At 41.8% G+C, this 288,358-nt stretch overlaps 1 protein-coding gene and 1 non-coding gene across 2 annotated transcripts; both read left to right on the top strand.

Moving 5' to 3' along the window:
• The first annotated feature begins 39,212 nt into the window (after positions 1 to 39,212).
• CDH11 (cadherin 11) lies at positions 39,213 to 196,337 on the top strand. Its single transcript, XM_047711449.1, has 13 exons — positions 39,213 to 39,428; positions 110,980 to 111,104; positions 149,810 to 150,210; positions 154,505 to 154,799; positions 157,645 to 157,764; positions 159,721 to 159,888; positions 164,226 to 164,413; positions 170,199 to 170,452; positions 176,899 to 177,035; positions 177,522 to 177,655; positions 177,891 to 178,008; positions 192,711 to 192,962; positions 194,737 to 196,337. Exons 3-13 carry the CDS (start codon positions 149,983 to 149,985, stop codon positions 195,231 to 195,233), a joined length of 2,391 nt encoding a protein of 796 aa, XP_047567405.1. The 5' UTR covers positions 39,213 to 39,428; positions 110,980 to 111,104; positions 149,810 to 149,982; the 3' UTR covers positions 195,234 to 196,337.
• A 36,223-nt stretch (positions 196,338 to 232,560) lies between these two features.
• LOC125090100 (U4 spliceosomal RNA) lies at positions 232,561 to 232,694 on the top strand. The gene has a single exon (XR_007124192.1). It is a non-coding gene; the product is annotated as a U4 spliceosomal RNA (small nuclear RNA).
• The last annotated feature ends 55,664 nt before the right edge of the window (positions 232,695 to 288,358 follow it).

A 288,358-nucleotide genomic window follows, 5' to 3' on the forward strand; every position in this document is an offset into this window, starting at 1 on the left:
GAAGCGGAATAATTGGGCTATACAGTTCTATTCTTAAATTTTGGGGGAATCTCCATACTGTTTTCCACTGTGGCTGCACCAATGCAACCCCACCAGTAGTATCAGGGTCCCCTTTTCTCCACATCCTTGCCAATACATGTTATTTCTCCTTCTTCTGAAAACAGACATTCTTACAAGTGTTAGGTGACAATTCATTGGGTTTTTGATTTGTATTTCCCTAATAATCAGGGATGCTGAGCATTTCTTCATCTTCCTATCAGCCATGTATGTGTCTTCTATGGAGAAATGTCTGTTCAGGTCCTCTGTCCATTCCTCAATTGTGCTGTTTGTTTTTTTGTCATTGAGTTGTATGAGTTCTTTATATATTTTGAATGTTAACACCATATTGGACATATGGTTTGCCTGTACCTTTTCCCTTTCAGTAGGTTGCCTTTTAATTCTGATGATGGTTTCCTTTGCTGTGCAGAAGCTTTTTAGTTTGATGTAGTCCTATTAATTTTTGCTTTTGTTTCCCTTGCCTTTGGAGTCAGATCCACAAAGACAGCACTAAGACCAATGTCAAGGAGCTTACCACTTATGTTTTCTTCTAGGAATTTCATGGTTTCAGGTCTTACGTTGAAGTCTATAATTCATTTTGAGGTAATTTTTGTATGTGGTATAGGATGGTGGCCTACTTTCATTTTTTTGCATGTGGCTGTCCTGTTTTCTGAACACTTATTGTATGTTCTTGGTTCCTCTGTCATAGATTATTTGTACATATATGTGGGAGTTTATTTCTAGGCTCTCAAGTTTTCCATTGACCTGGATATATATATGTTTTTGTACCAATACCATACAATTTGGATTACTATAGCTTTATACTATAATTTAAAATCAGGTAGTATGGTATCTCCAGCTTTGTTCTCTCTCAAGTTTGGTTTGGTTATTTGGGATCCTTTGTGGTTCCATACAAATTTTGTAATTATTTGTTCTAGTTCTGTGATGTATGCCATCACAAATTTGATAGCAATTGCATTCGATCTGTAGATCATTTTGGGTAGTATGGATATTTTAAGAATATTAATTCTTCTAGTCCATGAGCATTGAGCATCTTTCCATTAATTTGTGTTTTCTTCAATTTGTTTCATTATTGTCAAAATTTTAAGTATACCCGTCCATTACCTCCTTGGTTAAATTTACTCCTGGGTGTTTTATTCTTTTTGATGCAACTGTAAAGGGGACAGTTTCCCTAATTTCTCTCTCTGTTGCTTCATGATTGGTGTATATAAATTCCACAGTTCTGTGTATATTGGTTTTGTATCCTGCTACTTTACAGAATTCATCTATTAGCTCTACATGTTTTTTGGTGGATCTTCTGGATCTCTTTCCTTGTGAAGTTCTAGCTCTGCTGATTTGCTTCTATTTATTCTTCTTTGTCCTTTTCACATTGATCTGCATTCAGCTGGACACTCTATTGTATTAGAGCCCTTGTACTATTATATATAACATTCCTGGCTTTAGCAGATGTTCCCATTAATGTTCACTTTATGTAACTTAACATTGTAAAGGAAACTCTCTTCCCTCTAAAATGTATGCCAGATATTTTCACTGACTCATCCATTCATCTATTTTGTCAACAAATAAGTACTGAGAATATACTAAGCCTCTGATGTTCTCTGATGAACAAAACATAACTCCTGACCTCAGGAAGCTTGAAGCCTAGTAGAGGCAAGTTATTTTACTTTACAACCAAAAAGGGGTGATGCATGCCTCAAGAGAGATAAATACATGTTGCCTGAAGACATGCCTAAGAAGCACCTGATTCAGACAGGGTGAGTCAGGGTGGACTTCTTGGGGAAGGAAAAATGTGTATTACCTTCTGTCCCACCTCTCTTAAGTGGAATGCTTTTCATTCTTCCCAGCTCATGCTACATTTTAGCCCTCTGTTCTTTCTGGGACAGGCATAGTTTTCTGATGTGAATGTGAGTTATAAATGGATCTTCCATTGGTCTGAAAAATGATCTTCCTAACACATCAGTATCGTCAAATAAGCCCTACATTTATAACAACTCAGGGTCTTCTGTTTAATTGTTTCTCATTCAATTACTCTAAGCAAAATTTTTATTTCCCTAAGGACTTACAAGCAAGTCTGTCTTAATGTTTGAACACAAGTGTTCATGCTGTTTCTCACATAGTAGGTATTCCATGAAGGTTGGTCACATGAGTGAATAAATGAATGGACCACAGAAGACAGTCAATGTCCATTCATCTTTCTCATGAAAGGGCCAGATGAAGTGACTGTCAAGTCCTATTTTAGCTCAGGAATGCAAGTGAATCCTTTCAGAAGAATGTTGGACCCTCTGGGCTTTCCTTTAACTTACCATCAGGTGCTTCAAAGAAAATACTTCAAAGAGTAAATCAAGGGCTTTAGAATCAAATGCTTATAAACCAAAGGTATGGCAGAATGGACACAGGCCCTGAGTCAGACAGACCTGGGTTCTTATCCTGATGCTGCCAATTACTAACTGTAAAGCCCCAGGTCAGTTCAGTCCCACTCTCTGGCTCTAGCTTGTATCATTTCCAGAAGAGAGATAGCAACGTGTGCATGATATATAGAAGGCACTCAATACATGTTTGTTGAACAAACAAATTCCACAGAAAACTAAATGAAATAACCTATCTGTATCACTTAACATTAATGTTCAGGTGTTCATTTCCTCCTTCCATGCATTTTACAATCAAATTCAAGTAAATAGGATAATGGCAGGGATGATGAGTCCTCGGATGTTGAAAAAAAAAAAGAGTATGCATCATGTCAAATTTTTATGGGAATGAAACCACAAGACTTTCCTACTTTCCCATGGAATTTAAATAGAAAATAACAAGTGAAATGAGACAAGCAATTTTTTAATCCATTTCACAATGGGCCCATATTACATTATCTTTAGGGTCCTTTAACAAACAAAAATTAATTTCTAGACCCACAAGTTGTTGGCACATTGATAGACTCCTTAATTACAGAGTCTTTGGTTTAGAAAATAATGATTGATTATTTTAGACTGTATTTCACTTAGTTATGGATGAGACCCTGAGTATTTGCACAGAGAAATTATTTCAAAGTTATTATGATTAATAAGTGTTATAGACAGGATGTCTGAGTTATTGCAAAATCTGAGACAATGAAAATAATTTTCTAGAGTATCTGAAAGGGTTGTTCTGAGGTAGATGACAGGAAATTGGGAAAATGAATTGTGCTTCTGTTTATTTATTCCACAAATATTTACTTGATACTTTCTAAATACCAAACCCTGTTTTGGACACTGAAGATACAAAGTTAGACGAGGCATGATTCCTGCCCCAAGAAGATCACAGGAGAATGGAGAAAACCAAATCCCAAACAAATAAATGCAATATGATGACAAAAAGGCTCTAATGGGAGTTTGGAGAGGGGTATCCAATGTGCAGTTTTATCTGATATGCTAAACATACAAACACCACCTTACAAAGATGGCATGAGCCAATGCTGGAGAGATGAAGAAGGCCTTCCTGGATGATGAATAAGGGCAAGAAAGGTGTGCCAGATTGATGAAACAGCATGAGTAAGGATATTGTTATGCTTAGAGACCACGTCCAGGGACTTGGCTGTGAAGTGGAGGATACCAACCAGTGAACGGCATGGATGAGGCTAGGGAGATAAACTGTCCAGTGGCAGTTTGCAAACAAGCAAGGAAAATATTCACGTCACATTTTAAAGAGACCATTCTGTGCCAACATGAAGCCTGAAAATGGGTAAAACTGGCTTCATGAGGCTCTTTGAGAAGCAACATGGATACCAAGGAGAAGGACAATGCTGGGATCCAAATGGCAGCGGGATACAGTAAAGGTAAGGATGGCCCTCAGGTTTCTGACTGAGGGTACCTGGTGTGGGGTAGGGAGTGGGGTCATTCATGGAGGTATGGAACTCAGGAACAAAAATAAATTTGATGAGCTGGATAGATTTCAAAAAACCACACAGATCTGAACTACAGGTGTTTTTTGTTCATTTGAGATAACTCTTAACTAGATGTGATAAAGTATTTGGTACAGGAAAGTCTTTGTTTTCAAAGTAGAGATTCAGGTTCTCCCAACCCTCTTGTTATCATAATGCTAAGCAATGTGCAATGCTTGATGTTTGAGCATTGCCAATGAAATATGGAAGGAAAGAGGGTCAGGTCATTTTTGTGGTGGCTGTTCTTTCTTTGGGATTCATCACATGTTGTAAAAAGGAGAGAGACTCCTCCTTGAGTCACAGGGCAAGGATGTCAAAAGGAGATCTGGCCAGGGGTGAAGAAAAATACAGAAACTCATGGACTCTCTGAAGCTTGGTTCCAAGCCCATGATGGTGTTCTTAGTTATATAGGAATAAAAATTACGGGAGAGTACAATCTAACTCCAGAGTGACTTATGTGACGTCCATCTTCTCTCTGTGAGTAATCCTTGAGATGTCGTTCTGTTTGTATTTTGTCTGTCCCTTTTGTGTCCATCTGCATCAAATCCCTTGGCAGGAGGAACTCAAGGAAGGAACAGGGATAAGAGAAATAAGATGACACTAGATGGCCAGCTAAAGGGTACACCAAGACAAATATGGTGAAAACAAGCTTAATTTCTGTGTGTACAGATAGTGCCAGGAATTGTAAAAAAGCAAAAATTCAGAGATGGGACTATAAAGCCCTGGGCAGACAGAGTCTTGTTATTTTTACTTCCAACCTTTTGGGGCAGTACCCCTGAGACCAAATTCTCCTGGAGAAGCAGCCTTGTGTACTGGGACCTCCAAAATGGGTTGGAACACTAGCTCAGCTACTTGCTACCTATACAATCTGGGACAAATTATTAAATCTCTCTGATTTTTACTTAGTAATACATTCATTCATTCATGGAGGCAGGGCAATACAGTTGCCATGTATTAGGCAGTGATTAAATGAAAGTGAATTCAGATTTTACAGGCGAGGAAACTAAAATACATAGAGAGGTTACAGAGGATTCACAGTAAAGACTTGGCCCTGAGTCCACTGATAGTGACCACAAGTATTTTCCATAGGAGATGGTATAGGAAGACATTATTCTGCTTCACAGGAACTCGATTTGGGTTCTTTGGAATCACATCAGCATTTTCCCTCTGTTCTCAGATCTATTCAGGGTTATGGGTCTTCAAGAGTAACTTGGGCAAAAATATTTGAGTTATTTATCAACTCTCCACTTTGCTTAGGCTGTGCAGCTCTGGCCTAAGGGAGTCAAACCAGGAGCCTCGCTCACCAATGAAGCCCATCAATCATTCAATCCATCCTTGTCCCCAACCCACAGAGAAGAGCTGGAGTTGCTAAAGGGAAATTTGCTATCATTTAGGGAACAGCCAGTGCATAAATACGGTCATTCAAAAATGCATGCCTTTAAAAAAGAAATTGTTTTGCAATAAAAAGAAGTAATGATTATCAGGGCAAGAACCATGAAATAGCAGATTGGAAATAAAATATGCTTTTATTAAGTCTCCATTTCTATGTGTCAGGAAGAGAAATAAAGAACAGAATACAGAGCTAGGGGCTGAGAAAATACTGCCAAGGGTGGAGTCTAATGACTGTGAAACAAAGACCCAGCTTTGGAGAGAGTTAAATATGTTGGTGAAATCAGGACGGATTTTCAAGTTCTCCACTGACCTTACACTCAATGCTTCTTCATTTCCTGACTTTCAAGCTCAAGATGGACTCTTTATTTTTTTTTCTTTCTTTTTTCTAATCTCTCTTGATTTCATTTTAAGAAGTACTTAGCCATTGTCAGGCTCAAATAAATCCTCTGATTCATTAGGATTCATTGAGATTTTATAATATGGTATTTTAAATAATACTGCAATTAACATTCTTTGTGCTCTGTGTTTCTATTCTCCGATAATCTTCCTTTTGTCTCACCTCCATGCGCTGCCTTGAAGCTATCCTAGTCAATTTCATATATATGAAATTATACACACACACACATACACACACACACACACATACACACACACACACATACACACACAGACATATGCAGTTTTGTTGGTAGGTTGTCGAGGCTGAAGTGTGACTGCTTTTATTTTGTAGGTCACTGCAATGTCATAGTCACATTGAAATCTTTAGTAAATTGTGCTTGAAGCTCGGAGAAAAGTACAAAAATGTTAATTTTCCTTCTATCATTAAAAAAACCCCTCATTTTTAGCATCTTGATGAATTTATAAATCAGGCTTTAAGGTTTTATTAAGTTTCAGGTAACAGTAAATTAAAATCTCATTCACAGATGCTTCATTAATTTCATTTGTTACCAATAAATGCATCTACATTTCTTGATACATTTGAATGTGTCCTATAAATATATATTAACAATGAATTCCCAGCAAGAAATATAACACATTGTTGTGTAAAGCATATTATAATGACAAGTATTTTTAAAGTATGTGTTTAATACATAATTCAAATTATCAAAATGTGGGTGTATAAATCGTAGCAGAGTTTAGAAATGAACTTTTCAAATTTGTATATGTAAATTTTTAGCAAGAATCTTCCTATTTTTCTTGTGAATGTGTGGGTTTGAATAATTACTTGATAGGCATCCACACATATTAATGGTTTCTAAGCATGTCATAATTAATCTGTCTTCCTAAATGTAGTGCGGAGATATTTTTTTCTTTAAATTGCCTTAGCGGCTGCAATGAAAATGCTCCAGCTTATGTCTACCCAATATCCTAGCCCTAGACAGAATATTCTCCTCTTGGTTCAATGAGCAGTTCAGACACTAGGTAGGGCGGGTCATTATTTTTGCTTTTGTGTGATTCAGATTGAGCACTCAAGAACCTGGAATTAAGACTGAAGAATTAAAGAACCAGAAACATCTAAGCCATCTTCTCTCCCTGGAAGCTGTTGCTTTGAATATTTATTCTGAGGGTGTCAAAAATAAGTATCATCTGCAGGGAAGGGGGCTGATATTGGCTCTAAGTAGATGAGATGAGTTCAAGCCAGTCACAGAGGATTAAGTCTGAACCTCTGGGTGAGTGAGACTGACCCAACTTGAGAAGGAATGTCTGACCAGCTCAAAGTATCCTAACATGAGGAAGACAGGCTAGGGGTAGTGAGTCCCCACTACTGTTAAGTACTGATGCAAAGGCAAGGAAACTACTTGACAGGGAAGGCAGTTTCCTCTAGTTGCCCATAAAAGGTTCTTACGATTTGGTTATTTTATGATTCATTCCTGAGCCCAAAGTCTTCAAAGGGAGGATGGTAACTCTCAGGGATTCTTAACAGGTCAAATAGTTTTTGGTCACCTAGGTTGGTTTTATCCTCTGTGAAATACATGTGGAGTCCGGTACCTCAAGATCTTAGACTCTTGAAGCAGAGAGCTTCCAGACATTTTTCTGGCAAAGACACATCAAGTAAAAGAAACTGGTGTTGAAGGATAGAGAGTAAAAAACAATTTAATTAAAATTACAAAGTGAACAAAGGTAAAGCCTTGTTATGGGCTGAATTTTGTCCCCAGAGATTCTTATGGTAAAGTCATAACCTTCAGCCCCTCAGAATGTCACCTTATTTGGAAACAGTGTCAATGCAGACATAATTATTAAGTTGAAGTCATTAGGGTAGATCCTAATCCAATTTGACTGATGTCCTTTAAAAAAAAAAAAAAAGGAAATTCTGGACACCAGGAGAATATCATGTGAAGATTGAAGGTATGTTGCCACAAGTCAGAGAATTACTAGCAACCAGGAAAGTGTCCCAGAATACATCCTTTCCTAGCATCTTGAGATGGAGCATGGCCTTGCCAAATCTTGATCAGACTTAATGGCTGGACCTCTCTTGTAGAATATATCCAGCTCCCACTCAAGTTTGGAGACAGATCAAGAACAGACTTTCTTTTCACCTACAATGATATCCTTTTTTAGTATTTGGATATCTCTTGGAAAACAACACCATTTATTACTACTTTCCTGAGATACAAAGGATAAAGTACATCTTTCCTTGTTTTCTTGGTTCACATAGCAGACACTGCCTGGCTAAGGAATATGAGCTTTCCCCACTGAGAACAATTCCTGATATAAACAATGGTGGCATCTGATACCTGGGTCCCTCTGGACTTTTGTTTATGTTTTGATTGATTTGCAGAACACTTCGACACTTCAGTGACCTAAACCCTTCCCATGTCAATTCTAGAAAGTAGGCAAGGAGGCTGGTATTTCGATTTTATGTTAAAAATGGCCTCACTCATAGAAATGCTAAGTGAACTGCTTATGATCACACAGTAAACTAATGACAGTGTAGGGACCAGTGTATTGGCATTTTGTGCCAAACGATTTTCATCCAGTAGATATCTGCACGTGTTTCAATCTTTTCCTTTAATACTTCAAGTTGTTTGTTTTCTTTGACACAGGACTCTGCAATTCCTATTGTGTCTGGCTTTTGGAGAGGGTTCAATATCTTGGCCTCACTGCCTTCTGGTCTTGCTGTGTGACTCACAAGGTGAATGAAATATGACCAGAAATAACATGTGCACATGCAAGCAGAAACTGCTTTTTTCTTTTAAGATTTATCTAATTTTTTTTTTGAGAGACAGAGCACACACAAGTGGGCAGAGGGGTGCATGGAAAGTGAAAGAAGACTCCCTACTGAGCACAGAGCCTGACACGGGGCTTGAACTCACAACCGTGAGATCATGATCTGAGACAAAACCAAGGGTTGGATACCCAACCAACTGAGCCTCCCAGGTGCCCCTGTAAGCAGGAACTTCTAGGTCACGGTGCAGTCACAACATGCATGCTCCCTCTGGCATGAGTGGCAATATTCCCAAGAAAAACCTCTCTTGGCTTGAGTTCTGGCATAAAAATATCATGGTGCAGGCCACAACCAACACAAGAAAGTCATACTGAATGGATGGCAATAATCCTTGGCTGAAAACTATTGAGATCTGTGGGTATTCCCTTAGCATAACATAATGTGAGCTACCTGACAAATATAGACTTCAAAGAAGTTGCCTTCTCTATCCTGCCTCTGGAGGGAAGAAATGGTTTTACTGTTATTTAAAAATCAATATAGTAAAAATAGATACTGAATGTATTAGGTGGACTTAATTTATGATGTGCTCTAATATTTTAACACAGATAGATTAAAATCCCTGAAAGATTAAATCCCTGTGATAAGACCTAAAACCAATTGAATATCTACTATGTTTCTAACAAGCACATGCTTATGCCTCATTTTCACTAACTTTCTCGTGTCAACCCTGAGATGCGGTGTGGCGGATGACAGAACGTTTGATAAATTCTTACCTTTCCTACCCCACGCCTTCGCAATGTAACACAGCAGGTCCTCCATATGATGTAAGAGCAAGGAAGTTGTTTTTTTTTTTTTTTAATCACATTTCCTTCCTTTGAAAATGTGAAAATTAAATCTCAAAGAGAGGAGGATGTTTATTTAATATTCCTTATTGAAGGTATGTGAGAGAGGCAGTATTAAGCCCCAGTATTCTCGACATTAGTCCTAGCATAACCAACTACTTCAGTAGAAAGAACTTTCTAGAGAAATGTTGGGTTTGTGACATTTCCCTCTCATCTTTAACAGCATTTATCTCAAGTTTCCCCATGTGTAGAATGCTCAATTTCTCCTATTTTGTAGAAAAATTTACTTTTCAACCTTTTTCATGATTGATATCATCAGGGCCTAAATTATAGACCCATTTTATGATATGCAAATAAAAAGGAGCCCGGGATCTTAAACCAAAGTTGGAGTAGAAAACGCTGAGACAGGATTTGAGGGAATTCTCAGTCGTAAGGATATCTGTGAAGGTAAGTGTGTACATGTGGAACTAGTCGGTCAAAAACACCAAGTATAAGAGACCAGAGACAAAGGTGAAATGTAAAAATCTAGCTGTGTTCTCTGAGGATCCAGAGAGCCATCACACTTTTTTTTTCCCCCCCAAACATCCTTATCTGTAGATGTGGACACACGTCCTAACCTGGCTGGCCAGCCAGAGGTGGGAGATGTGACATCAGCAATTCAGGGGTAAGGGAAGTGAGGAGGCTGTGGATTTGTCGTGGCAGCAATTAAAAGGTTATTAGAGATGGTGGTCTCTTGCAACTGGCCTCACAGAAACTACAAAATAATCCAAGAAGTGAGCACAAGCTGAAGCACCAGTCATCGCCGCAGGTTTGAGCATGGAGATGATGAGAGGCACCCGTCCTCACATCTCAGAGAAGGGAAAAACAGTACTTGTGAAAACATGAGAGAACTGTTTAAAAAAAAAAAAAAATGCCCAGAGCGACTGCAGAAGTGGTCAGACATCAATCACTGTTGATATTTTGGTGCGGGCGGGGGGTCAACGTAAAACTTGAACTATTTCAATAAGAATGAAAAGCAAACAGCAGGGAAAACCTGTAGTGACCAGGAGAGAAGAAGGCAGAAATTCAGGAGAGCAATAGATAGCTCTTAGATTTAAGTACATCATGGACGAGCACATGTGTCTGCTGGCATACAGGTGCACAGGAATGCCTGTGAGGGCACGGGGCGCCAGAGGGTGGGGAAGGATGAGCTAATATTTTAACACAGTTAGGCCTGTGACCTGGTGATTATCACCACTTGTCCCCGGACCTCTTCTTGCTAAAATCACAGTTCTTTCTAGGCTAGCCCCTCTGGAAGATCTGTATGATCTGATATAATGAAAAAAAAAAAAAAAAAAAAGGCATTTGCAGGAATCCTTTCAGCCTCCTGTGGTTTCTCATTCTAATGAAGCTCACCTACAGTCCCTAAGTAAAATCCTAATGACTGAGGCCTTTTGACTCTCTCTTTGAACATTTTAAAGCTTTGCTGAACTGTCTGAAAATTCATTATATTTTATTTGACTTCCTTTTATTGTACAGAAATGAGGAGTCCCTGATGGAATTCTGCAATCAACATGTTTCAGGAATTGCGCACAGCAAAGGAGAGGAGAATCTTTAAAAAATGATGCTGTCTGGAAGGCATTTAAGCTTTTACACACACTTGTATGTTCACACACATGTGCAAGCATATGTATCCACATACTCACATGGATATCACTTGTGAAATGGTTATGTTATTTCCAGGGAAGCCAACTTAGCACACCTGGACAATAAAACCTACTCATCTTTAAAATAAAGCATGCATGTGGTAAATTACATGGGAAAAGAAAAAAAAGACTCAAAAAGAAAGCAATTCAAAACGGTGATAGAACAGAAAGTAGTAGTTAATTATGATTTATAAACTTATTAACTTGCTAAGCATTGTAACGAACCAAAGAACAAATTTAATTTTAAATAACATTAAAGAAGCAAAGTTGCTTAGATGAAAACACAAACCAAGAAAATGTATTTAAAGACTAAGAAATCACATTTTTTAAGGAAATAGCCCAAATGTCACCTTTTAATTCAGCTTTCATCCATTTAACACAAACAGAACTAGAACCAATAAAGAATAATAACAACTCAACATTTCCTAGATAATTGTTATTAAGTGTAATAATGTGGTTTTTTCTTCCTTTGACACAAGTTGGGTATTACTTGTAAAAACAAATTACCATGGCAGTTTATAGTTTTGAATTCTAATGTTCTTTATGTACCTACTGTGTACCAATCATGGTCTACCAGTCTGTATATTACATATATGCAATTAAGCAGAAGAAAGCATCATATCCTCTACTTTGGAAGCAAAAAAAAAAAAAAAACCAATAAAATAATATAGAAACTTTGATATTATAGAAATCACTTGTATAATATGTGATGGCAAAGATAACTTAGTTACATTTGATTACATAACATCATACCTAAGTTACATTATAACTTTGAACTTCCCTGTTTTGCCCACTAGCATGTGAAACCAGAAGAAAACTGTAGTAGAAAATAAGACAAAAGGTACTTCTTTAGGCATATTCCACTTGCTAGTGATTTAGCACCTGGGAAGTGATTCTTTTTCTACTCCATTCACTCCAATTTTAACATGGATTGATGATCAGACATAAAGAGAATAACGATGTCTCTTTATATACTTAATAGTTTTAAGGGGCTAAAAACTTTACATACCCTCACCCTTCATTTAATGAACACTTTTGGACAAAGCCGAGAGTTTTAGGCTCATTTCCTCGTTTTTTGTTGTTGTTGTTTGTTTATTTGTTTAATTTGAACTCCCCAGGCAGAGGTTATCTGTGACCACATTGAATCTAGCTCTTTCTTTTTCTTTGTTGTTGTTTTTGACATAATAAAATTGTACATGTGTGTACTGAGCACTTATTCTACGTCAGACACTGTGTAAAGGGTTTTATAGAGATAATCTATTTCCTCAAAAAAATAAATAAATAAAACACACAAAAAAATTCACTGATGGAGGAACTAAGTATTAGAGACTTTAAGAAGCCTTCCTAAACTCATCAGGCTGCACTGGTGTTGCTGGAAATGGATCTCAAGCAGCCTAACTACATATCGTGTTCTTAAAACTCATGCTGGTACTGCAGGAGGACCCATTTGGTGGATGGGTGGATGGCTGCTGAATGAATCGGTTGGTTGTTTTGTCCATTGGTTTACATGCTGTTCCCAATAGACTGGGCACTTCTTGAAAGTACAAATGATTATCTATTAATTTATTCTAGAAGCACTGATTATCTATTACATACTAGACACTTCTCTGCCTTACCAAGCTATACGAAGGAATAAAATAGAAAAAAAAAAAAAAAACAAACAAAACACCACAACCTATTGGAGCCTACTTTCTGGTGGGCAAAGAAAGACAAAAACAACTTTATAAATAGAGAGTGTGCTTGGTATTATAAAGTGCTATGGAGAGAAATAACCCATGATGTGGGATAGAAAGTACTAGTGATTAGAAGGTAGAGGACCTATCATATAAATGGCCATTAGATGGCTTCATAATAATAAGGTTTTACTAATTGCAGACAAAAGATCAGTTATTGCAAAGGCCATGAAGCTCTATGAACTATGAACATGAACTATGTAAAAGCTATATGAACTATGAATATGAACTACGCAGGTGGTAGCAGGTGAGGTCAACAGTTTAAGATGAGGAAGGGCTCCATCAGATAGAACCCGAAGGCCATTTTAAAACCTTTTATTTATGTATACAGTGCCTGATACAGTTACCATTCAATAGACTTACTTTATAATTAAAAAAAAAAAAAAAAAAAGACTTGACCTTGACATAGACCACTGTCATTCATGGTCATTCATTGTCTCACTGATAAAGAATCATCATCAGATATATGAGAGGGCTGGTAATGGATTCCTCAACCTCCGCAAAACTGATTTTTAAGTTTCATAAGTAAATTCATGTTAGTATAAAAATCTATTCTTTAATGATTAATAAAATAATTTTTAATCAAGATCAATAAAGTCCTATGAGAGAGATGACACTAGACCAATCATAGATGAATTATAATATGCTCATGACTATGGTTTTTAAGAATCTGGTTATTTATGGGTTAATTTAAAGTCTTGTATGAGGAATTAAGCTTAACTAATTGACATAGGCTACTACAACATTCACAGCAAAAGGATATGTGAGGGAGAGAGAGAAGTAAAAGGAGGAGGGAAGGAGAAGAAAAATGATAAGAAATGATTTTCCTAAGGACAGAACCTGGACTTTGGAATGAGTCAAATCTGGGTTTAAACCCCAATCCCTCCATTTGGACATAAGAGGACAGGCTGCCTACTACAGACATTCCCATCCCCTTTCGTCCTTGCTCACTTGATCTTGTCTCTATTACTCTATAAATGAGCATGCTCTCAGGGAGACTGAGCCCACCTCAACTTCATGATCTGATTCTTTCTTGGTCTAAGGTCATGATGATGGTCTCATATATCTTGCCAGTTCAAATGTTTAGGTGTGTCTAGGTATAAGAACTAGATGAATCTATAGTCAGGATCTGGGAGGGTTTCTAGAAAAGTTTTCCTTGATCTTAAAGAAGAATACTCCCTTAACTCAGTCTCCAAAGAGGGTCAGCTTCATGTGCCAAGCTGCCTTATTTGGACAAGCTACAAGTTAAGGGTAGAAAAATGTGAATGTGGTGGAAACCTAGCCCACTGGGATGATGCTGAGTCATTGAACTAAACTGTCTTGGAATTGAAACAACAATAGTGTCATTAAGCCACTTTCAGATGGGTTTTTTGTTTTTTGCAACTGAAAGGTGATTAAGTAATAAAATTCACAACTTATCTAGTAAATCTTATCCACCAAATACTAACCTGATTAACCATGCTAGGAGTGAGGGTACAATGGTAATGAAGTTTCTTAGTTTCTTAGACCTCCCATGATCAACATATATGAACTAATTCCTCATCAACAACACTGTTTTCCCTTATCTTATGTAGGTTTTCCCAAAGGGTTTTCACCAACATACTATGTGTTTACTTTTCACATGCCATATTCCTCATTATATGGAGGACAAGGTAGTGATTTGTTTGATTTTGTTCACTGTTGTGCCTAGAACTATATCAACAATGTCATAGTCTCTACACAAACGTCAACTGGGAGAATAAATGAATGAAGGTATTAATAACCTATGGTCATACAGAACACATACACAAATAGTTACATTATATATAAGCAAATTTAGCATTTGTATGAATTTCTGTATTATCTTTTCCTACATATTCATGTATCTTTTTTTTGTTTTTTTTTTTAAGATTTTATTTATTTATTTGACAGAGAGAGAGAGGGAGAGAGGGAAGGAGAGAGAGAGAGCGAGAGAGCACACGCATGCATAAGGCAGGGAAGCAGCAGGGAGAGGGCAAGGAGCCCAACATAATCCTAGGACCTTGGGATCATGACCTGAGCTGAAGGCAAACGTTAAACCAACTGAGACACCTAGGCACCCCATTTGTTTTTGTATTAATTTGTCTTACAGAGTGGAAATATTATACTCATTTTATATTCTAATTGTTTCACTTAATATGAAAGCCAAATCATCTTTATACATGATTTTAAATTTTTTACATGAGTCTGTGATAGTAGGGTAACCTTCCATCCAACAGATGAGTCAAATTTTACTTATCCATCTGCCCATTACTGGACATCAGGTTCTTTCTACATTTTCTTCATGTTTCTTATTAATAAGATGAAAAACATTCGTATCAAGTAATTTTTTTATTGTTTCAAATAATGTCCTTGGGGGGGGCACCTGGATGGCTCAGTGGGTTAAGCCTCTGCCTTTGGCTCAGGTCATGATCTCAGGGTCCTGGGATTGAGTCCCACATTGGGCTCTCTGCTCAGTAGGGACCCTGCTTCCTGCTCTCTCTCTCTCTGCCTGCCTCTCTGCCTACTTGTGATCTCTGTCAAATAAATAAATTAATTTAAAAAAATAATGTCCTTGGGATTGGATGAAAACAGAAGGGAGGGTGGGTTTGAGTTTTCTGAGTGAGATTTTAAAGACTGGTTATAGAGCCTTCCAGAAGGGTTAAGCTTAATTATACTCCAACACTGGGTTTCCTTAGCTAACCTTTAACGTCATACTGATGTAAATGCATTGCCTTGATAAACTCTTTTCTTATATTATTAGTGAACTGATTGATTTCTCCATCCCTAGCCATTTCTAGAAACACATGTTTTGGTTTTATCTCTGATGCTCCAGAAATAGTGATTTAAAAAATATATATTTATGGGGCTCCTGGGTGGCTCAATGGGTTAAGCCTCTGCCTTCAGCTCAGGTCATGATCTTGGTGTCTTGGGATCAAGCCCCGAATCAGGCTCTCTGCTCAGCCCGGAGCCTGCTTCTCTCTCTCTCTGCCTGCTTGTGATCTCTGTCAAATAAATAAATAAAATCTTTAAAATATATTATATATATATATTTCTTAAAGGAGTTGGATCACACATTTTGGCGGTCAGTGAGACTCACATGCTTTTCCCTATGGAAAAGGCATAATGTGGAGTAACTTTACTATTTTTAGTACCATTCTCCTTCTCAAAGAATTTAACCATTTATATCAGTCTCTCCATGCCCTGCTTTCTCTCTGCCAGATCAGTTAATATGAGTGTTCATACTGGGTCTTGTTATTTAAGAAAGTGACTTGCACACTAGGGTTTTGGGCTTCTTTTTGTCCTCATGTCAATGTGGTCACTGTGCTATTTTTTTTTTTTAAGATTTTTATTTATTCATTTATTTGACAGAGATTCCAAATAGAGAGGGAGAGAGAGAGAGAAGGGGAAGCAGGCTCCCTGCTGAGCAGAGAGCCCAATGTGGGGCCCAATCCCAGGACCCTGAGATCATGACCTGAGCCGAAGGCAGAGGCTTAACCCACCGAGCCACCCAGGCGCCCCTCACTGTGCTATTTTAAAGGGAGCACAGACTGAGTTAGCTGGGCACAGATGCAAACACCAACTCTTAAACACACTAACTCTTTGACTTCAGGTACATTAATGAGTCAGCCTGAATCCAGCTTCCTCAGCTACAACAAAAGTAGAACAATTCATATTTCCCAGGTTGTGGTCAAGACAGAATGACAGCTAAGTGAGAAGGCACATAAAGTTCCTGGTAAACTGCAGAGATATTAGCTTTCCTTCTCTTTCTTGAACAACCTGTGGAGTATTTCTGTTTGCCATCCATTCCGGTTTCTTGTAGTTGTTATAGGAGTCTCTGTCTAAGACTGTACAAAACTACACTGTCAAACTTGAGAGGGCACATGGATTGCTTTTGCCGGTGAAATGTAGATAAAGTGATATTTTGTTTCTGAGCAAGAGCACTTTGGTCCCTCATGCTTTGCTGTACTCTAGGACATAATGATGGTAAGATCCCACCATTAGCATGCGGTGCAGAGTGAAGGTGACAGAGGACAGAGCTACATCTGACCTTGAAAGAACATGCTGTATATGAGAGAGCAACAAACATCTATTTTTAAAGTCACTAGGGTTGGGGTACATTTATTACCACAGTCTACCCTGACTACCCACCCCATCCAAAAAAAAAAAAAAACCAACAACAAAAAACACCTATTATGGTCAGGTGAGGGAAAAAGCAAGCAAAAACACAAAAAGTAAACAAAAAGGCCATACTAACTTAAAACCAAAGTAAGAACAAAGCTCTTTGTGAGTTATGGAAATTATTTATAGATGCTATTTGCCCTCAAAGAGATCACAGTCCATTATTCAGCCTATGCTGTTATAAATTATCTCTTTTCCCTTCACACAAGAGAAGATGTTCTCTGACCTGGAAACATGAAGAAGATGTCAAAAAATGTCCTTCTGCCGAAAGGGTATGCAGTGAGGACAGATTTTCCTCATTGTATCCCCATCTCACTCTACATATAGCCCAAAGTGACTAGCTCACTGCACTGTCTGTTATTGTAGAAAGACAAAAAGCAATTCCATGAGCTATTTTAGTTTTCCTAATGGAAAAACTAGATGCTACAGATGAAAGAGTTATTAGAAAAATAAGTCTTAGCTTTTCTATAAAAGCATCTGAAATGTGTGGCACGTCTCGGCCAGTCCATCAGCACTGTGAAGGTGTACATTAACAGACAGGATCTCTAATCAAAATCTATCTCATATTTAAATACCTCTTTTTCCCTAGAAAGTAGTCAAAGGAGAAAGAGGAGACAGAAAAGACACTTAAGGTTGAATGAACATGCTTCAGCCCGATTTCTGATGCACCCTCTTCGCAAAGAGAAGCCTTGTGGCTGGAAGTCACCCAGGCCACTCACCCCATTCCATTTTCTCTCCTCCCTTTCCTGACATTAGGGCTCCTCGTCTCCATTCTCAAGTTCTGCTTTTGATCATGTGCCTCCCTATTCCTGATCCTTGTCATTTCTTCTTCTTCTTTTGTTCAAGCTTAATGGTGATAAAATACATGTAACATAAAATATACTGCCTTAATCATTTTTAAAGTGTACAGATCAGTAGTGTTAAGTGTGTTAACACAGTTGCGCAACCAATCTCTAGCACCTTTTCATCTTGCAAAATGGAAACTCTCTACCCATTAAATAACGACTCCCCATTCCTTCTCTCCATTCCCTGGCGGTTGCCATGCTTCCTTCCTGTCTCTGTGACTCTGGCTACTCTTGACATGGTGCGTACGTGAAATCACACAGTATTTGACTTTCCATGACTGACTTCGCTTAGTATGATGTCCTCAAGTTCTATCTATATCACAGCAGGTATCAGAATTTCCTTCCTTTTTAAGGCTGAATGATATTCCTCTGTGTGTGTGTGTGTGTGTGTACACACCACATTTGGCTTACTTATTCATCAGTTGATGGGCATTTGGTTGCTTCCATCTTTTGGCTACTATAAATAATGCCACTATGTCCATGGAAGTGCCATTTCTTCTTACCTTGCACTTTGTGCAAAACCTCAGCACAAGATAAAATGAATTTTCTTTTCTACCCCCAGTCGCATTTGGGCAGGAATAAAAGAGCAGAGCTGGAAGTGGAAGTAGCTGGGGCACGTGTCTTGGGGATAAAGTCTAAAATATTCCAAAGAAAATCTCAGCAATCAAGGCCCATGGTATTTCAATGTGCTCTTTTAAAATATCAAAATGAATGCAAAAAATCTGTGATAGACAAAGTATAAAAATTGTAAGTAAAGAACGGAACAAGAGGGTGCCTGGGTGGCTCAGTGGGTTAAGCCTCTGTCTTTGGCTCAGGTCATGATCTCGGAGTCCTGGGATGGAGCCCCACATCGGGCTTTCTGCTCAGCGGGGAGCCTGCTTCCCCCACCTGCCTCTCTGACTACTTGTGATCTCTCTCTGTCAAATAAATAAATAAATAAATTCTTAAAAAAAAAAAAAAGGACCGGAACAAGAATGGTACATCCACAAACTGTACACAGCCGTATTAGAATCAAAAGCAGAAGAAAAAATTAGTAACACCAATCCTGACTTTACTTAAAATCCGCCATTATGTTAATAATGGAAATTTGCATCATTATGTTTTAATTATGTATCAAAACATTATTTACCTTGATTACTGAGCTTTTTGGTACCTCCTTTAGATAGTGTGACACCAGTGACAAGAGCCTCACTTTCCACACCCTAGCCCCAGCCCTGTCAAACAGATGAAACTTATGTTCTTATGTTCCCCCTTGGCTTTATGAAACCAGATCAGGCCAAGCAGTTGCTCCTTTATTACTATCTTTCTTAAATCTGAGAAACAAGCCGGGCTCCATGGTGTAAGTTATCATCAATCTGGCCCATGATCTTATCAAATACATCATTTTTTGAAACACCCCTTTTGCTGAAAACAAATTTTTCATGGCCAAATTAGTTTTGTAAATGATCAGTCGAACAGAGCTAAACAGATATTACTTGAGAATGTTAGGTATACACATGCTGGATATGCTGGTGTGTACTGAAGTGACAGACATAGTATTATGAGTCTGAGGTAGCTGGAGCCTGCAGTATTTTCATATTTAAGCAAGAAAGCACGATTTTCAAGGGCAATCCAACTCGGACATCCAGGGAAATGCCTCCACAATCTTGGAGAAGGGATCACAGTAAGCTCTCTTGGAGAAGATGCACACACCTTATGAAAAGGGAAACTGACAACAGGCATGCTGACACCGCCTAGAGAATGGTGTCACAACCAAAAGTTGAAAATAGCTCACATGCCACTCCAGGAAAATAAAGTTTACACTGCGTGATTTAACATCCTCCTGTTAGATAGCAACCAGCTTCGTGGAGATAGAATAGGAGAAATGTGAGTTATTGTTCACAATTCTTTCATAGCTGACATACTTTCATTGACAAAAAAGCACCATTTCATTAATTTCATTTTAACTTACATAAGATCATTATTTAGAGGTGAAAGATAAGGGCCAAAGCTGGCTTTCCAACAAGGTAGGAAAAAAACTGAGTGATTAATTTGAAGGCATGGAAAAAAGCTTCTCTTTTAGCATTGCAACGGTGAAATCCATTTCTCTGGGTGAGACAATGCAGAGGAGTTTCCTTTTATTAGATACTGGCAGACACTGGTCTTAAAGACATCCCATTATAAAGAGCAGACAAGGTTTACTAGTTGCTCCCCATATGCCAAACCCTACACTAAACACTTATAGGGACTATCATTTTTAACATGTATGACAGTCCCATGAAGTAGAAACTATATTTACCCCCATTTGACTCAAGAGGAAGTTAGGTTCAGTGAGGTTAAGTCATTTACCAAACTCACATATTTAGTAGATGATGGAGCTTGGATCAGAAGCCACGCTGACTTAAGTTGTTCCATAACCACTGAGGCTAGAACCTTAAAACCTTTGCCTTCAAAGTATCAGCAGACTTGGAGGACATGTCTAGTGATAAGCACTGGATATTATACACAACTAATGAATAGTTTAACACTACATCAAAAACTAATGGCATCCAGCTGACAGCAAGTTCAGGTTGGAATCCAACCATTCTGGCTAGGACCAATGTAAATAATGCTATCTTGAAGGAATGAAAAAGGAACAAACAGAAGTGGTGGCAGGACTGCCAGCATCAGTATAAATAGCTTCTCACTTTTCATGAGCTGAGTGATCAAAGAGAAGACAAGGAAAAGTACTCCATGCCAAGGTAGAGTTATCATGGTAAAGGTATCACTTCCTAGGAAAACAGAAGATTAAATCTACTTCAACTGCATCAAATCCACAAACCTCTAGAGAAAGAAACTTAAAGGTGAATGATTCTCAAAACTTGTCTGCGCCAAAGACATTGACTACTCCAAAAACCTATGTTCTCCTCCATGTTTCTCCATTCCCGTCCAAGAGGGTCATGTGATTAGTTCTGACCACTGAATTTGGCAAAGACTTAAGAGCTAGAACATGACCTTCAGCTTTTCTTGCCTCCTGCAAGGACATAAACATTTCAATGACAGAGCCAAAGATAGAGTAGCTTGGATTGTTATTGTAAAGAGGACATTTTCTGAATAATATTCCATTGTATGTATGTACCGCTCTTCTGTATCCATTCATCCCCTGATGGATACTTAGTTGTTTCCTCATCTTGACTATTGTGACCAATGCTACAATAAACATGGTAGTGCACATATCTCTTTGAGATACTGTTTTCATTTCCTTTGAATAAATTACCAGAAGTGGAACTGCTGAATCACATAATACTTCTATTTTTAATTTTTTTGAGGAAAACTCCATACTGTTTTCCTAAGTAGCTGGAGTGATTACACTTCCACCACCAGGGCACAAGCATTCTCCACATCCTCATGAAATCTAAAAGAGCCAAACTCATAGAAATGGAGAGCAGAATAGTGGTTACCAGAGGCTGGGAGGTGGGAGAAATATGGGAGTGGGGGGGGGGGGGGTCAAAGGATACAAACTTCTAAGTTATAAGATAAATAAGTTCTGGGGAATCTAAAGATGAGAGTGATTATAGCTAATAATACTTTATTATATTCTTGAAAGTTGCTGAGAGTAGATATTAAATGTTCTCAACACACACACACACACACACACACACACACACTATAGGTCCACACTCCAGTCTACTAAATCAAACTTCCAAAGGTGTAGCTTGAATCTCTATCTTTATAAAACCAGGGTATTCTAATGATTATCAGTTTTGAAAAACAGTGTCAGAAGTACTGATAGACACAATCCCACTTAGCCTTCCAAACTGTTTTCTCTCTAAAAGCATACCATTATCAAAAGAAAAAGAAACAGAGGAAATCCACAGATATTGAAGCTAAGTCTCGGGTGTCCCAGCATAGTATGGCAAGGAGCAGGATTTGATGAACAATTTTGCTATTTACTACTGGTGTGGCATTGGCAAATTATTTAATTCTTCTAAGTCTACTTTTTTTTTCATCTGGAAATTAGAGCTAAAAATGGCATAGTTACCTTTTTTTTTTTTTTTTTTTTTTTACAACAGTTCCTATCACATATATATTTTTTGAGTATGGGGGGTTCTTTTATAATTATTTTTTATTATGATGATTGGTTAGCCAGCATATAGTACATCATTAGTTTCTGATGTAGTGCTAAACGATTCATTAGTTGTGTATAATACCCAGTGCTCATCACCAGACATGCCCTCCTTAATACCCATCACCCGGTTACCTCATCCCCCCACCCCCTTTTCTTCTGTAACTCTCAGTTTGGTTGTTGGCAGCAATGCCCACAATAGCCAAACTGTGGAAGGAACTGAGATGCCCTTTAACAGATGAATGGATAAAGAAGATGTGATTCATATTTATGATGGACTATTACTCAGCCATCAAAAAGGATGAATACCCACTATTTGCATCAACATGGATGGAACTGGGGGTATTATGCTAAGTGAAATAAGTCAAGAAGAGAAAGACAATTATCATATGGTTTCACTAACATGTGAAACATAAGAAATAGCATAGAGGACCACAGGGGAAGAGAGGGAAAACTGAATGGGAAAAAATGAGAAAGGGAGACAAACCATGAGAGATTCTGGACTCTGGGAAGCACAGTTATCTTCTTGATTGAAGTATTAGCTACACAAATGTGTACATTTGCAAAAATTATGAAATAATACACCTAAGGTGTGTACATCATTGAATGTAAGTCTTACAATAATAAATAGTAAAAGTAAAAATAAAAACAGTACCTACTTGGCAGAGACATTGTGAGAATTATATCAGATAGCCACAGAGAACACTTAACATGATATCTGGCATCTTTTGTTTTTTAAATTTTTTTTTTTTACAGATTTTTATATATTTAACTGACAGAGAGATAGAGAGCATAAGTAAGCAGAGAGGCAGGCAGAGGGAGAGAGAGAAGCAGGCTCTCTGCTGAGCAGGGAGTCTGATGCGGGGCTCAATCCCAGGACCCTGAGATCATGACCTGAGCCAAAGGTAGAGGCTTTAACCACTGAGCCACCCAGGCACCCCATATCTGGCATCTTTTAGATATCTGGCTACTATTAGAAATGTGTTTTCTATTATTTATCATGTACCATTATCAGAATGTCTTCCTAAGTTACACATACCTAAAGCCATAGTAGATTTGGTAAGTTGTGAAGAGAGCTCAGACTATGTTAGATTGTGAATTGTGTTATCAAGGTATATTTCTTCATGTTTTTTTTTTAAGATTTTATTTATTTATTTGACAGAGAGAGATCACAAGTAGACAGAGAGGCAGGCAGAGAGAGAGAGAGAGAGGGAAGCAGGCTCCCTGCCGAGCAGAGAGCCCGATGTGGGACTCGATCCCAGGACCCTGAGATCATGACCTGAGCCGAAGGCAGCGGCTTAACCCACTGAGCCACCCAGGCGCCCCTATTTCTTCATGTTTTAAGTACATAAATTTTCTTTACCAAAACTATTTCATGAAACAAATTTCATATTACTTTTTGAGTTTCTTATAGAATGTTTTGGATTCCAACCTCAGCTTATTCATGATTTATAATTTTGCAAAAGGTGCATGGTCCAACACACAATATATATTTTGTTATGCCTTTGCTCTAATTAATCAAGCAAAAAATGAGTATTATATTTCCTAATGACAACTTTGTGCTGCAAAGAAAAACCTTGCCACAGTGTTAATACATCTATATGGTCGCCTGCATCAAAATGTACAATCCTTAATTCTAATTTCAAGCTTTAATTGCTATGGGCCATAATAATAAAGGATTTTTGTAAAAAATTACACTGTGTGTAGGCTTTCTCTTTAAGAAAAGCAACACAGTATAATGATAGATGACACACAGAAAACCACATGATAAAAAATATCAAGCATTGCAAATGTGTTTGGAGAGGGAGAGATTAAGTTGCTACAAATTTTAATTTTCTGGAACCCAAGAAAATACACTTAACAATGACAGACTTTAAGGCACAAGTTTTTGTTGTAAGAAATGTGTAAAATGTAATATAAACTCTTCCATTAGGAGGACCCCAGGAAATATCTGATTGTTTATTGAGCTTCTATTCTATGCTTTGTTCTATGCTTGAAATTCTAGGGATGATGACAATGGGAAAAGCAAGACGCCTTCCTTGCCCAAGCAACATATACTTTGTGTAGGGAATGTTGCTTATAGTTGGGGTTTTGATAAATTGCCAGTCTCCTGTCTCTGGAACTCAGAACAATAGCAGCAAGAACAACAAGCTGAGATTAAAACCCTTAAAATAGAACAACTGATAAATATGATCATCACAAAGAGACAAATGACTCCTGGACAACAGAATGATCTGGCTGTAGCAAGACTGCTTATACTAATGTATCTGAAGAAAAGTATGGCTATCAGAAGCAAGAGGAGCAGGGGACGAGACAGAGTTACAATGTATCCCAGCAAGGTATGGGGCAGGAGGTGGGAAAGAGAGGAGAGACATGCCTCTTTCCCCTTTGACAGTGATAGTTCTATTACAGGAAAGGCAAACAGCCTACAGTCTGAGGCCACTGGCAAGTTGGAGGGATCGTCCCTGTGCTCCCCTTCATTTGTGAGGCTTCCCAGATCGGTAATTATAACAAATCTTTTCAGGCCATTCCCAACACACATGCACACATGCACACTCTTCTTAGTCTTCTCATTATTACCAACTTCATTCAAATGTTTAGTTTCTTATGAGCACTTGATATAAGCTGGCTTTCCCATAAGACGATAATAAATATATGTTGAGTATGTACTAATCCCATATAGCTTACATTTTGTTTTTGTTTAATCCTCTTAACAGCCCCCAAAACTAGGTATCATTACCCTAAAATTATATGCAACCCAAATGTCTTCTCCTCCTTTAGTTTATAAGGTGCAGGGAAAGAATGCAGACTCATAACTCAGTCCCTTTAAATACTACCCTCCAAAATAATCCAGTGTCATAAAAGCATTTATCAAACATGATAAACCTTGGGGCGCCTGGGTGGCTCAGTGGGTTAAAGCCTCTGCCTTCGGCTCAGGTCATGATCCCGGGGTCCTGGAATCGAGCCCCGCATCGGGCTCTCTCCTTGGTGGGGAGCCTGCTTCCTCCTCTCTCTCTGCCTGCCTCTCTGCCTACTTGTGATCCCTGTCTGTCAAATGAATAAAAATCTTTAAAAACAAACAAACAAAAAAACCATGATAAACCTTTACTGAAGGTGTCTGGCAGGAAAATAAGAAGACTTAGATTACATCTATATGGGGGGGGGGGGAATCTCCATTACACATTCTTCTTCTCCATAGTCACTTCCTAGTTTTGATACGAGGGGTACAACCTGCATGTGAGATGTAGCAGCCGGGTATAATTTATATCTACCTTGACTCTGACTCTCAATTTTTCACCTCTCAACAATTCAAGATGTTTAATCAAAACAAAACAAAACAAAAATCTGGAGCTATGCTGTCCTTGAGAAAGTAATTTGGGAACCGTTTTTCTCCACTGAACATTTTCTTGCGTTCACTATTCATTCCACATATTATTTATTTGTTCAGAATGGATATGGAACTCCTTTTAGGAGAAATTCTGCTGAATGAGGTTGTCTTCATTGCTTTGCAACTAGTTGGGATTGTGAGCTTCTGTTTTGTCCAGATCTCCTCCACTTAACATGCAGATAACTCAAGTGTTAGGAAAGCACAATAAATGGTCCGATCAATCATCATCTCTGGAACTCAGACAAGACTGAATTCTTGGACTTGCAAAGCTAAAGGTCAAAGTCAAAGTTAGTTTGCCCTGTGAAGTCATGTGAAGATCTATAGTTAGCATCTCCCCAGTGATACTGCAACCAACCACGTACATCTCCTTCCACTGACATGGGAAAGAAAAGGAGTCACATAGAACATGATTCTGAATCTAATTTTTTTTTAAAGATTTTATTTATTTATTTAACAGAGATCACAAGTAGGCAGGGAGGCAGGCGGGGGTGAAGCAGGCTCCCCGCTGAGCAGAGAGCCCGATATGGGGCTCAATCCCAGGACTCTGGGATCATGACCCGAGCTGAAGGCAGAGGCCTTAACCCACTGAGCCACTCAGGTGCCCCCTGCATCTAATTTTTTGATGCAAAGGATAGCTTCTCTAGGAGCTTGAAAGAAAACCCCAGGAATCAGAGAAGTGAATACCAACTTCCTAGTGGTGGTAGCTCTTGAAAGATGGTGAGCAAAAGTGCGACACTTGTGAGAAAATAGGCACAAGCACGTTCCCTACATTGATCCCAATGAGGCTGGCTGGCTGTCTGAATCAGCTCATCCATCATGGGTTCTCTAAGTACCTTGGGGGAAGAAACGATCAAAATTGTTTAGAACCATTTGTCTTTGGATACAGGCTTAATTTTATTATTCTTGATATACTGATAATAACTCAAAATCTTATCTTTGATCTCCCAATCCTATTCAAGTTCTTCTTCTTACCTTACCTAAGGCCCTCTTGATTTACCTTCTCAAAAAGATGCGTATGAGTCACGCACATAAATTGATCTGTTCTCATGCAATTGTGAGGGAGGTCTTCCTATGAAGGTGTCCACAGAATCCAATGGATTAATTTGAAAAAAAGAATCAGTAGATGATCTGTCACTGATAATTGCAATCTATACAACCAGCAATGTACAGTTGACACACAAGAAATTAAACATTTCAGGAGCAGAGTATCATCTTTTCCCAAAATAAGTCTGAGTTAAACCTAGCATTACTATGTATTATTCCCTCCTTTGATCTCCTCTCTTCTGTTCTTTCCTCCCTTTTCTTTTCCCCCCACCTAAAACAAAGAGACAACGGAGTTGGAGATCAGACACACAATGGTTGGAGTGTTATTATCTGGCTAACCCTGTAAAGACTGCTTCATCTCCTAGAGCCTCAGTGCCCTACAACTGCAAAATGAAATGGGTAACATTGCCCATTCAGGATTGCTTACAAGTTAAGTGAGACGGTGTATGCAAAATGCAAAGTGTCTAGCACAGGGACTATGCATTGTTACACAGTAGCTACTCTCCAGAGGGCACCTATTATTAGAGGACGAGGAGTAGTAATTGCAATAGTAGCAGTAGTTTTAACATTAATAGAAATAAACTTTTGTTCAAGGCATATGGTACTCTAACCAGACCTGTTACAATTTCTATGAAAATTTGTACTGGAAAGAGATGGAGGTGCTGTAATATTCTTCCCTACTTATAGCACAAGTTCCCTGTGAAATGTGAAAATTTCTGTCAGATGGACACACACACTGAGTTCCTCTGCCTGAAATGAACCAAAGCTCTCTATTCCGAAGAGCACAACATCTAGTGGCAGAGACCTTTTCTGGCCAGAAATCCTTCCGGAAACTGAGCAGCATTCGTGCTCCCTCTCTAAAGCCGCCATCCGTTAGTCTCAGTTTTGTACCCCCTGGAGCCAAGCAAAATAAATCTAATCACTCTTCTTTATGACAGCACTTCAGATATTTGAACAAAGTGATCATGTACCCCCAGAGCATTCTCTTCTCCAAAGTATACATTCTCAAATCATTTCTTGATGTGGCTCACATTCCAGGCCCTTCAGTGTCCTGATTGTCATTGTGACATCCAGGACTGAAAACACGAACACAGTCTGTGGCAGAACACCAAGGGTAGAGAAGCACCTGTTACCTGTGCTGGGTGTTTATCAGTGTGGTTGGCAGTTTCTTTGTGTTAAAACTCATCGTGTGTTTGATTAAGTAAAATATACAGATCTATGATGTGTGCATGTTTGCATAGGAAAGTTGTTATGTATTTTTGTACACATTCCTTTCTCCCTCTCTCTTTTTCTCTCCCTCTCTTTCTGTGTCCCTCCCTTCTTCCCCATCTCCAGTAGAAAAGATCCTTTTCAGTAGTTTCAATTTCGCATTCATGTTATGAGAATTAGATCAGTCTATGTGTAAAGTACTTAGAACAGTGCTGACCTATGTAAGCAAGAAATGAATGTGAGATATTATTCTTATTTTATCTTCACACGCACCGTGACAGGTTCTAGAGATATGCATATATCTGGGGATATGTACCCCCAAATCAAGTACAAAAAAATGGCTGCTACCCTTAATGAATAAGAGCCTTGGGAGGATTTTGATTTTTTTTATAAATTATCAAATACTGTATCAGAATTAGGCACATGGTACATAGAACATAAAGGAAGGATATTAAATTAATACTGTTGGCAGGAGAGAGGGAGGGGCAGGGAGAATCAGGAAAATATTTCTGGAGGATAGGACACTTGAGCAGAAAATTTTCAAATAATGTATTGGAATTAGCTGAAGCATGCCTGGGAAAGCTTGTCTAAGCAGGGGGAAGGGAGTATACAAAGACAACGATGCTATGGGCATTTAGAGATGTGCAGAGTTTGACCGGTTTTCATGCATTTGGCTTCAGGAAATAGATGCATTACAAGATGTTAAATGTTCAGTTTCTAGGAAGTCTTCATCCTATCAGACTGAAGGCTTGTCAGTTTCCATCTGAGAAATGCCCACAAGTGCTGGAATGAGAAAGCCACAGGAGGACACCCAAGCCCCGCAATGTTTAAGTTGTATAAACGTAGACCTACAGCTTATCACGTAGCACTGTAGTCTCCCAAAATGGGTGTAATAAGATTGAGCCATAATATGGGGAAGGCACCTCCCTTCTACTAACTGATTAGGATGCTACTGCCTTCACTGCTGTGAGTATTTTCCGTTTATAACATGATATTTAAAACAGATATTGGCCAAATAAAACCTCTAAGTATTCTAGAAGCCACACTGCTAACAAAAGGAAAGTAAAAGATGTTTATCGTGGAAAAGCAATTACTGGGTGTTGGCATGAGGGTGAGGGGTAGGGTTAGGAGGAAGAGGATAGAGAGAGGACTACAATTTTCAGCTGCTTTCCTGCTTTGAAATCATACCCCCATTTAAGTGATGGTTTGGCTAAATCCCTCTATGTCTTCTACCAGAATCTTCTGTAAATACGCAAACTTCTGGCTGAAAAAAGATACCTGTACTTCATTTTATACACCTGCCACATCCAAAACAGTTTTATCTGATGATTGATCATTTTTGTAGTACATCTTCCCATGTTTGCTTCTGTGACTCATCTGACTTAAAGAAATTAGACTGTCTGGGTGCATTTCCCCCCTTCCGTTGATGTAAGCAAAGCTATAGGAGGAGAGCACTTCACACTGTAAATACACATGGTAAATTCTGCTTCTTTTGATAAACATTTCTTAGTCAATCAAGACTTGCTTGTACTAAGGACTAAATGAGGAGTATATGTCACAAAGCAGAGAACTATTAATGCAATTTGGACCAGCTAATGGATTCTGCTTTTACTATTTTTCCTTCGTAGTCTATACCAAAATCTCTTTTGAGGAGCTGGCATGACATGTGGGATTTTTTTTTTTCTTCCTCCTCTCTGTCATTCCTCTTCCCAGCCATCCTTCTTCAAACATCATCTTTGGCAGTAAAGGTTAGCACACATTTATTGAACACCTACCATATGCTTGCATGCTTGAGATACAGTGATGAAGTATCAATAGTTATTGGTCTCTAGATCTCTCTCACGGAGAGATGGGAGTGAGGCTAGCAAACTGGGGATAATGGCAAGGATCAAATTATACACAGGATTCTCTGTGGCAGGGAAAGGTCAGGGGGTATTTTCCAAAATGTGTGATCCCTAAGCTCAGTTCTGAAAAATGTAAGATAATAAGGAATAGAAGGCAAAGGAGTGGCGGGGTGGGGTGGGGGAGCAGAGGGAGAAACACATTCACTGAATATTTACTATTTTTTAGGCACCGTGAATGATCACCTTTCTAACTTAAAATACTTCTCTGAAGTAGGTACAGACATCGTTACAACTTTATAGATGTGGAAACTGATGCTCACAGAGGTGAGGTAGATTTGCCCACAGCCAGGAAGGGCCATAACCAGGATTCAAACTTGGGCAGCTTGATTTCCAAGCCCATTCTCTGTGCTGAGGAATTCTGCTCCCTCTCCTGAGAAGAGCAGGGAAGGAGGAAACTGGGGCAAGCAATGGTGTGGACACATTAGGTAAGAAAGAAAGCTGCTGAAAATCCCTGGATGCCACGAATAGCAAAGAATTGTTGATAAATGGCCCTACATCGCAACATGAGGGAATCTGACCTCTGCACTGAGCTGTGGGGGTAACTTGAATGCCTCTATGTATCTTCTGGCCATTACCACTGCCCCAGGTCCTGTTTCACCTGGGTCTCACCAGTTTCACCTGGGCCTCCAACTGCACAGAGTCAATATAAATGTATCTTTGGGCATAGTTTTGAAAAACTGTGCCTGGAGTGATCATCAGCAGTAATCATGGGCTTTTAGAGAGAAACAGAAATGCAGACATCATTCGGGAAAGCCTCCTCATTCTGGACAAAAAAGAAATGGCTCAGAGCTCAGAGTGAGCCAAGTATTTATCCAAAGCTAGAGTTCAGAACCCAGGACTTCTGCTCACAGCAGAGTGATTTATAGTCTTAGCTAAATAAACATCAGGTGGCACTGCCTTCCTGTCCCCGGAGGATATCTGTGGGCACAGGAAAGGAGAGCAGCCTAGTACCCAAAATGGGCTCATAAAACTGCAGGCTGGGGAATCTTGTTTCCCACACCTGGTCTCATGCTCACACAACTGGTCATCCCGCAGACTTCTCCTAGTCAATAACAAGCACCCATATCCACCCAATTGGTTGAGTCAGTCACATAAGAACGATCTTTGACATCTTTCTCTCTCTCACCTGCCATGACCAATTCAACATAAAGTCCTGCTTGCATTTCCAAAACACACCTAGTGCATGCATCCCTCTTTGTTGCCTCTGCATATTCCAAGCCAGCAGCCCTCTCCCCTGTTTAACTGCAGTGCATTGCCATTGCCATGCATTCATTCTTGTTTTCATTGGCTCACAGCCAAAACACTCTTCATCAACAATCAGATCACCAATGCTTTAAAAAAAAAAAAATCACATTGCCCATTGCATTTGGGGTACAATTTCCTTGTCTACAAAGCCCTGGATTATTCATCTCTGTGCACTTCCTCAGAGTACATTAAGCATCAGGCTTACAAATCTCTTTTAGGTTCCCAAATGCCCCAAATCCCATCTTGCCTCAATGCTTTTAGACGATCTACTCCTTCCATGGAATGTTCTCTCCCTACACTTATCTTAACTCTTCTGCATATTTTAATTTTCAGCTGAAAAAGAATACCTTTAACAAAAGCTTCACTTACCTCCCCTTACAATCTCTCCCATATAAATTAGTTCCCCAGTGATATTCCCTTGCAGACTCTGAGCAATTACATCACATTTAATTATTCATTTATTAGCAAACTGTGTGACTTTGAGTAAGCCGTTCAATTCTCTGCGCTTTCTCGTCCTCGCCTATAAAATGGGCATACTTTGTAGAATACTTATCAGGACTGGAATTAAAGCACTTAATAGGCATTCAATGAATAGCTGTGAAGAGTTATTCTTAAATTCCATTCATAGCCCAAAACAATACTCTGTACAATGGAAAATCAATCACGGCTTAAGACCCAGAACTAAGGCTAGAATAGAGACTCTTCTGGAATACTGCCTCCAAGAAGAAAACTCTGAAGCCATCTGTGTATATGCTTCCTGTGCATTCCATTTTGATCTACCTGTGCTCGATGGAAACACCACTATTAGCTCTTAGCCACAAAGGGGCCACTGAAAGGGGAGAAAAACATACACAACTGGGGAAAACACTGAAATACAGCTTACACTGTGTAAGTTCATCTGTCTTGAGCTGAAGACCCTAAGGAAAGATTTTTGTAAAAAGCTTTCTGCATTGGGTAACAATGATTTCTTCCTCTCCCTTCCCAACACCAACAGTCAACATTCCCAAGTTCATAAAAATTGGAACACAGAGCTCTCAAATCCTGCAGTCCAAATTGTAGACTATTTGCAAAGCAAGCCAGTACCAATCTTGAATAACATTTCCAATGGTTCTCCTGGAGCACAAACACATTTAAATGCGTCTATTCACAAGTTTAAAAAAGAATGTAAATGTATGCACATACGAACATTGAAATAGCCTTCTGTGAGGCCATTTAATAAGCCAATCTCTTAGTCCACACAGCAAACAAACCAGAATTAGAAATCAGAAGCAGAACTGTCATTATGCATACCTGTAATTCATTTTAGGAAGTTCATACATTCCAGAAAAGTTGTCTGTATACCACCATTTTGTAAATTGGATTATATTTTTAAAAGCACTAAAGGAGGTGGCTGTTTTAACCAGCATTCAAATGAAACCTTCGGTAAAATGAAGAATTATTTTTTTGTAATGTGAATAACTGGCATCATTAAATTCACTTTGTAAACAAGGGACACTTGTACCATGTTGAGATTCAAGCAGAGGATCCATCTGCTCTTGGTTTTGGGATTCATTCATTCAGTTAGCATTTTTCATGCATTTGCTATTCATGTATTCATTCTACAAATATTTACTGAGTGCTTACCATATGCCTGGCACTGTATTAGATGCTGAAGATACAGGAATGAACAAGAGAGATGATTATCCTTTGCCCTCTGGAATCTTGTACCCTAGTGGGGCAAGGTGATGATAAACATAAATAAAAATACACAATACAATCTCAAGTAGATACATATGTCACAAATAAGAACAAAGTAGTCGGGGCGCCTGGGTGGCTCAGTGGGTTAAAGCCTCTGCCTTCAGCTCAGGTCATGGTCCCAGGGTCCTGGGATCGAGCTCCACATCAGGCTCTCTGCTCAGCGGGGAGCCTGCTTCCCTTCCTCTCTCTCTGGCTGCCTCTCTGCCTATCTGTGATCTCTGTCTGTCAAATAAATAAATAAAATCTTTAAAAAAAAAAAAAAAGAACAAAGTAGTCTCAGGGGAGAGAAAGGGATGGACTGCTGGGGACTGGAATGTTGGGTGGGTGCTTCTGCTGATGGAAGAGCCAGAGACAGAGCCTACTTAAATAGGCAAAATGAGGGAGCAAGCCCGGAGAAAGACTTAGGGCAGGGTGCTTTAGGCAGAAGGAACAGCAAATGCAAAGGTCCTGAATCTGGAGTATATTTGTGTTTGAACAATAGCAAAAGGTAAAGTGTGGCTTGAGTGATCCAGGGAAAGGTGGGAGGATCAGCCAGGTACTCAGGAATCAGCGTGTGATGCACCTTCTTGACTACAGATGGGGGTATGCATGAGGCAACTATTTTCAGTACCAGGAGGCAAGGAACGGAAGACTCAGAATCCACAGATTTCTGCCCACCATGGAAGGGATGGTTCTCTAAATAAATTAACATGCTTATATCTTTGTTTTTGTATCCTCCTAATTCTGCTCCTACTTTCTCTGCCTCTATTACCCTTCCCTCCCTCTCTCCCTTCCTTCCTTTCACTGTTTCATAAATATGTATTTTGTACCTATTGTGTTCCAGGCAATGTGCCTAGGGATCAGATGGATGCCCTCTGCCCTGGGCTTAGAGAAAAGCTCTCCCTTTTCCCCACACACTCCCCATTCATATTAAAAAACTGGAATCTGTTGCATGAGCTTCTCCACTGGGATAACTTGTGAGTCAAACGCACAGAGGTTGGAATCCCAGCTCCAGTGTGTACCTGCTGTATTATAGGCAGTGCATATAATTTTCCTGTTGTCTCAATTCTTTCATCTGCAAAATAGGGATAATAACACATGCTTTGATGGAATGTTTTAATAATTTCTAGTTTTATTTATAAGTGGGTGATTATTACTACACTACTAGTTCTGGTTTTTTCTTCCTTTACAACTTGAACCTCAAAGTTAAAGGAAGGACATAGTTATGAGGTTTGGTATGAGGCTGAAACTGTCTTCTGTCTCTTCTAATGTTCTAGAATACTGTACACTTGATTATAGGATATAACCCATGGGACCTGATAACTCAAGATGACCCAGCATGGAAGCAGGCTAGAAAGCTGTTTGTGCCTATGGGAGATTGTGTTAATGACCCCAACTTTCATCCTTCCCTGTATCTACACCCCTTGCCATAGAACTCTGAAGTTCCTCTCACTAAAAAAGCAGATTATATATTTCCACCCCTTTTCTTTTGATCTGGCCATGGGTATGCTTTGGCCAACAAAAGCATAGGCAGAAGGGACAGTTTCCAGTCTTAAGCCTGCACCCCAAAGGGGCCATGCATATCTCTGCATGACAGCATGTGCAGCTGCCATTGCCATGAGAATATGCCCAAACTAGTTCCAAAAGGAGGACAAGAAACTCTGACTTAGCCCAGTCTGGACCAGGCAACCCCAGCCAACCCATAGAAGAGAACAAATAATTGTCATTTTAAGCCACTGGATACTGGAGTCATTCATAACCTAGTATTATTATGGAGACATTTGATATACTATCTTAATTTAATCAAAATATGTTTTTAACAAACTATCAATTTATCATATTAACTGAACTTCTATAATTAATACATCAGGTGCTGAGGACACAGGCATAAATCAGAAGGATATCATCCCTGCCCTTGGGGAACTTAGAGTCTAAGTGAGGGAGGAAAACAAAGAAATGCTACTGGTCAGAGTTGAAAGGGTCTGTTTCAGAGAAGGGGGTTGCCGGGAGTCAGGGTTTAGCCTGAGATGACTGGTTGACTACTCCTAGTGGTGAAAAGGGGAACTGCATCTGTGACATGCACTCCCTGTAACGAAGGGTAGGACTTAAAAACGCCAGAATGTCAGCTCTGGAAGGATCCTCCCCTGAACTTATCTTGGGTGAGCTCTCATTTACAGCTCTGCTCAGAGAAAGGCATTGAGTTACTCAGGTTAACTCACAGAATTTGTGGCAAATCTAGGACAGGGCCCCTGTCCCCAGGGTAGGCACATTCTAATTCTAATACGACTTCAGATGGGTCTTACAGTGTCAGTAAACTTTGTACTGCCATAAAACTCTTGGCCAGAAGTTTTACTACTAACACCATTTAAAATAAGATTAATATCCGTGATTATTATAATTCATAATTGTAATATGACTCTTTTCTTGCTCAGGGCATTTAAGGTAAGATACTAACCAGACCTCATAATTAATAACAGTAATTAATACCTTTCATTCATTGAGTCTCTGCTCTAAGCACAGTCTTGATGGCTTTAGACATGTGGGTACATTTAATCCCTGCAACAATCTAGGCACAGATAATAAACCCCATTTTATAGAATTGGAAAGTGAATCTCATGGAGATAAAGTCAAGTCAAATCATACAGCTAATAAGAGGCAAAACCAAGAATCAGACACAGATCAAAGGCCTGTGGCTTTTCTACTTTGCTCTGCAGACCCAGCTGTGGCCACCTTGATCTGAAATGTTGGTTCACAAATGGCATTCCTGTTCCATCTTTCTCAATGTTTTCCCTTTGCCTAGAGAAGGCATGATTGGAGCCCACTGCAATGTGATAAAAACACCTCCCTGTTTCGATCTTGCCTCACTATTTACAGCTTATAACTAGGGATGCCTCGGGAGCAGGAAGCTTTGAGGAGACCTGGGGGAGCCTGGAGCTTCTAAGTGGGAACAAGGAACTGACTCAGCAGGGCCTGGCTATCTTCATAGTCTGAGGAGAGGCACATCAAAGGGAGGAGAGCCTGGTATCTTTGATGAAGGAACCAACAGGAAATTATTAGCCTCATGCTGACAAGGACAAAGGCAAGCAAAGGGCCATTTGGGCCTCATCTATGTCTGGACTGGAAGAGGCAGGAAGCTTAAGGGGCTGTTGAATCCTGGCCCCAGAGCAACGTGATGAACCCTGGCTTCCTCCCTTGAAGAACAAGGTGAAGGAAAGGTGAGGCAAGTTAAGATAAACACCCAAACTTCTGGCTGCCCAGATGAACTGAATCTTTTAATTTAAGCTGTCAGTGGGTTCTTTCTTCTCTTTCTCTCTTTTCCTTTTTTAATCTAAACTGTAATCACACAATACTCCACCCAAGTGCTTGATATGGATTTCTAAGACAGATCCTAACATAGTCATAAAAAAAAAAAATCCCCTCTGAAATGTGCACTTTGTACTGTGTCTATGTGTAGGTGTGTTTAAAATGTCACAAACTGGAATACCTAACTCTAGTTCCCAGGAATTAATCACTTAGAAGAGTGAAAGGGGGAAATTAACTTGCTTTAACACTTACAAGACTCTCCAAAGCAGGAGCCAAAATAGAACTTACTGAATAGACGTATGGTTATCTTTCTATAAGAACTAAAACTCTTAAAAAAATTTTTTTTTTCTCTAAAATTGCCTTGCAAAATCCCCCCGCCCCAAGTTAGGGCTCAAATGCAGGTCACAGACTCTCACAGATGCCTCATAGGGAATAAAGGTGTAAAAGGCTTGCGGGGAGGGTGGGAGGTGGCCTTTTTTAAAGTAACAATTCATTGGATTTTAGTTAAATGTGTAAATTTGTGCAACCACCACCACCATCTGATTTTAGAACATTTTCAACACCAAACAAAGTTCCCTTATGCCCATCTGTAGTCAATTCCTATTCATACGCTGAGCGAGGACAACCACTGATCTGCTGTCTCTATAAATATGCTTTTTCTGGACATTTATATGAAGGCATCATACAATATGTGGTTTTGTATCTGGCTTTTAGCATGTTTTTAAGATTCATTCATAATGTAACACGCATCGGTATTTCTCTTCTTTTTAATGCTGAATACTATTCCATTTTGTGGATATACCACATTTGTTTGGCAGTTGATGAGTATATGGGGTTATTTCCAAATTTTGGCGATTAGGGATAACCTACTATGAACCTCAGATACATGGCTTTGTGTGGATGTTTTCTACTCTCTTGAGTAGAATTACAGGCCCAGAATTGCTGGGGCACAATATTGCATAGGGCTACTGACCACTGCTAGATACTAGGTTTCATCTGATTCAGATAAGCTAGGTCAGTAGAAATCTATCAAATTCTTAACTTACCGTTAAAATCAGCTGATACTATCTTTCATGATTGCGATGGCCTAAAACAAGTCCCCAAAAAACAAATAACAAACAAACAAAAACAAACGGACAGAAAATGGAGGGCCAATTTCCATTTAATACCAAATCACATGTGCCCAGGCTCCGCCTGTTGAACATGCCTCTAAAACGGAATTAACGGAGTTTTTGTTTGTTTGTTTGTTTGTTTGTTGTGTTTTTTTCCCTCATGGATCAAGAGATGCCCTCTCCATCACAGATGCTGGTCATCTTTGTGTATGTGTCATTAGACTGATGATGGTTTCGCGGTCCCTTTTACGCCCACGCGGAAACGATGAGAAAATCCTGACAATAGTAGTGGAACAAGCGCAAAATCCAGGCAGCTCTGAAGGAGAGCACAACTTCTCTCCGGGGTAACTTCATTCATCAGCGAGGGGGCGCGGTGTGAGGATCCCCATCACCGTCGCTAGGCCCCGCCGGAGCGAGGGGACCCGCGGCAACGGCCTAGGACTCACTGAAAAGTTTTAGGGCTTAGGGCACCCGGGAATGGCAGATGAAACGACATCACCAAAGGGGCTGAGAGGAAGCTAGAGTGCGGAAGGACTCAGGTCAGGGTCCAGCCTGAGGAGGCGGCGGAGGCCGGTACCACGTGCGACTCACCCGCGCGCTCCGCGGAAGCGCTGGGCCTCCTTGGCCTCGCCAGTCGCTCGCACCTGGTGGGAGGGCGGCGGCGGAGCGCGGCGTCCAGTGTCCAGAGGCCTGTCACCTTGAGGCCTCTGGGGTCTGAGGGTTGAGGGGAGCAAAGGAACCGGGCAGTGCAAAGCTAGCGCCCCCTCCCCCAGCGGAGGAACGCGCAGCCTAAAGGCCACCGCCACGCGACGGGCGCCGGACGCGCGCTGGCGGGGCGGGGGGATCCCGGACGCCGCGACGACGGCGGGCGCGCGAGGGGGAGGGGCGGCGTGCCCGGAGAGCCCGCCCCGCCCGCCGTCCCCGCGCACGCTGCCCGGCGCGGAGCAAACCCACCGAGCCTCGAGCGCTCGCAGCCCTCGGTGTGGCCGCGGCCTTTAGACTGCACATTCCGACGCAGGGCAGGCTTCGGTCGCCCCTCCGCCTCGCCCGGCGTTCCGCTGCCTTCCCCTTTCGGGGACCGTCCGAGTCTTTCTTACTCTTCCCCGTTTTCCGTTAACTCCTCGGCTCCACGCCCGTCGCCGCGCTCTCCCTCCGCGCCCTGCTTACCCTGCCCTACGCCGGCCCGTCACCTCTCCACCAGTTCCCCATCCTGATCCCGGTCCCTCCTGGAAATTCCTTTCCGCCGTTTTCCCTTTGCTTCTTCATTGTCCTTCCGCCTTTTCTTTTTCCGCCAGCCCCACACCCTGGAAACTTGTTCCAGCCAGGGATCCCACCGGGTCCCAGGCGCTCCCCTCCACCACCAGGCCCGCGGAGTGTGTGGGTGCCCCCGCCGCTTCGGGTACCACGAGCGTCCCGCCCAGTCCCCGGCGCGATTCCGAGGCCTTGACCCCGGCTGCCTTTTCTTCCCGCGACTCCGCGAGGGCAGGAAGAGGCCCGGGGCTCCCTCCCTCTAACGGGTCCTTCTCGAGGGATAAAAGAGAGGACCGGGGGGAGGATGCGGGCCCAGCACCCTCAGGCCCTCTCGCCCCCGGAGCCGCACTTCCCGCAGAGTCGTGGTGGGTGTGCGGTGAGGGGGCCCTGAGGCAACAAGTGACGCTGCCTGCGGGGGCCGCTAGTACCTGCCTGAGGCGGGGGCCCCGGCACCCTCGGGGGTGGGTGGCGGGAGCGAGACCGGCTCTGGCGAAACGTTCCCTGCGCCCCACTCCGCACAAGGCGGGGGTGGGGGGGCCGAGAGAACAGAGAGACGTGGCTCTTCCCAAATCCGAAGTCTCCCTCCCCAGGTTTCCCTACCCGTGCCCCGAGCAGAGTTTGCGAGAAATGGGGGAGGCACAGGGCAAAAGCCGCCGACGTGGAGGGATTTTCGGAAGGTGGGGTGCTAGAGTGAGGAAAGACAATTCCCGATTGCCTCCCCCGCTTGGGCGATGCTTTCTTGCAACCCACCATCCAGGCCTCCCGGGCAAGGGCCCAGCCTGGCCAGCTGGAGCGGATTTGGGCGAAGGAGGAAAAAGGGGCTCCCAACCCCTCCCCGGTTTTCCTCCGCCGCCCTCCCTGATTGGCTGTGCGTCCCTGGAGCCCAACTTCAGTCGCTCCAGACTCAGTCTGAGCCCCAAGGGAGCCAGAGTGCAGCGACCCAGGGCCGGCCACGAATCTAGGGGTCGGCGTCCGTGGGGCCCCCGGGGGGGAGGGGTGCGGACGGGGTCGGCCCCCGCAGCCTCCTCCAGGCCCAGCTTGCCGCGTCTCGTGGCCTCGGCTCCTCTCCGCCCCCCGCCCTTTCCTTCCCTCCCAGCACGGCCTCCCTCCTCCTCCGCCCCCCCCCCCACCCCGCCCGCCACCTCCCCCCGGTTTCTCATTCCTGCCACTAGCGCGCTCGGCGGCTCATTCCGCGGCCGCCGCCAGCCGAGGGGAGCGTCGCGAGCAGATGCCGCGGGGGCCGCTCGCAGCCGCCGCCGACTTGTGAATGGGACCCGGACTGGGGCCGGGGCGGACACCGCTGCGCTCGTTTTGTGCCAGGGACCGACGGCCCGGAGCTGGCGCCCACCCTCCAGGGCCCCAGGTGAGGCTCGCCGCCAGTCCCTTCCTTTCGACTGAATGGGGCTTCTTTTGGGGGGGGGGTGTCTCTGGATGAGCATGTCTGGGGTGGGGGGAAGGAGGTCTGACTGGAGAAGATTTCACTAATGCAACGCAGAAACGGGAGGGGGGCGGAGGTAAGAAGATTTGTTTAAAAATCAAAAAGGGAGAAGGGAGCCAGCTGTGGGCGCGGGCGGCGCGGAGAGCAGGGGCGCCAGATGTGCGCTCCAACCTCTCCCCTGCTTCGGCCTCCTCTGGGGTCTGCGCGGAGGCCGCGGGAGAGGGGCTTTGCGCCAGGCTGGGGCAGAGGCTGCAGAGCTGCGCTCCGGGCGCGCCGGCTGCCCGCGGTCGGGTCTCTGGGGAAAGTCGCCCCCCGGCGCGGAGCCGGCCTGCCGGCCCGCGCTGCACCTCTTTCCGAAAGCGGCGACGTGACCGCGCTCTCTGCAGGGTTCCTACTCCTTCCTCCCGGTCCCCGCCGAGCGCTCCCCGGGCTCAGCCCTCCTTGCGCGACCGCCGGGGGAAAACGGGAAGCACCCGGCTCGGATCGGCTGTGGCCCCGCACTTTAATAGACGATCTTTGGGTTCGCTGACTGCGGCTGAGAGGCGGCCGACTGCGGTGCGCGCTCCAGCTCTCCGGCCGGAGTCTGCTCGGGAGCTCCGGGGACCGCCTGTTACCTCCCGCCAGCCCAACGGGAGGTCCGCGCGCGGCTCAGACTCGGACTCGGCTTGCCTGGGGCTTGCGAAGCTTGCCAGGGTCAACGTTAACTTTGCGAACCAAGCCGTGCCCTAAGCCTGCGCCTCCTCCCGGAGCGCGCCAAGCCTCTCCCGCTCCCCGCACGCCCGGCCCTCCTCCCTTAGCTTTGCCGGGAACGCTAGCCGGCAGGACGGGAAGGGCGGCGAGGAGAGCGCCCTTTCCCCGCTCGAGCCGGGCAGAGCTGTAAGGAGGGCCCGCTTCGCTATGTGAAGAAAAGAGTCCCCACAGAAAGTGGGGTCGGGGAGGGCCCCCCGGTCACGCTTCCTTATCCTTTTCTCGCCAAGGCCCTGCTTTCGCTTGGGCGGGAGGGTGTGTGTATGTGTTGGGGGTTGGGGGGGGGGTGCACAACACGCCTCCCTTTCCCGGGTGAGAGGTTTTCTAGATGCTAGAAAAAGCCCTGTTGCTTTTGCTGATAATGCAGCAGGAATTTCATGGGCCATCGCACTGCTATTAAGAAATTGCATCTTTTAATTATTTAATAATGCCATCCCTGCATGACGACGGATTGTCCCTAAGGGATGGGGGTGGAGGGTTGTTCCTGAAACCCTGCTGTTGGGGTATAGATCTGTCTAAAGTCTTCCCTCGTGTTTCCTCCAAAAGAAATCTTGTTCGGGTGGTTCTGAAATCTTGCCTTGTTTTCCTCTTCGGATCTTTCTTACCAGGTTAATATGAAGCGGGGAGTAAGTTTTCCTTTTAATCAGAGGGAAGACGCGATAATTAATCTGGCAAGAGGATGGATCAATTCTTTATCACTTGGGCTTGCAGCAGACATCGATGGTTTTGCGGGGTGTCTGGCTTTCCGGGGGATGGGACTGTAGACGTGGTCTCAGGGGCGAGGATCAACCAGCATCGCATCAGCGCATTTGCCAGGCTGGGCTCCGAGTGCTGGAGCCTGACACCATGGGAGAGGAGAAGAGAAGGGGCTGACCTTCATTTCATTAATCTCGGAATTATTTTTCCTATATACTCGAGATGCAGACACCAGAATACAGAAGTAGTCGCAGCCCAACCCTAGCTGCAGGGAGCCTGGTCTCCTTCTAGCAGAAGGAAGGAATAAAAGTTGCAAAACAAAGGGACAGAGTTGTGGTCCATACTAGACAGATCCTGAAGCTCCTGGTCACTAAAGTTCCTTACTCCTAAGCTCTGATTCCAAGTTTTAGAGTTGGCCAGTGGGCCCTGGAAATCAAACCTCCATGCAAAACTGAAATCCTGCCGAGTACAAAGAAATGTGAGTAGATTTTAAGTACAGACTAGGGAAGGGCATCTGAGAGGCCAGGAAAATTTACATCTTACTTTTGAAACATTGCAAATTAATGCCTTAAAAATGTGTTGCAGCCAGGCTTTATGGTTAATAACAATTATTACTATCATTTTTGTTGTAATTTCAGAGTCTGCATAAGCTGGCCATTTTATTACATTGTTTAAAAAAAGGGATTCCCCCCCACACACACACATACCCCTGGAGTGGGGGATAGGGAGGGAGAATGAAGGGAACAAAAACTGGATCATCTGTTGAGGCCCAAACATGTAGATTTACTCAAACTGGGCTTATTGCTTGTTAGAAAGGATAGGATTTTAAAATAGTTCTAATTGAAGCAGTGGACCATCTTGATAACACTTCAGAACTTCCATTATGTTCAGCATTCTTATCAGAACACCAGACAGTAAAATTACTAGAAACCTAAATTCTATTTTCAATTAAGATGCAATCTTTTGTTAATTTGAGAATTAAAAAAAAAAAAGTCACAGCTCTATTTTTGCAGGGGTGGCAGTGGATGTGTATATTTGTTTGTTTATTTGTGAGAGGAGAGGGGGGGCAGGTTTGGAGACCCATGCCATGATTTGGGGGAATACAGGTCAATTTCATGCTCCTTTAGTGGACTTGTCTTCATAATTCATGGTTTTTCTTCCTCTTTGAATAGAATTACATGGCTGCCTTGTAAAGATTCTGGTTTTGGGGACCCTCATATGGGAAACGCCATGACTTTGACCTCAAAGCTTGATTTACAATGCCAGAACTACACTCCCATGAGCTTAGTGTGTCTCGGAATTTGCCTGTGAATGTCTGTGACTTATGAAGTTGACAGTTCACATAAACTTTGATCTGTGATATTCAGATCTATTTTCAGAAACATCTAAAGGAGATCTGCAGGTCTGATTTTAATTTTCCTCCATTTTCAATACATTTATGTAGGCAAATGTTCAAGAAGTATAACCATTTGTTTGTTTATTTTCAACATTGGTTTTTTTCACTTTGATCATAGACATACCTTATCATTAATAATGATAAAACACTGGTCTATGGACTTTGAAAGTGGGTAGCAAACATTTTCTCTTAAACTGTTAAGTTTGCAGAATGACTGAATTCCTCAGTCTTTTTCCTAGAAAATCTGAGCACTGTGTAAATTCACCAGCCAATGATTTAAGGGATTGAAATGTGGTTGGTATATTTTTTTTTCCTCCCTCTTATGAAATTGGTCATTGTTTCAGAAAAAGTTACCTAGTTCGTCAGGAGCCCCCATTCTAGATCTTCCAAGCATTTGGGTTGTCAACCTTTCCAATCCAATGTTATTGCTCCTAGAATATGTAAAGATCTTTGGTCTGTGTGGGCTAGGGGAAAGACGTCAACAGGTATGTTAAAAAGGAAAAAAAAAAAAAAAAGTAAAGCTGGAGAAAGTTGGACAAATTCTGGCACACCAGTAGTACTAAGAATCCATGAGGAATCCATCAGGATTACGGTGATAGCCATCCACAGCCTCTTCTATGGACAGGAAGGACTAAAGAAAACACTCGAGGAGGATAATTAGACATCTTTCTGCTATAATTTTACCCTGACATTGAGAGCCTTGTGCATCTCTGGAAATGGGCTCCTTCGCGGAAGATTGCACTTCTGGCCACTAGAGGGCAATGGCGCCCTTCTCCAACTTTCTGCATGGGGCCCATCTGCTTTTGAGGGCACCATGAAAAGCGGTTTTGTTACCACCAGCCTTGTCTGGCCCTCTCAGGAGAGACCGAATTCAATCTAGCTATGGTTCAGGCTACCGCCTGAGCAGTTTGTCAGGATTAACATCTTTCTAGTTGGTGAATCTGTTACCTTCAGCCTCTCCTTCCCACCTTGGAGTTTACTAGAAAGTTGGAAAATCTCGTAACTTGAGATTCTCTGAGCAGGAGATGAGGAGGAAAGGGGTGGGGGGAGGGCTGGGCTGAATGATACACTAGGTCAGCTCTCACTGAGGCTGTGATCTGGGAGGATTTTCTGGCTTTTTTTTTTTTTTTTTTTCTCCCTGCCAGAAAGAGCATCATTTGAGACTCTGAGGGGGAAGCGAATGAATAAAGAAGAGAAATATTAGTGAGATTGCTGTGGTATCATTGCCTGTTCTTTCAAGAGGTTTTGAAGAGTCTGCAAGACATTTCTAATTTGCAAAAAAAAAAAAAAAAAAAAAAAAGAATAGCATTTTGATCTTTGGTAAACACTTTGGGGCATGGGGTTTTAATATAACCGTAAATGTTTTACTCTTACCTTTAAACCATTCTTGATATTGCTGTAAAAAAAAACAAACACGTAAATTTAGCAGAGAGTAAAATTTAATTCAAGATTGGTCCTCATGCACTAGAGTTTAATCATTTGACTTTTTTTTCCCCCTCAGTGATATGGAAATTACTGCTTATGATTAAATTGCGTATTTCAGGCTGCATGAATTTATATTTGTTACTGTTTGATAGTGTCATTATGAAAGTTCAGAAGAATAATGTAAAAAAAACACTAGCGCTATATTATAATTAAGAGGAAAGCTCTATTAAAAAAATAAGTACTGTCTTAAGTGGATTCTTATTTGTATTTTTTTTAACTGAATACAATTGCCTCCCTGGTGAGTCAGCAGTGCAGTTCCTTGCAGCTCTGAATGTGTTGGAATGCAAGGGCTGTTGATGAAGAAGGAATCAATGAAATGGATTATGGGAAGGAGTATTAAGTAACTCAGTGGAAAGTAAGACAAAGTGTTTTGTAAACCAATGCTCACTCACCACTGGACAGTTTATTTAACTGAAAAAAAAAAAAAGAAAGTGCTTTTAAATTGTAAGTGCTTGTGAATAATGCATGTTTGTTAGAACTGGAGGCAAAATTTCATTGTTATTTGGTTTAATTAGTCATCAGACCGTTGCAGAGTTCCAGAATTCTTATTGAGATAAATCATTGTTCTCTTGGTCTGTCAGGTTAAAGTTTTGGCTCAGGCAGAGAATCTGGTATGCCAGGATATTAAGTGAGATAGGAGGATGAGAGGGAAAGGAGGAAAAGAGGTAAGGGAAGGGGGGGGGGAAGTGTGAGAGAGGCTAATGGTGCTGTTGCTGATGGTAGGGCAAAGACTGCTGTCCCCATCCCTTTATCTCCACTCATTGAGACCCATGTGAGGTCCTGAATCCAGAAAGCTGGCATAAACAGGTTTACAGACAACAGTGAACAGTGGCCAGGGTCTTAAATTCTATTACTTTCTGGCCCTGAAACTCCTCACAGTACCCTGTGAATTTTTCTTGAATTTTTCTGGTTTTTTCAAGTGAAGAAAAACCTTCATTCACTTCCTCCACGAATCCCCTTCCTTGCCAGAAATCCACATGACGTGGTCCTCTGTACTAGCATGATTTCGCTCAGTAAGAATTTGCAGGAATTTCTGGAAGATACTGGCTTTGGGTGTGGTGTCTTCCACACTATGATGATTACCTAACATAGCAACAGGGGAGCGATGGAGGCTGCTCCCTGGTTTTAGTTTTAGATGTATGAGATATCTTTTCAGCCATCATTAGGCTCCATCAGTGCGTGCTAACAGTGAGAATTTGGAGTTGCGTCCCTGCCACCGGTGGTGTTTATTCTGTGTAAGAACCAGCACGGATGCCAGCATGGGCAGGCGTATTGGATATAGTGCTGTGCGAACCATTCCCAGCATGGATCTCTGGGAACGTGTCACCTGTGATCACATCCTGAACACTCAGGCGATTTCCGTCATCCCTGAGCCTGAGGCTTGGACCAGCGACTCAGACAGCAAGACGTGAGGGTGAGGAGTGTGCAACAGCAGAATAAGATCTTGTCTTTGGTTAGCATTTTGGTATTTTGTTCATCATCACGGACTTTCTCCATTCAACATGATTTTTAAAATAACGCATTACAATATTATTCATTTTGGTTACTGAGTTTTTTGGCAAGCCCTTACATTTCGTGCCCAAGGACCGTGCCTCACCTGACTCACCCTAATTCCAGCCGTGCCCAGTCCTTGGATCCTTCTTGGCTCCAGCTCCAGGGCTTAGAGCTTACGTGACCGAAATTAAGGAACATAACATTTCTAAGACTCAGACGCCTCATCTGGTGCAATGGAAACCGTAATAATACTCATGTCCTAGAATTGTTGTGACGATAAAGTAAGAATGGAGCGCCGTGCCTGGTTCATGATAAAACCTCACCAAACACTCAGTCCTTTTCGTCCTCTCAGACCTGAGATTTGGTTTTAGAGACTAATGGTGGCAGGTAGCAGTTCTTCCTTATAATTACACCGCAAAATCCTACACTGAGCATTCCCTTTACATTGAGGCCTCTCCCAATTAGGGATGAATTGTTTATTAGTGCCTCCCTCTTTTTGAATTATTTCAGAAGTTTAAGTGATCCATCCCTCTTCCATTTAAAATATTCAAGAGGCAGTTGAGATTTTAGAGATAATTATGGCTTTTGAAAAGTGCCTGCCTCCTTCTCCTACCTTTGCATTTTCTCTCTGTTCATTTTACATACGGGTTGCCTGATAAGTTGCCCTGAAGTAATATCTTACTGGGAAAGTTTGCTAAGCGTGTGATGTTGAGATATTCATCACAGCGTCTGCTTTCATTTAAAAGGGGCTCATTACTATTCCAGACTAGCTTAAATGATAATTAGCCCCGTGATAAATCGTCTCCATTTCAAGCATATTCCTGTTTGTTTTTCAGGTTAAAGTAGTTTGGGAATTTAAGGGGGTTGAGCAGTGACCATTCTGACTGATGAAGAGACTCCGGCTGAAGAAGCCCTTGCCTGCCTGTGGTCTTCCTCAGGTCCAGGCGAAAGCACAGTGATTTGGTACAGCCTTGAAAATGACAGAAACCCCCATCCATTGCCCCTGGCCCTGCCCCAGCCCTTAATGGTTTTCCAACTGTTTTCACACTCAGTGGCACCATCAGCCTGGGCTTTCCAAGGCTCTTGGACCTTCCGGGTTGTCCTGCTGTGTCCCATCTGCAGCCTTCCTGTGTCATGTGTTTCTACCCCAGGCCCCAAATCCCTCCTGGGTATCCCTTGCAAGGAAAGGAAATATCTCCCTGTGTTTGCCTCGAAAACGGAAGGGAGAAGAGCCAACTTGTTGATTTCCTACCATGTGCCAGGTCTGTACCTGAGACCTCATTTATTCTATGCACTCACTCTGTGGGGAGGGTATGAGCGTCTCTGTTGTGCAAATGGGAAAACTGACTCTTGGGAGGGTTCTGGTCCCTTGTCTAAGCTCCTGGGGCTTGGGGAAGGAAAGCTGGGTTTCCCAGTATGTTCTGAATGCACATGCCTAGAAGCTTTCCGCTGTGTGCGCAAGCTGGGGCTCCCCTAGTTTCTAGAGAAAAACAGCTGGAGCGAGAGCTGAGCTGACTGCTCAGACCCCGTGCCCCTATCTACGAAAGAAGCTTCTGGGATCTTCTGGTCTAACTATTCTTTCTGCATGTTTTCTTGTTTGTCATTAATCCTGCAGCTTCGTACATGAGCTGATGACAGCCTGCTAACTACCTCTTAGGGAACCCATCACGCTAGCCATGACTATTAACTCGGTTCATTAAAACTCCCCATCACAGGAGGACGTGAAATACCCCTCTTTTGTAACTTTCTCCCAGTAGTTACTTTTTGCCCCTGCTCTCCATCACTGTTTCCTCCTCCTGACAGCCCTGCAAATATTTGAAAATCAGTATCAGATAATATTTAAAATCTAGCATTTATTGCGCATTTAGCTAGTTTCAGGCACTGGGCGAAGAACATTCTGTATAATATGAGACTTACCCATAGTGACTCTCTGAACGGGTAAGATTATTGCTAGGGTCTTACAAAGAAAAACAAAACAAAACAAAAACTTGAAAAAACCCTGAATTTCCAGTGTTCCGCAAAGTAATTGAAAAACATAGGCCCAGAGCCTTTCATTAAAATAGGTGACAGAGTGGGCTCCTGGGTGGCTCAGTGGGTTAAGCCTCTGCCTTCGGCTCAGGTCATGATCCCAGGGTCCTGAGATCGAGTCCCGCATCGGGCTCTCTGCGTGGCAGGGAGCCTGCTTCCTTCTCTCTCTCTCTGCCTGCCTCTCTGCCTACTTGTGATCTCGCTCTGTCAGATAAATAAATAAAATCTTTAAAAAAAATTTAAAAAGAATAGGTGACAGAGAACTTTGACCTACTACTTCCCAAGTGAGGAGTAGACATTCTACTTTACCAAGTAGGAATCAGATGTGTGACGTCATTGGATTTATCAGCTATTCCGGTCAACCTTCAGTTAGAGATGAGGGTCAGGGACCCAGAGAGGACCCACGACTTGCCTAAGATCACATGTTCATTTAGGGCAGATAAAGCAAGAACTGGGCAATCTTGACTCTTAACTCAGTCTCTTAGCAGTGTCTACATGCAAATTTTTTTTTTAAGATTTTATTTATTTATTTATGTGTCAGAAAGAGAGAGAGAGAAAGCACACAAGCAGGCAGAGAGGCAGGCAGAGGCGGAGAGGAAGGCAGCTCCCTGCTGAGCAAGGAGCCCGATGCGGGACTCGATCCCAGGAGTCTGGGATCATGACCTGAGCCGAAGGCAGTGGCCTAACCCACTGAGCCACCCAGACATCCCTTTTTTTTTTAAGAGTAGGTTTACTGGTAGTCTGATTTTTATTTAAACCTATCACTAGGTCCATTATCTACCTGCCTGTCTATCTGTCTATCTATCTATCCATCCATCCACAGAAAGATATAACCTGTTATGTCATTAGGCAGTTAAGTTATGACGGCTATAAATGGGACTTTCTGTGACTCTGTTTGGAAGGCATGGTCAACCAATCCAATGTCATTTGATAATATTTTGAAAACTGTGCCATTTGACCTTGGCCTTCAGGTCTGTCCTACCTTGTAGTCACTATCATTACTATCTCCATCCCATGTTTGCCTCGATAACAAAGTAGAGTGGCATCTTATCTTGCTACCTCTGGCAAGCGTTCACAGGGCTCACTGGCAGGGTGTGGCTTAAACTTGGTTCCAAACCCATTTCTTTGTCACCTACTTTAATGAAAAGCTCTGGGCTGGGCACATGGAAATAGTCAAGTCCTAAGACCTTCCCTCCAGGAGCTGCTATACCAGTGGTACAGAACAAACTACGTTCAAGGCTGCAAACATTAAGTGCAGCAAAGGAAGTACAAATAAATGGGGCCACGGGGCTGATGAGTCCCAAGCAGTGCAGTGATCAAGGGTGGTCTGGGGAAGGAAGGCATTTGTGGCTACCATGTACTGATGATGGTGGGTCATCCTTAGTGATACAGGGTGCATCACCCCTAGTGCAAATCATCTAGGCATGGAGAACTTTCCTATTAGAAAGACTTCCTTTAATGGAGCCAAACTGTCTCTCCAGAGGTCACATTCTTTGATACAAGCCTTTGATGCCATGCAGAATGGATGGAGTTCTTCCACATTCATTACCCAGTATTTACTGTCTTCCAGGATGCCTTCTCCCCGGTCTTCACATCTCCAGCGTGAACACCTTACTCATGTTTGCTTCAGCCCTCCGCGGAGGGAAGGACTGAAGACAAAATTCCAGGCAGCTAAACACTAGACTATACCCTCCTTTCCCCACGCTTCTTTTATTGCAACCCGAGGCTACATCACATTAGCTTCTATTGCCAGTCACATCACCCAGAGGACTTCCGCTCCATAGTTTGTTTGTTTGTTTGTTTTTCCTTATGTGCTGCTGTTAAGTCACATTTCCCCACCTGTCTCTGTGCACCTAAGACATGACAGGCACCATCCGCCGTTGTTAGCACGGGATCCGGAGTCAGACTGCCCTGCTGCAAACGCTGGCCTTGTCACTTCTTAGCTGTGCAGATCATTTTAGCCATTCTTCCGCTTCCCCATCCAAACACTGGGTTAGTAATAGCTACCTTATATGGGGGCTCTGGTAGCAAACACTATTAATACATACACGTGCTTAAACCAGTGCACAGAACGCGATTGCTGTCACTGGTGTCTCAGTTCTATGAGTTGCTTTACTTAGTTACCAACCTCGCTTGGTAAAAACAAAACAACAACAGCGGTAAAAATAACCAGAAAAGGAGCAGGGGCAGGATCTTATTAAACAAGACACTTCCTTTTCAGTGATTCAACAGCCTAGAATACACTATTCTACATGTTAGTCGTTCCTGGTCGTGCGTATCTGTCATCTGGTTTGCTTGATTGTTTGCTTGGCTGCAGAGCAGTGAGATCCCCTCCTGTGTCTGGAGAACAGCTCACAGTAAGATTCTCCGTAGAGAGAAGAACCCTCCTTCTGCTCCAGAGGCCTGAAGGACCAGAGTGGCTTCCCTGGCCCTCCTGGAAACTAGAACACAGACTCAGCACTAACTTTCCCGTGTGTTTTACATCTGGATTCAGATGTAATGCATACAGACGCAAAACCACTGGCCAAGAAGCACTCACTCTGAGTGTTGTGGCTGTGTTTGTACCAGCCTCTGATTTCTCTACCACTGGGGTGATAGAGCAAAGCTGTAACGGCCCATGTCCAGGAGAGACAGCTGTGGTGTCCTCACCCACCTGTTCCATGGGAGTGTCTCGCCTGTGATCTGGCTGTCCCAGGCTCTTGGCATCCCTCTCCATTTTCGAGCCTGCTTCTCTAGCCTTCCCGGAAGAATTGTGCTACCCTAAGTCTGTTTCTATTGCACTGAACTAAGAAACCTGAAAGGCTTCATTTCCCTGCTTATTTTGCAAGACTATTGTGAGAAATCTTACCCACTGCAGTACTGAGTGGGGTATCTGGCTTTTGAGCTCCTTTTGAATGCTGAAGAGAATGTTGATAATTAGATGCTAGGGTGTGAGGGTAGAACAGAGGGAGCCTTTATTAAACATGGAATAGTTTAATTTGGGCAAGAAGTAGACAAAATTTCAGGACCTAGGCTGAAGCCTACTGATATAGCTTAGTAGATGGTGGGATTTCTGTGGGAAGCTGTGGCAGACAGCACAACAGCTAGTCACGTGGACGGCCAATGATCTGTTGGAAGGGACGGGGCAGGTTGTGTGGGCAAGTGGCCCATGGATGCTGGCCAAGGAGGCAGTGCTAAATTCCCAAAAAAATATTATCCAGAGGAAGCTAAGGCCAGATACAGGGACAAGAATCCAAATTGGTTCCCCAATCCAGTGGCAGCCAGGTAGTGAGGCGTATGCGAAATTCAGAGCCAAACATCTTGGAGAAGGCGGGAAGGAAAACATAGAAACTCTCCAAGCATTCACGGGAGTGTCAAAGATGCCCCCCATAAAAATGGGCTAGTCTCCCTAAGTCCTATCCTAGCTTCTGGAGGGGACAGCTCCCATGCTGTCCTGGCAGCATGGCCTCTGTGTTGACCCAAGGAGACAATGATCACATGGCAGTAGTCAGTGCTTGTAGCTGGACGCTTTGCGGCGGAAGGTCACACAGGTATTAGCTGTCTCTGCAGTTTGCCTCATACCATCCCAGGACAACTTTCCTCACCTACCTTTGTAAGAAATCAGCGTCACCCCATCTGGGTGGCTCAGTCCGTTAAGTGTCTGTCTTCGGCTCAGCTTAGGATCCCAGGATCCTGGGATCCAGCCCCAAAGTTATCAGGCTCTCTGCTCAGCAGGGAGTCTATTTCTCCCTCTCCTCCCTGCTCCTGCTCTCTGTCTCTGTCTCTCTCTCTCAAATAAATAAATTTTTTAAAAAACAAAAAAGAAAAAGAAATCAGCATCACCTTTCAGGGAGGGAAGCCTTCGGGGCAAGCTCAGAATTTCAGATCTGTCTAATGGGCCAGGTGGTGAAACACAGAATGACTTTGATTTTGTGGCTGATGAACCTCTTGCCACACCTGACTCTGTTATCACCAAGCTGCCTGGGACTCTTGGAGCCATGCATTTCAATTTACATGTGATGCTCCCTGACTGGTCACCATGGACACCAATCCAGACCACAAACCACAGATGCCTAACCGAACAGGTGAAGCTGGGTGGGCACCTGTGTTAGTAGGTATCAACTTTCTATTCGCTATTAAAGCATGCATATTTTTTTTTTAAAGATTTTATTTATTTATTTGACAGAGAGAGATCACAAGTAGACAGAGAGGCAGGCAGAGAGAGAGAGGGAAGCAGGCTCCCTGCTGAGCAGAGAGCCCGATTCGGGCCTCGATCCCAGGACCCTGAGATCATGACCTGAGCCGAAGGCAGCGGCTTAACCCACTGAGCCACCCAGGTGCCCAAAGCATGCATATTTTAAGGTTTTAAATATTTAAGCACATATTTAAAGGTTTTATAAAATATTTTATTGACAATAGCAGCAAAACTGTATTTGAAATCCAAACCCAAGCTGAAAAATCAGAGGTTATTTCTGCAAACAATTCCAATTCTTAACCTTTTGACCTAAAGCACCCCAGCAGTGTCAGGAGACTGTTCTTGAACCAGCTTGCTCCCCTACCTACTTCATATATGGACACGGCTGTGGTGTAAGATACAGTTTTCATTGTTCTATTATTCTTGGGAACCTAAGAAGCAGTATATAAATGAAGTGTCACTACTAGTATTATTATCTTAGAGTAAAAATTGCAATGTAGCAGTTAAAGCTGGGCACACTTGCCTTCAAAAAAATGTATGGGTGATTCCTTTGTTTTATTCATCGCTGCTCCTCCAGCAAACATCGCAAAGAATCTTCAACTTCAGCAAATCTCAGCAGTGCATTTGGGAGCATTAGTCAGGAGACTAATGCAGCCAAAGAGGCTGTGTCTTTGACGTGAGGGATGGGTCCCATGGAATTATTTCAGCTGCCTTCTCCCCACCAGCCCCACTGCTGTCAAGCCTTGCATTCCAAGCCAGAGAGGCACCCAGTTTTCACTTAGAGAGTCATGCCTTGTGTCCTTTTCTTTTTGGCTGTGTAACATTTTATTTCTCACGAACGGAGAAGGATCGCCTGTCCCCAAGTTTGCTGCCAATTGCTGACGAATTTCCCCTAATAGGTTGCCAGGTGATTCTCTCCCTCCAGGCCGACTAGCTTAGTGCCATCCTGACGTTGCTGATGGATAGCTACGGGGCCTTGGGCAAGCCAATTAACCTCGGTTTCCTCATCTGTAAAGTGGCCTTTGGGGTCCTTTCCAGCTCTAAAATGGTCTGACTCTCAAATCTTCCACAAATCCTTTGGCAAGGTGCTTTTTGACTGTCAAATCTCAGCATTCTAGAGAAAGCCATGCGAACAGAAACACCAGGAGGTGAGAGCACAGACCAGGTTTGCCCAAGCACAGTATGCCTGCAAGTGATAGCAGACAGAGTCTGCCTGCGGGGTAGTAACTTCAGGACTCTGTGGAGTACACTGAATGCCGAATTCAGGGCTTTGGACTTCAATCCCTTAGCCCCTAGGGAACCTTTGAAGGGTTTTGGAGTAGGGGAGTGATGTGTTGAATGCATTATTAAATGATTTCTGGAACAGCATGGAGAATTACTGGTAGAAGGAACAGAGACCCTAAAGAGGGAGGCCAGCAGGATGGGGGTTACAGCAGAGATGATGAAGCAGGGACTAGGGACTAGGGTGGGACAGCATTCTCACAATCGCTGTTGTGCACTGAGCACAACACTGTATGCACATCCTGCGCAGCAATCCCTGTGAATTACCTCAGTCTGTCCTCACTACAACCTCAGGGAGGCGGAAGCTATAATTATGCTCATTTATAAAACATAGAAACCAAGACTCAGGATAGTTAAGCAACTTTCCCTAGTGTTGTGCAGTTTATAAGTGGACAAGCAGGGATTTGAACAGATATTCCATGTTCTCCATGGCTCTATTGTAGGGACACAGAGGTAAGAGACTTTGAGAGGTTCATGAGACTTGCTACTGATCGTTGATGAGGAGTGGGGATGGATACTTGGTGACGTGCATACAGAGTGCCCTGCACTTGACCTTCTAGGGCTTACCTCATCTCATCTTCCCAAGCTCATAAACAGGAGATCACACAGATAAATTGTTGCAAAGGATTTGAACTCAGGACTGAAAGATCTAGAAAGCTTTTCCTGTGACTCTTCTAATAGGATTGATGGGTGCTTGGCTTTCTCCCTATCCAGGGATGATTTGAGGGTGACACAGAGTGTTATGTTTTCTGTCATGGGCTCATACGACTTAAATACTTGAAAAGATGGGTTACACAGAAAACAAGTTATGCTTCTAAAATCCATGTTTTCTTTTGAAATTTTGGTTCCTTTCCAGTCCTGGCATAGATGAAGATGCCCCAGTAGTGTCATTTTGAAACAATTATTTTGCACCCAGGATTTACAGGGGTGATTCTAGGGGCTGTTGAGAGAAAGCCCATAAAGCCAGTCTTCGTCCATCAGTGGGCACTCTCCACTTCCTGTCATGTGACCCCATGACCTGGTACAATGTATGGAAAAGGTGAGAGAAGAGAGTCACATTGTATCTGTACTGATGCATATGAATAAGGACCCGGGCTTCTGAGAGATAAAAGAATTACCTACACCAGAATATAAGAGGCTGTAAGTTTGTTAGTCTAAGCTAGAACTTAAGAACAAATGAAATTGCAGATACCAACATGACAATGTCTTGTTCAGAGAGACAAAGGCCGTGGGGACTGTGTGCTTGGTATTTCTTTATATTCTCTAATATGCTGGGAGTAGTTTCATTTCTATATCCTGTTGATCTATCCTATACCCATTCCTTCTTTTTTAACCAAATCACTGTGAGACCAAGAGATGGAAACTAGCTTCCCTGTCCAGACTCAAGTTATCTCTATGGTAAAAAAAGAGGGTTAGAATGGAAAATTGCCTCCCCATGGGAGAGATCTGGAAGAACAACTCTGTTCTGTCTTAAAAGTAAGGAAAAAAAGAAAGAATGGAAAAAAAAAAAGAACAACAAAAAACAACTCTCTCTACCCAGCTTGACCCAGAGAATACATGTATTATTCTCTTCTTAACCCAGCTCCTGGGGTTCAGATTTTTACTTGGACAATGAAAACCAAATTGATGATAGGCTGTTGGGAACTCAGGACTTATTTCTCCGATCTGGCCAAGAGTCTCCAAAACCTGTCCCCTGACTCATTTAAATTAGTGGTTGTAAAAACAAAGGCAAATAAGAAAAGCTTTGTGGATAAGAATGTGAATTGATTAAATTCATAGAAATAGCATCACTCTTCAAGGATTGCCTGTCTTTGCTGAATGTTGAAAATATTGATACTATCTCCAGTATTGTTTCCCCTATTTTTACATTTGCATGGGAAATGATTTGATTAACATTTTCTCTGAAGATGGTTTCCTTCCTAGCAAGGTACATTGATGGTATCAGCTTGGCCCAGGGAGTGTGCCTTCCCCCGCACCGCTGATTTGGATGCAAAACAGAGCTATTTTGGAAACTAACTTTACCTGTATTGTTGAGTCTCTTTTCGAGGCTCAGTTGGGTTTGCTACAGGAGAGCATTCAGGATGCCATTCACGTGGCATGCATTGTGCTAATACAACTTTAATTTTCATGTCAAATTGGACAAGAAATTAGTTTGTCAAAAATAATCAAGCCTATTACAGAGGTGCCAGGTTGGATAGTTACTGAGATGTGACTATTACTCTGTGAAGTGACCTTGTGTTGTGGGGATGCATAGATGGAGGCCATCTGGCTGGCTGGACCCAGGTACTCCCCTTGGGAAACTCCTAGGGAACATTCCTCGCCAAGGCTCAGCTGGTTAGGAATATTCCCTAATCTTCACAATGACTTGGCTCTTGGCTCTGTCTCATTCCCAATGCCCTGCGGGGCTCCTTACAAAACCAAAACCAGACCAAAAATGTTTTTTTTTTTTAAAGATTTTATTTATTTATTTGAAAGCGAGAGATCACAAGTAGGCAGAGAGAGAGGTGGAAGCAGGCTCCCACTGCACAGAGAGCCCATGCGGGGCTCGATCACAGGACCCTGAGATCACGACCTGAGCCAAAGGCAGAGGCTCAACCCACTAAGCCACCCAGGCACCCCCCCAAAAGTGCTTTATGTAAATAGTTCAATCTCTATGAAATTTATGCTTTACCTTAAATGAAAGATAATGTGACTTGAGGCTAGGTCCACATAGGTGGGCCCAGAAATCCAACAGAGTGTGAGGAAGCACTGGGAAGAAAACATAGAAGCAATTCCATATACAGCGGAGCCTGTAGGAACTGATTTTAAGCCTTTTAGTTATCTATGAGGCCAGAATCCTTTTGACTTCACATTTCGTAGGGGAATTTTGAATCTATTTCCCCAGAACACTCAACAATTCTTCCGGGCTCCAGGATTCTACCAATACGTCCGAGTTTCCCGAGTCCATTTAGGTTCCTATTCACCTGTTTGGGTCTTTCTTTGGAGCTGAGGGGGCACAGAGTGCCTTGAACACTATATCCTGTCAGCGCTCTGTTGAGCCTTTCAACAATAGACGTGGATGTTTCCCGTGGCTTTGGCGTGTGCTTTAAATTCACTATCTCAGGGGCGGCTGGGTGGCTCAGTCAGGTAAGCAGCTGACTCTTGACTTCAGCTCTGGGCACCATCTCAGGGTCTTGGGATGGAGCCTCAAGGCCTGCTCCGCGCTCAGTGGGGCATCTGCTAGAGATTGTCCCTCTTCCTCTGCCCCTCCCCCAACTTGCTCACTTGCTCGCTCTCTCTCTCTCTGAAAGAAATAAATATTTTTAAAAATCCCTTTATAAAAATTCACTGTCTCACTCAGGTCTCATGACAGCAGTGAAACCTGATCTGCATGATTAAAAGTTCAAGAGCTGAAGGGGTTCAGACTAAAAGCTTTCAGATTCCACCGCCACCGGTTTTGAGCACTGTGGCCGGGCGTCTCTATGAGTTCTTTTTGCTTCAGTTTCCTTATCGGCACCACTGGCATGACAAGGACATGTGCAAAGCCAAGTGAGTACTTGATAAATGTCAGCGACAACCCTGTGAGTGAGACGTGTATTTTTATTTCTGCTCTGCAGAGAGGAAGCGAAGGTGCAGTGAGTTTGCACATCTTACCCTGGTTATAGAGCCAGGAGTGACAGCGTGGACTTTGTATCCAAGTTCAGTGGCTCCACCCATTTGTTCCACTCTGTTCCTTCCACTCAAGTTTATTAAGCTATTGTTTCTCTATTGTTTCTCTCTTCCACACCAAAACCTCTCCCCGCCTTTTTTTTTTTTTTTAAGATTTATTTATTTTAGAAAGAGGAGAATGCATGAGCAGGGGGAAGGAGGGGAGCAGAGGGAGAGGGACAAGCTGATCAGAGCCTGAGGTGGGCTCAATCCCACAACCTAGAGACCATGACCTGAGCCAAAATCAGGAGTCAGACAGACGCTCAATGGACTGAGCCACTCAGGTGCCCCGGACCTCCCCTAGATTTGATGAAAACTAGTTTTCCATCACTTGTGAAGATTTCATGCTTTCCTTTTAAAGAAATTGACATAAATAGTGGTCTCTTTCCCAGGATGAATCATATTTGCGTAACTGTGAAGATGTTAAGAACTCAATTTTCTCCAACAAATCCTTTGTTTTTAAGCTTTTACATGTTTATAATTGAAATTCCAGGAGGATAGCTCTTCAAGCAAATGTCCTTGAGACATGGGACACAAGCCTTAGCTGTGAGCCATATCTGTAATTTTAACTTTTCTCGTAGTCCAGTTAAAAAAGTAAAAAGGAAATAGGTGACAACGTGAATGACACAGTTTACTTAAGCCAATATATCCAAAATATTGACATGCAATCAATATAAAATTATTAATGTGCTATTTCTCATTCTTTCTTTATACGAAATCTTTGAAATCCTGTATGTGTGTATGAGTAACACATCTCAGTTGGGGACGAGGCACCTTTCAAGTTCTCAGTAGCCACATGCCCCTAGTTAGATACTGTATAGATACTGCAAGTCATGATTTTTCTAAGGACGATTTATACAACGAACGATGTTTTTAAAATTAAAGACTTATTTATTTTGGAGAGAGGGGAGAGGGAAGGGCAGAGGGAAAAAGAGAGACTCTGCAGCCACCTCTGAGCTGAGCACAGAGCCCAGTGCAGGGCTCGATTCCAGGGCCCCAAAATCGTGAGCTGAGCCGAAACCAAGAGTGGGATGCCTCACTGACTGAGCCACCCATTGGGGCACCACTGTGCTCCAGTCTCAGGACCTTCTAAACCACAGCAGCAGGAACCACCTTCTTTTTTTTTTTTTTTAAAGATTTTATTTATTTATTTGACAGAGATCACAAGTTGGCAGAGAGGCAGGCAGAGAGAGAGAGGAGGAAGCAGGCTCCCCACAGAGCAGAGAGCCCGATGTGGGGCTCGATCCCAGGACCCCGGGATCATGACCTGAGCTGAAGGCAGAGGCTTTAACCCACTGAGCCACCCAGGTGCCCCCAGGAACCACCTTCTTGGGTTCATTGCAGCTTTTCTGAATCTCCCAAAGCTGGATCTAACCGAAGGGCCCATAGAAAGCGGATGACCAGAACAGGGTCATTCTTATCAACAATCAGAGATATTCATGACTTTCAAAGGTCCGAGTGAGCTAACATGGACATAAGCTTCAGATCTGGCAACCTGACTTTCAGATGTAGGACACCTGTGAGTAGAGATGGCCCTGAAGCAAAATACATAACACTAAAAATGTGTTGTCCCTCCATCCACTAAGCAAATATGCATGGGACACTGATATATTAATTAGGCTGGAGATAGAAGGGTGGCCACGGTAGACAGCTTCCACTCTTTCAGACCTTATAATTTAGTTTGAGGGAGTAGAAAATAAAATATAAACAAATGAACAAACTATTTTTCAGTAGTGGTAAGTGTGATCTTTTACTGATGAAGTAAAAAGTCTTTTACACATGACAATGTGATGTGTTAGGAAGTAACTGACATTTGAGAATGACAGTCACTGTCTCTGGCCATCCCAGCGGAGGACCACTGGTACAAATGGGGAAGATGATTGTGAAGATATTTACCATTATTGGGGCCTACAAAGTGATGACTAGGAAGGGAAGAAAGAAGAAGGAAAAAGAAAAATAAAAGAATAAAAATGACAAGGAAGAGGGCACCTGGGTGGCTCAGTCGTTAGGTGGCTGTCCTTGGTTCAGGTCATGATCCAAGGGTCCTGGGATAGAGGCCCACATTGGGCTTCCTGCTCAGGGGGAAGTCTGCTTCTCCCTCTCCCGCTCCCCTTGCTTGTGTTCCCTCTCTCTGTGTGTCTCTCTGTGTCAAATAAATAAATAAAATCTAAAAAAAAAAAGTGACAAGGAAGGGAGAGATGGGGGAGGGAAAAAAGAAGACAAGGTATTAATATCATGGCTGACACATTTTGTAAGTGATGACAGGAAATCCCAATAACTATCCTAAGAGTTGGATCCCCTAAAATTGAAAGTGAGCCCCAAAGAGGGAAAGGACCTTGACTAGCATCACAGGTGAGTTCAGGACTCTTCCAAGAGCAGAATCTGGGCCTCTATGTCATGGCACCTGCTTGCTCACACCCAGGTCTCCTGGTGGGCTTTCATTGCCTTTATTCCAGGGAAAGTCCTCCTTAGTGAGAATGTATTAGGAAAGTAGTGTGCATCTCTTGGAGGTTCTGAGAAATCAGTGAATGTGTAGAACAAGCTTGTATACATAAATGGTTGGAATAGATAAAATTATTAGAACATAATTCCTTTGGTTAGTGGATAGAAGCTTGGGGATGATGCCTAATAGAATATAGCCCACACACATCTGACGGATGCTTTGCAGGGGAAAGTGATCAGATTCTCACTGTGACCCAAAAACAAACAAACAAAAGTCACAAAACATCCATCTCAGGAAGAGATATTTACATTAAATCCATTGATAGGAGATATAGGCTGTCCGTGGAAGGACTTTTCTCAGGGGTCGTTAAACATAGCAATTTGTCTACCCATCTGGGATCTCCCGATAAATGCCAGTCTGGCGGGAGGTTCCTCTGGTTGTCCTCTCACTTCAACCGCCCCCAGATTCAGTCTCTTAGTTTTTCTTAAGATGCTTCTCTGTCTCAGAAAAAGAGAAACTTTTTTTCTGAGTTACCTCAGTTGGACACCCATCTCAGCTTTTTCTGTCAAATATTGGAGATTCTGAGTGCCTTTTTCTTTAGTATTTTATTCCAGACATCTTCTCTTCTGTCACGCTTTTTCACTGAGATGATTCACAGACTTCTTAGCTTCACCTCCTGTCCTAATGCTGGCGAATCCCCAGACCCCATTCCGAACTTAACTTAGCAAACTTTTAAATATGATCATTTCCCTGTGTTCCACATTCCAGTGATATCAACGTTATCCACCAAGGTAGCCAAGCAGAGGCAAATGAAAATACAAACATAAGTCTCAAGGGGCCTCATTTCTGAGACCTCATATCTTGTCTATGGCCAATTACTATTGATCTGTTTTCTGACTCCTCTCACAACATGGACATTTTTCTGATTTTGCTATTGTCCTGGTTTCATCCTTTGTCATTTCTTTCATCCTTCTCTTTTCCTCCTTGCTTCCTGCCTTTGATCAGAGCCCCCCGACCTCCTTTAGCCCCAACACTTACGGCTTCTTTAATATTTGGCACCTAACAGGTTGCAGTGGCTACAGGTTACAGAAATCTAGCCCAGAAGAGTTTGAGAGAAAGAAGTTTTGGGCTGTGTAATTGGGAAGTTCATGAGAGGTCTAGCTTCTGGCTGGACTAGATACAGGTCTTCACAGTCCTGAGAAATCTGTCCTAGGCTTCCACATGCTGATCTCTTCATCTCCTTATCTCTGCTTCTCTTTGAGTCTTAGTTTCAGACTCTGTTGCTACTGAGAGGTTTTCCCACGTGATAAAAACAATGATATGACGACCACTGGTGGTCTCAGAACATGCTTATACTTGAGGTTTGCAGAAGCTGGAAAGAGCTGTCCCTCTGTCTCCACATCAGAAAATTCCAAGGAAGGACTGAGACTGCCTTGAGCCCCATGCCTATTTCTGAGGCCATTTTCTCTCTCCTGTGAATACTCGTAAGGACCCAACTCGGGCCATGTGTTCATCCTTGTGGCTGACAGTGGGGTTGGGACAGAACACAAAACCCCTTTAACACATAGAAGCTCAGAATTGTTATTGGATAGATGGACAGATGAATAGATCAATGAAACGGTATTTGGCCTCCCTAAACGTTTACTGTGTTTTAGTCCACGTATGTCAGCATTTGTGCCCTTTCTTCTCTCTGGGAGAAGAGACACATGTCATCTTGCAGTTTAGGGTTCATTTTGGTACAGCTGTCTATGTGTTGGTTCTCAGCGGCTGTGGATTCCATGAAGCCTAAACCAGGATACCATCTCGCAATTCACAGTACCCAAGGATGGTTGAGTAAAAGAGTAAGTTACTGAACGTATAAATGAGTGAATGAGAAAATAGATGGTTACAAGGCATTTCTGTTATGTTGGGAATTCTGCTCAATACATCCTTTAGAATCAAAGCTTTCAAAGTGACCTTGAGGGGCATTTGATTTATTTACATTTGATATTCATTTTACATTTTTAAAGAGATTTAGGTGCTGATATTAAAGAGATTTAAGGATTACCCCTAAAATCGCATGACATAATGATAGTGGCATCAAGAATAGGGCATCAACACTTTTAACTCCTAGTGAGGTGCACTTTCTATTTACACAAATTTCTTTTCTCAACTGATATGCATTAGATAGGCACCTACCTTAGCCTATGCCCAAAGGAGATGCTCTAGGAGACAGTAAAAATGAAAAGACCGAGTGCCAATTTTCCAGCCACTCCCAGCTGAATGAGGGCAATTTAGTGAATGTCCAACAGCATGACTGTTATCTATCCAGAGAGGGAGTGTCATTCTGGCCTGCTGCCTCGATATTTTCTTGCTATCCGAAAAGGACTTCAGTATCTCATGTAACTGGATGACCAAAGTTGTCTTACAGAACATCTGAGGATATGTCAGCTCTGGTATGTTTGTCTGCTAGTGCCTCATGTCCAGGGAACTTAGGCATAACAAGAAGAATGTCATGGCACCTGGGGATGCATTGCATTTCTCAGATTCTCTGAAGATACCGCATTGGCCAGGTTGGTTCTTCCAGCGGCTGCTTTGCCCCATCTCCTGGCCGTCTCTTCTACATTTGATCTCTTTTGACAAAATTTCTTTTCTCCATTGAGTCAGACAAGCTGAGTTTTCAGGTTGGAAGGAAAAAACCATAAGGGTTGCCATTCTTCTTCCAATATTCCAAACAATCCTCCTTAGAGTTTGGGTGGCTCACCTGCTACCTTGTGATGATTTCTGGTTAGATTATTATTCTAGCACAGCTTTGTTACATGGGAAAAATCACATAAGAAACGAGTATACAGACTCATATTCTGAATTTGCTCTTACGATTTAAAATTTATGCCTCAATTTCACCGACCGAAAGTCCCCAGTAGTTAAGAAGGAGAGCTGTCAGGGGCTTCCTGTGGAAGGCAGGGGGAGCTCTCAGTGTTTTGTTCCTTGTTATCGGGCTGATAACACGGTCATGATCCCTTAGTAAAAATACACAGAACTATGCTCTTCTATACCTATTTTTTATTTAAATATTTAAGAAAAATTTAAAAAGCAAAAGCAAAAAACATAATAGTAATATTTATACCCCTAGAGAGCAGGGGTTATTAGCCTGGGATGATTTTTCCACCAGGGAGCATTTGTCAAGATCTGAGGCATCTTTGGTTGTCACCACGGGGTAGGGGTGTGCTACTGGTATCTAGTGAGAGAGGCCTCGGATGTGGCTGAACATCCTAGAAGAATACACAGAGCAGCACGCTCTGCCCCGAACAAATAATTATCTGGCCCATTAGTGCTGACATTCAGAAGCTCTGCCCTAGAGAACGGAGATCCATCTGAAAGATTAATTTTTGAAAGGCCGTAGGAAGCACCATTCATAGAAACTTGTATGGTAGATTATATCTTTCTTTCACAGTTGAGGAAACTGAGGCTCATAGAAACCAATCCGTCCAGAGTCATTCACTTAAGAACCCAAGAAACCAGAACCTTCCTCTTTACACCAGTATATTCTGTTGCCTAATATCACTTCTCCAGCACAAAAATCATAATTTGAAAACTGACACATACTTCTCTCTATAACTAAGATGCTTTTTGTGTAGGACAACCAGATAAAGGCATTAATGAAAAGAGGCTTTACAGAGATAGCATCGATATGATCTTCTGCAACAATGGCTTTGTAATAAAATACTATGAATTACTTTTTCCAAGAACTTGTAAAAAAAAATGTGCAAACTGGAAAGCATCGTGTTCTTGTTATTGAACCAGCTGAAATTTGACCTTTGGACAGAAGTAAGAAGACGGTCATTCAGGGGAGTTCCAATGCATTCCCGGCCGCTATCAGGAGATTGCTGAACCTCTTCCGTTCCCCGGAGTATGAAGTTGTCTGGAGTTTCCTATCTGTAAATTCCGATGTACACATCATCTATCAGTCAGTATGCACTGAGGGTAACAGAATGAGGAGGATTCACGTGTATTAGGAAATTTATTGTAAGGTGAACTGGCTCAAACCATTGCGAGGGTTGGCAAGGCGCATCGGAGGTCCACAGGACAGGTGGGCGGGAAGGACAGATGGGAGCCTGAGGATGGGAGCCGTAAGCTGCTGTCCACAGGTGGACCTTCCTCTTTGTTAGAGTAAATTCACTTCTGCTCGGAAGGGTTTTCAGCTGGTTGAGTCAGGCCCACCCAGACTATCCAGAATAATGTTTACTTAAAGTAAACTGGATTATAGACTTTAGTGACATCTACAAAATATCCCAATTAGTGTTGGTATAACGGGACGATCAGCTAATCAAGTCTACAGATAAAGCTGATCACCATGCACAGTGGGTATAATCTTTTTGAAGCCAGAAGTTATTTTAGGTGGTGTAGTTCAGTTCTCAGAAAGTATGAGTGTGAAGGAATGTAAACTACACTATTTCTCTGAACATCGTGAGGATATGGTTGGCCCGCCCCATCTCGCTATATCTCATCTATTCTCTGTATTTGGAGACATCTTTCTTTTCTTTCCTTTTTTTTTTTTTTTGACAGACAGAGATCACAAATAGGCAGAGAGGCAGGCTGAGAGAGAAGGGGGAAGCAGGCTCCCTGCCAAGCAGAGAGCCCGATGTGTGGCTCAATCCCAAGACCCTGAGATCATGACCTGAGCCGAAGGCAGAGGCTTAAACCACTGAGCCACCCAGGTGCCCCTAGAGACATCTTTGTGTTCAACCCATTACTTGTGATTTGGTCTTGAGCCTCGCTATGACATCACACTGAGAAGAAATATGGCAGACTGGAAATAGCTGGGAGTAAGGCAGATGGGGGACTCACACCACAGCTCTGCTCTGTAGGAGCTCTGTGAATGTGTGTATTACTTAATTGCACTACAGATGACAGTAATAGACTGCCTTGCATGTTCTGGGGAGATTTGCTGGAGGGACACGCAGTGGGTGGTAATATCAGTGCATGGGATGTATAAATATATGTACATATATGTACAGACACGCACACATTTGTGGTATAGTTACTTTAGCAAAATCCATGTATCCAACAAAATGTCTACCATGTAATAGCCACGGTGGTAGGCACTAGGCACACAGAGGTAAAGCTATCATAGTCCTTACCTTCAAAGTCCTAATAGTCTGGAGGAGAAGGATATAATTAAATTGGTAATTTCAATGTGTTCTGATACATGCTATAATGTATACACATTTAGAAACATTAAAAAGGCCTCTTGAATGTTGAATAACTGAAAGCAAAATTAATTAGCTAGAAAACTGTTCTTTGAATATATGCTCCTTGGGATGGATGTTAGGACCAACTCTTCCTTCATAAGGAATTACTATTTGTTAGGGTTTAACTAAAGGTCTGGGCAGAGTGCCAGGAGAAAGGTGATTGGATTCCCAGCGGTTGGCCACGTGAAGAGTTCAAACAGTATGGCCTATTTACTTGTCCATTTATTTATGGCCTTTCCGGTTCTCAGGAGGTGTTGAAGTGGCCTTCATAAATACCAGTAAGTGCTAAGATTTCGACAAAGGAAAGTTTTAAAGAAATTAGGATAAAGGAAAATTAAGTAAGGTTGAAAGATAGAACAAGGGGCTTCCCTGAAGAGCGCACCATTATTTATGACACAGAGCACTGTTTTCTAGTAACCAAGCAACTGGAGAAACACCAAGAGTTATATACAACCACCACAAAATAATAATACAGTAGTGTCCAGGTGAGACAAAATATTTTTTGACTTTGAGGCCAGTAGAATTTCTCCCGAAGAGCCTTATAAAGAGACCAGTGCCTTTAACAGTTACCCAACCAAAACAAAAAAGCTGCACATGCACATGGTGCATATGTACTTACATATGGTTATATATGGATAGATATATAGGTGCATCTCTAGGGTTGCTTAGTACATCCGTCCAGCTCAGTGGTTAAGAATCTTAGACAGTGACATTGCCACGGGATTTGTAGGGTCACGTCTCAGCTCAGACTCTCTCCTACCTTCCTCTCTGTGTTCTCCCTGGCTTTCTGCCAGGAGCCAAGGTGATATGGACTACAAATAGAAAAATAATAACCCAGTGAACCAGAGCTGCTGAATGTTCCAGAACCGTACTATGCTCAGAGCCACCAAGGAGCCCTGAGTTCTGGGCACCTGTCCATTGCTTCCTGTAGTAGCTTCAGACAAGACCGTTTTCCTCTGTCTCAGTGTTCACATACCTGGGAGTGGGTCACTGGGCTTCGAAGAGTCTTGGGGCCTCAGAAGTAAATACTGAGCAGGTACAACATCTGAGATGGGTTTTGGCCTTTAATCTCCCACGAACTCTTGATAAAAGAGAAACTGCTGTCATTACTGGAAGTTTGATGAATCTGTAAAAGATACATCACACCACTACAGAAATGACATTAACACAGGATTCTTTTCATTTATTTCTTTCCTTCTAATTACCATCTCTCAAGGTGAGAAGAAACAACTGTCCACTGCAAAATCGCGGTCCATGGGTCTGTGTATGAATGAGATCTGTGATCTGAACTGTTACAGGAGAATTCAGGAAATGCACCTTTGGACTGGGTGAATGGACACCTGGCACCTGGTCTGGGTTTTGTCACATGGCTTTGGCTATGTTCCTTAGCTCCTGTATCCCAGGTGTCTCTATCAGTAGGAAGAGGATAGGAATAGCGGCCCTTCTTTACTAAGATTGATGTGTCTATGGCTGCATAAGGTATTATTATACTTAGATATAAATCTTAGATATACTTAGATATAAAGGGGTTGGTCAGTGCCAAAGACAAAGAAGAGAGACCCTATCAGTTGGGTTCAAAGCATTTTTTTTGTCTGTGGGCTCAATGGGAGTGAAGGCCTCCTTCTCTGCTCTGGGCTCAGAGATGGCTATCATTAGGCAGCTTAGTAGGAACCATGGCCTGGGAGTTGGAAATTGAAAAAGTCACATCCAGATTCTGTCATTTTACATAAACTTTGAACAAATAACTATCCCTCTTGGGACATCTGTTTACATATTTTTTTAAGTAATGAAGTTAAACTTGGTGACCTCTAAGAACCTTTCCTGCTCTGAGGGACTACAGTGTGCCATTTACAGTGCTGTGGATAGGGACTTCTGAGTGAAGAGGACAAACCCAGCCATCTGTGAGTGTTCTGTTGGAAGAGGCAGAGGGCATCCGTGATGGGACAGTCTCAGACTGGAGTAGTTGTAAGGAAATAAACAGAGTTGTGTAACAGAAAAAGAGGTGAAATGGGTCTTTCTTGCAAAAGAGAGGTGAAATGGGTCATTCCCTCAGGAATATTTCTCTGAGGAGATGACATTATTTGATCTTCCTCTTTATTCTTACAGAGTAAACAGTTAAAATGACATCTCAAAGAACGGCTTTATCCTTTGCAAATCCATCTCAGCATTAGCAGTGGAAGACAGAATGGCTTTAGGAGAAGGTTTCCTGTCTTAAATTTTTTTTTTTTTTTTTTTTTGGTGGAATGTGTGAGGTATAAATAAAAGAAAGTGGATAGAGAAGGATCTTTACAACTAGAGCAGGAGAATGAATGAATGTTTGCTGAGCACTTACTAGGTGCCTGACCTTAAGCAAAGAGCTGAGACTAGGGTGTTTAATTATCTAGACTCTTCCTGAAGAGAAGCCTAGCCTGGAGGGAGAAGAAGCATATAGAAATAAATATCTCTCTTCCATGGTAACAGCGGTGGTGGGAAGGATTCAGGATAATTCAGGACATTGGTAATGGGGCTGGTTTGAATAAGTATGAAGCAGTTCACAAAAAATGCTAAGGACGAGTGTTTAGGTGAAAAATAAACCACCAAAATTATTTTGAAATAATGATGTCATTTCTGCTGAATACTTTACAATATTCATCTCACCTTTTTTTTGGAATTAATACTAAAGAAATATCTTAAAATGTTAAAATAATTACATGCATCAAGTATTCAGCATAGGAAAGAAAGAAAGAAAGAAAGAAAGAAAGAAAGAAAGAAAGAAAGAAAGAAAAAAGAGAGGAGAAGAATTCTTAAATATCTAACAAAAGAGATTGGTTAAATAAATATGGTATGTTTTTATGATGGACTATAATTGTCACTGGACATAATAACAAAGAATCTGTTGCTACATGGGCATATGCTTAGGATAAAATGTTAAGAGGTGCAAAGTAAGTCACTGATTTATCTATTCAGTGTGATTTCAACTTTCTCCACATAGCAGAGGATGGAAGGGTATGATTCTGAAATAGCAATCATGGAGGGATGATTAATTATTTTAGTTTAGTTTTAAATTTTATTCTTTTTTTATTTTTCATTACTGCACATTCGTACTTGAGAAAGAAGCACATCAAAAACTGTTGCAGATCTGGGGATATTTGATGAAGAATGGAAGCGCGGTTCCTTCTAGTTCAGTCTGTTTCTGATGAATTAGTTATTATTCCTTTAGAGTCGAAGCTAAACCTTGAGTTTAAAAATAAACCTTACATTTTGTCTTTAATTCGAAGCTTTTGCGATGCTGCAATTCATTTTTACTGTCCACAGGTTTTTTTTTTTTTTCCCTCTCGACATTTAAATGAAGCAAGAATAGAAAGCATATGTGAGTTTAGAAAACCTGGTTTTGTTGTGTATTTCTGCTGGCACTCAGGAAGAGCTACAGAAAAGGACAGAAGGTCTTTTGGAAATTAAAAGGACCTTAGCAGAGTCATTTCATGGCTAAGAGCTCTATGGGCTTAAAGATGAGGGGTGATTTGCCCATGGTCATGTGACTGGTTTAGAGGGGACATTAAGCATCATCACAGTGCAGATGGGGAGAATAAGACTAAAAAGAATCTGGCTCAAGATTTGTTGTTGTTTGGCTTGTGATGGTGGTGATGGTGAGATGGTGATGACAGTATGTAGGAAGCAGAAGGAGGGTTAGGGCTCATGCTCAGTTCAAAGCTACAGTATGGTCATTGTAAGAGTGTAGAACATTCAGGATATATTCTTTGAAAAGTGGAAGCACAATGTCAGAAAGGAAATTATAAACCTGATACCAAATCAGGTGGAACTTGAAGTCTGGGATTTAAGCTCTACTATTCTGTGAGAACTCAGAACATGTCAATTTTCCGAATAGAAGTGTTTCTTTCCATATCTAAATTTTAAAATTCATTGTGCATATGTTCTGCGATTTAAAAGTAACAGTCTTTTCCATTTTTCTCATTCTGTTGCAAATTGCAATCGTACCATGTCATCAAAAAGTTATTTAGTGACAACTTATGGGAAGCCAAAAAGTTTCCTATAATTTGCATATATTTTCCACATTTGGAATGTTAGTGATTAAGTTTTTTTGTGTTCACTTAAAATAATATATTATTATTGAAAATAAATATAATAATAAATGCAAAATGTTGGCTCTAACAGCATATGCTAAACACTTGCACCGTGCAGCACAGCATATGCTTAGTTCTTCATTAAGAGATTTTAAAATAACTCGTATTTAGCAAGAATACATTATCTTTTATTCAGAATTAATTATATGCTGTTTTGTGTACCATAATTTAAAGTGCTACCCACTTCTAATATGTAATACGCAAAAGAAACTATGGTTACAATTCATTAGAATTGGCTTCTTTCCTTTGCAATTTAGTGGCATAATGAATACATAGAGCTGAAATGCTATTTGTTACTTGAATCAAAAGTTACATGAAGTGCTGATAACTAACAGTTACAAATCCTTCATTTTTTTTTAAGTCACAGCATGCCTCAGGAGAATGGACTAAGTCATGAGAGTAATTCATGCATAATTAGTTATTTTACCATGCTTTGATAGTTTTAAGAACAAATTTCTAGAAAGGCGATAGGAAGGAGAAGGGAGAGGAACATTTAGACATCATTTTTGTATTATGAAAACACTGTGTTACTTAATTGTTCGGTATGCCCAGACAGACAGCACTTTGAAAGAGAACTCTGACTTGTGCAAAGGACTTGATTCTAGGTGTCTGTTAAATCAAGGTAACATACCTTCTTAAAAACGAAACCCCTGTCTCAAAAAATGACCTGGAGATGTGTTAGTTGTCTGGTTAAGTGAGTACACCCTTAATTTGATCATCTTCTATCTCATCTATGTTTCTTTTTTTTAAGATTTTATTTATTTATTTGACAGAGATCACAAGCAGGCAGAGGCAGGCAGAGAGAGAGGAAGGGAAGCAGGCTCCCTGCTGAGCAGAGAGCCTGACGTGGGGCTTGATCCCAGGACCCTGTGACCATGACCTGAGCTGTAAAGGCAGAGGCCTTAACCCACTGAGCCACCCAGGCTCCCCTCTCAACTATGTTTTTAGTGATGAGGAACATGATGCCTTGAGATGTTAATCCTTAGCTGGAGTAATAATGCTCTTGACTGGGAGCCCAGTGTTGGGAGTCGAGCTTTCTTAGCTTAGGGAAGGCTGTTACTTGGGCTGCATGCAACTGGCTTATACTGTCACTTTTAGCCTTATTTTTAACCAAGAATTTCAATAAGGGAAGGCCATTTGAATAATACGTTACCTTAACTAAGCAGAATGAAAGGACAAACACAGCCAAAGTGCATCAAAAGTGAAAATGAAAATTCTTAAATGCAGTTTCCATTTTTTGAACTATATGATGACATCTTCATTTTTTCATTAAAAGTGACAGAACCTTGAATAACAATACTAATATTCATGCTGACCAGGGTAGAATGAGATGAGCGCTAATACTTTGCTGATGGGATTATAAATCAATACCAGAGGGCATTTGGCAATGCTTTTCTTGAATCGAACCATTTTCCGACCCTTTGTCTTTGTCGTTTTACCTCTGGATATCTAGCTTAGGAAACACTCAGAAACAAAAAGATTGAATCACAAAAACGTATTCTTCCAGGTGATTTCTTACAGTATATAAATTGTACCTTGGTAAAGCTATTAAAAATGACTCTTCACATTTTTTTTAATTTATTGGAATTAAACATAAAAACATGCTAAATGAGGGGCACCTGGGTGGCTCAGTGGGTTAAGCCTCTGCCTTCGGCTCAGGTCATGATCTCAGGGTCCTGGAATCAAGCCCCGAGTCGGGCTCTCTGCTTAGCAGGGAGCCTGCTTCCTCCTCTCTCTCTCTGCCTGCCTCTCTGCCTACTTGTGATCTCTGTCAAATAGATAAATAAAATCTTAAAAAAAAAATGCTAAATGACTATCCCTCCGAGGAGATCTTTAAATAGTGACAGTTCAATCATACAACCTAAATTTGAGAAGTCATTCCTCAGATTTAGGAAGAAAAGTCTCAATAACAGGGAAAAACACTTGCGGTATCTATCATCAGGTGCGTGATAAAAATTGCATGTTAATCACAATCTCTCCTTTGACATTTTTTGAATGGTTAAAATAATTAGAAGGTAATAAATCAGCATGGTAACTAATGATAGTTATGATAGGGTGATAAGATTGTCCATTCATTATCCTGTCATTTGTTTATGTAGTCGGCCAACTTTCTGCGGTTTATTTAAAACCCCTACCTTTTCAAAATGTTCTTCCTTAAGGATTAATTACTACTAAAAATCAGGAAAAAAGGCATTAATCAGTGTCAAAGTGAGGAGACCTCACACACAGATATCGTGGCTATGTGGAAAGACGGCACTGCACACTTTCTAGGAGACTGAACAGTAGTCCAAGATTGTCCTTACCTGGCCGAAGGATCCAATTAAACAGGACTGGTGAAATTCACCAACGTTCATTCTCTCAGTCATGATGATTATGGGTCAACCCTGAGAACACAGTGTGGAACAGGCTGCATCAGAAACAATCCACCTAATGCCAATGATTTACATAAACTCTAAATTTCTTCACGTTTAGCCAGCAGCGGGGTTGTTCATTTCCATCATTTCTATCCACTGTAATCAAAGTGTTAAGAGCTTGGAATACAGAATTTGCACACTACGGCCGCATGTGGTGGATGATTGGTATTAATAATCCGGCCCTCACTGCTCGATACCTTCGCATGGTCAGGCCCTTGGTTCCAGTCCGGGATGCAGAAGTGTTTCTTGCAACTTGTTAACACAATTACACAGCCCTCTGAATTACAGCAAACATTTCTTATACAAAGTCACTTGCCTAGTGTCTATGGTAGCTGACACTTCATAATTCCTAAGGGAAGATATGAAGAATTAGACGAAATTCCCTGGTTTCTGAAAGAAAGGGAAAGTGATTAAGACATCGAAATTGCTCCGGCTACGGTGCTGTCGTTGTTGGAGGAAGAGACACTGTGTCAGGTGCAAAATGTAATAGCACTGATTACCCAGTACCTATCTTCTGGGACATTTCCAATTCACACGTAACTCTGAAGGCTGCTCTAAATCGAAAGATTCCAGAGTATGCTGGTCTAGGATTTTCTTTCATCTCAAATGATCTCATTTTTTCTCATTTAAAATTCACTCTGAAGATCCTAAAGTCGAATATTTGACTTAGATGTTTCCATGAAAAAAAATGCACTTTCTCTCTCTTACAGTCTGTTGTGGAATATGTAAGCATATGCTATTCTGTGGGATACCCAATCTCTAGACAGAACCCTGGCTTGCAAAGCCAGGGGTCGTGGGTCATATCTCCTTTCACACTCTGGGACTTGTCTGTGTGTTACAAGGTTTTGTAAGGGGTGGTCTGCACACCATCTGCTTCCACATTACCTGGGGGGCCTCCTTCTTTCAAACGAAGCATCCACGGCCTTCGCCCAGGCCCACACAGCTGCAGGTGGGCTCTGAGAAGAGGCATTTATAAGAAGCTTCCAAGTAACGGGGAAGCCTGCTAAAGACTGACAAGTGTTGCATTAGCTTGCTTTCCTTTTCAGAAAGCCTCCACCCTCACTCCTATTCTTTACTTCTTAACAGTTTTCTTGGCAGAGGGTCGTGAATTCACCGCAGCAAGAGAACATAGCCACCCTAATATCCCAGAGCCAACAGGAGTCTAGACTTGACATTCAAATGTGCTCCCTTGACCTGCGGCAACAGACCTAGGGCTGTTGTTGAAAATGCATTTTCACAGGGGCGCCTGGGTGGCCCAGTGGGTTAAAGCCTCTGCCTTCGGCTCAGGTCATGATCTTGGGGTCCTGGGATCCAGCCCCACATCGGGCTCTCTGCTCTGTGGGGAGCCTGCTTCCTCCTCTCTCTGTCTGCCTCTCTGCCTACTTGTGATCTCTCTCTCTGTTAAATAAATAAATAAAATCTAAAAAAAAAAAATGCATTTTGAGAGACCCACCCTGTGACTTTTTGAATCAGAAACACCTGGCGTGGTTTTACGAAGCCGGCCAGCGATTCGGATGGTTTGTAAATCTTGAGAACCACTGGTCTCAAGGGTTGGTTTTCAGTCTCCAGTGCCCACTAGCCACACGCCCTCACTTACACAGGCCATTCACCTTCCCGGCTTCTATAAAGGATGAGCCGGTTCTTTCCTGCAGACCACAGTTCCTTTTAGAGCATCTCACATACTGAGAGATCCGAAATCCAGAAGAGATTTTTGAATCCATGTCCCAGGTAAATGATGCCTTTAAAACAGATAATGGTCCTACCAGGGAGATAATGGTTTGGTCTTTGAAAAGCAGCATCAAAATAGCATGACAGGACCTACTGGGCTTTACACTGGATGACGGGCTCCTGCATTAAAGCTAGTTCAGTTGAATCTTGGTTTTGACATTCACCAGCTGTGTGGCTTTTGGGAAAGCTAAAGATTATCTGGGAGCTTCACTTTTCGTATGCGAGAAAGAGTATAATGATAGTTTCATAGAGCGATTTGGAGCATTAAATGAGGCACTGGAAGGGAAGTGCTATGCTGAGGGCCTGGTAATCAGCAAATGCCCCAAGAATGTTGTAAGACATGTAACCATGGGTATGCATTGTAGTCTCTGGACCTTTAGTTCCCTCGTTTTAAATTGTGAGTAATTGTTGTGCCTCAAAGTGGTGAGTTTCAGCCATAAACCGGAACTTAGTGTATCTCTGCAGCTACAGAATCTGAGGTTTTCCTATGAAAGACGAAAGGATGGAGAGTGGCCTCTGTGGATCCCCAGCCTCCGGGACTGGTTTTAGCACCTGTTCAGCTCTTGATGAATAGATTACGTAAGCAATTATGCAAGCTAGTTTTGGAATCCAGCAGTACGGTCTTTGGCTAATATTCTCAGCAAACCCAATGAGGAAGGCTGAGTTACTTATCTCATTTTACAGAAGCAGCATCTCTAGCTCGGAGAGCTGGAGTAAATTGACTGTAGTGGCACTGGGTGACAACTCGGGTTATCTGACTTCGGGGCTCCTCTGCTTAATTATTCCGCCTTGCTGTTTTAACCTCCGTGCAACTCCGGCTGGTAATCTCTAACAATAAGCAACAGGGATGGGCAAGGTTAGAAATAATTTTTTGAAGCACCTGCGGAAAACACAGGAAAGTAAATTATGAACTTAGATAAATCAGCAACCTTTGTTTTTGTTTTTGTTTTTTTTAAATTCAATAGCTATAAGCTAATTAACTCCTAGCCAAAGTGAGGAGAGAGATGCTTTTTATTTTGTTGCTAATAGTATTTTAAACTATGTTCTTGTTAGATATAATACAGAAAGCACATAAAAACAATTGTGCAGCTGAGTACATTATTGTCAGGTGAAAACTTTTGAATTCCCTCCTTCCCCCCACCAGCCAGGAGGTAGAAGCTTGCCAGACACGCCCGAAACCCTCCCAGGGCCTTTCCTCTGAATGAACCTGAACATTTCCCTCACCTCCCCATTGCCAGTGCGTACAGCAGCTCCAAACACTGTAATTTATTCTTGCCCGTTTTTCTTTTTTTATCTTCAGAGAGACCTTTTGCATTTTTTTTAATCTTTAAGTGTCCCTCACCCCTGTCATTGAAGAAATGGAATAATTTATCCCATAATAAGGGTTTCTCAACCTCAGCACTGTTGACATTTTGAGAAGGATAATTTTTTTGTTGTGGCAGTTTTGTGCCTTGTAGGTTTTCTAGCAGCCTCCCTAGTCTGTACGCACTAGATGCCCAGTCATGACAACCCAAAATGTCTCCAGACACTCTCAAATGTCCCCAAGGGTCTAAAATCACCTCTAACAGAGAACCATTGCTATAGAGTTTGCTTCCATCCTTTTAATTTTCTAAAACTGGATCCTGCATGAGAGTCTTAATTAATCAGATTCGGATTCAATTTTTGTATTTGTTTTATTTATTTATCGCTAAGACTGCTTCCTAAAGGAGGTGTGCACGTCCCTCTGGAGGCTCATTATGTCAGCGATTTCTCTTTTTTGTGTCAGCGATTTCTCTTTTTTGTGGTGTTAGCCACCACTGATGCCCAGTGTCTAGATCCTTCTAAGGGGTTATAGCATGTTGACCCGCCAGTTCTGTGAGCGCTTCACCCTTGAGTTGTCAGAATATTGGTATCAAGGGAAGGCTGCCTCAGCCATGATTTTGTTTCCCTTATGGTTTGAGTGGGGAAAGTTTCCCCTTTTTCCTAGGATATCTTTAATCTAACAGCCAGCCTCTTCTGTTCTTGCCCTGCAGAGAGACACTCTTCTCAGCTTTTAGGACCCAACTTTTCAAATGAGTCAGGACTAGTGTGGCTCCTTGGCACCATTTCATGGAGTCTGTCACTCCTGGACTATTCAAGCTGTGTATGAAACTTACCAGGTGGGGGATAATAATGGGTTATAGTGGATTCCCATGTCCCTTCTCTCCCACTAGTCAGTGAGTGAGGAAAACAAGACTGTCTCTCACTGTTCCTTCATTTCACTGCCTAGATTTGAACCAGGCATCCTGGCACCTTGGAAAGAGCACTGGCTTTGCAGTGAGACAAACCTGGACCCGAACTCTAAATCTGAAAACTATCTGCTGGGTAATTCAAGTTTTTGGGTTTTAGTGTCTTCACTGTCAAAATAGAAAAAGTAAGGTCCACAGAATTGTTTTTAAGGATTGAGTCATTTGGAAACAGTGCCCATGGGAGACATGTTCAATACACACTTACAATGTTCTTTCCTGTTATAATAGTAGCTTCTATTAAAGAAGTACTTGCTGTGTGCTGTCCTCTACCCTGTAGGGCCCCTTGTGTGTCTTCTCATTTGATCTACCTGCAGTGTCCATATCCTGTTTTACAGGTAAAGAAAATGAGGCTTACAGAGGTTAAGTGACCTGTCAAAAATTTCCAAGCTGATGTGGGTTGACTGTAGACTGAAAGTCAGACCTTCCTGATGCCAAAATCCTTTCTATTATTTCCTAAGCATTCTGCCTTTAATTGAGTGTTAATCTTTGAATGAATGAATGAATGAATGACTAAATTATTGGATATAAGCAGATGATACCAGAAGTTTATTAGCAAAGAATTCCTTCCTCCCAGAGGGCCTTGTTTCTCCTGGAATTCAATTCAATCTGGACTTTGCATTTCACATTTGGGTTGGGGCAAGAAAGAGTAGAGCCATGACTTTGTTGTGAAATTGGGTGGTGGGGGGCGGGACGGGGGGAGTGGAATGTCAGGCATCCATTCCGGCTTCTCTGACCATCCAGGGGTGTGGTCTGCATGTTCCTCACCTGTGCTCAGACACTGCTTGGCCCTGTTTTTCTAACCAGATGTTCCCCTCTCGTGATGAGGGACTCACTAGTCTACCCTGTCGTATGGGCTGTACAGCACCATGGACGGGGCTCAGGTCCTGGTCCCATCCTTTCTTCCTCTCTACATAGCAATCACTTGTTAAAGTGTGAGAGTCCTAGTTAGCACCTGGGCAGACAGAGCTCAGGTGAGTCCCCCACCTCGCCAGATATCAGGGTGCCATTGGGAGGAGTTTACCTGATGTAGCTCAGGGAGCTGAACTCTTGAAAAGGATGTGGGTGGACCAGCAGCTCTGGAGTTTACCCTAAGGGGTGGGGAAGGTGAGAGACTGTTATTTAGGCGAGCCCCGGCTGAAATGGGAAGTGGTAACGCTGGAGAAGCACTGGGCACGGGACATGGATTCGAGTGGGTTGTCAGCACCTTCTCATTCCTTTGCTCCCCTCCCTCTCTGTGTAGGTTTTGTAGGACATTTCCTTGAATCCATTCTTTGTCTCACCACAAGTCACATCTATGTTTTCAGTGGCTTTCAGAACACGTCTGTAGTGTACACAGCTATTTGAAATCAATAACTTTTGTTTCAGAATATATTCAGGGTGAAGATTTTTGAGTGATATTGATGTCTCTATGGTTCGAAGAATAAAAAAAAAAAAATTCAGGCTCCCTTTGGGGTGTTCTGGGTTTTGATACTGACCAATCACATTCTATAGTGATAGATAACCGAAGTAACCCACCATTTGATAGGCTCCGTTGCATCGCAATCAACAGTAGATCCTGCCTCTCTTGTGTGAAAGCCATTCTGTCATTACCACTACACGGAATGGCTCATCCTTGGAATACCATTAAATTTTTATACCCATTTTCAGAATATGTGGCTTGATGGGTCAATTTAAATATTTAAAAGAAATATTGAAATTTTGAATATAGAGAGGTATATATCTGCAGTATTATCCAATATTAACTATATTCAATATATATACATTATAAATATGTGCATTTTAATATATAAAAGCAAATCATTTGAGAGATTGCTGTAGTAAGAAAATACAATGCACTGTAATCTGGCAAGGATTTACTGAGTGATGATTCTACCCCGGGTCCTGCCATTCCATAAAATGCTATAGATACAAAGATGAATAAAGTAGGACACCTGTCCTAATGAAGGTCATGGTACATCAGGGAGCCAGGCAAGCGAAGAAACAATCATTAAGGGGAAAAAAAAATCACAGAGAAAAGAATGGACAAATTTAACTGCCAACTTTTGTATATCAAAAATACCATAAGCAAAATTATGACTAAAGAGCACATCTGGGATATACTCAAAAGAAATAAGACCTAAAGAAGTATTCTAGTATTTGAATAAAGAATTCTTATAAAGGGATGAGAAAAATACCATTGTCTCGTGAGGAATTCAGCTGTGTTACTATTCAAAGAAAGAGAAATTCAGACAATGTTGCCTTTTCACCTGTAAAAAAATAAATAAATAAATAAAATAAAATACCTGTGGGTAAAGGGATTGTTACCATGAGGGGACAGGGAGAAGTTAATGGACATTCTATTACCATGTTGGTGGGCTGTATGAATTAAAATATCTCTCCTGGAATTAATCTGCAAAATGTACATAGAGGTTAAAATCTCACCCCTTTGGACCGAGCAATTTTGCTTCTAAGCAGCCATTTTAAGAGAATGAGCGAGTTTATGGACAGAGATTAGTGTACAATTAAGTTTGCTGCATTGTTACTTATACTAGAAATTTTTAAACTACCAAGTAACCCAATAGTTGGGGACTGAATGGTTATTTAGTTTGTTGTACATCTGACAGGCCATTATGCTACCATGAGAAGCAGGATCCCTAAAGAATGTTTAGTAGAGGCAAAGTTAGAAGCAATAGAAGACAGATCTCAATGGTGTGAAAACAAGAATAAAATAGTGGGAGGAAATGTTTATTTTCTTTTTTTTTTTTTTTTTTTTTTTTTTTTTTTTTATTTTTTTCAGCATAACAGTATTCATTATTTTTGCACCACACCCAGTGCTCCATGCAATCCGTGCCCTCTACAATACCCACCACCTGGTGCCCCCAACCTCCCACCCCCCACCCCTTCAAAATTCTCAGATCGTTTTTCAGAGTCCATAGTCTCTCATGGTTCACCTCCCCTTCCAATTTCCCTCAACTCCCTTCTCCTCTCCATCTCCCCTTGTCCTCCATGCTATTTGTTATGATCCACAAATAAGTGAAACCATATGATAATTGACTCTCTCTGCTTGACTTATTTCACTCAGCATAATCTCTTCCAGTCCCGTCCATGTTGCTACAAAACTTGGGGATTCATCCTTTCTTTCTTTCTTTTTTTTTTTTTTTACAGCGTTATAAACATATATTTTTATCCCCAGGGGTATAGGTCTGCGAATTGCCAGGTTTACACACTTCACAACACTCACCATAGCACATACCCTCCCCGATATCCATAACCCCACCCCCTCTCCCAACCCCCTCCCCCCATCAACCCTCAGTTTGTTTTGTGAGATTAAGAGTCACTTATGGTTTGTCTCCCTCCCAATCCCATCTTGTTTCATTTACTCTTCTCCTACCCCCTCGACCCCCCATGTTGCATCTCCTCTCCCTCATATCAGGGAGATCATATGATAGTTGTCTTTCTCCGATTGACTTATTTCGCTAAGCATGATACCCTCTAGTTCCATCCACGTCGTCGCAAATGGCAAGATTTCATTTCTTTTGATGGCTGCATAGTATTCCATTGTGTATATATACCACCTCTTCTTTATCCATTCGTCTGTTGATGGACATCTAGGTTCTTTCCATAGTTTGGCTATTGTAGACATTGCTGCTATAAACATTCGGGTGCACGTGCCCCTTCGGATCACTACGTTTGTATCTTTAGGGTAAATACCCAGCAGTGCAATTGCAGGGTCATAGGGTAGTTCTATTTTCAACATTTTGAGGAACCTCCATGCTGTTTTCCAGAGTGGTTGCACCAGCTTGCATTCCCACCAACAGTGTAGGAGGGTTCCCCTTTCTCCGCATCCTCGCCAGCATCTGTCATTTCCTGACTTGTTAATTTTAGCCATTCTGACTGGTGTGAGGTGATATCTCATGGTGGTTTTGATTTGTATTTCCCTGATGCCGAGTGATATGGAGCACTTTTTCATGTGTCTGTTGGCCATCTGGATGTCTTCTTTGCAGAAATGTCTGTTCATGTCCTCTGCCCATTTCTTGATTGGATTCTTTGTTCTTTGGGTGTTGAGTTTGCTAAGTTCTTTATAGATTTTGGACACTAGCCCTTTATCTGATATGTCATTTGCAAATATCTTCTCCCATTCTGTCAGTTGTCTTTTGGTTTTTTTAACTGTTTCCTTTGCTGTGCAAAAGCTTTTGATCTTGATGAAGTCCCAAAAGTTCATTTTTGCCCTTGCTTCCCTTGCCTTTGGTGATGTTCCTAGGAAGATGTTGCTGCGGCTGACGTCGAAAAGGTTGCTGCCTGTGTTCTCCTCAAGGATTTTGATGGATTCCTTTCTCACATTGAGATCCTTCATCCATTTTGAGTCTATTTTCGTGTGTGGTGTAAGGAAATGATCCAATTTCATTTTTCTGCATGTGGCTGTCCAATTTTCCCAACACCATTTATTGAAGAGGCTGTCTTTGTTCCATTGGACATTCTTTCCTGCTTTGTCGAAGATGAGTTGACCATAGAGTTGAGGGTCCATTTCTGGGCTCTCTATTCTGTTCCATTGATCTATGTGTCTGTTTTTGTGCCAGTACCATGCTGTCTTGATGATGACAGCTTTGTAATAGAGCTTGAAGTCCGGAATTGTGATGCCACCAACTTTGGCTTTCTTTTTCAATATTCCTTTGGCTATTCGAGGTCTTTTCTGGTTCCATATAAATTTTAGGATTATTTGTTCCATTTCTTTGAAAAAAATGGATGGTACTTTGATAGGAATTGCATTAAATGTGTAGATTGCTTTAGGTAGCATAGACATTTTCACAATATTTATTCTTCCAATCCAGGAGCATGGAACATTTTTCCATTTCTTTGTGTCTTCCTCAATTTCTTTCATGAGTACTTTATAGTTTTCTGAGTATAGATTCTTAGTCTCTTTGGTTAGGTTTATTCCTAGGTATCTTATAGTTTTGGGTGCAATTGTAAATGGGATGGACTCCTTAATTTCTCTTTCTTCTGTCTTGTTGTTGGTGTAGAGAAATGCAACTGATTTCTGTGCATTGATTTTATATCCTGACACTTTACTGAATTCCTGGACAAGTTCTAGCAGTTTTGGAGTGGAGTCTTTTGGGTTTTCCACATAGAGTATCATATCATCTGCGAAGAGTGATAGTTTGACTTCTTCTTTGCCGATTTGGATGCCTTTAATTTCCTTTTGTTGTCTGATTGCTGAGGCTAGGACTTCTAGTACTATGTTGAATAGCAGTGGTGATAACGGACATCCCTGCCGTGTTCCTGACCTTAGCGGAAAAGCTTTCAGTTTTTCTCCATTGAGAATGATATTTGCGGTGGGTTTTTCATAGATGGCTTTGATAATATTGAGGTATGTGCCGTCTATCCCTACACTTTGAAGAGTTTTGATCAGGAAGGGATGCTGTACTTTGTCAAATGCTTTTTCAGCATCTATGGAGAGTATCATATGGTTCTTGTTCTTTCTTTTATTAATGTGTTGTATCACATTGATTGATTTGCGGATGTTGAACCAGCCTTGCAGCCCTGGAATAAATCCCACTTGGTCGTGGTGAATAATCCTTTTAACGTACTGTTGAATCCTATTGGCTAGTATTTTGGCGAGAATTTTTGCATCTGTGTTCATCAAGGATATTGGTCTGTAGTTCTCTTTTTTGTTGGGATCCTTGTCTGGTTTTGGGATCAAGGTGATGCTGGCCTCATAAAATGAGTTTGGAAGTTTTCCTTCTATTGCTATTTTTTGGAACAGTTTCAGGAGAATAGGAATTAGTTCTTCTTTAAATGTTTGGTAGAATTCCCCCGGGAAGCCATCTGGCCCTGGGCTTTTGTTTGTTTGGAGATTTTTGATGACTGTTTCAATCTCCTTACTGGTTATGGGTCTGTTCAGGCTTTCTATTTCTTCCTGGTTCAGTTGTGGTAGTTTATATGTCTCTAGGAATGCATCCATTTCTTCCAGATTGTCAAATTTGTTGGCGTAGAGTTGCTCATAGTATGTTCTTATAATTGTCTGTATTTCTTTGGTGTTCGTTGTGATCTCTCCTCTTTCATTCATGATTTTATTTATTTGGGTCCTCTCTCTTTTCTTTTTGATAAGTCTGGCCAGGGGTTTATCAATCTTATTAATTCTTTCAAAGAACCAGCTCCTAGTTTCGTTGATTTGTTCTATTGTTTTTTTGGTTTCTATTTCATTGATTTCTGCTCTGATCTTTATGATTTCTCTTCTCCTGCTGGGTTTAGGGTTTCTTTCTTGTTCTTTCTCCAGCTCCTTTAGGTGTAGGGTTAGGTTGTGTACCTGAGACCTTTCTTGTTTCTTGAGAAAGGCTTGTACCGCTATATATTTTCCTCTCAGGACTGCCTTTGTTGTGTCCCACAGATTCTGAACCGTTGTGTTTTCATTATCATTTGTTTCCATAAATTTTTTCAATTCTTCTTTGATTTCCTGGTTGACCCATTCATTCTTTAGAAGGATGCTGTTTAGTCTCCATGTATTTGGGTTCTTTCCAAATTTCCTCTTGTTATTGAGTTCTAGCTTTAGAGCATTGTGGTCTGAAAATATGCAGGGAATGATCCCAATCTTTTGATACCGGTTGAGACTTGATTTAGGACCAAGAATGTGATCTATTCTGGAGAATGTTCCATGTGCACTAGAGAAGAATGTGTATTCTGTTGCTTTGGGATGAAATGTTCTGAATATATCTGTGATGTCCATCTGGTCCAGTGTGTCATTTAAGGCCTTGATTTCCTTGTTGATCTTTTGCTTGGATGATCTGTCCATTTCAGTGAGGGGAGTGTTAAAATCCCCTACTATTATTGTATTCTTGTCGATGTGTTTCTTTGATTTTGTTATTAATTGGTTTATATAGTTGGCTGCTCCCACGTTAGGGGCATAGATATTTAAAATTGTTAGATCTTCTTGTTGGACAGTTCCTTTGAGTATGATATAGTGTCCTTCCTCATCTCTTATTATAATCTTTGGCTTAAAATCTAATTGATCTGATATAAGGATTGCCACTCCTGCTTTCTTCTGATGTCCATTAGCATGGTAAATTCTTTTCCACCCCCTCACTTTAAACCTGGAGGTGTCTTCGGGTGTAAGATGAGTTTCTTGTAGGCAACATATAGATGGTTTTTGTTTTTTTATCCATTCTGATACCCTGTGTCTTTTGATTGGGGCATTTAGCCCATTAACATTCAGGGTAAGTATTGAGAGATATGAATTTAGTGCCATTGTATTGCCTGTAAGGTGACTGTTATTGTATATTGTCTCTGTTTCTTTCTGATCTACTACTTTGAGGGTCTCTCTTTGCTTAGAGGACCCCTTTCAATATTTCCTGTAGAGCTGGTTTGGTATTTGCAAATTCTTTCAGTTTTTGTTTGTCCTGAAAGCTTTTAATCTCTCCGTCTATTTTCAATGATAGCCTAGCTGGATATAGTATTCTTGGCTGCATGTTTTTCTCATTTAGTACTCTGAATATATCATGCCAGCTCTTTCTGGCCTGCCAGGTCTCTGTGGATAAGTCTGCTGCCAATCTAATATTTTTACCATTGTACGTTACAGACTTCTTTTCCCGGGCTGCTTTCAGGATCTTTTCTTTGTCACTAAGACTTGTCAATTTTACTATTAGGTGACGGGGTGTAGACCTATTCTTATTGATTTTGAGGGGGGTTCTCTGAACCTCCTGGATTTTGATGCTTGTTCCCTTTGCCATATTGGGGAAATTCTCTCCAATAATTCTCTCCAATATACCTTCTGCTCCCCTCTCTGTTTCCTCTTCTTCTGGAATCCCAATTATTCTAATGTTGTTTCGTCTTATGGTGTCACTTATCTCTCGAATTCTCCCCTCGTGGTCCAGTAGCTGTTTGTCCCTCTTTTGCTCAGCTTCTTTATTCTCTGTCATTTGGTCTTCTATATCGCTAATTCTTTCTTCTGCCTCATTTATCCTAGCAGTGAGAGCCTCCATTTTTGATTGCACCTCATTAATAGCTTTTTTGATTTCAACTTGGTTAGATTTTAGTTCTTTTATTTCTCCAGAGAGGGCTTTTATATCTCCCGAGAGGGTTGCTTTAATATCTTCCATGCCTTTTTCAAGCCCGGCTAGAACCTTGAGAATCATCATTCTGAACTCTATATCTGACATATTACCAATGTCTGTATTGATTAGGTCCCTAGCCTTTGGTATTGCCTCTTGTTCTTTTTTTTGTTGTGAATTTTTCCGCCTTGTCATTTTGTCCAGATAAGAGTTTATGAAGGAGCAAGTAAAATACTAAAAGGGTCGCAACAACCCCAGGAAAATATGCTTTAGCCAAATCAGAAGAGATCCTGAATTGTGAGGGGGGAGAAAGGGGATAAAAAGGGGTTCAGAAAGAAAGAAAAAAAAAAAAAAAACTATTAAAAAAAAGAAAGCCGATAAAGAAAAAATATAAAAAGAGGAAAAAATATATATATATTAGATAAACTATTTAAAAAACGTTAAAAAAAGAAAACGGTAAAAGTTAAAAAAAATTTAGGAGAAGAAGAGAAAAAGAAAAAAAAAATTGAAAAAGAAAAAAAATTAAATTAACTGCAAGGCTAAAAAATCATGGGGAGAAAGCCATGAGTTCCGTGCTTTGCTTTCTTCTCCTCTGGAATTCCGCCGTTCTCCTTGGTAGGTGAACTTGGTCCTGGCTGGGTTTCCCGTAGATCTTCTGGGGGAGGGGCCCGTTGTAGTGATTCTCAAGCGTCTTTGCCCCAGGCGGAGTTGCACCGCCCTTACCCGGGGTCGCGCTGAGTCATCCGCTCGGGTTCGCTTTGGGGAGCTTTTGTTCCCTGAGCGCTTTCCGTAGAGTCCGGAGGACGGGAATAAAGATGGCGGCCTCCTGGTCTCCGGCCCGGAGGAGCCGAGAGCCCGGGGCCCCACTCCTCAGTGCGCCCTCAGAGAACAGTGCCAAATGACTACCGTCACCCTGGCCTACGGCTGCGCTCCGAGCTGACCGAGCCTGCGACCGGTTCACGGCAACCCGGAGCTGAGAGTCACTCCTCGGCTCTGTCTCTGCAGCCGGCTTCCCCGTTCTAATACCGGTAAGCTCTGCGACACTGAGACACCCCCGATCCTTCTGCGACCCTGCGGGACCTGAGGCCGCGCTGACCCCGCCTGGGCTTCACCCCAGTTAAGCCTCTGGAGCGATGTCCCTCCGCGGAACAGACTTTTAAAAGTCCTGATTTTGCTCCGTTGCTCCGCCGCTCGCCGGGAGCCGGCCCCTCCCCCCGCGGTCTATCTTCCCGTCGCTTTGGATTCACTTCTCCGCCAGTCCTACCTTGCAGAAAGTGGTTGATTTTCTGTTTCTGGAATTGCTGTTCTTCTTCTCTTCAATCTCCCGTTGGATTTGTAGGTGTTTGCAATCTTTAGATAAGCTATTTAGCTGATCTCCCGCTACCCGAAGTAGTCTCAGCCTGCTACTTCTCCGCCATCTTGACTCCTCCCCCGAAATGTTTATTTTCTCATTTAAGCATTTCATTTCCCAAAATTTTCTTTTTTTTTTTTTTTTAAGATTTTATTTATTTATTTGACAGAGAGAGATCACAAGTAGACAGAGAGGCAGGCAGAGAGAGAGAGAGAGAGAGAGGGAAGCAGGCTCCCTGCTGAGCAGAGAGCCCGATGTGGGACTCGATCCCAGGACCCCGAGATCATGACCTGAGCCGAAGGCAGCGGCTTAACCCACTGAGCCACCCAGGTGCCCTCATTTCCCAAAATTTTCACACCAAGTATGCATTATCTGGTAATTAGGAAAATATCAATAAATAAGACCTAAGAATCGTATGGGTAATCATAATGAAATGTGCAGTCGGAATTATAAAAAGCAAAGATAGGTTTCCAGGAGATTGACCAATTAATTCCACTTGATGAGTCAGGCAGAGAAATCCAGAGAGAAGCGATGGGTTTTAAGGACTGAGATAAAATTTGCCTCATGGATAAGGGAAAGAAGGTCATTCTGTTTCGCACTGTGCAAATGATGGCATAAACATAACATAAACGTACCTGGCAGGGTGAAGGGATGAGATTGATCTGGTGTGACTGGACCGTGCACTCGGGGCAGGGCAGAGGGCTCAGCTGAATCAAGGAAGGTGAGAGACTCCAGGCTGTGAAGGGCTTTCCATATTCAGGCCATGCTAAGGAGTTTAAGCATCAAAACCTAATCACAGAATCTGGGAGACTCACGGCTGAATGCTGATTGGAAAACACAGACCCACAAATACACGGACGCCTCAAACACAGGGTGAGATAGAGTTCACTTCAAATATCAATGTCAAAGCATGCATATAAATATATATACAAATAGATATTCAGAAAGCATCTTGGGGCAAAACTGATGTTTCCTCTATGATAAAATTCAAAGAAAACTATGGTAGGGAAAAAAATTACATATTTACAAATACTATTTTTTTCTTAGGGTTCATTCTTTCCTGTCCTTCAAGGCTTCCCACCCTTGAATAAATCTGTCGGAGAGGGTTTTCTGATCAACTTCCTATAATAGCTGTTCCTTTCTCTTTGTTATCTATTAGTAATCACTAATGAAATTATAAGCTTCATGCAAACAGCGAGATTTATCGTATGTGTCATTATAGCCCCAGCTCCTGGTATATAAGGCATGCTCATAGTAGTTGCTGCCTGAATAAATACCACAATGTCTCCATGCATGGAAGGCTTTGTCAACATTCATACAGTTGATGATGATATCTGCAACTTCACATGACCGGAGTATTCTTCATTTTTCAGGAATAGCATAGGCATATTATACTGGGCTGATGTCACTTTTCCCTGAAGCCGGTATTCATTTTGAGGTCATTGCCAGGCTAGTGACTACATTGCTTGAGCTCAGGCGTCAGCAGCTCTGAGTTCTAGCAAAGCCTCTGCCCCCAGTTCCCCAAATGGTGTTAGTTCTGCTTGGTTCCTTCAGCTTCCCCCCCTCCCCCGGCCCTGTACAATGAGGAGCTGCACTCAGTCTGAGTTGCTGATTCCAGGATCCCCCTGGAACCTGGATCCTGGTTCCAGGAACCAGGATCCCCCCCCCAGGAACCTCTATTTCTTACCTGCTTCATGACTATGCAAAGTTCAGCAGAAAGCAGCACCTGATAAATGCTTGATGACTTATTGATCCAAATGCCTATTAGACTAGAATTATTTATATTTTGAGATGGATAACACCATTGTAAAAAGTTTCTGGAAAACAAAACAAAACATCAGTTTCTCCCAGCGTGATGGGAGATTTTTTTTTTTCCCCAACTGTGTTTAAATTGGGAAATCCATGGTTTCCTTGGGGATTCTATGCCTTTCTTTCTTTCTTTCTTTCTTTTTCTTTTTTAAAGAATTTATTTATTTGACAGAGAGTGAGAGAAGGGGGAGGAGCAGAGGGAGAGGGGGAGGAGGGAAGGGGGAGGAGCAGAGGGAGAGGGGGATGCGGGACTCAATCCCAGGACCCTGAGATCATGATCTGAGCTGAAGGCAGAGGCTTAATCCACTGAGCCACCCAGGTGCCCCATTCTATGCCTTTCTTAGGGTAATGGCATAACATGAAGTATTGTCTTCACTGATGCTAATACTGGAGATGGTTTATCACTACTGATATGTTAAATGTGTCTGCTGCCCCCAGGAACATTAATGCATCACATGTGTCAAGCATAGGACAGAGGCTGTGAGCTCAATAAATACACACATGCTGACAGCTGACACACCAGTAGTGATCTGCGGACTGTTTCTCTACACAGAAAAACAGCAGAGTGAGAGCAAGAAAATGTAAGGTCTTGAGGACAAACTCCATCCCAGATTTAGCTCTCTCAATTTGACTCTGAGCGTCAGGGAGAGTGGTTTAACTTTTCATCTATTGTCCGGATACGTATAAGAAAGAAATGTGCAGAAGAATGAACGAACGATGCCATAATTTGCTTTCAGTCCTAATGGATCTCCTGGAGGTGGGGGAGGGAAGGCTAGAGCAAGTGATCACAGTCTGAGAATCAGAGGATCATCATAATTGCCACTTTCTGCTTCAGAAACGCTTAAACGAAACATCTCTGTGTTTCCGTATCTGTGAATGAAGCTGCCGTGGGTGTTAAGCACACAGAGAACATACAGATGCGTTTCTGGCTAACGTAATTTGAAGCAAAAGTATCTGAAAAGAGTCCACTTTATCCTTGATAGGCAGAGGTAAGATGCTGCAAAGTCTTGAGGATGAACAGAATAGCAAACTCTGTGGTTAAAGCTCTTTTATACATCCCATCAAATATTTGTGAAACTTGATATGGCTGAGTTCTGTAGCTGTGTCATGGCTTAATATTTAATTTAAAAGGATTTCCTCCTTTAAGCATATTGTGTTGATTGTAAAACCCGCCGAGTTCCTCTTAAGGTATCTCATAATTTGCTTCCGCCTTGTCTTGACGACACGGAACATGTTAGGAGAGTATGTGGGTGAGACGTAGCCTTCGTTAATTTTCTTTTTTCTTTTGTCTTTTCTCAATTGTCATTGTGCTTTTGCATTAGACTACCGCTTATATAATTAGACCGGGCAATATCCTCATTTCCATTATTCAGATTATTCTTTTTACATTAAATCTTGACTTTTCTGCCTTAAAATATATATATGTATATATATATTATATATATGTATATGTATATATATTTTATATATATGTATATATATATTATATATATGTATATGTATATATATTTTATATATATGTATATATATATATATTTTATATATATATGTATGTATATATATATATATATATATTTTTTTTTTTCCTGGAGCCAATAGAGGAGGATACACACCTACAATGAGATTCTATGTGCTGCCGGACTCTTCGCTCCATCATCTCCTTTTATCCACGCCTAATCATCAATAAAAATGCTTATACCCATTTTTTTTTTCTCAAATAAGAAAAACTAACATTTAGAGAGATTAAGTGATTTCCAGGTGTTCGGAGGTTGGAAAGGTAGTCGGAGGTTACACCTGCTGGCTTCTTTACTTCGTGGTGACCTTTGCATGGAGTATTTGCTTAGGCAAGAACACCTCCAGACGCGCAGTACAGTGAGAAGTGTACAGAATGCACAGTCTGGAGGGTATGGGTTCCATTTATGTCCGAGAATTCCCTTTGTGCCTGTTGCCAGGTGCTTAGACTCGTAAGTCTCAGGTGTCCCTCAGAAAAAATGGGGGGCACCAGAACTCTTTCCAGGTGTCTATAGGATTAGAAACACCACAGATCCCCAGGATGGGCTGGATCAGCGAGAGCTGTTCCTGTCTCTGTCTTTTTCTCCAGCCGTCCTCTAGTTTTGCAGGCTGGGAGCCATTGATGGAGGTTATTGATGGCTTCTCCAGGTGAAGAAGCAGCTCAGCGAGCCTCAGAGAGGGAGGGTTTTCTTTTTCGGTCTGCCAGCGTCACCCTGTGAAAGAGAAAAGAACAAGCAAAGACAGCCAGGCCTTTCAAGCTGGGATGCAGGAATTGGAAGAGGGGTTTGTAGGAGATAAATCAAAGGAAATTGTCGAGAATTGGTACAAACGAAATTTGAGCTTAACAAGTGCTGGAGTGGTGAGGCAGGATTTGTGCTCCTTTTGCTGAAACACAATTACTCTACCTCGCAGGGGAAGGGAGCTCTTTTGCAGACTGTCGGAGGCACTGGGCCACTAATTGCCTTCTACCCAGGACCAGAGACTCCTAGCCCTTCCCCGATGCAGAGCGCTAGGCAGTCGCCGTCATTCCCACTTCTTTCTTCTCACACTTCCTTTAACAAAAATCAGAGGTCCTGTGTGTTGAGTCCCACCCATAAACCAGGCGCAGGGTACACGAGGTGCTTGATGACACAGAAGGGGGCTGATTACAAATAAGGGTACATCCCTGGAACTTATTAATGTCCAACTTCCTAGGTGCTATTTTGCAATTTGGGGAAAAGTACTGTTATTGTTCATGCATCATATGTTTGTATATATGAATTATCTTACTTAAAACAGCATTTCACCCTCCTTAGGGACCTTTCTTTAAACCAACTTTCATGATAGCCCCAAGAATAAGACCTAATCGTCTCCATTTTATAGAAGTGACAGCTTAGAGACAGCTTATTCAGAGAGGTTCAACAGCTGCTCCGAGGTCACACAGCTAATCCATTCTTCTACACTGGCCTTGTAGCAGCGACTCCTAGTCCAGGGACAGCATCCTGGGGGCATCGGGCTGTGTCCATGTCTTCAAAACAGATAAATCTCCAGGGATGCATTGCTTGTTCGAGGTAGATTCTCCCAAAATACTCTTTTGCTATCCCGTGAAAGGCAGTGATTCAAAGATCCTTGCCAAGGGATCATCATAAATCCTGTTTAGACAGAGAAATCCCTAGAGGAAGAAGGGTTCTTTGCAGTGGCCCACAGCTTGGAGCAATAGTGTCCAGAAGAGGAAAATTTGCAACAATGCTTGAATGGGAGCCGAGGGGCTTGTTTACATGGGCAATGGCGCAGATGTCCTGTAAGTGGGATTTGATGAAGAGTCCCCCCCGGCCCCACATGGAGAGTGGGGAGAGGGCTTTCAGACAGCATCGTCTAAGAGGCTACTGTCATATGTGGATTCTTGTGATCCTCTGCCTGAGTGGTTATTTCTCTTTCAGAGATAAGCAAGCCTGTCTGATGCTCTGCCCCTACCACAGTGAAAATTCAAGGCCTGGCTGATAGCCATTTTGTTCAGCCCTCTTCCTCCTTCCCTTTATCTCTCCAGTAGAGCCGTTTGGCAATGCTCACCCCCACGTCATGGCGAGTTGAACAGATTACCAGCCACCCAAGCTAGGATCCACCATGTGGAGGACAGGGGGCGGTGGGTTGCAAGGGAGGAGAGGAGGAGATCGCACACGTGTGCACATCTACAGGGATGCTCAGTCCCTTTCTAAGAAGACCCCGAGGGACATGCATTTTAATAAAAAAAAAATATTAACCATTTCTTCCACCCAAGGATGGAAGAGGATTTACTCATTCCCTAATAATTTTTGCAGCATTCTGTACAATAATCAGGAAAGGTTTATAAAGAAAAATACCCTTTTGAACACACACACACACACATTCTAAGAAAGGCTTGGACCTGGAAATAGGAGGGAAAATTACAAACAAGGAACCATCATGGGAGCTTCTTATTAATGCTCAACTTCTCTGGTGCCTTTTTTGGACTTTGGGAAGAGTTATTTTGGATGTATCTTACATGAGTCGGTATGGATTGTCTTAGAGCAACAATCCTATAAGGTAGAGACCATTAGGATCACATTCCAGATAGAGAAACCAAGGTTCAGAGAGTTGAAGTCACTTGCCTGAGGTAGCACAGCTAGTAAGTGATGGAACCTTCATCCGAATCTCAGGTCCCTAAAGTCCAAAGCTCTGTGCACTTGGTTGTCCCTTGGAGTTTCACTGAATGACCATGGAAGATGGGTGATTCAGGTATATTGAACCAGAGCTGTTTTATTCCCCAAAACTTGTTTCTTCTGGAGCCTGTGTGTCTTTGCAGTGGTAACCAGTGCACAGCCCCATCCTGCCCCAGCTCTCACAGCCAGGCAGAGGAACAAGGGAAACAGAAAGTTAAATGAACTCCCCAAAGGGCACTCCCTGGGAGTCAATGGGTATTTGCTTTATTCTAGTTGTTTGATTTAGAACAAAACAAAACAACAAATGTTCCCTGCCTCTGGGTCCAAGGACTTAGCTGGGGATTTAACAACAGCAGTTCCCATGAATAATGAAAACAGTTTCTGGGTTGTCTGCAAACAACCAGGACATTAAAGGGACACACCAAAACGAAACTCAGGTGTTTGCTTCTTCTTGCCAGTGTGGCAAGGCTCAGCAGCCCCTTGGGCATCACCCGGGCACTGGGCATCACCTGGAGATGCAGGACCCCAGCTGGAGCAGAATCTGTGCTTTGATAAGGCCCCCCAGTGACCTAAGAGTGGGAGCAGACTCTCTAAGGAATGCTGGAAAAGAGGAGGACTTTCCTCCCAGCCAGGACCAGGGGCCAATATGAGGTGAGTGAGTCATTCCAGGTCCAAAATTTTAGAGCGCCCAATAAGGCAGTCATCAGCATAATCGGTATTTAATGCAATATTTTAAAAATAAATTTTGAGGGTTTGTTTGTTTTTTTGTTTTGTTTTGTTTTTTTAAGGTACGTGGAGATCTGCAGTCTTCTCCTTTCTGGTTCCTTGATGGGGATCGGGCAGGAGAAACTACTGGAGGAGGTCTGGGAGCTTTGGTGTTCCCTTTTCTCTCAATAGTTTAAATTTTCAGCAAGTGAAATTGCATGGAGTTGTTTCCATTTCGATCTGCATCCCTCTATTTCTATTATTGGATTTTCAACAACTGTGATTGTACGCAAGCCATGTTGCTTGATAACCTGAACGTTTAAGCTCCAAGTTCAGTTCAGCCGCTGAACATACCTCATGCTAATGATGATGTTAATGATCAGAGCAGGTAGCATTTATCGAGGGCTTGCTAGATGCTAAGTGTGTTACAGGCATTAACTTCTTTAATTTTTATAAGAACCGTATGAGGGAGGTACTGTTTTAATCTCCCATTTTAGTAATGAGGAGATGGAAGTGTACCCAGAAGTGAGATAACTTGTCTAAGGGTAGAAGGAGGTAGACGTCAGATCCAGACGACTTGCCGCCAGAGTCTACCCTCCTTACAATCTGCAGTAGAATAGTGTAAAATGAATTTACATGATATTCGAAGTTCTGAAGCAAATTTATGCACACTTTTTTCTTCAATGGGTATTAGGTTGCCAAGTTTTTTTAATTCCGAAAATCTGCCCCTTTTACATTTTTTATGTTAAAATGCTCTTTAAAACAATGAAATGAGAGTTGATCCATGATGGTAGCTGCCCTTGAGAAATATCCATGAAATTTCCGCTGCAATTTTCTTTTTAACTGGGCCAGGAGGGGAGGAGAGAAGAGGCTGTCAGTTCTAGGGAAAATTCGCATCCCGGGATCCTCACTGTTTGGCTGGGAACACCTGGGAGCGCAGGTGGGCAACTTTGGTTGGTTCTGCCCTGTCCCTGTCTTCTGATCTGCGGGCTGTGCGGCTGTCCCTGCATGGGCCTCTCGGGCTGCTGTCCGTGTGGGACTCATTAGCAGTGGGTGTGTGTCTCACCACAGTGGCTCATTCACAGGCCTGTCAGCAGTGCTAGGGAGCGGGCCGCCCCTCTGGCTGTCCTGGGAGGCCGCTGCTCTGGGCTGTCTGGGACAAAGCAGGGCTGTACCCTCTCACGGCCCCACAGCATCTGCTGTTCTCCCAGGAGATGCTCTAAGATCAAAGAAGAAAGCAGGCTTTTGGGTATGGCCTATTGTCACCCTGGATCCTGCCTCTCAAGGAAGACTGGAGGCGACAACAGCTGCTCGGTGACCTTCGTGACAGTGGAGTGAGTAGGCACTGGATTTAACAAGCCTGGTTTTCCATCTGCCAGCCTAAGGCAGGTGCCAGAGACACCGCCTAACCCAGACAAGGCACAGGGATGGTGACAGAGAGATCCCAGCAACGTGCACTGGCTCTTGGGGACACAGCGTTCGGTCCGGCGGTGTGGTTTTATTTCTGTCTTGCCTGGGTTCTAGCCCTCCGTTCCCGGGTGCACATTTGCCGTTCTTGCGCTCGCACTCGGGTCCATCTCCATCCCATTCAGGGGTTGCTTTTAATTCTGGCTTGGTCGCTGCTTCCAGAACCATGGCTCAGCAGCTTGGCATGGGCCGTTGAGCCTATCTTAGGAGTTTCTGAGAGTTTGTTCTGGTCCATCTGAGAGAAATAGCGTGGACTGGGCCCCGCTGCCAGATTGTGGAGGCTGGGGACACGTGCTTGGGGCACTATTTCCATCTTCCGTCTTTGTCTCATCTCCTCCTCATTAAATCTTTTAGGTCTGTGGAGTTGACTACCAATTGGTGCCTGACCTAGTTCCAGAGAACCACAGCGTCACCCCTTGCTCATCATAATAAAGAGATTATACCAGTTCACTGCGATTCAAAGTGGGCTCTGTTATTTTAGAGTCATTTCTACCTTCTTGGACTAAGTGTATGGGCATGTAGATGTGTGTGTGTGTGTGTGTGTTGTGGCAGTTGCCTAAATGAAGGCTGACATTTTCTGTTGCTATATTGGGACTCTGCTTTTGGACAACAGTCCTGTGGTCTTGCATGGAATAGTTAATGGGCTTGCTGGTTTCCCTGAATTGATCCTATTTCATTTTCTCCTTGGAGCACTTTCTCTGGAGCAGGGTTCTCACGTCCTCTGCTCCCGGTGTCAGCTCTGTTTGCCTCTTTTCTGCCAAAGGGCACCACGGAGTTACTCAAAGGACCTTTTGAACTGTTTGTTCAATGAATGAAGAGCTCAGTTGGGACAGTTACTGGGACAGTGCATGCTTCCAACTGGTCCCCGCTGCCGCATGGCTGGGCCATGACTCAGGCATCTGGCTTTTGCCTCTGCTGATCTCAGAAGCCACGTGGGAGGTCGGTTTTGTTGGCATGTCCCAGAGTCCGTGACCTTTTCATCATCATTTCACTTTGCATTTTGAAAGATACTCCCCCCAAACAAGCTGTATTTATAAAGTAATAACCGATCTGTGTTCTCACTTTTAATTAATCATATGTACATAATTGCCAATCAGAGCTTCTAATCAGTATGAGTTAATCAGTGTTAACATTTATTTATTTTACTAAGCACCTTCTATGTGACTGACCTATGCCAGGTGCTGGAAACAGAAAACTGAATAAGATTCAGTTAAGTTTCACAGGTGCCACTTTTCAGATGGGGAAACTGATCCTTGTAGAGTTGAGTCCCTTGCTCAAAGACATACATTTAATATATATGTATATTTAAGTAGGCTTCCCCCCAGTGTGGAGCCCCATGTAGGGCTTAAACTCATGACCCTGAGATTAAGACCTGACCTGAGATCAATAGTCAGACACTTCACCAACTGAGCCACCCAGGTACCCTGACATACATTTAATTAAAACTCAGGGGCAGGATTTGAACCCAGGATTGTGAGACCCCAGAACCTTCCCAGGGAGATTATAGTCACAACTCCTTGCTTCCTTCCACCTCTTTCCTTCTGGACAGGTGTTAGCTTTTGTGGGCAGGAGAGCGCCCTATGTCCTTCCCATGCTTTCTGGTTTCTGGCTTAGTGTCCCCCCACCGCTGCCCTCAATTTTGCTGAGATATAATTCACATATAAGGTAATGACTTGATAATACATGTATTTTGTGAAATCATCACTGCCATCAGTGTAGTTAACATCAATCACCTCCCGTAGTTAACACATTTTTTCTCTTGTGATGAGAATCTCTTGTAAGATTTACTCTCTAAGCACCTTTTAAGTATACAATACATTACTGGTTGAAGTCTCTGTTTATAGCTTAGTTTGAAGCCTATGAAAATGTGGAGTACAAAGGAGCGCGTGCCCCCTAGAATAATGGAACTTTGAGCTTTCTAAGGCATTCGGCTGACTCACTTCCTGATTGTTTCCGTTGGAGAACTGAGGCTCTGAGTGGCTGGGAGATTTGGTCCTGGCGTAAGAGCCTGGGCTTGAACTCAGCACCCCTGACGTGCAGGCCAGTTGTGTTCTTTACAGCCCTTTCTTTGGTTCCTGGCTAATTTATTGTGGGCAAGGTGGCAAATCTCAAGGGATGTTCCTTGTAACTGTATCCAGGCTTGAGGTAAGAGCAGCCAGAATTAGGTGATGATGTCAGCTCATTAAGGCAAGGGTCTAGTTTTGTTCATCACTGGGCTTCGAATCCCCAGCACGGCCTCAGGAACACTGCAGCTGGTCAGTAGGTATGCTTTGGATGAAGGAACTGGGAGAGATGAAGGGGCCTCCAGGATAACCATCTCATGTTACCCATATGGTAGCTGCTGACCTTCCTTCTTGGATTCTCCTGCACCAGAGGAGATTTTGGAATCAAATTGATGGTATCAGTATTCCAGTTGGCACGTCAATGATTCAGTCATTTTGTATCGTAAACTGTTTTTCCTCTTCCAATTTTGGAATAAATTAACTGCTTCCTTTGCATCTTGAAGCAGAGTAGTTTTCTAGTGTTTGCTTTTTTGTTTCGTTTTTGGGGGTCTTTGGTTTCCGATGTGGGGAGTGGTTTGGCTATATAGGAGCGTGGGGCAGAGACGCTCAGTTACCACAGCACAGGTTCACGTGGGGGGTGGCTGGCTCAGGAATTTACCCTGCAAAAGAGATGCTTCTGGTTGCATGATGAGAATTTATAAAAGTAAAAATTTGTGACCAGGGCTGATAATTTTTTTTAAAAAAATTATGTAAGCGATGAGGAAGAAGGAGAAAAATCACCCATGGTTCATTCACTCTGATTCACTGTCCTCATTTTCCCCCTCCCTTCCAGTACTTAACTTGGGAATATTTTTATGTTATTGTCACTGGAATAAAGATTTTCTTTCCTAATGAACGACATTGAAATGGTCCAACATATTTTTCCACATTGCTTTACAATTTACGTAATTGTGACTTCGGAAAAGAACTGCTGTCCCATGCAGGGCGTGTCCTGTCTTACGCACTTTCCTATTACAACAGGGCACTTTTGACTTTACAGGAATAGTGGGGTATGATTTCTGCAGGGAATATGCGTGAAAAGCAGAGTGGGATTGTAAGATTGGCCATAGCTCGAAGGCCCTATGCTTCTATCATAAAGTTATTCCGTAAGAGTCTGTTGCCCCCAGCTCTAGCGCCCTATTTCCCTAATGAATAAAGGACGCTTGAGATATGCACATAGAGAAACCTGGAATTAATCAGTATCATAACTTTTTTTTTTTGTAATTTGAATAATTAGGATGAATTTAGGAAGCAAGCCTCTTCCCTAATTGGGAGAAGCGTTTTCCTCATTTCTGAAACTAGGTGGCGTTGACTCAGAAGGCAGAGCAACAAATGTGACAGTTTAAGGAAAGCGAACCTGGTCTTTCAAGTTTCTTCGGCGGGGGGGCGGGGGGGGGGGACCAGGAAAGGCAGAAAACTGTTGAAGGGAATCTCTGTGCTCCCTTGCAGGTCAAATCTGTTAGGATTAGTCCTTTAATGAGGTCACCGTGTTTGAGGGGTGGCCTCAGCAGAAAGGTGCTGGTAATGAGCCGACTTGGAAGAGAAGGCTGAGAGAGCTTTCATTAACTCTGCTTGCATCATAATTTGGCAAGGTCACTGGAGAGAATCTTCTTGAGGCCACTAAAAATAGATAGTCTCATAGATCCAACTGGGCTGTCATCTCTTTTTGTCTGCTCTTTAGTCACATCTTATTTGGGGAGATCTCTTCATTCTCCACACCCACCTACCTCCTTTGTAACTCTACATTTGCTTTAGATCAGCTGCCAGACCCCATGTGCCGGGGAGGACAGGGGAGGCAGGACATTTCGGGACCTCCTGCTCACCTGGCTGCTTTACCTTGCGCTTATATCCATCCTCCTTCCTTCCCTCCTTCCTTTTCCCTTCCTCCCTTCCCTCCTTCTCTCCTTCCCTCCCATCCTCCTCTCCTTCTTCCTTCCTTCCTTCCATCCTCTCCCTCCTTCCAGCTCCCTCCACCACCCTTCTTCCCTCCCCTCCTTCCTTCCTTCTCCCTCCCTCCCCCTTCCTTCCTTCCTTCCTCCCTTCTTCCTTCTCCCTCCCTCCCTCCCTCTGTTTTACCCTAACATGGCCCCTCAATCCCATACATTTCTCTCTGCAAGGAGACTGCACTTGGAAATATTCTACATGTCACAACTAAATAAGTGAGAGGAAGAATAAATGAATGAAGGGTCAGATTTCCAAGAAGGCAAAGTTCCAGTGAGAGATCAGTGGGGCCGGGAAGGCTTCTGCCTCCCTTGACAGCATATCCCACTACTGCTCTACTATCCTCTTCCCACACTCTGGTACCCCAGCCCCTCATATGTTATCCCTTCACTTCACCCGTGTGTTCTGTCACTGTCTAGCCGTCTGTCTGTAGTTGTATACATCTGTTCACATGAGTTTCTATAAGAATTCAAAGGAGCCATTTAACTCTTAGATTGACTAGTTCTATTTTTTCCTGTCTTGATTCCATAGATTTCATTCCGATTTTTGTAAATAAAATCTGACCCCAAACCCTAGTATGTATAAAGTGGATAAAACATAGCTGTGAACTGAGAAGAAAGTAGGAAGAAGGTGGGATCCCGGAACCTCCCCATCCTGGCCTCACCTCCTGCTGTAGCCTCTGGGCTACCTGGGAAGACTCAGTCTTGGGATCTGTGATGTCCCTCCATCTTCAAGACTGGGTCTCTGTGGTTAAGGTTTGCTGTAAATGCAGACAATTGTACAGTAAGTGCTCTAGGAGCTGCAACCAATGTGAAGACAGACTTTCTGCTTTTCACCAGCTCATGGGGATTGGGGTGGCAGGCAAATGGCTAGGAAAGCGATTCTCTAGAACAACAAGGTGTCGGAGGCCTTGAGGCCTGAGGAACTGATGATGATCGTAAGCTGCCGTGTTGCCTCTCATCCTATCAAACCCTGAGCATCCACTCTGAGCTGGCCTGCGTGCGCTGACTGAGGAAAAAGTCATGATCCATCTCTGTTTCATTAACCTTTTTAAATTTTCTGTGTCCTGTATCACTAATTGTTGGCTGTTTATTCTCTGTTCATTTTCTAATGCTACCATGGGATGAACACTCTGCAGGGAAAGCAACCCTGTCTGTCTCCTACTCTAATGACTTGACCCGTATCTGGCACGTAGTAGATGCTCAAGAAACATTGATTGACCTGATGAGTGGTTGATAGAGATGATGCCATGAGGAGTTGAGAGAAAGAGGGAGTGTGTGTGTGTGTGTGTGTGTGTGTGTGTGTGTGTGTGTGTGATGTTGGAAAAAGAAGGTGGGTTATTGGGAGGAAATAACTTGGCCAGGGCCTTAAAGGACAAGGAACATTCATGAAGAAGAGAAGGAGAACGTGCATTCTGTGCAAAGGCAAAAGTAGGAGCAAAAAGTTGGGAGGCGTGAGGCATTATGGTAAGTTGAGCAAAAGTCATCCTGGGAAGGAGCTGCTCCAGGTGAGGCTGAAAGCCTGCTGGCTCCCTACTGAAGGTCCGGCCCTGGGGGAAAGGAAGGTGATGGTAAGGGACAGAAGTCAGAGTGCAGTCGGAGGTACCTGGGTTTACATCCTGACAAGTGGGGTAACTGGGGTGTTACCCATCCTCTGTGTCTCAGGTTTCTCCACTTTCCAATAGAGGTGAAGGATGTTACCATTTGAGCAGAGGACCCAGAACAAAGCAAGGCTTGGTTATTATCCAAAGCAGAGGAGACCAGACGCAGGAGCCCTTCAGTGTTTTGAAATCTGGGGCAGGCCAAGCAGACCCATGGTTCAGAGAAAGCATGGAGGAAGTGTGGAGGATGGGCTGGTCCCCATGTCCTCCTGGGAGGAAGATGTTTCTTGCCCCTCCCCCACCTCCTTCCCTCACCTGCTGGAGACTCAGGATCCTCGCTGCGCTGGTGCTGCTGGAAGCTACGATGCGTACACTAACGGTGTGGGTCAGCTGCCAGAGGCAGGGTCAGGGTGTCTGGGTGGGAACCGTGGACTGAGGAACTCTCTGGCATCGGTCTCTGGAATGGAACTGAAGACCAGTTTTGTCTTCGTGGGCTCTGAATTCCTGTGCCTGGGTTGCACGTCCTTGTCCCATTGTGTGACACAGCCCCGAGAGGGATATGACTTCTCTGCCCAAGCTCTGCGTATGGACCTTCATTCAGATCACGATTTCATGCCGTCATTTCTCCTTTCCTCACTTTTACTATGGAAGGCGGTGCTTTATGCTTCCATAGTGTCTACATCTTGGCAGGCAGCCCCTTCAACTTCCTTTGGAATAAAACTGGGTATTTGTGAAATGAGTGCAGTGAATGATAGGGAGAGGTCCAGAGGTAGAGTCTGTGCCCTGTGGGTTTTCAACCTAGTTTCTTTCCCATGAAGACCTAGATTCCTGGAGAGCTACTAGACTCTGCTCCCGCCTCCGTCACCAGGTCTGGACTGACCTTAGTCACTTCCTTTGAATTTCATTTCTGCCTTTGGGAGAGGGCCATAGTCCTTCCTCACCGTTTTGACCACACCTGCCCAGCACGAGGTATGGGGGAGGGTACTGCAGAGACATGGGCTGCCAGGGGCAGGGTCTGCTGGGCTCTCCTCTTCACCCTCTTCCCACTCGGGGCCTCAGCATCTCCATCTGTAAAATAATCATTGAGTCATTTATGGCTGTCTTCAAAATATTGAGGAACCACCCACACAGTTATTTACTCAATATTTTCTTTTGACTCTGTTTTTCTTAAATATTTTTTTTTTAAGATTTTATTTATTTATTTGACAGACAGAGATCACAAGTAGGTAGAGAGGCAGGCAGAGAGAGAGGAAGGGAAGCAGGCTCCCTGCTGAGCAGAGAGCCCGATGCGGGACTCGATCCCAGGGCCCCGAGACCATGACCCGAGCCGAAGGCAGCGGCTCAACCCACTGAGCCACCCAGGCGCCCCGATTTCTTAAATATTTTTGAAGCAAACTATCATTGATGATAGACTAGCACTGCTGGTGATAAATGGAGAGTAGCCCCAAAATTGATATAACTAAAAGAAACAGTATAATTGAATCTTCTCTGAACCTGAGATTACCTTTTCTAAAAAGAGAGGTTTGTTCGGGAATTACTATAAACTGAGACTCTCTTTGTGGAGATCTGGATTGAAAGAGAATTGCCTACATCCTGATTCATAGTCATTTAATGCCAAAAATAATTGTAGTAATTTGTGGGAATCCTATCATGTCAGGCACTGCACTTATTTCTTTAATATTTCTTTTTTTTTTAAGATTTTATTTATTCATTTGACAGATAGATCACAAGTAGGCAGAGAGGCAGACAGAGAGAGAGAGGAAGGGAAGGAGGCTCCCTGCTAAGCAGAGAGCCCGATGTGGGGCTCGATCCCAGGACCCTGGGATCATGACCTGAGCCGAAGGCAGAGGCTTTAACCCACTGAGCCACCCAGGCACCCCAATATTTCTTTATATCAAGTCCTTATAGCTGAAAACTGATAAATTTTTGATCATGGTGATGCTGACTAATAATATTTAGTGAAAAGTAAATTTGTGCCCGCAACAACAGCATAATTTGTGCACATTATCTCATGGGTCCAAAGAAGTCTATTTTACAGGTAAGAGTCCTAGTGATAGAACTGGTTCCCAAGTGGGAATGTGCCTGCCGGGTCTGAATTCCACCCCCCGGTAGAGGCTATGCTTACTTCCATCTGTCTAACTCCCTTGCTTGGCTCTCCCTCCGTTTGCTTGCTGACGTAACCACTTGGTTTGGCCCCTGGACAGGGTGTTCTGTCTTTCTTCGAGGTGAACAGATCATCTGGTCAAGGATTATGAAACCTAACTGTATCTGCTTACAGCCACCCCAGCAGCTAAAGGGAGACCCCTAAAGGGAGACTGTATCCTGACAGTCTTCTGCACATGAAGTGTCCTCATAGAGATGGTCTTCATCATGGCGCCAGGTTGGGCCCATAAAAGACCATGAGAGAAGGGAATAGTTCCTAGAGATCCCTCTAGCTCATGGATCCCCTGGGGGAGCTCCGAGTTCTGCAGGAGGATGGCAGGCTGCTTTCAGTGAGGGACCTGATTATTCCAATTATAGAATTCTGTAGACTCAGAAAAGGAAAGAAACTTAGTGACCATCAAATCCAACCCAGTACCTGATGTCAAACTTGATTTTGTAAGTTGCCAGGTATAAACGTGTTTAAGTATTTCCAGAGATGAGCAACCAAGAAGTGGATTGTGTGTGTGTGTGTGTGTGTGTGTGTGTGTGTGTGTGTGTAGCTTTACACATTTTCAGTATTAGACAATTACAGATATCAAAGCCAAGAAGGTATTTAAAAAAAAAAAACAAACCTGCTTCAAAATCCAGCCTGGTTTTCTTGGATGAAGTCATAAGATAGACATTTTTTAAAAAAGATTTTATTTATTCATTTGACAGACAGAGATCACAAGTAGGCAGAGAGGCAGACAGAGAAAGAGGAAGGGAAGCAGGCTCCCTGCTGAGCAGAGAGCCTGATGCGGGACTCAATCCCAGGACCCTGGGATCATGACCTGAGCTGAAGGCAGAGGCTTTAACCCACCGAGCCACCCAGGTGCCCTATGATAGACATTTAATAAGTGAACATTTCAATGGAAGATGTCCCAGAGCCTCCGATTCAAGTACTATTAATAGGACATTTGCCTTATCACTTCCCTACCATGGACCCAAACCCAGTCTGGAAAGATGACCCAACTCTATACAACTGTTGATAATGCTATTTTTGTCATTATTCTTGGTTCTTATCAATGGAATTAGTAAAAGTAGACTTTATTTGTAATTATTTGAGTAGTAAAAAAAAAAGATGAAAACAAAAGAAGGCAAGACGTGGAAACTTGAGGGTGCATGTGCATCTAGGAGTCTGGGAGGTGAGTTCTGGGGGAACAGCCTAGATAAAGCTTTCTACGGGGGTGCTGAATTCTTGATATTGGCAGGTGAATTTTCCCCACATCTTCAGGAATGTCCAAATTTGTGCATACCAGTGAAGAATTTTATTCCACCAATAAAGAGGAGTAAGCTATAACTGAGACATTTTAATGGCCTGCTTCCCCTGCCGCCCCTGAATGAATCCTCTGAACTTAATGAGGCACAGTGAGGAAGCAGAGTGCCTGCTAGACTCACTCGCTGGCTCGTGTCAGCCCCTCTGTAGCCAAATTCGCATTGGTGCCTGAAGAAAATTCTAAGTTATCACCCACTGTGGGCCTTCCGAAATGCTCGTACATAGGTAAGACCTCGGGATCTGGGACACAGTTCTTCATTCCCCAGCTCGGCTATTCCAAAGCTAACTGGGCGTCCTTAGTGTGCACCTTGTAGCAATAGATATGCAACGGGCAAGAAAACACACAGGCTTTTTCCTTTGTGATACTTAGGAACGTTATCAGTGTGTCCACTTTCTATCTTAAGGGTCAGGGTCTCTGAAGAGGTAAATAGCATTCTTTTTCCTTAGCTTAATTGTACATTGCAAAAGGGCAGTCTGGCTTGATTTGGAGAAAACTTGTTTTTGTTTCTTGCCAAGCAAAATGGCCCCAGAGAGAATGCTCTCCTATTATATCGTAACTCATTCCCATGGCTGTGGACAGTGGGGCTTGCTTTCTCCCTTTGAGAGGTAATAGCAAATTGTGACTCCTTTCATCATACAGCAAAAACTGCTCTGTGTGTGTGTGTGTGTGTGTGTGTGTGTGTGTGTGGTGTGTGTGTGTGTGAATACTTCTTTGACTTTATGATTATGGCATTTTTCAAATGTGTTGATTTCTTGGCTGTATGGAAGTTCCCCAATGTTGATAAACCATGAGTTATTAATTCTTAGAGCTTCAGTTATATACTGTTCATCATTTCTTTGGAGGGGTCTCGTCTGTGGTTGCCCTTTCTTGCTTTCTCTCTCCCTGGATAATTCAGTAGTCTGGTAAAGGGATATAGTCACTGGTCACTTAAAAAAAAAAAAAATCACTGGACTACTTTTCTAAATTAGTGCCCTAATTTACATCTGCAGATAACAGCTCAGTATGGCTCTTGGATGAATTGCTTTGGTTTAAACTCTTAAGTCCAAATCCTGGCTTCAGTGCTTTACAGCTCTGTGAATGAGGGCAAAATTACTCCACCTTTCTTATCAATTTCCTAGTTATGAAATAAAGAAAATCATAGTACCTGATGTATAAGATTGTTTCAAATATGTATATATATATATATTTCATGTATTTCATATATATGTATGTGTGTGTGTATGTGTGTGTGCATATATATATATATATATGCACACACACATACACACACACTTAGCCCAGGACCTAGCACATGACAAACTCTCAGTAAACATTAGAAATCATCTTTGCCGGCTTGGATTAACTTGTGTCTACAGAACACCTGGCTCCCGGGGGTACAGAAGAGCTGAAATGGTTCACATCGTGTGTACATGACTATAACCGTGCCCTTAAATCCTCAAAGATGATTAAATGCTTCACTTGGCATCTGAAGTATTTGGGAAATATCGATCACATTTTTCAAACTCAGTTCTTACACAAACACATGGATTTACCGTCAGTCAGTCAGGAAGAACCTATTGGTTACCCAGTCTTGTTAATAGCCAATTGTTTGCAAAATGATAACCTATTTTTAGGTATAGATTTTAACTGCTTTAGAAAACTAACGAAAACAGCTCAAGGCTGTGTCATTTGGGCCAAGTGAGGACATCATTACAGTCCTTAAAAAAAAAAAAATTACAAATTATACGTGTACTTTGACACCAAGTAGATAAAAAGGTAGATTTTCATTTTTAAAAAATTTTAAAAATACAGTATTATGGTTGTTCTCCATTTAACCAGTACCATTCATCTATTTGTCCAATAAGCCCGGCTCTATAGAGGGTTGCCCTGGTACTGACCCAGGCCAGACAAAAATGAGTGTAAGATATTACATCTCATCTTTCTGTCTTCGAGAAGCTCAATGTTTCCTTGGATGCAACGTTGGAGGGGGCAGAGAGACATAATAAAAAGGAGCTCTCCCTGGGGGAAGAAATTGAGAGGAACAGAGGTGCATGGCCTGCTGGGATTGGAGAATAGCAAGCCCCTGGGCGGGAGGTGAGGCTGGGAGCAGACCAGGGAGAAAAGCAGAAGTTGTGTTAACCAATATAGACCTCTCCTGACCTGACAGGGAACCATTTAGAGTTTTCATATTGTCAGATTTTCTTTCTTTTTTTTTTTTTTTAATTTTTTTATTTTTTCAGCTTAACAGTATTCATTATTTTTGCACCACACCCAGTGCTCCATGCCATCCGTGCCCTCTACAATACCCACCACCTGGTGCCCCCAACCTCCCACCCCCCACCCCTTCAAAATTCTCAGATCGTTTTGCAGAGTCCATAGTCTCTCATGGTTCACCTCCCCTTCCAATTTCCCTCAACTCCCTTCTCCTCTCCATCTCCCCTTGTCCTCCATGCTATTTGTTATGCTCCACAAATAAGTGAAACCATATGATAATTGACTCTCTCTGCTGGTATATATACACAATGGAATACTATGCAGCCATCAAAAGAAATGAAATCTTGCCATTTGCGACGACGTGGATGGAACTAGAGGGTATCATGCTTAGCGAAATAAGTCAATTGGAGAAAGACAACTATCATATGATCTCCCTGATATGAGGGAGAGGAGATGCAACATGGGGGGTTGAGGGGGTAGGAGAAGAGTAAATGAAACAAGATGGGATTGGGAGGGAGACAAACCATAAGTGACTCTTAATCTCACAAAACAAACTGAGGGTTGATGGGGGGAGGGGGTTGGGAGAGGGAGGTGGGGTTATGGATATTGGGGAGGGTATGTGCTATGGTGAGTGCTGTGAAGTGTGTAAACCTGGCGATTCGCAGACCTGTACCCCTGGGGATAAAAATATATGTTTATAAAGCTGTAAAAAAAAAAAAAAAAAAAAAGGATGAATACCCAAGTTTTGTAGCAACATGGACGGGACTGGAAGAGATTATGCTGAGTGAAATAAGTCTTTCTTTTTTTTTTTAAACGTAAAGATTGTTGTCCTTCTAGGAAGTGCTTCCATCAAGAAAGGAGTTTCTGTTTTGTCGTGTGCATTGCTGTCAAAGGCTGAGATATTTGTTCATTCACAACAAGGAGATAGATAAGCAAAATAAAATAAACTGCAGGAGGAGACATAAAGTTTCTGGGCATTTGTGAATACGGGCACTCTGCTTGCTTTGTTTATCCCAGCGATTCTTTCTAGAACTTTACCCGCTGGCCGTAATGGACATCCCTGAAACCTTCCCGAAGCTGGATTCTGTTTATTTTTGCTTGCTTGACACCTCTCCTTCCCCTCAAAAGGTTAAAATGTAAAATTGCTGGCATTTTAGGGCAAAATAAAATATACTCTCTTGAAGAAAGCCTCTTTATTTTACTTCTATTGTCAGTGTTCTCAGGTTCTATGACAGTATATAAACAGACCCCATGTATATTTGTGACTTTTATGGTAGATGTGCTTAGATTTCCCCCTTATTCTGATGTTTTATTCCTTTTTTATTCAGGAGAGAAACCACCAAGGCAGAGCGGGAAGGCAGAGCCTTAGGATCTGGGGAAACCTAAGTTTGAATTCTTATTTTATTATTAGTTAGCTTTGGTGCATTGGGTAAGCTTTGGTTCCTTCTCTTCTAAGAGGTAGGAACCAAGTAAAACAAGCCCCCGCCAGGGCTGTGGGCAAGACTAATGAAAAGAAAATTGCATGTAGAAGCACCAAGGTCATGTATATGGGGGGTATGTAGTAGGTGGCCAATAAAACTGGAGCTTCCAGTATCAACGACTGTTGCTATGTTAACGGAGAGAAATCGAAAGAACCAACCACATCATTTGGGCAAGAAATAGGGATAAAATGTAGAGTAGCAGGAGGCTTGCTCATATGCTAGATGACAGTTTGTTTATTCATTTCCCAACGATATTACAAAGGCTGTGAATATTTATTTAGTTCTGCTCCCAATAGTCCTTCTAATAGGGAATTATTTGGGTACAACGAAAGACATTTGTAAATGCGGCTGATAAGACTGGCATTGGACAAGGAGTGTTTTGTTGGACACAAGAATTCTATTGTCCCCAGCTTCAGTTGTCAAGTGCCCGGAGAACCCAGAATTTATGGTGGTAGCACAATGGTCCTTTCAGGGCCCAGCGAAAGAGCTGTGAGATCCCATTCCCCGGCTTTTCAGGGCTTCTAATCTTTTTATCGGGCCCGGACAATGCCGGATTCAGCCACTGCCTGAGCCTCCTAACTGTCCATTGGCCGCCAGGTATTGTGCAGTAATTACCATGGTGACAATGGACTCTCTCTACGCCCGTCCATCGGCGCTTTGGAAAAACGGTGAAGGTTGTCACTTTGTATTAGGGGCCTCCAAAAGCATGGCTTACTTAGAAAAACTGCTAAAGAGAAATAAAGATAATCGTGTTAAGAGTTTGATTTAAAGGGCTGCTGTGTCAAATCCATTTGGAGCCCAGGATGTCTTTGGATGTTTTCTTGGACTTACGGTCAGATGTGGGGCATCATCCCTGTGCAGGCGGTGCAGAGTTGGCCCCTGGAGATTTTGCAGGAAGGCAATGAGCTATGGGCAGCTTAGAGCCCTTCACATTCAGCGGGAGCGGAAGTCCAAGCTGAGCCCATGAACTTTGAGGGATCCCCGAATTTCTTTGAGGCATAGCTTCTTCCTCTGAAAAAGACTGGTAGGAGAAATGCTTACAGATTAATACTCAGTATGTGTGATATATGATATATACCGAATACATGAATACAAGCTCTGTATAGATGCTTGTACTTCTCCCAGAGGGCGTTGTGAATGGCAAATATACCATAGAAAGTAAAACTAAATTTTAAATCAGGCACGATTTGTATGTTCGTAATCACAGCTCCTGATTATTGAGTACCGACCCCAAGTGGGGGTAGTGCGTTTATTATCACTATTCTTTATAGTCATCCCACAAAATAGTTGTTCTTATCCCCATTTTCTAGTGAGGAAACGGAGACTCAGGGAATTCGTGCTTGCCCAAAGTCAGACTAGCTCGGAAGATGCAAAGCATGGATTTTAAATCGAATGTTTCCTCATGTTCGATAGCTTGCTGCTCCCTACCTACCCCTATTTCTTTCCAAAAAAAATTCAAAATCTATAAACCTGTGTTACAAGATGTGTTTCACCATATGGTTTTGAAACTTTGGCAATAACAGGAGAGAGAAACACCCTTGATGACTATTAATTGGGTGTGATCATCCCGTCAGCAATGTCAGGGACACATGACACGTACCATAGGAAGAAGCCCCTGTTCCAGCTGGCTCTGACTCTGGGGTGCCCGGAGTCAGGGCCAGCTGCTGCCCCTTCTCCCGGCCACAGAGCAAGAAACAGACACAGCAACATCACCAAAATGACGTGGTCTTTCCAGTACAACAGAAAAGCATATGGCCTTTGCTTCTTTGCCACAACATGGCAGTCCCAGAAACCTGGTATTTCATTCGTTTATTTAATAGTAATCTATTTAATCATAGTTTGTTTCTGTCAGCTCCCTACCAAAGTACGGGAAATTCCCTGTTGTATTGTTTAAGGAAAATGTAAAATATTTGTGGAGCGCCTGAGTGGCTCAGTTGGTTAAGCAACTGCCTCAGCTCAGGTCATGATCCTGGAGTCGTCCCCCCCACTCCACCCTGCATTGGGCTCCCTGCTCAGCAGGGCACACTTCTCCCTCTGACCTGCCGCACTCATGCTCTCTCTCCTTCTCTCTCCTTCTGACTCTCAAATAAATAAATACATATTTTTTTAAAAGTAAAATATTTCTGGGTTTATGTATTAGAGGGATAGGCATGATTTACCCCAGGAAGCAGGTCTCACTCTGGACTCTTAAATCTGGCAGGAAAGGAGTGGCTTGCTCGCTGGTGATCCAGTCTGGTCAGGCTGTTTCCTTGCTCTGGGCACTGGGCTCTTACTGCTTAGCCGGCTTCTTCATCTGTAAAATGGAGCTGTCGCTGTGTCCTTGGGCTTCCCTGCTCCCCTCAGTGACAGCTCATTCCCTTTTCACCTGCCACCCGCCACCCCCCACCCCGTGCTCTACCTACCCCAGCCTTGCATGCACAGGAAGTGTCCCAGGATCCTGTTGATAGGGTCACTGAGGTGGAGACTGTTCTCATCAAACGCACGTAAACTTTCAGCCCTTACCCTCCCCGAACCCAAGAAACACATGTGGTTGTTGTTGTCCTTGTACTCTGAACAATGATCCTAGCCCATGGCTGGCTGGCTGAAGTCCACATTCTTGAAGATGACCCGTCCATGTACATCGACAAGCCGAGGCACTTGATTTGGAGCAGAGATCCTCAGAGAAGGGACAGCAGTGTGTCTCGGGAGCCAAAGGGAAGCCTATGGACTTGCGTGTACTAAGAGCTCAGAGCTCAGCCAGAGATACTGCCACAATCATGCCCCTGCCCTTCCCTGGCTTTTCTCCTTGCTCTTCGTAGGCTCATTGAGGATTTCTCCATCCTGTTTGATACCCTGGGCTTCACAGTGTTCTTTCCCATGATTTCTCGATCTCACTGCAGTCATCGATGGCATGATGCGTCTGTACCCCTGGGAGGCTCAGTGCTCTGGGTGGCTGAGTGCAGCACTAGACAGAGCTGGTAGAAGGCAGTGACCTGTACTGGGAGTGGGCCAGTCATGGCACACAGGCCTTGAGAAAGGAAGGGGAGACTCTGAGAGTAGGTAGGGGTAGATGCCATGGGGCTAGGTTGGATTTCCATAGCTCAGAAGGGAACACAGGATTCCAGGTCTTGGGAAGTCATGAGAGAAGAGGGAAGATGAACATTCCAAGCAGGAACTCCAGTGCAGAAAGAGAAGACGGGCAGCATACACGCACAGAGCTCTCAGACCCAACAAGCTCTCTTCCCATCCACTCTGCTGAAAGCACAGAAACAGCTAAGATTCCTTATGTCATTGTTTTCTTTTCTAAGAAGCACGGTGCAGTTGTATATCAACATTTTCCATGGAACCTACCTCGAATGTTTGTAGTCATCGGAATGCATAGACAATTCACCCAGCTCTTTTTGCTTTCCTTCCAAAGCTCTTAATTGTCTGTGCGGGCTTTTGGTGAAAGGAGTTTTATAGGGGATATTTTGCAGGGAGGTAGACAATTTGAGGCAAAGTGGGAGTTCAATTAATTTTTATGGATTTGAGAACTTTGAAAAGCACACTGGCTACAACAGCTACGGCTATGTCATTAACGGACTAGATACTGGGGAATGCAAAGAGAGGGAGCACAGGGACACCTGGGTGGCTCAGTTGGTTAAGCCGCTGCCTTCGGCTCAGGTCATGATCCCAGCATCCTGGGATCGAGTCCCACATCGGGCTCCTTCTTCTATGGGGAGCCTGCTTCTCCCTCTGCCTCTGCCTGCCACTCTGTCTGCCTGTGCTCTCTCTCTCTCTCTCTGACAAATAAATAAATAAAATCTTTAAAAAAAAAAAAAAAAAGAGGGAGCACAGGCTCTCATGCCTGCACTGCTGAATGTAGATCTCACCTTGGCTGTTATTGGCTGCACACCTTGGGCAGAAGTCTTCGCCTTTGAATAGTGGGGTGAGATACCCAGGTGGGCTCATGACAACCAGAGTGACAGACATTGGTGAGGCCTGTGGCAGACGTCTCTTCCATTTACGGTGTACTAGTTATCCCCTGCTGAGTAACATACTGTCCCCAATTTAGCAGGTTATCACAACTCACTATTACCTTTTATAGTTGAGTTTAGTGAAATCATCTGGGTGGTTTTAACGTGGGGTCTCTCACGCTGTGTAGTCAGATGGCTGATTGCAGTAAGGTTTGACTGAGTTGGATGTCCAAGATGGCATCTTTGCTCACCATCTGGCACCTCAGCTTGGGTGCCTGGAAGAGAGAGGTATGGTGGGGCATGTCTCTTTCTATCCATGCAGCTTCTCCACATGGCTGCCTGGAGCTGTCTCACAGCATGCTGGTCTAGAGTGTTCAGACTTGACATGACAGCTGACTTCTCCCAGATGAAGCTTTCCAAGAGCACAAGACAGGCTACAAGGTTTCTTACGACTCAGCTTCTGAAATCATAGAGTGTCCCTTTGCTTTGTTTCATTGGTGACCCAAGGACAGCTCAGATCCACATAGAAAGAGTCCCGGGGCATGGATATCTGGGGGGTATGTTTCATTTGGGAGGGGGTCATTTTTGGAGACTAGTTCAACATGTAATGTGGTTGCAAAGTAGGGTTCGTCATCAATTATGTGTTCTATGACTTGTCCATGTGGATTTTTCTCTGATTCCACGTTCATCTGGGAATAGCCCCATGGCTATTCTGTCCTCAACATCCTGGGAATAGCACATAATAGGACATTTTCTTGTTTTTGTAGTCACCAAATCAAGATGTTATGGGCACATTTGAGATTTATAATTTATTTCAGTCCTTCACCAAGAAGGGTTTTTGCTTCCTGCTGTTGTTGGTGTTGTTTGTGGAAGGCATGGTGTGTGAGGAGGAGCTGTTGGACGGAACCAAGATGAGATGAGGAAAAGTATATTTGGAAACAAAAAGGAAGCATAATAAATATAGTCAAATAAGAAGCTATTTCAGTTCTTTCTTTTAAATATTTTATTTGAGAGAGAGAGAGAGAGAGAGAGAGAGAAAGCAAGCAGGGGAAGGAACAGAGAGAGGGGGAGGGGGAAGGGGAAAGCATTCCAAGCAGACACCCCATGAGCGCAGAGCCTGACACAGGGCTCGATCTCACAACCCTGAGGTCATGACTTGAGCTGAAACCAAGAGTCAGATGCTTAACTAACTGAGTGACCCAGATGCCTCAGAAGCTGTTTCAATTCTTAATGCAGGCTGGGTTGATCCTAGAAGGTAGAAGCCCTAGAGATGAAGGACGTTCAAGAAATCCTTTATGCCGTTGTGTTAGAGCTGTGCCAACCACCGCGTTCCCTGGTTCAGTGCCTCAGTTTTTGAAGGCGACAGCTGTTCAGACCTTCCGTATTCCTCTCTTCATTCACTGAACAGATCTACATTGAACAGCTGCTCTGGGCTAGGAAATGTGTTAGACACTTTGGGAGATATGAAGATGAATCAGACCAGAATCCAGGCAGAACACAACCCCCACGCAGAAATCCAGAGTGTGCTGTGGTGCAGGAGGGGGTGGAGAGAAATGTAGTCTTGATGAAGAATTGAGGCTCTGTCAACCCAGGGCTCAGCTCTGCTGGTGTAGGGATGACATCTCCTATCACCGCCACCACCCCTGTCACTCTTTGCCCTTGAGACTGTCATTCCACGAGGCTCTGGCAGCCGCAGAACAGTGTTCTCCCTTGTGGAGGGAAGGTACCTACTTTGGACTTAGAATGAGCGTCTTCTCAGAAACTGGCTCTAAGAGTTGACATCCCCCCTACGGGTTTGAATGTGAAATCCGTAGTGTGTTGCAAGAAGTTGGATGGATGGCTGCCTTATCTTTTTGTCAAAATACCAAAAACACATATGTAGTGAGTCACATCACCTTTTGGTAGCTCTAAACCCATGGCAAGTTTTTCCCACTTTTCACACAAGTGTGACAATTTGTTTACATCTCTCTCTCCACACGCCTGGACTATTCTCCTCTAAGGGAGATGTCTATCTACACAACTGTGTGTCCCCAGTATCTAGGAGTGTAGGAGTGTGTCATTTCATTGATTCATGTCACCTCTGTTTAATAACGATCCTTTTTCTTTTTGCAGAAATCCCTGTATTTTCGGCTCAGCGACCCCGGGGTGCTCATTCCAGTTGTCATTTGTTGAGTGACCAATCAAATGGGTGGAGTGTGTTATAGAAATTGGCAGCAGGTATCCAATGGGTGAAGAAGGTAAGATGGAGCTACTTGACTATACTATGACTGTGGGCATGGAAGTGACCGCCAACTGGCCCCTCCCTCCAACCTGCCTTTGTTTAACTCTGCACTAAATGGAAAGCAGCGTCTGAGAAGGAAGTTGACCTACTTACTTGGGCTTTGAGGAATGTGATTATTCACTGTTGTTCTTGGGTTCTCTTTACCGAACACCTGTTACGTCCTAGTACAAGGATGATCATTTTTGTTGTTGTTTGGGTTTTTGTCGGGGAGGGATGACTATAGAAAAGTCAGAGGAGAAAGAAGGAACTGAAAGGCATTCTTTAGCAAAGACTCAGCTGGGACGACTAAGATAATTGACATGTTGCCTTGTCCTCCTTTTCTTCTTTTGAAGAGAATTCTATAAATAAGAACAAGGTGACTTATATCCCATGGCCAGGAGGCTGAACCTTTCAGACCTCAAAAGGCAGACCGCAAGATCATAAGCCAAAAGGCTGATTTTCAGCTGAGGCCCAGCTCTGCCACTCACTGTCCCTATGCCCTTAGATTAATGAGCTCTTTTCTGGGCCACAGGGTAGTTGGACCTAGGGTCATTAACCGTTCTAAAATCTTAGGATTTTATGACTCCATTGATCTCCTCTATCTTCTCAGTGGTAACTAGAGCTATTTTTATAGGACACCCAAATATCCAGATAGAAATGTAAGAGTTAATTCTAGGGGCATGACTCCCTACATTTTAGGGTTCTAGATCCATCTGTCCATAGGTCTATGGCTCTTCTCCATGCGGTAGTCCACCAGGAGCCTTAAATGCAGAGGCCAAATATAACTCATGGTTTTCTCCTCTCAACCCTCACTTTGTCCTGTGTGTCGAATTTCAGGGTAGCATCAAAACTCAGTGGGATCAGAAACACGGGAGGGGTACCATACGCCTCTCAATCAGTCCCTTACCACCAATGGCAATTTATTCCTGTTGATTCCTACTGGTGCTACTCTGATGATCTCTGAAATTATTTTTTTTATATTTCTCTCTTCCCCACTCACTGCCGTCCTCCAAACATTAGCCTGATCCTCTTTCTCCAAAGTTACCACAATTGCCACCTGACAGGTCATTTTTGTCTCTGGGGTTACTTCTTCTCCAGCCTGATATGCTGTCCATACAAATACTAAACAGTGTCCCTACATCCAGGCAGTATGTTACTTTCCCCCTTAATCTTTTCAGTGTCAGAGATCTGATTCCTTAGGAAGTGTCTAGGACCCCTTCAGGGATAAGGCCACTGTTTTGCTGTCTAGACTCATCTCTCAGCCATTCTCTCTGCAAACCCAGCTCTGCCTAGACACATTCATTGCGGGATCTACTGTAGGGCACACCTGTCCCTTCCCCAGTGCCCCATGATTGCACTTTCTCTTCACAAGCCAACTCTTGCTCACTTATATCTTAGCTTGGACCTTACTATCTCTAAGGAATTCTCTCCAATCCCTGAAAACCGAGCTATGGGTGTTTCCTAGACAACACGTGGGTAGTCAGAGGTTATGTGATCTACTGTGATTTCAACAGAGGGTTGTAACTGTTTATTTAATTCCATATCTTCCCGGCTAGACCTGGAGGTTCTTGAGGGCAGGGCTTCTTTTGGGGAGCACTGTGTTCCTAGTTGCAACCACTGCATCTGGCCCAAAGTAGGTTCTCAAAACCTAGTTATCAAACATATTAGTAGTGACTTTTAAGTATATTTTGCATAGAATATGAGGAAGGGGAGCTAATGTCACAACAGAGAAAAGTCATAATAATAGCAGCTAACAGGTATCGAGTGCTTAGTACACATCAGGGAAATAAGATATTGAAAGGCATCGCCTCCCACAATCCTTGCAAAAACCTAGTGTCGTGGGTACTCTAAATGTCCAAGATTTGCTAAATGAGAAAACTGAGTCTTGGAAAAGATAGGTAACTCATCTATGGCCATATTGGCATTATTTTTATCCTCGGAAATTTTTATTTTTGAGAAGTCTGATTTTAGCTAAAGCTGATGGAATCAACCACTCCCCTCTTTTCTCTTACCCCTGAATGAATCTGCTCTGTTAGGGACCAAAAAACAAACCAAGTCAGTTCCTGTCCAGGAGGCGGGCCTTTTTCCCTGCCTCCCACGCAAGCTTCTGTGACAGAAGTGGTCGTCCCCTGTGACTAGACTCGTAAATCTTTGGTGATTTTCCAGGTGTTGTACCCTCCCATGTGAATGTGAATCTGTTTGAGAACACAATTTCAATTTGGGGAGCTCCCCGAATTCTTTCTCTGGTGCTCTGGTCCATGCTTGTTACAGGAATAAACCGATGAGTGAAAACGCTCTTCCGGGAGCAGAGCGGCACGTCCCTACAGAGACACCCATAAGATCTGGAGTGTCTGACTGGTTCCTCTCAAATTAGCATATTTTGCACTCATTTGCTCTGAAGCCTGGCTCAGCAGATGAGACGCAGCTCTCCTGCAGACATGTCTGAGAGTGACGATCATCTCATTGCTACCAAGCCAAATGGGTCTCTTCATTTCATTAGCCCTGTGAATTCTTCAGTAGAACACGCGACTGACATTTCCTATTTTTCTAGATAATAGGGACAATTAGAATGAGGTATCAGTGAAGCAGAGTCAGAAGCTAAATAGACAGTACTTGGATTTATCTTCTAGGAAACATGTTAGTTTTGTTTTTTGGGTTTTTTTTTTTTTCCTACTTAGAAATTAAGAACGCCTACTTAGAAGAGTTCTGCATATCTTTTTCCAAGGAGGGGAAGGTAAACTATTCTAATGCTTCTAACACCCTTGAAACACACACACACAGCATGGTACAGACAGAATGGCTGTTTGATTTTTCAGGCAAAGATTCTTGTTTTACAGAGAGGGTTTTTTTTGTTGTTTTTTTGTTTTTTTTTCCCTTGAAGAAAGGGAAGACTTGTTCATGATTATACTGTAAGGCTTTGGAAGAACAAACAAAATTAACCAACAACTTAGGCTGCAAACTCAGATTCTTGATTCCCCCTTCAGTTCACCATAGCGTTTCTTTCTTCTTCTTCTTCTTTTCTTAAGAATTTATTTATTTATCTGACAGACAGCGAGAGATTGTGTGCACAATCAGGGGGAGCGGCAGAGGGAGAGAGAGAAGCAGGCTCCCGGCTGAGCATAGAGCCTGACATGGGGCTCGATTCCAGGAGGCTCGATCCCAGGACCCTGGTATCAGGACCCCAGCCAAAGGCAAATGCTTACCCCACGGAAACACCCCAGTGCTTCAAGGGCAATGGTTTTGGAAAGTACCTTGGCGTGCGGTGCACACAGTGAGAGTCAGAAGGGCACTTCCCTTTTCCTTGAGGAGCTAACAGTGAAATTGCTCTGTATAAAGTGCTCAAAATCCAAACAAAAAGGAAAAAGAGAGCGATGGGGTAGAGAAGAGAGATAAAAAAAGAGAGAGGCTTTCAACAAATGGTAGGGAAGTTGTTTGGGCTTGCAAGATCAGCTCTCGGGCTGACCTCCGAGGAGATCCTCTCGAGCTCTGTCCCTGGCACACATTTCCCTTGGGTCCATTCGCAGCGCAGGGGAGGACGTGCCTGGGTTAGCCACGGACTACGGCTTCTCAGCCCTGCTGCCCCACTGGGCTTTTAGAGTAGGGCACTGGGGCACAGATAGGAATGTCTTCAAGTGAAAAATATTTGCCCTTATATTCATGAAATCTTCCACACATGGAGATTCTGCTGAGTGATCATCCGCAGGGGCCAGTGTCACAAGTCACCCAATTGTCTTTCATTTGCATAAAAATCAATCTCAAAAAGCCACTTTGAGGGGGAGGGGGTGCAGCTCACCTGTGCTGAAGTCTCCTCTGAGCTCTGCTTTGTCGCTGACAGTCTGAAATGCTGGCAGCCTGTCTTCCAACCCCCTAGCCTGCTGGGTCTGTCTGTGAATGCACATTTCCTATTTCGGGATGTAGGCCACTGTGGAGAAAGAGGCCAAGTATCTGTCTTTAGCTGGTGTCACTTGGATAAAAAAATAGACACTCCGTCCACTCGCTGACTCCTCTGCAGATCGTCGGTGTGTATAATGTGACTGTCAGTCCCACTGTTGATGAAGAATTACAGGAAGCCAGGGAGCACGAGGGCCCTATCTTTGCCTGAATCCATATAGAAGACACACACAGCAACCACAGTGGTGACTCTTTCATCTCACTTTATTTAACTAATGATGAACAGCACGCAGAGGCCACTCCCGATAAGAACGGTGAGAGCGGAGACTGAACGCGCATGCCCGCACTTTCCATCCATGATCCGGCTGGACGCCACCAGAACTTTGAGTGGTGTGTGCAGTCATCATGGTTCTTTCATAGATGCGGACCCTGAGGTTCGGGGAGAGTACAGTCAGCTTGCTGAGGGACACGTGACTAGCAATGGGTAGAGCCAGGGTCTCTCCTCCTGAGCCCTGACTATCCTGGGTCTTCTATAGTTTGCCTTCCAGTCTTAACGAAGTTGGAGGGCAATTCTGTTAGAATTCTTTTAGTATGGCCATGTCCTAAATCTCCACTTGGCTTATAAAGAAGTTCTAGTGGCTTCTGGCTAATGCACTAGTACGCAGCTCAGTGTGTAACACTGAGCTAGAGGTAACACGTCAGGAGAGGTGAAGAGAGCACTGGGTCTGTTCACTTCGCAGCCATCTCTCGAGAACTGTTCTTGTTTTAGCCATTGGATGAGATACTGGAGCTAACACCATGGGCCAAGTGCACACCCTTCTGGGGTTACAGCAGTGGAAATGAAGTCATGCCTTTGAAGGCCCTCCCTTCTTGTGATGGAGCCAAGCTGGCTGACAAACAACCATGGTGCATAGCTCCTTCTAGATAGGTCTAGGCTTCCACAGGAGCACAGGGGTGGGGGCCTGACTCTGATAGAGGAAATCAGAAGCTTCAGTGTGGAGGTGACCTGTGTGTTTAGACATGAAACATGAGTAGGAGTTTACCGGAAAAGATCAGGAAGTATGTTGCAGTCCAGAAGTTCGAAAGAGAAAGAGAGAGCAGTACAGAAGTTCTCGAGCCACTCTTTCTCGTGACTAGGTGGTTTGTTTGTTTTCTTATTTATTATCTGTAAGTCGATAAGACAGTTAAATAGATGAAGAGGGTATGAAATTCAGAAGGTGATAAAAGGTCTACAGAGAATTCCGTCTCCTTCAGTGCCTATCATCTCATCCATGAATTTCCTGCCACGGAGGCAACTACTATTTTTGGATTCCTACGTGACTGTCCAGAGATTTTCTGGATAGTTACAACCACACGTATCCACAGAGTCCCTTTCTCCACATATGTACATGGGTATTTAACTATAGACACTGTTTTGCACACTGTCCTAGAAAAAGAAAACTTCATTAAGTGTTTCCCCTTATTCGTTTTACTCACTCTCCTTGGATTTTAAACTTTTTTAAAATTAAGAAAAACTACAAACCTGCAGAAAGTTGTAAAAATAATACAATGACTTCTTATAAACCCTCCATCTGAAATGACTGATTTTTTTTAAATCATTTTGCCATGCTCCATGCAATGATTGTACAGATTTAATCCGTAATTAAGGTACAGCCTGGATGTTAGTTACCCAGAGAGCTCCGGAGCCCTTACTTCCTGAGACAACGCAGGTATACCCTGAAATCTAGAACATATCCACTCCATGTCAGTGGCTCTGATGTGCCATGAGCAGCAAATCCCCCTTCAGGATGGAGATGTCCGGAAGGGCCCTTCTTCGGGCCGCTTGAAACCCACCTTGTGCTCAGCTTTGGGAAAGGTTTTGCCGTGTCTTGTCAAGTGCTCCCTCGGCAAGAGGAGTGTGTCTCGGGCCGGGGAGCATGCGCTCCGCACTTGCCTCCTGGACCCAGTGGTCCAGGGTGGGAACACACAGCCCAGGTAAAATCTGATCACTTCATTTCCGACAACCGGCCATCTAGATAGTGACTCTTCTGTTCTGTTTGTCAGCTTCAACAGGGCCACCCCAAAGCCTGGTGTAGGATTCCCTCCTTTCAAAGATCAAAGCTCCTGAGCACTGCTCAAGTTATCTCTGCGTTTCCTCTGTGCATTCCATGGCAAGGGAGGGTTTGTATTCTACATGAGAGGGACTTTGAACGCCGTGACGGGCAGGAAGTAACCCAAGAAGACAGTGTGGGATGGCTTTGCAGTCAAGGGCTCTGGGCCTAGGAGGATAGTTTTCAAGTATTCACTCATTCACTCATCAAATAATGACTGAAAGCCTTCGTGGCACTCTTTCATGCTTTGTGGCAAGACCTGTGCATGCGCTTTGCAGACTGTGATGGTCATCTGTGGGGTGGCGGACATACAGACATGCTGCAGCTGAAGAAAGCCGGCAAACCTGAAAGGGATCTGGTAGAATCTCTAAGGAGTGGCTTCCTGCCCATCCACCCATTCATTCATACGTTAAACACGTATCTATTGACTGTTTGCTCTGTCCTAATTCCAATGTGTGCCCCTGTGAATAAGACCATTGTTGTTCCTATTTTAATGGAACTCATATGCGGGGGCGATGGGGGGGTTTGGGGGGTGTCCTCTTGACCTGCCTCTAAGTCTACCTGTTTCCTTCTGTTCCATCAGGGAGATTCAGCTGCTCCCACTGTTTCAGGACAAAAAAATCAGGCCATTGCCTGTCAGCCCTTCCTGGCCTCATGTGATTCCTAAGCCAGAGAATCACCGTTTCCTCCGGAGGCTACTAACCCAAATTACCCTGTGCCCTGTGGGGGACTCAGAGCTCAAGGAAGTTTGAGAGAGCAGAGGAGGAAAGGTAACAAGCCATACTAAAATCTGCCACCAATTAATTGTGTCTGCTGAGGATCTAGACGGCTGGAGCCTGACACCTGGCAGATGCCTCTATTTGGAAGCTTTAGAAAAACTGTGGAGGGGCCAGTGAGTTCATCTTTTCAAGAGGCTCTGAATTTTAGACTCTAAGTACTATTCCAAATGCTGTTAGGTTGCCACAGCAACAGTTCTTATACATTTTTTTTTAAAAGAAAATAAATTGTAAAAAATCCGGCCATAGACTTGGAAGGAAGGGCAAGGTGAGAAGGCGCCTCTCTAAATAAATGTCTAGTAAGTTTCCCCAAGTACTGTGTTCCTGTCCTTAACAGGTACTGTTTGGGACCTCCCAGCACTCCCCAGTTTCACTTCAGAATCTCCACTTGAAAAATGGACCCAGGAGGATTGTTACTCAGCGCCCCTAACCCGTTTACATCAGACTTTGGGCAAAGAAAGCAAAAGCCTTGATTGCTAGTGTGGTTTCATTGGCCTTAAGGGTTGGAGTGGAACCTGCAAAGGCAGTCCGGGCTCACAGGGGACCGGCCAGAGCGGCGGGCACTCCAGCTCCTGGGAGCTCATCCAGCTCTATGCCTGCTTCCCCAGTCTTCTCCTTCGAGCTGCTGCAGCATTTCTCCAAAATCCAAATCGTATCAAGTTGCTTAAGTCTAAAACCTTAAGCTTCAGAAGACCACTGGTCCCTTGCAGGATAACTTAAGCTTCAGAAAAGCATGGTCCCTTGCAGGATAAATTACAGGGGGCTTTGCTTGTAAGACCGCCAGGATCCAGCCTCCACTCCCTGTCGCCTCCTGAAGCCCCCTTGTCACCCCCCGTTTACCCTCCTTCCAGTCCACAGCTTACTGCTGGCTACCCAGTGCCTCACTGGGACGCTTCCCTCCCGATTCCTTTGCACGAGTTTTCCTTCTCTGTCCCCATTTCTCTGGTTGTGCAGAGAAGAATCGTCTTTGGATGACATTCCCTGGCCCCGTGAAACAGGTCATTTCTTTCCCCTGAGTGCCTTGGCCCTTTGGGGGTTCTCAACATGCCTTCCATGGGCCCCAGGTACCTTCACCTTCAAGATCTCCTTTTACCATAAAAAAATAAATACATGGGGTGCCTGGGTGGCTCAGAGGGTTAAGCCTCTGCCTTCAGCTCGGGTCATGATCTCAGGGTCCTGAGATCGAGCCCCGCGTCAGGCTCTCTGCTCGGCAAGAAGTCTGCTTCCCTTTCTCTCTCTGCCTGCCTCTCTGCCTACTTGTGATCTCTCTCTGTGTCAAATAAATAAATAGAATCTTTAAAAAAATACATTTTATGACTGCTTTGGTAAAAAGATGAATATAATCTTCTACACTAAAAGGCCAATTAATTTCCCTTCTGACTTTAAAAGAAATTACAACTGGTATGTGAGGATGTGGAGCAAAGGGAACCCTTGGTGGGATGTAAATGGAGGTCCCTCAGAAAATTAACAATAGAACTAGGCTACGATCCAGTAATTCCACTCCTGGGTATTTATCCAAAGGGGACAAAAATGCTACCTTGAAAAGATAGATGTGCCCCTGTGTTCATTGCAGCATTATTTACAATAGCCACGACATGGAAGCAGCCTGAATGTCCATAGACAGAAGAGTGCATCAAAACAATGTGTTGTGTATAGAGACACACACACGATGGAATATTACTCAGCCATAAAAAAGGAAATCTTGCCATTTGCACCAATATGGATGGACCTTGAGGGCATTATGCTAAAAGAAATATGTCAGAGAAAGACAAATACCATATGATCTCACTTATACGTAGAATCATAAGGGGGAAAAAACCAAGTAAAACCAAATTCATAGGTACAGAGAACAGATTGGTGGGGGTGGGAGGGGGTGGGAGGTGAGCAAAATAAGTGGAAGGCAACCCAAACGTAGAAAGTTCCCTTGGTATAAAATAAATAAGCCCAGGGTATGTAATGTACAGCACAGTGACTATAGTTAGTAATAATTGTATTGCATATTTGAAAGTTCTTGAAAGTTCTCACCCCAAGAAAAAAAATACAGTTGTGTGTAGTGACCGATGTTAAGCAGATTTATTGTGGTGATCATTTTCTATATATAAAATATCAATTATTATATTGTACACCTGGAACTAATATAATGCTATATGTCAATTATACCTCAATTTAAAAAAAATAAGCAGGCACAAAAACGTTCCTGTGAGCCCCTAAAGTGTTAGGGGCCCCAGGCATGGTGCCTAATGGAGAAGTCGGTGTGGCATTCCTTTGTGACCTCGTTGCTATTTGTCTGTCTACAAGTCTGCAGGATCTTTGAGGCTAGAATCCAGATGTTTAATGCCGGGTCTTCTATCACAGTGTGTGGGGTATGTGTGCACGCTTGCTGAACAGGCCTTCGCAGGAAGGAGACGTGGTCTCTGTCCTCCTGGACCCTGTGCCGCTCAGAGTTTTGACTGGCATTCCCAGATAAGACAGGGCCTACTGTCTCAAGTCCATTTTCAAAAGGGACAACGTCTTCTCTTCCCACCATCTGTACAGCCCTTCCTTGTGCTTCCCACTTTGATCCCTGTGCATGGACGTTCTCCGTCTTACTCTCTGGGAGAATAAATGGAGGCTCAGAGAGCTTAAGCAGAGTCTAGGAAACAGAGTTGTCTCCTGCTCAGAGTCACACACAGTGTATGGTACGAACCACGATGTCAAGACCCTTTTTTCCCTAGGACACCTGCTGTTGCCCTCTCACACTACAGACCTTCCAATCCAAACTACCCCCCACTTCCTTTTCCATACCAGGACCTGTAAGAAACACTGGATCTCATAGTAGGTAGAACTGCTTCAGAATCCTCACTGTTGTGCCCTCCCCCATCTTCTCTTCACTGGAGGACTGGCAGTCCCAGCTAGTGACATACTCTTGGTAGAGAACCTGCAGCTCTCAGCCCCTTCTGGACTTGCCTCACGTGGCCATTCCGGCCAAGATCGTGGCCCCTCCCGGGGAAGCCCACATCTGATGACTGGATCAGTAGGGGTTTGGCCATTGTGGTTCTGCTCAAGATCATTGCGAAGGGCCATCCTAGCCCAGAGCACCACGCAGGGTTACCTGAGGCTGTGGCCAGCCCCCGCCCCACCCCATCTCACCTTCTCCCTCTGCCCACTCCTGCTTCCCTTCCCTCATATTATTCTCAAGGGCAGCCCATAATGAGCATCCCCATGTGAAACTCCATCTCAGAGAACTTAACTTGCCAGAAACTCTATGGAATATTTTGCAGCAAGCCCCTCTTATTGTCTGCATGAATACACCAGATTCATTTGTGCCTTCATTGTTTTCACTGAGTGTGTATTCACTGGATGCTTAGCACCAGCTCAGCACCAAGATACAGTAGGAAGCAAGACAGAAAAGGACCTCTCGTGACATGGAACTCAAATTACTTCGACTCTGAAGACAGATTTTAATCCTGTTTCTGCACTGAAATTGCACTTCTGCCAGAGATTTCTGGCTGCCCCTGAGCTTAGGTGGAGGACAAGAGAAGTTTCCCATTGAGCCCTGCTGATTGCTGTGCAGAATAAATCCTGCTTGCAAGAGTGTGGGAATGGCCTTCTCTTTATCCACGATCAGACTCCTCCGCTCCCTTCGCTTGGACCTTTCAGAGGGCCCAGAGTGAGGTCTAGGTGAGGGGCAGGAGCTGGAACAGGAGAACTGGGGCTGCTGTGGCTGCCCAGGGTATCAAGAGGGAGGACAGAGAAGCACACGAGAAGGCCTACAGGAATCAAGGTCAGGACCAGGAGCTTAACTGAAAAGATGGAGGAGAGGCGGGGCTGGGTTTAATTTGCAGCAGAGTGGAGTAAGGGCTTGGAGAGTGATCACCATTGCCCTTCATCTTTCCTTAAAAATAGTTCATGACCTCCATCTCAATCAGAACAAAATGCAGACCCTAACTGCGCTATCAGTGCTGCCCCTACGTGATCCCTCCCTACGTCTGCGTCCTTGCCTGGTCCACTCAGCTACGCTGCATACTGCTGTCCCTTGAACTGGCCCAGCCCTTTCCAGCCTGCAGGGCTTGGCCCTTTGTGTCCACTGAGTCCGAGTCTCTTCACGTGCCTGGCCCCTTGTCATCATTCAGGACCCAGATTAAATCTACTATTCACCACTCCCTCCAACCCCTACCTGCCGGAGGCTGTTCCCCATGCCGGCACCTCACCTGCCACCCACGCCCACTCATTCCATATTTCATCCTTCTGTCTAATCCTTTAAAACAGCCATCACCATCTGTGAATGCTTTTTTCTTTCCTGGGTTTTCTTTTTTACCATCCTTTTTCTCAATGAGATTCTCAGCCCCAGCGTTTCACAGACGTCATTTGCCTGGTCCACCCCATGTCCTCAACACCAAGCGGGGCCGTTCACACTAGTCGCCGTTCAGGCAGTATTTCTTAAGTGAAGGATAAAGTTCCAATGTTTCCTTGATTGGGTTAACAGGAATATAACGGTCAGGGTGTCTGTTTTCAACTGAGGGGTGGCGCGTGGGCTCCTCCACACTGCTGAGTTGAACAGAATTTTCAGACACATCTCTCTACCCCTCATTCTCTGTGTCCCTCCTGGGCCATCCGTCGGATTTGAGTGACATCCGTTCCTGGAGCACTCCACTCTTGGGAGACGAACAGCTGCATAATGGCTTCCCTGCGTGTGCATCTGTGCATTAACACAGACCTTTCGGGCCTGCTCCGGCTTGCCTGACCCATCTCCCATCAGGAGAGAATGTGCATCCGTAATACTCTGGAAAATTAGGGCTGACATGTAGTTTGGTACCCAAAGTGGTTTCACTAAAGCAAACACAGAGAATAATAGCCAGGCACTTAAATGCTTGAGCAGGTATCAATCAGAAGAACATTCCAATAATCCATGTTTATAAAGCTCGTTAGTATGAATTTTTGAAATAGCACTTACTCCGCGTCCTTCTTGACAAAGTATTTGTCGCCATTGAGATAGTTTATTTCAATTATGCGCCGGTGTTGGAGGGAGAAGCTTTCTGACGATAGCAAGGCAGAAGACGTTCTTCTTGTGCTACTATCACTATTCCCGTTGCTAAACTCGACTGGACAGTTCATTAAGATGAAAAATTAACAGCACATGCTTTGGGGAGAATAATCATGGAACATGATAGCTTGCGGAGGCTTCAGCATTCGGGGAAGCGTGGAGATGACAAACATGCTGGTCTTCAGAAGAAGTGACGATTGGCCAATCAGTCAGAAGCTACGTGTTTACCAAGCACCTCCACCTGAGCGGAGGAGCTGGGGGAACAGAAAATGCAGGAATCATGGCCTTTGAACTCCACGAATATACCATCTATTTGGAAAGCCTGGAGAGATTCCAGCTGTCAATCTGGGAGCCCCAGAGGGGTATACATCAAACGCCTGACACTTTGGTGCTGATTACAAGTCCAGGAGTAATGCAGTGTGGGCCTCCGAGATTTCAAAGAGCTTGAAGAAGTGCAAGATGTCGATTAGCAAACTATGTTCTAAATAGAGCAGCTGCTCATGGCTAGGAGTTTGCGTCTAGGGGGGTGATGAAGATGTTCTAGACCTAGGCTGTGGTGGACTGATGCTCAACTTTGCAGACACACTAAAAGAAATCCTGAATCATTCACTTTCAAAACGTCGACTTTATGATATCTGAATTTTATCTCAAGCAAACGGTTATTTTTTTAAGGAGCCTACAAATTCTGCACAGCTAAACTACAGTAAATTTGTTATATGCTCAGAGAATTGGGCTTAGTTCAAATAGGTGAAGGGGGTGAGGCCAATTAACATCGGTAGGAAGGAAGGATGTACCCATTTTACAGATGAGGAAATGAAGAGTCAGACCAGTTCGTAACTTGACCGTGAAGCCACACGGCTGGCAAGTAATGGGGCTGGGACCTCACCTCCCAGACTTTCTGGCTCCAGAGCTCAGATGCTTCTCACCCCACTTTGCTGGGGCCCAGAAAAAACAGATTCTAGAATAAAGTCATGACATGAGTGGCAGCAAAGATAAGACAGATTTGCCTCAGGAAAAGGATCCTCCCCATTTTCTCTCTCATCAGTTCTTATAGCATCCCTATGAGGGATGATCAGGAATGGGGGTGCCTACAGCTGCGGAAGTGGGGTACATCTCAGGAGAAAAGGGGGTGCTGAGAGCAAGGAGACCACGCCTGTTTTTCCAAGCTCTATGGGGAGCACTGCACCTCCCCCTGTTTCCAGGCATTCAAAGTGCCCCTGCCTCCACTCAGGTCTCTGTCTCTCCCTGGACTTGTATGTGCCTCCCTTTTCTCCAATGCAAGCCAGATGTCTAAGTGAGACCATAGCAGTGTGGGATCCATGGATGTTTAGTGACAAGGCTTGGAATTAGGTATCCTGTCCGTTAAGTAGAGACATAAATGCTGTTTCTTTTCTCCTCTGTGGAAGGAGCAGATGCACTTTTCTATTGTAAAGCACATGTCTAGATTAAAGCCACTTAAGTCATTATCTCCCCTGCAGCTAATAAGAGAGCTTTTGATGTCATTCTCAGCTTACTAGTGTAATAATGGGTCAAATTCTCATCCTGTTGGACAGGATGGAAATCTGACTCAAGATTTGTAAATACTGCTGCATTTAATTCATTTTCACGGGGACATTTGCTTCCCCAGCAGACAGTGGAATAACAGCATCCTGGGAAACAGCCTGTGCAGGAATCAGGATGCATTAACCTAAGCTGTGAGATCAAAACAAAAGCTCTGTTTGCCATCTCCCGCCAGAGCCCAAATCCCGGCAGTCCCTGCTGTTTGGCTGCATTCAGGAAGCATAAATAAAATTAGATCCTCACGCAGTAAGGAGGAACGGGGATTTACAAAAGGGAAGTCTTAAGCAGCTGACATCCTCTTTTCCCATTTCATTGACTTTTTTTTTCCTTAGCTCTAAAGGAGTTCGAAGAACAGTAAAATAATGATAGTAATAATAACAACAATCATACTAATTAAAGATTAAGACTTCCTGCAATATATCCTTACCTATTTCAGAGTGTCTGCTCTTTGCCCTCATTGAAGGTTGACTCCGAAGTGGGAATGCCTGGGTTCTGATCTTGTTTCTGCCTGCTACTTGCCAGGAAAGTGACAGCTCTTGTGCTCATTTGGCTTATTTGTCAACAAAGGGGTGATTATAATACCACCCCAAGATCAGTGTCTACTCCATAGGGATTTTGTGACAACCGAAGAGGGTATAACCTCTAATGCACTGAGACCAACGCATGTCACCCCGAAAGGTTCCCCAGACAGGACTCCGGGTGGTGGTGATGGTAATGTGTGAGTCTATACAATTCCAAATAACCAGGTGTTTCCAAGAGTGGGGCCATGTAAACAGAGGTTCTCAGCAATTGATGGAATCCAGGTGATAGCCAGGTTTTTCTGTCCACCGCCTGCCTGCAGTCTTATGGGGGAGAGCCAACTTCCAGCTGAGCTGGCCCTGGGACCAGCTAGTTAAGGTGGCAACAGGCAGGCCTCCCCCCCCCCCCCGGCTTGCTGGCCCCCATGGGCAGGGTCCTTGCTTCTCCTTGCAGAAGGGCCGCAGCTGTGCAAATGCCCCCACGAAATACAGTATGTGGGTCAGGAGCAGAGTTGTGGAAAGAGCCAGCCAGCCCGGTTGGGGTTTTAGTTCTGCTTCTACCTGTGCCCTTGAATGGAACAGCTACTCTCTCATACTCATGATTTTGTTGTTGTTGTTTTGATGCAACAGGAGACTGTGACTCTCTTGACTCTCTCACCCGGTTGAGGAAGGCTTTGCATTTTTAAGTTGTGACATTGCACTGGTCCCCCTCCTTCTGCAGCACATGAGAGCACAAGCCACAGAGTCACTCTGTGTGCATCGTTTCTGCTGCCCGTGAGCTGGCTGCCGTGACTCTGGCCAGGTGATGTGACCCCAGGATGCTTCAGCTTGCTCATCTGGTAAATGGGTACATCAGCTGACTATTGCTTTTGTAACAAACTACCACAAACTCGGTGGCTGAAAGCAATACAGCTCTATTATCTGAGAGTTTTGGAGATCAGAAGTCCAGAAAGGGTCCTTTGGGCTGAAACCAGGTCAACAGAGCTGGTTCCCTCCTGGAGGTCCTAGGGGAGAATCTTATTTCTCATCTTTTTTCCAAGTCTCAGGGCCTCCTGCATCCATCCCTTAACTAATGGCTTCTTCCGCTCTCTTTGAAGCCCATCACGCCACCCTCTGCTTCTCTCACCATCTCTCTTTCTCTGTCCCTCCTGCCTCCATCTTAGAAGGACCCTGAGATTACGTAGAGCCCAGGCTACTCTGCCCATCTCAAGGCCCTTAATTTGACCACAGAGGCCTCTTTGCCATACAAGTTGGGCTTACGAATACTGAGAATTAGTACGCGGACATCTCTGGGGAAAGGACATTATTCCTACTCATGGGCCTGTTGAAAAAATCAAACGAGAGAATGCATGTAAAATGTCGAGCACAGGCTCCTAACTCAACAAATGCTTATGCTCCTCATCAGACGTAGCGATGTTGCCATAGGCTTACTCACCTCCAGGAGCCAGCCGGGGATGACCGCAGTTGGAAGTGCCACAGTTCTTCTCTCTGGTGGGAGCCGTATCCCTGTTTGGCAATGACTGGAGGCTTCCACTCACGAGTCCGGAAAGGAAGCCCATCTGCCGAGATGGGTTTGTTGGCAGAGCACGTCCTGCAGCAGGGCTGGCTTGGCCAAGGCGAGCCTCCTTTCTAAGCGTCAGCTTCCTTATTTGTAAACTGAGGTGAGGACGAAAGGCTTGACTTTGGGGTTTTTCCGTTGAAGATCTATGAACGACAATAATTGAGCACAGGTGAATCCAAGAAAAAATAAAGGGCAAGTTGGTTGATGTTAAGCTATGTTTATTGGCTTTTCAGGGAAAACAGCCCATTGCAAAATAGCAGCCTTGGACAACTATCACCCTCTCCAGCCGTGAGCCTTGATGAAGGTTCCTAACTGTGGGTGCTCCCGGCCAAGGCTAGGCTCTGCCATGACATTTCAGGGAGCCTGGCAGAGGCCACATCCTGTAATGAATGCAGCAGCAGACAAGCGAGGGTCTGAGCTCAGGATTCAGGGGGGGCTGAATTCTTCTATGTCAAAGTCACGTTGTTCACGGATCAAGGATTGAAGAGGAGAAACGTGGAAAAGGGAAGACGCCTACTGTGTGCCGGCACATCTTCGTGTCATTTAATCCCACCACTTTGCCTTGTGCAGGGGAGCATTTTATCTCCATTTTTCAAATGAGAAAACAGAGCCCGAGAAAGATTGAATAATTTGCCTGATGCCTCACAGCTGGTAAGTGGCACGAGGAAAGGGAAATTGAATTAATACTTCAAATCTAAAACGGAGCTTCTAGGCTGTCACCGCAGGCCCTGCCTCCGCCTGAACGAGCAGGTCTGCTCTCCACGGGATGGGCCAAGTTGCAGGCCACCGGGGCAGCCCCTGAGCCCGCCCCCCACCCCACAATGGGCCGAAAGCTAAGGCCACGGGATACTGTGTCAGCGTTTTCTCTTTCACCCAAAATTTTTACAAAAAGCATCACCATCTGCCCGGCCTTCTTCTTTGTGGCCCTGTCTTCCCATCTCAAATTCAAATTTTTCCTAGTTGTTTTGGGCAGAGGTGAGTGATGGATGTTCGCAGAGTGAGACCTAAGCATCCCAGTGGTCCCTCTTCCCTTCATAGTTAACCTTCACGCGGGGGTGCCAGACCTGACCTGTGGCTCTGTCTTCACCCAGGATGCCTCTGGAGCTGTTTTTGGGAGGTGGGGGCGGGGAGGGGGTTGCCTGTGATTTGAATCATTTTAGAAATGGCAAGAGTATGTCTGGGGAGACTATTGGAAGCTTGTCAAATATACCCAGAGGCAAGATGGGTGTGAGGAGATGATGCCACCAAACGTGGGTTTGTGGCTCGAATGAGTTGGAACTGAAGTTCTCTTGGAACTCAGAAGCTTCTCCATCAGGAGTTTTGGATGCAGGGGTTCAGGTGTTTGCAGCAGAATCAAATCTCGTTAATTGCAAACCACAGTTCCTTGGAGCGGGGAGCATAGGTAACTTACAAGCAGGTGCAGTAATAGATCCAACTCCTCCGTGAGTCCCGAGCGGAAGGAAGCCAAGCCTTGCATCAAGTACACATTGCATTTCTAACCTGGGGCAAGCCACGGTGAAAGTCAAGAGGCTCTGGGAGCAGAGAAAAAAACAAAACAAAACTCCATAGCCTTTTTTTTTTTTTTTCTCCAAGAGAAATGTTGTACTCATGAGGCAGGACACCTTCAAATTAAATTATTAAAAGTTAAACCTCTGAGACCGGATGGTCAGCAGGTCTCACGAGTTGTTTGACCTAGAGGGAGTGACTTCTCACAGCCTTGGTGTCTTCATCTCTAACCCCACTGGGCTGTGTGCCGATTAGCTAAATAAAGCCAGCAGAGCAGAGTGCTTGGCTCTTTGCTGAGCACGGAATAAGCAGATAGGACCTGGGAGCTACCCCCATCGTGGGCTGCTGTTAATCAGCTATGTCCTTCTGAAGGCGAAGCATCTGACTGGAGGCTGAATTGGGGTTGATTTTGGAGCTGTCCACTCCCTGTTGGAAACTGTGTTCCCCACCAGCGAATATTTTTTTTTCCTTTCCTGGGGTAGGGTTTTCAGACTAAGCTCTCCTCTCAAGACTGCAGCCTTCAGGTGCACTAGCATCTCTGAACATTAAAGAGTACGACTTATTCCTTCATTCCCCATCAATAAAATGAGGGTAATAACAACCCTTACCTCTGTGGGCTGATGTGTAAAATGAGCTAATGTTTGTGAAAGCCCTTTGTAAATTACAAAGGGTGATAAAGTATGAATTATTATTGTGATTGCTCTATTCCAGGCAATTCATAAACAATGCAGAAAATTAAGGATGCGTACTACTGGCATTCAAAAAGCATTTATGCCTTTTTAAGTATATAGCTATAAACTATCAGCAGATGGGTTTGACAATACAGTCTTCAATCCGATTTAAATATTGGTAACCGCCCACTGAGAGTGACTTTCTAGCAGGGACAGTGCAGAGGCACCATGGTTAGCTGTAACAGCTCTGGTCCACCAGGCTCAGGTACCAAAAGTGGATGCCCTTTGTGACTTTGCCCTGAGTTACCAAAGGTCTTCTGACCCTCACTTCCCTCTTGTGTAAAATAGAGATACTAATACCTGCCTAATTGCGTTGTGCTGAACAGTCAGTAAGATACTGACCACGAAGCCTTGGATGTATTACCTAGCGAAGGGGACCTGGAAACTTCCTAATTGTAGTCCCCTTGCCCCTCTGATGGACAGATGTTCTCTCTTGCCCCTTAGGCCCCTTGTTGAAATGCTAATCAGGGTTAGAGCCCCTGCCCTCAGCTGGGCTCCCCGCAGGCTCCCTGAGATCACTGCCACCTCACTCAGCTCAGCAGCCCACCTCCCAGTGCCTTAATGGCCTGCTGACCTTCAGGCCTTCAAGGTCAGCTCTGACAGGGCCAGATCTTTGCAGATTCCAGTGCCTGCTCTTGATAACCATCTGTGTGGTGGGGGGGTGCATGGGGCCAGGGAAGACCGTGTCTTAAAGCCAGTGTGAACACCCAGGCCATGTCCATCCAATGCTACGGGGCCTGTCTGGCCTCTAAGGACCTTATGTTTGTTACCTGCCGACTCCACTCGGACAGTCAGGTACAGCCCTGTCCACATTGTTTCAGCGACAACCAGAGAAATGTAAAATTTACCTTGACACTATTCAGTTCTAGAGGCCAAGGTTTTGAAGCTGATAATAACAACAGGTAGTATTTATTGACTACTCGCTATTCGCCACACATGGTGTCCAGCTCATCACAAGAAATGTATGGAATCCGCACAACAAGGCAAGGAGGAGTGTGCTGTATTAGTACCACCGTTTTTCAGATGAGGCCACAAGAGAAGGAAGAGACAAGGTTAGCTTTCAACCCAGGGTTCCTGGTGGCGCCAGTGAGACCAGTTTGCTGGGACAAGTGTCCTGGAAGCAGGGTGTCAGGGAGGAACAGAGAAGTCACCCAGTTCAGAATGCACTGTGCCTTTCCCAACCAATGTTAGTGTCTTGGGGCTGCCAGAGGAACGGACAGCCACAAACTAGGTGGCTTAAACAACAGAAATTTATTGAATCACAATTCTGGAGGCCAGAAGTCCCAAAATCAAGGTGTGGGCAGAGTTGACCTGTTCCGAGGGCTGCGAGGGAGAATCTGTGTCCTGCATTCCTTCTAGCTTCCGATATCCTCCGACATTCCTTGGCTTATAAATGGTGCCCCCGCCCCGTGTCCAAATTCCCCTGTTTGTAAGGACACCAGTGAGACTGAGGTAGAGCCCAGCCTAATGACTTCATTTTAACTTCGTCATTTGCAAAAACCGTACTTCTAAAAAAGGGCACTTTCACTGGGACTGGAGTTTGGACTTCATCTTTTGGGGAGACATCATTCGATGATAATCCTATCCCAGCTCTGCTTCCCACGTGCCCAATATCACACCACCTGCTGAAGATAAGGTTATGGGCGGCACACGCATGATCCCCATTGTCACGGAGCTTTGGTGATATTCTCCTGCAGAATTTCTACCACGAGCCCCTCTGGTACTGCGGCAAAACCTCTTATCGGCAATTCCAAATGGCCCATCTGAGGGGACAAGAGAAGGTAGCTTCATCACTGAGTAAATCTAAAGACAGCGTAATTAGAGACCAAAAGTCATCTTTGATTAACTTTATTTGCATGTGCACATCTCTAATTCATCCACTGCTTTGCAAAGGGACGTGGGATTTCTTGAAGTCTAAAACTGTTTGTTTATTCTATTTTTTCCTAGTTTACTGGTGGGTGTCATCCTAGGCCTCCCAGACCAAGTGCCGCAAGCAGGGTGATTTTACCAGGGTGAGCCACGCCTTAGATGGAAGAACGATTCGCCTGTGCTCTGTTTAATTAAGCCTCACTTAATGGGCAAACGTTTTCTTTAACAAGCTTGCTGTCACCTCTTCCGTTATTTAAGGCAGTTCACATCAGGGGGGAAAAAGAGAGAGAAAGGAAAAAATTTCTCATTTGCTTGAACTCAATTGGTCTAAGGAAAAATGTGGCTGTCGAGAAGGTGCCTAATTGCCACTGTGATCGTGCACTTATTCTCTATTTAGTCTCAGGCTTCTTATTGAAACGCTAATCAGGGTTAGGTCTCACCTCTTGATGAATGATTTTGTAAAAACTTGATATTCCTCCGCTTAGCTGGGAACGTCTGCGAGCAAGTGTAATGCCACTCCGACTGAATGGGGAGATAACTAATGCCCTTAATTTTGCAAAGATGGCTCTGATTTGGTACATACAGTGCAGATCAGGGGAAATCAGAATGAAATTAATTTCCTTCTTTGCATAGACACCACCTCGGTTATCTCGGGAGTGACTTTGCCTTCGCCGTTGTCACTGGGGATGATTTGGAGAATGCTTGGCACGTGTGCGTGGGCTTATTTCCTATAGCTGGGGTCAAATCTAGGTTATGCCATTATATCTGATGTCAGAACGTGAGGGCTTAAGTTCTCTGATTTTGTTTCATTCGTCAAGTAGGAGACATTACACGAGACCATGGTAGGGAGTATCGTTCTTGCTCATGTTTTCACATTCTAAGTACACAGTGTTTTTTCCTTTCTCTTTATTCCCTGCCCCTCCCCCACCTTCTTTATTCCCTGCCCCTCCCCGACCCACCGGCCCTTGAAAGTGGGACACAGGTTGTTGTTTGGGGGTTCTTCTCCCCCCGCCCCCCGCCTCCCACCCCACAGCAGTCACACCTTCATTCTGAGTCTGAGTCTTGGGCTGCTTCTCGGTTCTAAGGCTTCACACATCCTGATGGAAAACGAATGACTGAAGCAGATAGCTACTCATTTGGGCAGCTGCGGACATGTGGCTATTTACACGGAGTGGCAACTGAGTCACTACTGACTTTCCCGACTTTGCAGGCAGCCTGGCAGGTGTGAATCCAAGCACTGGCCGGACAGTGAATGTTATTATTCATTATTATGTAAGTGCTGTTTGTTGTGTGTGTACACGCGGTCTACGCAAGGAAGGCTGCCTACATGTCCTGCCCCACCATTTCCTCTTTCTTGAGTGGCTTCTGCACTTTTACTGTCTCAAATTCCTGTTGTTACATGAACACAGACTCTGATTTCTTGTCTGAGAGGCTGGCTGCGGTCGCTCCCGTTGGCTCGATTGCTGTACTTACACTGGGCACATCTTATCCGTTCTTACACATCCCTTCACGGCTTCATTCAGGTTTATCAAGTACGTCTTGTCTTCCCTGAGCGTCCACGTCCCTGGACCCTGTTTTAGGTGAGTCTCCACTGAGCTCTTTCAGCAACTCATACCCACATCAAAGCACCTTTCATGACATGTTTACTATTTTCTGGGCTGCCTCCCAGCCTGCCACCCACCGTGACACTCCGGGAGTCGTGAGCACCGTGGCGGCGTCTTCCTGCCATTGCCTCTTCTTGGCTCAGTATCGGCTTCCCACCTCATGCTCTGGGCGTGTTTGGTGGATGCATTTTTACCACTTTTTTTTTTTGCGTGCATGTGAACAAACATCCATGAGAGCTGCATTCTTGAAAGCTGCTGCTGTGGTACGTGCTCCTAATATAAATGATCCTGACCCCAAGATTCGGATATTGGTTGTTTTCTGAGAACTAGTGTCAACTCAGGATGAAAGAGAACATTATTCCTAATTCCTCGATCAATTAGTACTGCAGATAATCCTCTCATCCCTAGGCCTTTTACATGGTAGGTCATCCGTCAATATCCGAGGGCGTATTCCATCTTCTCCGGGGAAATCAAAGATCCTTCTTTGGTTCTCTCTGACCTCAGTTATACTGATGTTAAGAGTTTCTAAACTGTCAACATTTCCCCAAATGTGATCTCTTCTGCCCAGTGATACTGTTTTCCTGAGGACGAGGCAAGAGCATTCTCAGTTCGCATAGAAGATATTTGGAGAAGATTCTGGGATTTTAGAAAAAAAATGACTTGAGGCTTGGAGATTGGCTTGCCACATCTAGTTTTTAATTTTTACGAATGACTTTCCACTTTATCAGACAAACACACGACTTCCAGTTAAATGTGGATTTCAGATTTTTTAAAAAATAATCATTTTAGTATAAGTGTGTCCCTCCAAATTCTATGGAACATAATTTTACTGAGAATGAGTGCTGTTTATCCGAGATGCAAATTTAATTGGGTGCCCTGTATTTTTATTCGTTAGATCTGGCACCTCTGGGTCCCACAAAAGTAAATGACGTGGCCATTATGATTTAATAGACTTGACATTGTGGGAATGATAAGGTTTGAAACACACAGACTTTCTGAGTCTCAAATGAGTATTCAGTCCTAAGTCACACTGATTAGGAGTGGAAATCGTTCTACTTTAGTGCAAAGGGCTTTTTGCAAGCTTGAGATGATTATTCCTAGAAATCCATCTCATCTCAGCAAAGCAAGCATTGGTTCAACGTGGGGTACAACTCAAGAGAAATGAGCCATATGAAGACAGCTTTCAGGAAACTTGCAAAGACGACTCTTGTCACTTCATTGCACCACAAGCCTGACTGTAAATGCCAGGTGAGTTCCCATGAAGGCTAGGTTCTCTCTTAAAAATGCAGGGATTTTGGGGCACCTGGGTGGCTCAGTGGGTTAAAGCCTCTGCCTTCAGCTCAGGTCATGGTCCCAGGGTCCTGGGATCGAGCCCCGCATCGGGCTCTCTGCTTAGCAGGGAGCCTGCTTCACCTCCTCTCTCTGTCTGCCTCTCTGCCTACTTGTGATCTCTCTCTGTCAAATAAATAAATAAAATCTTAAAAAAAAAAAAATGCAGGGATTTTTTTGTTGTATAGGATATCAAGAAAGCGACCAAGGACCTGTTTTGAGGAGATTCAAAGCCACACGATGGTATAAAGGCAAACAATTTAAAGTATCCATTAGCTAGCATTCATGATGTCCACTTATCTTCATTATAAACTTTCAATTCCCCATAGAACTAAGGAACTGATGGAACGTTCTTTAACCAGGTATAAGTGAAATAATTTTCACTATTCTACTATAATCTGAATTTCTCCTTTTTCTTGTGATTTTCTTTTCCAAAACGGCTTCACTGGGGGGGGGGGGGGGGGAATCACATCTTTATTACATTTTGCAGGGAAAAAAAAATGTCTTTTTATGCACACATTTCAATATCTGCACCAGGTTTGTGATTTATAATTATTTGAAGAAGGCTTTGCTTCTCTTTTTTTTTTTTTAAGATTTTATTTATTTATTTGTCAGAGAGAGCGAGGGAGAGAGAGCGAGCACAGGCAGACAGAGTGGCAGGCAGAGGCAGAGGGAGAAGCAGGCTCCCCGACAAGCAAGGAGCCCGATGCGGGACTCGATCCCAGGACGCTGGGACCATGACCTGAGCCAAAGGCAGTTGCTTAACCAACTGAGCCACCCAGGCGTCCCGGCTTTGCTTCTCTTAAATATTCCTAATGAAATGTCTTTTTGTTGTTGTTGTTGTTGTTGTTGTTGGGGGTTGTTTGTTTGTTTGTTTGGTCTTTTTTTTTCTTATGACTCCAGAAACATTTTTTTTACCGGCTTTTGATTTGGGTCCTATTGGTGTTTCACTTTGAATTTTCTCAAAGCAATGCCTCTATCCCCAACTCCTGCCAAAAACCCTCTACTTTGCTTACTTTATGGTGGCATCACTTTTAATTTGAGAAGTCATTCTGTTTTTTGTGTGGGAACACAGTCACCATGACACAACCCTGCTTATCATTTAAACATTTGCTTCTCAGCAGTAAGATCTTCATGTTGACCCAGGCCCTGAAGGAGCCCATGTAAAAACTAGGAAAAGACTGACATAAGAAAAGGATATAGATTATATATCAACCAAAGGTTGGCTCAGTTCCCTCTGAACAGGACAAAGCAGGATTTGGTGGCACCTTACCAAGAGTCAGCCCTAAGTTCTGTTGGAATATCTCCGCTGCGGAGTGAGGAAGGGAAGGGAGGTGCAGCATAAGCATGTGTGAGTGTGTTGGAGGTTGTGTAGCTAGAACAGCTCCAAAGCAGTAGAAACTATTAAGAGTCCTTGATCTGGGTTGGGGCAAAGAGAGTCCGTCTGGAGAAGGAACACAGTCACTGACAAAGATAACATAGATATAGGCAGGAGGCAAGATCATATACTGTCTCCTCTGTCCAGATAGAAGTGGGACCTCAAGCAGGAGGTAAACATGCTAGAGTCAGGGGCAGACCCCAGGAGGAAAATTTTGGCATGGTTTTGGTGGAACCTCAGAACCCTTGGCAGTCCAGTTGGGATTCTCAGCAAAGTCTCGGGGAGGATGAGATGGAGAATGTCGTACGAAATGAGATATAAAGTTGGCTTCAGAGGAGGGTTGGGGTGGAAGCTATGGTACTTTCCTCCCATTTCTACTGTGCAGAAATCTACCCATCTTCTATCCAGATCTAGATCCCTTCTCCTTTGTGAAGTGGCCACGCCATTCTGAGTATATCTTGACACCTCTTCATTTTCTAGTTATCATTGATTTTTAATGAGCTAACTTAATCTGGATCTGTTAGTTATTTTCTGAGTGTGTCCATTTGTCAGATCAGCTAGCTTTCGAATTTGGAATCTCTCTCTGACCCCTTCCTTGTGAGTGCTGGCTAGGCTTGATTAGATTGCTGGATTTTAGATCCAAAAATGTCTACATGTGGTATAGATGGAGGATTGGAACTAAGACCTTTGGGGTGCACAGGGCCCATGACTGGGATACCCAATATCATGGTTGTATTAAGAAGCAGGAACAGGTTCTGATCCAGGAGACCAAGCCATATTTCTGTGGCCTCATGGGCCGTCATCCTTGAGATGCAAGGGTGGGCATTTCCATCACGGATGTCTTGCCAAAAAGGCAGTAAGTCCTTGATGGCAAAGTTCATGATGGAGCAATTGCTTTATTGTTCCTTGTTCATCTGCTCCTTGGTTAAGTGAGGCAGTTGTGATCTAAAGGTCTTTCCCTTACTGAGTGATTCTAGAGAGCACTTTCTCTAATGGTACCACAGATTGCGAATTTGCCCTTCCAGTAAGATCATTTTGGGAAGAGGTACTTAGCTGATCCATGTAAGATGACTGAGAGCAATGGCAAAACTTATCCCTGGCTGCACATGCTTCTCCTTATGGAGACGAGCCGGCCTGGGGAAAGGTCCAGTTGGACTGAGTCACACTGGTGCTCTATAAACTGATTAAAGTTTTATATTACTTTGTTTATGTAATTCTATAAACATACAAATGAACAAAAACAAGCTAGTGTCACCTCCTTTCCTGTTGAAAACAGGAATGAAAACTGGATTGAGTCTCCTTCGCAGTGCTGGTACTGAATTGACCAGCAGCGTGTGTCGTGGTTGGGTGACAGCCGCTCTTCCTGTCACAGAGCAATTCTGGGCCTCACTTTCATGCCCTCGGATGAAATATTGACATGTGGGACTTGTCTCTGCCACCATGTAACTCCTCCTTCCCTGAGCGACATACCCACTCTTTCTAACAACCATTAGCTCATGAGATCTCACAGAGCTACCTCATGTTGAGCTGGCTCTTTTGTTAGAAGATATTTATTGTCTGGCTGCCTTCCCACGGTTCCCTGCACCATTTGCCTTTTATTAATCATTAGCACCTCCTTTGGAGGCTGAGGCAGTGAAGGATGCAGAGGAAAATTTTGTTCTCTTGTGGAAAACATTATGAGGGAAACGTTTGAAAATCATGCTTCATTCATTCGAGGACTATTTGGAAGAGTGTGGCAAGGCTGGGGAGATCAGGGGTGAGGGCAAATCCTCGAAGGAAACATCAGAGGAGCTGGTGATAGTTGACCCTTGGGTGAAACACCCACTTCCTAAAACTCCCAGTACTTATGTGTTTCTTGTGGGCAAAGAACATGTTTCACTAAATTCATAGCATTTAAGTGCTGCAGAAAATCCTAGGCTCCACAAATATTTTTTAAATGGTTGCTGTGTGGAATAAAATCTAGCTGAGTTCTGACTATCTACACTCTCCCACCAAAAAAAAAAAAAAAAAGACCTCCATAGGAAAATTACAGAGAAGTTCAACATAAAGGCAGATAGGCAGGGCAGGGCCTTCCAAATGGACCATATATGGCTTCAAGCCCCCTTTTCAGGGCGAACTGGTCATAGGAACTAAAGTGACTGTTCTGAAAGTGAAGTGCCCCCGGCCATTGTTTCCTTATCTGGACAATGGACACGATGACACAAAACTCCAGAGGATGCTGGGGGGGGGGGGGGGGGGACAGATCATAAAGAAAGCATGGGAAGCACTTGGCACAGTGCCTGCCACACACTAGGCGTTCAGGTATGCCCTCCCCCAACAAGCAGAGGCTGAGAGGAGAATGGGTGCTTTGCCAGGATGGCCTCCTGGAACTTCTCCAGCCAGGAAAGCCCATGCCATCTCATGTGACCCATTCCTGGCAGCTCTGACCACACTTCCCATACTGTTCCATTCCCGTCCCTTATTCCAGATCATTGAAAGACTCCATATCTGCAGAGGGCCTTCTGGCCTGGATCCCTATAGGGTCTGGGACTCTAGTCTATTTTCACAGCTTTTCTTGTTGAATCTGCCGTCCCTCTCTCGCCACCACACACACCGTCCCTCAGCCAAGGAGCTACATCCGGGATCCACATCCTCACAAGTCAGCATCACAGAATCCTTTTAGGTCCAGAAGCCAACAGAGAGGGTACCCAGGTGCAAGAAAGGAACCCATTTGCAGCATCTGACAGAGTTTGTATCCCCATCAGAGAAAAGGAATGTAATCACATTTCCTTCCTGGAATGTTAAGAGGTCATTTGCGTTTATCTACAACTACATTACTAAAGTCTAAAAGCCAAGTTTGAAAAATGACCCAAAGAAATGGAACTTGCCGCTCCTGTCGGCGTTTCATCATCTCCCTCCTCACCTGGACAGTGGATGTTATGTTTTTACAAAGAGCTTCCCTACCCATTATCTCTTTCCACCCTTCCATTAACTTGAGAGCCAGGGAGGTCAGGCATCTTTCTACTATTTTTGTCATAAGAGAAAACAGACTCAGGGAGGTGAAGTGAGTTGTCCCTTGTCAGTGGCCCCATGGTCCCCAACCCCCAACCCAGGAGATCATGGGCGCTGAAGCAGGAATTTCCTAACCCGCTGATGGGCTGAAACAGTGAGTCTGTTAGGTATCAAGGTCTCAGAAGTGGTTTCTTTTCTTCCTTTGTTTTTTTGAATGCAGCCGAACTGCTTTTCTAGGACACATTTTGCTTAATCTGGCTGGGCTTCTGTTTGCTGGGGGATATGGGGCCAGAAGGTTTAGTGGACCATGCCTGTTGCAGCCCCTTTCCTCTTAATTTTGGGGGGCATTCTGCTGGTTGTCTTTGGAGAGCCATCCGTCCTATCCAGCCCTTGGTTTCACCGATAAGAAAACAGAATTCTAGACCATGGGACATTGCACAGTGAGTTTGTGGCTGACCTTGGAATGCCTAGTGCAGTGTTCTTCGTATACCTTCACTCGCTCAACAGACCAGGTGATGATGTTTTAGAGACTAAGACCAACACAGACTCATAGAACTCTTTTCTATGACAGAAATGACCCTTGAACCCTTGACATGGGACTAGTATATTGAGGCAGTAAAATTTTAATTTTTTTTCATTTAAATTAATTTAAATTTTAAAAAACCACATGTGTCTAGGTTGCCACCATACTGGATGGATAATGTAGCTCTAGACCAGTGGTTCTCACCTTAAATGTATACCACAACCACCTGAGGAATTTCAAAAATGGCAATTCCTGGTTTTCAATTATTTTGCTTGGTGTTAAATAAGGCCTGGCAATGGGATTTTTAAGACTCCCCAGCTACATCTACTATGCAGTCAAGTTCTAGGGACACTAGTCTAAATGTTAAGCTTCATAAAAGACTGAGGCCCTATCAGCTATATGCATAATTATACTCCGTGCTGAGGAGTCAGGTATGTTCCAAATCTTAGAGAACTTCATATATCTTGGGGAAGAGGAAGGCATAATCAAGAACAAAAGATATTAGGAGTGCCCTTATTAAATTGCTTAAAAGGCCAATTTCGTCCAAAGGAGTGGAAATGGTCACTTCTCCCTGGGCAAGGGAGAAGAAGAGGCAGTCTCTATGCCTCAATGATTTTGGTAATGAATTATAAATAAGATACATATTTTTTTTTCCAGAAATGCATTTATAGTAGTAGATGTTTCTGCCAGGCAAGTCAAAACTCACGTCTGTAATTCACCATAGGATTAACCTGGGATTATGGAAAATCTAATTAAGTGAACCGTATTATCTGAGACCCACAAAAGACACTTAACGTTGCCTTTGAAAGTCCTGTCTGCCTGAAAGTGCTCAGCATATGCTTCAGAAAATACTCTGCACATGTACAAGGCACTTGACTGGTTTGCTGTATCCCATTACTTTTCTTTTATGCTCAACTTTTTTAAAAATCCCATTACTTTTGATAAATGACGTTAATACATCCGAAAAGACAGAATCGGGCTTCAAAGATTGGATTATTTGAAACTACAATGAGATCATTATGAGGCTATTGTTGGTGTCTGCTTTCTAAAAATCAGGGGAGGTGAGAAAAATCTGTGGCATATGTAGAGAGGCCCCCCCAAAAAATAAATAAATAAATGTGGCAGTTTACTCTACTCTTAGCACGATAGCATGGTTTGGGGAGGTACGTTAGAAAGAGACCTCCAGAAGCCCACCCACACTCTGGTCAGAGTCAAGCTTCCAGTAATTGAAAGCAGCTTGACTTTCTGCATTCCTCACTTCTGGTCAGAGGCTGATTACCCTGGTCGGATGCATGTGGACCGCCGTGGATTGGGGTCACAGGCTGGAGGTCGCAAAATTCTGAAGTCTCGGTAGTGGTGATTTGAGGCACTCTCTCCCCTTGTTTTAGTAATTATTTCAGAAAAACCACATCAAGCCCTTGTCAGTTATTAAGACCACCTTGGGATAATTCCTCTTCTTGTTTATACTTTAAAAACAAAAAAACAAAAAAAAACAAAAAAAAAAAAGCATTCTTTGTGGAAAGTGGTTCCCTGCAGATTCTGGCGATAATATGCAGATTGTTTTCCTTCTTCCGGTTCTCCACTGACAGTCCTTAAAGAGAGCTCCCAGGTCCTTATCTAAGAATGCCTTTTCCCTTATAGAATATGGACAGTTGTTTCCATAGAAGTTGTTGGAAAGGGAGGACTACTTTTACTCTGGGTTTGGGGAGCAAGAGGGCAGGGTAGATGCTGTATAAATTATCTTCCGCTCCACGCTTTCTCTTTCATGTTTCCTCTACAGAGTGAGGGCTTTAGGTTTTGTGCACTTTGTTTTTGTTATTTTTTTCCTATTTTGCACAAGGTGCTTGTCATTTCTGTATCTCTTTCCCTATTTGTCCACCGAAGAAAGAACAAGAGTGGAAGGTCCAAGGGAGGGTTTCATGCAGTTCTGAGACTCTAGCCATGAATAATGCAGCAGAACGCCCAAACTGGAAACAGAAATGCTAACACAGATAATACCTACTCTTGAAGAACTCAGAAAGTTAGCTCTATCCTGACACTTTTCACGGGAGCCTCAGTCCATTGGCTTCACAAGCTTTAACCCACTTAAAACCAAAGGCATATGCTTTATCCCCAAACCAGCCCCTCTCCTCCTGAGGCCAGGAGCAGCAGCGCCATCTTCAGACTACAGCCTCACGCTCTGCCCTTCTTACGTTGTCCACTTCCCTAGGCCCTCCACATCTGCATGGTTTCCAGAAGGGCACCTTTACCTCTACCAGAGGCTTATATTTCCTATTCAGAGCCATGTTATCTCTCTCCCTGAGTGACTGTAATGAATCCAGGAAGTCTCTGTTGACCACATCCCCTTCTCTCCAGATATGCTAGAATCCTCTACTGTGCTGTCCTAAATGGTAGCCAGTAGCCATGTAAGGCTATTGAGCTTTTGAAATGTGGCTAGTCCAAACAGAGATGTGCTGTAAGTTTAAAATACGCACTGGGTTTTGAGGTCTTAGGACCAAAACAAAAACAAAAACAAAAAACAAAAAACCTGGTGTGTGTGTGTGTAATATCTCCATAATCCATATATTTATTACATATTAAACTGATACCATTTGGGGCATACTGAATTAAATAAAAGATATTGTTAAAATAAATGTACCCATTCTTTAAAACTTTAAAAAATGTGGCATCTAGATTTGGCTCGGGTCATGATCTCAGGGTCTGGGATCGAGCCCTGCATCGGACTCTCTGCTCAGCGGGGAGCCTGCTTCCCCCCACTCTCTCTGCCTGCCTCTCTGCCTACTTGTGATCTCTGTCTGTCAAATAAATAAAAAATATATTTTTTTAAATGTGGCATCTAGATAGAACTATACATGCAACTCCCATTATATTTCTATTGGAAAATACTGGTCTGCTTTATCTCATTTCCCTCATTTACTTGTGTCGTATGTAACAATTCCTGTTCTAAGTATTATTTTGTTTAGCTCCTCCTGATGGACAGCCTCTCAGAGCCTTCCGTTAGGCTTGCACATTATTGCGTGTGGTATGTGTATGGTATGTCATATCCCTGTATCCAGGGCTTATAGTACATGTTTATGCATTCTTGTTGAAGGAACAAAACTCCTCATTTATCCTCTTGATCACCTGCAGTGTGCCAGACCATGTCAAGTTCATACAAGGTTCTCTCCATGCGTCATCTCCTTTCACTTTAACTCTCCCTCTGAGAGTGCTCCTCTTGTTTTCACATTTTCAACATGGCGGCATGGAGATTCTTGGAGGCCAAGTCATACACCTAAGGAATAAGCCCTAGCTCTTGAGCTCTAGCACTCTAACCCCTCTGACTGTTGAGCCCATGCTGTTAGCAATTGTGTCAGAACTCCCAGTTCTCATGCCACTTTCTCCCGTATACCTCTGACAGCTTGGATTCCATCAATCTCTAGATCAGAGTTTTTAGTGGATTCCCATTGCCCATTGGGTGTGTTCTGATTCCTAAAGTTGGGACTCAAAGCCTGTCACATTAACAGGGGTCTGCATTGCCTAGTTCCAGAGAATGCCACTGCCATTATATCTGATGGAAGTGCAGCCTCCTGGTGTGCATGGAGCAGTCCTGCCAGCTAGGACCCAGACTTTTTAAATTAGGTGCAGCCTCCATCTAGGGAAGGTTTCTCTGTCTCAGCACAGCACAGGCTCACAGGCTCCGGTAGACATGGAAGACCTTGATAGGCTTGATAGGCTATTGTTAGCCTCCCATTTTATGGGAAGGTGAAAGTCTCAGGAGGAAGAATATTTTTCTAAGGTTACATAACTGTTCAATGACAGAATCTTTGCTAGAACACAGGTGTCTTGACTTTTGTTGTGAAAGTCTCCCTATGGCTCCAGTGTTTCTTGGATATTCAGAAATGAAGAAGGCATTTTCTATGTATGAACAAATGATCTCCACAGCTAGAGTACTTCATCCTTTATCAGAAGAACCACCAAACATTTTCCTATTGATTATTGTAGTTTACTAGGTTTGCTGTCTTGAGGGTAAAAGAAAGCATTTAAGTTGGCTCACTTATAGGAGACTTATTGTCATTTGATGTATGGAAACTGAGAAGCAGGAGATCAGTATGGTGGGCCCCATGGAGACAGCAGGTGGAGGGCAGTCCTTCATTGCCAAGATTTTCAGAGAACCAGGCCATGTGTCGTGCTGTTTACCTGGCTTGGGGACAGAGGCCATGTTTGTTTCTATTTGGTCACTAACTGGCTTGCTCATAACCTTGATTTCACCGAATCTTTGGCCATGGAGGATGACTACTCCATCCCCCAGGCAGCCCATCACCTTCCTGTTTCAGTTCCCCCGCTCACGGAAACACGGTTCCTGTTTTCTTTCATTCAAGTTCCCAGGTGATCTTATGCACTCAGCTTGTCCTTATGAGCCAGATGACACAGTTTAAAACAATCACTGATCAATTTAAGGTTTGGTTATTGCTGAACTAGATGAAGTTCAATCAGCCGTGGTTCAAGATGAGAACGGAAACTTCACATGGTGGAGATTGAAGAGATGATAGGTGTTTACTTGGAGGAAGCAGGAGTGGGCAAGGACCAGAGGACTGGAATGATATGCCACACATTCATCTGCAGAGATGTGCTCCCCATTTCCTCGGTGCTGTGTACAAAAGTCCTGCTTGCACGATCCCATTATCCCATTATTCATCTGCTTAGAAGACGTCTCACCGTTGTTGGAGTACAGTCTCTGTACAGATCACAGATACACAGCAGTCTGTGTATCCCTGGGGTCCAACCCAGGTCTGGCACTGTGAAAAGTTATTGCTGAATGAAGGAACTGCAAATGAAGAAAGCTTTATAGATATTTACTGCTCTGAGACAAAGGGAAATTTACATACAGGCCTCTGATACCACAAATGAAGTTACATCATGTTGAGCATCTGTTTATCATTGCCATTTGTGCCCTAATTTTCCCTCAGGTATTTTAGCTCATGCAAAAAAAAAAAAAAATTTTTTTTGAAAATAAATCTTTCTCTTTTCACGCATTCATATACAGTGTTTATTCAGTCTGAGATGACACAGCTGACATTATTTCCTTTATGTGCTGATATATGTTATTCATCTTAATGATTAACATTTTAAAATATTACAGTGAGTAAAAGGCTGTCTTAAGGATTGAGTAGAGCACAAAAAATAAGTTCTTCATTGCACATGTTGTATTTAATCATCTTATTAATGGAAGTTTACTTAATTATTTGAAGAGATAAGTAAATAATCATGGAATGATTCTACATGTTTGGGGTCTGGGAACCGAAGTTGGATTCTAGTGACACTTTGTGGCCATGAGAGCCTGAAAACATAGAGGCTGATTTTACATACTTGAAAAATAAATGAAATTTATATCTAACAAAGATTATTTTCAATATCGAATACAATTTTGCAGCTGAGATGATCCTCGAAGATGGATCATGCCCTCTCCTTATATTGAAGATGAGGGGAACATGGGCTCCCAGAGTTTGGTAAAGGAAAAGCATGGGTTCTGATGTCACATAAACTTGAATTTGAATAGCAGCCTTGCTAGTGATTTAGGATGTACCCTTGGGTGATTTACTCAACCATTCTGAGCCTCACTTTCCTTGTAGATAAAATCTGGGTGATATTTACATACAAGTTGGGGTAAAGATACAATTAAATAATAGGTCCCAAGCCCTGAGTATACTGCCCACCACTAGAAAGATCAAGCACTGGGTCAAGGATAATCTCTACCATCAATACCCAAGGTCATGTAGCCTGTAAGTGACAGGACCAGGATTTGGACACAGGTCTGCCCAACAGGAGGCAGTGAATGATCTTTTCACTTTCAAAGCTGACATTCACATGGTTCTCTATTTCTCTAGAAGAAGGGAATCAGACTTACATTGCAGCAGTTTTAAAATTTCCACTCACCCTAGAGAACGTTATGGTCACTGATAAGGGGCCCTATTTGCTACATATTTTGACATTTGAATTTAGTATCAGAGCTGGAACAACAATGACCCTTTTGCAGTCTTGCCTGTGTGTTTTGCACCTGAGCAGAAGTGATTATTACCCCAAGCTTATGCTTTGCTCCAAAGTGTAGAAATCAGGGAAGAAGAAATATGATTCAAAGTTCTTATAATACTTCCTCTTCCCATTCTCTGTGATTTCCACAGACATGGCATAATTCCTGTGATTTGATTTGAAACTAGAGACCAGCTCAGTGCTGAGTGATGAGATCTGAAAGGGGAATAAAATATGCTTGAATTAATTTGCATAATAGAATCCGATTGGTTACAAAGCTGTGTTTGTTGAAGTGGACAGCAGAGCCCCCGAGCTCCCCCACAAGGGGACACTGCACATGCAGAACTTGGAGTTTCGAGTTCTGGTGCGGGCCTCGATAATATTCTTAATGTAATGATAACCTGTCTTTAACTGTAAATTAGCTCCCTGGAAATGAAAAGAACAGGTCAGTCTGTCTGATCCTTCCAGCTCTGTGGGGAGGAGAAAGCTGAAAAACCAAAGCCACTTGCTTTCTGCTAAGCGCTTTCCTCTTTCTTTCTCTACCCGATAACAATTTCCAGCAGGAGTCCAAATATACTTAAACACCCGTATATGTCATTGTCTTTTACGGAGACAAAAGCAGGCACAGCAAGAGGGTTTTATGCTCAAGGCGCAATAGCTTATGACGGGCTATCTGCTCTCAAGATAGAGGGGCGAGCCTTCCACTTAGAGCTGGTGGTTTTGCAAATCCATTTTCCTGTCATGTTATTACTCCTGTGACTTTCAACAACATTTATTTTTCCTTCCAAGCAATATGCTCCCACTGTAAAATAAAGTCCACCTATATGTTTTAGTGGAACCCCAACGCTTAGACATCCTGGCATACCGCTAGAAAGTGCTTTAATGGAAGGGTTGTTTGAGAGTTGCCTCGGGGGGGTTTATTGAAACCAATTAGAACATTGATATATTTCTCTAATTATGACCAATGTCAAGGTCTTCTTAGGAGGGCTGCCTCCTATTAATTTTCATGTGTGTTCCCTGCAAACTCTTTACTGTTGAAAACATCAATCAGATCTCTAGATTTTAGAAACATTTCTTTAAAAAAAAGAAAAATAATCTTTCTGAACACATTTTTGAAACATATACATTTAGAAACTCTGAAGCAGGGCGTTTAAAAATAAAAAGCGAAGATTAACTTTTGTGTCATGTGTTGTTTAAAGGCCTGGTTGTACTGTGCTGTTGATGGACTGATGTAATCACTTCCTGTTCATCTTCCCTTCGGTCTCTGCTATAAAATGTTTTATCCTCTTTCTGGTTTGGTTTTTAGTATTTTAGTCACCACCAGTGCCACTAAAACTTAAATCGCTATCATTTTAAGACTGTTACGTGTGTATCAGGATGTATGTCTATATTAGCTCTACAGTCTTCTCTTAGAAAGGCAATATGGCACAGCACTGTAGGGGAGGAGGATAGAGGTCTTGGAGCCAAATATCTAGGGTTCATGTCCCAGATCTTCCACTTGCTGGGTCTGTAACCATGGATGAGTTATTTAATCTCGTTATGCCTCAGACTGCTTACCTATAAAATGGGAATAGCAATAATACTACTTGTGTAGGGTTATTGTGAAAATTGGATGACTCACCTCATGGAAAGCATTTAGAAGAGTATTAGGCAGACCATAACCATGGGCGAATATTAACTATTATTACTATTTTTACCAGTCATATTATTATATACCAAGTTCTAATGTTGGTTTACTTCAGGTGCCTTCTAGGTTACAATACCCATATCATAGTAACCATATCATTTCCTTATAAACTCAGGCAGAAACAAATGTCAGGAGTTGGTATTGTTCACTGATTAAGAACACAGACACCAGAGCCAGATGGCATGGGTTCAAATTTCAGCTCTGCGATTTCCCAGAAGCATAGCCTTGCACAAATTGCTTCATTTATCTGGGCCCCAGCTTCCTCAACCATTATAATAAGAATATTGATAGTACCTATTCCTGTTTGTTATAGAAATAAATAGCTGAATTACTCTTTGTAAAGTTATTGGAAGAGTAGTTAGAAAAAGCTTTTGCTAAGTGAATTTTCATTCTGAAAGTAATTTTTTAAAATGATGTCTTAAAATTCATCTTATACATACCTGAGGCTAATCATTAAAGTAACATTACATATTACTTGTAGTTGTATAAATACTTTCAAATAATGGGTCCAATGAGTTCCTTTTTAAAGCAAGTTAGTTTTGCTATTTCCAAGAAAAGAGAATAGATAATTTCATCTTTTCAATAATGGTTTCATTGTTTTTGGGGTCATGTGGAAACTCTTAAATTCATTAGTATCAAGCTAGAATTTTTTTTATCAAGGGAAAAAAGTTGTCATCTAGTTTTAACACTTCTGGTGTCAGAAATAATTGTGCTTTACAGCAAAATGGCAGCCAGAAGAAAGAGGTGTAGAAATATGAACTTTAATTAAACCCTTTCTTTCAAATACACTTCACAGTTTATATGCAAGAATAATTTATCACCATGTGAATGAACACTTAATACTTGGCATGGTGTAAAATGGGCAGGGATCTTGTCACACCATATGGTCTTTGCTGTTTCTTCTTCTTGAGATACTTTGGTGGCAGTATCAAGTTTGCACTTGAAGTATGGGGTTCAAATAATACATTCAACTTTTACTGATGGCTTGCTTTCAAAAGCTCAGCATTGGACCTATAATCATGTGTAACATAAAATCCCAATCATAAAGATGCATCCAGTTTAGTAAAGAGATGGTGTATGAATCAGAATAAATCCCCAACAGCTTCTCACTGGAGTTCTAACCATCCATATGAAGCTGGGAGCCATTTGTAGAACATGTCACCCAATGGTTTCATTTTGGAGAGAATGTACCAAGACAGAAATGACGAGGTCCCATGACAAGCTATTGGCAGATTCTTGACCATATATCTCGCTTCCTGACTTAAGCCGAGGGATCTTCCTGTTGCTTCACATTGACTCATTTTAGGATCTGACTCCTCCTGGGGTCCCCCTCTGTGTTTTTTTCACACAATCAGTTTGGATAGCAGGAAACAGCGTTTCATGTATTATTAGCATCCCCGAGTCTGAGGATGAAGCTGTTCAATGACGATGCCATCTGTTTAATCTCTCTCTTTTCTACATAGTCTTTTCCATACCCTGAGATGTCTGTCTACACCAAATATTGGACTCCCTATTCCTTGAAAAGAGACTAACATCAAAGAGTGTACTGGGGGCAGTGATGGACACCTGAACTTATCTGCACATTTGTGGCCTCCCTAGACACATTTTGCCATATGACAAAGGAAGCAGAAAGGGTTAGGTTGATGAAGTCAAAGGCCATCAGAAGGGAAAATGTTCTGCTCCAACAGATCAGAATTTTACCAAGTCTAGACTACTAGACCAGATGGCTCTGGCATCCCCATGTAACTCTTACTCCTCACTTCCAGAAAAGTGCCTTTTCTGGGCATCTCCATCTGTAAGGCCAAAGCACCTCCTTCTACTGAGTGATACCTGAGGGCTTGAATTGTGGTACTCTAGGAAGAGAGGAAGAAACCCAGACTGTGCCCATGCAGCCTTATATGCGTGCAGCAATTCTTATCATCCCCGTAGCTCAGATGAGAGCACACCTAGAGGCTCAGAATGCCTGACTGGTGGGACTAACATCACCTATATTATAAGATATAGAAGCAGTGTTCCAACCCAGGTCTCTCTGATCTCCAAATCTAGGTACATTCCACTATGCCAAGATTCATACTCCTTCCTTTATGTTCCCCTTCCCCCACCACCACTACATTCATACTAGATAGCTAGGAATTAAATGATTTTGTTTTCTGCAATGCTCAAGAAGCTCACCAGTTTCATTTAGACTCACCAGTGCTGAATTGAAGTGTCATCGTCAGTATCAAAATGTTATGCTCCATGTCCAGCACTCTTCTGAGCTGTCTCCATCAGTAGTGGGCATGGTAATGGGGATTGCCGGGTTCTGGGAGCTAGACTTCCAGCTGGAGTCTGGGTGGCACACCAAGAGAAAAGGATAATAGTTCAGAAGAAATTGCAGGGTGCTAAGAGAGGGGAACAAGCAAGGGAAGTTCCATAGGGGATAATTAAGTTTCCAGCAGCAGCAAGACTAAGTTTAGTGAAGAAGTCCAGGAACCCAAGGCAGAAATTAAAGACCAGAGTAACTGTAGACTAGAAACCTACAAGGCACATGGAAGGCCCATCCTTATACTGATGAGTAGCTGAGCCATGGCTGGGAGCCAGGAACAAGACCTTTGGATCAGTTGGTGGGGTATGCTCTTTTATTTTGCATTTCACGGTTGGAAAAAGCTTGTAAAGTTTCTGTTTTAAGACTGCCAGGTTAAGGAGCTATCTTCAGGTTCTTGGGTGGGCCTTTGATCAAACAAGAGCCAATGGGATTATTCATTAAGTCACAGCATAGCATTCACTGAACCACCATGAGGACTTGGTCTGTTATTTCACTGACAAGTGTTTTAGTGAGCATGAGTGTTTTCTCGGGATCTGTCCCAGCCTCCTTTCTCTGGCAGGGTCCATTGCTGCTTTTCTCCTCCTTACACCATCCAGTCATGCTGACCAGTGTGGGGATGTGCTGTGCATTATGAGGACCTTTGGGCTTTGAAGCATGCTGTTCCCTCTGCATGGTCATCCCATACATTCCCTTCTGATCACAGTAACTCTGACTTTAGGCTGCAGCACAGCCATCCCACATTCAGAGAGTCTCCCGTAATTGTCCCCTCTCTCTTCTCTGTCCTCCCTTAATCCGCATCAGTTAGATGTTCTTCTCCTGGATGCCCATAATGCCCTAAGTTCCTCTAGGAATGGAAACGTACCCTAGTGCAAGTATGATCAATAACGATAACTGATAAATATGGAGAACTTGCTGTGTACAAGACACTGTACTAAGGGATTTAGAGGTATTAATCATTTAACACCTGTGTCGACATTTCAGTGAGCGTGATTAGCATCCCCATTTCGTAAAGGAGCAAGCTGAGCTCAAGGAGCTGTTGTCTTACCCCAAACCCCTGGTAAGGGCGTGAGTCAGGGGTAAAGCGGACACTGAGACCTTGGAGCTGCATTCCACAGCACACACAGTGCACACGTTCATCCTTGTATAGACCTCGAGGGTCATCTTTGTGTAAGAGTTTATCCCACCGGCGACACCTGAAGTTGCGAGAGCAGGGACAATTTCTTGCTCAGCCCGCCCCCTGCTTCCCCAGCTGTGGTCCACTCTTTCATGGAGTGGGGTTGAAATTAATTGGGGATGTAGCCTGCGGTTAATCTGACCTTTCTCTCTTCCCACAGAAGCCGACTGGGGAAGTGGGCAACCCTGACGTGATGTACTCAGTGAGCAGAGACATTCCATTCCAAGAGAGGTCTGTGTGACACGTCCAGGAGGCCGCCATTGGCCAGGCCCACCACGGGGTTGCTGAGAGGGGTGACAGCCGCATTCTCCTGTGCCTACCACGTAACCAAAAATGAAGGAGCACTACTGTTTACAAGCTGCCCTGGTGTGCCTGGGCGTGCTGTGCCACAGCCAGGCCCTCACCACCGAGCGGCGGGGCCACCTGCGACCCTCGTTCCACGGGCACCATGAGAAGGGCAAGGAGGGGCAGGTGCTTCAGCGCTCCAAGCGAGGCTGGGTCTGGAACCAGTTCTTCGTGATCGAGGAGTACACCGGGCCTGACCCTGTGCTCGTGGGCAGGGTAAGGCCGCTGCTCTGCAGTGCTTATTTCTCCCTCTCACCAGTCCAGCAGGAGGGTCTGGCCAAGAACGAAAATTCCTGGGGGGAGGGGGCACTAATGACCTTCAATAAGAACCATGAAATCATTGTTCAAACATATTTCAGCCTTTCCGCCCCCATTCATAGACTTATCCATATTAAGAACACTTCTGTTTTCCACTTAATATACCATTAAACTCCATTTTTAATGACTGTGCAGTAGTCCACTAAGTTGAAACCATTATTTATTTACCCATTCTCCAATGGAGGGCATTTGGCTGACCACACCCTACCTCCAAGGTGGACGTCCCTTCCTTGTGCTCTCAGAACCCGCCCTGCTCTTTGTGAGAGCTTTCCTTTCTGAATTACACGGGTCTGTTTGCCTGTCTCCCTCCCTTGACCCAACCAGTGTCATTCTGTGTCCTGAGGTCCTGGTACTAAGACCAGTTTTGGGGAGGCCTTGGTCAATATTTGATGAAACGGGTGTGTCTTAAGAATGGGTGGGATTTTATGCGCTTTAGATCAGGGATGACAACACCCAGTTAGGATAATCTGAGTGTCCTCCCAGTATTTAAGACTGCATTCTCTGTGTACCCCCTCCAAAAAGGTGCAAAGGGTAGGCATTCTGAAATACGTTAAAAAAATATATTGCCCGTTATCATTTATTTTTAAACGTGCAGCCATCTTTCAGAGGATGATGGTGTTAACGACAAGGAGATAGGTATTCATCTGCATAAGAATGAAAGCCTGCTGTGCTCTGGGGAAGAGCTAGGCCAATGGTAACCTGGATAAAGTATTCTGGTCTTGAAAGAGTTCAGAGACTAGTGGAAAAGACACACCTACCTAAGCGATTAACACACACACACACACACACACACATGCACAGAGAAGAGGATAATGAAGAAATTCAACAGAAATTATTACACATTTACATGGGAATGTTTGGGAAGGATGGAGGAAAGTCATAGAGAACATGGTAATGACCTGTGACTTGAAAGAGGACTTGGAGTTATCCCGTGAAGGGGGCAAAGGCCAAGGGTAGATCTGAGGTGAACTAATTTCTAAGCCTCCTATATTCCAAGGAATTATTTCAGTTTGTTCTTTAACATGAGAACAGCAATGCATATTTATGTAATTGACATATTTGGAAGAGGTTCATATTAGCATCTCAATAACGTTGTTCCGGGTTGGGAAAGTGCCTTTTCAATGCCAAACATACCGAAAGAATTTCATTCATGTATACCCAAAAATGGAAAGATTATACCCAAAATAGAAGTCTTCTGGGGGAAATGGGAACCCAGGGAAATAATTGGCATGTGAATTCCCTACATGAGGAGATGGGCTCTGTGCCCAGAGAGGAAGACGAGACTTCAGTCATGGCGGGGGCCGTTGCAGCCTGAACAACATGGGGAGCTGTGCTTCAATTATTCTGAGGATATAGAACCTCCCTGCCTTGGGGACTATCTCAGTGGGGAACAGTGTGTGTGTGTTAGGGTGCGGGACTGAGAAGAGACAGGACCTGGAGAACCCTTTTCTTATCTCTGTGGAGCAAGCGGTTGACATGCCCACTAAAAGGGGAACATAGGGCAAAACATGGAGAAAAGTAAGCAGTGAATGATATTTATATATAGGCACATGGGATTGAGTGCGAGATGTCAGATTGGATAGGGGAAGAAGACAAAAAGGGCTGGATCCTGTGGATCTTCCTTTTGAGATACTGTGGATATATAGTTCCCTGAGAACAGAGGGAGTAGACTCGATGACCTTTGATTTGACGACATTCAAGGTTGAGTGCTTTACGCTGCTCTGAAAAAGCAGATTTTGGCAGGCAAGGGACTTTCAGATTTCTTGCAGGAAACACAGTCTGTATCATGCTGTGCTCTGCAGAGGGGGAAGCCATCAGTCTTTGGCATTAGGAATTGGCTATGTATGCCTCAGCAACTGGATCCCCTGATAGGATTGAATGGTTTCCCAAACTGCTTTTTGTGTGGAACCTAATAAATATCATTGTCAGTTGTATAGGTCATCTTTGTTGGAGAGAGAAAAAGGAGAAATTTATATCCAACTTACAAATCTGAAAACAAAGTAGAGGAAAAATTATGAGCACTATGGTTTTACATTTTTTTTTCTTTCAGATATTTGGTTGATCATGAACTAGAATCTGTAATTCTCAAGAAACTTGGCCAAACTCACATGTAATCCATGAAAGCCCCTGGAAACTTCCCTTCTAGACACTCCTATTAAAATAAGCATTGATTTCCTTGTTTCTCATTCACAAGACCAAGCCCCTAACTTATGCCAGGTCTGAGGCAGAGAAAAGAAACAAATAACAGACTGTGGGGGTTGGGGAGGAAGCCAGGGGAACAGCGTCAGGGATCCTGCCCTCACTGTGGAAATTATATGAAGATTGGGGCAATTCTGTTCATCCTTTGGAGGTCGCTCAATAACTTCATATTTTACTCACAATTATTCACGAGAAATGCAGTAACCATCATTTCATGACAATACGTAGCCGGTTATGAATAACAAGTTCTGAAAGAAGGTTTTTTTTTTTCTTTTAATTTTCCTGAGACACACTGTGAACTAAAATCAAAATGGTCTTCCTGATTTGTGCCTACAGGAACCCTCTCTCCCCCCACAATCCCTGAACTGAAGTATTTGGTGTTTCACTGAGCCACTGGCTGCAAATCAATTAGATACTTTTTGGGAAATTGAAATAACACATTTTTAAAAACAATGTATTGAACCTTGCTTTGTGATTCTGAACAAGCTCTCTGGACCTAGGTTTCATAACAGTAATATTAAAATGGCATTAATAATAATATTAAAATGACATTTACTTATAATATCAGTACTAAAATGTCATTGATAATAAGAACTATTATTATTATTAGAACATTATTATTATTATTATTATCATCATCATCAGTGCCTTTTGAATAAAGCTTTCTGGTTTATACTGAGGTTTCTTACATAGTAGGTAGAACCATGGGTTTTTTAGCCCTTCGGCTACACTTGAAGCCCACAGAAATGGTAAAAGCAATGTTTATCTCTTCTGACAAATGGCATAATGAGGGCAGAGGAACTCAGATTAAGATGGAAGCTTCAGACATTGAAGTGATATTAAGAGAAGGTGAGGAATTAATTGCTGCAGGAAAATCAGACGTGGTCTTTGGGTGAGATCCACACAGAACAGAATCAAGCAAGGCACGGGATGGGTAGTCAGGACAACTAGATCCTGCTCCTGTCCGGCCAAGTGTGGATTTAGGCAAGTACCATCATGTCTCTGGGCTTTGTCAAAGGAAGCAGAAAGAACCTAAACATATTTAAGGTTCTCTCTATTGTCTAAGAAGTTGCATACCTATGAATCTATCCTACCCACATGATGCCTGTGATCAGAATGGGAGCTTCCTCCCAGCAGCCACGTCCCCAGACTCTCATACCTCATGCTCCTCACAGAGGGTCTTCTGGAATGGTCTGATCAAGGAATTGCTTGTAGCAACAGAAGCCTGGAAGCAACCTCTGTGTCCTTTGGCAGAGGACAGCTAAAACGAGGTGATAACATCCATCCAGTGGGTGAGGTCGATCTGCATGTATCTGTGTGAAAGACCACCTGAATTTACTTTTATAGGAAAACACCAGAGGTGGAGAGTGACGTGTGCAATATAGCACTTTATTGCATAAAAATAAACCAGGACATTTATGTATCTCACTGTACAGATATTCTAGCATATGCGTAAAATATATCTTAGAGGATTCACAGGAAACTGGTAACAACTGTTGTGTGTGAGCAGAGAAATTGAGGGAGTGGGAATCAGAACTGAGAAGACTTACTTATGGCATAAATGTTTGTGTTTTTAAATTTTTTATGTTATGTACATATTTCTTTCAAAATAAGTCTATTAATATAGATGCATATGTATATATATTTTGTTTGGGTGATATTCGTGCGAATGTGTGCATCTATTTTGTATGGGTGCGTATTTGTGAGGAAAGCATGAATCTTAGAATTTAAAAAACTCAGGGTTCAAGTTCGAACACTGGGTTCACTGCACCCAGCTGTGTGACCTTGGCCAAGGCAATTATTTTCTCTCAGATTCCATTGCTTCATCTGTAGAAGTGGGTGACAGCATCTCCTTCCCACAGTGTATGTGTGTGTGTGTGCACGTCTGTGTGAGTGTGTGTGGAAGGTACTACAGCAAACAGTGTGCAAGTGAGACTCTGTCTCCCCATGGCCTCCCTCATGGAATTAAAAATCTCGATTTCTCTTTTCCTAGCTTCATTCCGATATTGACTCTGGTGATGGGAACATTAAATACATTCTCTCAGGTGAAGGAGCCGGAACCATTTTTGTGATTGATGACAAATCAGGGAACATTCATGCCACCAAGACATTGGACCGAGAGGAGAGAGCCCAGTACACGCTCATGGCACAGGCGGTGGACAGGGACACCAACCGGCCGCTGGAGCCACCATCGGAGTTCATTGTCAAGGTCCAAGACATTAATGACAACCCTCCTGAGTTCCTGCATGAGACCTACCATGCGAATGTGCCTGAGAGGTCCAACGTGGGTGTGTACGGCAGGAGAGACCTGCTCCATCTATAAGCCTGGGTTCCTGTGGGTGGCGGGGGCTGGTGCCTGCTCTCCTATATCCGGAAAGTGGAATTTATACTGCCTCTTCTATGGCATAATGACCAAAAACAAATGTTATCTGTGTAGTTGAAGTTTCAAATATTTAAAACATACCTGAGATTTTAAAACCTAAACTTCTAAAACATAAAGAAGTGTGTCGGAGTAGCAAGAACATGACGGCACCCAGGGAATCCTGGCTCTGGCCCTCATTGGCCGTGTGACCCGGATCCAGTTCTATCTCTCTTTCTGTAAAATGTCCCTTTTTGTAAAATGGAAAGACAATTTCTAGTCTTGCTGGATTAGAGGCAACATAGTTCAATCCCTAGCTCACACTGATGTCTGTTGAAGTCACGATCATGTTAATATTTGTTGCATGTAGACATCATGCTAATTAATGATTTCCATAGTGTTCTTGCATTTCACTTTTGCTATGATTCATCTTTACAGTGAGGTAGGTCTTATTTGACACATCTTGCAGATGGGAAACCCAACCTAGAAATAGGTTAACTAATTTATCCAAGGTTATCTGAGCTATGAAGTGGCTCCAGAAGACACAATGAGTCATGACATGCTGTCACGATCTGTTAGAATAATTTACAAGTAGATGTGTATTTTCATCAGGCCTAAAGCCACGCTGCATTGTTAAAGGATATTTCTCTGATGGATTTCTTCAGGTGGCTACGTTCTCCTGCAGTAACTTTTGTTTGGTTTTATAGAATGCATGCAGTTGTGGTCTGTTGAGAAACGTGCCTCACACCGAGAAGGGTTTAGGTTTCAGACAGTGATCAGGGCTGCTCTGATCAGGGAATGGGTCTGGTTATATGAATCAGAGACTTTAAAGCCTGAATGGACTTAAGAATCATCTGGGCCAAACTGCCCATTTTACAGATGAGAAAACCAAGCAGCAAGAATAGGTACCAACCTGCTCAAAATAGTTAAGAGGCGGAAGTGACCCCAAACCCCTAAGCGCTTTCCACCTTGCATGTAGAACTTGGGATTTAAAAAAAAAAAAGTCTCTTTTTTTTCTCCTCTGGATAAAGTCAGGCTCTTCTCACATTTTATGAAGGTCAGGCTTCATTTTTTTGTTTCTCTTCCTTGGCCATCACCAGTCCTTTAGTCTCTCGGTATTTGCCTAGGGATTTTAATGAGAAAAAAGCAGACATGAACCAAATCATTCAATAAGGGACAGTAGCATCAGCAACTGAGCCAGAAGGAAGGCCTGTCATTCAAGCAACACTCCAGAGGGATCTACATTGTCCTCACCTCCGGGAGCCTGCTGATGCTTCAGGCTAACACCCAGACCTTCTGTCACGGCTTATAAGAGTAGAGTCTGCTCTCAGCGCTGTGGAGGGGGCCCTCGCCAGCCAGAGGAACCTAGGCAACTGATCACATCTTTCTCAGTTTTCATTTGATCATCTGTAAAAAGAGGATAATGTAAACTGCATTGAGGGTTAAGTAAAATAGATGGAAAATACAAGGAGTCGTAATGGATTTAGTGGAGTTCCAGAAGCAAATGAAGCATAGAGATTTAATAATTTCCTTAGCTCAACCACGATAGTAGAGAATAGAGCCTACTCTCCTTTAGAAACCCCTGCTACCTCAAAGAGTGCCTGATTGTATGGAAAGAGTTCAGAAAAGTCGTTTGCATGAAATAATGAATTACATAAAAGTAATTAAGGAAAAGCAAGACTGACTTATACACCATATACAAGTCGCTGACAATCGTAAATTAAACGGTTGACAGAGGCTGTGTGAATGGGATCCCAAGCCCCCCACCCACAACCTAGCCCTGTGCCAAAAATGTCAGAGAAACCGTGGGTTTGGTTGGTTGCTGGATGGGCGTTAAACTCCTGACTCTGGTAATAATAATCCACTTTGCAAAATAGATGGTAACATTTCATACTTCTCACACCCAGTTTCTCAAAATGCAGTAGATGCAAACATGAGGAACTGAGGTAGGCTGGCAGAACACATGGAATGTGCCAGAAGCAGTGTCTGGAGCAGAAGCATTAAATGCCTTTTCTCTTCCTCTGGCCCCGCACTCCATTCTGCAGTCAGCACTGTGTGCCCTCAAGCCCTTGTGACCATCAGGGAAGAGAGGCTCTGCTAGGAGAAACGGAATTCCATCTTCCCTCCTTTCCCTGGTTCCTTCGGACCCACTGATGTCTATGGGTGGTTTCTGTTAAATGACTACCAGACCCGTTAGAGGTGGGAAGATGCAATTTTCATGTCACCAGGGAACGACATTCTGTACAATATTTATAGCCATAAATTAATTAAAATGTAGTATTAGGAGCTATTTTATTACATGCAAAGCAACAATAAAATGATGTATTTATTGCTCTGCTACAGATGGAAGACTGCTCTCTGTCCTTTTATGAAAAGCAATTCATCATTAATTATCCTTTATTATACTCTTTGGGAGGATTTTTATTTAATTATTTGATATACTGAACATTTCAATTGCATGGGTCTTAGAATGTTTCGCAGTAATGTTATTATTTTAACTACTAAGCATAGCACAATGTACTTGGAATTTAGAAAGTTCACTTTGAAGCTACGGGAGGTTTTGTTTGTTTGTTTGTTTTTAAAGGAAGGCAAGTGGGAAGGAAGAAAAGGAGGAAGAGAAAAAGATTATTTTACATCTCAACCCCGGAAAAGCAAGCATGTTACATAGTTGCGGGGCTTTTCTTCGTTTTTAATTTTAAGATGAACCTTCGTAAATTAGAATATAATTCAAAAAGCTGAGAGAGTGTTGCTAATGAATTTATTTCATTTTTAAGGGACATCGGTCATCCAGGTGACCGCTTCAGATGCCGATGATCCTACCTATGGAAACAGCGCCAAGTTAGTATACAGCATCCTGGAAGGACAGCCCTACTTTTCAGTAGAAGCACAGACAGGTAGCGTGCAATGTCATTGTGATCCGTGACACACTGTGAGTGACCAGTCTGGCCCAACTTCCTAAACCAGTAGAATCTCAGTCTCCTCACCTATGAGAAAGGCCACCTCACAGGGTTGTTGAGAGGCAAAGACGCTGTGTGTGCACGTGCCTGGGTGTGGTTAGTTTCCAAAGAACCTTATTTATTATTGTTTTGGCCTGTGTGTCACCATGCCACAATAATAAATATAATCTTAAAATACAACTTTTATATTAAAATTATATCTTAAAAGTCAATTAAATTTAAGAGCTTCTCTTAAAATACTTAAATTTTATCATAATTATCAACTAAGGATCCCAAGGAGGACACCATAGAACTTGAGGGCTGATTTGAAAACTGGAAGTTCTCAAAGCTCACTTCGAAGCCCACCACGCAGGGCGGTGGGAATGGGTGTTAATAATGTTCAAGTGTGTTTGGGACGTAGCACATTCCCTCCACTGTGCTTACAGATTCCCAACAAGCCTTATCCAGAAAGAAGGTTCTGCACGGTTCTTACAGGAAACAAATGGCAAACCAAAAGATTAAAAAAATACAATCACCAAAACCAAATGGTTTCACTTCATTTATTCCAAACTTTATTCCAGGATCCTTTTATTAGAATAAACACTGCAATCCTGTGAAAATTCTAGTCCACGATAATCCCCTAAACTACTTTCTTCTGCTTTTTCTATAATATGCCCCATATATCTGAAAGATATTTACAAATAATCCACATTTGTTAGTATACTTAAATTTATATGAAATATATATTAATATGTATACACAGAGCCTGTCAATCAGATATTTTGTCCATTTACTGGATATAATTTCCAGTGACCTATATAATTATTTATCTGTAGCCACTTCGCTTCAGACCATAACCTATGCAGCTTCTTGCTATGATTCCATCCAAGGCATTTGCTCTTTATCCTTTCCAGATTAACCAAGGATAAATGTGGGATTTCATCCAGATTTTTGAAATGTTAAACACTAGTGGAGGAATTCCCAGTTGCAACTTTCATTTTTCTCAAGGACTCCTAGTTAGAAATCATCAATTTGAACCTACCAAAGTATCTAACAGATCAGGAAAACAAGACTCAGTGTGTTCAAGGGTGTTGCTGAGAAATACAGACATCAGGGCTGAGAGACGGACAAGGGTGCTCTCTTTCTGTTTCCACTGTAAATGTTACCGCATCTGCAGAGAGGAAAAGCTTGCACATGTTCCCAAGAGATTCAAGTGAGCATGGTTTCCATACAGATGGTGTGCTGATATCCAGAGATCATGTAGAATTCATTCGCTTAGCACCGTTTGTCAGTGATGGGTGACAGTACACTCTAAATATTTGTATAAGCATTGTGTGTATTTTTAACTCATTTCGCTCACTCTTTTAAAATTTAATAATTGGGGCGCCTGGGTGGCTCAGTGGGTTAAGCCGCTGCCTTCGGCTCAGGTCATGATCTCAGGGTCCTGGGATCGAGCCCCGCATCGGGCTCTCTGCTCAGCGGGGAGCCTGCTTCCTCCTCTCTCTCTGCCTGCCTCTCTGCCTGCTTGTGATCTCTCTCTGTCAAATAAATAAATAAAATCTTAAAAAAAAAAAAAAAGATGGTAAAATTTAATAATTACATCTTAACATATTGCATGGAATACATGCTACCTACTTTTAACCTAATATAATTCATATTAGGTTAATGATATTAGGTTAATTCATAATATGAATTATATTAGGTTAAAACCTAAGAATTGCATGCTGGGAACAGACGTTCAAAAGATTCTGCTAGCATTTCAAAAATGTGGGTCTAGTCATGGGTCTATTCGTGGATATCTGTGCAATGGGCCCTCAAATATTTCAGCCTTTAGGATTTTGAAGTGTCATGCCTTTTTTTGTTTTAATGTTGTTATCAATGAATATATGTGATGTTTCCTGCTCGCCTGTCCAGGTATCATCAGAACGGCCCTTCCCAACATGGACAGGGAAGCCAAGGAGGAGTACCACGTGGTGATCCAGGCCAAGGACATGGGTGGACACATGGGTGGACTCTCAGGGACAACCAAAGTGACGATCACACTGACTGATGTCAATGACAACCCACCAAAGTTTCCACAGAGTAAGTAGGTGGGCTTGGCTTGCACATTTTAATGGGGCCACAGACAGCCCTTCTCTGACCCCTTCCTGCTTTACTCAGCTTTCAAGAAGGAATCTGTAAGAATGGAGTCTCTTTATCATTCATGCAAAAAATGGAAACAAAAGCACTACAATAGCAACATAAAAAAGTGAAGGTGCAGTAGACGTAGTCAGTGGAAAAGGAGATGTAAAAAGTTCTATGACCCTGGAAACAGAAAATCTATTTTGCTGGCTTTTTCACTAGATACTGGCTATGTAATCTAGTAATTCATTAACCTCTCTCTGTCTCAGTGTTCTCATTTCTAATCTAGAGGTAATGATAAAACTGAATAAGTTATCTTGCTTTAAAACGGACTGCCCCAAACTTTTAGGTTTAATACAATAATAATAATTTTTGTCATGAGTCTGCAATTTGGGCAAAAACTTGGAGAAGACCCCTTGTCTTTGTTTCTATAGCATCAGGTGAGGATGGCTTGCTGAGGTTGGAGGATCCATTTCCAAGGACGCTCGCTTATGTGGCTGATGAGTTGGTGTTGGTTTCTCTCCATGGGTAGCTCATCAAGGATTGGCTCAGATAGGTTCTGAAAGCGAGAGCCCCAAGGATATCAAGCAGAACCTGTATTACCTCTTGGGACCTAACTTTAGAAATCACATGCCATCATCTCCACTGTAATCATAAGACTGCCCAAATTTAAGGAGAGTTCTTGTAGACCCCATTGTTCAAAGTCAAAGTCATGTTGAAGCATTTGGGATGGGAGAGATGGCTTTGACCATTTTTGGAGAATACAGTCTTCCACAGGTCTTAATTAATAGAATGTTGTTAGAACTAAGTAGGCTAGTTAAAACCTTATGGTATCTGGCATAAGTTGTTATAAGTTGTTATTATTAAGTTGTTATTATTATCTGGGGGATTGTGGTCATTCTACAAAATTGATGATTGCTAAGGGAAATAAAAGAAACGATTTTGTAAGATTATTAATTATCATAATTACAACAACTACCATCATTTAATGAAGAGTTACTACTATGGAGTATCTCTATAAGAGCCTACATTTTACAGATAAAACTGGATTCTGTGAATAGTATAATAAGTTGCCCAAAGAACGTAGCAAAGCCATCCCCAAAACAAAAAATATCCAGTTAAAAATAGGCAGGAAATAGGAATAGAAGACATACAGATCACCAATAGACACATGAAAAGATGCTCAACATCACCCACCATCTAGGAAACACAAATCAAAACCACAATGAAGTATCACCTTACATCTGTCAGAACACCTAAAATAAAAAAAAAACACAAGAAACAGCAGGTACTGATGAGGGTGTGGACAAAGGGGAACCCTCTTGCACTGTTGGTGGGAATGCAAACTGGTAAAACCACTGTGGAAAACAGTATGGAGGTTCCTCAAAAAACTAAAAATAGAACTATGCTATGATCCAGTAACCGCACTCAGGGCATTTACCCCCCAAAATATAAAATCACTAACTCAAAGGGATACAAGCACCCCTATGTTTATAGCACCATTATTGGTCACTACAGTAGCCGAATTATGGAAGCAGCCTGAGTGTCCATCAATAGATGAATGGATAGAGAAATGTGGCACTCATATATACAATGGAATATTACGTAACCACAAAAAGTATGAATCTTGCCATTTGCACCAACATGGAAGGATCTACAGAGTGTAATGCTAAGTGAAATAAGTCAGAGAAATACAAATACTATATCATCTCACTCATGTGGAATTTAAGAAACAAAACAAACTAGTAAAAGAAAATAAAGAGAGGAACCAAGAAACAGACTCTCAAGTCTAGAGAACAAATTGATGGTTACCAGAGGGGAGGTGGGGGGAGGGGATGGCTGAAATAGGTGATGGAGATTAAAGACTGCACTTATCCTGATGAGCACTGAGTGATGTTTGGAATTGTTGAAACACTAGATTGTACACTTAAAACTAATACAACACTGCGTGTTGACTATACTGGAATTAAAATTAAAGATGTATTCAAATTAAAAGACAAAAAACAAAAAAAAAATTAAAAATTAAAAAAACAAAACAAGAAAGTAGCAAAGCCAGAACTTGAACATAAATCTGTTTATGTATATATAGAGACAAAAGTACAATGTGTTGTAAGGTTGCTGATGCTGCTAGTGCTTGGGGGAATCATCGCTAGATTAGGAGAGTATCTGGTAGAGCTTGGGAGTTTATTGTCAGAGAGATGGCACTTTTTACAAACCGGGGAACAAGGCAGGGAAACAACTATGGTCCCAGGAAGGCACCACGATCATTCAGAGGAATCCAAAGACAAGGGTCTGTGCAAGGGAGATACTGAGATAGAATTACAAGGCAATAAACAGTTCTCATAGGGTCCCAGACGAGATGAAGAAAGACTGCTTTACCTGGTCAGGCACAAGGTTCAGTACCCCCAATAAGCTTAAATCTCATATGGCATTCTAACAGACTACATGCTCCATTATCTACACTACAAAATTGTTTGGTCGGTGGAAGGAAAAAGCAAACAGGACTGTTAGCAGGGAGCCGTGATGCCCTTGCTCACATGCGATGATATAGGAAAGTTCCATCACTTTGGTACAGATACTAATTTCGTTGGCACAAATTCAAATGAGTTTTGCAGAAAACTGGATCAGAACAGGTTTCTGTAAACCTTCCTGTGAATTGGTAGTTATCTTCTGAGACTTATCAACCAAGACTACACTTGCCACTTGTCTTTGACTATCAGGTTATGGTGTAATTAAGTAGCATATGGGTCAACCTGAAAGCATTCAAAACCACATTATGTAGATCAATATAGACAAGAGTACTGAAACTGATAAATTTCATGGAAGGAAACCTAAAACTTATTTAAGTAATTTGTCCAAAACCACTCAACTTGGAAGTGGTAGGTTTGGAAAAGTTTGCAACCCTTGTTTCTCTGTCTTGTTTCACACAGAATATTTTTAAAATGTGAACATGCAGATGAGATCATCCCAAATCCAGCTTCTCTACTGAAAACCTTCCAGGGGCTTCCACCAAGTTTAAACAAAACCTGAAGTCTTTCCTATCTCCTGCAATGTCCTTTTTACATAGATGAGCCCTAGCCTACCTATGTACCCTCACCTTTTACAGAAAGCTCCAGCAGCGCTCGATCTTGCTTCTGTATGTCTTCAGTACATGCCCACTTCCGGGTTTTTGCCATTTGTTTTTTGCTTTGTCTATAATTTTCATCCCCAGAGATTCACATGATTGATTGCTAACTCCCTTCAAGGGAGTTCAGATGCCTTCTTCTGAGAGATGTCTTCTCAGACCAACTAATTCTAAATCAATCTCAATTCTCTTTCTTTCTTCTTCTCACACAGACACAAGTGTACACACTCAAACACACACATCACACATTCATATATACACTCACACAGGCATATGCATACCAGACACTCACACGCACCCAGACATGCATTCACACATGCACCAGCCCCCTCACAAACCATCATACACTCACACACAGTCACACACTATCTCATTACCCTCTACCGCTTACACTACTTTATTTTCTCCCTGGCAATGATATAGATAGATAGATATACATTTGCTTCTTTTCCTCTTCAGTGTGCCTCAGTAAGGGAAGAAACTTGACGATTTCATTCACCACTGAGTCTCCAAGGGCTAGAGCTGCACCTGGCATGCATCAGGTTCCCAGAAAATATTAAATAAATATATATGGACAGCCCACACTGTGGGAAACTTTCCCGATAAGGCAGTGTTTATTGATCAAACAGTGAAGGAGATGATGTAAGAGGAAAGTCAACTAGAGGGTTAGAAGAGTCATAGCCTTGAAGAATAAAATTTGCTTTTGATTTTTTAAAAAATATGGAGCTATGAGTTTTGTTTTGTTTTGCTTTTTAAAGAGAAGGATGTGTTTCTGGGTACCTAGACATGCCTTGAAATTAACTTGTGGACCATCTTGAAGACATGAAAAGAAGTCTTTGCTCTTTGAACATATAAAGACATACACGGTCCTCCATCACTTCCTGATGGGAAATGTAGCTGAGTATTGTTTTCCTTTCTCACATGTGGCAGGTGACCCCACCACATCACCCTGGACCCCGACACTGTTTCATCCTCCTTTGTAGAACACATTTCTTTGACAAGCAGTCCGTGTGGGATCTTCCTTCCCATCCATTCACTTCTTTCATGTTTTCAATCAATAGAGAGTTCAATTTCAAACCCTTTGAGAAGGGGTTTATTGGGATTCAATGAAATCTAAAGTCATACCAGCAGCCAAATAAAAGAGAAAATAAAAATAGATGTCTTCTTCTTCTAGGCGTATACCAGATGTCTGTGTCAGAAGCGGCTGTCCCTGGGGAGGAAGTAGGAAGAGTAAAGGCAAAAGACCCAGACATTGGAGAAAATGGCTTAGTCACATACAATATTGTTGATGGAGACGGTATGGACTTGTTTGAGATCACAACGGACTATGAGACACAGGAGGGTGTGGTCAAACTGAAAAAGGTGAGTTAGAGTGAGGACGCAGGTGTGTGAGTGGGCCAGCCAGCCCTGCCAAGGCAACACGGCAGGGAACACAGAGTGGAGGCTGAGAAACGAGAAGATGGACAAATGGGGGCTGACGTGATACTGCAATTCAACTCCCAGTTCTGGGCCATAACAGAACTATATCCCCTTCTGTTACTGCAGAGGGAGCTAACAAAGGGGCTGTGGCTGCTGCCAGCTGCCTGGGAGTTTTTCTGTGATTTGGCACCGTTTTCACACAGAAGGGTAGATAGCTAGATAAATCTAGATTTTGGACAAACAGCCCTGGACACATAAGGGGTTCCTCCTTTGACTCTGCCAAGCTAACTCTGTTCATACTGGCAGCTCAGAGGCATTTCCCATCTGAAGCATCCAGGGGCATGGCCTTGCTGGGCCCTCTGTGAAACTGGAGCCAATCCTCTGCTTGATTTTCTCTCAAAATTGAGCCTGAGAAACAGCAGCGATGGACCTTCCCCCACAGTCAGCTGAATGGTCCCTAAAAATGTGTCTTGGAATTGACTCACAGCAAAGAGGAGTTTATTGTTTGTCCTCGTTTTATTTTAAAAATCTAAAATGTACTCAGCACTCAGCTGAATGAAGTCTGTGCATCTTACAAACATTTATTCTTCAAGAAAAATCATATAAAGTAGATAGTATTGTCCCCATGGGCAATAGTACCTCAATTTAATTATGAGGAGCCTGGGACTCAGACGGATTAAATAATTTGATCCTATCATAGTCACACAGCTAGCAGGTCATGGACATGAAATTCAGACCTAGGGCATTCCGGAACAACGTCCTACTCGAGACATTTTGGAAACAGCTGGGCCAGAAAAGGATTATAAAGAAGCCAGATAAGATTCAGTTTCAAGTGAAGAAATAGTTATGATATTTTCTAAAATGGTTTTTCCCCCCCTGATTTACCACTTGAGAAATCAACACCTCTCTATCATCAAAGTGTATGGAGCATTAAATCTGAATTAGATGATGGGATTACCTTGGTTTTAATCAAGCATTCATTTTCAACTTGGTTTTGTAGCATGAATATTAAGCTCCTTGGTGTGATGGGAAAGATTGGACTGTAACACTGATAAAAAATTAATTTAGAGAATCAATAAAGAGGCCAGTAGCTGGAGAGCAGGCAGGAGTAGGGTCGGGGAAATTCCTGGAGGAATCTTTTAGTTAGGGAATCGGGGAGAGATGTGCTCTCGGAAGCTGACTTTTTGTAATACTTGCAAACACTCTTGGGTTTGGGGGATATTCTATGGGACACAAAACAAAAAGAAGACAGAAGGTGACTCTTTTGTAAAAGCATATGGTGGTTGAGGTGAACTTTGGATACTTGGAAAAGTCAACATTAGTGACAAAGAACTAGTGGCTGTGGCAGCCTAATCATCGACCATAGAGGGCTGGGGCAATCCCTCCCTCTGGTTTTCCTCTAGAAAAGTAGCTGAGTGACTTGTGTGTTAGCACAGAGCTGTCAACTTCCCTTGTTAATTAATATTACTATCCCTTCTGCTTGACACTGATATATGAGCACTGACATCAGCAATTTCTGCCTCCCACCCTTTGCTGTTCAAGTAATTGGGTGGTTGGTTATGCTAAGGTTGTCACCTGTTTTCAATGTATTCAGGGTATAAACACGTACTGTGTCTCTAAGATCCTGAAACATTTAAATCACCCCATGGAACTCACACATCACAAATGAGCTCTCTGCATATGATTAATTTGTACATTTCCCCCCAATTCAGTGTGTTTATTCCAGGCAAAGGAATAATTTTCTATAAAGCACTGAAGTCTAGGTTTAGGGTACAGTATGATGTTATTTCATTGGTAAAATAATATTTGCTGGAACTTCTGGCACAAAGTTCCAAATGTCCACCAGGAAAGAAAAGAATTTTGAGGGGTCAGTGTAACTGTATAAAATGATGGAGCCTATGGAAGTCATTATACATGATTTAATAATATAAGAGAGTACAAAGAGAGATCATGGATGTATTTTTCTCTTAAAATATTCTTTAATATGGTATTTTTACTCATTTCTTAATTCATTCACCCATTTTTCTACCAAGAGTTATTGAGATCTTATTCTTTTAAGCAGGCCCCTTGTGAGAGGCTGGACAACTAAAGTTGAAGAGACAGAGTCCTGGCTATAGGGAGGTCACAATTTAACAGGACGGTTAAGTGAAAAGATAGTTGAAATAGAGTAGGTTTTCTCAGCCTGGGTGTATTAACATTTCAAGACCAAGGCTTCTTTGTTGTCCTGGGCTGTTCTGGGTATGGTAGGAGGGTAAGCGGCATCCCAGGCCTCCCCTTGCTAGATGTAAGCACACAGACTAGTGCCCCCCACCTGTTGTGATGATTTAAAAATAGCTCTACACATTGCCTCATATCCCTGGCATGAGGTAGAGCAAAATCGCTCCCCAGTTGAGAACCAACTGTAATAAAGTGTGATAAAATCTATGAATATGGGTCATGAATGACTTTTTATACAAGTAAGAATTTACTCCTAGAGAAGTAGGAGTTTACCAGATAGATAAGGAGAGGAAGCACGTCTCCCCCCCTGCCCAATAAAAAAAGAGCACTCCTGAGGGTTTGGTACTGTTAAAAAATAGGACACATTTAAGAAACTTGAATAAGTTCAGTCTTGAGAGTTTGGGCTGGATACCGTGGGACAAGTTGAAACACTATTGTTGGAACCCAAGAGGGAGATTACAAAGAAATGAAGAAGGCAGAACAGGTTAGGGTGAAGAATTTAAGAGATATTTAGGAGGTAGAGTCATTCATGTATCAAATAGCTTAGGAAGCAATAAATATTTCTTGAGTATTAACTGTGTCAGACACTGTAAGTGTCAGGGGTGTAATGGTGCATAAGAGAAAACCTGCCTCTAGGATATCCAGACAGTGTCTATGTGGTTAGCTGAAGAACCAGTGCGAAATAAAAATGAAACATGTTGGTGGCTTGGTGGACTTGGGGAGGAAAATCCAATCTGTTCATTGCAACGCCTTTGGATCAAGCGGGTTGCTATTTATGGCACAGAGATCCTGGCGTGGTTTCTGAGCTGTTTCCTTTCTACCAAATAAACTCCTTGTAAAGCAGTGTGAGAGCAGCATTAGAAGACATTTTAAAAATATCCCCTATTTTAATAAAACTATTATTATGTCTAAGTATTTTTTTTATATTCTTTATCCACATGTATATACATACTGGTATATAACATTTGACACAGTTGCAATCATAGAGTGATCTGATTTGTTAACTTAATGTCACATCATAAACATTTTACATGCTGTTATATAATATACATAATCATTTTTAATGACTACATAACATCCCATCCTATTGATGGACCATTATTTCCTTAATAAAATCTCACAGTTGGATTTGGTGTTTTGTGTGTATGTTTCCCCTGATTAGATATAACACTTTATTATATCTGACAAACACCATGCACTTTGGAATATTGTTTGTGTTGGTTTTCTGTTGAATTAATCCCTCAAGGAGAATTCTCAGAGGTGGGATTAGTAAACTAGGGGGTATTAAGATTTTTATGGTTTATGTAGTGTGTTGCCTCATTTAGCTTTATTTCAACTACTCATAACATGGATATAAATGTTCATAGGGGAAACTACCTTAAATCGTTTTTTGGAAAGAGTCAAAGTATAAATCGTAGGTCAATGCGGAAAGGTCGTTCATCCAACAGCCCAGTCCCACATTCACTCAAAACAATCAGTGTAGATGCTCACTTGTTACAGTCAGTCCTGGGGAACGGGAAAGCAAAGATCAACCAGACTCAGCAGAGTCCTTTGGGATGCTCCCTCCCCTCCCCTGCCACCCTGCCACCTTCCTAGTAGTGGTGAGAATAAGAGACTGCAAAAGGGCCGCTCAGGGAAATTGACTCCACAAGGCCGTGAGGATTGGGCTGACCACTTGAAGACTTAGTCAAATCCTACCAAACTAGGAAAGGGCATTGCACACAAATGTTTGCAAAGATCTGAGGAGTTTTGCTTGGAATCTGAAAAGTATCAGTTGGACTGCAGCGTGACTACCATAGCCTCAACATCAACAGTGCTGTCCACTGGGAACTGTCCATGGCTCTGGGCTCTGGGTCCCTGGCCATATGCCTACATCAAGTTCAAAAAGTTCTGCTCTGAGAGCATCACCGGGCTACCTGAGATTAGAAAGTCTCTCCTTACCTGCTCTCAGAACTGTTACATACCAGTTGTTTATGTTGCCTAATAATTGGAGATGTTTGAGATATTGCAGCAGTCTCGTACCCACAGCCCATAAATAACATTCCTTTCTGCTGCTCAGTAACCCAGAGAAGGATAAAGGAGTTGCTGAGTCCCAGAAGGGTGGATTAGCCGTGTCCGATTTTCCTTCAAGAAGAAGAGTGTTCCCTGAGTCTGGGGTGTTGGGGTGGGAAGATGACAGAAAAACTGTGAATGTGTTTCTCCTTCCTGAAATTGGAATCATCCTTAGTTTTGAGCTTTGTAGAATTAGGTCAGGACTAAACCCCATGATTAGAAGCCCATTCACAGGAAGTGTGTGCCAAGCAGTTGACAACAGCATGGCAGGCAGATGCTAACCTTAAAAGACCCAACTCTTTCCAAACATTTGGTAGTTCAGCATCCTCCTAAGTGCTAATTAGAAAGTTCTGTTTCCTAGGCATCCAGACTGGTTTCCCTGCCCGAGTTGTACTTTTCACCTTTGGCTGATTGACTCACTGTGCCTCCTCTCATCCAGAAACACAGAGTGTTTACCATCAATTTCTCAATAACTACAGTCACTCAAATATGACTTCTCAATTTTTCTTGAATCTGTGTGAAATCTATACTGTTGATATTTTTTTTTTCTTAAAGTGGGATTCTTTTAAACATATATGCATTCTTTTAACAGGGAAGCATTTTTCTCACTGTCCTATATCACTTGCCATAAATGGAAGGTAACCTAGAAATGCATGCAATCAAACAAAATGATGTCATTACATTCTAGCTAGACAGTTGTATCACAGTTTCTCAAAAGGAGATTAGGAAGCATAATGTATATGTTAAAAAGTAGCACTATACTGAGGTATACTGATGTATCCTTGAGCTGTTTGGTAACCGAAGAGTTAGAAAAGGAATACTAGTGTCGATACGTAATTTAATAAGTAAGTTAATGTCATTCAACAAATCCATCCACCAAAGTTACCCATAAACTACCTGAAGTCCTCTTAAGCGCCCCTATTAGTCAGGGTCCCAGACTTTGGGAAATGCTACATGGTTGGAAAATTAAAAATTAGTCTCTCAGTACAATTAAGCCAGCTGTGTGTGTGTGTGTGTGTGTAAGAGAACAGTCATCTAACAAGACATACTTGTGCTGAAATTCAGTGGGTTATTTTTATTACCAAGATTCTTAGCACTTTACAGAATGGACTACATCATTTACTTTTGTAGTGTTTTAATTCCTCTCCTTAGATGATTTTAGTGAGTGATTTGGGCAGCCTTCGTGTTGTTATTATAGAATGAAGTTCATTTTTGATGATGTGGTCTTTCTGTGTCTGTTGTGCTCCTGGAATTACCCATAGAGCAGAGTGCAGTTTTCAGCAATTGATTTGTCTGATTTTCTGACCAAATGGCTCAGGTAATTGGATATTGAATAGATACTGATTTTCTCCCTTTGAGGAGCTATTCACTCTGCCCTGTAAAACAATCCGGTTTTTCTCCACCGTGATTTTTTTTTCAAGGAACCAGTTGTCAGTCTTCTCTTCTTCTTTCTTGCCAGCCCGTAGATTTTGAAACCAAAAGAGCGTACAGCTTGAAGGTAGAGGCAGCCAATGTGCACATCGACCCAAAGTTCATCAGCAACGGGCCTTTCAAGGACACAGTGACGGTGAAGATTGCAGTGGAAGACGCTGATGAGCCCCCCATGTTCTTGGCCCCAAGCTATATCCATGAAGTCCAAGAAAATGCAGCCGCTGGCACGGTGGTTGGGAGAGTGCATGCCAAAGACCCCGATGCTGCCAACAGCCCGATAAGGTACAGATATTTATTTAAAAGCCTGGATGAAGAACTTTTGAGGCAAGAGGTTTTAGGAAAGCCCTGAGGGAAGCACATCCTTTACTTTCAAAAAGGGTCCAAGATGATCTGGATCAAGGCAGTGTAAACAAGATTAAGATGTAGAAGATGGGAGTCTGACTCCATCTCTGCCATTAACTCTTTGGTTTGGCTTGTTCAAACTACCTAATTTTGTCTCAGCAGGTTTTCCAATGTGTACTAAGTGAGGCAGCTCTCAATAGGGCCTATCTCAGGGAGCTGTGCTGAAGTAGGAATAAGGATTATGAAGTAATTATTGTAATTATAATTTATTGAACACTCTTCTATGCTCCAGTTACTCTATTATGTGTGTTAGACATGGGATCTAATGTATCCTGTCAACTTTATTTCACAGGAATTATTGTTGCTTAAATTGAGGGGATATGGGGTCTCCATGGTGCAAAGTGGCTTGGCCAGTGACACAGCCCATGAATAGGGAGCTAGGAGAGCAAGCTCTGTCTATCTAAAGGCTACTGAGAACTTTGAAGAGATAACAACGGGCCACACAAATTTAGGCTTCATTTATTATTGAGAATCTATCTTTGTAACTTAAAAAAGCTACCTAGAAAAGTGATTCAGAACCCTGCCTCCTCCTCACCCCGGGGAGGGCCGTTGGGCCCCTGGCCCAACGTGTGTTAATGACTGAGGAGGCTGATGAGGAAGAGGACAGAGATGAGAAGGGAGGAAGACAGCCAGAGAAGGCTGGTCACACATCAGAGATGCAGAAGGGACGAGTGCACAGCTGCCTGGAACCTGCCCCAGGCTTGGCTTCCAGCAGGTTTTTATTTGTAAATGGCCCTTCCACTGATTTCTTTTCTTTTCTTTCTTTCTTTCTTTTTTTTTTTTTTTTAAGATTTAGTTATTTATTTGAGAGAGAGAGAGCCAGAGAGATGGGAGGAAGGGCCAACAGAGATGAACAAGCAGACTCTGCACTGAGTGGGGAGCCCAATGCAGGGCTTGATCCCACAGCCCCGAGACTGTGACCTGAGCCAAAATCAAGAGTCAGACGCTTAACTGACTGAGCCATCAGGCGCCCCACACTGATTCTTATCTCCCTGGACTTCTTCCTCTGCCTCCTCCTGGTCTCCCTTCCTCCAGTGTCTCACCCACCTGTCTGTTGTCCTACAGCCAGACAGCATTTTTAAGCATACCCCCCAACATCATAGGGGACTTTGGACTTCAGTCATCAGTGATCAAAGCGTTCCCCCTTGCAGCTCCCTCCAGAATAATCCCAACCCTCTTATTTAGTGTCAGGCTCTTCTTGGAGCCTCTCCACCCGGATTCCTGCTGTGCCCTGCTCATCTCTTCCCTTTTTGGTCTACTTTGGCATCAGACTCTGAGTGGCAGCTAAACTGGACCACTTTCTATTCTTTGAAGCAGAACCTACTCTCACATTCCTGACCTTCGCATGTTCTTCCTCCCCAGGGGAGCCCTGCTCCCCTTTCCTTCAGACCTGCCACATGGTACCCATGTCTCCCGCCTCCACTTGGGTGTCACCTTCCCTCGAAACCCTTCCAGGGCACCCTACTGATGGTTCAGATGCAGGTTCCACCTCACAGAGCTCCGCACACAAAATCACAGTGACTCTTTAGGTCATGCGTTGTCCTTGGCACACTCAAAGAGCGTCAGGGACTGTCTGGTTCCAGGGTTGATAAGCTAGAGCCCACAGGAAAAATCCAGCTGCCAGCTGCATTTTGAGGAATCTCTATTCAGTTTTTCATAATGGCTCTATCTTGAAGAGGTATCTGCACTCCCATGTTCATTGGTGCATTATTGCCAATAGCCAAGACATGGAAACAGCTTCAGTATCCATCAATGGATGAATGGATAAAGAAAATGTGATGTATATGGGTGTGTGTACATGTATATATAGATTATAAATATATATATGCTTAATATATATTTATATATACACATATATGTATCTGTGTATATATGTGTATATATATGTGTGTGTATATACATGTATAGATAGATTATAAATTAGGCTTAAAAAGACAAGGGGATCCTATCATTTGTGATAATTTAGATGAATTTGGTGGATATTCTGCTAAAAAAAAAATGTCAGACCCAGAAAGACATACATAGCATGATACTACTTATATGTGGAATCTAAAAAAATGTGAAACTTTGAGAAACAGAGAACAGAATGGTGCTTTCAGGGTAGTTGCCACTAGGGGGTGTGGAAATGGGTAGATACAGGTCATAGGGTACAAATTCCAGTTATAAAATGAGTAAGTTCCAGAGATCTAATATACAGCCTGTTAACTATATTTTAACATATACTTGTAGTTTGCAAAGAGAATCCATCTTAAGTGTTCTCAACACACACACAGAAAATGGTAACACGAGAAGTGATGAATATATTAATTAGCTTGCCCATGGTAATCATTACACAAAGTATACTATCAAAACACGATATTGGGGCACCTGGGTGGCTCAGTGGGTTAAAGCCTCTGCCTTCGGCTCAGGTTATGATCCCAGGGTCCTGGGATTGAGTCCCGCAGCTCTCTGCTCAGCAGGGAGCCTGCTTCCTCCTCTCTCTCTGCCTGCCTCTCTGCCTACTTGCGATCTGTCTGTCAAATAAATAAAATCTTTAAAAAAAAAAAACCACGATATTGTACACATTATATATAGACCTTTTATTATTTGTCAATCATACCCCAGTAAAGCTGGAGGAAAAAAGTAAACAAATCTGGCATGAAAAAAAGAATTGCAGTGAACAATGGAGTTTTTCTGTTGACACCGAAGAAAATGCGGAAAGGCCTGGAGGAAGACCGAAAGGAAAATGTTGTTAATTGCCTTTAAATCCTTGAATGTTCTCTTTTGGGAGAAAGGAAGAGAATTGCCCTTAATGGGCATCTTTTCAGCCCAAGACAATGGGTTGCATTAAGTTATGAAACCAATCCTCAGACATCCTTTGATACTATGACTGCTTTGGATACAATAGATGGAAATACTGAGTCTCAAAGGGGTGAAATGCATCTTTCAAAGTCGCACAGCCAGTTGAGTATTGAAGACTGGACTTCGGTCCAGATCCGCCTTCAGTCCAGTTTGAGCCTCTTACTCTAGCCCAACAGTCACCAATGAAAAATTTCCCAAGAAGGTTTGAGTACAGTGTTCTCGCTATGCAGGAGGAAACGTTGTATAGTGACTGAGGGTTGGTGTAACAACACCTTTAAACTACTCAAAACTGTCCACGCTATAGATTTTAAATGAGTTAACTTAGAGTATCTAAGTACATTAGCAACGCTTTGGGAGAGTGATGACGTAAAAACACTTGAAACAACTGCTCATTTCCTCTGTGCCTCATGCCTCCGGAATCCACATCTGCGATTGGTTATTTGGGTCATGTTTTCAGTGGTAGCTGTTCTGTGCATGTAGGCAATTTCCGTGTCTATAATTACCCAAAGATGCTCAGTACCGCCCTTGAACCCCCCCTTACCCACTCAGTCCTTGTTTCCCAAACAAATTATAGAACATTCAAATCTTTTATGAGGTTTGCCTCCTGTCCTGCTGTCCCCTCTACCTAAATTTCCCGTTTATCTTTGCTGGGACAAGAACCTGTGTCCTTGGACATGTGGTCAGGACACGGTATTGTCAACCAGACTCTTAGCTACGTAGAAATTTTGCAGATCTTTCTTCTCAGACTCCATAGCATGAGATACACTTTTGCTCACTGTTGGCTTCTGGAGATATCCTCTCTTCTTAGCTACCTTGGCAATAATCTGTTCATGCCTGAGACAGCAGCACCCTGGGGTTTTCACCAGTCTTTGATCTTTGGCCAGGCAGTGGGGGCTCCCTGAGATGCAACCTTTTGACTTGGACCTTTCTCTCTGCCTGTCCCCTCATGTACAGCATTCCTACCCATGCATGACTGAATTGAATTAACGCTCCCGATTCTCCGCCTCAGGGCTGATCTTTCTCCGTATTTCTACTCTGTACCTAGTCTGTTGTCTGCTGTGAATTTTCACACGCTTGTTTTTCTCCTTCACTGGCTCACTCATTTTTTAAAAAATTATTTTTGAGCTCATATTTATTGTGACACCCTTAAAAACATTAAAAAAAAAATAAGTAAACCTGACTCCACATTGATTCTGTGAAACCTGAAGTAGAGCTGACTTGTTAGTCTCTCAGCGTGGCAGCATATCCCTCGTGGAATTCTGCCCTCTCCTTGCTAAGCTGCCTTTGTTTTTGCGTTTCTCAATGTCGCCTTCTCTGACACTCAGGTGAGGAACTCTCTAGGACTCTCCCAGCCTCCTGCCAGTGAGTGCTCTCTTCGTCACACAGTCTTCTGTCCCCGCTCTCACTCCTACACCACCAGCTCCTGGACCATCACCTCATTGAGAGCCTAACCATGTCTCTGCCCGTCCTCTGCTCTCTCTCTTGCTTAGACTACCTTGCCCACCCCTTATTAATCATCCCCAAGGCAGATTCCATTTATTTGTTCCTCTGATCAAAAGCCTTCTGTAAGTTTTCACTGGCTGTAGGATGAAGGTCATATTCTGTAGATTGACATTTGAGAACTTCCGTGATCTGTCCACAGCAAGTGACAGCAGCAACAAGAAAAAGAAAAGCAGCCATGATTTGTTGTGCTGTCTACAGTGTATGAGGTGCTAGGTTATGTATCTTATGTATCATCATTTCAAGTAATTCTGTAATTCTTACAGATAAACTTAAACTCTAGGTACTGTTAATATTCCCGTCAAAGAGATAAGTCAGTTGAGGTTCAAAGAACTGAAGTGGCTTTTCCAACATCACCGAGCTTATATGTACTGGAGCATGAACTTTTATCTAGGACTTTACAAAACCAAAATTCATGCCCTTTGCTTCCAGAAAACAGCACTTTGCATTGTTAATTATCCTTCTCCCTGTGAGTATGTCTTGTCATGCCAACTAGATAGTAAACTCCCTGGTAGCAAGGGGAAAAGAAATTCTGTTATTTTTGCTTCCTTTTCACAGAGGGGTACGTGCTGAAGGCTATGTTACTGAGCCTCTCTGACATTTATGAGGGGTAAATGGTTTATCTTCAGTTTCCTGACTGGGGCGGGGGATTTATCATTCCATTCCCGTAGGGAGCTTCGGTGTCAAATGACATCATAGACAAGCTCTTGTCTTTTATACTGTGAAGTGCAGCTCCATGTGGGAGACTTCTGTGGAAACACCATGATCTAGAATTGGAAGATCCAGATTCTAGCACTGGCTCCTCCAGAAACTATAGATAATCGGCCATTTGCAAATCCCATCATTTGTAAATTGAAGGGATTAAAATGCCTGACGTCCATGGTCTTTGCCACCGATAATATATCTTGGCTTTTATGACCCTTGATGAAGGCCTTCAGACACAGGTATTCTGTAAACTTTAGAAAAGCACAGCCAAGCCCTCCAAGAGCAGGAAACCACCCAGTAAACTTAGGAAGCCCAGTATAACTCCCAGAGTTAACTTAACCACCTTTGCTCTTCAGTTGGAGACAGGCATGGCAGAGTGAAAAGGAAAGGAACTTTGGAAGTCAACAGACTTATTAAAGCCAGGACTCCAATTCTTAAAATTCCAGGTATCCTGGGCAAGATATGTTAACTTACCACACCTCAATGTAGGCCATTCTTCTTGTTCCATTCCCTTCTCCCTTTACCATAAATATAATCCAGTAATATTCTGGAAATTATTTAGTCTTTTATTAGAAAAAAGCAAATTTTCTAGTGGACAGGAGTAGCTAAAACTTTCTAGCTATGCTATTAGGCACAGCCCGTTATGAAAGTGTGGGGAGAACGTTCTACAAATGATTGACCAAGCCCGCTTTTCATTTCCACCATGGAATTCAGAATGATGCTCCCTGGGAACCCCTAAAACCAAATAAATTAAACTAAATAAATTCATTCATCAAAACAGAGTTAGCATTTTTCTTTAAATAAAGACAAAACTGATTTTTTTAGGACCATAAATGATCCTTGATGATAAATTTAGTTAAACTTAAAACTGTTTAATATTTAATATTGTAAAAATCTAATAAAGGTCTGATACATTTGTGACTTTCTCAGTAGTTTGGGAGCAAGGCAGTCCCACTTCCCAAATGCAGTTTCATAAATATTCAGATGGTGGGTGATTGTAGTAAATATGAAGAAATATGCAACATGTCATTACGCTTCTCAATCAAATATATGCTAAACAGCTCTTTCATTCATTGTACTGAATAAAGAATTCCAATGTGGCGAAATGATTTCTATAAAAGATTCATGTATGAAGTTAAAAAAGTAAATTTGATTAAAAAGGAAACCTAGCTCAAGCATTTCATTGAAAAAGTTGTTTTAAATATAGCATGGAGAAAATATTCAAATATTAAGCTGCTCGGAATGTCTCTGTCTAATTGCCTCATTTACATTCTGCTTAGGTATTCCATCGATCGTCACACTGACCTCGACAGGTTTTTCACTATCAATCCAGAAGACGGTTTTATTAAAACCACAAAACCTTTGGACAGAGAGGAAACCGCCTGGCTCAACATATCCGTTTTTGCAGCAGAAATCCGTAAGTATTCTCCTAAGGGTTTTGATTCTATTTTACCAAATTTTATTCCATCAGACTCTCTATATATTCTGGAAAATGACAGACAACTGAGATCGAATATATTTTTCAGTCTTAAGCATATTTTTTCCAAACTTCAAAATTTATTCCTGGTTATATATCAAAGACTGCATATAAACACGTTGAGATATTTTCTTTCTTTCTTTCTTCTTCTTCTTCTTTTTTTTTTTTTTTTTTTTTTTTTTGGTAGAACTGGGTATAGTCTTGGCATGTGAGTTGATAGCCCTCAGTAGCTTGGAGCTCATAGCCATCACCAAAGGATTCCCCACTTAATGCTGTCACTCAGGACTGTTTAAACCCAGAGCAGCAGAACCCTTAGACAAGATTTGTAGATGCTTATTTACCTATAGACCAGTCGTGCTCAAGCTGGCTCACACACTGGAATGTCTCAAAGGGCTTGTATTTACTGTCCGAATTCCCTTCTTTCAGACAACAGGCATCAGGAAGCCAAAGTCCCCGTGGCCATCAGGGTCCTTGACGTCAATGATAACGCTCCCAAGTTTGCCGCCCCTTATGAAGGCTTCATCTGTGAGAGCGATCAGACCAAGCCACTTTCTAACCAGGTAATAATGCTTTCTTTCCTCTCCCCTGGCTATAAACGAGGCACTTGGAAACGGGTTATTCTTGAGAGCTTCTCCTGGAGATACCACCCACTGCCCAAGAGGGCTTCAGAGCCCTACTTCAGCTCTGTAGCTATGTTCTCTTGTTAAACCCAGGTTTCTCGCCAGCCAGGAATTTTTGAATAAATGATGTGGCAATGTCAGCATGATTTATTTATGGGCCACCTTTCTCTTTCAGCCAATTGTTACAATTAGTGCAGATGACAAGGATGACACAGCCAACGGACCAAGATTTATCTTCAGTCTACCCCCTGAAATCATTCACAATCCAAATTTCACTGTCAGAGACAACAGAGGTTCGTACCAAGGTTCCTATGCATTCGGAGAAGTAGAAATGGAGAATGAATGGCTTTTATATTGCAGAGCACAAGTGTTCCCCCTAATCTTAATAATGCCTCTCTGTTGAAGAACAAACAAGAAGTAATAATACCACCTTTATTTTTGAGGCGTGTGAGCTCATTTGGTGCATATGAATAAGTGAGTAATTTTATTTTACTCTTTCTGTTGGCTTTTGATATTCATGAAGCAGTGGGAAAACCAACTGGGGAAGCTTACAGGGTCAATATGCAAACAACTTCATTTATCTTTTTTTAAAGAGGTTGATAAACCATTGGGGGAAGCATGGCTCTATGAATATTGATATCAAGTAAAGCATTAAAAGAGATTAGTTCAACTTTGTAAGGCGATGTAATCTTAGAGCTGGCTGTCCTTTCCAAGCGTGGTTTTAATGCAGTGTGGTTGGGTACAGAGCTTGAAACCTAAAGTTGGTTGCAGAATTAGATCACCTGAAGGGCATGAACAAAGCATCGTTTGGCAACCGTAAACATGGCAAAGTTTAATATCATTCCTGCTTCTCCTTTCACCGGCGAGTTCTAGACTCACAAATTATTTGAAGTAGTTGTTCTTGTTGTATAGGACCAAACTGATTGAGTCCCTTGACAAAGTGGGTAGTGAGCCAGGATCAAAAAATAAGTTTCTCGACTTGGGGCCAGGCTATTTTGGTCTGCAGCTGTTCCTGTAAGCCAGTGACAATGCAGGTCTATGGAAATGGAAGACGGATGCCATCATTTGACATAGGAGTAAAAGGTGGTCCTCCTGAGCACATATGCTTTCATTAGCCACACACTCTCTGTGCAGTAGGTTATGGATTGATTGCTTTCCCAGTGACTGAGAGCGGGCTTAGAGGAGCTTAAGTTAACCTCCTAAGTATCATCACTTTTCCCATCACTGTTATCACTATCATAAATCCCAACAGCTGTGCTCCAGACACCATACCCAGACCCTTCTGACACTCTCTCATCGCATTTTCTCAACACACCGTACGTCAGGGTGATTATTATCCTTCCCACGAGAAGATGAGGAAAAGGAAGCCCAGAGCCATCAAGTAACGTGCAGAGTCAATCAGCCACCTAGGAGTTAGACCTAGAGGTTACAGCCCAAACCACTGGCTCTCCTGGGTGGATTATTAAAGTAAAGGAATTCCCCATGCTGCTTGGAGTTGAGGAGGAGGATCTAACATAACGTTATTATTACTTCTGGACCTCATTTGAGCATTTACTTATGGCTTTTTAAAATCAAGCACATATCAAGGGCCACCTGGGTGGCTCAGTCGGTTAAGCATCTACCTTCAGCTCTGGTCATGATCCCAGGGTCCTGCGATTGAGCCCTGCATCAGGCTCCCTGCTCAGTGGGGAGTCTGCTTCTCCCTCTCTCTCTGTCTCCCTCTCCCGTTCCCCTGCTTGTGCTCTCCCTCTCTCAAATAAAGAAAATCTTAAAAAAAAAAATAATAAAAGAAGCACATAGCCAACGAGACTGTGGGATAAACTGTCCTAGGTGCCATGACAGACTTTTCTCTCCTGATGCCTTGCTCTCTGCAGCGGTCGTGCTCTTGAGAGCCTGGGTGGGAAGGTAGTTACACAAGAGACCTGTGTTTCCATGGAACCCTATAAAACAACCTGTCCTTCACTTTGTAAATGATTCCTACCGTTTTAAAATAGAAAAGTAAAAAGTAAAGTACTTGGAGTACTTTAATTTTCTATTTTGTCTAGGGCTTTTCTTTTACTTGTTGGCTTTGGTTGATGGGCACCTGTGAGTGCCTTAAGCACCTTTAAGAGATAACTCTACCCAGCACTGAAATAGATGAATAGTTCTCAACTGCAAGCTCACGTTCCTCTTGGGCTACAAGTGTATGATATAGGAATTTCCTTTCATAAAGGTACGTTTCTCCCAAACAGGGAGACCCTGACATGTAGTGGCTATGTAATAAGTGTTTCTGGAGCTGAACTGAAGAAGGTAGCATACATGATGTTTTCATAATACTTTCTACGATATGAGTACACTTCAATGTATGGGAATCCCTGCCTCCATTCTCGGAGTTTTCTTAGTCCCCAAACTCTTTTGGGATCCCATGCTAGGTTGATGGATTACTACACTGACATAAGCCTAGGCTTTGTCAGTTTTATGATGAAGAAGACACTTCTTATAAAATATCTCAGCATACATTTAGTTTTATCAACAACGAGGTGATTGACTCATTTGTCTGGAAAACACTGCTGTTCTCACCTGTGTCTTATACCACCCCCTCTTTTAGGGTCTGTCGGCTCATATTTGCGGTCAGCAGGTCAGAAACACCTGACGCAGCAGCAGGTGGTTCTGGGTTTTTCACACTGTGCCAGCTTCGCCTCCATCACATGCCGTGTCTTCTTTGTTTTCATGTGTGCAATAATATTTAGCTGCTGTTAACCCTCTGAGAACATTATATGAAGACATATTGTTCTCTAGGGAGTTATAAGTATTTTACTTTGTCACACTTCGGGAATGCCATTGGTATTTTCAAAGAGATTCTATTACCATGGATGAGCCAGCCCAGTACCCACTCCGTCTCCCCTGCCTTTTCTTGTAAGAGTCTAATCCTGTGCAGAGCCACCACTTTTGCAGGGAATTGCTACTTTTTAAGAAAAATGACTTTATTAACTATGGCAAACAGTTAATAAAAACTCCCATGTTTAGAGCTATTACAAAACCTTAAAGCAAATACAGTCCTATAATTATCATTTAATAGAGTCTCTTTCTGCTAGCTCCTAGAAGTAATTACATATTGAAGTAATCCAAAAGGAGTAATCACATTCCACATCCTATTAATAGCCTACTGAGTTACCAAATTTCTCGGCTGAGACTGTTTTCCATAGAAAACATGAGATAATGGTTTATATCACGCTGAGTAAAAGCATCAGGTTTCTTTCTCCTTGAGTGTTTACTTCCATTATGCCATGTAAATAATCAGGATTGTGTTTGCCTAAACTCAGCATAAGCATTACGGATCTTTAGAAATATGAGGAGGGAAGCCATCTTAATACACCCGAGCCTTCTATTTCGTTTTCCTTTACTCTATTCTGGAGCCCAGTTTAGCAGATGACTCAGGAGGCAGCCAGTGAGTAGAACACTAGATGACTCTTCAACATTTAAGTCCATCTTGGGCTGTTAATATAAAGAATGGTGCTGTTTGGGCACTATTTGGGCACCAGAGCTGACCTGCCCCAGTTTTGAGATGCATTTACTTTGAAAATAGCCTTATGGCATCTCTAAAAACACAAGAAATGTGTAATGGTTGAGAAAAGGGCAAAGAAAAAAAAAATACTAAGAATAACCCTTCCCGGGCGCCTGGGTGGCTCAGTGGGTTAAGCCGCTGCCTTCGGCTCAGGTCATGATCTCAGGGTCCTGGGATCGAGTCCCGCATTGGGCTCTCTGCTCAGCAGGGAGCCTGCTTCCCTCTCTCTCTCTCTCTGCCTGCCTCTCTGTCTACTTGTGATCTCTCTCTGTCAAATAAACAAATAAAATCTTTAAAAAAAAAAAAAAAAGAATAACCCTTCCCATCTATCTGGCTCTTCATTAATTTATAAAAACTTTGCCATGACCATTGTTTTACTTCATTCCTCAAATAGCCTCACAAGGTTCAGCATGAATATTTTTATCCCCATTTTCTGGATAAAGAAGGAGTATGAGACATCAGGACCTTCAGAGACTTGCCCGAGGTCACACTGCCCATCAGTGAAATAACGAACAAACTTGGGTTCCTGGAGGGTACCATAGGCTGTATACACTATACTATGCATATAAAGCTCATGTCTTTTCTAATTAATGCTTAAAAAAAAAAAAACTTTGTTTACCCTGTAGTCAAATAATAACTATCTTCAGAAGAGGAAAAACCTGAAATTCAATGTACCAATCTAAGGTTCCAAGGGAAAGTGAACAGGGGACATATTGTACTTCGGGTTCAATTTTAATCACAGTCATAATAATTGTAGTAACATATTTATGAAGAATTTTATGATTTTCTTCTACAACATACTTAATGCATATTCTTTGTAGGAAAGTTAGAAAATACAAAGAAGCAGAAATGTTAATACCAATTATAAAATAACTTGATAATATGCTATTCAGAAATAATCACTGCTAGTTTTTATTTCTGTCCAGGCTTTTTCTTGGCATATATGTATATATGATCTCTAAAAAAGGCCATCATAAAATTCATGTCCACTTTTTCCCACCCAATACGTGATACACATTTACAAGCACCCATACACTTATGTCAACATCTAAATATCTTCCTAACTTCCACTGTAAAGGTGTCTGATCTCAACTGACCATTGTGAAAGTACATTGTTTTCACACAAATATGTGTGTGCCAAATATCTAAGTAGTATTTTAGGATAAATTTCTAGAGTGGAATTATTGGATCAAAAGCCTTTGATACTTAATTGACAAACTGCCCATCAGAAATATGTATACTACCAGAAACTTTTATAATACCATGAGTAAAATAGGTGGGGGCCTCATTTCCTCACATTCAAGACAACTCTAGATATTACTACTCTTTTTATATCATTGACAACTTGCTAAGTTGAAATATAGTCACATTTTAAAATGCCAATGCCTTTCATTATTAGTAAACCTGGGATTTTTTAAAAAAATAAGTATGGATCATTTATTTTCTGTTCTTTTTCTTTTGTAAATTGGCTATTCATGTTCTTTGCCCATTTTTTGAATTTTGAATTATTGCCCAAATTTTGAGTTTTGAATTTTTGAATTATATATTCACCAATTTGCAATTGATTTCTAAAGTCTCTTCATCTTCTAATGTTATTAACCTTGGACCTGTCATACCTACTGCATAGACTTTCTCAGTATTTCCATGCCCTTTCAGTTCTGGTTGGCTGTGTTCATAATTATAGAAGATGCACTTTTGGTACTAGGTTTTCTCTGTTTAATACTATCTTTAGCAAGGCTTTCCTCATCCAAAATTGATGTCAGTATTCACCTATATTTTCTTTCTTACACATCTCCCATTTCAACCATTCGTCCATGTGAAATAAATATATAGCCCCCATTTGTGGACCATTACCTAAATATCATTTAAGAAATAATCAGTCATTCCCACCTGCTTCATAACACTATCTTTATTATCATCTACCTTATGTAGTACACTTGGCCCTTGAACAACACAGGTTTGAATGCAAGGGTCCACTTACACATGGATTTTTTTAAGATAAATACAGTACACTACTATAAATGTATTTTCTCTTCCTTATGATTTTAATAATATTTTCTCCACCTTACTTTATTGTAGAAAAACAGTATATAATACGTGTTATATACAATATATGTGTTAATTGACTGTTAATGTTATCAGTGAGGCTCTGATCAATAGTACGTTATTAGTAGTTAAGTTCTGGGAAGGTGAAAAGTTATAAGCAGATTTTCGACGGCATAGGGGGGTTGGTACCCGATTCCCCATGTTGTTCAAGGGTCAATCATAATAGATTTTTTTTGGAATTTTAATTCTTACAATTCTATTTACTCTAGTGCGGTATTATAATTTTCTTTACTATTTCATATACATATATGTTAAAACCTGATGGATGCTTTCTCCACATTATTTTCATTTTCTTACTCTTATTACTCTTAAATTTTGGCTCTTTTGCTCCTCCAGATAATTTTCAGAATTGTTTTTCAGGTGCCTGAGAGATATCTTTGTGAATTTTATTGAATTTACCTTAAATTTATGGATTAATTTAAGAACAAAAAATTTTTAAATATTCTTTCCACCCAGAAGCATGATCTGACTTTCTACTGAATCAGTTCTCTTTTTATTGCTATCAGGAAGGTTTTGTAGTTTTCTTCTGTGTATTTCTCATTAAGCTGATGGCTAGTTACTTTATATTTTGGATGCTGTTGTGAAGTCGATTTTTAAGTTATATTTTCTAAGTGAGTATTTTTCGGATAAACTATAGCTATTTTAATTAACTTATTATTGGACATTGTTCTAAAGTGATGTAATTTCTCAACTAATTTTCCTGGATTTTCTAAGGAGACAACTACATAAAAAGGAAATCATGACAATTTGCCCTGTCTTTTTTAACATTTGGTGATTTTTGTTTTTGTTTTTGGTCTATTGGCATAGATTTGCACTTTATTTATTTTTTTTTTTTTAAAGATTTTATTTATTTATTTGTCAGAGAGAGAGAGGGAGAGAGAGCAAGCACAGGCAGACAGAATGGCAGGCAGAGGCAGAGGGAGAAGCAGGCTCCCTGATGAGCAAGGAGCCCGATGTGGGACTCGATCCCAGGACGCTGGGATCATGACCTGAGCCGAAGGCAGCTGCTTAACCAACTGAGCCACCCAGGCGTCCCATAGATTTGCACTTTAAAATATGTTAAGTAACAGGAATAATAATAGCCATTCTTGATTTTACTTGTTACTTAGGAGTTTCTAGAGTTTCACCATTAAGCATAATATTGGTAGTAACATTAAAATTAAGAGTTGTGTTGTGCGGTGTGTGTGTGTGTTAGGAAATTTCCTTTCCATTATTATTTTAATAAAAGAACTAATGTTCAGGGACACCTGGGTGGCTCAGTCAGTTAAGTATCCAACTTTTAATTTCACTCAGGTCTTGATCTCAGGGTCTTGAGATCAAGCCCCACGTTGGGCTCCACACTGGGCATGGGGCCTACTTTAAAACAAAACAAAACAAAACAAAACAAAAAAACAATGGATATTCAATTTTTATCACAATTTTTGGATTCTAACCAGAGGAGGGAGTATGATTTTGTCCTTTGACCTAATGATTTGTTGAAGTAATTAAATGAAATATCCTAATATTGAAACCTCATATTTTTAATTTCCAAATCTCTTCTTCCAAACAGTGATCATTTGATAAAATATAGAGGAAGAGCATGGGTCAGCGATTAATGCTTGGTTTACTCTTTATCACTGGAAGGGGAACAATCCTAACATGAATAGTTGACACATAATTAATCCCGTTACTGTTTCATTTTTTAAAAATTGTCAATTATTACATCAATCCTAACTCATATACTGAACTGCTGTTTTGAGAGAGGACAGCACCAAATTACTGGAAGGTGGGAACAGTTGGAACACATCCAGCTTCTGAGAACCCCTGTGTTGCACACTCTCCAATAGGCCATCTTGACTCAAGTTTGAGGCCTCTCAGATCATGGGGTTATGTAGCTCCAGAAACATTGCTTAATCATTTGAGCAACAGAGGACGGTTGCAGGAGCTTACGATAAGTTCTTACTTTAAAACCAACAAAAATACTCAGGATTTTCAAGTCAACAAATTGGCGAGGAGTCCTTTAAACATTATGAAGCAGCTTCCCTATTTTGGTTAAACTTCTTCACCTACCCCTTGATGTTTCTTCCATATTTTGTGTCATTATGACTTCCATTAAAAACCAGGTAATTTCGTAGATTTCTGGTTACAGTCTCTTCTTTCCATCTTCCATGATCATGGGAAAATGAGCTGTTTTCATATACTTTGATCTGCCAGGAATGAACTCCTCCTACTTATTCCTCCTCTTCAAGATCTCCCCATGAATGTTTCACTAAAGCGAAGCTTTGCAGGGTATCCCCAGCCCATCTTGAGTGCTTCCTCTTCTGAGGAAGGAACACTGCATTAGTTTTTCTTCTTTTTCCTTATCTTGCATTCTAAACACTCATTCCCTGTTTGTCTCCCACTAGAACATGAGCTCTGTGGGGGCAGTGTCCCAGCACTTAAAATAGTGGCTTGACCAAATGTAAGGATTAAAATGAAAGAACGACTGGGGAAATTGGTGATCGTGCTTCAGAAATTTCAGGGATCCATTATTATTAGAGGAAAAATGACTATATTATGACATAAGCCTCAGGCTTAAAAGGACACCACCTTATAATCCCAGAATGTTCTGAGGAGTCAATAGCCCATAACCCACCTCTTCTTTCCATTCATTATTCATTATCTCACAAAGGTAAACTGGACATCTAGGGCTTGGATTCAGGAAGAGATGACCTTGAAAGGTGCTCATTTTGCACATATATTATCAAAGATGAGCCAAGTTGCAGATCAAATGAGCTCTACTACCTGATGCATTCAGAATTAACTTCGAAGTGCTCAAAAAAATGCAAAAACCAGACCAAAACAACAACAAAAAGTGTGCATGAAAAGCAGATTTGGCTGAGTAAATTGGGACATCCAAGACACATTCACCCCATTAGACCAACTGGCACGTAGCTTTTTTCCTCCCCCACCTGCCTTTTTTTCCCTAAGCTTAGAACAATTTTTTTTTTTTTTTTGAGCAGCATCACATAGCATCCAAATATGCTTCTGTGTTTTTTGTTGTTGTTGTTTTGTTTTGTTTTGTTTTGTTTTTTTACTTTTATTATTTAAAGATAGCCAGAGATTTCTATGGAACTTTTTTTCTTCCTCTTAATTGCTTCAATATGGAAGATGCTCTACTGGCAGATCAAAATGGCAGATGTCTTTTAATGTGCTGCCATTTTCTCTGTGTAAATAATTATGTTCCTTTTCTGCCTGAATTTCATTGCAGCAGCTTGTCCATTACAACACAGCTTATCTGGGAGCTCGCTCCCTCCCCAGCCCAGCAACAACAAAAAAAGATAGGTCATTTTGGTGGAACAGACATATTCTTTCAGGGTTTCCTCTGGTCGCTGATTTAACTAACTCCTGGGATTTCTCAATGCACGAAAAGACCCTAAATGTTTATATCCCACTGAATTCCTTGGTAGTTTTCCTTGTCTTAAAGCAAGAAATACTTAGGCAATGTTTTTTTTTTCCCTCCCCATCACCGAGGAGAGAATTATCCTCATACAAAAATGGAGGAAGTGTTAATTTCAAGGGAAGTGGCTAATTACGACAAAGAAAAATCTATTAATACTGACCAACAGTGCACCCTTAGATATCTCATACATTCATACACATGGTTATTTCTACGATGTTATTTATTATAATTCATGTTTTGCTGATCCCTCAGTATCAAAGATGTTAATTCAAGGATCGTGATGATTTCCTTTTAGTGTATAGCTCCTTAATTCAGTTGCAAGACATTATAGCCATCAGAGTCTTGGGTCAGACAATTTTCTTCATTAATATGTATACACAAGTTATTAAGGTCATCTTTGAGCATAAGTAATACCAAAAATATAGATGCTACAAACTTGGCAAGTTTTATTTGAAATTTCTATTATTTCAGCCCCTGAGATTGAAGATGGCAAAGATGGCATCAACAATTTCAATTAAGTTTTAAATAATCACAAATCTAAATGAGTGTAAAAAAATCTAAATCACTAGGAGCACCTGGCTGGCTCAGTTGTTAGAGCATGTGACTTTCGATCTTGGGGTTGTGACTTCAAGTCCCACACTTGGGGCAGAGCTTACTTAAAAAAAATTAAATCTAAATAATTAAAATTTCCAGTGATGTCTTTTGGAATTGTGTAGCATATATACTTCTAAAAGTATTAAAGTATTAATACTAAAGTATTAAAATTAAAATTAAAAATCTAAAGTATTAAAGCATAAAACTCCATTGAGACTTCTGACACACATACTATGTATATACATATATATATGTATATATACAGATATAGATATATATCCACTTATATCTCACATGCATGGATATATTTTTTTCCATTATCCTGATAGAGCTATTGCCACATTTCTAGGGAAAATGGAGAGGGCCCAGAGGAAAGTAATCAAATAATGATTATTCTGCTAGCGACTGCATAACTGTCTTCAAGTATGTGGGAACTATTTAAGTGGTAGATAGACCTACTTTGTCTCAGGTGTGAGCAGTAAGGGCACAGTAGGTAGATCTGGGTCAGAAATGAACAAAATAAGAGCAAGGTTTAGCTTTAATTCTCCAGATGTTTAACAGTCTCCATCTGATCAGGTTGAAAAATGGCAGAAGGACAAAGGAAACAGAGTGGCCAAATCAGGGCATCTTAAGAGCTTTAGTGAAGTTACTGAGGGGACGGATTCCCTCACCTTAGGTCAAACCTTTCTCCTGACACCTTGGTGAGACCACAATGTACTAAGCCTTTGCTGTAGTGGTTTCTCTTTTTCAAATTTTTAACATGCAGGGTCTATGCCTGTATGATGCCCATTTTGCAAAATCTTATCAGCCAAAAAACAGTATTTCCAGTGTCAGAGAAAAACAACAACAAACCACTGCTTTCAGCATGGGGAAGATGGCACCCAGCATGGTCTATTAATTGAGGACTGGTTACCCATCATAATTTCCCTTTTTTTAATTTTTTTTTAATTTTTATTTATTTATTTGACAGACAGAGATCACAAGTAGGCAGAGAGCCAAACAGAGAGAGGGGAAGGGAAGCAGGTTCCCCGCTGAGCAGAGAGCCCGATGTGGGGCTCGATCCCAGGACCCTGAGATCACGACCCGAGCCGAAGGCAGAGGCTTAACCCGCTGAGCCACCCAGGCGCCCCCATAATTTCCCTTTTTAATGTCCGTTGTATGTGGACCTCCAATGGGCTACATCATCATCATAATCCTATGTTTGCATTCCCACACTGGTACCGTGGAGACCATCATTATCAGGTACCTTTACATTTTGTTGGTGTAATGACAAAGTATGTAGGTAAAAACAGCATGTGGTTAGAGAGTCCATGTTATAGAATTTGAAATCTGAATTTATTTTCCATTAATAGAGACACTACAATTTGTGCATGACATATACTAGTAATGAATGACCCCATTTGCAAGGTTTTGCCTAAGTGGGGGGAAAATGAAACTGGTTGCGTGTCTGTGGCCAAGGATGGGAACACTGGGAGTCAGGATGAAATAGCGAGGTGCTTAAAAAACGTTTTCTTACCATGGGAAATACCGTGCCCAGGACTGAAAAGCGTGAACTGTGTTCTTACCTCTGGATGATGAGCCCTTCTGCGGAGGCAGTTGTATTCCAAGCTGCAATGACATTTCCAGGAATTCACTTTCCTCTCTCTGCCAATAGGTTTCTCTTCCTCATTAGTTTATTGCTGAAAGAGGATCGCTTCCAGGAAAGAATTAATATTTACTGAGCATCTCCAATGGTCTGTCTCTGTGCTGAGTACCTTTATGAATGGAATCATTTTAACATTTCAAATGATTAGTTTCCTGGGTGAGAATGGAGAAACAGGACATTTACTTAATAAGACTAAAATCAGGCAATTAATATGTAGACTACTCAAGATTCAAACCCAGGGCTGTCTGACCCCAAATACTGAGAGATTTGCTCTTTGGATGTTTTAGAAAGGAGAAGGATCTGCGAAATCTCTTGCTGGACATTTAAACATTGAGAACAAATGCCTTATTCTCTTCATCATGGGAACCATGGTGACAGTTTGACACTCCCCTGAAAATGTGTCCACCTGGAACCTGTTTTTACCGATGGGCCACCCTAAACCTGAGGAATGTGTATGTCCAAAGTGAGGGGACTCTCTCAAAAACAGATAGGCAGTGGTTGCTAATTTAGATGACAGAAAGTCTGTAGTCAAATTTAGGATGCACAACTGATTTCCAGAATAGCGGTTTTTGTTATTACAGCTAGTTAGTTTGTTTTTCAATTTGTTTTCCTAGATGCGTCTTCAATGAAGTTCCTGGCTTTTTTGGTTAGTAGATCAGTAATCAGAATGGACCACAAAAAAGACCATCACAGGATGGAGCACTGACTCCTCTAAAATGCCCATTCCCCCCCCCGCAAAAGCTCAGTCTCCCCTTGGTACTGAGCCATTTGGGTCTAGAGGGGAAATACTTTACTCATTCAAACAGTATCGACCACCGAAGTGCCAAGCCGGGCTGGTTAGTCACGTTTCTAGCCTACACATCTGTCTACCATTCTCTAGTTCACCAGCTCTGGAGGATGTCAGTACTGGGTGTAAAGTTTTCTGGTAGAAGGATTTCCGTGAGTCCTGGGAGAACCATGACTTTTATTATGTTATTTGATTCCTGGGAGGCACGCTTGATATCAACCAGTGTCCTCATTTTAAAGATGAACAAGCGAGGCTCTAGACAGGAGAAATGACTTATTTTAAGGCGTGCAATTAGTGTATGCCCAAGAAGAGACACTTGGTCCATTTCTTTCCCACCTTTTAAATTCATCTTAAAATCCATATGTGAAACATGTTTGGCTAGAGGAACTTTTTAAAAAATTCTCAAGATTCTACAGGTCTGTTGCTCAGAGACTGTAAATGGTTCGTTCATCTGGGTACTCGATGAGCTCTTCTGTAATAGTTTGAATGTGTCTGAGGGGACTCACTTGTTTGGAATATGAGACATCCTGCATTCAGAGCTTGTGTCCTGCTCAGATCCACGTTTCAGTTACTGTCATGTGTAAGCCGGCGTGCTGTGATCTGCGGGTCCAGTTTTTTGTGGATGGCACACTGAAGAATAGATTTGAATTTGTGCCTTCTACATGTTTACAGAAACAAAATGGTCAGTTTACATGTCCTCCAACCCAACACCCTGGGTAACAGGGTGTGACCCAATAGATAAACTAAATAAATGATCCGTTGGAGATCATATCAGAGAAGTGTATTTGACCAAGCTATTTAAGTAATTCGCTCTTCCTCTTTGATTTTTAATTTTCACTTTTATTCATAGTGACATTAGTGACATCTCGTATCATTAAAGTGGGAAAGATATTGTCACTTATAATTTATGACAGTCTTATCTGAACACAAAAAATGTATGAGATGGGAAAAATAACATATTTTGAAATAATTTATTATAGATATGTAATTTTTTAAAATAATCCATAGGCATAAAACAATGGTATAGGCTGGAATAGGAGAGAACAGTCAGGAAACTGAATTTTCAGTTAACAGTCTCTTTGGCCATTTTATTTATCTGTTTTCATGACTTTCCGTAGTACATATAATTTTTTCCAGTGACAAGAACAATATATGTCAGTCATACAATATTCAGAAAATGCAGAAATGAGGGCTAGGCATTCAGCCTTGTTTTTTGTTTTTTGTTTTTTGAGGTGTTGGCAATGAAGGGCAGGGAATCTGTCATTATACAGCTTGTCAAAGACCAGTGCATACTTACAGCTTACCTTCTGCAGTAATCAGAGTATCTGCTCATCCCTAAATCAGACTGAATCTACCTTTTATATTTAATATATTTTATCTGACAGAAAATGCATTATATTTCCCTTCACCTAAAATATATCAATTTAATTTAGAGATTCTAAGACATTTCTTCCTATGACAAGAGCTAATTCAGAGAACTGTCAGTCCATTCAAAACCTGATAGCTATTGGGCAATCATGTTGGTCATAACATTCTGTAAGTTACTGATTGTAATCACAAACAGAGGCAAACCATACTGAGGATCTCTGGGTGTGTGTGTGTGTGTGTGTGTGTAATTGGATAGAACATACTCAAAACTTCACCTGTTAAATAATTTTCCCCCAGAGCATATAGCCTGGGAAGAAATACTGGTGGTTGGTACAGATCTTCAGAAAACATGCTGATGAAGTTGTTGGGGGGCTTAGGTGACAAACGATTGAGAAATACATGGAAAGCAACATCTGGAATTTTGGTTAAATCTTTCCCAGAATACAGTTAGGCCATTGTTCAAAAAATATTTATTGAATGTCTACTGCGTGTCCAACACTAGAGAGATTGAGATGAATTCTCTACCCTCTGAAGTCCACACTCCAGGTGAGGTCAAAGTGGGTATTTCAACAGGAGATGATGGGAGAGGTCTAGAAAGGGCTCCCTGATGTGATAGCTTTTGGGTTCAATTTTGAGGCTTGAGGAGTTTACCTGTCATGCCATGAGGAAGAGCTTCCTGGTGCCATAGGGCAGTGGCTAGAAAGGCATGTGCAAAGTGTGGTATGCCTGGGAAGCAGAAGAAAGTTCTCCTGTCAGGCTGAACTGGGACATGTGGAACAGATGGGATGTGACCCTGAAGGCAACGTCAAGTCTTCAGATGAAGGAAAAATCTAGTGATTCGCTGTGTAGAGGTGGGTGGTGTTGTGTGGACCACAGAGAGAACTTGGAATTATTCTGGGCAGGAGGCACGACATGTTTAACAGGTGGTGGATGGTGCTTGAATTTCAAGGAAACTATAAATCTGTTACCAGTTTTATAAAATATTTTCTCTTTAAAGATAAATATTTTCCTTTAGGGCTCGCAAGTGGGTTTACAGTTTGGGCAAGGTTTGAGTGTGGACTGGAAATCTCTTAAACACACACACACAGAAACTGGCCAAAGGTTTGTCATGAAGTAGGAAAGCACAACCATGAAAAAGATTTTTTTCTGTTTGTTTTTTTCTCACTGTCACTTATATATTTAATTATCTGCCATACTCACATAGGGTATGTGGTCCAAGCCCACACTTCACTGTGGTATCTGAGGAAGGCGACACCCAAACAGAAAACAGTGTGGTGAGCTTCCCAGTGGGGGCCTTTGTATCTACGAAATAAAAAAGAGCCATTTGTAAACTTGGTTCCAAAATACGGAGACACTATTCTGCAATGTCAGATGACTGTGGCTTCCACAGATACGAAGATTAAAGATTCTCGTTGTTGACCTTGGTGACCAGAAAGAGCACCCCCTCCTCTCCCAAGCCAAATGCACAGATATTCATGCCATGATTCCGGGGCCCCGCTCTGAGAGGAAATGTCTCTGCTCTCCCAACAGACAACACCGCAGGGGTGTACGCCCGGCGCGGAGGCTTCAGTCGGCAGAAGCAGGATTTGTACCTCCTGCCCATCGTGATCAGCGATGGTGGAATCCCGCCCATGAGTAGCACCAACACCCTCACCATCAAGGTGTGCGGGTGTGACGTGCACGGCGCGCTGCTCTCCTGCAATGCCGAGGCCTACATCCTGAACGCCGGCCTGAGCACGGGGGCGCTGATCGCCATCCTTGCCTGCATCGTCATTCTCCTGGGTAAGGGGGCTCCGCTAGCACCTGCGGGAAGGGTTTGGCAATCGGATGCCCATCCTTGAAACGTGTATTTCTGGAGTACGGGCTGGTTATCCTGGATATGCCGTATCCCGTGGCTACAGCTGGGGACAAGGCAAAGGTGGGGCCTGCTCTGGTGCACTTTATGGTACGGGAGCGACAGGGAGGAGACGGGGCGAGCATTCTGAGCAGAGTCGGGGGACGCTTATGATGAGCACATTGCCGATGTCACGCGACTGCGGAGCAGCAGCCGTCTGGGGGTGTTGCAGGGGGACATCTGACAAGGTTTTGCAGAAAAGGAAATTAGGCAGAGGGCGGGTGTATGAGCAATAGTTTGCCTTAGAAGAGGAAAGAGAAGAGTTAGGAACAGAAGAAATAATCATGAGGCCAAAGACATGGCATGAAGGACTCAAGGAACTGGATGAAGGTTTGCCTGGCCAGGCTGGAACTTGACTCCTCCTCTCATTAGCAAAGGCAATGTCTGGTTGCGAGCCTCGGCTTATGGGGACCCCTAGGCGGCTTTTCCTACACTGAACATCTCATCTCTGTAAGAACGGCAGTGTGCTCATGCTGGTAACGCTTACCACTGCTGGGCTTCAGGAAGAGATCACGTAGGAGAAAAATCAGCTTTCAAACCAAGGATTTCTGGGTTTGAAATTTCAAATTCATGCTTGTCCCGTGATGTCTGGTTCTCCATTGAATGAGTTGGGAGAGCACCCAGCTGCAAAGGGAAGAGCCAGTGAGTTTAGGTCAACCAAGAGTTCTTGAGAATTATCTGGGTACCGGGGCACTGTGTCCAGCTCTGGAGGAGAAAGGGAGCTCTCATTCTTGCATCTCCCAGTGATGGTGGACCCAGAGGGGCTCTCGGACCCCTTGCCAGGTTCAGGCACAAACGTTTTCTTTAGTCTAGACAAAGTAAAGTGTGGGAGAGGTTTCTCATGGAATATTGTAGAAGCCTCTTGTGGGGAGATGGAGGATGAAGATTTAAGCAGTATCTCAGCTTTCCTTTAAGTGTGGTTCTGCCCACTCATCCTAGGTTGCCTGAGTGTCCTGGAATCACCTCTCTCAAGGGGGAGATAGAGCTGCTTCTTCTGGGGTTCAGCGGATGCTACTTTCCTGTGTTTAAATAAATAGAGGAGATTTGTCTCCTGGGGGTCATTATAAACTTCCCTTCTTCTCTACAGTGGTTTGAAGAGAATCCAACCACAGTTATGATAAAATTTCTTGCTAAGGTAGAGTAGGATCACTGCTCCTCCCCCACCTCCTCCAAACCCCCAGCCCTCTGGGCAAGGAGGAGCATCCCTTCCCAGGGAAAGGTAGGACCTCAGGTCTCGGAACACCCTAATTCATAAGTTTGGAGAAACAGCTGTCTTCCCTTGGAAAAAGAAACCAACATAAGCCATTTTTAAGAGGCTGCAAACAAGTCTATTTAGAATCTTCCTAATTCTTGGAAGGATGGCTTCCAAATAATGTCAGATTCATTTGTAAAAAGCTCAAAATAGTTCCACCTTGCCGGCTTGTTTGGATATCGTATTTTCCTGGCAGCGTTTTGCAGAGGAAGAGCCAGGTGCAGGGCGGTTTTACACATCTTTGGGGATTCCAGGTAACACTCTCATTTCGTAGACTTGCAGACTGGTACCTGTTCTGAGCATGTGCATACCATGCCTTACGGTAAGCAGAGTCCTCCTCAGCAACGGTGGGAGGAAATCAAGGAATACTGGGCTTAACCTGTGCTCACTTTCTTGTGCTTTCCTTGTAGTCATCGTAGTGTTGTTTGTGACCCTGAGAAGGCAAAAGAAAGAGCCACTCATCGTCTTTGAGGAAGAAGATGTCCGTGAGAACATCATTACCTACGATGACGAAGGAGGTGGGGAAGAAGACACGGAAGCCTTTGACATCGCCACCCTCCAGAATCCAGACGGGATCAATGGATTTATCCCTCGCAAAGACATAAAACCCGAGTATCAGTACATGCCTAGACCTGGGCTCCGGCCAGCACCCAACAGCGTGGACGTCGATGACTTCATCAACACGAGAATCCAGGAGGCAGATAATGACCCGACTGCCCCTCCTTATGATTCCATCCAAATCTATGGTTATGAAGGCAGGGGCTCGGTGGCTGGGTCCCTCAGCTCCTTAGAATCTGCCACCACAGATTCAGACTTGGACTACGACTACCTACAGAACTGGGGACCTCGTTTTAAGAAACTAGCAGACTTGTACGGTTCCAAAGACACTTTTGATGACGACTCTTAACAATAATGATTAAAATTTGGCCTTAAGAACTGTGTCTGGCGTTCTGAAGAATCTAGAAGATATGTAAACAGGTATTTTTTTAAATCAAGGAAAGGCTCATTTAAAACAAGCAAAGTTTTACAGAGAGGATACGTTTAATAAAACTGCAAGGACATCAAAGTGGTAAATACTGTGAAGTACCTTTTCTTGCAAAAAGGCAAATATTGAAGTTGTTTATCAACTTCTCTAAAGAAAACCACTTGGCGTACAAAATATTTAAGTGAAGGAGAAGTCTAACGTGAACTTACAATGAAGGGAAATTGTTTATGTGTTATGAACATCTAAGTCTTTCTTTCTTCTTCTTTTTTTTTTTTACTTGTCAAAGAAGCTTCCACAAAATTAGAAAGGACAACAGTTCTGAGCTGTAATTTCGCCTTAAACTATGGACACTCTATATGTAGTGCATTTTTAAACTTGAAATATATAATATTCAGCCAGCTTAAACCCATACAATGTATGTACAATACAATGTACAATTATGTCTCTTGAGCATCAATCTTGTTACTGCTGATTCTTGTAAATCTTTTTGCTTCTACTTTCATCTTAAACTAATACGTGCCAGATATAACTGTCTTGTTTCAGTGAGAGGCTCCCTATTTCTATGCCATTTTTAATGTATCTATTTGTACAATTTTAAAGTTCTTATTTTAGTATACATACAAATATCAGTATTCTGACATGTAAGAAATGTTACGGCATCACACTTATATTTTATGAACATTGTACTGTTGCTTTAATATGAGCTTCAATATAAGAAGCAACCTTTGAAATAAAAACAGATTCTTTTTTAATTCTGGGTTTCATTCTTAACATTGAAAAATTTAAGTATTTCTAATGACCCATTTATATTTCTAATTTAAGATAATTGTGATCTTTTCATAACCCTATTTATGAGCTGTTGTAGTCTGCTGCTTTTATGGTTTATTTAAAATCAAATCTGTTTTGCAAATGTTTTTTGTTTTTTTTCCAGACGAGATTCTGTAATACCGTGTAAAGCTTTCTTGTACATTCTCACTGTTAGCTTCCTGGCTTTCCTCCACATACATCTTCTGAAAAAGAAGGATGCTAAAGATCTAGGTCAGTTTCTGATTTTGCAATACTTGGTATATAATAGGCGTTTATCTTGCATATCAGTAATTCAGTGGCTGTAAGAGATGAATCCATGAGGGACCGAACTGATTGGAACTCAAAACTTCCAAGATACAGGTTTTATACCCCACACTGAGCATTTGGTAGTTGAGGGAGTGAAGAGTCAAAAATATGAATCCAGTCAGACATCTGATGTTATTCTATTTTTCCCTACTTTGATTTTGCCAGGCTATGAAAATGACTCTGACACTTAAAACTGCTTATTCTTTTCTCCTATGAATGTAACTTGTCGTAAAATAATGTGACATTTTAAATTTTGATAAAAAAAAAAGAGCAATTCATATCCAAATCTTTATTTTAAAATATGCTTTGGGCAATCAGCTCAGAACGAAGGCAGGGACCATGGTGGATTCTGAAGGTCAGTTCCAGTTTGCCTACTATCTCTGGAAGTCCCATCTAGCTGCCTGGGAACGGGACTTCCACGAAAGACATTTCACCTGTTCAGCTGGGCCAAAGGTCAAAATGTAGCAATACTCGGGGAAAGATCACACAAAGTCATGCTACAAGTGTTCTCCCTCTTTCCCCTAGACACAGGGCACATGCTTTCTCCTGGATTGCAGACAATTTTTAGATTTATCTCTCTCTCTTTTTTTTAAACTTTATTGTGAAAGTTTGTTTCAAGCATTTCCTAATATCCTGCTACATCCTATTTTTTATGACTCAGTGAAAATGCATAAAAAGAGAAATGTTTTTATGAAGTGCTCACTTTCATTTTCCTTTGCATTTAAATCAAACTGTCTGAACCCTTCAGTGGAATAAATTCTGTGGACAATGTCACTTTGGAATCTTTCATTTCAATGAAGGATTGCACATTCTCAATACTTTCGTAATTGCAGGTTTTGTTCATTTTTTTATATAGTTTTTGTAACCCAAAGAATATTTTGCTAGATTTGCACAGATCTCCAATTGAATTTGAAATAAAGAAATAATTCAGAAGGAATATGAATAGCACTTAAACAAGAATACAGCTGTAAGTAACCCCGTCACCACGGATGATCCTTTTTGTCTAGGAATGTATTTAGATTAGATTTGACAACTACGTTTTTACATTTTTATGTTTAAGTTAAAAAAAAAAAAAAGGTTGTCTAATTTTCAACGTTAAAAAACTTGTTTTCCTTTTTTTTTTCCTTTTTATCTTCTCTTTTTTACTTTAAGCCTCTATTGTTTGTAGAACCCTCTTAGAAGCTTGGAAATAAAATGTCTTTCCCGACTAGTGGAGTCCTCTTTCATTTGGAACATATTGCCTTAAAAGTAATCTTCATTTAAGTGGTTCTTCCTTATTTCGATATGGAGTAATTACTGCTTTATGACATCGATTCAGCGAAAGAAGGAACACTGCTCTGTTCTTCTTGTCCTTGAGCAGTGGTTTTTGTTTACATTCATCATCCATCCATCCATTCATTCAAATATACATATCTTACTTGGTAGATCCCACGAGTGACTTTGGATGCCCAAAGAATTTTGCTACTTTCCTTGATACCTTTTGGTCTTCCCAACCCTGCTCCAAAGTATATATCCTGTTGTCTTGTAATCACCTATGCATCTCTGCACCCACCCACCTTCCCAGACAGTGCAACAGGACACCTTCTCTCCCTGAAGGCTGCGAGAACAAAATACATAAGAGATACAATGGGAGATGGTAAGATGCTGAGGAGGGTAGGTCAGTTGCAGCAGTTTTGGACAGATCTCGCATTTAGCCAAATTATATCTCATAGGCCAGTGTCCTGGGGATGGTGGAGAGGATAAGAGACAGATGATCTACATGGCTTGGAGAAACTGACTAATGATATACATTCACCGTGCCCAGAGAGTATCACTCTGCACAGCAGGTGGGATCTGGTCCAAAATATTTTCAGTTGTTCCCAGGTAATTGTGAGTATAATTCACCTCTTTTTGAGAGCCTCTGCAGGATAATGGTGGCAAGTAGAGAGTAGGAGGTGAATTGGGATCTCTGAGCACAGGAGTGGCCAAATCTATGTGGCAGGCAGTATGGGGGACAGATTAGGAACATTTATACCTACAGGTAGTCCAAGAAGGTTTTTATGAAAGCTAAGATATAATGAGGGCTTAAAATAATTCAGTAAATAGGGGATGGAAAAGAGGTGAGGCTTCTGTACTTCTGCACTGTCATTAGCCTGGTCTAGACCATCCTCACCTCTGACCCAGAAGGACTAAGAAGCCATTCTTTCTGACTTCCGGCTTCTCCACAAAGAAGCCAGAAGGATACTAACATACAAGTCAGATCACATGAGTCCATAACCAAAACCTCTTCACTGGCTTCCCACTGTCTTTGAATAAATTCCAATTCCCGTACTCTGTTGCTTTACATAACTGGGACCTGCAAACCTGTCCAACTTTATCTCCTCCAATTTTCCTTCCAGTGCACTGTGCTCCAACTACACTGGCTATCCATCAGTTCCTCGTACAGCCCAAATGGGCCCCCTTTCCAAGCAAAGTAGGCCACACTTTGTTGGTTTCCTTTGTATCAACTGCAACTCTTTCAACTTAGTTACCACCTTTTCCTGTGTGTGTGGGTCTGACTATCACCACAGAGTGTAAGCTCCAAGGGGGCAGGAATCATGCTTTCTTACCACATGACAAGTTCTTTGCATGGTGCCTGAAAGACCATAGGTATGCAAGCAATATTTCCTGAATGGATGACGGCACATCAATAAGGCAGATTATCTAGATGTGAGGGTTGATTGGAGAATTGATTTTAAGTTTCTTTATCTGAGAAATGGAGTAAATGGTGATCTTGGTGTCTGTGGTAATGAATCCAAGAGGAGAAGTGGGTTTGTGGGAAAAAGGTTGAATTAAGTTTGGGCTGGACTTGTAAACTGGAGGTGCTTGTATGACAGATAGGACTGTCAAATACGTCATCAGAAATTAGGATTTGCTGCTAGCTCCCTACACAGGTGGGTTGGGCATGTAGAGTAGAAGTCATCAGAGGGCCCTGAAAGTCTCTGGAGTGACCATGTTTCTAACTGGGGTTCACTATTCTCTGCCCACTGAAAGGCGTATTTCGATGATGAAGTCAGTCAGTCCCTCTGGGGCGGGCAAGTAATGCTGACTTTAGTTTTAATAATATGGATAATTAGTAAGCATAAACCTTACCCATGTATGTCAAATGCTTTGAAAAATAAGAAGGGCACATTAATTAATTCGATAATTCTTTTCTTCAATTAGTGAGGCTTTTTTTGAGCTCTTACTGTGTGGGAGAGCACATACTAGACGTGAAAAACCAATCTCTTTCCTGTGAGAAGGCAAAGTATGGACTATATTGGCAGAGATGGTGAATGAGAGGCTAAGTGTCTCTCCCAAGCATCACAGGAAGTGGTTGTCAAACTGGATGGGAATGGTTCCCATTTCCTCCATCTCAGTCCAGCGGTTTATCCTTTAAACTTAGGTTAAAGAGCCAACACCGACATTATTCTTCATCATCAATGATGGGGCTAAGACAGTGGCAGTAAAGATGGGATGCACACTTCCTCCCCCCATGGGTTTGGCTTCTTACTTTGAACAGCTGTTGGCTACAGAGCTAGACAACAGGATCTAGTCAGACCTCTCATTGCCTAACCCACCTTCTGGATCCAAACCAATAGATGGGACAAGACCACGCATTGTTTCAGCTGGGTTCTGCATGTTTCTATAATGCGAATGTTGAAAATCAAATATATATGTATGTTAAAAAAATGATTAGGCATTTTATATCTGTTTGTATTATGCTCCACACAGAAATTTGATATTTTATCCTATGGAATTAAAATTGCATGTTTTTTGGTTTTTGTTTTTTTAAATCAATGTCAGGAGTCTTCATCAGGTCCCAATGGCCTAGGAGTAAGAATTGAATTTTTAATCTTGCAGACTAACTCAACTAATCAGTTTTTTAATGATCACAGGCTACCATCTCCAAAGGGACTTCTTTCTTTATTTTAGGTGTCCATACATTTTAAACATGATTTTCTAGTTCTTTGTCACTTTAATCAACTAACTAATTAACACTACTTGGTTAACTGTCACAGGCTCACAGAGGCAATGCTCCCCTCACACCGCTCAGAGCTCGAATCTTTAGCTCAACAGTGAAAGCAACATACCTCTTGTTGGGTGTGGCATTCAATACAGGCCTGTGCATAAAATGGCTCTCATAAAACAACTCTGACTAGCTGTGTGACTTGAGACAGGCATCTTGACCTCTCTGAACTTCATTTTCCACAAATATGCAATGCAAATAATTTCCACATTGCCAAGTTGTGACAAAGGATCAATGAACTCCTGTTTCTAGAGCCACTAACATTTCCTAGAACAGGGGAAAAATAATAGAAGGAAGTGATTTTAATTTTAGTGTCCACATATCTTTTCCCTGTTCCAGATTTCAGGATGAAGTAAGGGAAGAATTTGCCAGCTCCTACTTCCCACTTCCTCTTAAAAATCAATTTACTGGGGGGAAGTCAAGATGGCGGAGAAGTAGCAGGCTGAGACTACTTCAGGTAGCAGGAGATCAGCTAGATAGCTTATCTAAAGATTGCAAACACCTACAAATCCAACGGGAGATCGAAGAGAAGAAAAACAGCAATTCTAGAAACAGAAAATCAACCACTTTCTGAAAGGTAGGACTGGCGGAGAAGTGAATCCAAAGCGATGGGAAGATAGACCGCGGCAGGAGGGGCCGGCTCCCGGCGAGTGGCAGAGCAACGGAGCACAAAATCGGGACTTTTAAAAGTCTGTTCCGCTGAGGGACATCGCTCCAGAGGCTAAACTGGGGTGAAGCCCACGCGGGGTCAGCGTGGCCTCAGGTCCCGCAGGGTCACAGAAGGATCAGGGGTGTCTGAGTGTCGCAGAGCTCACAGGTATTAGAACGGGGAAGCCAGCTACAGAGACAGAGCCGAGGAGTGAGCGCTAAGCTCGGGGTTACCTTGAACCGGTCGCAGGCTCGGTCAGCTCGGAGCGCGGCCGGAGGCCAGGGTGACGGGAGTCATTGGGCGCTGTTCTCTGAGGCCGCACTGAGGAGTGGGGCCCCGGGCTCTCGGCTACTCCGGGCAGAGACCAGGAGGCCGCCATCTTCATTCGCATCTTCCAGAACTCTACGGAAAGCGCTCAGGGAACAAAAGCTCCCGAAAGCAAACCCGAGCGGATTACTTAGCCCGGCCCCAGGTAAGGGCGGTGCAACTCCGCCTGGGGCAAAGACGCTTGAGAATCACTACAACAGGCCCCTCCCCCAGAAGATCAACCAGAAACCCAGCCAGGACCAAGTTCACCTACCAAGGACTGCAGTTTCAATACCAAGGAGAGCGGTGGAATTCCAGAGGAGAAGAAAGCAAAGCAGGGAACTCATGGCTTTCTCCCCATGATTCTTTAGTCTTGCAGTTAATTTAATTTTTTTTTCTTTTTCAGTTTTTTTTTCTTCTTCTGCTAAATGTTTTTAACTTTTACCCTTTTCTTTTTTAACGTTTTTTAACTAGTTTATCATATATATATATATATATATATATCCTTTTTATATTTTTTCTTTATTGGTTTTCTTTTTTTAATTCTTTTTTTTTTTTCTTTCTGAACCTCTTTTTATCCCCTTTCTCCCCCCTCACGATTTGGGATCTCTTCTGATTTGGCTAAAGCATATTTTCCTGGGGTTGTTGCCACCCTTTTAGTATTTTACTTGCTCATTCATATACTCTTATCTGGACAAAATGACAAGGCGGAAAAATTCACCACAAAAAAAAGAACAAGAGGCAGTACCAAAGGTTAGGGACCTAATCAATACAGACATTGGTAATATGTCAGATATAGAGTTCAGAATGATGATTCTCAAGGTTCTAGCCGGGCTCGAAAAAGGCATGTAAGATATTAGAGAAACCCTCTCGGGAGATATAAAAGCCCTTTCTGGAGAAATAAAAGAACTAAAATCGAACCAAGTTGAAATCAAAAAAGCTATTAATGAGGTGCAATCAAAAATGGAGGCTCTCACTGCTAGGATAAATGAGGCAGAAGAAAGAATTAGCGATATAGAAGACCAAATGACAGAGAATAAAGAAGCTGAGCAAAAGAGGGACAAACAGCTACTGGACCACGAGGGGAGAATTCGAGAGATAAGTGACACCATAAGACGAAACAACATTAGAATAATTGGGATTCCAGAAGAAGAGGAAACAGAGAGGGGAGCAGAAGGTATGTTAGATAGAATTATTGGAGAGAATTTCCCCAATATGGCAAAGGGAACAAGCATCAAAATCCAGGAGGTTCAGAGAATCCCCCTCAAAATCAATAAGAATAGGTCCACACCCTGTCACCTAATAGTAAAATTTACAAGTCTTAGTGACAAAGAGAAGATCCTGAAAGCAGCCCGGGAAAAGAAGTCTGTAACGTACAATGGTAAAAATATTAGATTGGCAGCAGACTTATCCACAGAGACCTGACGGGCCAGAAAGAGCTGGCATGATATATTCAGAGTACTAAATGAGAAAAACATGCAGCCAAGAATACTATATCCAGCTAGGCTATCATTGAAAATAGAAGGAGAGATTAAAAGCTTCCAGGACAAACGAAAACTGAAAGAATTCACAAATACCAAGCCAGCTCTATAGGAAATATTGAAAGGGGTCCTCTAAGCAAAGAGAGACCCTCAAAGTAGTAGATCAGAAAGAAACAGAGACAATATACAATAACAGTCACCTTACAGGCAATACAATGGCACTAAATTCATATCTCTCAATACTTACCCTGAATGTTAATGGGCTAAATGCCCCAATCAAAAGACACAGGGTATCAGAATGGATAAAAAAACAAAAACCATCTATATGTTGCCTACAAGAAACTCATCTTACACCCGAAGACACCTCCAGGTTTAAAGTGAGGGGGTGGAAAAGAATTTACCATGCTAATGGACATCAGAAGAAAGCAGGAGTGGCAATCCTTATATCAGATCAATTAGATTTTAAGCCAAAGACTATAATAAGAGATGAGGAAGGACACTATATCATACTCAAAGGAACTGTCCAACAAGAAGATCTAACAATTTTAAATATCTATGCCCCTAACGTGGGAGCAGCCAACTATATAAACCAATTAATAACAAAATCAAAGAAACACATCGACAATAATATAATAATAGTAGGGGACTTTAACACTCCCCTCACTGAAATGGACAGATCATCCAAGCAAAAGATCAACAAGGAAATAAAGGCCTTAAATGACACACTAGACCAGATGGACATCACAGATATATTCAGAACATTTCATCCCAAAGCAACAGAATACACATTCTTCTCTAGTGCACATGGAACATTCTCCAGAATAGATCACATTCTCGGTCCTAAATCAGGTCTCAACCATTATCAAAAGATTGGAATCATTCCCTGCATATTTTCAGACCACAATGCTCTGAAGCTAGAACTCAATCACAAGAGGAAATTTGGAAAGAACCCAAATACATGGAGACTAAACAGCATCCTTCTAAAGAATGAATGGGTCAACTAGGAAATTAAAGAAGAATTGAAAAAATTTATGGAAACAAATGATAATGAAAACACAACGGTTCAGAATCTGTGGGACACAACAAAGGCAGTCCTGAGAGGAAAATATATAGCGGTACAAGCCTTTCTCAAGAAACAAGAAAGGTCTCAGGTACACAACCTAACCCTACACCTAAAGGAGATGGAGAAAGAACAAGAAAGAAACCCTAAACCCAGCAGGAGAAGAGAAATCATAAAGAAATCAATGCAGAAATCAATGAAATAGAAACCAAAAAAAACAATAGAACAAATCAACAAAACTAGGAGCTGGTTCTTTGAAATAATTAATAAGATTGATAAACCCCTGGCCAGACTTATCAAAAAGAAAAGAGAAAGGACCCAAATAAATAAAATCATGAATGAACGAACACCAAAGAAATACAGACAATTAGGGGCGCCTGGGTGGCTCAGTGGGTTAAGCCGCTGCCTTCGGCTCAGGTCATGATCTCAGGGTCCTGGGATCGAGTCCTTCATAGGGCTCTTTGCTCAGCAGGGAGCCTGCTTCCCCCTCTCCCTCTCCACCTGCCTCTTTGTCTACTTGTGATCTCTCTCTGTCAAATAAATAAATAAAATCTTTAAAAAAAAAAAAGAAAATTATAAGAACATGCTATGAGCAACTCTACGCCAACAAATTTGACAATCTGGAAGAAATGGATGCTTTCCTAGAGACATATAAACTACCACAACTGAACCAGGAAGAAATAGAAAGCCTGAACAGACCCATAACCAGTAAGGAGATTGAAACAGTCATCAAAAATCTCCAAACAAACAAAAGCCCAGGGCCAGACGGCTTCCCGGGGGAATTCTACCAAACATTTAAAGAAGAACTAATTCCTATTCTCCTGAAACTGTTCCAAAAAATAGAAATGGAAGGAAAACTTCCAAACTCATTTTATGAGGCCAACATCACCTTGATCCCAAAACTGGACAAGGATCCCATCAAAAAAGAGAACTACAGACCAATATCCTTGATGAACACAGATGCAAAAATTCTCGCCAAAATACTAGCCAATAGGATTCAACAGTACATTAAAAGGATTATTCACCACGACCAAGTGGGATTTATTCCAGGGCTGCAAGGTTGGTTCAACATCCGCAAATCAATCAATGTGATACAACACATTAATAAAAGAAAGAAGAACCATATGATATTCTCAATAGATGCTGAAAAAGCATTTGACAAAGTACAGCATTCCTTCCTGATCAAAACTCTTCAAAGTATAGGGATAGAGGGCACATACCTCAATATTATCAAAGCTATCTATGAAAAACCCACCGCAAATATCATTCTCAATGGAGAAAAACTGAAAGCTTTTCCGCTAAGGTCAGGAACACGGCAGGGATGTCCGTTATCACCACTGCTATTCAACATAGTACTAGAAGTCCTAGCCTCAGCAATCAGACAACAAAAGGAAATTAAAGGCATCCAAATCGGCAAAGAAGAAGTCAAACTATCACTCTTTGCAGATGATATGATACTATATGTGGAAAACCCAAAAGACTCCACTCCAAAACTGCTAGAACTTGTCCAGGAATTCAGTAAAGTGTCAGGATATAAAATCAATGCACAGAAATCAGTTGCATTTCTCTACACCAACAACAAGACAGAAGAAAGAGAAATTAAGGAGTCCATCCCATTTACAATTGCACCCAAAACTATAAGATACCTAGGAATAAACCTAACCAAAGAGACTAAGAATCTATACACAGAAAACTATAAAGTACTCATGAAAGAAATTGAGGAAGACACAAAGAAATGGAAAAATGTTCCATGCTCCTGTATTGGAAGAATAAATATTGTGAAAATGTCTATGATACCTAAAACAATCTACACATTTAATGCAATTCCTATCAAAGTACCATCCATTTTTTTCAAAGAAATGGAACAAATAATCCTAAAATTTATATGGAACCAGAAAAGACCTCGAATAGCCAAAGGAATATTGAAAAAGAAAGCCAAATCAATGGAACAGAATAGAGAGCCCAGAAATAGACCCTCAACTCTATGGTCAACTCATCTTCGACAAAGCAGGAAAGAATGTCTAATGGAAAAAAGACAGCCTCTTCAATAAATGGTGTTGGGAAAATTGGACAGCCACATGCAGAAAAATGAAATTGGATCATTTCCTTATACCACACACGAAAATAGACTCAAAATGGATGAAGGACCTCAGTGTGAGAAAGGAATCCATCAAATCCTTGAGGAGAACACAAGCAGCAACCTCTTCGACCTCAGCCGCAGCAACATCTTCCTAGGAACATCACCAAAGCCAAGGGAAGCAAGGGCAAAAATGAACTATTGGGATTTTATCAAGATCAAAAGCTTTTGCACAGCAAAGGAAACAGTTAACAAAACCAAAAGACAACTGACAGAATGGGAGAAGATATTTGCAAATGACATATCAGATAAAGGGCTAGTGTCCAAAATCTATAAAGAACTTAGCAAACTCAACACCCAAAGAACAAATAATCCAATCAAGAAATGGGCAGAGGACATGAACAGACATTTCTGCAAAGAAGACATCCAGATGGCCAACAGACACATGAAAAAGTGCTCCATATCACTCGGCATCAGGGAAATACAAATCAAAACCACAATGAGATATCCTCTCACACCAGTCAGAATGGCTAAAATTAACAAGTCAGGAAATGACAGATGCTGGCAAGGATGCGGAGAAAGGGGAACCCTCCTACACTGTTGGTGGGAATGCAAGCTGGTGCAACCACTCAGGAAAACAGCATGGAGGTTCCTCAAAATGTTGAAAATAGAACTACCCTATGACCCTGCAATTGCACTGCTGGGTATTTACCCTAAAGATACAAACGTAGTGATCCGAAGGGGCACGTGCACCCGAATGTTTATAGCAGCAATGTCTACAATAGCCAAACTATGGAAAGAACCTAGATGTCCATCAACAGATGAATAGATAAAGAAGATGTGGTATATATACACAATGGAATACTATGCAGCCATCTAAAGAAATGAAATCTTGCCATTTGCGACGATGTGGATGGAACTAGAGGGTATCATGCTTAGCGAAATAAGTCAATCGGAGAAAGACAACTATCATATGATCTCCCTGATATGAGGGAGAGGAGATGCAAAGTGGGGGGTTAAGGGGGTAGGAGAAGAGTAAATGAAACAAGATGGAATTGGGAGGGAGACAAACCATAAGTGACTCTTAATCTCACAAAACAAACTGAGGGTTGATCGGGGGAGGGGGGTTGGGAGAAGGGGGGTGGGGTTATGGACTTTGGGGAGGGTATGTGCTATGGTGAGTGCTGTGAAGTGTGTAAACCTGGCGATTCACAGACCTGTACCCCTGGGGATAAAAATATATGTTTATAAAACATAAAATTAAAAAAAAAATCAATTTACTCTCTGGTCTCGCTCCTGAGCCAATAATAGAACATAACTTAGCACTTGGTAGTTCAGTTGAGGCAGAGAAGGAGCAAGTTTTCTACCACCAAACAAATTTTTTTTAAATGACTAATTATCAGATCAATGAATTCACTTCTGTTTGACTGCAATATGTAGCATGAAACTGGCAAAGCAACAAGGAAAATAGCTTTTAAATATTTTATTAGAAGACAATAAGTAAATTCACATGATTATGAATTGTATTTACTTGGATAGAAATTATGTATCATATGGTATTTGAAATTTGGATGAGCTTACCAAGAGTTGCAAAAACTGACATTTCTAATATAAGGAATTTCATATTTGATATATTTTTGCTCATTTGTTAAAACAACGGTGCTCCTTTTTTATAGACATAACTCTCTGAAAATATTTAGATTCAAAGACATATTATTTCATTAGAATAGTTTTCTTTCATAACAACTCTGATGAGTTTAATTTAACCACAATTTTTACTTATTTAACACTCAGAAAATTGGAAATTATTTGATGCTATAGTAAATTTCTCCTTTTTTGAAGCTTTTTATTTTTTTTCCAAACACTAACTGGCATATGGAAAAAATAATAGTGCTTGGAAGTACAATTTCCAAATAACTTTGTGTTATAAATTAGTAATGAGATGGTCAGTTTGATAATGCTGACCTAGCAAACTAGATTAGCCCTCCTGTGGGGCACCCACTTTTCTCTCCTACATTTTGGATTTTCAGCACAGAAAAGGCACTAAGTAATCTTAGGGGCAGAAATATAGTGAAGGATGGATAAAGGGAAATAAATTCTTCCTTTCATAGCCTAGGTTTTATAGAATTCTAAACTTCTAGAAATAGATAAGCGAATTTGTCTGGGTATCCCTCCTTGCTCCCCACGGTCATGTTTTGATAGTATCATTATAAGGATTTGGAGTTAGATTTTTTTTTTTTTTAAGATTTTATTTGTTTATTTGACAGACAGAGATCACAAGCAGGCTGAGAGGCAGGCAGAGAGAGAGAGGAGGAAGCAGGCTCCCGGCACAGCAGAGAGCCCGATGCGGGGCTCGATCCCAGGACCCTGGGATCATGACCTGAGCCGAAGGCAGAGGCTTTAACCCACTGAGCCACCCAGGCGCCCCCCTTGGAGTTAGGTTTTACGTGACTTAATATTCGTCCCAGGATAATCACCCAACACACAACTCAGACCCATCGGTCCCACATACTGAGTGGGAAGAAGTACTGTCAGGTGATATAACTGACCTGCTAGCCCTGAAACAATTTGCTAAGTTTCTGTGGGTCTCATTTTCTTTATACGATGGGGATATGTCATCTCTGTCTGGCATGGCTCCAAGAATTCCAGAAAAGGGTGACCGAAATGTATAAATTGCTGCACAAATGAATGATTTTATTGTTGCTGTATTTGGACTTTTTCCTACTGTCAACTGGCTCTTTCCAGCATCTGTAAATGCTTCCAGAGTTAACCTCAGATCCAGAAGCAAATTTAAAGGACTCTGGATTCTCTTCGGAAGAATGGATCTGTTGGCCCAGAGTAGGCTTTCAAATGGGGACTGCATCTTGGTGCGCAGGGATTATGGCCCCAGGGGTTCTCCGCACCAGCAGGGAAATAATGACTTCTAGGCCCAGGTCATGAGGACTCTTGATCCCAGCAGTCCACTTCCGGGGTGGAATGTGCATTTCTGCATTTCTGATGGTTGGAAGAAATGGTTTTAAAGCGACATTGAATGGCAATACATTTTAAAGGGAGAAAGGTGTTCCCTTTTAATCTACTAACCAGATAATCTGCGCATAATTCTCCCTCTGTCTGGAATCCACTTCTCCCTAAGGTGTCTCATTCCAGCCTCCTATTCCTGTCCCCCTTATTGCCCGTCTGTCATTCTCCACAGAATGACGAAGACTGCCTACTTTGACCAAACTTTAATCAGGCCCCTCTGAGTCCTCTGTCCCTATAGACCTGAACTTGGCCATTCTTCTGTCTTTGTACAATCTGTTTCGAACGAGAATCCTGCTAAGTCATTGTAGTAAAAAATTCCCTACCCTTAGTATCTGACTACTCTCATTCTTAATTACCCTAGTCTAACTTCAGCAAGAATCCTGTTGAGGAGGTCTATCAAGAATCCACCTTACTGGGGTGCCTGGGTGGCTCAGTGGGTTAGAGCCTCTGCCTTCGGCTCAGGTCATGATCTCAGGGTCCTGGGATCAAGCCCCACATTGGGCTCTCTGCTCAGCAGGAAGCCTGCTTCCCCCTCTCTCTGCCTGCCTCTCTGCCTACTTGTGATCCCCGTCTGTCAAATAAATAAATAAAATCTTAAAAAAAAAAAATCCCTCCTTACTTAGATGTTTCCTCTTAGTAATTTTCTATCCACTGATTCCCCGTCTGCTTCTGTGATGTAAATCCCCACTTGCCCCTGTCTAAACTGGATTTGAGTCCCTGCTCTCTCCCCTACTAGAAAATCCCACTGTAGTAGCCCTACTTGAATAAAGTGTGCCTTACCATCTTTAATAAGTGTCATGGATAATTTTTTCTTTAATAAGAGCACATATTATTTTCTGATATTTTTATCTTCTCAATGCATTGTTTACTTTCAGTAAAAGTATTTACTCTCTAGAATGTAAGCTTCGTGGGGAGCAAAGACTTCATCATTTTTACTGTGTATCCTGGAGGCTAGAATAGAGCCTGCTATATTGTGAATATTCAATAAATAATTGTTGACTTCTTAGGGGTGTTGGTTAAATTTTTATTGCTTGATCTAATGGAGCAAGGGCTAAAGTTGTGTATTTCCTTTTTGGAAAAGGAAATAAAATCTCAAGATTAAAGTTTTCAGCAGCAAATCTGTAGCTAGAATTTAATAAAATGGTTTTCTTTCCATGTATTTATTGAGCAGTTACCCTCTGTACTATGGAGAGTTTTCTACTCATAGCAACAACACAATGTTTCCTTTTAAAATTGTGATACTGCAATTTATAATGAGAAATATTATGTTTAATCTTCTTCCCCTTTCTGGCAGCACTCCTAAAACCCTTTGGATTCCATAATTGATGAAAACAACCAGGGTGGCTTGTTCAGTTAATGAGATGACTTTTGGAACCCACTTAAGGATGAAGGCTAATTCTCAAGAGAACCAGCCATTGGATTAGAGGGTTGGAACTTTAAGGACCCCTACCCAGACCTCTAAGGAGGGGAGAAGGGCTGGAAATGGAATCAATCACCAATAATCAATGGCATAATCATGCCTTTATAATGAAGTCTCCATAAAAAACAAAAGGACAGGATTCAGGGAACTTTCCAGTTGGTGAACACATGTGGATTTGGGCAGAGTGGCCATTCAGGGAGAACATGGAATTCCTGAGCCTTTTCCCCAGACCTTGCCTTATGCATCTCTTACATCTGGCTGTTCCTGAGTTATATCTTTTTATAATAAACCAGTAATCTAGTAGGTAAAATATGTTTTCTGCATTCTGTGAGCTGCTCTAGCATGGTCATGGAACCACCGAGGAGGGTTGCTGGAACTTCTGATCTATAGCCAGTCAATCAGAAACACAGGTGACAACCTGGGTTTGTGGCTAACATCTGGAGTTGGCAGCATGGAGTGGGGACAGTCTCACTGATCTGAGCCCTTAATGTGTGGAATCTGACACTGTCTCGAGGTCAAAATAGTGTCAGCATTGAGTAAGACATTCAGCTGCTGTCTATAGGTTGCTTGTTGATGGGGTAATCTTCCTGTCCCCCATATTAGAATTGTCTACAGAAATATTTAAAAGTACATCCATTTAGTTAAAAAAAAACAAACAACAAGCTACTTAAGATAAATAGAGATTACATAAATAGCACATCTGTTAGTCAGGTATGCTGAATGGGCAGAGGATGGGTGGTGAAAGGCAATGTTGAATTCACTGGTAGCCTGGGTGTTTGGACAATGAAAATGGCGTCTGGTCAACCCATTTTATGAATGAGAGCACTGAGGTTCTGGAAGATAAGTTAACTTGCTTCTAGAGTCAGAGCACCTAGAAAAGGATCTGGAAAGAAAATGAACTTCTCGGACTTGTGACCTAACTCTCAGTCCTAGGAAAACAACTCCAAAGTGATACCAGCCATCAAGTCGTTTCTTACTGAAGGGAAGAAATGCCGAGATACAAAAATGATCTTTCTTGTATACCCACCATTGCTCCATGTAATGTCACTTCCTTGGAAAGCTTTTCGGTGATCAGCTTATATAAAATGATGAGTCTTTGTTACTGAGACCCTTTTTTGGCTATTTATCTCATTTTTTCCCTTTCGTTACACTTACAACTACTCAACATAATGAATGCTCGTGTATGTGTTTACTGTTTGTGCCCACCGCCCAACTGTCATGAACGTCCAGTTGAAGGCAGTGGCTTTGTGCTGTCCAGCTCTGTACACCCGGAATCCAGAACAGTGCCTGGCATATACTTATTTATATGTTAAATAATTGTTGAATGAGCCAATAAATAATGATAAGCATTATCAACACTAGGCTTTTAATTTGAAGTTTTGGGTGAGCTTTTTCATCAGTTCCTTCTTTCAGTCCTATTTATTAATAGCAATGATGCCAATCAAATGAGGATCAGAAAGGATATAACCACATCACTCCTTTAACACAGGGACTTCAGATACTGCTGGGTAGTAGTTGATCGGCAATTGTTAACCCCATTAACCCCATATGAGGGTTGCCCTCTAGATCTTCTAGCATCTGAAAAGCCGCAGCACCAAAAGCTATGCATCCCCAGTGCCAAAAAAGAGACTCTAAATGAAGGGACTATAGCCCTATGTGAGTTGTACAAAGGGATCTTCAGGCTGGTTTTGCTCAGGGCACCGATGTCTAAATGAAAGAAAGTGTCAAAATCCCATTCTAATGACCCACAAGGACTTGGAAAGCTTTGCCGTGAAGTGAGTTTCTAGTTAATGAGGTGGGTTTTTGTTTTAACTATGATGGATTATTAGACCCAGACTAGTTGGGGGGAAAGGAAGCTACAATAGTTGTTAGTCATTCTGCTAAATATTTAACATCTGCTCTTACCTGTAATTGTGTGTAACACGCACATGATTCTCACTCTCAGAGATCAAATGGACAATTTATTGGCAGCCTATTCTGTTCTAGAAATTGGAGCTGTTTAATATTCAGAGTGATTCTCTTTCAATTGTTCTACATTATGGATAAAACTCCAAATAGACAGTATACTTTAGCTATCACTGATTATGTGGGAATTTTTTTTTTCTTAGTTTTCCGCAAGATGACTGAAGTCCTAAAGACCCAAATATCTCCTAGCCATTCTGTGTTTCTTTGTTTGCTTATTAGAAACAAGTAGAAGCAGGGCACTCATGTGGGGTATTACTAACAACCATGGTGAGCACGTGTCCTGGTTCTTCCCAAGACAGTCCTGGTGTTTGTAGTTGTACAGTAATTTTGAACAGTGCCCCCTTTCGTTTTCCAAAATGACCCACTACAGATAATCATTTTTATGGCCCTCCTACCAATAATTTTGTCCCAGTGTGTTGAAGTGTGATTGGTTTCCAAAGGCCTGGAGTGATTTTTCCCACAAATGCAGAAAAGTGATTAGCTACTCTAGAAAGGAAAGAAAAGAAAAGGAACATAAGCCTTGATCTTATTCATGTTATAGAAATATTCCAGCCTATCAACTTCTCTTTGTAGGTTTAAATTTTAAGGCTGACTTAAAAAAAAATAAACTTAACCCTCTTCCCTAGGATATAAAAATACTAGGGGGAAAAATATTGGATTCGTATTGTTTATAGAGTTTTATGCTTCCTGTATTTAACACAGAAGGAGTATTCAATATCAACAAAAGAGTTTTCAAAAAAATACTTAAATTTCTACACAATATTACATTAAATGGATGAATCACCACTTATTTGTACACTATATTAACAATACTTATTAAACACCTTATTACAACCTGAGCACTCATCAGGGTCCAGAGAAAACAATAATAGCAAAATAGACCAAGTCCCTGCCTTCACATGGATTAAGTTCTACTGGGGATGATCAGGTGATAATTAAATCCTAACACAGGCTATAACTTGATAGGAAACTTGATAGGACTTGCTTTCTCCAAGTAATAAATGTTCTTCTGGCTTTACAGTTTTGGCTATTCTTGATAACATCTTGCCCTTATCCAAGACCAATTGATTCAGAGTAGAATGGTAGTTACACATCTGTATGTATATTTTAAAACAGCACCTTATCTAGCAGTATCCAAGCTAGACGTAAAAGGAAAAAATAGTAATGCTGACTGTATTTTAAAAGTTGATTTTTTTTCATCATGCATTTTTTGCATTAATTTTTATTTTCTCAACAAATTTGGATTCAACTTTATTTATCTTGGCAATTGAGTTTTTGGTGTTCCCTAAATTTTGCACCAAAGACCAGTGCCTCAGGGGCCATTCCTCACCCCTGGAATTCTAATACCTTCATGATAAAGGCTGAGCAACCTGCTCTAGTGACTGGTTGAGGCCAACACATCTCGAATTTACATGTTCATGTGAATCAATTTATGAAGCGGTTCAGGAGGGCCGCAGTGAAGCTGGAGGTGATGTGTCTGTAACGAGCTCCTGGATGATGCTGTTGTTTCTGGCATATAGACCACATCTGAGTGATAAGGTTCTCAGCTATTCTGAAAGGTATGAGATAAAATATACATCATATGCACACAGAACCAGAGTGAATGCTATCCCACTGACGGCAATCCCCTTCCACATGGAGTAAAGGTAAAGTGGATAAGGGAGCTCTCTGCGGTGAGTCATTTCATAACCCCCAGCACTCCCCATTAAGTAAATTGAGATGTGAAAAGCCAGTAGCTCTATGTCCAATACTCCTCTGGCCATTACTATTGATCAGGGTATGATATCATTCCTGCCAGAAGGTGACCCAAATGCAGTTGCTTGGAAATACCATTGCTGCCTGCCTTACTTTATATCCTGTTAAAATATTTCCTTCAGGTCCCCAGTCAAGCCCAGCACTTTGGAAAGACAAAGTTCCTCTCAGGTAGCTGTCAGACAGGCAGGACACCCCACCTAGAGGAAATACCGTCTTAACTCGGTTGCGTTGGTGTGATTCCTTTAGCCCAGGGTGGGTTGAGCTGCAACCACCAATTCTGACTGGGAAAGGGTATAGGTTTATATCTGAGACCACATCATTAGTCCTGCAAGAAGTATTATTTTCCTTTTTTTCTTTTAAATCTATCTAATCTCTGCGAGGTATGTTCATTCTGCCAAAGTGGAATAACAGAACCCCAGCCATGGTTACCCATGAATTTCCCTCTCAGGGTTGCACTGGAATCCAGAAGCCTTCTGTAAAATGGGGCAATGACCTTTGATTTCCTCCTCTATGTAGTTTCAACAAACATCTTGCTTGTGCAAGCCACACTGGTCTGCGGAACTGGGCGTCCTGACTCTCTAGAATATAGAACACATCTAATGTCTAGAGTCTCATTTCTTCACTCACTGACATATATCTCCTCTGAAATATATCCAATTCCTTGGGGTCATCCCAAAGGATAACCTGTGGGTCAGCGTGGTCAGATGGACATCACACCATCACACCTTCTCATATTAGTTGAGAGTGGAGGTGAAACGTTGAATGTCTCCCTGTCAGCTGTTATTATTTCTACATTGGGTTCAATCTTTTATACAACAGTTTGAAATAATATTTGGCTTTAGGCTATGTCTGCTTTCTCCTGGGCATATCTCCTTGAGGCCAGTAGCACAAAACATTTTGGCAGCCTCTTTAAAATACAATAGAGTGGGACAGAAAATATAAGGAGAATCAAGTCTGAATAATATTTAGCAAAAATATTCTACTGTATCATTCTGGTGATGGGAGGGGACAGAAAATAAGCATGATAAATCAGTAAATCCATATATATATATCTATGTGTGTATATATATATGTATATATATATATATATATATATAGTTATAGTTATGGCTAAAGCTATATAGCATTATACAGTGATAAGTGGTAAAGAGAAAAAAATAAACTAGGGTCAGTGGAAAGAAATTTTCAGGTAGAAGAGAAGATGCTCAAATTTTATATAGTCTGGCTAGAAAAAGCCTCGATGAGAAGGTGGTATTTGAGGAAAACCCTGAAGGGCTGAGCAGCTAGTCACACAGACATCTGGTATAAAAGTATTTCAAGTAGTGGGAATAGCAAGAACAAAGGTAACTGAACCAGAAAGGCAAAAGATAGAGAAGGGAAAATATTTATGTGAAATAGGGCAAATAAAGGTATCATATATTCAATATCCAAACAACTCACATGAATCAATAAGATACTAATAGATACTTGAATAAAGTTTATGAACAAACCACAAAAGAAGGAAATGTATCCAACGAAACATAAAAATCATGTATGTATCTCCAATTGGTAATCAAATAATTACACCCTAATCTAAAGTAGCATTTAAACTGCTCTATTTCAGTGAAAACAAGATAAAAACAGAAAATGTTAAAATTATAATAATACTACTGGCGAGAATTCACAGAAATAAATACCTTAATGTTTGACAATGAAAGTGTAAATTGTTACACCTCTTTGGAAAATTAACTTGGCAAATTTCTTCATGAGCCAAATTGTCATAAGCGGGAATTCTACCTCTGAAAATCTACCCAGAAATGTCACCCAAATATGGAAAAATAGATGTTTGTATACATTCACAAGAGTGGACATTGGTATCAGAAGCAAATTAAATGTCCAGCATCATGCTATGAGCTCAGTGATTGTGGCACGTTCTCTCAATGAGGTAATACGTAGCTATTAAACCTGTTGATTCAAAAGTGATTCAGTAACATGGTGACATGACAGATGGTCTTTTTTTTTTTTCTATTTTTTTTTTTAAAGATTTTATTTATTTATTTGACAGAGATCACAAGTAGACGGAGAGGAAGGCAGAGAGAGAGAGAGAGAGAGAGGGAAGCAGGCTTCTCGCCGAGCAGAGAGCCCTATGTGGGACTCGATCCCAGGACCCTGAGATCATGACCTGAGCCGAAGGCAGCGGCCCAACCCACTGAGCCACCCAGGCGCCCATGACAGATGGTCTTGACATGTTAAATGGCAGGGGGTAGAGTCAGTTTATAGCATTATACATGTATATTGATTAGAGTTTAAGCTTTAAATCATCTTCACATGTATGTGTGTTCCTGTGTTTGTGTTTTATTATTCGTCCACGTGGAAGAAATGATGGCCTGTCTACAGTCAGAGTTGTTCAGAAAAACTGAACCAACAGGACTAGATACACACACACACACACACACAGAGAGAGAGAGAGAGAGAGAGAGAGAAGAGAGAGATTTGTTGGCTTGCATGTCTAGGCTTGGCAAGTCTAAAATCTACAGGGCAGACTGGCAGGCTGGATACCCAGGGAACAATTTCAGTTTGAATCCAAAGGCAGTCTGCTTGCAGAATTCCCTCTTCTTCTAGAAACATCAGTCTTTTTCTATTTAGTTCCTCAACTGATTGGACTAGGCCCACCACATAGTGGAGGGCAACGTGCCTTGCTGAAAGTTTACTGATTTCAATGTGAATCTCAGCTTGCCTGGGTGGTTCAGTTGGTTAAATTGGTCAACTCTTGATTTCAATTCAGGTCATGATCTCATTTTTGACCCTCGTCAGGCTCTCTGGTTAGTGGGGACTCTGTTTGAGGACTCTCTCCCTCTCCTCCTGCTTGCTCTCTCTCTCTCTCTCTCTCCCTCCCGCCCTCTCTAACATAAATAGATAGTGTTTGGTTGTTTGTTTGTTTGTTTGTTTGTTTGTTTGTTTTAATGTGAATCTCATCTAAAAAATACCTTCTCAGTCAAGTCTAGAATAACGTGATTAAATATCTGGGTACAGTGGGTGACCTAGCCTAGTTGACACATGAAATTAATCACCATAGTCTGTAATAGCTCAAGGGATACATACTGCAATAGGTCCAAATGCTAGAAAACAAAATGATAGGAGAATCCCACAGAAGACTGGACTGGCTTGGAGAAGATGGCAATCCCTGAGCCCATCCGAGTGGGCAGAGATCAGGGTATTCTGGTTGGAGAAGCCCATGTCACACAGTGGGTGGCACAAGTAGCAGCCCCAGTTTCACTGTATGAGATGGCTTTCTTGGGGGAAAATGATACAAGAAGAAGGAGGACAAGACAGTGCTGCTGAGGAGCCAGGAGTCCTGACTCGAGTTTACTGCAGACGTCTAAGCCAACCACACAGATCTTGCATGATGGCTTTACTGTCTTCTCTTTGTAGCCCTTTAATTTCCCAAATACAGACCTTTATTTTTTCAAAAGAATAAAGGGGGAGATAATGGATTTCTGTCTGCCTTGGTCATACCACAACTGTACAATTGTTTCTAGACATGAAAACCCCAGTTATCAAAAACAAAATGAAACAAAACAAACAAACAAACAAAAAACACATTGACATCTGTCTAAGTAGTAAAAGATTCTCAAATACTTCAAAAGGATAGGGGCAAAAGATAAAGGTCCTGTTAGATTAGAAAATAGACCTGTCTGGACATGTTTAGGATAGATAATAACCCCAAAGATTATCCTGTGGGGTGGAGTTGGGCTTCCTCTAGGTGGGTTGATGGTGGGAATAATAACAAAAATATATTCTCAGTGTACGGAAGGACTGAGGACTATGGAATGTATGTCTGAGAAACAATAAGCTCCTCATTTTTGGTAGTATTTAAAGAGATATTACAGGATCGCGGGTGAGAATATTGCTCATCCATATTGTCCAGGATTAGGATAGAATCTAAGGGTCCATTTTTTTTTTTTCAAGTTCTAAATACTCTTACCAAGCTCAGGAAAGTTAGGGTTGGGTGGGGCTATTATGGGGGTAGTGCAGGGGGTATTATAGGGCTTAAATACCTATATTTTTCATTATAACAATGTGTATTTTTATATAGCCCCCTTTTTTTTAAAAGAAAATCCAGCTTCTTTCCTCCTCTGCAAAAACAAAAAACAAAAAAACAAAAACAAAAAACAAAACAAAACAAAAACCCTGTGGAACTTTAATATCAAAATATTTAATATTTTGCCTTTTTGTTTTTCTTGCAGCATATATTCGAGTATCCAATCTCACATTTTCAGAAGATATTGCTCATTTTGACAAATTGCCAAGAAAGGGGACATTTGAAAGCTAATTTGAATTGTTTTTCCATAAGGCTTGGATCCATAACTATTCAATGACTTCATCTCCCCATGATTTATAGGCAGAAGTGAGTCAGTAGTGTTGTCCAACTAAATGATGGTCTCTCATGGATTTAATTCTCACATATTCTTTCAAAATGTGTACCTTTAAGTCTTGACATTTGTTAAATGCTAAAATCACATTACTCATTTACAATGAGAACTTTTTGAGAAAAATAAGAAATTGAAAGCAGCAGACACAAAAATCTATTTATAATACATATGAAGAAATGTTAAAAACCAATTTGGTAAGAAGGGACCTATCAGTTTCAGTTCCTGCTTTACTAGGTCCAAATAGCCAAGTATTGACAATTTCAATATAGAAAGAATTAGGAGGAAGAGGTGGAGGAGGAGACAATGATGAAAAAGAAAAAGATGAGAAGAAAAACTGTAAAATTAAATGTTAATTAAATAACAAACTAAAGGATACATATTTTCAAATATACAAATTGAAAATATGAGCAGCAATAATGATGAAGATCTCAATTGTAATGAAAATATCCACATGTAAAAAAAGAACCTCAACCTGTCCTTCACACCTTATACAAAAATTAACTCAAAATGGTTAAAACATCTGAATGTTAAGTCTTAAAAAAAAGGTCAAGAAGGAAATATAGGAGAAAATACTTGGACCTTGGATTAGACAAAGATTTTTTAGCCTGATCCATAAAGGAAAAATCTGGACAAGTTTTACTTCATCAAAATTATGAACTTCTGCTCTTAATGAGAGGACAAGTTGCAGCCTGGCTAAAAAAATAGTACATTCACATATTTTGTTAAAGGACTTGTATCCAGAAAACCTAAACACCTCTTTTTTTTTGTTGGTTCTTTTTTTTTTGTTTTGTTTTGTTTTGTTGCTGTTGTTGTTGTTATTGTTTTTTAAAGATTTTATTTATTTATTTGACAGACAGAGACCACAAGTAGGCAGAGAGGCAGGCAGAGAGAGAGGAGGAAGCAGGCTCCCCACTAAGCAGAGACCCTGATGTGGGACTCCATCCCAGGACTCTGGGATCATGACTTGAGCTGAAAGCAGAGGCTTTAACCCAGTGAGCCACCCAGGTGCCCTACCTAAACACCTCTTAAAATGTAATGATTATAAAACAACCAGACTTTTTAAAATGCATGGAAGATCTGAATGGATACTTCACTAAAGAAGGTATGTAGGGGTACCTGGGTGGCTCAGTGGGTTAAGCCACTGCCTTTGGCTCAGGTCGTGGTCTCAGGGTCCTGGGATCGAGCCCCACATCGGGCTCTCTGCTCAGCGGGGAGCCTGCTTCCCGCCACCCCCCTGCCTGCCTCTCTGCCTACTTGTGATCTCTGTCTGTCAAATAAATAAATAAAATCTTAAAAAAAAAAGGTGTGTAGATGAAAAATAAACACATGCAAAGATGCTGAACAAAATTCATTGTTGGAGAAACACAAATTAAAGGCACAATGAAAACTACTACTACACACCTATTTGAATAGGTGACATAAAACACACACAAACAACAAAAATACCAAGCAAGTGTTGGTGAGAATGTGGACCCACTGGAATTCTCATACAGAGCTGGTTATGTGCAAAATAGTACAATAGATTTGGGAAAACCTTCAAGCAATTTCTCATAGTTAGACACACCGACTCTGAAGCATTTAAACAAGTGAAATAAAACCTAATTTAAACAAGTGAAATAAAACCTAAGTTCACAGGAAACTTTATATGCAAATGTCCATAGTGGCTTTATTCATAATCACTAAAAACTGGAAAGAGCTTAAAATGTTCATACACTGGGGAATTAGAAATAAACTGTGGTACATCCAATAACAAGAAGGAACTTGCTACACTTAGCAACATGGATGAATTTTTAAAGCATTTGTGTTCAGTGAAAGAATCTGGCCTTAAAGGGCTACCTTCTGCATGTTGCCATTTATATAACATTCTTCCTAAGGCAGAACCATAGGGAAGTAAGCCGACCAGTATTTGGCAAGGGTTGGAGCCTGGGGGAGAACCTGACTACAGAGGGAGATGAGGGAATTTTCTTCTATGTCTTAATTACAGTGGTGGTCACAAGATTGTATTTGTCAAGATGATTAGAGCGATGTGCTTAAAAGCGTGAATTTTACTGCACCTAACTTACAGCTCAACAAAATAAATGGGAGAAGAAGAATTAGGCTACGACACTTGTTGGCCTTAGTAAACTAGCGTGTCTCTACCCTGTGCGACCCTAGAAAGTGGAGACCCGGTCACTTGGCATACCTTTGTGTACTTAACGTGGGGCAGGCCTCCTGTCAAGGCCAGACAGCTTCTCAAGCTGCCAGCACGGATTCCTCGACTCCCATTAATCCCATTAAGAACAAGTCAATGACTTTAATTTAGATTCCTGATTGAACTATAAAGTGCACTCCATCTGCTTTGTACACTAAGCAACAGGCAGGCCGACACTTCCCAGAGAGGAATCCGCTCCAGTGCTCATATCCTGAAAATGGGCAACAGAAGATGCTGGTGTCCGACCTCCCTCCAGTGAATTAGGGAGGGCTCCTTCATGCCAAGTGAGAGAGGCAACATTTTCTTGATATGTCCATTCGTCACTTGTAGGCCCATCTGGCATTGGTGAGGATGCAAAAAGGTGACTGTATCTGTAAATACGACTGATAAGTGTCATTTCCGTCATCACTTTGCAGGGTTTCTCTCCAGACTGCCAGGCTTGCCCCAAGCAGTCCTTGTCCAAGGATTGCTCCTGGTGTGGGGAGAAAGGGCTGTTTTCTAACCGATAGCTGTGTGCTCACATCTTACTTTCTACTTTCCTTAAATTAAAAAAATAATAATGATAATACATTGTGTTGGGGTTAGAGACTTTGCTTTTTGACCAAAGCAGAACTTCGAGAGTCTTATGAATACTAAAGAATTCCAGGAGGAAAGGATTCAGGGAACTCTCAAGTCCAGAAAGCCATGTGATGAAATCAACTACCAAACTGGGTCTCCCAGGTACATGGATTTTGTCTTTGCTCACTTGGTTTCTTTACCTTGACTATCCTCAGAGGCAGAGTCTGCCTGGCCAAGCTGGTCATTTGCAGCTTTTTTTTTTTTTTTTTTTTTTTAGATTTTATTTATTTATTTGTCAGAGAGAGAGAGGGAGAGAGAGCAAGCACAGGCAGACAGAATGGCAGGCAGAGGCAGAGGGAGAAGCAGGCTCCCTGATGAGCAAGGAGCCCGATGTGGGACTCGATCCCAGGACGCTGGGATCATGACTTGAGCAGAAGGCAGCTGCTTAACCAACTGAGCCACCCAGGCGTCCCTCATTTGCAGCTTTTGAGGTCTAAAGTAAGGAGGAGGGTGGGAGATAGAACACAAACGAGGCTCTTAGGATGGAACCAGGAGAAACATTGTTCAGGGAGAGGCAGAGAGAGGCAGGGGAGAAGTTACATGGTGTAAAGAAAATGGACAGAGCTTTATTGCCTGATCCACATTCAAGATAAGTCAGGAAAAAAAAAAAACAAAAAACAAAAAAAACAAAAAAAACAAAACTGAGTTGGCTTACAATTAATTTGGGTTACTCAACTTTTGTTGCTTTCAATTCTTTTTCTTGTTCTGCTCTAAATTTTACCAGATCTCTGAGCTCCATTCACAACTATGATGGGTTTTTTGCCTTAGACCTGATCAATACCTTGCTTTGCCCCTGTTCTGCACTCTTTCAAGTAATTGGCCACTGAAATATTGGCTTTACCTAGAATGTTCCTTGCTTCTTCTTCATACAACTGTCATCACTGTCTTATGTGAAGAAACTTTGGAACAGCCTCCTCAACCATCTCTCTACCTACCTAGTCTACCTCATTAATCCTTTTCCCACAAGAGTGCTCAAAAAGATCTTTCTAGAATGCACATCGGATTAGGATTGCCAATTGTTTCAAAGTCAACACAGCTTACAGAATGAGATAGAAACCAACCTCTAGCAAGGTAGTCGTGACCTTCCATGATTTAAATCCAACCTCTCCCATCCTCATCTCCCACCAAGCACCAAGAAACACTGATCAACCAGAAGTCCTCAAACCAGACCAGGCTCCCTGTCTACCCAATCCTCCAATTTCTGCTACTGCTTCCTTTTCACTTCAAGGCCTCATCTCCTTTCTGGAATCTCTCCTCTATACTTCTTTGTCATCCTAAGTTTCTGACCAGCCTCTCTCCCTCAGCATACATACAAGAGGATGTTGGACTAAATTAATACTAGAAAAATATTTCTCCTAAAAGGAACATTATTACATGGAATACATTAGCTTCTCTTTGTCTCAAAGCCCTTGTTCCAGAATAACATCTTAGTGCTAAGAAAAGGTCATTTAAAAGTTCTACTTGAGTTTATTTTTCCTTATCAGCTCTCCCCCAAAACATTAGGTCCCCGACTCTACCCTTAGTGAGTTACGTAGCCACCTTTTAATAAATGCCACAGCCCAAATTATGACCTACTTTTTTAGACAGATGTATTAATTATAATTCATATATCATAAGATATGAACTTAAAGTGTACAACTCAATGTTTTTTAATTTATTGACAGGCTTTAATTTATTGACAGGGCTTTAATTTATTGACAGGATTGTGATGATGAGCACAATCTAATGTTAGAACATTTTCAGCCCCCTCAAAAGGAGCACTGTATCCATCGGCAGTCACGACCCCTTGCCCCAAGCCCCAGTGCAGCTCCTGCTACTCATCAATTGTCAGCCTCCATGCACTGTCCTATTCTGAACACTTCATATAAATTGATTCATACGATATATGGTCTTATGTGACTTTCTTATATGCCTCATATTTTTTCATTGGAAATAGGACATTTAGGTAATGTATTATAGCAATATATTTTTTCTTGCATGTCTTGTAATTTTTTGGTTGAAAATTAGACATTTTAAATAATATGTTGTCGCAACTCTGGTAACTAATCTCTCCCAGGGGGTTATTGTGGTTGCTCATTTGCTTGGTCATGAATTTGTTTTGTGACTTGGCTGAATAATTCCGTAAAATCTTTTCCCCAGTAGTGTGCAGTTTCTGATGTCCCACTCAGACTCCCTCAGCCGCTCCGCTCCCCCCACCCCAGCCTTTTTAAAATCTTTAGACTGGCTGCTAGTGTTTGCCCTGGGTCAGCATGAACCATGTATTGGTCAAAAGTTGTGCATAAGCCCCCTGAGCCAGTTGTATTTTTACCCTTTACCACTGTACATGTGTATGGTTTAGAGGTTGCTCTCAGAGTTTAAGGAATTTATGGCATTTTGCCCCATGTTCAACCAGGTACTGGTGGATGGGAGGTTCTCTCTCTAATCTCTCCTGAGAATGTACCTCTGTGAGCATGCACAGTCTTCCAGACTGACAAGGTTGAGCGCGGTTTCGTTTGTAAGCCTGGTTACTTGGGAGTTGCCTCTGCATCAAAGTACCCGGCGTTTGGTCAGAGGTTGTCTTTAAGCCTCACATGCCAGAGAGGCTTCTTTGCTCTCTGTGGATGGGTCAGTGTGTGGTTTGAAAAATTCTTTCAAGTTCTTTCCTGCTTGCTCCTGAGTGGGTTTAGCTTAGCACAGGTGCAGAGCCTTCCCGACTTCCAGAATCGACTATGATCTGGGCAGTCACCACAGCAAGGTGGTTATCACCAGGCTAAAACTAGGCAAAGATCGGGGAAAAAATTCTCAAACACAAAGCCAAATCTCAGCAGGCTGGGAAAGAGAAAGGCAAATGCAGGAGTGAATGTAACCTATTATTCAAGTACAGAGTAACTGCTGACCTTTAGCCTGGTGTGTGTTCCTTTGAAACTTTTCAAGTTGTCTGCCTAGCATCAAGATGTCTGCTCCTTCCTGTTTTGCTATTGACAATGGAGATTTGTAAATCCATTTTTGCTGCTTTGATTAATAATTTTATGAATAACAACTGAACATGTTTCCTAAAAAAAAAAAAAAAGAATTAACTATGATCTTCCATTCTGTCATTTTCCTTGGTTCCTTCTATTAAGCATCGGTCAGCTCTGCCAATTAAAATTGTTCTTTTGCTGGGGAATGAGCCCACTGAACTACTTATTCCACCATTTTTTAAGTCCTGGAACCCCCTGTCTAGGACTGCACTAAAGTGGAGGTGATGGGGAGTAGCTGATGGATGGTGGTGTGGACAGGGAGCAGTCTTGACCCATCCACATGAAACAGAGCTTCTCCCCAGTGGTAAAGGATAGGTAGAAGAAGGAGCCTTCTACCTCTCAGTCACTATTCACTGGGATAGAGCACAGAGGCTTTATGACATGGACTGGGGATAAAAACCACAAGCAGCCTGCCCCTCCCAGGTGGGCTGGTAACTCCAGACTATAAGTGTGGGGAGGCAGAGACTCTATCTTCTTGGGGGCAGCTATCCAGAGTAGAGTGCTCAGGAGAGAGTTTCTGTTATATGGTGGTAGAGAGAAAGGAAGCAGGTCCTAGCTCAAATACCACAGACTTTTGTTTTTTGTACTGAAATTTAATAAATTTTCTTAAATACATATTTCTTCATTTGAGTATACCCTTGGGAAATTTTCTACACACTTTAAATGATTGTTGTTGTTTTTTTTTTTTTTATAATTTCCACCAATTAAATTATTCTTTTGCTGGGGAATGAGTCCCATTGAACTACTTACTCGACCATTTCAGAAGTCATGGAATTATTTTCTTCCCGTAATAAGTACATAATATACCTAATTGGGGAATGAGTGAATGCTCTTGTCCATACATGATTTCTATTTGCTTACCTTATCACTTTGATTTTATCTATATAAACTTCTATCTTTTAAGCCAGGATTCCAAATTTACCCCTCTCCCAACACACTCAGTTTCCATATATCATTCTGTTCTTCTTATGAAAATAAATATAGTTGAGTGTTTATCGAGTTTTCTTAAATCCTTGGCTTTACTTCTCTGTAACAGATTTTTATGTGCTTAGCATATGGATGGAGCTTGATAAATGTTAGTTTCCTCCCTTCCGCTTCTATCCTTCCTTCCTTCCTTCCTTCCGGCCTGCCTGCCTGCCTTCCTTCCCTCCCTCCCTACCTCCCTCCCTCTTTCCTCTGCATGTCTCCTCTTCTGTATTTTAGGTTTAGGTGCTAACCAAACCTATCTTCCTCTCTTGTTAGACTATTTGATCTTGGAGGGAAGGACACCTACTTCTCTTTCTGTGGATTTCCCATAAACATGGCACTATACTTTTCAAGTGGTGGGCACTCAATATATGTCTGTTTATTGATTAGTTATACAAAGTGGAGTGTCCATGCTGGAGTTCTTCCAGAGGGATTGAAAAAAAAGAGAAAGGGGTAAGAAAGAGACCCCCATGAGATCACGTATGTTTTAGCAGTAGATCCAACTGTGGAGGGGGCTACTAGGCAATCTTATGTGGTTACCTGGTCTAAATGTCATGCTCGATAATCAGAGGTACATGAGAAGCAGAGGCAGTGGAAGTCCTGGGCAACAATAGGTATATCATCATAAAATCTGGGGAGAATGAATGCATGGTCATTGCTAAATAAGGACTGCAGGAGTTGATGAAAATCTTGCCACAAAACTTTCTGGGGTAGCAGAAAAGCTTGCAGTATAAGGTGCAAAGACCTTTCAAAAAGAGCTGGTATTTGGGTTCCAAAAAGAGCTCTTTTTGGAACCCAAACCATGGGGTTTACCAAGAGAGAGGGGCAGGTAGGAGTAGCAACAGCATCAGAGCAGAGTTTGGATTGAACAAATTGGGACTGTCTCTCGAGCACAATGCAAGGTTCAGCATCACCAGACAGGCTACAGAAATATGTATGTTTATTGTATGTTAAAATAGCCAGACTCTCTGTGCTCCGTGGGTGGGCTGGATGGAAATGACCCTGGCCAGGAAGGGAGTAAGTTGGCCTTGGTGTCTGATGTTGCATGCGTGTGTGTGGGCTGAGAAGACGCAAGTGCATGTAAAATTTATGGAGACCCGAGTCTGATAATAAAGGAAAACAAATGGAGACATCTGGGTTGTGTGCCTCTATGCACAAAACATGGCCCTGGCAAAGAGGAATCTAAACCTTTTGATGAAAAACTTTTCTTACAAATTTACTGCAAATATTATACATTAAAAAAAATAATGCTTGTCCATTCAAAGTACTTAGAATATTCAGTAAAGTAGAAACAAAAGAGAGAAAACAATCCACACAGAATCTGGCTGTCAATGTTTCTGCTCCCTTCCCTTTCCCCCACCCTACTTCTTTTCGCTTTTAGACTATTTCATATGCAAGTTTTACCTGCTTATGATCATATTCGATGCACATTTCTACCCCTGGCATGCATCTTTTCACAATACATCAGAAGCACCATTTTAATGGCTGCATAACAGTCCATCACATGAATGTGTTATCACTTAATAATTTCTTTCATTATCTATTTAGTTTAATATTGTTATACCAATAGGATGGGAAACTATGGTTTGATAAACATATTTCTGCAAATATATTTGTGTATATTTATTTTCCCCTATGTCTTAGGTTATTTCATTTGGATGGATTTCCAGAAGTAGAAATGCTAGATCATAATAACCCTGTATGAACATTTTTAAGACTCTTGATCCATTAATGCCAAATTGCTTTGCAAGACTTCTGTATCAATTTATATTTCCATGCAGTATATGGGAGTTCTTAGAAAGATAAATATTAAGACACAGAGAGAGTATGCCAGAGTTTCTAGATAAGAATTAATGGAATGAGCTGCTGGGTATCACCCAAGAGATGAAAAGCAATAAAATCACATCAACAATGTACAAATAGAGAATATTCCTGGCATACACTTGAGTAATAAAGGGTGCTTCTTCTCAGATAATCACCTTTATTCAAGAGCCAGCCTCTATGATACCACTTTCATGACACCTCCCTACATTACTCCAGTCAAAATGGTTTCCCTTTCCTCATGGATAGTCCTTCAGAACTTTTTTTCTGATCCCTTTTATTGAAGTTTAACTCTGCCCGCAGCACCTACTCAAGTTCAGGTTCATTGGAGTATACATACAATGTGTGTTGAATTTAATCTGTATGTTCACAGGCCATGGAAATATGAAAAGAAAGGAAGCAGGAAGAAGGATGAGCTGGGAATGCATATGTGGGAACAGGACGAAGTTAGTGCATTAGTTTATTTTGCAAGGTTGTCCTTCTCTATGGTCATGATGAGGAGACTCCTGGAATCAAGATTTTCTGAAGCCATAGGACCACCTGGGTGGCTCAGTCCACTAAGCCTTCAGCTCAGGTCAGAATCTCAGGGTCCTGGGATCGAGCCCCGCATTGGCCTCCCTGCTCAGTGGGGAGTCTGTTTCTCCCTCTCACTCTGCCACTCCCCCAGCACATGCTCTCTCTCTCTCTTTCTCTCTCTGGCTCTCTCTCAAATAAGTGAAATTTTAAAACTTCTTAAAAATAAAAATAATGTTTTCTGAAGCCATTAGGGAGGAGAGACTAAGTGAACTAGTGAAGGCTCAGGTCATCTCAGGTGTGGAGGCATAAGACTGAGTGAGTAACTCATACCTTGAGAAAGGTGCTGCTGTCTGTGCACTGTGTTAGGGTCTCATGGTAGTTATAACCAGACCACACTCCTATATGTGGAGCTGGCGATGGGGGTGGGACAGTGTTTCTTAAAGGGAATAGGTACTCTAGCTCTCAACTGCCTGGGAAGAAGTCATCCCTCCTGAGTAGGAAAGAACCAGAATGAGAACATCTTATTTCTGTAGAGGCAATCAGTGTGTTCAGTGCCCTGAGGAGGAAAAAAAAAAAAAAAGTAGGCTGTACTTCATTCCACTAAGATAAAGCCTTCAGTACAATGTTCACCTACATTTCTAGCTGTGTCTGGGCAGTCCTATATGGATCTCAGGGAAGACACTTATTCCAGGACCAGAGGAATGGAAGCTAGAAGAGCACAAAGAGGAGACATGCATAGAGTCACCATCAAGACACAGCATTGTCCAGGCAAATGGTGACTTCTTCAGGGTCACTTCCAGAAAGTGAGCTAAGGTCAGCACAATGAGGAGCTGCAGAAAAGGCCATGGGACCTGCTCTTCCTCCCCGCCCCCCCCACCAACTGCCTGCCTCTCTGCGTACTTGTGATCTCTGTCAAATAAATAACCTAAAATCTTTAAAAAAAAAAAAAAAAAAAGAGCTGCTCTGCTCGGGCTCCTCCCCTCCCCCCACTGCAGGACTTCCACATATGTAGACTTAGTAATTTCTCACAATTACCTTATATGTCCACTAGATATTCATACATTTTTCATGTAAAGAGATGACTCATATATAGTTTCTATTAAACATAGGTATTAAATTCTGGGTCAGGAAAGTCAGAATCTGGCCACCTATAAAGAAAATTTCAAAGAAAAGAAGAATAAGAAATCTTAAAGGGAGAGAAATTGATCTCTCTGTAACAAGTAAAAAAAGTAAGACATGAAACTTATGCACTTAATTAACCAAGATGCTAGAGACACAGAGGTGCTGGAGATCTATGTGCATTTACAAAATAAAGTGAAGGCGTTTTATTAAAATACCTCTTGGGTTAGGATGATATGGTTATAGGTGATTGGATTGTTTTGTGTAATGTTGATTTGACACATTCACTGCTAGTGTTTAAAATTAAAGCAGGTGACCTTGGAATGGAAAGACAAAGGCCAGCTTGGAAAATGAAGACTTCTCAAGATGTCAAGAAAGCTTTTCAAGTTATCTTTTAGGTGTGGGGGAGGAGATGTGGATATGATCCACTCAGAGGAAGGAATGATAAAACTTCAAAAATATGGGCCTTATTAAAAAAATTGATGAACAGGGGCGCCTGGGTGGCTCAGCGGGTTAAGCCTCTGCCTTCGGCTCAGGTCATGATCTCGGGGTCCTGGGATCGAGCCCCGCATCGGGTTCTCTGCTTAGCAGGAAGCCTGCTTCCCCCTCTCTCTCTGCCTGCCTCTCTGCCTACCTATGATCTCTGTCAAATAAATCTTAAAAAAAAAAAAAATTGATGAACAACAGTGTGTGCTGTTGAGAAGAAAAGCTTACATGTGTAATATATATCTTTTTTAAAATAAAAACATTATCAGGATGCAACTGATTGCCTTTAAAGTATATGAGAAGTATACAGCTACTTTGAGAAGTTGCTATCATTATCAATGTGAGTTAAGACCTCTTTTCTCTGATCAAAGGTCTCTTATGTTTCTAAATCACTCAATCACAATAATTTCTTCTAGACAGATTCAGTGTCTGCTCTGGAAATCCCAACTTTAGCATTTTTACTTTTCATGGGTGTTTGGGAAGCATAGATCATAAATCCATGCAGGAGAATAGTTTGTCCTTTCAAAGTGTTCTTCATGAATATTTGTTTCGGTAATGTATCAGTTGTGGAAGTAAGTCCCATCTACAAATGTACACTAAAGTAGAATTACCTTGGTCCCCTTCAACTTCAATATTTGATAGCCCTGTGAATCAAACAGAAAATAAATAGCCCCACTGGTGAGCTTTGATTGACGTAGCCCATCTATTTTGGGCAAAGTTCTGTGCTCAGCATGGGGATGGCAGAATCAATAGAACTTGAAAGCCTCAAACCCATCTTGGAGATGTTTGAATGCCCGAATGGAAATGTTGACCTTTTCTTGTTGGAAATTCGCGCCCCCACTTAATGAAGCTGTAGCTGTAAAGGAAAGTGCATGGTTAGCCGGAGTCAGAAAATAATTTCATACGGATTGGATGTGGATCATTTCTGACATCAAATTCCATACCGGGAACCTGTTACTCCAGACACTCATTAGAGGGCATAACCTTGAATCGCCTGGTCTCTAGCTCCTCTCTGAAGCAGAGCCCAGAGAAATGAGATTTCAGGAAGACTCACTAAGGGACAAGGGGACAAGTCACCCATCCATTCTCCACGGGACTCAAAGGTGGATCAAACAAGATGTTGAAAACCTATCACCTGGGAGGTTGCAAAGGAAATAAAAGAAAAATGGTTTAAAATTCTGGCTTCTCTCTACTTTCTGGGAAGGGAAAGGTGACATATTCCTGAACACGCCTATCTTAGAAATGGAGGTTGAGGACACAGCTGACCCTGGGATCAGGGTGAGTTCCAGAGATTTTTTCAGTGGAAGCCCCGACAGCTGGGGGATAAACAGATTGCCTCGATTTCCCCAGTATGAAGTGTGTGGTCCTTTGAAAAAGTTCCTAACTGTGAGGATACCATAGCTGGTAGGAGCTTCTGTCTCTTTTGATATGATGAGTTTGTCACTCAGTGAGAATGGTTGGCCCCTCCAATCCCTCTGCATTGAATCTCAACAGAAAGATAAGAACTTTTTCCCCTGAGTTCAGAATACTCAAACAAAGGCCAGGGTCAGAAATGGTAAGGAAACCGGATCTAGTTGGAAAAAAAAAAAGAGTATCATTTTGTTTGTTTGTTTTTAAATGGTCAGACCAGAGTTGACCCAGAATGAGTTGAGCCATATTTGGAGGAAGAAGCATGAGCTCCTTGTCCCCAGAAGTGTGCAGACATGTGAACTCAGAAAGACTTCTTTACAATGTATCAAGATGTGTCAGGAAGCAAGAACGGGCGAAACAGTGCTTAGAATCCGCTGTGGACACTTTAGTCTTCCAACTCTGAAACTTAACGTTACCAGCCATAAATTGAGGATTTAGAAATGCACCTCCCTCAGAGAGTTCATAAGAATTGAATGTGGGATTGGATGTGCAGTGCCTAACAGGGCCACATCTATAGCAGGACCTTAATTAAAGTTCATTCTCTTCTCATCAACTATCCAGGTCTAACCAAAGCTTCACAGTTCCTGCAGTTGTGATTAAAATTTTAAATGTATAGGGCGCCTGGGTGGCTCAGTTGGTTAAGCGACTGCCTTTGGCTCAGGTCATGATCCTGGAGTCCCAGGATCGAGTCCCGCATCAGGCTCCCAGCTCCATGGGGAGTCTGCTTCTCCCTCTGACCTTCTCCTCGCTCATGCTCTCTCTCACTGTCTCTCTCTCAAATAAATAAATAAAATGTTTAAAAAAAAAAATAAAATAAAATTTTAAATGTATAATGTCCTCCAAGGTGTCCACCTGAAATATGTCAGGAAAGAAATGTTTTAATAGGTACACATACTTACAATGGTGATACGCTGACATTTAAAAGAAGTACTACTTGAACTGAGCATAGAAAAAGGCCGGTACCCCAACGTGACTGCCTTGCATAATCACTGGACCCTGTTCCAGTTCTCAAGGCAAGATTATGCACCCAAACTCAGCAGGGCACCACCAGTTTTGTTTGCAGGTAAAATCGAAGCCCACTGCCAGTCATTGATTTGCTACTGCTCTGTTTGATGAATGTCACAGTCAGGAAGGAGAAATAAAAGTCTTCTAACACATATAGACCTCTGGTAGGCAAGAAGCTCGGTCCTCAAGGAGCACTATCCAAATTAAGTCCTGAGTAGAGACACAAAGTAATCACCTTTTCCTTTGATTCCTAAGGGGTATTGGGAATATTACAAAATCTCACTATAAAGAGTTCAAGCCATTTACTGGACATATCTTCATTCTACAAGTTAATGCAAATATTTCATCTAATCCTAAATAAAACATCAAAAAGAAATGTCCTGCAACACAGTGAAGTTACTATGATATATATTTGGACATATACATGCCAAGTAGTGGTTTAAAGAATTAGGAGATGTTAGCTTTTTTGGATATAAAGATATATTATACAGCAGCAAAAATTAACACAGCGTGGTGCTTGTACAAAATCATACCAATGGATCAGTGAGACAGAAGGGAAAATGTGTATGTGTACTTACCCATATGACTTCAACTTATCATTGTGTAATTGGAGGGAAGGGACCATTTTATAAATGATGTTGATAAAACTAGCAATTCTTTGAGGGGTATAAATGTCAATAAATCTTTTGCATTGACATGTGATTACAGAGCCCTGATGGGTAAAGGGTTTATGTATAAAATAATTCCCAAGCATTGAAAAGTAAAGTGAAATTTACACTTTATGAGGTCTTCCTGGGGGAAAATACTTGTAAATTTTGAAGTGGTAAGTCCTAGCTTTGCGCAGTGGCAGTATCGTAGCCAATGAGGTTTATCCGAGGCGCGATTATTGCTAATTGAAGTGGTAAGTCTTAAAGGAAAAATCCAACAGTTTTATCCCCCATAAAATGAAAATTTTCTCTATATAGAATAAAACAAAACAATATAAAAAGTCAGATTCAGAAAAAGGTGCTTAAAATCATCAATGAAAGTGATGATATCTAAAATACTTATACAATATGTATTTTAATAAAATGATCCCAGATTATAATAGATATGTTAGAGAAAAATTCTCGGGGGGGGGGGAGAACAAATTGTAAGCAGAAATGAGGATACAGATGTAATGTTTTTATCTGCTATATAACAACAACAAAAAAAAAAAACAGAAAAAAAATAGAGTATTTTGGTGTTTTAAATTTGTGGTCACCTGGTAAATTGTCATGCTATGGGGGGATGGGGAAAATCAATGAAATATTTTGGAAAGTAGTACACAAACCATCACGAGTCATAAAAATATTCAAGTCCTTTGAAGGATTTAACTGAAGAATAGTAAGAAAGTTTTTTTGATGGCAAACCATACACCTGTTAAGGAGTTAATGTCCACAATATTTACACAACTCCTACAACTCAATAACAAAAAAACAAACAATCCAGCTTAGAAATCTATCATCAAGACCATTTCAGACAGATAGCATAAGACGTCATCCTCACAGAAAGGTGGGCTATATGTTATCAAACTTCTTTTTTAAAAAAAAATATGATTTAATTCTCCATTGATTTAGGTATTTTTCATTTCTTTTTTTTTATAGTTTCTAGTGTACAGATCTTGCACCTTTTTTTAAAGTTCTAGCTCAGTATTTCCTGTTTTCTATTGTTATTGTAAATTTTTAAATATTTCCATTTGCTTTTGCTAACATGTAAAAATACATTTGGTATCTTTGCATCCTATGACCTTATTAAGCCCACATTTTATTTATTTATTTATTCCAGTGATCAAGCTTCTATTCTTCGTGCCGCGTGATCATGGGCTTAGTACATACATGTCATCATTTCACTTTTGCCCCGGGTGGCAAGAAATGTGTGTCACCATCACCACTTGCAGATCAGGAAACTAACTAGGGTTTCGACTGTTTCTTCTTACCTTGATTCTCATTCCCTCTGGCTCTTGACTATCTTATCCTCCAGCCTTTACCAGAGTAGGGGCCCCATCAGGAGTTCATTAGTGTCTTTTTTTTCTTCTTCCTTTATTCAAAAGCAAGATTAAGAGATGCTTAATTGTTTGGTTTAAACTATCTGCTGCTCCAATTTAGTTTTTTCAAGTGCCTGTCCTCTTTGAGCAAAATCACTTCCTAAAATTACTCTCTGCTTTCTAATAGCACACTCAGCATATACAAGAGATCATGTTTTTGGTTTTTCGTCTGTTTGTTTCTTTGTTTCTTTTTTTGTGAGGGTGGAAGTGTAAGTGTCCTGTGTACCTTCTGCTGCAAAAATTACTCCATGGACCTGCCCATCCACTTGCCTGTCTCTTCCAGTAAACCACATTGCTTTCGGACAGATGCTGAATTGTTTTGATAATTGTGACTCTAGCATCTCCGACAGTGCTTAATCTGTAACTAAATAATTATTGAATGATGAAGGAATGAAGAGACATTGCTTATAGTTCCCGTCCTCTGACAATAAAGTTAAAGGTCAACATGTTCTCCCTCTGACACATACGTAATCTCAGGCAGAATGTTTGAAAAATAGCTAGGAAGGACCTTTAAGAAATCCTATGGTCAAGACCTTTGTTTTTATAGATGTCTAAGAATGATGGTGAGAAGCATCTTAAGTCACAGGGTGCCCTGGAGTGACAGCTAGATAGCTAGATAAATACCCTCTTTCTATATATTTATATCAACACACACATGTATCTGCCAGCATGAAGACACACATGTGCTTTTATGCATCCTTGTACCATGTGCATATAGAGATGTGTACACACACACACACACACACACACTTTTAAGCTGCTTCACATTTAAAGAAGGCTCGTTGGATGCTAACTTCCTCTCCCCATCTTCTCAGTCACTCACTCTGCCCATCCTGATACACACACTTTGTTAACATCTGAGGGTCACCGTTTCAGAGATTCATCAAGGATACTAGGACACATGCCACGGAGACCACCCAGAGATACACCATGGTAACGCAGAGGCTGCATATGACAAAGCCCTAGGCTAAGGCAGCATGGCCAGAAGGGTTCTGATGTAGGGTGCAGAGGTGGGGCATTCCAGAGGAGAAATCAAGTTCTTGTGCCTTCACTTTGGGGAACTGATCATGCCTCAGGTTTGTCAGTGATAGCCCTGTCCCCAGCTTGCGGTGGACTCTTCAGTGAGAGACCAGAGGGGCCTTCTTTGAGGAGGCCACATACCATGAAGAATATTGTTTCCAGCTCTTGAAAACTTGAAGCTGCAATTCATCAAAAAGTTCTGTAATTTGAGGTGTTCCTTCACTGAGCAGATCGCCCCCCTCCCAAGTAAGCAGACCCAACTGCTGGTGACACAAAACAGTCCTTCCTCTGATAAATGAAATCATGCATTCCAGAACAAATCTCCAGGCGCCTTCTGCCTCAATTATCTGTGGATTCTTCCTCCTGTCTCTGGTCTCCCCTTTAACACCATCTGTCTTGTCTCTTATTTGTCTTTGAGTAGACAGAATGATCTTTTGCTCTCTCCCTGACCTTTGCAGGCCAACACACTGCCCCAGAGGAAACTCTGAGCTTTCCGTTTCACAAAGGACTTCCCCGATGTTTTTGACCTTGGCTTCACTCCTCTAAAGCAGGACTTTCTGACAGCCTTGGCCAGGCTCTTATCTCTCCAGTCCAAGCAAGGGTGTCAGAATGTCCCAGGGAATCATTAATCAAGGGCCCCATCCTGACATCAGCTCGTTAGAAGCTCTCCGGTGCCTTGAGTGCATCTGGAGGTCTAGGCAGTCCGCATCGGGCTGCTTTTATCCACAGACCCGTCCTAGAGCAGCAAGCTGATTGATGGCAAAATGGAGAATTAAACATTTATGTGTGGAAGACCAGAAAGGCACAGGAAGAAAGAAATGTAAGTGCACATGCCTGCTGGAGGAACACCATCCATATCAACACTTGGTTGCCCTGAACAACGTCCATCTCTCTCATTACTATATTCCTGTAAGGAAAACTCACCTCCATATAACATCCGTCCCAAGTTGACAAATCCTATTAGGTTGTTGAGTTGTTTCTCCAATGAGACAATTAAAAAAGGCCTTTTTATTCCTCTTCCTTTAAGATTCGTTCAAGTGCTATCTTCTCCAGTGTGTTTCCTCACCTCTTCTCCCTAGGAGAGAGAATCTCTTCTCCCAGAAATAGTTGAGAATCAGCCACCTGGCTTCAAATAATACTCTGTGGGTTGGGAGAGGGAGGAGGATGCCCACTTTGAATGTGTGTCATGATCAAGAGGGGGCACACTTATTCTAGGTGGGACTGGAAGTGGGAGAGGCAAAATTCATCTCAACAGAAGAAAGAACTTTGTAACAATGCTGATAAACAGATCAAATGCACATGGTATTTTTCCAACTAAAGGGTCCATCAATTTAATAAATTTGATAGAGAGGTAAGCTCTTTTATAGGAAGTAAACGTACGATACTGATGTGCAGAGAAGAAGTAGAAAGGGTTCACATTTTTAGCAAGAGTGGCTTTCAGAGCTCAGTAATTCTCCACAAAGGACATGGTGAGCTGGTGACAGAGCCTTGGACTACAAAGGTCGAAAGGGATTTTTTGTCGATGTAACCTGATTTTTAGGTATTTAAAATGTCAGAAGGGGCTTAGTTCTCTTAGAATAAAGACCCCATGGGCTTAGTTTCACTGTGTGAATAGCAGAATAGGTTTAGGGATCCCAGGTGAGAACGTTCAGTAAATGGTATTGGTCATGCACTACCCATGAGACTTGGGTCTCATACATGCTTCCTTCTATCTTCACAACAAATGGGGAAGAAGGTGTTATTCTTAAGAAGCATTTTCTATTTTCAGGAAGCATCATATTTTAAAGCAAAGAGTCTTTTTAAACATGCCTTCTTTTTATCTGTTCTAAAATATTTCCATTGAACATCCTTGTCTTGACGTATGAAGTTTGGTTCATTGTAGCCAAAACCTCAGTGGCTCCATCGTCTGTGATCTTATCTCCATTTATCCTTTGCCTTTTAAGATAAACTTTGCCATTCTTCACAGATATATTCATGCACACACACAGACACACACAGACACACACACTATAGGACTAACCGTATTGCACCATAACTGTTGATTTATGGGGCTTTTCACTTCTAGAGAGCGTGAGCAAAGTCTTGATCATCCTTGGATTCCTAGATCTTAGCATGGTTCTTGGAAAAGGATATATTTAAACTGCTGAATGAATGAATTCCTAAATGAATTTTAACTTTTCTCTTGGATCTTCTGGGCAATAATTAGCTTCAGTGACAGGCATAAATAATACTGGGTAAAGTATAACGGGATTGCAAGGCCCATCATTCCATACTAGGATAAGATGATCCTTTGATTTTTGTTTTTGAATCTTCTTTTAAGGAAGCAATTTCAGATTAATGGAATGCCTTTCTGCCAACTGGTACACATCACAAAATAAACCAGAATAATTTATAATAGTTTTATCTCAGCTCTAACCTGTCTTTTGAAACACAATCAAATATGAGTGCATTTCTTGATGATAATGAGTGTGGCTTAAGGGGGGAAACCGGGTTTCTGTAACTCAGGCTCTCTCCAGGATAAGGTAGTATCATGCTTCTCGGAAACTACATCAACAGCATTATCATGGGGGTCCCCTGGAGACACACCTACTCACACATGCATTATGAAGGGTCTACTCTATCCTGCTGTCTGATGGGCTGGTGGTTAGTCTTCAGTCTTAGTGAAAACAACTCTTTGGTGTGTGATCTCATATACAAATGGCTATTTATTCTGGGCTTTCCTCTACCCCAACCCATCAAACAACATCCCTTAGGGATTTCTCATTGGGTTTTAATGTATTATCAAAGGAGAAGCTATCACATGGCAAAGGAATTTTCCTCTGCATGCTGCCGTTTGTCATAATACATAGTCCTTCCCTTACTATACATCAAGCTACTCAGGATGACTATATTATATTGATGTTCAGCTCAGAGAGTTCTGAGACAGATGATACATTTGGAAGGTAATTTTTTTTTCTCTTTTTTGAAAAGCTTCGTGAATTTAGATGTGGACAACAGGAACGACTAGGGATTTGGTTTGTTCTCTTCTCCTGCTGGAATTTCTAATCAAAGAGACTACACTGCACATCTCTGTTTCAGAATCTCAAATATGGTCCCATTCATGTAGGGTTAATTCAAAAAAGATGGTGTGTTCTGCAATCTTGATCAGTTCTTGTATTTGATCTTGACTCTATCTCCAACTCAAACAGTGACAGTACACAATATGTTTGATAAATAGTAAATGATTTTATCACTGTGGTCAGGTCAATTTGAGGCTTGGGGACATGACCATAAGTCTCAATCTTTCATACTCCACCTGGCTTACATAATAACCCCTCTTGGATTACTCTTGTTGGATCCTATTATCTGCTCTTAAAATGGAGGTGAGCTCTTTAAGAACTCACATTTCTTACTGCAGTGCTAAAGGTACTTTCTGGTCTATATGGTCATTTCTTACCTCTTCAGACTCAACTATGACTTTCCCTTCCTTAGTTAGTATACCACCTCAGAGAGGTATCTAACTTCTCTGAGTTTTCTTACCTGTAAGATGACAATGATCATGGTACCTGCCTAAGGGCTTTTGGAACACTATCTGAATTCATGCACACACTGTGCTTATGAGCATTTCAAGTCTATCTATGGTGAGGAGAGCCTCACTCAAAAACGAGGAGAGTCCAGGCAGGAGGAAATTATACCAGAGATGATGAGATCCCAGACTGGAGCAATAGCAGCAAAGAAGATACCTAGTGTGTATTGACAATTTAAGTATGTCAAGTATAAGACTAATCATTTTAACCTGAGTTGACACTTGGACCTTGGGAGAACCCTCAGATGCTGGTGCCCCTATTCTGAAAACTAGGAGATAATGTTTCAGAGAAGTAAAAATTAAAAACAAAAAACAAAAAACAAAAACTTCTTTAAAAAAAAAAGATTTGTTTATTTTAGAGAGAAAGAGATTATGTGTAAATGGCGAGAGAGGCAGAGGGAGAGGGAGGAGACTCCCTGCTGAGTGGGGAGCCTGCTGTGGGGCTCGATCTCAGCGCTCTGAGATTATGACTTGCGCTAAAAACCAAGAGTTGGATGCTTAGCCAACTGAGTCACCCAGGGGTCCCTCAAAAAAAAAAATCTCTTTAGATTGGAAGACCCAGGATTTGATCCTGGTTTATGTGAAGGGAAGTACCAGTCTAGTTTTGAAATAGAAAAGAAAGAAAAAGAATTTTTTTGCATTGAGTTTGCACTGTGTTCATAGCTTATAAAACATTGCCGAACATTTTGCTTAATGTACTTCCAAATCATAGAGTAAAAATCACAAAGAACCATATTTAAAAACAAGGGCATTATGATTGAAAGAGATAAAGAGCTGAAGACTAGGGGAAATGGTTCATTCGTGCAATGAATTACCATGCAACCACTGGGGGGAAAATGATGAGGCTTATTTGACGTTGGAAAATGCACTGTGCTTGATGAATTACGTGAGCAGTGTAGAAAGCATCGTGCATGGTGTGACGCCATGTTTATGAAGGAGCACGTATTGCTTCTACGATCAGCAAACATAATCATACTATTTAAATCCGAAAATCAAAATAAACTCATTTCCCCACAGTGGCCAAAACAAAACCAAACTCCTCATATATTAGTTTCTGTCTACTCTAGCAGCCTGCAAAGTCCTTCAGGGCATTCTCTCTCCTTTTGCCCAGCACCTAGCACAGGAATTGGTGTAGAGGATGCTCTCTAAATAAATAAATAAATAAATAAATAAATAAATAAAAATAAAAATAAATCTCATGTTTGTGTTAATAATTGATGTGGGCGCATTTAATGTAATGTGTAATAGAAGTCTCTCCATTTAAACCCATCTATCCTCAGTTGTCCCAGCTGTAAAGTTGCAGCTAAGAGTTTTTTATTCACTAGTCTGTAGTCTGTGGGAAACTTTTTGCTCATCTGGTAATCTTTTAATTTTGAAGTTCCTTCTTTGAATGAATAAACTACAGAAATTACCCACAGCCCTGAGTTCCCATTTACCCTCCATGGTAGAGAATAAAAAGCCTTACAGTTGCTATGCCAACACAGAGGACACCTCTGGATGTCCCAGCACTCCAGGGCAAGGAGTGCTACAGTCCGCCCTGGCTTCCAGCTGGTGATCAGAGGTTCCTGCAGTCCCTTCCCCCAAAGTCATCAGCTTTCAGTGCTTGCAGCTGTCTTGCCCAACGGTATCTTTTCCCAGTTGTCTGTTAAGCCCATTTTCCTTAACCGCTCATTTTGACCCATCTACCCTTTACTTCCAAAGAGGATGTGAAGGGACTTTATTTTCACTAGTCCTTGTCGTCTGTTTTATTCTCTGATTCACAAACCAGAAAAAAAGTTCCTTGAAATAATATGAGCAAAAGCAGGAGCACCAAAGCCAAAGGAATTGAGTGGAACTCAAATCTGAGGGCGGAAGTGTAGCGAGAGATCACAACACAACGTTGCAAAATTAAGAAGAAAATTGTTAGTAAGATCACACACACACACACACACACACACACCATCAAATGATGGGAAGGATGACAAAGGTTTGGAAATACTGTGGGGGTTAAGCCAAGAGAAATCATTTAATGTAAACATGTATCAGAGGAGGTCTTTTATGGGATGCTGTCAGGACCAGACTTGATAACTTAAGGATTCAGAATAAACAAAAAGAGCTGAGAGCAGGCAAAGCCATTTTTGGCAAATGCTTCGTGGCAGACACACCCCTCTCCCCAGATCTATTTTGGATATGTCAAGCTTCCTAATGTAGAGACTTACGGATCGTTGTTCAGCTTTTATATCCTACTTCATCCTTTTCCAGATTTCGAAGGGAAAAAAAAAAGAGAGAGAGAGAGAGAGACAGCATGGGGCAGGTAAATTCTGTACTAGAATTCTTCTAAGATAGTTTTCACTTTCTTGTATCTTTTCAGTTCACCATCTTTAAGACCCACATCAGTTCTGTCCTGGGTTCAGAGTTTTACAAAAAAGGCTCTCACACTCACCCGCATCCCGGGTCCGAGTCCGGCTTGATTTCCTTCCTGCTCCACTTTGCTAAGTTTGCAGATGCCCATTTGGGGACCTTCAGAGGGAATACAAATGGCCACCAGAATTTTTATTGATCAAAAGGAACCTGTTCAAACCATCCTCAATAGATTTACAAATTAGCGAACTCCCCACATTAGAATTTCATTCCCTGAGCATTTCCTTTCCTTTAATTGCAGGCTTGCTCCTTCATTACATTGGCATTCTCCATCCACGTGTAAATGCAGCAGCTGTTTTAGCCTGGCGTTCCTCTCTTTGAGAGTAAACCATTAACTCGCCATTTCAGTCTTCTATAAAAATGCTTATGATTGACAAAACTTTATGAAACGGTGGTAAATTGGAAGAAAATTAGTGCCCCGAACAAGGAACAGCTAAGCTGTATTCGGAGAGAAATTTGTCATTGTGGGCTAACAGTGTAATTGGCTGGTTAAATATGTTATAAACAGGTCCATTTCAGCTTTATACCCTCCACTCTCCTCTCCTTCCTTCCTTCTTGTTCCCCCGTCTTAAAAATTATACAATTTCATGTCCTTCAGCATTGCAAAGGTTTCCTCTTGGAAGCCCTTTTGGATGGGTTTTTCTAATTTTTTCCCCAAAATTTGAGACATTTTTGTTTGGTTCATTATAAATTGTGTGCTGCGACTATAAAACGTACTGTATGATAAAGAGCTTCTTAAACTTGAGGTGGGAACAAGCAAACAAACAAAACCTTTAGCTTTTGGTTTCCTCACCAGCAACGAGTGGTTTTTCTTAATCAGTAGACCCCATGTTAAAAGCCAAGCAGACCAGAAATGTCAGCAGACTGGATTTTTGTTTTCTTCCCAGTACTTGTTTATTCTTTTTTTTTTTTTAATTTTTTTTCTTTGTTTGTTTTTTAAGATTTTATTTGTTTATTTGACAGACAGAGATCACAAATAGGCAGAGAGGCAGGCAGAGAGCCCGATGCGGGACTCGATCCTATGACCCCGAGATCATGACCCGAGCCGAAGGCAGAGGCTTAACCCACTGAGCCACCCAGGTGCCCCTACTTGTTTATTCTTAATTGAGGTATAAATCACACGTAGGAAATACACTACAATGTAGAGCGCAGTGCCTTCTACAACCTGTATATACCACTGTAATCAACACCTGGATTAAAAGAAATAAGTTTTTCGGGGTTCCTGGGTGGCTCAGTGGGTTAAGCCGCTGCCTTCGGCTCAGGTCATGATCTCAGGGTCCTGGGATCGAGTCCCACATCGGGCTCTCTGCTCAGCAAGAAGCCTGCTTCCCTCTCTCTCTCTCTCTGCCTGCCTCTCCGTCTACTTGTGATCTCTCTCTGTCAAATAAATAAATAAAATCTTTAAAAAAAAAAAAAACTTAAAAAAAAAAAGAAAGAAAGAAGTTTTTTTTTAAAGTAGTCTTTGAAGCATTATTTGCATTGGTCCTCATACTTCCTCCCCACTAATGATATAGAAAGATCCCTTGTAAAATATGGTCCTTTAATTCTCTGTAAGAAACCCATGATTCCAGCAGCTGGGCAAATGGATGGAGGAAATTCAATGGGGTATATTAACTAGGATGAAAAATCAGCTACTTCCCTGGGGTAAAGTCTAAGTCCAATCAGCAGTGCTGGTTTTAGACTTTCTGCCACTACCCCTCAAGCCCTGTTCACAGTTCAGTGCTCTGAAGCAGAAGGTCATCATCCGGCAGAGCTGATGGACACAGATCATTTATGTACTTATTTTTTAATGTATTTATTTATTTGCATTGTGTCTGCAGCAGCCTATCTGCTAAATGCCTTGTATAACAGCTAATTAAAATAGCTTTTAGACATATTTTTCAATTAAGATGCAGTTCACTAAGTCAATCAATTATAGGTTATTATAAAATTTCAAAGGTGACTTAAAATGCAATAGCACAAAATTAAGAAATCATAATTTATGATTTTGAAGTGTCAACCATCGAACTGCATGTAATATCCAAAAAGTGTGGTAATTATGTCCACTCCCTTCTCATGTGTCACTAATGCATTACAATAAATTAAAAGGGCAATTTAGAAAATGCCTCTGAAGTTGCCCCTGCATTATTAAATCAGGGACAAAGAACCATATTCTTTATGCCAACTTGCCATAATTTATACTGTCCTTGAGAGAAACACAAATGGGGAATAGCTAACAGCAGTTTTTAGAAAAGAAGCCTATGTCATTATGAAGGCTTATCCTTTCAGCTTGGCTAACACACTCCTGTAGACACCCAGACGTGGACACGTGCCTTATTCTCGAGCATTCTTCTTCTGACAGAAGCTCATAGTGGGAAAATTTTCATTAGGCAAGAGCTGTGGGTATCATTAAAAAAGAACAAGATTAGTATTGACTGTGGGAAGCAAAGGTCAGAGAAGGCCCTGCCTTTCCCGTTACTGCTTTTTTTTTTTTCATATGTATCTAATCATTTCAGGTCCTGATGAGTCCTTTGTGTGTGGAATTCCTGCTTTAAATGTTGTAATACATCAAGCCAAGGTTCATCTAAAAAAATGTGCTTCGAAGGCTGTTCCAATTTTTTGCTGTCATACGTTTATTATTTAAAGAAAATGCTGTGACATACAATATTTTAGTATTTTAGAAATGCAGGAGGGCTATCACGGAGGCAAAGACGGGAAGGGAAGATGAGCGGTCACCATCCGTCGTTATTGGAGCTGGACTTTCCAGCATGGCCAGGGAGATCAAAAGTAGGAGAAGATCCAGAAATAAAAGTAGATCAGAGAAAGCCTTCTTTTGGCAGGGTGATGTCCATAGCAGAGGCCCCAGGAGACAGGAGCCACGCAACAAGGCCTGATAAAGAGACCATGTCTCCCCTTAGACTTCAGCAATGCCACCTTTGCCTCTGACCACACCACCTCCTTCCCCACTCTCTGCCTAGAAGTGCACACCCCAAGGCCCAGGCAGTCCCCCACACCCACTTTCCATCTTATCAGCCTGACAGAGTGTGTTTATAGTCTCAGTCACTTCCCAATCTGCAAGGAATTAAAAGCCAGGGCAGTCTGCTGGCACCAAGGCCTGGGGTGCAAGGGCGTCTCTGCCCTGAGGAGAAGTCTGCAGCCCCGAGGACCGCATGGCTGATGTCAGACCACCTGGGTTCCCATCTTCCCAGTCAGTCACTGGGGGAATGGGAAATTTTCTTTCTGTACTTTAGTGGCCGCATTTGTGAAAACAGAGTCCCTGCCTCCTGATATCTCCACACATGGACACTGCAATGCTTGCAACATGCCTGACGCAGCACCTGCCATAAAGCAAGGGCTCAATGTGTTAGTTTCTTCTTCTTGTCTTCCTCCGGTGCATCTCCTGGGTACTCTCACCTTCTGCCTTTTTATTGTTCTAAAACCCCTGACAGTTTGTGGGTGCTGTCTCCCCTGGGGGCAGAGATGGGCTTCTTCTGCCTCAACCTTAAGAAATCTGACATACAACAGAGGCCGCTCTGTGTCCCTGGCTAGGATTCAGTATCTGATTCTCCCAGTTTCCGCTGGCCTCCCTTGCAGGGAGAATGCTCCTCACGTCCTCTGAAGCTGCCTATACTGGAACACTTGGAATGTTGCTGGAACATTCCAAAAACTGTTCCCTGACTGCAGCCATGCGTCCATTTATTAATCTAAATTTCATTTACTTAATAAGTATTTACTGAAGGAAAACTTCCTCTGAATCCTCGGTGCGGGCTCAGGCACAATCGCCTGCCTCTTCTGATGGGCACATACTTTCTCCCACTTCCCCATATTCCTTTTAACTGTGGCAACTTCCTCCTCTCCCAGCCTTAGTTTCTTTTATGCACAGCATGTTCCTGGTAGCGGAGACCCTGATGCCGACTCAGTGTGGCAAGACAGATATTTCTCCCGAGGATACAGAATACCTTTCCCCAAAATTGACCCGGCATCTGAAGAAATCCTCACACTCTACCCATGAAGAGATGTGTGCCTTTGGCAAGTCACTTGGCCTCTCTGAGCAGCTACTTTCAAATTACAGCTAAATTAGTATCGCTTCCTCTCAGGCTTTTGTGAAATATTCAGCAAGGAATTATCTAGCACATGTACGCTCAGCATGAGAATACGATCAACTTCAGGGTCTTCTGTTCAGTCACGGATCCGTTCAGTCATGCGGTAAAGCACACATACAAAATTGACCATCTTAACCGTTTTTTTAAATGCATAGTTTGGTGGCATGAAGTGCATTCACGTTGTTATGCAACCATCACCGCCATCCGTTTTCACAACTGTTTTCATCTTCCCAAACTGAAAATCTATAAATAATAATCCCTTATGCCTCCCCTCTACTTTCTGTCTCTATGAACTTGGTTACCCTAGGTACCTCACATAAGTAGAATCACTCTGCATTTGTCTTCTGTTGACTGGTTGATCTCACTTAGCATAATGTTCTCAAAGTTCATCTACATTGTAGCACGAGTCAGAATTCCCTTCCTTTTTAAGGCTGAAGAATATTCTGTTTTATGTATGAATCACATTTTGCTTATTCATTCTTTTATGGACACGTGGGCTGCTTTGTGATGAATGCTACTATAAACATGGGTGTACAAATATATCTTCTAGACCCTGCTTTCAGTTCTTTTGAGTCTATTCCAGAAGTGGAATTGCTAGATCATATGATAATTGGATGTTCAGTTTTTTGAGAAACCCAGTACTGGTTTCGACAGTGGCTGTACCATTTTACATTCCCAATAATGGTGCAAAAGGCAAATTGCTCCATATCTTTGCCAACACTTGTTTTGCTTGTTTTGTTTTTTTGTTGTTGTTTGTTTGTTTGTTTTGCTAGTAGCTATCCTACTGGGTGTGAGGTGATATCTCATTGCAGCTTGGGCTCAAATTTCCTTAATGATTTGTAGTGTTGAACATCTTGTCATGTTGTTACTGGCCATTTATATATCTTGGAGAATCCATTTATTTTTAAATGTTATTATCTGTAATCCAGTTTTGTGTCGTATTCAATGGCACAGAGCTAAGTTTGGCCCTAGTGCTGCCACTAACCAGCTGTGTGAACTCAAGCAATGTGAGGGACCTCTATGAGACTCATTTTATCTTCATAGAAATAGGGATAAAAATCATACTTCCTGGAGCACCTGTGTGTCTCAGTCAGTGTGGCATCTGACTCTTGATTTCAGCTGCGTTATGATCTTGGGGCTCGTGAGAACCATGTTGGGTTCTGCACTGAGATGGGAGTCTGCTTGGGATTCTCTCTCTCCCTCTGCCCCTCTTCCCAGCTCGTTTTCTTTTGCTCGCGCTCTCTCTCTCTCTCTCTCAAGTAAATAGATAAGTCTTTAAAAAATAGTAATTCCCATGTAGCAATGCTGTGATCTGATGACCATAAAATGCTCATCTGAGTCTTCTCGCAATAAGAACAAGAAGCGAGGCACGCCTGGGTGGCTCAGTTGGTTAAGCGGCTGACTTCGGCTCAGGTCATGATCCCAGCGTCCTGGCATTGAGTCCCACATCGGGCTCCTTGCTCAGCAGGGAGATTGCTTCTCCCTCTGCCTCTGTCTGCCACTTTGTCTGCCTGTGCTTACTCTCTCTCTCATAAAATCTTAAAAAAAAAAAAAAAAAAAAAGAACAAGAAGCGAGCAGGACTATTGCTACATCATCATTTTCATCCCCGTTATTATTATGGGGAAAAAAAGCTTCTTCAATTACTTTGGTTAGTAACAGCTAAATGGAGTAAAGATGTACCTTTCCCACCAAAGAGAGCTGGACGGCCATCTGTGTGAAGAACAGTGTTCTCAGGAAGACTGAAATGACTTGCAATGCAATTTCCATGTTTATATGACTCTTCTTCCCAATTCTGCCATCCACCATTTGTTCCTAAAAATCTCCCAGTGCCCAGGAAAGCACACAATAGAACCTCTTACCACCACCCAATGGTGTATGCTAGCTGCGTGAGTGATTCTTCCTGTCTGCTGTTTGGGCGGTAATTAGTTTGGATGAAGTCAGTGTTTGTAAGGAATGTATACTTCTGGGATGCATCACCCGGGGTTTTTTCCCACGTCCACTCAGAAATACTAATACCCAAGAACCAGTGTGAACAGCGTAGGAGTTACTCACCATGTGATTATTGTATTCTAGAGAGCAGGGTTTCTGCATATGTCACTCCTTTGAAGACCGACAATGAAGCTGTGAATCAAATAATGCTCCCATTTTAGAGATGAGGAGACTAAGTCCCACGAAGGTGATCTAACATGAAGATTTCAGCTCACACAGCTTTTTTAGGAGGATCTAGGATCCAAGGGTGGCTCTGATGGAGTCTAGTCTTTGCTCTGCTCTTTTTCCTCGGGGCAATTCAGAAAATGTTGGTGGGGAGGGTAACTACCTACTGTTTGCCTGTATATTTCACAGTGAGTGGAAGGTAACAGGCTCTTTAAGTATGGGTTTTTAGGGAACCAAGAATTCAAGAATAATTCTCCTATTTCCATGAGATGGAGGAAGGGTTATATTCCCAGTGCTAATGTTAAACTTCATAGACTGGGTCATAAATGAATTTGATAGATAAATAACAAAAAGAGAGAGAGAGCTCTCCAACATAGAGCATTATCCTCATCTTTACAGTAAAAGTGTTCCCCTGTCTGAAAGTGTGAGCAAAGTGCTCTGACATTGGAAGGGTGTGCATAGAAGCCATAAGACTCCAGTGTTTACATACCTTTCAGCCACATCTATTCCCAGTTCACAGATGAGGAAGCTGAGGCCAGGACAATGAGTTGCCTGAAGTCAGCAATTGCTCCTCTAAGATGTCTTCACTCCGTATGGCTTCGTGGTGAAATTACAGGTCCCAAGATCCGTTAGAAGCTTATTCTGATCCAAATTTCTGCTTACAGCTAGAGGACCTTGCTAGGCTCTGCCATCCCTGGGGACTTCAGATTTTCCATCGGGAAAACAAAAATGGCATTGTCTGCCACACAAGGCTTTTGTGACTATGAAATTTGATAGCACTTGTGAAAATGTGCTTTGCCAAGTTTGATGCATGCTTCATGCTTTTAACAAATGCTGCTTTCACTTCTTTCCCCGTGGGCAGTACTTCTGATAAATAAAGTAAACCTTACCCCGTTTCTCAGATTAGGATGCCCAGGCCACAGCTGCTGACAGCTTGCACGGCTTTATGCTCAATAAAGAGGCACACAGAAGATTTATCCCCCAGATGCGACAAATGGGCCCTTTCCCGTCATGGTGTCAGACCGCCCGTTGAAATTACAACCTGTCATCTGTCCTGATGACCTTTGAGCTCTCGATCCTTGCAATTTTCTGAAATGAATATTCCACCTATAGGACAGGCACCTGTCAATTTCAGCGATCAATACCATCCTTTTCGATGACCGTTACGGGAACTTGTTATGTTACCCTTCAAACAGGTGCTCGAGTTAGAGGCAAGCAATTCATTCTGTCCAGTGCAAACAGATCTCAGCATTTTAGCTGGGAAATACAACCCCCTCAGAGAATCACTCTTTAATGAGGACTTCTTTGTGGGAAGGATTCTATGCTCAAGGGGAGTTTAAATCAGTCATTTGTTGGGTCATGAAACAATCTTTTATTTTTTAAAGACCTACAATGTTTCAGAACCAGTACTAAGCCTTTAGTTGGTATGACCTAGCACATTCCATGTAACATGTAACTAAGCCTATAGTTGGTGTTACCTGGCATGTATACACCTAGGATGTGCATGTCTACATCATAAGTAACTTACATACACACGCACATATGTGTGTATGTATGTGACAGGCCAGTGATTGTAGAGATGATATGCATCTAAGTAACTACTAAGTGACCAAATGCACAATAAGCCAAAAGAGAGAGCTGGTACCCTATGAGAACCTACAAGAGAAAAGAGAACCCCACTCCTACATTGGATATCTTAGAGATGACTTCATAAGCTGTGAAGTTTGGGAAGAATTTGGACAAAAGCCCATGAGGAGACAGAGGATCCTGAAGAGAGAAGAAAAAGTATACATACACAATGTGACCTTGAAATGGGCTGTATACAGTATAAATTAGGAGCAGGGACTTGTCTCACGTACTCCTGTGTTCCTGACACCTTGGGTCAGCATACAGCACATGATCATTAAAGCTTTATGGAAGGAGCTGTAGTTGGACTAGACAAAACTGGGGACGATTAATTTTCCATGATAACAAGGGTTATAGATCTGATCCCGAGGAAGTTTAGAGTAGGAACGGAAGGGGCAGACACAGAGATGTAGATATGGACACAGATATGAATATTAATTGTGCACACATTCCTCCTCCTTTGCTAACATGGGCCTGTCACAGACGATGAATTCTGCGGTACTGATTGACCTTAGGACTCTATGATATTTGAATAACAAAGATTACTTTGTTTGACTTAAAATAGGTGCAACATTATTCTTATGTTGTAGAGAGAAAACTGCCAAGATGGTCTACCTGCTTCTGGGGGAAGAAGTTCCTTTCTGAGCTGTAAATCCGACTCCTGGAGCCCACTGGTTTGGAAGAGGCTTAATTTATTTCTGGCTGTCCTTTGAATTTGCAAAGGCCTCGGCATTGAAAGATGCTGCAATTCTCCGAAGCTGATCCCCTTGGAATTCATCAGCAAGCACACAGCAAGCCCCTGAAACGGCATCCCATCTGGCGTGCTCAGGATGTACGTGGCAGGGGTGAAGGGAGGCAGTACTCGCGGGCACTCAGCATTTGACCTTCGTATGTTCCCATACAACTGTGCACTGGGGGCAGCCCTATCTTTGGAGCTGGTCATGTCCGTGTTGAAGAAAGATCAGGAGTTTGAAAGAAGGCATGATAAAAGGAGTTGAAAGTACAAAGGAACAGAGAAAAAGTCTTTTGGTAGCAAGTAGAAGAAATATGACTCAAACTAACCCGGCAGGGAGAAAGTATTTACTTTGTCACTTAATGAGAGAGTCTGAGATTGGAGCCAAACATCTCCAGTGATTTCAGGAATACTGCCCTCTCCACCTCTTTCCCTCTGTGTCTCTTCTCCTTCTTCACTTCCCTTTCTCCATGTCTTACCTAGCTCAGACGGTCTCAGTAGGCTGCCCTCAGCCATTCCTCCCAGCATCAGGCATCCTTCGGAGGAGGCACGAGAGAAATGCAGGCAGATCCAGCTCCAGGCTTATGCTGGCTTAGCTTTCTGAGCCTGAAGGAAGTGGAGAGCTTACTTTGTCAATACACAATCCAAAAACAAAAACAAAAACCAAACGGAAACCAAATAAAACCAAAACAAAACAAATACACAGTCCAGCCTGATGGCAGACTCATCGTTGTGCAGTTACTGTGGCCAGAGGGTGGGGTGCCATGAATGACCGGATCTGGGTCACAAGTGTGCACTCAAGGGTCCCAATCTGGGTCACGTGTACACACACAAGGATACTCCGATTGGCAGCCAGAGCAGAAACATTAAGAAATGGAGGAGGGGCACTGGGTGGCTCAGTGGGTTAAAGCCTCTGCCTTCGGCTCAGGTCATGATCCCAGGGTCGTGGGATTGAACCCCACATCCGGCTCGCTGCTCAGCGGGGAGTCTGCTTCCTCCTCTCTCTCTGCCTTCCTCTCTGCCTACTTGTGATCTCTCTCTATCAAATAAATAAATAAAATTAAAAAAAAAAAAAAAGAAATGGAGAAGAGGCAGGTTCCAAAAGGGATGTCGGGAATGGGAGGCTGTTAACCAAACACAAGAAGAAATGGATTCTGCTAGCTTAGAAATGGGGGAAAGACTTTTAGGCAGTCCCACACACTGAACAGTGAAGTAAACAACTTTTTCAAGGTCCTCATTAACTCGGGAAAGCTAGCAGGATAGAAACGGAGAAAAGAAAATAAAGCTTTGGGCATATCTACAATACTCTAGCATGTGTTAGAGTCGTCTGATTCTGTAATAAAGCCAAACTAAGATCCTTTGAAATTTTGCAGCCGTCCTCAATATCACCTTTTTCGTTTTGTTTGTTTCTGCTTTTGTTTTTGTTTTTTAAGCCGAATTTGATGGGCACAGCTTTGACTATAGACCTAGTCATGCGTTCATTACATAAATAATGATCATGAGGATGATGGTGATGATTTTCTCAGGTCAAAAATATACCGTAAGTCGGACGGGCATAATCATAAGACCTGGGCATTCTCAAACCATATGGGTGACCTATGACTGGAGGTAAGGAAGTTACCTGTAGGATCGGGGTCCAGGGAACCGACGTGGCTCTTGGGAGAGACATTCAGAATATAATACTGAACATCGACTCTATGCCAAACTGTGTGCAATTCCTCTTTCCATTACTCTCTTACTGAGTCCTACTGGACTTCCACCACCAGGGAGAGGCTATTTATCACCATTTCTTCATCCGGAGGGGCAGGCTGAAATAAAAAAGATTTTCTTGTACAAGGACAAACAGCACCCAAGTTCAGCCCTGATGTTGCTACGGTGCCACAAAAAAACCCCCAAAGCCCGCAACAGTAACACACAATGTCACCATGCTTCTTTCCAATGCAGTTCGTAGTATTAGGATAGGAAGACAGAATGCTTTAGGAACATGAAGGAGTGAGCACACAGTGCTTCTGGTCTTAAAGGCTGTAGAAGGTTAGCTGGAAGGAGCGTTGGAAAAGGGAAATGGCACATTGGGAATGGCATCCCAAAGGCCCAAGGTTTCTAAAGATCAGATATGTCCATTGTGAGCACCTGACCCAAAGGCACTTGGAAGCCCACTAGTTTGGAAGAGGCTTAATTTATGAAGCCACACCAGAAAAATGAATTAATGAATGAATGAGTGAATGAATGAATGAATATTTATTGATCAGCATTTTTTATTTATAGTCCTTCATTATTAATTCACATGACATAGTATGTCTGCTTGAGCTTTTGAGGATTTGAACAAATCAATATGTTCCTCATCTCATTTCTATAAAGCTTTCCACGAGAACGAAGCTGGGAGGGGATGGGGGTTGGGGGATCTTTTCCCTGCACTCCCTTGCACTCATACCCATCCCTATGCCTTGATAGCTCTTCCTCAGGGGTTTGTAAATCTCTGCTTATGCACCCAAATCCTGGTGTCTGACAAAGAAAAACTCCCTGTGAATTATAATTTGGATTTTTTTAATATAGGGCAGTCAGAATGAAGCTTTCTGGTGGCCGCTTAATTTGGAGGGCATTATTTTTAGCCCTGCAAAGGACCAGTGGCACGAAAACAATTAGGATCTTTTGTCAAGTTAATTAAATTTTACTAAGTGTAGTAATCTCAGTGGGCTTCGTACACCAGAGGTAAAACTAATTAAAACGCAAATTCTTCCAAGTCTAATAAGGAGTTCTGACTCGGGTAGCTGAAGAATGTTGTGCATACTGAGAGATATTCAAAACTAATTTATAATGAGACGAGGGCAAACCCTTAAATGGCTCAGTTCTGTTGAAGGCTCACTTGAGAACATCAATAAGTATGTTAAATTGGAGGCGGCCACTTAAAGAAAGGAAGGCAGATTGGCAAACTTTGCTGGGCTCAGGAGAAAAAAATGGATCCAGCTCAGACAAGTCAGGATGGGGAAGATGGGGAGAAATGAGGTATCCAGGTTTTACCTGGAAAGCGCTATTTTCTCCCCAGGTTCCTTCTCTTCATTAAATTCTCCCAGGGCAGGCTGAGCTAATGGCAATTGCTTTTCCCATAGCGTCCTTTTCTTGGAAAGCTCCATGGAGCAAAAATGTTTAGTTCACAAGGATTCAGATCAGTAGTTAATCCACACCAGGTCTCCTCCTGTACTGACAGACCCATGTTTCAGCTGAGGCCCCCGACTAAAAAATTCACTGTGCTCTAGAAATTAGCAGAGTACTAAACTGGCAATCCAAAATGGCTCAGTCTTAGTCCTTTCTTTAGAACTCACTGACACCAATTTCTACCTCCTGTCAAATGTGTGGGGATATTTGCTGTTGAGAAATTTGAAATGATTGTTGAATCACAATGGGCAACCTTCATATCAACTTGGGTACACTTCAATTGACATGCTATTACTCTCCCATTGATTGAAAGTGGCATATACCTGCTGACACTTTCCTCGTTTCTCTGTCTCATTTCACACCCTGTGGTCTGGCTCCGGCCCTGGTATCCCACAGACTTTGGCACGTTCTGCCCTACCCTTCTAATCACCAAATCTAATGACCTTTCTTTGTTGCTACTACCCTCAACCAGATTGGATCATTTGTCACATTGACCACCCCATCCCTCCTGACCCACGCTGCTTTATTTAGTTCTGTGATGCTGTTATAAATGCAGCAGGACCTGCTGGGAATGAGCAACACTGAAGTCTCTTTCTTAGAAAGGGGCTTCCTGCCTAGTTTTGTTCAGTAGATACACGAGGATTCTACTTGAAATGACAGGTGGGTGCCATCATATTGGATATCTATCATGAAGCTAGAATTTTTCTTTGTCCTATATTATTTTAATACTTGCATTACATAGGTAAGGGATGCTCCTTGTAGAACCTTTAGGAAGAGCAGAAAAATAAAAGGAAAAGAAAATATGCATATAACCAAAGCACAACTTTATTATTTCCTTCTTTTTTTTTTTTTTTTCCATATTTTCCCTTTATGGTCTTAATGCAATTCATGTATCCATGATCGTCTTTGTCCTGTAACACTCTAGCCTGAGCATTTTTCTGTGTCACTGAAGTATTATAAGCAATTCACTAAAGTCGGAAGAACATGGGCTTTTTAATTTGGCACATCTAGTTTTAAGTCCCAGCTTTCCCTAGCTATGCAATGTTAAGCAAGACTTTACATTTTCTTTTTAGTCTAGGTTCCTTGTCTGTCAAATAAGATTGATAATGACTTTATCATAAACTTGATAGTAAGATAAAACTGGCTAATGTTTAAAACTTGTTTAGCTGTGTTTTTTGTTGGTGGTATTATTATTATTTTGTATTAACAAATTCAGTGTTTAATCATTCATAATATCTCATCATGTGGTATTCCATCCTTTACTTAAATTAATCTCTATTATTAAACACTTAATTTCTTCATTAGTTTTCTAATACCAATAATTCTAGAGTGACTGTCTTCATATGTTTATTAATAACATTTTCTACACACAGATGTACAAGTTCCTCCCTAGGAAGTTGGTGCCAGTTCCTGCTCTTGCCAGCTGCGTATGACAGAGTTCTCCTCCTCTAACTCTTGTAGCTGCCTGGGTGCCTTCATCAGGAACTGGGTGGGGGGGGGGGGCAATCTAACACCATAGCGGGTGGTAAAGCACCAATGGCCTTACCAGAAACCTCCCACCCAAGGCTTCCGCCCCAAACTTGGAAATCTTTACCCCAACCAGAGCTGCTTATCAGCCTACACCCCTTAAGGAAACTCCACTTCTTGTCAGATTCCACAAGTGACACTGATAAACTGCACCCAGTTCTGCAGTAACACTTCCTTCTCCTCCCGTTAAGTGCTGAATCTGTAAGGGAGATACTCATCTGTGTAAATCCATGTCTCGACTCACCTGCAGATGAATAGAGAGATTTGGTTCATTTGTGATGTATTTAGGAAGACCTGGGTTCTGGTCCTGGAAGGTGAAGAAGGCTTGACCTGAAAAGGGGCAACCAAAGAAGAGAAAACACTTCAACCACTGCTGTGTATACATCAGCTATTCGATTCACTGAACATGACAAAACTGCAATGTCTCAAACATTACCCTAGTCTCTGAAAGTGCAAAGTAATCACAAAAAGTGTTTTTCCTTCCAAAAAGTCACTGTCCGATTGGGAGGGGATCTACAGAAACAGGCTCATCAATAATGACACTCTAGGTGGCAGGTGATGTAATGGGGAGACACTGGAACACAAGGGAAAGAGGTTAGAAAGCTAATGAGACGGGGATGCTTCTCACTGAAGTTGGGTGTTTCATATTGAGCGCAAATCCACGAAGTAGCCTGGGAAAGTCACCATTAGAAATGGTTTGGATGGCAGGGGATTCTGAGGAATGGATCTCCTACAGTTTGTGAGTCTGGGTTGGACACGATTTAGAGGAGATGGGGTAGAAGATGAGGCTGAAGAAATGGGGTGGTCGTATTACAGTGTGGGGCTCAAAGGCCGTTCTAAAGAATCTGTATTCTACCATCTGTATGTTGGAGGATCATTGCAGATGCTGATAGAATTTGCTTTGTCAATCAATGGCTTACATCTCCTGACATGTTTCTGAGAGCCATGGAGATTCTTAGGAACCTGAAAGACTCTGTTCATTCATCTTATGCTAAGGGGAGGGGTGCGACTGCCTGTCCTATCTTGCAGTTTGGTAGGAGAATCACGTAACTTACCACAAAACTAGTGAAAGCCAAGCTAAGTATAAGGTAACATTTCCTTCAGAAAGCATTACACAAAGGGACGCACTCTATGGGGACTGTCATCATAGGTTTTTAGTAATCGCAGGGCAATAATCTAATTACTATGTTCTATCTACTTCCTTCAGAGAACTCCAAACTGAATGAGTAAACTTGGAAAAAAAAATTAAATTAGGGCCGTGAACAAACAAAACAACCTTCCCTCCCCGAAGAAACCCAATAGAAGAGACATATTTAGGGTGCTCAGACTTTGTATGTTCAAGTCTGCTCTTCCTGCTTAAATCCAGAGCCCCTTTATTTGTGCTCATGGTGTGTTCCTGGGTAACTGGAAAGCTAGCGTGGAACACTAATACCACATTCACCACTACAATATAAATGTTCTAACTCTGTGACCTTGGCAAGTCACTTGGCCTCTCTTAGACTTGGTTTCCCCCTCTGGCCTTGATGGTTTGGATTCAGTACCAGGGTCCAGTACTTAACCCATTAGCCACTTGTAGCCTCTCTAAGGCAGGCACTGATGAGTGTAGTTAATTTGAATTTTATTGATCTGCTACCTCTTTTTATAACAAATATTTTATAATATTCCCTTTATTATCCTGAAATGAAATTCATAGATAGTATAAATTATCTACATAGATAATTTTTTAAGTCAGTGCAATGCCCTAATTGTAATACAGAAGAAAAATGAAAGAAAATAGACTATAATAAAGTAATAAGTACTTCCCATAAGTTAAGTTATAATGCATGACATAACATTATAAAAAGGTATAATGAAGTAGTAAGACACCTACATCCATACACAAAATCACCATGAATGGAATGGCTAAAAATGCAGACTGAAACAGATGTATTATACTGGCAGCATAATTAGGGGTATTTCTGTAACTGATATGACTTTCCAAAAAAGTATAGAGCTCTTGGTAAGATTTTTTTAATTGAGGTGTAATTGACTTGGTAAAACTTTAAAAAGCTATCTTCCCCAATTTACACAAAAGTTGTATTCCTGAAAAATTCTGTGCATTTTAAATCAATGAGATAAATTCCGTATGCCCGTATATAAAATAGACTTGAATCTAGGTGCGTGTGATTATAAAGGGTTTTTAATCTAAATACATGGTAGACTTTCAAACATCATATGGCTCGCAGTGCCATTTTTGACGGTACAGAACTATTCTCGCATTGCTCCCCGGACCTCCACTCATTCAAATACTAGGATTTCGTCATCCCCACCTGCATTAAACATACACACTCTGTGATACTCTCTTGGTTTAGAGTCTTGGGTCCAAAGTCTTGCTTGAACCATTACTTAGGCCACTGCTCCTAAGGTGGAGTGTCCTAAATGCCATAATGTTCAGCATTTTGAAGGACCCCTAACCCACAGGAAATTGGTATGTATGTGGCTTACTATTTTGGGCTGAATTTACCCCCTGCCCAGAACTTATATATTGCAGTTCTAACCTACAGGGACTTAGAATGCGACTGTATTTGGAGAAGGTAGGGGGTCTCTAAAGAAGTAATTAAGAAAAAAAAAAAATAAAGAGGTAGTTAAGTTCAAATGAGGTCATTCAGGTGGGTCTTCATCCAATATAACTGCTGTCCTTAATATATGAGGAGACTTGGTCACAGACACATACTGAGGGAAGACCATGCGAGGACCTGGGGAGAAGACAGCCAACTGCAAGGCAAGGAAAGAGGTCTCAGAAGAAACCAAGGGTGCTGGCACCTCAATCTCTGAACATCGACTCTCCAGAATCATGGGAACATAGATTTCTACTGTTAAAGCCTATGGTACTTGGTTACGGCAGCCCTTGCAAACTTATGGTTGCTATGTGTACAACCACGATCCTGATTTCTACTACTATTATAACTCCTTCAACCACTGCTCTGACCCCCATCCTCACAATTAGTTATTGAACTTGGTGTTATTTTTATGGTACTAATCACTCCCCATAACAAGCAGACAAGCCAACTAAGCCTCTGCTTGGGTCACTCACCTACGAGGAGACAAAATGGACTCTGGACCCAAACACAGCCTGATGGCAAAGTCCCCATCCTAGCTTCTGTGTTGCCATTTCCCTCATTCTCAGGTGAATCACGCTAGAGGCCCAGAAAATGTTCGGATCACAAGTTAGAAACCTCCTGGGCCCCTATTAGGGATTACGCCTGCATGTATTCTGATGGGGAGGAACTTGTTAGGAGAATTTGACCAACTCGGCAGGCATTCCCAATGGGAGGCATTTATAAATCAGTGACGACATCTTAGAGGCAGGACTGTATAATGGTTAAGGATGCTGATTTCTGGGTCAGCTTGCCTGGGATCAAATCCCAGCGCTGTCATTTAGAGGCCAAACAGCGTCGCCTCCCTCAGACTCTGTTTTCTCGTGGGCAAAATTATAGCTCCTCTCTGGTAGGGTGATTTTGAAGCTAAACTGAGTTAATTCACATGAAGAGCTTAGGACATAATGAATCAATGAACATTATATCAAAAACTAATGATGTCCTTGGCTAATTGAATCTAAATAGATAAATAAGAGCTTAGGACAGTGTTATAAAATGAGGGGCCAATACGGTTACCCAGTGTTAGGGAAGATTTCACAAATGCCGTCTTATGAGTCCTTACAGCAAACGAGAGCATTTTATCTTTTGACACTCAAAGGTTGGGGAGGTTTTGTAATTTTCTCAAAGTCACACAGCTAGTAGATGGAAGATCTGTGTGAGTCCTAAGTCCTCCTGCTTTCCAAATGTTCTATTCCATTTCTCAAATATTTCCACAGTCCTTCTACATATTAAAAAGAAATAACATTGTCCCTCCCCGGCAACCCACCCTACAAACCACCTCTATTCTTTCTGCTAAATAACATACCTATCTTTCTCACGGCAAGGTGAGATATAATATCAAGCCCTGAGATTGTGCAATGTATAGCTATTTTTTATTTTGCTGGAGAAAATAGCAAAATGCTCATGGGTTAGTTTATTCATTCAGACCAGAAATAGATCCCTGCAGCACACCATTGATATGCTCCACAAAAATGTGTAGATGCAAAGGGAAAATGTAATCTATCACCCGGATTTTTCTTTTGCTCTTTGGCGCCAAATACCTAAAGATTGAAATATCTATATGCTCAACAAGGAGAAAATACCTCAAAAAAGCGCCATAGTTTTTACTTTCCACTCAGACATTGCAGAAGCATGTGAACACATCTAAGTCTTTAAAGAAGTTAAAGCCCTTTACCTTAATCTAAAGGTCATGTTGCTAATGGAACTTGGCTGTGCTCACACCAGAGTGCAGGGAATCACTGTATTTTGGTTGCATGAAGGAATCGTCTCCCCCACCCTCCCCAACCAAAGAGCTTAGGAATGTATTCACCACCAGATTAAAGCTGACATCAATTTGAATCTTTGCTCTACTGCACTCTAAGTTCTGTGAATATTAATGGAAATTTCTTTGTTGGATGGTTGGCTGCTTAAATTCATCTGCCATTCTTCGGTTGGAGTCATTCGGGCAATTAATGTTGAGCGTGTGCCCACTCCAATAGGGGCCAGGTGTAGGTCACAGGCATGCCAGAACCGTATATGTCTAAAGGTCAGACTTGAAATCCGGCACAGGAAAGACGGCGAAGCACCAGCAAGATCCATGATTGTGAGTATATTTTATTTTAGGTGCAAACTAAGGCAGGGGCAGCTGCTTTTTCATTCTTATTGGATAACCTTCAAGTCCCTGTTCTATCTAATGACCAACTGCCTGGGGTGAGCCTGGGGTGGGGCTCGCCTGGTGTCCTGTGCTTCCAGCGCAATCCAGGTGGCTCTCAGAGGCTCTTTCACGGCCTCCACAATGGGATGCGACGTGTTACCACAAAACCAATGGAACAGGACAGAGTTATAAAGATCTGAGTGAGAAAACCCAGCTATCCCATGCAATTGCTGCGTAGCCATAGGCCAATTTCTTAAACTATCTGTGCTTCTGCTTCCTTGTTTCGAAGATGAGAACGGCAATGGTAATCTAGTTCGTGGGGTGTTTGAGGTTTAAATGCTCTCCCAAGAGTAAAACTCTTGGAAAAAAGGCCTGGAACAGCATAAACATTGAGCTACCAATTATTATTTTCAGAGGGCGTTGGTCCAAATAAAGTATTTCCGAGACAACGTGAGGGATAATAATGTGATTTCTAAACAATGTCAAGATCAAAGGCTTAAAAATATTTACTTGCTAAGTCCAATTATCCAAATTACTTTGCCTGATGCCAAGGTACATTTTGAGAATAAGATGATCAGGGGTCAGGCTGGGTTTGAATCCAAGTTTGGTGGTCCCCTAGTTGGTTATTTTGGGGTGATTTCTGAACTTCTCTGAACTTATTTTCTCCTTTAATGTGAGGATAGTAACACCTGCCCATAGTATAAGATTCCAATAAGAATTAGTGAAGTAAAATATATGCACTTAATCGATTGGATAATTTTGAATAAACATCTCAGTTCAACACTTCCAACCACTTTTCTCAATACTCCATAAAATGCAGAATATGTTTATTTGTTTCCATATTTAACTAATTCCCAGGATGTTCTTGTCCTTTTATGCAGCTGTGTCTTCACTCATAAGGCCAGCTTTCTGTAATACCTTTCCCTTTGCTTTGTGCCCAGCACAACCCACTCACTTTTTAATGCCCTGGTTTGCCTTTGAGGGAAGAATGGAGAAGCAAAACCAACTCCCTGTTTTTCGGTCGGATCCAGGAGCACTATAGCCCCAGGGTTGGAATGGAAGTAGAGTGACCAGGAAAACAGCTGAGAAGAGAGCATCTCAGGCATGAGAGAAGGTTTGCCCCTGGCTAACTAACGTAGGGCCTAGTCTGTTCCCACGACTGCTAACCATTATAAGGTGCAAATGTCCTCTTGTGATTTGCACATTGATGTACCAGCTCTGGCTAATGTAAACTGGTACAGTTTTCCTGGAGAGATACCAAATGTTTCTGGCCTTTGGTCCATAATTCCATTGATAACACAAACAAGTTGATAAATGAGGATGAGATTTTCACCAAAATGTTATGTGTTACAGCCCCTAATTCACAACCCAACAAAACAAAACTCATTGCTTATGTTACATTTATGAAATGACCTTATCTTAAGCCATTAACAATACAGTGTCAGAACATTGAACGGCATGGATTAGGAGTCATGATGCAATCTTATGTAAGAGACAGAAGAGAAATCCTTACACCAAATGCAATCCAAATTATGTGAGGACGTTAGGATGTGTATGAGTAAGGAAAGAACAACTACCCCAGAAATTAACAGTGACTCTTTGTTGTGGAATGTTGGGTTTTTTGTTTGTTTTTATTTCTTGCATTTCATGTACACCCTAAAATTAACTGAAATGAGCAGAAAAAAATATTTCAAATGTTATTTGGGAATTCCTTTGCTTTAGTTCAGGTGGCTCCCTGTGGACTGTGGGCACACTGGGTTTCCAGGACTGCCCCTAAAGCACCATGTGTTGCTGTTTTATCTGGGTCCTAGCATCCCTACCCTGTCATCAGTGGTTGCCTTCTGCAGGACCCCTGGGTGGTCATGGACACCCACTTCACCCTAGCATGGACGGGGGCCCAGTGTGACATCTGGATGTGATTCTGGCTGCAGCAAGCACACTTGTTCCCATACTTGTGAAACTTCCTGGTTAGAGGTTGCCACTTACTAGGTGTCTGTGCTGTGTCGTGCAGTGGGTGCCTTAAACACCTCAATTCATAAGATTCTGAAGCTCAGAGATAAGGCCAGCATGATAGAAAGGCAAGCAATATGCCTAGGATGCAAAATTTAAGAGATTCTCAGGGTCATGCTTGTCTCTTCAAATTCTGCTCCCCAGGTGTCACCCTTATACTACCCTCATCTTGGCCCTGCTCACAAAGGCAAAATAACTTGCTCAAAGTCACTGAGCTGGTTAACATGTTGAGTTTGGGATCAGTTCCAGGTACAACTGATTCTGAACTCATACTTTTCCCATTGTATCAATCTTTAGATTTAAGAACTCCAGTATAAGTACATAGGGCACGTGTGTGTATTTTTGTGTGTGTGGTTATATGTACACCATGAAGCATCATTCTTCATATTTTAAAAACATAAAGAAATCATATATTTGCTCAGATGGCAAGCACGGTGATCAAATACGAGCTCTTCCCCCATTTCAGTGGTGGGCACGGTCAGGCACATCCCAGACTCCAGACAGAAACTGACACACGTGGAAAGCAGCCACATGCTCAAAGAAATAGGACACACAAATGGCTCTCCCAGCAGTTCTGGATTCTGCCATCCCGTCACTGGCACTCGAGACTAATGTAATTAGACATGGCCTCTTCCCCAGCTGAGCTCGGTTCTGGGCTCGTAGAACAGTCTGTGGCCACAGGACACCGAGTTAGCAGTTCACCGGTGAGCCAAAGCTCGGTGTGGCAAGAACGAAGACAAAAGTCTCCTAGTCAATTTGATCACATGGTGGTCGTAGAGTTGGTTTAGCAGAATTGCCCAGTGCCAGGGAAAGGAATGTTGACTTGCCCTGCTTGGGATGGTGTTCCAACATGTGGCAAAATAGGACCCACCTTTTTGATTTCACTTCATAGTCCGTTATGTGATTTACAATAATGGTTCATTTTGGTGCTTTCAAGGAATAGATGGGTTTCCATCTGCAGGAATAGAGAGTAACAAAAAGAAAAAATAGGGGGGGCGGAATCCCAGAGTGTTTTTTTTTTTAAACATTTTATTTATTTATTTGAGAGAAGAGAGAGACAGTGAGAGAGAGCATGAGCGAGGAGAAGGTCAGAGGGAGAAGCAGACTCCCCGTGGAGCTGGGAGCCTGATGCGGGACTCGATCCCGGGACTCCAGGATCATGACCTGAGCTGAAGGCAGTCGCTTAACCAACTGAGCCACCCAGGCGCCCCCAGAGTGTTTTTTAAGTCACTCATGTACTTAGGAAACATTTATTAAACACTCAAGTGCCAGGCACTACATGTGATATGACCTCATTTACTCTTTCCCGCACACAGTGAAGTCATAATTGTGTATTGTCCTCCTTTCACTGATGAGGAAACGGAGACTTACGGAGGTTATATGTGTCATCTGACATTACAGCCAGTCGGTATTGAAACCATGATTCAAAACAGCGTCTGGTGTGCTTTTCTCTTCCTGCCTTTAAAATACTTGTATAAGTGAATTGCATTTAATTGAATTATGGTGGTGTGCATACAACTGATTAATACATGCCGGCTGAATGAATGATTACTGACTATATTTATACCTTGTATCCATAAATTTGATATATGTTGTGCTGAGGGAGATGCCTCAATGGGAAGATGACAGTTAACAAGGTCATTTTCTGATATGGAAAATACATAAATGTGTACGTGGCTTCTGCATTTAATTTCCTCACTGCTTCTGAAATGGATATTTGCCAGTTGACTGAGAGCTGTTGCTTTTTGTTATCTGAAGGTACCATATCATCTTGGTTGCATACAGTGCAGAATGAAGAGGGAAGATTAATCCCCCTGGAAATTTGCTCACATCTCCCTAGAAATGGAAAGTACGAAGGCAGCCAGAGAAATTGCCCCTACTGATTCTCACTTGCTCTGTGAATTCTGATAACTCACTTTCTGACCTTTGGTCCCCATGCCTATAAGGCACAGGGCTAGGACTCAAGCTTTCCTAACATTATTTCCACTCCTGAAATGACAGTCAGTGTTGTGGCCTTACCCAGCCTTTTATACCATGACACTTGGGTCTTATTTTAAAAAAGGGAGTGGGGGGGCGCCTGAGTGGCTCAGTGGGTTGAAGCCTCTGCCTTCAGCTCAGGTCATGATCTCAGGGTCCTGGGATTGAGCCCAGCATCGGGCTCTCTGCTAAGAGGGGAGCCTGGTTCCGCCTGCCTCTCTGCCTACTTGTGATCTCTCTTCTCTCTCTCTCTCTGTGTCAAATAAGTTAAAAAAAAAATCTTCAAAAAAAAAAAGAAAAAAAAAAGGGAAAAAAAGTTGTTGTTGTTGTTTTTAATCTGGCATTGCTTAAATTTATGGCCCAAATTTTAGTTGAAAATTTGATGGAGATATCATTAGCTACCTTCAGAAGATCCTAACTCATTAGAATCTTCTTCAGATTGCCTGTCTACAATGTGGTCACCATTTACCCTTTCCCTGCCCCACCTCCTATAAAACTTTCATCACTGCTCACTGATTCAGGGGAGATAGAGGAAATCCTCATGGTATAACGGGATGGTTATGGTGTGACTCTAATTACTTCTCCATCCTCAGCTCATATTACTTATGCCACAGGGCCTTTGCACCTTCTTTGCAAAGACGTCTTTGCTCTAGAACATGCTGATCAATACAACACTTAGATATAGACTTCCTGGTTAATGTCTGAGCATTCTTCAGATTGCTACTAAATTGTTCTTATTTGTTCTTAATTGTTCTTCCTGGTTCCTTAGACCTGTTTTCTCTTTAGTCAGCTTCTTACCTGACCATCTTTCTATAATCAAGCTGTTTTTATGCAGATATTGTTGGGGTTGCGTTGCTTAACATTCATCGTTACCCCTAGACACCGTGGCATGCTTTCTCAGGATTGCATTTCCAGTGCCCAACACTGTTCTGGGCACTTATGTGTCTGCTTAGTAAAGGAATAAACAATATGTAGAACTATGAGCCAGCATGAAGTCAAAGGATCAAAGAGTTGGGGCTCTTTGTGGGCAGTTGTGGGATGAAGTCGTCACACCAGACTTGGTATAAGAAGATGAGCATGTTGTGAGTTAAAGCTCTTCCACTGACCAGCAGAGTTGACCTATATGGTCCGAGTAAGTCTCTGGGTCTGCCTTTCTTCCCTGGAGAAGAACAGTTTTTACCCCTTCTTGGGTGTTTGTGAGTACTAATGAAACACTGGACTCTTAAAAATATGAAAGCACTACAGGAATCTCAGGCATTGCTACTTTTTTTTTAATTGCCTAAGAATAACTATGATCCTGATTAGCTTACAAGAGCAATTCACACAGAGTACCCAGTTAGCGTAGGGACAGTGATGATCTTTTTAACATGTTACGTGTTTACGAGGTTACGGAGTAGTCCCAAACCACCACAGTCACATGATCACGCAGCCTGTTCTCCTAAGTTCCATACATGTTTTAATTTCCTTTGGGATTTCATTTTTAAGTTTCTAGAGTGCTGTGTATGCAGTTCTGTCCCAGAAGAAAAAAAAAGTCCCTTATAAATGGAAGATGGGTTGCCACATAAACTCAAAAATGGCATTCGTAGTAATGTGAAGTTTCTTTGCATTTTGAAAGAATATGAAGATTTAATTATATCTCAAATCAAAACATAGAATTTACCAGGGTTGCCTTATTAACTGATTACTGATATTACTGATATTAAAAGAATAAATGCCTAAATTTATGCCTAAAATACCTAAATTTATGTATGAATTCATCACTTTAGTTTTTCACCATGTCTAATTTTTTGAGTGGAGAAGATATAGGGCACTCTCTTTCTTTTTCTTTCTTCCTTTCTTTCTTTCTTCCTCCCTCCCTCCCTCTCTCTTTCTTTCTTTCCCCCCTTCTTTCTTTCTTTCTTTCCTTCCTTCCTTCCTTTTTTTCTCTCTTTCTCTCTTTCAACACTCCATGCCCTGGAGCCCAACACAGGGCTCATGACCCCGAGATCAAGACCTGAGCTGAGATCAAGAGTAGGACGCTTAACCAACTGAGCCACCCAAGTGTCCCTGGACCCTCTTTTTTTTTTAGAAACAAAAGTCGTACACTCCCATACACATACATGCTCTGAAGTAATAAACTTAATGAGAAAGAAGTACACATCAAATATCCATGAAATTAGAATTATATCAACCCAATGGATTATAGTTTCCAACTTAAGAAGAAAGGGAGGGCTGATTTTTATGTTTTATGGACATTGTTTAAGGAATTAAGTTTCTTTCCATCAGATTCCCATATGTGTATCACTGATGGCTTGTGTTGTGTTTTTCCAAATTTCTTTTGTTTGTTCCTTCACTGAGAAGGATTATGCCTGAAAAAGTGGGCACTGAATTTTTGAAACTTGAGGTTTCACTCCCGGGTATTCCCCTTTTCTGGGTCTACAATCACATTACTTAGTGCCACTCAAATTTGGTGACCTCATTTGAAAAACTGGGGTGTAATTAGGCTCAAACCTCATAGGGATTTTTAGATGGTCACCAATGAGTAAATATATTAAACACACAGCACAGTATTTGCGACCCAGTAGGTGCTCAGTAAATGTTGATTTCTTTCAGTGAAACATGTATTACTCTCTAAAAGTATCACAGGAAATTAGAGAAAAATTTAAACATTTCTTTTTCTTGGTTCCATTTAAAAGCATATATATATGTGTGTGTGTGTGTGTGTGTGTGTGTGTGTGTATGGATGAACTTTCCCTAAACTATTTTATTCGTGGCAAGAAACAATTTAATTAAAAATTAAAGTAAAAAAAATTTCCCCTGGGATTCAAAGTGCTCCTGCCTCCCTCAGCATAACATGTTGGATTTTAGATAAGAGTACTGATAAAAAGAATTTGTTCTTACTGCTAGAACAACCCAGTCAGGATAATTCTTCAAGAGGTGAGCTACAGCCTTTTCTTCATGATTAGATATTTTAGTTTCAAAGTTCCTACTTTGAAAGGTAGAGGTTGGAATTAAGAGAGGGGGAAAAAATAGATCAGTTATGGATTTAGGGACATTTTCATTTCCTTGGAATGTGTTATCTGAATGCTTGTGAAGGCCACTAAATCTAGAATCGCTGTTCTGATCACCAAAATCTTAAGACAGCAGCTATTCAAAGCTCCTCTTCTTATAGAGATCATGTTGTACAAAGCCAGCATGAGTCACTGACTCTCTTTCAAGGTCCCCATGGTAGATCACTTCCTCTCACCTTTTTGGATGGGCATATTCTGTTTTTGGAAAAGTCATTCATATTAACCAGGTTATAATCCGATCACGGTGTCGAGACAGGAAGAAGTGTGAATGCCCATGAGCCTTTAGGCAAGCATTTCTGCCTCCCGCACAGAATACCAGCTCATTTAATTTATTTTCTGGTTTGGGGAGCACCTCATGGTAGTCCTTATTAACAAATAACAAATATCCTTTGTAAATAAATCCTTATTTATCTGGCTTCAATTACTAGACTTTCTTTCTTTTTTTTTCTTTTTTTTTTGCTAAGTGATGAGTATATGGGGGTTCATTGTACTATTCTCTTCATTCTTACACAAGTTTGAAATTTTCCATAATAAGCATTTTTTAGCCCTCTTTGTAATCTTTAGCTTCCACCTCCCCTCAACCCCCCCACCCAAGTCTCAGCTCCTTTGGTATCTGGTCATAATTTTACATTCTTTACAATGCCATGTAACTCTCATATTTATCTGCGGTTGTGGGTGATTTCATTCCTCTCCATATTTATAAAATTAAGGATATTAAAGACTTTCACTTTTTCTTCCTCATTGGGACCCATTTGCTGCTGAGCCAAGTTTACACTAAACAACTCATCCTCATCCTGTTATCCTACAGATATTTATGAATGTATCCTTCCTTTTGGAGTATAAGCACACTTTTTTGTGGTTGGGGGGAAGGGCAAGTGAGAGTTTTTAACCAATGTCTCGACTCTTTCCATGCCCCATGCTACCTCTTCTGAGCTCAGAGATGAAATGAAATTGCAATGTTTCTTTTCCTGGCTTTGCAACATGCTGCATGGCCCTCGTGAGTGAGAAGCAGCAGGCCCGGAGGTACCAGGTGGGGATCCTGAAGTCAGTCTGTTGACTCATTAACACACACAAACACTGGCTTCCTTTTTTAACCTAACCTCTACTGCCTACGTAACATTATTATTAATTCTCCCATCCTATAAATAGACCTTCAGCTTCTAAATGAGTTTTTCTCGGTACCAAATTTTCTCAGGTCTTTATATTTTTACAGTGTCAGGACAAAGGGTGTTGAGGTAGCTCCATGTGGAGAGAGAACTGCAGAAAATAATCAATTTCGTGAACACTTCTTCAGGGCTTGGTGCAGGTGTTCTCCGTAAAACTTTGCAGAAACATTTATAGTTTCAGGTTTCCATAAATAAGATACTTTTATAAAAGCTGTTTGTTTCGTTTTCAACAGGATAGACATAGTACCCTTGAGGTGGAAAATTTCCTCTTACATGGCCATTCTGCTTTGTTAGCAATGGTTACTAAAGCCTTGTGTTGGGAAGAATCCTAAGGCTAAACCTTGGTTGAGCAGAACAGTGCTGTACATACCCAGAGGGTGGCGATGTGAATGTAGACCTAGGGAGCATCACAAATGACCAGCCTGCTTTAGCAAATATAGTTCACTAACTTAAACAAAAATCTTAAAAAAAAAAAAAATCTTAAGAAAAGTGTTTTTAGGGAGCATTTTGTGTGATTTCTTAATTTCTCCTATTAGAAACCCAAGGTCCAAAACCCTTGAGTCACCATGCCTAACTGGAAGTTTGAAGTAGAAATAAAATTGATGCCCACCTTTCCTCCTTTCTAATCTCTCTACCCTTCTGTCTCTGACAGCCAGCAGACTCATTTTTAGTCAGACCCTAAGTCTGAGTTGACATGTAAATTGTTCCTTGACAAGCAATTTTTTCGATGCAAGATTTTTTTATGGAAAATCAGTTGGTCTTATCAATAATAATAATGCTAATTATAGTAGCTAGCTCATAAAGTTGTTAAAGGATTAAATATGAAAATTCATGCAAAGTAAGAACAGTTCTGCCACAGAGAGTTTTGGCTATATCATTACTACTAAATGATACTACTATGTCACTACTAATAAAAAAATAGTTCTGGCTTTTTGACCACAAGTGTAATAAATAGGTAAATTCCACACTCCCATTTCTGAATTAGAAGGTCTACTTGGGCCAATAATCAAACATAAGGGCAGTAGTGTTTGCCTTCTTGATACTTCAAATCCCCTGTCTTTTCCATCTACACCCTAGGCTGGGCTTTTGTAAAATTTCTCCCCACTGAGCTGCCTACAATTCATTCTTCCCACCTTGTCTAATCTGAGCCATCTTGTCTAAGCTGTCTTGTTCACTGGATACCAATGATATATCTAAGACACACGCTGAATCACATCAGTGTTTAGCATGCTCTATTGTTTACCCATGAGGAAGTGATGGTGAAAGCTCCCAACACAGGCTGTCGTCCATATTTCTTGCCTCAGGTATCTCCACATACATCTGTGTGACCAGACATGGAGAAGCCTATAGGGTTTTTCCAACACATCAAACACCTGGGTTGCAGGGATTGGAAGACCAGATCTGGTTTCAGATCTGTATATTTATGTCTTAGAAAGCTTAATTACCAGTAAAGTCGGGGGCGGGGGGCGGGGATAACATACACAACAAATGTGTGCCTCTGGGGATTGCAGTGATATACACGAAACAGAAGAGTACATCACACATTCCAATTTAGTGGGCAAAACAAAAATGTAAGAATAGGTAGTAATAATAAATAGTGCTTGATAAGGTGTGAAAGATCTTTCTCGTTTTCCTTGTTTCTTTGACCATTTATAATTCCTAGCACTTGTAGTTTCTCAGAATGTCAGCTATGTTGCTGTTAAGAAAATAGGAACAGGAAAAAGAGAACCTGACTTCTTGTCTGTGCAGGTTAGCCCCAAAGTACAATGACACATTAGATATTTTTAGATGAGGAATTTAATGGATTATCTAACACACTGTGTCAGAATTTGTTGTTCTCACCAAGTGATTAAGTTTAGAAAGGAACATTAATTAATTTGTATGGATGTTTGTTAGTGTGCCTTAAAAAGCATCGTTCCTCTAGGTTGTACGCATGTGAGTCATTATAAAACCAACACACACACACATCTACACACACAATCACAAAGCAATCACATCAGACATTTTTATAATCAGATTTACATTCAACTTCACAAAAATCTTTCCTTCCCAGCAAATCAGGAACTCTCAGCACTTCCATCTCTGCATTGTCCACATCACCTGACATCTTTAATTTGTTCACTGGGGCATTCTGAAAATGTGTGGTGAATTGCTTTGTTCACTGATTATTTCAAATGCAACACTAGGAACAATGGGAATAAAATGGCAGTGGACAATACTGGGTGAATCTTGCAGTTTACATATGCAAAATATGCCTGATTAAAGGAGGAATTCAGAAATGCAAATTCCTGAGCTATTTTGCATGGGCTAGGAAAATGTCCTCTGCACCACCTCAGTGGCATACCGCTCCAATATCTTAACCCTCCTCATATGCTCACAACAAGGCATCACTTGTCACTCTCCTCCAGAAGGTGCAAGTGGATTTTAATGGCAGAAACAATTATAGGAAGTAAACCAATATAGCCATTATTAAACATTTATTAAGGTTCCATTGTGTGGGAGCCACTGATGTGTTTTAAAAATAACTTTCTCACCATAATACTTGCACTATAACCTAACTTACTTTGCATTTAATTTTTTAATGTATATAGGACATTATAATAGTTAAGTTTCTATAATCCCCATGATGGTCAGGGCAGAGGGAAATGAAAAGACTAAAGTGATATCCTATTAGTCTTGAGAAATTATGCTCCACTGGGGTCATGCTGACAAATCACAGCGCAAAGTGTACCCCAGGCTCCTCCTAACTTTGTGGTGACAGACTATAATCTAGGGTTGCTTAAAGCCTGAGATATCCGGGGTTTTAGAGTGGGAGGCCCATATGAATTGGTTAAGGAAAGAGAAGTAGACAGTTGCTACCCCAAAGTCATTGATGTTTGTTTGGTGTAGAAATTCTTATTGTTCATGAGGAACATATTGTGGTAATGATGACTACATATTGCAAGCACCATCAGGTCATACCTGTCGTTTTTGTCTTACTGCAGTGAGAGCTGTGCAGGCCCCCCAACCTGGGTCTCAAGGTTCAATGTCACAAGCTCCTTCTTGCATCCACATTGCCTTGCAGCATTCACTGTCCACAGAGATGATGAGCCCATCCCACTTGGTGAACCTCTGGAGCAAGCAGGTACTTCCATGAAACAAGGAATCTATTTGTGGACAGAAGTGTCCTATTTCCTTCTGGTTCATCAATGTGAGCATAGGGGTTTGTTGTTGGCAACAATTTCCAGCTGTAGGAAGAAACCATGTCTGAAGCAGGAGATCGTCAGGCTGATCAGAAGGAGAGATACAGAGAGTAGCTGTAGTAAAGTGATGGAGAATGGGATCTGGGAGGGGAGGGAGGTAGAACAAGGAGAGGGGAGGAAGAAAAAGGGAAAGAAAGGGAAAGAACATGAGAGGATGATGAAGGTGATGGAGAACCTGATGGGCAAGAAGTCATATTTTCATGTCCTGTGACTGAATTCATGTATACCTAATTCCTGATTACGGAAGCCAGTAACTTACTTTTCTAGTTTAAACTTGACTTCTGTTTCCACTGCTTACAACCAAGGATCTCAACAAATACAGACTTCAATGATTTTAAATTGGAAAAAAAAAGCATTATTATTAAAAAAAAATACCAAACCAAGTGCCAGGTATTAGGCAACTAAGCTTAAGTCATTAATGACTACTTTACCTCGTGCATTAGTACTACTACTATCATTACCATGCTACAGATGAAGAAACAAGGGCTTAGAATGGTTGAAATGACTCGCCCCAAGGCATTCAGATGTCAAGAAATAGATCATCAGAACTTGAACTCACATGGGAAAGAGAACCTAAGTGCTGGGCTCTGCTTCCGGAAGTTTGACACATAACAAAAATGCCCCAGTCAGTAGGGTATGGCTCTTCACAGCTCTCTGAGAAGACAAAGCTCGGAACTTAATATTTTATGGGGAAACCAAACAATCGAGGTTAAGATGAAATAGTTTAGGTAGATACATTTTATATGCATTTTGCACACATTACCTTAAGGGTAATATTTGATGTTATAAACTTCCTTCTAGAATGAAAAAAAAAATAATTTTCCTTCTACTTTCCTATGATCATTGGATTTTGAAGACCTTTTTTCCCCCTCCATCTCAATGAAATATACCTAAATGTGTCTTGTTTTGTCACAGGTAATATACCCAGTAGAAAGTATTTCGGGATATGGATCTTCAGTCAGACACTTAATTCATTTCTGGTTTCATGTGCCAGCTGAGGGAGTTCCGATACCCACATCACTTTCCCTTTTTATCCCCTGAGGCTGTCAAAATTAAAATCTGTTCAACTTCCTATTTTTCTACACTTCTCTATTCCCAAACCCCAGTTTTTTTATGCTAGAATTTTATTCAAATAGAACTTGTGTTTGGGAAGGGATTGCACTGCACTTTTAAAAAATTTAGATAAATTTGGCTATTTCTACGTACCAAATGGCCTACAAAGGAAAGTTTTGATGGCTTCTCAATATCCTGGTGGAGGGTGAAGGCAAGCCAGGTAGAAATTCATGGCTGGAGGAGCTAAGGAGACCCTGAAGTTTCAGTCTGAGCTGAGTCAACTAGCTATCCAGGTTGACTGGGCAGAGAGGGAAAGAAACAGGGTCTATGTGATGCATGTTCTTCCTATATCCGAGGGTAGGTACGCAAGAAGCAAAGTCAAATCACACACACACACACACACACACACACACACACTTGAAACCTTGCTTTAAATGTGGCACATGCGGGGCGCCTGGGTGGCTCAGTGGGTTAAGCCGCTGCCTTCGGCTCAGGTCATGATCTCAGGGTCCTGGGATCGAGTCCCGCATCGGGCTCTCTGCTCAGCAGGAAGCCTGCTTCCCTCTCTCTCTCTCTCTGCCTGCCTCTCCGTCTACTTGTGATCTCTCTCTCTGTCAAATAAATAAATAAAAAATCTTTAAAAAAAAAATAAATGTGGCACATGGTATGTTCAATCACTTCCATTGGCAAGCAACCCACAGGAAACGAGTAGCATGAGTGACAGATAAAATTGTGGTTGTAACCCATTGAGACTTGAGTTTCTTTGCGATACCAGCCAAACCCGACTCATTAATACAAACAGCAAAAGTGCTTTTCATGCTCTTAAGAGTTTTTCATGCACTTTGTCACTTGAGTCTCATATCAACATTCTAAGCAAGTCAGATGGATTATTACTCCCATTTTAGAGAACAAGAAGTTAGCTGGCTTAGCTGGCATGCTGAAAAGAAAAGAAAAAAAAAAATACCCTCATCCAGAAAGTGGAAAAAAAAAAAAGTCTTAGTGAAGTTCTCCTGATTCCTTTTTTAGCTCCCTGACCTTAATCACATCCTGCCACATAAATGAGCTATGTCCAGGCGGTTCCTACTCTTTGGAAGCTACATTAAGCCATCAGGATACTAAGTGCACTTACTGTGAGGAGAACATGAATAATTAAACATTATCCTAGTGACCTGGAAAGTTCAGGCAAAGACACTGAGGTTTATTCACCTAAGAGGCCTTGTCTCCAGGATGTTAGGCCGGTCTTGATTCGGTGCATCTTATGTTGTGGAAATGGGTAAGGTCCCTTTCAGCCTGCTGGCCCCGCCACGGATGGGACCAGCCAGGCAGGTCAGCAAATCCCCGTTTCTTGAGAAAGAGCAGAGCCAGAAATGATAGGGTGAGTCTGAAGCTGAGCTGGGTGGGGACAAACCCAAATCTGAGCAGAGGGACACTTGAGCATAGGACTCTGTGGATTAGTGACTTGAGCCTCGGTGGCATAGGGAGAACCATTACCAAGGAAATTAGAGGTATCTCTTCCAAACCTAGAAGAAAGGGGCAAAAAAGAGTCATCTCCAATCCCATGGGCATTTTGACGACTCTTCAATCTTCAATTTTCTGGTTAAGAAAAATGGACTGTGTGTTTGCATTTTAGATATTTCAGTGAAGCTATAATTCTGCTCTTTGCTTTTTTATAATTTTTTTTTTTCATTCTGGTAATGTTACCTCAGAACAACAGCTTCTCTTTCCCTCTTTCCAATGAGATACTATGAATACTTGCCAGAAATATCAAGTTAATGCCCAAGCCAGCTCTATGTTCTGATTTATCTTCCACGTTGACTCTGAGTAACAGAGCCATACATTAAGGAACAAAGCTTGCTGTTGGGGTATTTATAACCTTGTCTTTTAAAACATTTGGCAGACGTTCAGACCCTCCATATGTTCGCAGTATTAAACTTTACCATAAAAGGAACTTAAGAGTTACATTTGAAGAAAGCTGGTATTGTATGGTCTGAAAGTCTGGCGGTTTAAAAAAAAAAAAAATCAAGTCCAACTTGAAATAACAGATGTTCTGTGATCCTGCTGAAAGTTTAAATGCCACACAACAAAGTCCTGCTCTCCCTAACACTGCAGATGTCATATTTCAGGAGCATTTTCAGTGACGCAGAGCAGACACATTGAGCTTCTGAGCCTGGTTTAATAAGGATGCATTCCTGAGTGGTGAGGACTAGAAAGGAAGACTGTAGGGAGGGGGTGACAGCAGGCCAGCCCCCACGCTGCACTCCTCTCCCCCTCCCTGCATCAGTAAAGCCTGCAGAAACCAGGCAGCTTCCTAGGGCAACAGAATGCCTCCTGTAGAGGACGCTAATCTGTACAGATATGGGGAATAAATACTGGGATCTCTTTTTCTATTCATATATCTGGATAGAAAATACATTTATTTACCTAAAAAATAAGAAAAAGAATGCCCGATATATTTTTTCTTCTAATACTTGAAGCTGGTGCCAGCTTCAATATTTGATGCATCCCAGGAAAGGGTAGGAATTCCATAACCTGACGAGGTTGGCCATGATCCCACTGCCACTGTGCTGTGAGGGCCTGTAGGTTAGGACAGCTCAGGTAGGTAGACTTATGGAGCACATAATGTGGCTTTGACTAAATGAACCCATTCAAAATCAAGTAGATTTTAAAAATTCCTTAAAAGAAAACACAAATTGAAGCCAATATAACAAAGCAAGCAGGAGAAACCGCTACTCTTGAGGATGAGCCTTCATCAGCCACATTTCAAGTTATGTAACAACACGATCATGTCACTGAAGGATGAGATAACCCCAAAAAGAGATTAAATGCAAAGCACTGTTTAGAGTCTTTGGTATTTGGATCCTATGAAGAAAGACAGTTGCAGACAAACTGGTGAAATCTAAATGAAGTCTGTAGTTTAGTTAATAGTATTGTATTGATGTTAATTTATTAATTTTGATAAATGGTTATATACATAAGTAACAGTAGGAGAAACTGGGTGGAGAGTATCATAGGAATGGTCTGTACTGTCTTCACAACTTTCCTATAAACTTCAAACCATTCCAAAATTATTGTTTAAATCATTAATATGAAAATGATTTAAGGTGGGCTGAGAATGAATTGGTAGTAATAAAGTAAACTAAAAATCCTGGAAGTGAGAAAAAAATGCCAAATAACTATAATAATATTCAAAATTCTAACCAAAGAAAATTATTTATTATGTTTTTGGTCATTTTTCCTAGTTTTTTCTCCTCTTGAAAATCTTAATTATATATTCACTGATATCTTAGACAAAATATTTTAGGTCTACTTCTATTTTTTCCAACTTTATTAAGAAACACTTAACTAGGGGCGCCTGGGTGGCTCAGTGGGCTAAAGCCTCTGCCTTCGGCTCCTCATGATCCCAGGGTCCTGGGATTGAGCCCCCGCATCGCATCGGGCTCTCTGCTCAGCAGGGAGCCTGCTTCCTCCTCTCTCTCTGCCTGCCTCTCTGCCTACTTGTGATCTCTGTCTGTCAAATAAATAAATAAAATCTTAAAAAAAAAAGCACTTAACTAATAAAATTGTAAAATATTTGAAGTGTGCCACGTGATGATTTGACATATGTACAGATTGCGTAAAGATACCCCCATTGAGTTAATTAACAAATCCCTTACATCATAGATTTGGTTATTTAATTATTTATTTATTTATTGGTGAGAACATTTAAGTTCTCCTCTCTTAGAAAATTTCTTTTTTTTAATTTTTAAAAGATTTTATCTATTTATTCATTAATTTATTTATTTGAGAGAGAGAGAGAGCAGGGGGAGGAGCAGAAGAAGGAAAAGCAGCCTCCCCACTGAGCTCAGAGCCTGATGCACCTTGATCCCATGACTCCAAGTCCACGACCTGAGCCAAAATCAAGAATTAGATCCTTAACCCATTGAGCCACCCAGGTGCTCCTCCTAGCAAATTTCAATTATATGATACAGTGTTGTCAACTATAGTCACTATGTTAAACATTAGATCAGGAGACCTTATTCATCTTATAAGTGAAAGTCTTTACCCTTTTACTAAACTTTCCTGTATCCCTCACCCGTAAGCCCCTATAACCACTTTTCTATAGTCTGTTCCTATGAGTTGAGCTTTTTAAGAAAATGATTTTAAAGACAGATCATTATTCTCTCCATCTCTGGTACACCTCATTCTAAGTATACAATTTTTTATTCATGAAGAAATGGAGATAACATTTTTGTAAGAAGCTTATGCTATGGAGAGGACATTTCAAGAATGCTTCCATTGCTATGTGATTTTCTTGCCAAATTTGATTTACCTTACCTATAAATCTATCAAACATTCACAGTTAAAACATATGTTTTCAATAAGTAAAAAATAAATAGGGATTCTCAATTAAAGAAAAAAAGAGTTCACAATCACGGATTTGTGGCTTTGGACAGTTCTGTTTCTCAAATAATATTTAGTATTATGGTCAAGTGATGATGGGGAAAAAAGGCCAATATAGTCAGCAAGAAATGTAACTGAGTGTATTACCTACCAGCTCTTCCTTCATTAACCAAGTGACTCTTTCCCCAAACCTTGTTTTAAAACTATGATTAGCCCCATACCACTACGGCAGCACTATTTTTAGAAACTCCAAAATTTAGAAAATAATGCCATGACTAAGACATGTTCATACTAGTAAATCTATTTCTAGGATTCATTGCAGAGGAAAATCAGAGTTTTTGTTTTGTTTTGTTTTGTAAATAGGGATGTTTGTCATAACATTATTTATAATACCACACAAAAAAGTAAATGACTTACATTCCTCCAAATAAATGATGATTCATCTATCATCTCTTTGATTGAATATTATTTAATCCTTATAATTATGTTTCAAATATTATATAACGGTGTGGAAACATGCTCAGGATCTTTTCGTTTTTCCTCTGAATGACTAATGTGTATATGCAATATGACTTAAATAGAAGAAGGCAAAAAAGAGAGAATGTGAAACTATTCTAAGCGTTATTTTCCTCATTTGGAAACTGGAGATAATAATACTGATTGTCTCACAGAGTAGTTGTGAGAATTGCATGAGGAAATCCCCGCAAAGTGCTTTGGAGGCCAGTCTGATCCTACATCTTGCCCATAACAGGTGTCTGCTGACTGAGGATGATGATGATTGCCTTCTGCAACCTCCGTGCAGCCTGGCTGGCAGATGGGCTCTGAGTATGTGATTTCAGGGTAAGAACCTTAGCTGGCAGGGGCTTTCAGGAAAGACGTTTGCTTAAGGTAGATGCAGGATTTCAAAGATGCAGGTGATTTTTCCCATGAACTACTCCAAAAACACTGCCTGCGACTAATGTGCCTGCCACTTAACTTGCCTGGAGCTTTGATCTGCATTTGTAAAGAGGGTTAAAGAGGTAAACTTATTTGTCTCGCAGTCTTCCAGGTAACATTCTTTGTCTTGCCCTTCTCTTCTTCCCTCCTCCTTTGTTCCTTCTTCTTGCCCCACTTACAACGGCCTTGGGTCTGCCTTTTTGTCTCTCTCTTGAGTCTATGACAGTCGCCCTCATGGTTATATCCCTACCCTTGTCCTGTTTCTGCCCCCACCTACTAACAAATTCCCCTCTTACTACTGGATGTATCTCTTACAATTCAAATCCGACCAGTTCTGTTCTTACTTTAAAAACTTCTTCTGGCTTCCTATTTTTCACAGTGGTAAAATTGATTGGTACAGCATAAACATCTCTTCATCACTGAACCTCAAGTTGCTTCGCAGATGCATTTCAAACTAATCGTGCCAGCCGACGATTTTCTGATCTAGTAGAGAAAAGTCTCTTCTTCCTTGAACACACTATTTGATATGCTTTGCCTAAAGTGCAAGCTGATCCAGTCTCTGGAAGTTTCTCATTATGTTTACCTGTCTGTGAACTCTTGCTTCATCTTCTATGTCAAAGATGTGGTCTCCTCCGGGAAGCTCTCCTTCTCTTCACCCAGAAAGATTATTTCTCCTTCCTTTTTGCCACCAAACTTTCTCTCATCTTATCAAGTGTCATTGTGATTGATCACTTCATGCCTGTCTCCACCGCTGGGCTGTGAGCTCTTGAAAGGCTCTCTGTTTATTCCCAGGCTAAACATGAGTATTTCCTACATAATAGCCCCATAGCTGATGGCTGATGATTTGATTGACAAATACTTTTTGAATGCCTATTGTGTGTACAAAAGTCTCACCATTAATATGTAGAAGAAGGTAACTCTAGGAGGTCCCAGATAAAATGCAAATATGTTACTGAGATAGCATTCACTATATTAGTGTAGAGTATCTATCAGGTTTTAATTTAATTGCTTAATTTACCCATGGAATAGAGAGGTATTACTGATTTCAGGCACAGATAGATAGGGTACTTAAAAAGTCATCCATACTCTTTCTTTAGTGCTTGCTCTAATTGACTTCAATTCTCAAGCAAGTCCTGTCTACTTAGTGGCACATATGAAGGCATGTCCCCTGTAGACTTACATCTTTCCTAGATAACAAGCCCTGACAAAGTCCTTATTTTCAGAGAAAAAAAAAATAATGCAAAAATTATGGGTATAATTCTTTCTTGATCAAACTTAGGTCATGTCTCAACCCCTAAAAAAAATCAATGTCTTGCTCTGATTTACTAGAGAGAGGTCAAAGACAAATTAAACTTATGCGCAGAGAGAAGAGAGGTGGTTTCCCAACGGAAAGTTTTTATTCAAATAGGAGAGGGAGGAAGGAAGGAGAATATGATATATATGATATGTTAGACAAACAAAAAACCTTCACCCCCATAGAGTGGTTAAGTGATACTATAAATCCCTCAAGTCTCTCTTTGTCCATCAGTCTTCAAAACCCATCTCCGATATAACCTGTGTTGTGAAATCTTCCCTAGGATCCTCAGGAAGAGTGAGTCTCTTATTCCCCAGCTCTTGATCCTGCTTCCATTACTGCACTTTACCATACTGTTCTGCAACTGCCTATTCACCACGGTCTCCCCAGCAGAGTGTGCAGCCCTCAGAGGAGGGCCAGCCAGTATATTCCTCTTCTTCTGGTGCGTCTTCAACCCCTTATTGAAGTATGGTAGTTTCTGCCTTTTTATAAGTGTCTGCTAATTGCAGGTATGGAAATGAAAAGGGGTATGGATTGAGAGAAAGAATAGGAGCTGGTCAGGAGGTAATACTGCCAGGTAAGTTCTGTCCATCTCATGAAAGTGAGCCCATAGACACAGGACACGTTCTTCTGGCCACCTACTAACTCTGTCCACCTTGCATTCATATAGTAAAGGATGTTATTGGCTAGAATTCAGATAAATCTGAGGAAAATTATTATTATTTGTCTTTTAATAATTATTAGTTATAGATTAACAGATGTATTATATGAATATATCACTATATTATTCTAGTATCTATTATAATTAATACCCTATATAATAAATATAGGTATTATATCAATAGTTATCATAAATCTATAATAGATATTATAGATTAATTATAGATATGATAATTAATAATTAAATAAAAAGATAATTATTATCTTAATTAAGTCACCAGACTATAATCTGTAACACAGATGATATCTACCATCTATAAATACAGCAATTTAAAAATAATATTAGAGGGGCGCCTAGGTGGCTCAGTAGGTTAAAGCCTCTGCCTTCAGCTCAGGTCATGATCTCGGGGTCCTGGGATTGAGCCCCGCATAGGGCTCTCTGCTCAGCGAGGAGCCTGCTTCCTCCTCTCTCTCTCTCTGCCTGCTTCGCTACCTACTTGTGATCTCTGTCTGTCAAATAAATAAATAAAATCTTAAAAAATAATAAAAATAAAAATAATATTAGAAAGTGTATTTGAAAGTGAGTGGTGGTGGGCCTTCAGTCTGCATTCATTTCACTTCCCTTCTGTGTAACTTCCGTATCTTACTGCCAATTATTTAACTATATCTCTCCCTTGAAAGTCCTCTTTACACAGTCAACTACCAGGCTAACTTATTTTCTAAGCAAGGCTACCGATCCATGGCATTGTTTTGCCTGAATTCTCTATCTTGTCTATCTCATGATTCTTATGATTCACTTCTTTGTGGTAACAGTATTCTTTCATTTTATTAACCTGTATATGGTAAACTTTTTTCTGCACATGCATTCCCAGTAGGCATAATGCACACATTTCTTCCACTTTGCTGGAGGCAGAAATTGGTGAGTGTTCCTGCTACAGAGGTTGGAATGAAATCAGGCCCCAGTTCATGCAGGGATCTGACATGGGACGGATTTAGGTAATGATGCACACAGGGAATCAAGTGTTGACCATTGTGCTGATAGATTACAGTAAATGATATAACCCAAAGCTAGAAACTAACAGACCAAAAAAAAAAAAAAAAAAGTTTTGGCTTAGGTAATTAAAAAATTCAGAGTGATAAAAATTGTATAATTTCTTTCTTCTCTCCCTTTCTTCATTCCTCCCCATCTTTTATCCATTCTTATTAGCTTTATTCTCATTCAGACTGTTCATAGAGGCAGAAAAGTAGAGCTGGTAGCTTCTTGTTTTCAATGTTCTTTTAGCTCTTTATCATAGGAAGAGAGCTCCCTCTTTCCCTTTACCTCTCTCTTTCTCCATTGCCCATTCCTTTCCCCCAAGCTTATGCCACTCAATCCCATCTCCTTTTTAGCCTCTCCCTCTTCTGCTCTCAGTTTTCTGTATTCAGTCTAATGGAAGATAACCTTATAAATCAATCACTCCTGCTTAGGTCAGTGTCTACTCCCCCGGACAATCTCTGTGCACAAGGAAAGGGATGAAGCACCTTGATGCTCCAGGCCTGCACGGAGGGTCCAGATGTGCAGCCAAGTCCATCAAAGTTTTCATGGAAGACGGCTCTATCAGAATCCCAGGCCATGAAGAAAGGTATTGGAGAGACATGTAGCCAATATCTGCTAACCCCTGAGAAAGCTCAGTGTCCTTGGTGAAGTAGCTTAAGCCATGAAGGTTTACATCAGGGTACCTGAAGAACTCAGAGCTTTAACAACTTGAAATTTTTGGGGGGATGCATTTCCACTGCATTCAAATAGCACTCCTGGGCTGGGTCCACCATAAGAGAAGGGTGGGTTGAGTCCAGGGTAGTGCTCAAAGGAAGCCTGTGATGTATCATTTTATAATCTCAATGAATGTCTAATTTTTATTTTTTTAAATGAGTCAACTTTATTTTTTAGAATAGTTGTAGGTCTACAGAAAAATTCTGAGGAAAGTACACAGATTTCCCAACCTCAGGCCCTCCTACCCCAGCATGGTCTCCCCAATTGACATCTAGCAGCTGTGTGGTTCATTTGCTACAACTGAAGAACCAATGCTTATACAATATTATCAACTAAAGTCCGTAGTTTACATTGGAGTTCACTCTTTTTGTTCTATATTTGATGGCTTTTGACAAATATATAATGTCATGTATCCACTTTTACAGTATCATAAAGAATAGTTGCACTGCCCTAAAAATCCTGGGTGCTTCCTATATTCATCCCTCTCTCTCTTTCCTCTACAGCCCCTGACAACCACTGATTTTTAGCCTCTCCCTAGTTTTGCCTTTTCCAAAATGTCAGGTAGTTGAAATCATGCAGTTTGTAGCCTTTTTGAATGGGCTTCTTCCACGTAGCATCAAACATTTAAAATTCTTTCATGTCTTTTTGGGGGTTGAGACCCCATTTCTTCTTATTATTGGCAATATTGCTCTGTATGGCTTCACCACAGCTTTGTTTCTCCACTCACCTGCTGAAGGACATCTTGGTTGCTTCCACTTCTTCACAATTCTGAATGAAGTTATTACAAATATTCATGCACAGGTTTTTTGCTGTTGTTGTTGTTTTGTTTTGTTTTGTTTTTTTATTTTACATTTTTAAAAATTTAATTTCTTTTCAGTGTAACAGAATTCATTGTTTATGCACCACACCCAATGCTCCATGTAATATGTGTCCTCCATAATACCCACCACTAGGCTCCCCCACCCTCCCACCCCTCACCCCTTCAAAACCCTCAGATTGTTTTTCAGAGTCCATAGTCTCTCATGGTTCATCTCCCCTTCCAATTTCCCTCAAATCCCTTCTCCTCTCCATCTCCCCAAGTCCTCCGTGTTATTTGTTATGCTCTGCAAATAAGTGAAACCATATGATAATTGACTCTCTCTGCTTGACTTATTTCACTCGCATAATCTCCTCCAGTCCCGTCCATGTTGCTACAAAAGTTGGGTATTCATCCTTTCTGATGGAGGCATAATACTCCATAGTGTATATGGACCACGTCTTCCTTATCCATTCGTCCGTTGAAGGACATCTTGATTCTTTCCACAGTTTGGTGACTGTGGCCATAGCTGCTATGAACATTGGGGTACAGATGGCCCTTCTTTTCACTACATCTGTATCTTTGGGGTAAATACCCAGTAGTGCAATTGCTGGGTCACAGGGAAGCTCTATTTTTAACTTCATAAGGAATCTCCACACTGTTCTCCAAAGAGGCTGCACCAACTTGCATTCCCACCAGCAGTGTAAGAGGGTTCCCCTTTCTTCACATCCTCTCCAACACACGTTGTTTCCTGTCTTGCTAATTTTGGCCATTCTAACTCGTGTAAGGTGGTATCTCAATGGGTTTTAATTTGAATCTCCCTGATGGCTAGTGATGATGAACATTTTTTCATGTGTTTGATAGCCATTTGTATGTCTTCATTGGAGAAGTGTCTGTTCATGTCTTCTGCCCATTTTTTGACATAATTATCTGTTTTGTGTGTGTTTAGTTTGAGAGGTTCTTTATAGATCCTGGATATCAACCTATTGTCTGTACTGTCATTTGCAAATATCTTCTCCCATTCCGTGGGTTGCCTCTTTGTTTTGTTGACTGTTTCCTTTGCTGTGCAGAAGCTTTTGATCTTGATGAAGTCCCAAAAGTTCATTTTCACTTTTGTTTCCTTTGCCTTTGGAGACATATCTTGAAAGAAGTTGTTGTGGCTGATATCGAAGAGGTTACTGCCTATGTTCTCCTCTAGGATTCTGATAGATTCCTGTCTCACATTGAGGTCTTTTATCCATTTCGAGTTTATCTTTGTGTACGGTGTAAGAGAATGGTCAAGTTTCATTCTTCTACATATAACTGTCCAATTTTCCCAGCACCATTTATTGAAGAGACTGTCTTTTTTCCACTGTATATTTTTTCCTTTTTTGTCGAAGATTATTTGACCTTAGAGTGGAGGGTCCATATCTGGGCTCTCTACACTGTTCCACTGGTCTATGTGTCTGCTTTTATATGCACAGGTTTTTGTGTATGTTACAGTTTTCAACTCATTTAAGTAAATATTTGAGAGCATGATCACTGCATTGTGTGGTAAGGCTATGTTTAGTTTTTATGAGAAACTGCCAAAATGTCTTCCTGAGAGGCTATCCCGTTTTGCATTAGTACTGACATAAATGAGATATCCTTTTGCCCCATCTTCTTCCGGCGCTTGGTGTTTTCAGTGTTCTGGATTTTCCATTTTAGAAGACAAATAGCGGTACGGATTTTTTATTCAAGGTTATCTTTTGATGTCACCTCCTATCATCATCTTATCATTTTCTTCAATGAGCCACAGTTACTACCTCTGACCTGGCTAAATGGCCTCTTCATGCTCACCCAAAACCATAAATCTTGCATCAGAATTATGCAGAACCCTGGACTTCATTCCATTCTTACTACCCCCGATATCTTCTCTGGAGGTGCTTGGAATCCACATGGCTCACAAGTTTTCCCATGATTCCTAAGAACATGAACATCTGAGGACCAGTACCATGATCCTTGTTTCAAATCCATTAACTTCATCTTACCCCTATGGGCTTTTCTAGGAGAATCCCATGTCCTTATCCTTGGGTTCCAAACTAGTACAAGTTTCACTGGGCACACACAGATTTTGAAAAATGAATTCAAGTTTCTGAGCCTCTGATTCCTCATTTGAAACACAGCCCTAACACTACCTACCCCTAAAAACATCTGAGGGGACTGAAGGAACCAGCATGAATTTTCTTGAGACAGAGACCAGCAGAAGCAGCTGTTCAATCAACTGCTTTCTCCCTTCCCAGTGAGTTCGATTCCACATACCCTGGGCAGCTGCCCATGCCACTGCCCAACCCTCATAAATGCATAACCTGGGCCTATCTGAGTTCATACTCCTTCCCACCTACTTCCAAGATTAACCAGGAAGAATGCAAAGTGGGAAAGGGTGAGAACTAATCATGGCTAACCAGTGTAAAACATGCTTGGTTTTTCTACAGCTCTACTTGCTTTACAAAAAGATTAAGGAACTCAAGAGTAAAAACCAAGTGGAGAGCTATTATTTCTATCACACAGGAGACTTTTATATGCTTGTATTATGATGTTTGTGCGTCATGTATGTGAGACAAAACTTATAGAGATTCCCAGCTTAAACCTTGAGTCCACATGATGTTTTCAGCTGGAAAGGATCAAAATGATCCATCCCTGCCTAACCATTTTGGCAATGAGAAAACTGAAGTCCAGAGAGCGTAAGCAAGTTCATACTGCCCCTTGTGGAGAGCTGGGAGCTAAAACTCCTTGACTGGAAGGCTTCATTAAAATAATATAGTAGAGGCACCTGGGTGGCTCAGTGGGTTAAGCCTCTGTCTTTGGCTCAGGTCATGATCTCAGGGTGCTGGGATCCAGCTCCACATCGGGCTCTCTGTGAGGTAGAGATCCTGCTTCCCCCTCTCTCTCTGCCTGCCTCTCTGCCTACTTGTGATCTCTCTGTCAAATAAATAAAATCTTTAAAAAAAAATAATACAGTGAGCCAAAACCTGTTTTGGTTTTCTTTTCTTTTTTTAAAAACATATAATGTATTATTTGCCCCAAGGGTACAGGTCTGTGAATCATCAGGCTTACACACTTCAGCTCTAAGCTTTGCTTCTACTTGACGATGCTCTTTCTTAGTGCTGCTGTAGCCTCATGCCACCTTTACCTCAACTACCTGAAGAATCACTTGGTGACTCTTCAGCTTTCCTTCTCTGCTTTGTGACTTCCTATCTGTCTCACTTGGGTTTTCCAAAGACCCGTGATGGTCACTGCTATCTCCCCAGTATTATGGCCCTAACACATCTGTGTACCTCTTTCCATCAAAACTTTTGGCTCCTTGAGTCCCAATCAAGATATTCTCTCCCCCCACAATATTGCTTTAGGACAAAGCTCTCTCTCTGTACTCCATCTGAGAAAATGATTTTTCACCCCTACTTCATTTTGAAAGGGTTAATTTAAAATTATATTTTTATATTTATGTCCAATAGCATTGATTCTTTTTGGTTTATAACTCAATGTGTTTTGACAAATGCATAGATAACACCATTGGTAACCACCATAGTAACACCACTGTGATCAGGACAGAACAATGAGGACTAACTTTTAAACAAACTCTGCTTGATCAGTGACATTTATTTCATTCCTTATTTATTATTCCTACCAGTTATTTTGCAATTGCTGCTTCTGATCTGGGTGAGAGATCAAGTGCCATTAAAATGACTTGTTAAAATTTTTCAGTGGCTAAAGGGTTAAATTTTAATTGTCTTGGGCAGCTCAATTGCCCATAAGATATTCTTTTTTTTTAGGCCATTTAAAACCTTGGAAACATTTCATGGACTCCTAATACTCTCTTCAGTGGAGTCTGCACTTGGATCTGAGGGCTATGAGTTGTTCTGGTCTAGAACTGGGTCGGAATGCTTTCCTTAAATCTCTTGAAGTTATTCCAGGGGATCCCCTGTAGGGACACTCAGAAATCGTTGCAAAGTTTATAGCATGGGTCTTGGAGATATGAGGTATTATTCCTGGCACAATATTAGAGAGTCTCTTATATCAAGTCATTTTGACGGCTAAGTCGGTATTGATCTCTACATTCTCAAATATCAAAACCAAGTTGTCAGCGATAAAAAGAAAGTGGCCAGAGACCTCCCAGGAATTTTCTGCTAGAAAAAAAAAAGAAAAAGGAAAAGAAAAGAAAAATTCTTGCTCTTTGCTGTCTAAATGCTCAGCATGTTAAACCTCACTTTGAATCAGTCTCTCAGACAGATAATGAGGTGGTAACACAATACAGGGCTGTAATAGAAATAGATTGAGTGAAAAAGAATTTCTCAGGATATGAGCTGAGATATGTATACAAAACCAGGCAGCAATCATTAATAAAACTCATTCTTTGGACTCACTCTCAATCTGTCTTTCCTGTCTGGTTGGAAACTGGGATTTTTTAGAAGGGAATAACACATCAAACAACACATCTGCGTGGTTAATGAAGGTGTCAGACTGGAGTTGGGTTTTAAAATGGAAATCCTTTGGCAAACTGCAATACGGAGATAAGATACTTTTTATGGATTGCAAGAATTTAAATACTTTGAGTTGCTTTCACAGAATGTCCTTAAGTTTTAATAATATCCAGACAGTCTTATTTTGCACTGAATGAGTAAGGAGAAAATGTGTCCTACATTGCCATAATTATCGAGAGACTGGTATTTTGAAAATAAAATAATGTAATGGGATCATAGTTTTAAGAAAGTTTTTTAATGGAAATAAAAAGGAATATGGAGCTAATCTCATCCTACTCTTTCTTTTCACAGAGAGAAAATAGAGGTAACTTTATTCTCTCTAGATAATCAAATAATGACAAAAACTAGCAGGAACCAGGGTATTTTGGAAATATGACTTAAAATCATGTCATAAAGGTGATATTACATGTATTAGACATATGACCTTGGGTTAAGGGGGTGAACTTCTTTTGACATCTCTGTTTTGCCCTGAATATGATAAGGAGTTTAAACAATAGAGGAACTGGAAGTGGTTTGGGTCAGAATGGAGGTCAGAAAATACGATCTTAACAGAGTTGGAGAGGCTATTTTGGCTGGAGGAATCAATGTTAAGAACTAACATAATTGTACCAGTAAAAGAAAGAAGGTAGTCTAACATTATATCCAGCCTTATCTGTACTAGATGGGCAATCTTTGGGAAGTTCAGTCTTCTCTTTAGGTTTCATTTGATATACACACACACACACACACACACACACACACACACACACACACATATGTTATATATATTAATTTTAATGAAGTATATAATTTTTAACAAACTATACACATTAAATTGCACAAATTTATAACAGATAAATTTAATAAATATGTAAGAAATACTGATTAATATATTTCTTATATATTTCCATTAATATATTTTATACATTTTTCATTATGTATATTTATATATACATATATACATACACATAACACACACACAAACACACAGACACACACGCACACAAACATATATAAAGAAAGGAAGAAACTACTGCATGCCATTCAAAAAAAATAAAGTCCTGTCAGATAGTCCACCTCAATGTAGAAGATAAAACGATAAAGGTTTTGGAAAAAAAAAAATGCAGGAGTCTATCTCCATGAACTTGGGGTAGACAAATAACTCTAATAATTCTTAAAAAGACATAAAATAATAAATGATAAACTGGACCACAATGAAATTAAGGATTATGAATTTCCATTTAAAAAATAACCTTTTAGAGAGTGGAGAGGCTGTGTGGATACCCAGTCATAGACTGTATTTACAACACGTATACCCAACAATGGACGTGAATCCAAATGTAGAAAGGCCTGTGAGAGCAAGCAAAAGGCAGATGACCAAGTTTTTAAAAACGGGTGAAAGACTTGACCAAGTACTTCACAGAAGAGGATATTACAATAGCCAATAAACATAAGAAACAGTGCTTAACTGGTCATTAGGGAAACGCAATTAAAATTGCCATGTAGTATTGGTACACCCCAACCACAGTGGGTAAAATGAAAAAGACAGATGGCCCCACAGGACGGGGTGGAGGAGGAGGAGCAACTGCAGACTCACACCCTGATGGCTAGAGTTTAACTTGGCGCAATCATTTTGAAAGAAATATAACAAACAAACAAACAAGCCGAAGGAAAAAAATGCATGCTTTATGATCTAGCAATTTATTCTATCCCTAGGCATGTGGACATATGTGGGCCAAAAGACACGTACAAAAGTGTTCAGAGCAGCAGTGTTTGTAATAGCTCAAACCCACCCACAGGTTTATGCACAATCGAGAGGACAGTTACTTAGGTTTGCCCATGCAATGCGAAGCTGCTGCTTCTTTTTTTTTTTTTTTTAAAGATTTTATTATTTATTTGACAGACAGAGATCACAAGTAGGCAGAGAGGAAGAGAAGCAGGCTCCCTGCTGAGCAGAAAGCCCTATGTGGGGCTCAATCCCAAGACCCTGAGATCATGACCTAGAGTGGAAGGCAGAGGGTTTAACCCACTGAGCCACCCAGGCACCCCCAATGTGAAGCATCTCAGAAAGATCAGTAACAAACTAAAATGAGCCACAACAGCATGTGTGTCTCACCAAATAATGTTAAGTGAAAACAGCCGGTCAGCCCAAAGTCACATTATTTTATTTCATTTATATAAAGTTCAAAAATGGGGGCTCCTGGGTGGCTCAGTGGGTTAAGCCTCTACCTTCACCTTGAATCATGGTCTCAGGGTTCTGGGATCGAGCCCTGCATTGGGCTCTCTGCTCAGCAGGGAGCCTGCTTCCCCCTCTGTCTCTGCCTGCCTGCACTCTTCCTACTTGTGATCCTTCTCTCTGTCAAATAAATAAATAAAATCTTAAAAAAAAAAAACCTCTTTAAAAAATATAAAATAAATAAAGTTTAAAAATGGGCAAAACAAACTGATGATGTTACAAGTGAGGATGCTGGGTGTCCTCCATGGGAGTAGGCTAGAAAGGGAAGGGCACAGGTGACTTCTGGGAATCTGGGCTGGTTCTGATTCCAGACAGAAATCCTGGTTATGCAGATGTACTCATTCTATTGAAATTATGGCATTTGCATTCTCTTTTGTATATGTTATTTCTAAAAAAAAAAAATTGAAGAAAAAAGTGATGGGTATCAAAGTAGAGGATTTAAGAGACAGTATTTATTAGGTTTTAGTTTACAAAGAGTAATTGTAGAGAGTTTGCTAAAACAACAG

The sequence above is a fragment of the Lutra lutra genome, chromosome 17 (genome assembly GCF_902655055.1).
Source record: "Lutra lutra chromosome 17, mLutLut1.2, whole genome shotgun sequence".
NCBI lineage: Eukaryota > Metazoa > Chordata > Mammalia > Carnivora > Mustelidae > Lutra > Lutra lutra.

What these genes read in the sequence shown, in the direction of transcription:
- CDH11 (XM_047711449.1), top strand. Translation starts at nt 149,983, where the DNA reads ATGAAGGAGCACTACTGTTTACAAGCTGCCCTGGTGTGCCTGGGCGTG. An exon ending in TTCAGTAGAAGCACAGACAG is followed by an intron (nt 157,765 to 159,720) that starts GTAGCGTGCAAT and finishes TCGCCTGTCCAG; the next exon opens with GTATCATCAGAACGGCCCTT. An exon ending in CCAAGCCACTTTCTAACCAG is followed by an intron (nt 177,656 to 177,890) that starts GTAATAATGCTT and finishes TTTCTCTTTCAG; the next exon opens with CCAATTGTTACAATTAGTGC.